This window comes from Carcharodon carcharias, chromosome 19 (assembly GCF_017639515.1).
Source record: "Carcharodon carcharias isolate sCarCar2 chromosome 19, sCarCar2.pri, whole genome shotgun sequence".
Lineage (NCBI taxonomy): Eukaryota > Metazoa > Chordata > Chondrichthyes > Lamniformes > Lamnidae > Carcharodon > Carcharodon carcharias.
The window spans coordinates 89437109-89725466 of NC_054485.1; the positions used below are offsets into that span (position 1 = coordinate 89437109).

Below are 288358 nucleotides of genomic sequence, written 5' to 3' on the forward strand. Positions count from 1 at the left end.
ATAGAGGGTTGTAAGTCTTTGGAACTCCCTTCCTCAAAAGGCAGAGGATACAGGGTCTTCGAATATTTTTAAGGCAGTCCTAGATAGATTCTTGATTAATAAGGGAGTGAAAGGTTATTGGGGGTAGGCAGGAGGTTACAATCGGATCAGCCATGATTTTATTGAATGGTGGAGCAGGCTTGAAGGGCCGAGTGGCCTACTCCTGCTCCTAGTTCGTATGCTTGTACGTATGTTCCTCACTTCCCGTGGTTTTTCAGCTTTAGCAGTATGGATACCAGCCCTGGAATCCAACTCGATTCAATGGAAACCATTGAACTTTCCCCGAAACCCCACGGGCAGATAATCAGAAGGTTCTGGCTGCATTGCAACATCCTTACATAGAAAGACAGGAGAAGGCCCTTCAGCCCCTCAAGCCTGTCCCAATATTCAATTTGATCATAGGCTGATCTGCATCTTAACTCTACCTATATGTCTTAATTCCATATCCTTTAATACCCTTAGCCAACAACAAGCTATCGATCTCAGTCATGGCATTTTTAAATTGACCCCCAACATAACTTCCATCCCTTTATATTCCAGCCCCCCTTGAGATAAAGTACAGCATTCCATTAGCCTTTTAAATTATTCTTCCATCAGCCAGGGGCCATGGAAGGAGAGCTGGGGCAGTGCATCCAGAAATTTCCCATAAGTTGTCCACTGACACAAAGGGTGGGATATGAGAATGGGGACGGAGGGCAGAGTTTTGGTTTATTCATTCATTGGATGTAGGCGCCGCTGGCTAGGCCAGCATTTATTGTCCAACCCTAATTACCCTTAAGAAGGTGGTGGTGAGCTGCCTTATTGAACCGCTGAAGTCCGTGTGGTGTAGGTACACCCACAGTGCTGTTAGGGAAGGATGTCCAAAATCTTGACCCAGCGGTGATGAAGGAACGGTGATATATTTCCAAGTCAGGATGGTACATGGCTCGGAGGGGAACTTGCAGGTGGTGCTGGTGCTCCGATGCATCTGGCTGTCCCTTGTCCTTCTAGGTGAGAGATCGCAGGCCTGGAAGATGAGGAATGTTGATGAGTTGCTAAGCCAGCAGATGTCATGGGAATTCTGGGAAATTCCAGCTCCCATTCCTGATTCCCACATTCGCTTTGCTTCTTCGCCTCCGACAACTCTCGGATGCATAGTACTTGGTAGGCCACGTTCCCACTCCAAGCACATCCAGCTGCTTTCCCTCGCTAAGCAACAGGTGAGATGTGCTCTCAGGTAGTGCGACAACTGTTTTCCAATGGTTCCTCGCTCATGGAAAAGGCTAATCCTTTCACGCTGCCTTAGCTTCTAGTTGAGCTGTTTCTGGCCATCACCTCAGCCCAACTGTGCACACACCCCACCCCCGCCAACCGACCCCCCACCACCTCCCAAACTCTGCTGCTTCCAGGAATGTCATGGCTCTGGTTGCACAAAAAATGCCCTCTGCTCTCTGACCCCTAGCCTTGCAGCTGCAGGCATGACCCCTGACACACCAGGGAGGGCCCAATCGCTGGTCATGCTCCACGCTGCCAAATTTGGAAGAAGATGAGAAATTTCATACATAACAGGCGCAGTCCATAATCTCTGGCTGTTCTGCTTAGAGCAGGTTAAGGGACCGGTGGGGGATGGTGGGGGTGGTGGTTTAATAGAGGTGTTCAAAATCATGACAGACTTTGAAAGAATAGATAAGGAGAGGTGGTTTCCAGTGGCAAGTGTGTTGTTAACCAGAGGGCATGAATCTAAACTAACTAGCAAAAGAACCAGGGGGAGATGAGGAGAATTATTTTTTAACGCAACAATTTATTGCTGTTACTCCCAGGGGGCAAAACCAGCAAAACTTGGGGCATGACTGGCACTAGTCCGAAATGGAGTTCCATTTTAAGGTATACAGGACCAGTTCAGACCAGCGCCAGTCCTTTCCCAAGTGTTACTGGTTTTTCCCGAAAGCACTGCCTAAAGGGTCGCTGGAAGCAGATTCAGCAACTTTCTAAATGGAACAGCACAAGAACCTGAATTGGGAACAGCTTACAGGGCTATGTTGGTGTGACTAATTGGATTGCTTGTTCACAGAGTCGGCACAAGCACAGTGGGCCGAATGGCCTCATTTTGAGATTTTACGATTTTATTCCATGTGCTAAGCCAGGGTGGCAATAAGGATGCTGTGGCTGGGCTCAACATGCTCAAACAAGGGAGAGTAATTTACCCACTGGTCCTGAGCATTATCCAAACACTTCTGCTGGACAGAGCGGGTATGAAATGGAGTCAGGATTGGACAGTCTCTGTGAACTCTCCTCAACAACAACTTGCTTTTATCTAGTGCCTTTGACAGAGTGAAATATCACCAGACACTTCACAGGAATGGTTATCAAGTACAATATGACACCGAGCCATATAAAGAGATATTAGGGCACATGATCAAAAGCAATTGGTCAAAGAGATAGGTCTTGGGGAGCCTCTTAAATGAGGAGAGAGACGTTAAGAAGGGAATTCTAGCTCTTTGTGCTACCAATGTGGAGCATTTATAATCGGGGGTGTACAAGAAACTGGGATTGGAAGAGCGCAGAGGTGGCAGAGCGTTGTAAAGCTGGAGGAGATCACAGAGTTCAGGAGGGGGAGAGGCCAGGGAAAGATCGAAAATAAGAATAAATATTAATGATCTGCCAGCAAGAGCAAGAGGAGGGCAAAAGTGTCAATAATATAGGGGGCACCATTATCTTCAGGGTCCCCTTGAAGTTACGCACCATTCAGAATTGGGTACGTTCCTTCATTGCTGTTGTGTTAAACTCCTGGATCTAACATCATAGGGACAATCCTATCAGTTCAAAGGCATCAGTAGCTGGGAATGAGCCACCAACTGTTCACTGCTACTGTAAACCTGCCACCTCCCAGTCAGTGTTGATGATTGTAAATTAATTGTTCCATGGAACCACCTCAGTTCGGAGCACATATTGGGATGGGGATCCGTATTTTCCTGAAATGAGCTCCCATTGGGCACAGTTTCCCAGCTGGAAATGGGAAAAGTCCTCCTTGGTGCATCTTTTGTCACAGTGTCAGTGGGTATAGCCTGCTCGCTCTTGAGTCCAAAGGCGGTGGGTTCACTCCCATTGCAGGACAAAATCCAGGCTGTTTCCTTTGCAGTATAATACTGAGAGAGTGCTGCACTGTTGGGGGTGTCGCCTTCTGGATGAGATGTTAAATCAAGGCCCCAACTGCTCTGTCATAAAAGATTCCCTGGCACTATCTCGAAGTAGAACAGGTGACTTACCCCTGGCGTCCTCACATAAAAAAAATTGATTATCTGGTCATTATCTCATTGCTGTCTGCAGGATCTTGCAGCGCGCAAATTGGCTGCTGCTTTTCCTGCATTACAACAGTAACTACACATCAAAATTCACTGGGTGTAAGGCACTTTGGAACATCCTGAGGCAGTGAAAGATGCTACATAAAAGCAACTTTTTTTCCCTTAATTGCGATCAGGGTGGGGCAATGATGGTTGGGGTGGGTTGCAGGGGTTTGGGTGGGGGGGCAGAGTTGGATAAATTATAGGTAGTCTTAGGCTCTGCAAGATTGAGAGGGGAAATATCGCCCAGAGTTCTTTGCCCACAGTGACATTTGCTGCAAGTTGACCGTGTGCAGACATAAGGGGAGAGCAGAGCTAAGCTTGCTCATGATTCCTCCCATGCCGCAATAGGCTGGAGGCAAATATCTGTGAATTTTTTTAATTCTTTCACGGGACATGGGTCTCGCTGGCTATGCTAACATTTTTATTGCCCATCCCTAATTGCCCCTGCTGAGAAGGCATCTTCTTGAACTGCTGCAGTCCATCTGGTGTAGGTCTCCTTTTCTGCATCAGAGCACTAGAACTTGATTAGGGCCTAAGCACTTGTTGCGCTTCTTGCGCACTTGGTCACTAACTGCACGCGGTTTTAATCTGGGAGGAGGCCTCTCCGGCCACCTACCTACTGCCTCAATTCCCCCAACTGGGATTAGAAAACCCAGCACTTGGTCAGTATCAAACCTGGAATCGGAGTTCTTGCCTATTACATTCCTTCACCGCAGTGAGAGGAAAGCCAAAAGCAATTAGCGCACCAACTCTACAATAATCTCTGAATGCTCCCCTCGCCCCCACCCTCCCTCGCACAAGCCCAACACCCGCCCCCACCCACCCCCCTGCACCTCTGTTGGCAACCCTGCCCCAGGAGTACGGCGGACTTCATAGAATTAGGGAATGATACAGCATAGAAGGAGGTCATTCAGCCCATCACACCTATACTGACTCTTTGGCAAAGCTACCCAATCAATCCCCTAGCCCCTGCTCTTTCACCAGAGCCCTGGCCTCCAAATTTAACCCAATAATCCCTGGCATTATTCCAGTCAACCTGTCCTGTCAAGGCCAATATATCCTGAGGGGCCGGACACAGGACTTAACAACATCCAATTAATCCGACTCTCTTGCTCTTCCCCCCTAGCCTTGCAATTATTTTTTTTTTTGCCTTCAAGCATTTATCCAATTCCCCTTTAGAATCGCACTTGCTTCCGCCGCCCTTTCAAGCAGCGCATTCCAGACCACAACTGGCCACCGAAAACGCATGTTTTCCTCATCTCACTTCTAACTCTTTTGTCTGCCACCTTAACTCTGTTCCCCTGGTTATTGACCCCCCCCACCCCCACCGCCACATCCACCGCCCCCCACCCCACCCCACCCCCCACCACTCGCCTTGTAGAAGGAAAATCCAACTCCGGTTGCCTGGAGACAGAGCACCCAGAGGACACTGAACGACGGGGAATTGTGCCTGACCTTTAGCCTTCAGCCGGGTAGCAGGAGTCAACAGAGAGAAAGAGGGGGACTAAAATGGTCACTCTTTCGTATGCAAAGGTGCAGAAAAGATTCACAAGGATGGTTCCAGGGATGAGGGACTTTAGTTGCGTGGATAGATTGGAGAAGCTGGGGCTGATCTCCTCAGAGGAGGGGAGGCTGCGAGAAAGATCTGACAGAGGGGTTCAAAATCATGAGGGGCCTGGACAGAGCAGACAGGGGGAAACATTTCCCAGTGGCGAACGGTCAAGAACCAGATGACATCGATTTGAGGTGATTAGCAAAATAACCAAAGGCGACGTGAGGAAAAACATTTCTTTTTATGTGCAATGAGTGGTTAGGATCTGGGGTGCACTGCGTGCGGGTGTGGTGAAGACAGGTTCAATCCTTGGGTGGGTGGGGGGGTGCCTTCAGAAAGGAATTGGATAAGAGTCTGAGAGAAGAAAAGGCAGGGGCTGGGGGAGGTGGGACTAGCTGAGTTGCTCTGGCATAGAGCTGGTGGCGTTGGGGGATGGGGAGGGAGGAGACAACAGGCCCAATGGCCCCCTCTGTGCTTGCAACCATCCCCTGACTTCCCCCGCCCGGCCGATATTCACCCCTCCGTTGTGACTTCATTATCGCAGTGCTGCTACTTGTGGGATCTTGCTGTGCACAACCCGACTGCTGCATTTCCTTTACCGCAAAGGTGACCGCGCTTCCAGGAGAGTACTTCATTGGCTGCGCTGTGCTTCGAGGTGTCCTCTCCCTCCACCTCTGCGCCCCCACTCCACCCCACCCCCACACCTAGCACCACCCCCCCATCCCCTTGGGGGGCTCTACTCAGAAATAGAGAGCTGGGAGCTGTTTTATTTTTATCTCCTTCGAAGCAGCGGCAGCTCTCCCCCTAACGAGGACAACTGTCGCCTGGTTAAAAGAAGCGTCGGTGTCTGGGCTGTCCGACAGGGGCGGATGAGATCAGTGCTTTCAATTCGTCCTGCTGCTCTCTGCTGATGTCACTGATTGATGGAGCCAAGAGGCATCTTAATGAGGGTGGGAGGAGAGAGAGGGAGAGAGAGAGAGAGAGAGAGAAGGCAGGGAGCGGGGGAGGGGGGGCAGGGGGCAGGGGGGTAGTAAATAGCACATTAATCCATTCCAACATATGCCCATGGGAGCACTCGGCTGGTAGGACTGCAGTTTGCAGGGTTACATTTGTTCAGTCTGTGAGAGAGAGAGAGAGAGAGAGAGGCACGCAGACAGACAAAGGACAAATACAAAGGAGGCACTGCAGCGATACTCTCTGTTGCTCTGGTTTAAACCACCTGAATGTAACATTGTGCTGGTTACCCTACATCAGCCAGACGAGAAGGGAGACAGACAAAGAGGAAAAGGAGGTCAGACGGTCAGTGGCAAGAGTACAGAGACTCAAACTCTTGCGATCAGCTGTGCATTCTCTCACTCATGGGCTTTGAGTAACTGTACCATTCATCGCCTTCCCGTCCTCCTCCTCCTCCTGCAAGGAAGAATTCAAGACTTGCATTGCAATCAGGACCAAACCCCCACACTGGGAGTGGAGGGTGGCGTTTATTTTATTTTGGGGTCTGTTTCGTCCGGTTTTTTTTGCATCCAATCTTCTGGGGGCCTCGCCGGTTGCCATGGAGGTGGGAAAGGGCGCCGGAGGTGGCAGCAGCTGTCGCTGAGTTGGGATAACCCTCGCGATTTTGGAGTTTGCTTTCCCTCCCGAAAGAAGGCAAGGAGAAGAGAGGCACGTGAGGGAGCCTGGAAACTGCGCCGGTGTCGGACCGCATCCATTCAGAGGTCAGTCTAGCTGAACTGTTGATTGTAACTCTGCTGGTGCGGGCAAGCTGTCGCAGAGGTGGCTCGATGGCTTCACTGAGACTCAGCGCATAGCCACCGAGCTCTGCTTCTCTATCGGACACAGCGACGGGCTGACGGGCTGACAGGCTGCCTTTTTTGCTTTATGTTTGCTCCATTTTTCTGCTTGGGAGGGTGAGGGGAGGGGTGCAGGGAGTGTTTGGGAACACTGCGCTGGGGGTGATGTGGGCACTTCAGACCAGCGCGAGGGGTGGCTAAGCTGCGGCAAAGAGAGTGAATCTCATAATTCAACAGTTAGCCCCCCCACCTCCCCCCCATTGTCATGATTGTTTCTTTTTAGATTGCCTTACCTGCTGATACAGCACAGAGGAAAGCCGTTCAGTCCATCATGCCTTTGATAGCTCTTTGAAAGAGCAATCGGATTAGTCCCGCTTCACCACCCCACCGCCGCCCCCCCCCCTCCCCCGAAAACCCCCACCCACTCGTTTAAAGAAGACATGCAGTTATGTAGCACCTTTCACGTCTGGACGTCTCGAAGCACTTAACAGGCAATGAAGGGCTTTTTTTTTTGACGTGCAGTCACCTTTGCAATACAGGTAGTGCCCAGCAAGATCCCACAAACAGCACTGTGATAATGAGGACCATGACGTTTTTACATAAAGTTTATACCATGTTGACGGAGGGATGCATATTGGCCCGGACGTCAGGCAGAATGCCCCTATTCTTCTTCAAAGTAACGGCCGTGGGATTTTTTTCTTAACGTCACCTGAGCGGGGGCCCCGGATTATAGTCTCATTTGAGAGGCAGCGCTTCCAACAGTGCAGCACTCTTCCAGTACCGCCTTGACTTTTGTGTTCAAGTGCTGGATTGGGACTTGAACCCACAACTTTCTGGTTTAGAGGCACAAGCACTACCAACTGAGCCACAGCTGACACAAACTGGTCCCCCCCCATTAGCTCTGCGAAACGTTCCTGTTCCGGATCCAATTCCCTTTTGAAAGCTACTATAGAAACTGCTTCCACTCTTCAGGCCATGCATTCCACAACTCGCTGAGTAACGTTCGCCTCTGATTATCTTCCGTCTGAGTCCTCTGGTTACCCACCCTCTTGCCAGCACAAACAGTTGCCCCTTATTTACTCTGCCAAAGCTCTTCATGATATTTGAACCTGTATTAAATCTCCCCATAACCTTCTCTGCTTTGCAGCTCTGCAACTTCTGGACCTACCCCAGTGAGGGGAGAGACAGCAATGATACCAGGGTGACCCTCCGTGGGTCAAAGAATGCCTGAATAGGAAGACCCTTTCCCTCCTTTATTTTAATTCTTGCATAGGATGTGGGCATCATTGGCAAGGCCAGCATTGGTTGCCCATCTCTCATGGCCCTTGAACTGAGTGGCTTGCTAGAGCCATTTCAGAGGGCCGTTAAGTATCAGCCACATTGCTGTGGGTCTGGAGTCACATGTGGGCCAGACCAGGTAAGGATGGGCAGATTTCCTTCCCTAAAGGACATTAGTGAACCACATGGGCTTTTACAGCAAACGATGATGACCCTGCCTGCAGGCCGCCAGGATTTACCGCCAGGTTGCCCCACACGGAAATGCCAGAGGAGGCAGGAAGAAACCATTAATTGGTCTCTGGGGGAAGTGGAGGGGGCAGTGCCATTGGCCAGCTTCCCCGCCACTGGAAATGTGGCTTTGAGACGGGAAGACAATGGGACCACCATCATCCTGCCTTTCTGGGCTATTTTAAACCCTACCCCACCTATGCCTCCCAGCCCATCCCGGTAGGGGGGTGGGCTGGTAAAATCTATTTTAGTTTTGTCATCTTTGTTCCATACTCCCAAGTAAGCCTCCTTATTGAACTGAGTTGGGAATCTGAGGTGTGCGTGGGTGGGCAGGGTTGACGCTGTCAGAGCCTTCAAATGGGTGGTGAGACTAACAAATTTGCCTGACTGGCAATGAAAATAACCATCAACCTGGATCACGTGAACTTTGAACAGGCGTTGATTCCCAGAGGGAGGACGCAGTGCAAAGGGGCAAGCTTTTGGGAATACCCTCCGGGAAGCTGTGATCCACAAGGGATTCCGATTCCAGTGGCCGGCATTGTTTCTGGATGGGAAAGGGATTAAGTGTCTCACTTTCTGTCACCATGATCCCAAAACACAGCACAGCATACAGCTTGTTCCCTCCCTTTTCTCAAAACAGATGGTAGCACAGCGTTCTTGTTAATGAGGCCCTAATCCACAGGCCGGACTAATGCTTTGAAGACACAGAAGTTGAGCCCCGGCACAGTAAGCTGGGAGGGGGCATTTAAATTTAATTAATAATGGAGTAAAATGAAATGACCAGACTGTCGTAAAAACCTACTCATATCCTTCAGGGGAGGTCCTTACCTGGTCTGGCCTAGACATGACTTCAGATCCACAGCAACGTGGTTGACTCTTAACAGTCCTCAAGCCACTCAGTTGTGTCAAACCGCTATGCTCTGGCCTCTTAACCGTCCCCTATTTTATTCGCCCTGCCATTTGTGTGGTCGTGCCTTCAGCCACCCAAACCCTATACTCTGGAATTCCCTCTCCAAACCTCTCCAGCCATCCCTCCTCTCCTTTAAGATGCCCCTTAAAACCCGCATCTTTGACCAAGGTTTTGGGTCACCTGTCCTAACATCTTCTTACATGTCTTTCGGTGTCAAATTTCTGCTTGATAGGGCTGCTGTGTAGCTCCTTGGGACCTTTTACCACGCTAAAGGCATCATATAAATGGAGGCTGGTCTTGCTGTTGCCGTGGGAGTGCCACTATGTCATGGACTGCTTGGTCAAGAAGAATGTCAGTCACCATCTCAGGTCAACTAATAAACACCAGACTTGCTGACAATGCCCGCATCACGAGTGCCTATAATGAATGGAAGCTCCGTCCCTTTGTTTCATGCCCAGGGTGGCTTTGCCCAGTTCTGCTTGCTCCGATACCAAACCCAATTGGCAACAATTCACAGGGGCAGTGCCGGCGGCTATTCGTCTTTGGGTGGCTCCATAGCCGTGCCAAATACTTCTCCCGTCCAAGGTCCAGGGACCCTGCGGCGGGTGAGGGAATTGAAGGGGAGGGGAGGGTGGAACCAGCCACGCCGGCAGCCCTTTCCCCCTCCGTAACCCATTGGAGTCGAATCTCAATGTAGCACCCTCCCAACTTCCATTCTATCCCCACCTACCCACACCAAACCATGAGTGGAGAAAGCACAGCCCAATATTAATCAGCTGAGGTAAGGAGAAAGGAAAGTAGCAGGAGAGAGAGAGAGAGAGGGAGAGAGAGGGAAAGAAAGAAAGAGTGGTCAACAAATCTTGGTCAGCCCACGCTTGCTAATTCTGCAATTTGCCATGCAATATTTTTGATTTTCCACCATCCTGCTGCATGGCTCCTCCAACTCGTGGGAACGTAAGGAGAGGAGAATTCCCTTCTTCCCCCCCTTCCCGCGCCCACATGCACCCACCCCACCCCCACCCCCCCCCTCCCCCTTCCAACCGCCCCACCGAGAATTTGCAGATGTTGGGATGCAGACTGAGAAAGGCCAATCGATTCCGCCACAGAAAAGCCCGAAGTGTTGTGGCGGGGACTGGTCTGCCAGTGAAAATGATGGTGGTTGAGCGGGCAGTGCACCGGTTGCACCATCCCTCGAAATCCATTCTTGGGACGGCCATAAAATCCGAAGCTAAAATCCCAGTCAATCTGTCACTCTGAACACGGTTGGTGCCGTTCGGCAGGTTCCCGCGCAGGCAGCTTTGGTGGGCTGGAGGGTTTTTGGATCAGGTCCACGGTCTAATTATTTTTCACTTTCAGCAGCCAAGCAGGCTGAGCTGTCGGAGCACAGGCCTGCATTTTCATTTTGCCACGGAGCTTGTGGAAAGAAATGATTAACTCCCAGCAATGCGAAGACCCATTCGGCTGTGGGAGGGAACGGTGTCCTCAGCACGGCTGTTGAGTGGCATCGTTCCTATTTTTAATTGGGTCACTAAAGTCTTATCGTCAACGAGAAAGGCACGAAGCTGTAAAAGAATAATAAAAATAGCCCAAAAGTAAATAGATATTTTTTCTTCCTTTCTTGGTTTCTCATGTACCTTGTGCCCTCTGAATGATTTTGGATGATTTTGCTTTTTGGTACCTGTGACTTGGGATGCCCAGTTCAGTTACACTTCCATTACAGCTAAGACTATGAGAGTTCGGTGATCAGACAGACAGGAACTATTAAATAGGTACAGTACAATGTTGCGCACTGTAAAATAGCTTGCTTTCTGATATAAAAATAAATGATTGCATTTAAATAGCACTTTTCACAACCTCAGGATATCTCAAAGTACTTTACAGCCAGTGAAGTACTTCTTTTTCCTGGAGTGTAGCCACTGTTGTAATATATGCAGCAGCCAATTTGCATACAGGCAGCTCCCACAAACAGCCATATGAAAATGACCAAATCATATGTTTTTAGCTATTTGTTGAGGGACATTGTCCAGGGCATCAGGTAGAACTCCCCTTGCAGCTCAATCAAAATTGCAGCCATCAGATCTTTTGCATCCAGCTTAGGTGACTCCATTCAACATCTCACCTAAAAGGCAGCACTTCAGGCAGTGCAGAGCTCCATCAGTACGGCACCGGAAACGTCAGTCTAGATATTGTGCACCAAGCCCTTGGAGTGGAGGTTGGGCCCCACAATAAACCAACTTAAGGGCAAGGCCTCTGGGCTCAATAAATACAGAAACATCTGATTGGGAAAGTATTCTAAAGAAGCCGGCCAGGTTATCAACAAGCACTAGACCCAGGCCATCCAAAAGCCCCAGGCACTAGGAAGAGAACACCCTGCATTCCTATTTAGGGGGACGAGAGAAGAGGGGTCAGGTTGTCGTGGGAGGACACTCTGACCTGCTGGCAAACAGCATGATGAATTGATGTTGGCCAGTGGGTAGTGCGATTTCTCACCAGGCCCCGAATTTGGGCCTATCTCCATCTTATCGATGTATCCTTGGTACTAGGGACATGGGAGCTTAGGAAGAAGCCATGCAGCCACTCCAGCTTGTTTCAATCATGGCTGATCTGTGTTTTAATTCCATCTAACCCCCATCTGCCCATGCCCCCCACCACTCCATCCTCTGCCGCACTTGGTTCCATAACCCCTATACTTCCGTCGAACAAAATAAATCTCTCAATGTCAGTCTTGGCATTTTCATTTGGGCCCTCAGCCTTTTTCTTGTGAGGGAGAAAGTTTCAGATTTCCACTACCTCTAATTTGAAGAAATGCTTCCTGTATCAGCCCTGTATGGCCTAGTTCTAATTTTAAGGTTATGACCCTCTTCTTCTGGACTCCACCCCCACCACCACCCCCCCACCCACCGACCCCCTCTCCCCCCCACCCCCCCCCCCCCCCCCACCCCACCCCTCGGCCCCCACGCCCTCCCCCCCTCAACACCAGAGGAAATAGTTTCTCTCTCTCTATCCACCCCATCGAATCCTTTTACACCTCATTAAGGTCACCCCCTACACTCAAGGGAACACGAGCTTAGCCTGTTCAAAACAGCCCTCTTTAGTCAATCCTTTTATCGTTCCGGCTCAAGTTTTATTTCCTTTGGTGTGACCTGTCAAGTCTTAAGTATCTCCTTCAACGACTGCGGAGATGAAGCAATGCAAGGTTAAAAATAACACTTGGTTGCAGCACACTGAATTCATCTCCCAGACTGCATCGCCAAGGAGTCTCTCTCACACTGATGGATTAATTTACTGTCGAGGACAGTGTTCAAGGAGGAATGTGTGGCTGACAGATCCTGCCCCAGTAAGACTAACCAGAGCAACTGGTGCGAAGAGAAAAAAGAAACAAGACCCTTCAACTCTCCTGGAGCTGCAATGTATCTCCCCGCCTCTGAGAAACATCTGTCTGAAGTAGTGAAGGTATGTTGAGATTTTATAGGACATTGGTCAAACCACTCTTGGAGCATTGTGAACAGTTCTAATCTCCAGGTTATAAAAAGGATGTAGAGGCACAAGAGAGGGTGCAGTAAAGATTCACCATGATGATACCAGAACTGAGAGATACTAACTAGCAGGAAAATAATTGAACAGGATGGGAATCTTTTCTCTAGAAAAGAGGACTGAGGGGTGAGCCCAATAAGTTTGAGTGCCAGCTGTGGCTCAGTTTCTAGCCTCTGCATCCTAAGGTTCTATCTGACTCAAGCCCCGCTCCAAGACTTGAAAACAAAAGTCTCAGGTTCATGTGCCCAGTGCAGCACCGAAGGAGTGCTACACTGTAAGAGGTGCTGCCTTTAGAATGAACTATTAAACTGAGGCCCTGTATGCTTGGCTTGGGTAGAGATAAAAGATCCAGTGGCCCATTTTTGAAGAAGAGCTGGGCGGTTATCCCTGGTGTCCTGGCCAATACTTAACCCTCACTCAAACCACAAAAATAAATTGTCTGGTCATTTAACACATTGCTGTTTGTGGGAGCTTGCTATGTGTAAAATAGCACTTCGCACGTACTTCATTGGCTGAAGAAACGTCTTGGGGCATCCGGAAGTCATGAAAAGTGCTGTCTAAGTTCAAGTCTTTCTTTGTTTGAAATTGTGAAGGGTTTTGATAGGGTAAATGTACTTTTCCACTTGTGGGTGAATCCAAAATGTCCTTGAGTTCTCTGCCCAAAGGCAGCTCTGAGCTACAGTGCCACGATCTCCATCACAGTTAAGGTAAGGATGTAAGTCCCAAATCCACCCCAGTCAGAATGGGGACCAAACTCCATGCTGTTGTGAAAGGGAAATCATGTTTAACTAATTTATTGGAGTTCTTTGAAGGAGTGACTTGTGCCATGGATAAAAGGAATCCAGTAGAGGTACTGTACTTGGATTTCCAAAAGGCATTCGATAAGGTGCCACAGCAAAAGTTTTTGCGGAAAATAAAAGCTCATGGTGTAGGGGGTAACACATTAGCATGGATAGAAGATTGGTTGGCTGGGAGAAAACAGAGTATGCATAAACGGTCATTTTCTGATTGCCAGGGTGTAACGAGCAGAGTCCGACCGGGGTCTGTGCTGGGGCCTCAACTTTTTACAATTTATATCAATGACTTAGATGAGGGGAGCGAAGTCATGGTAGCTAAGTTTGCAGATGACACAAAGATAGGTAGGAAAGTATGTTTGGAAGAGGAAATAGGCGGTTGCAGATGGATATAGATAGGTTGAGTAAGTGGGCAAAAATCTGGTAGATGGAGAACAATGTGGGCAAATATGCAGTTGTTCACTTTGACAGGAAGAATACAAACGCTGAGTATTACTTAAATGGAGAACGACTTCCGAATTCTGAGATTCAGAGGGATCAGGGTGTCCTGGTGCATGAGTCACAAAAAAGTTAGTATACGGGTACAACAAGTAATTAAGAAGGTTAATGGAATGCAATCTTTCATTATAAGAGGAATCGAACATAGAAGTAAGGGCATTATGCTCCAATAATGCAGGGCATTGATGCGATCACATCTCGAATACTGGGTGCAGTTTTGGTCTCCTTATTTAACAAAGGATGTTAATGCATTAGAGGTGGTTCAGAGGAGGTTTACGAGAATGATACATGGAATGAGTGGGTTGTCCTATGAGGAAAGGTTGGACAGACTGGGCTTGTTTCCGTTGCAGTTTGGAAGAGTGAGGGGTGACTTGACTGAAATATATAAGATCCTGAACAGTCTTGACAAGGTGGACACGGAAAGGATGTTTCCTCTTATTGGTGAATCCAGAACTAGGGGGCACTGTTTTATAATTAGAGAGCGCCCTCTTAAGGCATGAGGAGAATTTTTTTCTGAGGGTTGCGTGACTTTGGAACTCTCTGCCTCAGTAGGCAGTGGAGTTGGGGTCATTGAATATCTTTAAGACAGAGGTAGATAGATTCTTGTTAGGCAAGGGAATCAAAGGTTATCGGGGGTAGATGGGAATGAGTAATGCAAACAGATCAGCCATGATCTCATTGAATGGTGGAGCAGTCTCAACAGGCTGAATGGCTTACTTCTGCTCCATATGCTCGTAACCCCCCTCCCCCAAAGAGTCTGGGTCACTTTGGCAACACATTTTTACCTTGTGAAGTTGTAGTCTGGAGCTATGGATAGTGATGGTAGAGGCTCCAATTCCTACACATCACATGGCTGACCAGGAATCTCTCTTTCCCATACCACCCGCCATCAGAAGGATTTTCCAGTTGATACTTCACCCGTTTGGCCATGTTACGTGTGCACCTTCCTTGGCCATCAAGTCCTGGGGCGGGACTCAAACACGGAGCTTCTGGCTCAGAGGCAGGGACACGACCCACTGTGCCACAAGACCTCCTACAATCCAAAGCCAGGGATTATTAGTATAAGGTAGTCACTGAGAAATCCGATAGGGAATTCGGGAGAAACGTCTTCACCCAAAGAGTGGTGAGAATGTGGAATTCACTGCAGGAGTAGTTGAGGCAAATCGGAGTGATGCATTGAAGGGGAAGCTGGATAAGCATGCAATGCAGAAAGGAATTGAAGATTATGCTGATGGGGTGAGATAAAGCGGAGTCAGAGGAGGCTCATGTGTAGCATAAACACTAGCATGAACCAGTTGGACAAATGGCCTATAAACAAAAACAGGAAGTGCTAGAAATTCTGAGCAGTCTGGCAACATCTGTGGAGAGAGAAACACAGAAACGCAGTCAACATTTCATGTCATATATGACTCTTCTTCAGAACTGATGGAAGATAGAAATGTTCTGAAGAAGAGTCATACGGATTCGAAGCGTTAGCTCTTCTCTCCACAGATGCGATGCTGCCAGACCTGCTAGGGTTTTCCAGCATTTTCTGTTTTTATTTCAGGTTTCCAGCATCCGCAGTACTTTGCTTTTATAATATGAAGATAGAACGGTGATGGGTTTTTATGCCGTTGAAAACAGGGAGGTGGACGAAGAATAAAAGGGAGGTTTTAGTTAGGGTAGAGGGTGGGAAAGATTCAATGACGAAGATGGCATGGAACAAAAGGCAACGGGAGTGGTAATGGCTGTAGTAAAGAATCAAAACATTGGTCCAAAGTGAGTTGAATGGCAGGATAATTGACAGCACTGCCCGAAAGTAAAAAACATGAAAAACAAGATTCAGATCCAGCACATGGCAAAATAACAAATCAAAATGGGGAACAGAGTTCATGGGCTGAAGTTGTTGATCTCAATGTTGAGGCTGTAAAGTTCTTAATCGGAAGATGAGGTGCTGTTCCTCGAGCTTGCTTTGATCTTCATTGGAACAGGGCAGCAGTCCGAGGACAGAATCGTGAGCATTGGGCGAAGTGGTGAATTAAAGTGGCAAGAGTCACGCTTACGGGCTGAGAGGAGGTGTTCCACAAAACGGTCACCCAGTCTGCGTTTGGTCTCCCTGGTGTAGTGAATGGAGTATACTAAATTGAAAGAAGGGCATGCAAATTGCTGCTTCATCTGATGGGAGTGTATGGGGCCAAAGGGGAACTAAAAAGACCAGTGTTACACCTCCTGCATGGGAAGGTGCCATGGGAAAGCAGGGAGGTGAAGGGGGCAACTAGAGATTGGACCAGGGTGTCATGGAGGGAACAGTCTGTTTGGAATGTTGGCAGGGGAGAGGAAGATGTGTTTGTCGGTGGTGGTATCAGGCCAGAAATGAGGAGGATGATGGTTTGAATGTGGGTTGGAAAGTGAGACAAGGGAAATCCTGTGATGGTTCTGGGAGGAAAGGGAAGGGGTGAAAGCAGTAGTGCGGGAAATGGGATAGGCACAATTGAAGGCCCTGTCAACCACAGGTGAGGGGAAAGTAAAACATGTCAGAAGCGCTGTTGTGAAAGATTGAATCGTCAGAACAAATGCGATGGAGGCGGAGAAACTGGGAGAATGGAATGGAGTCCTTACAGGAAGCAAGGTGTGAGGAAATGCAGTCAAAGTAGCTGTGGGAGTCGGTGGGCTTATACGAATATTGGTAGACAGCTTATCCTTGTCCTCACTAGTTAGGCCCCAGCAGGAGTATTGTGGCCAATTCTGGGTACTGCACTTATGGAAGGATGTTAGGACGTTTGAAAGCTTGATTTACAAGAATAGTGCCAGGGATGACGGAATTGAGTTATGTGGAGAAACTGGGCTTCTTTTCCTTAGAGCAGAGAAGGTGAAGGGAAATTAGAGGTGCAATTCAGGGCCAGAATACTGCATGAGCAGTGAATGGGTTAATTCTGAGATGTGCATCAATCCCAGATTAGACCAGATCAGGCTCTTCCAGCATCACAAGGCCTCCCCTGAGCAATGAGGGGAATCAATGAGAAGCCCATCTGTGTGGCCGAGATTGCATTTGTAATGGCCGCTGATTCATCACTATTCACGGCCGAGCTGAAGCTGATTGGAATTGAATTGTTCGAATTGAGCCTTATGCTCATAAATCTGGGCTTCAACTCTCCTGGGGTTTGCAATAACACACTGCCTGATTATTCCCGGCACTGGCTGAATCCCATCAGTGTGTTACCCTCACTGTGTGAACAGCTTTGACTAGCCTCTACATTTCCGCCCGTTCACTAACTTATACCAACCCCATAACCCTCTGAGGTTTTCGTATTTCCTCTACTTCTGTCTTCTTGCAGACCCTCGATTTTCATGACTCCACCATCAGCAGCTGTCCCTTCATCTACCTGAGCCCTAAGCTCTGGAATTCCCTCCCTAAACCTTTCTGTCTCGCTGTACCTCTCTCTCTCTCTTTCTCTCTCTCCTTCTCTGTAAACCCTTTCTTAAAACCTACTTCTTTGACCAGGCTTTTGGTCACTTGTCCCAATATCTTGTGGCTCAGAGTCAAATTTTGTTCAATATGCTACTGTGAAGAGCCTTAGAGACATCCTAATATGTTAAATGTGCTATATATAAATGCACAATATTCTTGTTGTAAGCATTAGAATGAGGAACACAGGGACAGGAGAAGGCCGTTCAGGCCCTTGAGCCGGTTCTGCCATTCAGATAGATTGTGTCTGATCTGTATCTTAGTTCTAACTACTTGCCTTGGTTCTGTATCCCTTCATACCCTTGTCTAGCAAAAATATATCAATCATGGGTTTAACATTTTCAGTTGACCTCCCAGAGTCAGCAGCTTTTGGGCAATGGTGCTCCCAGCTTTCCTCTATCCTTTGCTTGAAGAAGTGCTTATCATCACCCCTGAGCGAACTAATTCTTAATTTTAAGCTTACGCCTCCTTGATCTGGACTCCCTCATCAGAGGAAATAGTCGTTTGGTAGTCCGAAAATTGTGTATTGCTGAAAAAAGACACACGCTGTTGAAGCTTTTCATCTTGCACTCAGCAGGACAATTTGCAAGAATACCAAATTATAAAGGGAGCAACAATTTATACCGCATGAGAAGAGAGTGCTGATTGGTTGACAAGTGGCTCTGATTGGTGGAGGTGTTGCTATGGTGAATGCAACAGATAACTGACAACTGACAGTCAACTGGTAAGCTTTGTTTAAATTCAAACCAGGCAAGTTGACTCCAATTGGTCAAGGCATTGCCCTGGGGAATGAACCAGGAAATGGCTGTAGCATATTTTGATAGATGGAGAAAGCTGCAATGTGCGGGCATGTTCTTTTTGTCTGCAAAGGACAAGGCCTTGTGTATTAATATATGTAGCTTCCAGCACACCTGAGTGAGCCACACTGCAGGCCCAACTGATAATCTTAAACTGGTTGTCAGTGTAATTCTTAGCACATTCAGGATTGTTTAGCAAAGGTTGTCCAATTGCGGAATCACATCTAATGTTGGACACTATGTTTTGAGTTTTGGAAGCACAGGCTGGTTGGGTATATTCAGTACTTTGCCTGTTGCAAACAACCGTTGTGCTGCCTTTCGAAAATGAGCAACCAATTGGCAGTGACTGCCTGGCTAGGCCCTTGAGGAATGGGGACTTCAGCTGATGGGGTTACTGCAAGGTGATTGTGCTCCACAGAACTGTCTGCACAGAGGATCCAGTTCGCACAAGGTGAGAATATTGAGGGCAAAATGCGTCAACCCTGGCCTGTGGGCCTCAGTCTCACCTCAGACAGTTCTCAAGGCCACTCCCGAGACCCAAACCCAGGCTGACACTCCCAGTGCTGCACTGAGGGAGTGCTGCATTCTCAGGGGTGCTATGTTCAGATAAGATATCGCACTGAGGCTCCGTCTGCCCTCTCAGGTGGACATAAATGTTTCCATGGCACTATTTCGAAGAAGACGAGGGGGAGTTCTCCCTGGCACCCTCGCCAATAACTATTTCTCAATTAACATTACAAGAAAAACAGATTATCTGGTCATCTTTGCTGTTGGTGGGAGTTTGCTATGGACAAATTGGCAGCCATTTTTCCTACAGTACAACACTGACTACACTTCAAGGAGTATTTCATTGGGTGCAAAGTCCTTTAGGGATGTCCCGAGGTTTTGAAACTTGCTATAGAAATATCTGCCAGTGTCCTTTTAGCGGAGGAGGTTGAAGGGAGCCTTGAGCGAGGTGTTCAAAATAACGAAGGGTTTTGATAGAGTAAATAAGGAGAAACTATTTCCAGTTACAGGAGGGCCGGTAACTGGGTGACACATGCTTAAGGTGATTGGTAAAAGAATCAGAGGTGATGTGAGGAAACATTTTTTTAACACAGAGCCTTGTTAGAATCAGGAAAGTTCTGCCTAAAAGGGAAGCAGATTCAATAACAACGTTTAAAAAGTGATTGGATAAATACTTTGCAAGGGGATCACTGGATGTATTTATGGAGAGAGAGCAGGGCGTATTGTGGGATGAATTGGACGTCCCTTCCAAAGAGCCAGCACAGGAACAATGGGCAGAAGGGCCTCTTCCTTTTGTGCTGCATCATTGTCTAATTCTACTAAGATAGATATTGGCCAGGGGTCCATCAGCATTAGGACCCCATTCCCATTTATTCACGTACATTGCTCCAAGGGAGAGTAAATCCACAGGCAGGATTGTGAAAACCAACTTTACCCCCGATTCCAATCCATCTCCGATCAGGCAGGTTAAGTTAAAGTTGGAACATCCTCCACGCCATCCACCCACCTCCCCCCTCCCATCCCCCCAAACCTTATATACTCGGGTCTTCCAGAGACAGGCGCATCCAGGTTCGTGCCAAGGATGCTGGCCGCAGAGTTTGCAACCTCAGGCAGTCTCAAAACTACTTGGTGGGCCAACAGAGTAATTTTTTACTTTAATGTGTTGCCAAACTCCATTCCCACGCCACCAACTCCATCCCTCTCCCTGTTAACAGTCTGAGATTAAGTCTCATCCTTGTTTTCCAATGCCTCCAGAGCCTCATTCCCATCCCTGTAAGAGGGGATAGTGGTGTGGTGGTAATGTCACCAGCCTGGTGATCCATGCTAATGTTCTGGGGCATGAGTTCAAATCGCACCATGGTGTCTCATATAAATTTTGTTCAGCTAATAGCAAGTCTGGAATTGAAAGCTGGTCTTATTAATGATGACCATGACAACTATCATCGATTGATGTAAAAACCCATCTGGTTCACTACTGCCCCCTAGAGGAGAAAATCTGCCCCCCCCCCCCTTGCCTGACCTGGCCTGACCGGCAGTTGTGTGGCTCACTCTTAACTGCCCTCTGCAATGGCCAAGCAAGCCACTCAGTTCAAGGGCAATTAGGGATGGGCAACAAAAGCTGGCCTTGCCAGCGACACGCACATCGTATGAAAGAATGAAAAATACCCCTGGTGTTGACTGCCTTATTTTAGGATGGAGAAAGCTAAAGATTTCCACTACCCTTTGTGTGAAGAAGTGCTCCCTGGCAGCACCCCTGAATGGCCTGGCTCTAGTTTTAAAGATTATGCCTTCTGGACTCCAAGGCAATGAGAAGGAAATGTAAACCACAGCCATCAAGTGAAATCTTCAGTATTGACTTTCTGCTACCATTTAATTTTCACTTTTAATAAAGCCTGATCCTATAAGCCCTGACAGAATTTTTAAAATTCCATTCATGGGATGTGGGCATCGCTGACAAAGCTTGCATCTGTTGCCCATCCCTAATTGTCCTTGAGAAGGTGGTGGTGAGCTGCCTTCTTGAACTGCTGCAGTCCATGTGGTGTAGGTACACAGACAGTGCTGTTAGGGAGGAAGTTCCAGGATTTTGACCCAGCGACAGTGAAGGAACGGCGATATATTTCCAAGTCAGGATGGTGTGTGGCTTAGAGGGGTGTTGCAGGTGGTGGTGTTCCCATATATCTGCTGTCCTTGTCCTTCTAGGTGGTAGAAGTTGTGGTTTTATTGTGGATTATGTGTCAGCTTTCAGAAGGGGAGGTAAATATAAAAGGGCCTCACACGCCAACTGGGCTGAGATAATCATAGTGACAAGTTTCTGTTCCTCACTGGGCAATGTTACGTTATCAGATATTATGTCTACAAAAGTCACTGTTTGGTTTGTGGGGCATTTGACACCATCTAGGACAAAGCAGCCCATTTGATTGGCACCTGTTCGACAGACATTTGCTCCTTCCATCACCGACACACAGTGGCAGCAGTGTGTATGATCGACAAGATGCACTGCAGGAACTCACCAAGTTTCCTTCGGCAGCACCTTCCTAACCCATGGCTTCTAACATCTGGAAGGACAAGGACAACAGATGCATGGGAACACCACTACCTGGAAGTTCCTCTCCAAGCCACTCACCATCCTGGCTTGGAACTATATCGCCTTTGCTTCACTGTCGCTGCGTCGAAATCCTGGAGCTCCCTATCTAACAGCACTGTGGGTGTACCTACACCACATGAACTGCAGTGGTTCAAGAAGGCAGTTCACCACGTGTTATGGCACAGCAGATAGCAAATGCTAAGCTGCTCAAATCCCAGAGGGAAACTTGAAACAACTGCCACAACTGTTTTGCAATTTGTATTTTTATTGCTAGATGCATGCCTTGAATTCAGTCGTCATAAATCAGCCAAGTCTTAGAGGCTTCTTTTACAAAACTAAATTACACATTTATTAAAAAAGAAATAATTTTAAGCACATACATAGGTCTAAAATTACTACAATGATAACTCCTAGCTCCCCTAATCAATCTAACTCCCAGTTACTCCTCCATTAAGGCAACAGCAAAAACAAAATAGATTTTAACAGACCCAGGCAAAGCACACAATATCCTGGACAGGGATATTCACAATTAATTTTCTTAGCTTTGGTTCCTATAGGCAGCAGCTTGGTACATAGAGGCTGGTGGCTTTTCACACTTGTTAGATCTTAGAATTCTTTCTCCTCACACATAAACTCACCTCCTTCATGAATGTTTCTCCATTTTTAATGTAAATCCCAATTGTTCCAATATGTCTTTGGGTTTAACTTTCTAATAATAAAAATCTTTCATCATACCAATTTTATCAGTAAGCTTTGAGAAAAATAAACACACGGTTTGGCTTCTTCTGGCTGAGTGTAACATTTCACCCTCTCTTTTGAAATTAGAACTACTCTGGTTTACCTAAAAATGCAAATTTTCCTTTACACTTCACATTCTAAAACTTCAGCTATGTTTATTTATTTAGCATTACAAATCTAGCTTCTCTTCTGATACATCAAAACCTTTAGACCAGCTGTCTTTAATTCAACTCCCACACACACATACGCACACACACACACACACACACACACAGGCTATCCAGACCCCACAGTTCCTGCTTTACAATATATCCCAATAACATGACGATATTTATTATATTTTCATGACACCACCACCTTCCCAGGGGCAATTTGGGGTGGGGAATAAATGCTGGCTTAGCCAGCAATGCCCATATCCCGCAAATGAATAAAAAAATGTCAATGCTTGGCCTCTCAGAGATGGCACACAGCTCTCCAGCTGATTATCCACGGAGTGCGTCACAGTCTGGTTTGGTTTTTGGGTTGACACATACACTTGGCAGCTATGGATTACTGGACAATACCAGGAGTAACAGTGGTTGATCTCTCCTCACTTATTCATAGGGATACAAAGGGCAGATGTGGTATTGTGGCTGCTACTTGAGCTGTGGTAATGTAATTCGGCAGACTCGATTTAAAGCTGGGGGCTTTCTTAGGCATTGCTGTTGCTGGAGTGCAGAACTGCAACAGCAGACAAGGAAAGGCAGAGAGAGAGGCCTGGGATTTTCCAGCCCCATCCGTGGCAGGTTCCCCTGCAGTGGATGCGGTGAGCCACTCAAATGTCTATTGACTTCAGCGGGACCAGAAGATCCCGCCAATAGGAGGGGGGGGCGGGAAAATTCCTGCCATAGAGAGAGAGAGAGAGGAGAGGAAGGGGAGGGAGAAGGAGAGGGGAGGAGTGGAGAGAGGGCAGAGAGGAGAAGGAGGGAGGGAAGAGAAAGAGAGGGAGAAAGGGAGGGCGGGGTGGAGGGAGAGATGGGGAAAATGAGGTGGAGAGAGGGAGGAGAAGAGAGGGAAAGAGTTGTGAGAGAGAGAAAGGGAGAGTAAATAGGGACAGGGGAGGCAAATAAGCAGCGGATTAAGGAGTGTGGAGGGGTAGGTGAGGGGACAGGGGAACAATGGGGTGCAGAGGGGGTGGAGGCAAAAGGGTAAGTGGGCGAGAATGGGAGCAGATGGATTGGATGGGAGGTGAGGAGGATGGAAGAGAGAATAGAGGAGTGGGGTGAGGAGTGCATTGGGGGGAGGGATGTGGGCAGTGGTGGTGGTGGGAGGGGCAGGTAAAGCTGTGAATTAGGGGCCAGAGGCACCTTTGTACAGAAATCAGGAGACCCTGGGCTGCGGCAGCACATTCAGAGAGAGAGAGAATGAGAGAAAGTGAGCAGGGAGGGAGTGTAAATTGCAGCAGTAATAAATTCCCTGCTGGAACTGAAGCTCACATGGGCATCAATCCCAATGCCATTGCCATATGTCGATTCAGAAACCCTTCAAACCTCAGGCTGAGAGTATCGCTTACCAAAGGCAGAGCTATAGCACAATTAGGGAACATCACCGTGACAACAAGCTCATTGATTTCTGAAGGCTTTTTTTGTGCTTCTTTGCTGGATTGACAACGATTGCCCGCTGCAGTGTTGAAATGGATCAAGTCCTTGGGGCTCCAATCAGCCGAATACTGACAATAAATGCGGCATTCTGTCAACAGCAGGGACCCAACCCACCTTCCCCCCTCCCCACTCCCCGCCACATATATCTCTGTGGCCCCAATCAATAGTCTGGCTCTGATAGAGAATTAAAGTTTAATGAAATGAAAAGATGAAGAAGCACTTGCTGACAATCCCCGTTAACCCTTTAACACAACACTTCCAGGTTAATACTGTGCTCCGTGTGACAAAGGCAGAAAAACCTGGGTCTGAACCCCACTCCCCATCAACCCTGAAACCTGAGCAGGCAACGACAAACGAATTGATGAAAGACAGAAAGGCTTGCATTTATAAAGCCTCACTTCAGACCTTCCCCAGCATTTTAGAGCCAATTATAATGTTCTTACTGAGCTGTAGTCTCAGTTTTAACATCAGAAAGTCTGCAGCCGATTTTCACTCATTTGACCACATTACCTGTTTCATTTAGAGGGTGGGGGGGGGAATCTCCACACCGCCCACTGCCCCCCGACGCCTTTCCTCCCCCACCCCACCAACCCCCACCCCGCTCGTCTTTGAAATAGTGGCCCTGGGATCTTTTACATCCACCTGAGAGGGCAGACAAGGCCTTGGTTTATTAAAGTCTCAGCACCTCCGTTAGCACTCCTGCACTGGAGTGGCAGCTGTGGGTATGTGCTAAAGTCGCTGGAGTGGAGGCTTGAACCTGCAGCCTTTTCCCCCCAAAAATATACTTTATTCATAATATGTGTAAAAGCACACAGCATTTCAAATTGAATATTACAGAAAGTGCAATAAAATTCAAGTTTTCTCCATACAGAATGTTCCACTCTGAGCTGCTTCAATACAATTTCAATACTCTTGATATTTACAGTATTCCTTGTCAGGCATGCAGCCCAACAGGTTCTACAAATTTTCAGTCCCTCGGTGCCCTGTGGCAGAAAGGTCTTAGACAGCAACCTTTCCCCATTGCGCCTTTGCGGCGGCTGCCCCAAGCTTTAGTGTGTCCCTCAGCACGTAGTCCTGGACCTTGGAATGTGCCAGTCTACAACACTCGGTCGGGGACAACTCTTTGCACGGAAAACCAACAAGTTTCGGGCAGACCAAAGAGCGTCTTTCACCGAGTTGATGATCCTCCAGCTGCAGTTGATGTTTGTCTCGGTGTGTGTCCCTGGGAACAGCCCGTAGAGCACAGAGTCCTGTGTCACAGAACTGCTCGGGATGAACCTCGACAGAAACCACTGCATCTCTCTCCAGACCTTCTTTGCAAAGGCACATTCCACAAGGAGATGGATGACGGCCTCTTCCCCATCACAGCCACCTCGAGGGCAACGTGAGGGAGTGGGGGGGCGAGACTCTGACGTGTAGGAAGGATCTGAGGAGGAGGGCTTTTGCAACCACCAGCCAAGCTACATCTTGGCTTGAACCCACAGCTTTCTGACTCCAAGGCAGCAACAGGACCGACTGAGCGACAGGGGACAAAGAAGAGTCACTATCATGTCAGGGGTGCCATGCATTAGGTAACATACTAAACCGGGGCCCATCTGACCGACCCAATAGTTCGGGTTCATGTTGAAGAACCCTTTGGCATGATTCAGAAACAAATACACGGGCAATTCAGTATAAACTCCGACCAGGCCATCCATCTCACTGCTATCTCCGGGATTATGATCATGTAAACTAGCCATTGTATTTGACTTGATCACAGTAATCGCTGCATTTCAGAGCAGTTTTAAATTGTGAAAGGCTTTTGAGATATAAAGGGCAGGGTTTTCTGGCCCCATCATGGGCTGGCATCTCCGTGGTGTAGGACAGGGAAAACTTAGAGAGCTGTAACATCTGCAACGATGCCCGCCAGTGTCGGGGCCGGAAAATCCAAGCCAAGCCGGAATTTTATGGCCCCTCTCGCGAGGGGAAGGGGCCAAAAAACGTGGCAAGCCATTCAAAACTTGAATTGACTTCGACAGGACTGGGAGATCCCACCAGCAGGAGGGGCCGTAAAATTCGGCCCATCTATTCATATAGCGCCTATCCCAACATCCCAAAGCACTATAGCCAGTGCTGTGGTTTCGTAGTGTGGTCACTTGTCAGGGTTCCCTCTTAACAACAAAAAAAACATATTTACTTATTGCCTTTGACACAATAACACACCCCAATGGGCTTTGCAGGATCACTATAAAACAAAATGACACCGAGCCATAAAAGGAGTTATGGGGTCAAATGAGCAGAAGTGTTGTCAAAGAGGTCGGTTTTGAGGAGCGTTTTAAAGGAGGAAAGTGAGGTGGAGAGGTGTAAGGAGGGATTTCCAGAGCTTGGGGCCTATAGGCAGCTGAAGGCCCAGCCACCAACCATAGAGAAATTATAATTGGGGATGCAGGAGAGGCCAGAATTAGAGGAGTACAGATATCTCGGAGGGCTGGAGGAGGTTACAGATAGGGAGGGATGAGGCCACGAAGGGATTGGGAAATAAGTGGTGAGAACTCTAAAATATAGATGTTGCTTTATCAGGAGCCAATGTAAGGGGTTGATGGGGAAACGGGAATTTTTTTTTGTGAGTTAAGACGTGGGCAGCAGAGTTTTGGATGAGCTCAAGTTTACAGAGGGCAGAATGTGGGAGGCCAGCCAGGAGTGTGTTGGAAGGGTCGAGCCTTAAGAGGTAACAAAGGCATGAGTGAAGGTTTCAGCAGCAGATGAGCTAAGGCAGGGGCAGAGTCAGGGAACATTTCGGAGGTGGGAATAGGTGGTCATCTCCATGGCACGAATTTTGTGGTCGGAAGCTCACCACGGAGTCAAATATGACACCAAGGTTACAGAGTTGTTTAGTCTCAGACCGTTGCCAAGGAGGAGAATGAAGTCGGTCGCTAGGGAAAGGAGATTGGAGTGGTGCTTTAAGCTGTGCATGATTGCATAGCAACCTGAAAGATCCCACACAGGCTGCACAAAATCCGATGACTTTAAGTGACTGCGCGTGTGTAGCTGCACAAAAATATTTAAAGGGCCTGTGCACATAAAGAAATCAGCTGCACATTATAAAAAATTTGGAGGGGATTTTGGCTCCTGTTGCCATGTAGGAAACACGACAGCCAATTTGTGCTCAGTAAACTGGCACAAACAGCAACATGATAACGACCAGGTCACCTCTTGATTAGTGATGTTGATTGAGAGATAAATATTGGCACAGGGGAGAACGAGCCAGTGTTGCATGTTGTGTGTCTGTTCACTAGGTCTCACAAAGAGCCTTGTGTGGTTGAATGTTAAGCGTTTATTGATTATACCTAAATATGTACATATATACAGGTTATAGCCCAAGATTTGAGCTAACTCCATGCTTGGCTTCCATGCAGATCTCAGTCCAGTCCACAACTGACCCCACCCCCCATCTCAGATCATGTGTCTCTTTACCGTGGGTGGTACTGTTTCCAAGTCCCACCTTAACCTTTGCTATGCTAGGTACCCTTATACTACAGCCTGCTCTTCTTCGAAATAGTGTTGTGGCAGAACAGACTGAGCTAACCTTTACAAAATAAGGACACAGAAACAGGCCATTCAGCCCCTCTGTGTCGTGCTGGTTTCTGTGCTTCACTCAGCCTCCTGCCACCCTATTTCATCTAGCCCTTTCAGCAAAGCCTTCCTCCCTCATGGACTTATCCAGCTTCTCATTAAATCCATCCAAGCTGTTCACCTCAATTAACCCCTTAGAGTAGCAAGTTCCACCACGCTCACCACTGGGTAAAGAAATTTCTCCTGAATTCCCTATTGGATTCAATAGTGACTATCTTATATTTCCAGCCCCTAGTTTTGAACTCCCCAACAAGTGGAAACATCTTCTCTGCATTGACTGTATCAAGCAGCTTCATCATTTTAAACACCTCTAGCATGTCACCTTGCAGCCTTTGCTTTTCTAAAAAGGAGAGTTCTGGCCTGTTCAATCTTTCCTGATGGGTATAACCTCTCAGTTCTGGTATCACTCCAGTAAAACGTTTTCTGCATCCCCTAAGACCTCTTCATAATACGCCAAAGCAGAAGGCTGGCGGGAGGCTAGAGAACGCATTGTGAGCTTCCCTCTCATTCGGCCAGACGGACGACACCACTCTGTCTGGCACGCAGAGAGGGATAGAGAAATGGGTCTTCTGAGTTCATTACTGTCTGGGGTCCTCTGGGGCTTCCAATTCATTTCACCGCACAAACACACACACACACACACACAGACACACACAGAGCTGGAGACATGAGTGCTGAAAAAGGCCCCTCATTACCAGGAACGGTAATCACCAGGCTGCGCTTTTTTTGCCTGCAGCTAATGAACCCAGTATTTAAGCATAATAGACTGACCCCACAGCCAGATGGTCAGCACACGTACTGGAGTGCACGAGTTGCCTGTTGCTAGGCAGCTCCGAGGGGAACTGGCTCAAACAACTGATTGCTTCTGATTAAGGAAAGAAGTGCAAGTCCACTCTCGCGTAAAATGTTTTTTCCACCTTAAATTCCTGTGTTTCCTTGACACCTACTTTCTCTTCTCCACCTGCATCTTATGCAGCCTATCATCAGAGACCCCTTTCACAAATCTGCCTGGGGTCTCGCCTTCATCCCTGCTGCCACCTCCCGCACTTAGCCCGCTCTGAGATAAACCCGCTCCTTCAATTCTGGCCTCTTGGGCAGCCCCTGTTTTAATCGCTCCACCATTTGTGGCCAGGCCTTGTTTAGCCGCACAGGCCTCAAATGGTGAAACTGCCTCCTAGCAACATTTCCATCTCCTTACCTCCCTCTCCCAGTTTTAAGATGCTCCTTAAAACCTGACCCTTTGACCAGGCTTTTGGTCGCCTGTCCTAATATCATTACCAGGCACAGTGCCAAATTTTATCTGATAACGATCCTGTTAAGTGACTTGGAATATATCATGTTGTAAATTTAAAGTGGTTGTTGTTGCTGCTGCTGCTGCCCTGAGCACCCTGACTCCTTTTACATAAACGTGTTGGCCCGTGAGGCTCATTCTTTCACAAGTATCTCACAGAAGGGGGTGTCCTTCATGTACCAGCTCAGGCTGAGCACATAGTCTAAGCTGACACTCCCAATGAAGTACTGAGGCATTACTGGACTGTCAGAGGCACAATAGTGAGAGAAGGCTAACCTTTCAAGGGTCAGTGCTGAGGGAGTGCTGCACTGTCAGATGGTCAGTACTGAGGGAGTGCTGCACTGTCAGCTGGACAGGAGTGAGGGAGTGCTGCACAGTCTGAGGGTCATTACTGAGGGAGTGGTGCACTATCGGAGGGACAGTATTGAGGAAGTGCCATACAATCAGAGGGACAGTACTGAGAGAGTGCTGTACTGTCAGGGGGACAGTATTCACTGAATGCTGCACTGTCAGGTGGACAGGGGTGAGAGAGTACTGCACTGTCAGAGAGTCAGCACTGAGGCAGTGCTGCACTATCAGAGGGTCAGTATGGAGGGAGTGCTGCATTATCAGAGTGTCAGTGCTGAGGGAGTACTGCACTTTCAGATTGACAGTACTGGGAGAGGGCTACCCTATCAGAGGGTCAGTACTGAGGGAGTGTTGCACTGTCAGAGGATCGGTACTGAGGCAGTACTGCACTGTCAGAGGGTCAGTACCAAGGGAGCAATGCGCTGTCAGAGGGACAGTACTGAGGAAGTTCTGCAGTATCGGAAGGTCAGCATTAAGGGAGTACTGCACTGTCAGAGGAACACTACTGAGGCAGTGCTGCACTGTCAAAGGGTCAGTACTGAGGGAGCATTGCAGTGTCAGAGGGTCAGAACTGAGGGAGAATTGCACTGTCAGAAGATCAGTACTGAGGTAGTGTTTTACAATCAGAGGATGAGTACTGAGGGAGTGCTGCACTGTTAGAGGTACAACACTGAGGGAGTGCTGCGCTCTTAGAGGGTCAGTACTGAGGGGGTCCTGCACTTTCAGAGGCTCAGTACTGAGGGATTGTGCAGTGTTAGAGGGTCAGTGTCGGCACTGTCGGAGATTCCATCGTTCAGATGAAGACATTGTTAACCAAGGCCCCATCAGCTGGAGGTGAAACATCCCATGCCACTGTTTTGAAGAAGAACAGGGCGGTCTACCCAAACTTTATCCCTCAACTAACACCGCCAAAAAATAACAAAATCATCTGGTCATCATCACGTTGTTGTTTATTGGATCTTGCTGTGCACAGATTGACTGCCACCTTTACTACATTACAATGGTGACTACTCATCAAAGAAGTTCTTCACTGATTGTGAAGTGTTTGAGACTTCTGAAAGGGGCAGGCAGGAAAGTAGAGTTAAGGTCACAATCAGATCAGCCAAGGTCTTATTGATTAGCGGAGCAGGCTTGATGGGCTGAATGGCCTACATCTGCTCCTATTTCTTATGATCTTATAAAAATTGTGAAAAACACTGTAGAAATGAGAGTCTTCCTTTCAGATCGACCAAATGCTTCGTCTTTGTTCACGTTTCCTGGGTCTCACAACTTTCCACAGCCTTCTCTTCACTTTCCACATGAAGAATTAATTTCATTTAAAAAATTATGGTTGGGTAGTGGGTTTTGGGGCTGGGGTCTGTTTTGTCTGGCAGAGGGATGGGGGTGAGACGTCGGGGTGCTGGGTGAGCCGGGGTGGGCTTAATTTTGTGTTGGCAGCGGGGGGGGGGTGTGGGGTGATGATTGAGGAGGAGGAGGGGGGGTGAGGTTGGTTGGCAAGCATTGAAAGGGTGGGTTTTGAGGGGCGGAGTGAGTGTGATGGGGTTAAGGTGGCGGGTGATGTGGTGGGTGAACCGTGGACACACCCGCATCCTCTGGCAGGTTGCACAACGGCTTCCTACCAACTTCATTTATTTTGAACCCAATGACCTAGTTGGTGGGGTGGGGACCATTTGGCATCACTCGCCAAGCCCCAGCCTCTGGTGCCACTGGTGCCAAGCTCCCTAAGTGTGATATGATCAGCACCTGCAGAAACTTCTGTGGGAATGAGCACTGGACAGGTCCACTGGGGTTCTTATATTTAAATTCAGTCATGGGATGTGGGTGTCACTGTCAAGGCCAACATTTGTTGCCCGTCCCTAATTGCCCTTGAGGAGGTGGTGGTCAGCCACCTTTTGAACCGCTGCAGTCCATGTGGTGTACATACACCTGCAGTGCTGTTAGTGAGGGAGTTCCAGGAGTTTGACCCAGCAACAGTGAAGGAATGGTGAGATAGTTCCAAGTCAGGATGGTGTGTGGCTTGGATTGAAACTCGCAGCAGGTGCAGTGTCCCCCTGCGTCTGCTGCCCTTGTCCTTTTAGGTGGTAGAGGTCGCGGGTTTGGAAGGTGCTGTCGAAGGAGGTTGGTGAGTTGCTGCAAATGGTGTACACTGTTGCCACTCTGCATCGGTGGTGAAGGGAGTGAATGTTGAAGGTGGGGTACCGATCACACAGGCTACATTGTCCAGGATGGTGTCGAACTTTGTGAGTATTGTTGAAGCGGAGCTCATCCAGGCAAGTGCAGAATATTCTGTCACACTCCTGACTTGTGCCTTGTAGAGGGCAGACGGTTTCTCTGTTTATCGTCTCATCCGAAAGACAGTACATCTGACAGTGCAGTGCTCTCTCAGTGCTACACTGGAGCGTTAGCCTTGAATTTTGCGCTCTGATCCTGGGCTTGGTTTATTAGCCACAGGGGGCTGGCTAGCAGACAGGCCCTGTTCTTATGGCAATATCCATAGCTTGTGTGCATAAATCAGGCAGAACTAATCACTGTTTAACAGGTTGGGGGGGATCTGGAGGCACCGTGGTTACAAGTTAGTAAATTGCTGCTTAAACACTTGAACTCCTTGGTTAGACTCCAATGAGTTCCACGTGTCTGATACTCCATGTAAAGAATTCAAACACCAGTCCTCACTTCAACGTCCCACAATTTAACAACACAGAAGCAGGCCACTCATCATGGAATGATTATAGCAGAGAAGGAGACCATTCTACCCATCATGTTTATGCCGCCTCTCTGCAAAAGCAACTCACTGTGTCCCACAGCCCCCACTTCTTTTTCCCATCGCCCTGTAATATATTTTCTTTTCAGATAACTATTCAGTTCTCTTTTGAAAGCATCGATCGATTCTGCCTCCACCATACTCTCAGGCAGTGAATTCTGGATCCTAACCACTCGCTGCGTAAAAATTATTTTCCCTTTGTCACCATTGCTTCTTTCTTTTTACCACCACCTCCTACAAGTTCCCCTCCAAGCCACTCATATATCATAAATATATCACCGTTCCTTCACTGTCGCTGGGTCAAAATCCTGGAACTCTGTCCCTAACAGCACTGTGGATGTATCTACACCACAGGGACTGCAACAGTTCAAGAAGGCATCTCACCACCACCTTCTCAAGGGCAATTAGGGATGGGCAATAAATGCTCGCCTAGTCAGCAATGCCCACATCCCATCAATGTATAAAAAAAATTACCTTAAATTTGTTCTCACTTGTCCTCTGCCCTTCCACCAATAGGAACAGTTTCTCTTTATCCACTCTGCCTAGACCCCTCATCATTCTGAACACCTCTATCAAACCTCCTCTTAATCTTTTCTCTAAGGAGAACAGCCCCAGCTTCCCCAACCTATCCAAGAAACTGAGCTTCCTCATTCCTGGAACCATGATTGTGAATCTATTCTGCACCCTCCCCAATGCCTTCACATCCTTCCCAAAATGTGGTGCCCAGAACTGGATGCAATGCTCCACTGTTTTATACAGGTTCATCATGACTTCCTTGCTTTCGTTCTCTATGCCCCTATTGATAAAGCCTAGATCCAGAATTGTATTATTAAGCACACTCTACTTCATCTCACCCTAGCTGCCTATCATTCTATCCCTTTCTCGCGCATTGCACTGTGTTTATACAGCAAAGGCTGGAGTGAACATATGGAATTGCCCAGGTCCCCCTGCCTTACCCCTCCCAACCCGTGAATGGTGCCACAGAGGTCTATTTGTTTTTTTTTATTTGCTGTTTGTGGGAGCTTGCTGTGCACAAATTGGCCATCGTGTTTCCTGCATTACAACAGTGGCTATACTTCCACACTTCATTGACTGTAAACAGTTTTTAGTTGCGAAAGCCATGATTTATGTGCAAGTCTTTCTCTGTTGATGCTCTCGGGATGTTTCAGAGGCGATACATTAATGCAGGTCACTGCTGCATCTGTCTCCGAAGAATTGGCAGCTTTGCAGCTCAGCCTACGATTCCAAAGGTGGCGACTTCACTCTAAACCACATACGGCAGCAATTAAAGCCCCCAGCTTCTTAAAGCTGTGTGTGGACCTGCCAACGAAACAGCTGAATACTCACAGTGAATGAAAATGTGGAATTGAAGGGAATTTGGGGAGGGAGGGGAGGATCCAGCAATTCCTGGTTAATGCTGGAGAGAGGAGCGTGGGGGAAGAGGTGGTTATAGTCTCGAGTCTGTCAGGCAGATTCCAGTCTCTGTGATAAAGCCTTACAAGGTGGCCGACTCAAAGCATTGCAGCTCCCACCCATTAACCCCTTGAGTGCCCCGGAGGAGTTTTTCTTTAAAAGTGTCTCTCCACAGAATGCAATGTGCCGACAAAAGCTGCTTTGTCATTCCAGGCCACTTTATAGCGCAGGGGCTCATGCGCTGTGTTACACTGAAATGTAGTACATAACAATAATGCGAATCGAGGCTGTGTGAGCTGATGTCTGTATGAGTGAAGGCATCTGGAGCACTGGCTTCTATCAATATGTCACAATTTCTTTGAGTGTCATGCAATGGTTTAATGCAAGGCATATTTGCTGCCATGTGTCATCCTAGACCTGCGTACTTCCACTGATAATCACTCAAAAAAAGCAGTTCTGTTGGACAGGATATGTTGCTGATAAGCCTGACACCAGACTCAACTGCTCTACTCGGAACTCAGCTGCAGTTGGAGACTCCCAGGAGGACAGCGGGAAAGGCTTTAGAGATGTCCTCATAGCATCCTCGATTTTACTGTCAGATTATATTGTTAAGGTTTGTCAATTACACTGTAAAGGTTAAGAGGAACAGGTGATGAGTGTTAATTGAGCACATATAAATAGGGGATAGCTGGGACACCAGGTAGTGTGAGAGGAGAGCTGTGAGACCGAATAAGACAATAAACTCTCTCATTAAAGAAAAGATTTGCATCTTGGTTTCTGCTTCACCAACTGAATTGGATTCTATTAACACCCAAAGAGGTTAAGCGTCCCTGTTGACTCATGGGAGTCCCTAGCTTGTGACAGACCAAATGGAGAAGGCTTATTTGGGAAGGCACCGTAGACTTTGTTGGGAAGGTGCGGAGGTGAAGCTGAGGCCCCGGAGGGAGAGCACAAACCTCCAAACAACCTGCCTAACCTGACCCTTCAAGCACCACCTTCCCTGCGTATGGCAAGTCTGCAGATCGCGCGTTGGATTTCATGCGCATCTCGGAACACATCGGACTGGAACAGAAGCAAGTCACCCTCAATCCCAAGGGACTGCCTAAGAAGGAGGAGAACTGATATAAAGACATTGCCTCCCAATTCTCTGAACTTATCCTCTTTTGCATTGGGTAAAGGAGAGATACGACGATAAACATGCTTTCATTTATGCAGCACGTCACGGCATCCCAAAGTACTTTACAGTCAATGAAGCACTTTCAAAGTGGAATCGCTGTTGCAATGCAGGAAACATGGCAGCTAATCTTCGCACAGCAGGATCCCACAAGCAGCAATGGGATGATAGAGAGATGAGCTGTTTTTTTAATGATGGTCTTTGAGGGATAAACATTGGCCAGGACACCAGGGAGAGCTCCCTGCCCCTGCTCTGCTTCCAAATGGCAGCCCTTGGATGGTCTTTCCCATCCACCCAAGAGGGCAGATGGGACCCCAGACCCAGCCTGCCCCCAAACCACTCCACCCAGTTTTACATCTTCTCCAAAAGAAAGAGACCTGCATCTTAGAAATTACAGCACACAAGGAGCATTCATCCCACCATTGGCTCTGCCCTTAATAACTCACACACTGGAGCTATATCGTCTACTCGCTTTGCCCTGCTCCTTGCTCTCTGAGGGGTATCTGCATGCTGGTTTCTATGTTGTGTGCTGCAAAGTTATACTTTTGGTTAGCTGCCCTGCCTAACCTTAGAGTCATTGTGTCATTGAAGCACAGGAGGCCATTCAGCCCATTAGGGTCCATGTCAGCCCTTTGTGGAGCAATCCAGCCAGTCCCATTCCCCTTCAAGAGGAGGAGCGGGGAGGCAGGTCCTTTGAGGTAGACAATGTCACAACTAGATTTCTGGTGCTGAAGTCAAGATTCAGAAAACAAAATGGAAGGGGTAACAATAATGCAAAGCCACCCTCCATGAGACTAATTTGATTGAGCTTACCATCTGTTTTGCACCTCACCCCATTTCCATTTCCATTGGAGCCTACCCTTCCTAGGCTGTGGCTACTGGAGACAATTGGAGCCTTCACAACTGCGACTGATAGATTGTTGTGAGGTAAGAGAGTCCAGGATTCTGAGGTGCATATCAGCTTGGATATCATAGAAATGTATAAAATTCTTAGAGGACTTGACAGAATAGATGCTAAGGGGCCATCTCCCCTTCCAAGAGAATCTAGAACACAAGAACAGACTTAGTAGCAGGAGCAGACCATTCAGCACCCCAAGCCTACCCCAGCACCTGACAAGATCATGGCTGATTTGATTGTGGTCTCAACTCTTCTCCCAAGACCCTGGACTCCTTGTCTATCAAAAGTCTATTCAATTCTGCCTTGAATAAATTCAATGACCCTGCCTCCACTGCTTCCTGGAAAAGAGAATAACAATCCTCTGAGAGAAAAAAATTCTCACCTCCATCTTAAATTAGAGACCTTTTATTTTTAAACTGTGTCCCCCTAGCTCTGGTGCCACCCCACCCACCTCACTCCCTCACCTCACAAGAGGAAACATCCTCCCAGTATCCACCCTCAAGATCTTATATGATTCAATTGGGGGAGAGGGTGTTGTAGTGGTAATTTCACTGGACTAATAATCCCGAGGCCTGTGCTTTGAGGATATAGGTTCAAATCCCACCACAGCAGCTGCTGGCAGTTAAATTCACTTAATAAAAATAAAATCTGGAATTGAACGCTAGTTTCCATAATGGTGACCATGAAACTATCATTGATTGAGGTTAGCCACAGAAAAACCATTACTGTTGGTTGATGGTGCAAGGACTAGGGGATGTGATTTTTGGGCCAGAGATACAGTGGGGGGCATGGAAAAACAGATCTGTTTCACTACACCCTTTAGGGAAGGAAATCCACCGTCCTTACCTGGTCTGGCCTACATGTGACTCCAGACCCACAGCAATGTGGTTGACTCTTAAATTGGTTAGCAAAGCCACTCAGTTGTATTCAAGGAGCATCTTAAGGGCAATTAAAAAGGACCATGAATTCCATGTATGAATAAAGGGGGAAAAAAGTTCTCCCGGGTTATGGAATATATAAATATGTGGCACACATTAGTGTAGTGGGTATGAAACTGCACTAGCAACCTAACAGTTATGAGTTTAATTCCCATCATGGTTGAAACCATTGCGACAGCTGCCAGATTGCTGTAACATCCTTCAGGGGAAGGAATTTGAATGTCTTCTAGGGAACACCTCCAGTGTCTGACACACATGTGACTCTTGACATCCTTTGAAATAAAGAAAAGCCTTGCCCACATCACATTGCTCTCTCCGAGAATCTTTAAGCAAGGCAAACACACCTTTGTTCAACTTTTGCACAGAAATCTAGGTTGACACTCCCAGTACAATTCTGAAGGAGTGCTGCACTATTGGAAGTGTAGTCTTTCAGTTGAATGTTAAACAAAACCCCTGTCCGCCCCCTCAGGTGGATGCAAAAGATCCCATAACAATTTCTTGTGTCCGTGGCCAATGATTATTCAAAACAGCCCACTTAATCAGCACACTATTGGTCATCTTAAACATTCACTCCCTCCACCAACCAATTCCCAGTTGCGTACCATCCACAAGGTGCACTGCAGAAACTCACCAAGGCTCCTTCAACCAACTGTAAATATCAGCCAGCCTGTCAAAGTAAGAACTCAGCTCCACCAACTTTAATTAACAAACACAGCATCCCCTCTCTAAGTAACTCTTGAGATCCAACCTACTTTAATTAATATCTCCAGCCTACCCTCCCCTATCAACTGAGCTTTTCTCTCAACAATTCCAGCAACATCAGAAATATATACAGTATATATTTAATCATAGAACCATATTGCCCAGAATGAGACCATTCAACCCATCACGCTGGGTCACTGAATTAGTCCAAATAACCAACCCTCCCCCTTAGCTATACAGAGTATATTACCTGATGCCTAGTGAGCTACATGATCTACATATCATTAACAATCTTGTATAAAAGGCAGACACTTCCAGTCCTTGACATTTTCTTCCCATTATCATAATAATGTGCATCACACATTTCCATTCCCATTCAATTTTGCTATGTAAACAGTCACAGGCTCCTAGCCACTAGATGGCATTGTCTTGGGAATCTTTCTCCCAGCTTTCTCACTGCTTGTATGCAATAGAGACTCATATTTAAACAGGGAATTGTAGCACTGTTTAACTGGACTAATAATCCAGAGGCCTATAGCATGGCAACTGTGGAATTTAAATTCAGTTAATTAAAAAGACCTGGAATAAAAAGCTAGCACTGGCAATGATAATCACAAAAACCCATCTAGTTCATTTTCCTCTAGGGAAGGAAATCTACTGCCTTTAGTCAGTCTGGCCTTTATGTGACTTCAGACCCACAGCACTTCCACACTCTTAACTCCCTTCTGAAATGACACAGTTATCAAGAACTTGGCTCAGCACTGCCTTCTCAGGAAGTAATTAGGGATGGGCAATAAATGCTGGCCTTGCCAGTGATGCCCGTGTCCCATGAATGAATTAAAAAATGCATTAACTAGTGAGCTGCACCATGAACAATTTAAGTATTCCCTTTTGTAAGGCACCCACCTACCCCTGATAATCAAAAGTCAATGTTTTCATAAAATCATAGTATCATATTGCACAGAAGGAGGCCAAGCATACCAGTCTGTCGGTGAGAAAGAACTATCTAATTTGTCCCACTGTTTGTCCATAACCCTGTAAGCTCCTCAGCCTCAAGTACCTGTCTGAATCCCTCTTAAAATTACTTTTGGAGCCAGCTTCAACTACCTTTTCAGGCAGAGTATTCCAGATCCTGACTACTCTCCGTGCAAAGAAAATTCTCCTCATCTCCCATCTCAATATCTTGCCAATGTTTCTAAATCTAGTACCCTTGGTTATTGGTCCACTCGCCCAAGGGACCAGCTTTTCCCTCTCCGCTCTATCAAAGCCTCTGATAAGCTTGGAAACCTTCATTAGGTCACCCCTTGACCTTCTCCGTCCCAAGGAGAGGGGACCTAACTTCCCCCACCTCTGAGTTTGTCCTAGCGATCTAATGATTCGGCCACACTAAATAAACAAGGAAGCAAAATTCGAGTAGGGTGCCAAAGAGAATTGAAATTGCTGGATAAATTGGGTCAGGAGAGGCAGAGATGTATCAGAGGCTGCACAGGAACGTATGTTATGATAATAACATGTACATGGTATGTTGTTTTGAAATATAAACATATGGGGCTGTCAGAATTGGAACAGAGGGTGGATTTTGAAAGGCAGCGCAGCGACCACTTCTGCAAGATTGTGCATGCTCCTGCTCAGAGAAATAAGTATTTCAGGCAAAAATCAGGAACAGGACACACCTAAGCCTGTTTAATTCACCCCAGCTCTGTGGAGATTAGGAATCGTTGCACAGGATAGGAGGAAATTGCCTGGAGCGGTTTGAATCCTTGGCACCCAGGGATGTCACCATACATCTACCTCGGCATGACCACTGAGGATTAGCCTATAAAACATCAGCTCTTCTGGGCAGGGGCTTTCATGTATTCAGCTGGCAAAGGTTTGTCACTGTCGGACCAGTCATTTCACTGGACTGGGAGAAAGAAAGAGCGTAAGAAAGAAGGATGGACTTGCATTTACACAGTGCCCGAACTGGCCTCAGGATGTTCCTAAGGGCTTCACAGCCAATGAAGTACTTTTGAGGTGTAGTCGCAGACGTAATGTAGGAAACACGGTGCCAAGCTTGCGCACAGCAAGATCCCACAAACTGCAAATCTGTGTCAAGGATGTTGCTGTTAAAACTCTAAACTTGGGATTTGAACGCATGACTTTTTGGCTCAGAGACATGAGCACTACCCATTGAGCCACAAGTGCAATGTAAAAGAAGCTGAAATGAAAGCTGTTACACTCCATCAGTGTCAATTGCTGATCAATGATAATTGCAAGTTCCAAACTCCCAAGGAGCTTGCATTCAGTAGCTCAGTGACCTCCCAAAGACATGATCTCCACCATCTAGAAGCACAAGGGCTGCAGGCACATGGGACACTGCCAGTTACAAGTTCTCCCCTCCAATTAATCGACACCACATCCTGACTTGCAACTATATTGCCATTCCTTCACCACTGCTGGGTCAAATCCTGGAACTCCATTCTTAACAGCAATTTGGGTGTACCTACACTAGATGGACTGCAGCAGCTCACCACCACCTTGCCAAGGGCAAATTTTTCTTTATGGGATGTGGACATCACTGGCTAGGCCAGTATTTATTGCCCATCCCCTAATTGCCCTTGTTCAGAGGGCATTTAAAAGTCAACCACATTGCCCTGGGTCTGGAGTTACGTGTAGGCCAGACCAGGTAAGGACGGCAGATTTCCTTCCCTAAAGGACATTTATTGAACCAAATGGGTTTTTACAATGATCAGGCAATGGTTTTATGGCCATCATCAGACATTTAATTGCAGATTTATTTTATTGAATTCAAATTTCACCACAGTGGAATTCAAATGCAGGTCCCCAGAGCATTACCCTGGATCTCTGGGCTACTAATCCAGTGACAAAGCCATTATGCCACCACCTCCCCCAGGGATGGGCGATAAATCCCAGCCTTGCCAGCGATGCCGGTATCCTGTGAAGTACAGCAAATGAAAGCAAAACGCCTTTCAGAGGAAGCGTAGATGGAACACCAGACTGTGAGCAAAGGGTCTGATGCTAGGTGTTCATCTGTAAAGAAAGGGGGAAGAGTACCCTATGCTCTTTTTTTTACCTTGGAAAGACATTCACCTGAGGCTTAAGCTAATAGAGCAGTGCTGGCAGATGAACAGTGGTTCATTAATAGTTAATAATAAGCTTAGTTCAGATCTGAATTGGGCCTTCTTCCACCTGCAGAGCAGGCCCAGACTTGAAGGCGATATTTATGTACTGCTTTGAGAAACTTGGAACAAGGTCAGCAGCACAGCGCAGCATTGTAATGTTTGCACCTTGATGTAAAGCAGTCCAATTCGGTGAGATGTCCCAACCCTTCAGCTTGACGGACATTCCCGTGACTATAAAAGGCCGAGCAATTAACGCATTCAAATCGACTAGCTGGCTGCACTGTCCAAAGTGTCTATGGACAGGGCCTCTCCCAGCTCCAGGCAAGGAATTCTCATGCTTGAATCTTGTCTGAGTTTGGGCATGATTGCCACCTAGTGGCTGGGTGCAGTTGGCATCTCACAGTTTGTTGCATTGACTCTCCCGTCAGGGGAGGATATTGGAGCATGGGTGGTGGGGGTGGGAGGGCGGGGATGATAAATCAAGTTACAAATTAAGTTTTGTAATGAATAAAAATAAAAACAAAATAATGTGGATGCTGAAAATCTGAAATAAAAACAGAAAGTGCTGGAAAACTTCAGCAGGACTGGCAGCACCTGTGGGGAGAGAAACAGAGTTAACGTTTCGAGTCCAGTGTGACTCTGACTCTTGGAGTCATATTGGCCTCTAAATGTTAACTCTGTGTCAACCTCCACTCCTGTGGCCTGACCTGCTGAGTTTTGCCAGCATTTTCTGTTTTTATTATTATTACTGAATTATGTAATGGGTTGGGTTTTGGCGAAAGCCAGGCAGGTGGTAGGATGATTTTCTGGTGCAGGGGACATGAATTACCAGACAACCTGTCATGGCGGAGGTTCGAACTTCACCGGTCTCGTTACCATAACACTACTGTGCTACTGCAACCCCACAGTACAAAAAGCAAGTCGCTCAGGTCAAAGCTGCTGATTGGTTTAACCAACAACTTGGAGTTCAATCAAAACTTGGCTTTGCAGGAACAATACTTTCTTGTCTGTAGCCAATGTCAACTCTCAAAGATCACAAACTGAAAGAACTGGTTTGGGCCTTGCCCGAGCAATTATGAACAATCGCTCTATAGAGAGAAGATTGAAGAGTGTAATTGGGGAAGGGATCCAGAATTAGCTCTCAGGGAAGTTTCATATCATCTTTCACCCTCTGTTATAATATTATCAAAATGTTATATTCCTGACTATTTACATTTCAAGCAAACTTCACTTAAAAACAGGTTATCTGGTCATTATAAAATTACACTTTGTGGGATCTCACTGTGCATAAGTTGGCTGCCACATTTCCCTATGTTAAAACAGCAGAGACCTGCACTTAGACAATGCCTATAACCCAGCAAAAAACAGCTCAAGGCACTTTACTGGAGAAGTTACCAGACAGAATTTGCTGCTAAGCCAAGTCAAGAGCTATCAGGACAGGTGCTGGCATGGTCAAGGAAGGCTGACTTAAAGGAGGAGAGAGAGGTTAGAGAGGTGCAGAGGCTTAGGGAGGGAATTCCAGAACTTAGGGCGCAGCTGAAGGCATGACCCCGGATAATAAAGGGTGGAGTGATTAAAATCGGGGGCAGGGGTGGGTGGGGTCTGAAGGTGGGGGAGGGAGAGGAAGGGGGGCCAAGAGGCCAGAATTGGAAGGCATAAGTGTTTGATTGGGTATTAGGCACTTTGTGCCTTCCTCAGGCCATGAAAGGTGCTTATTATGCAGCAAATTCAAGTCTTTTGTCGTGTCATTACAGCTCTGATTGGCAAAATTGTCTCTCCATCAGTGAGGTTGCTGCAGAGTCCTGCATGTCGTTGATATGATTCCAAAGCCTTGTGACGTGGTTTAAGAGCTGTATTTATGGAGCACTTGAACTTAATGCCCAGTGGATTGATAGAGTTCTAATTTGGGGATAGCAAACAAGCACATTAGCCACTCCTTCAGATAAGAAATTCCACTGAGCTCTGCTTAGGCTCCTCCCATGTTTATGCCTGCATGTTTTTTTTAACCTTTAAGGCATTGGGTCTGAAGCACTGACAACAGTTTGAAGAAAGAGAAAAACAAAAGTTTCTTCCCTTGCACGGACTCTTGTGTCCCATTGGATGGCAGGTGCAAGGCAAGGGAATTAATCCTCCCAATCAATTCCAGTCATTGTATTAGAAAGAAAAGATTCAGAGGCAGATGCAGCAAAGATGCAAATGAGATTTGTAAAGTTGATACCAGAAAGTGGAGGTACACCTACCAGGAGAGGAGGGGCCTCAATTTTTGCTCCCAGGTCAGGAGCGCAGAGTCAGGAGAATTCCAGGCTCCTCGAACCAGATTCCTGAAAAACAGCCCCGGAAGTTGCAATTTCCATTTCAGGAGGGCGGAGGTAGTGCACATGGGAAGTGTGTAATGGGAGTCGGGCCCAACAACCCCAGAAACAGTTCGGAGGTAGCATAAGGGCTGCTGGGTGCGAAGGCAGGCTAGGCAAAAGGCCGCATTGGTGATTCAGGACTTTGTAGCCAGCTGAAAGAAAAAACCCAATAAAACAAAAGAAAAGTACTAAAGCCCACACCCACACCATCCCCATGATCCATCCACACCACCCATACCACCTCATGCTCTCCGCCCACCTCCAAGTCAACCTATGTCCTTCCACCCTCCACCCACCCCCATGGGTTTTCCTACTCTCCATGCCAACCTATGCCCCTCCACCTACTCCCATGGCTCTTTGTAGCCCCTATGCCAACTTGGTACCAACACATGCCACCCATGCCCCACCCACCACCACACTTTGCCCTTACACCCTCCATGCCAACTCACCCAGTATCCACCACAGGCAGACCTTAGGACTCATTCCGAGAGGAAATAAAATAAAATTCTGAAGCATCTATTGATTAATTCACTAGTTTAAAAATGCACTTTCATTGATAAAAAAACCCATTCGCTGCATTTAAATTCTTTCAACCACTTAATCTCTTAAAACAAGAAGCATTTGTATTCACAGCCCCATTTCAAAGATCTTGTGAGCACTTGGAGCTATTCATCAAACTGTGAACTGATAGGCACCCCACTGTATATAATAATAGGTTGTGAAAACATTCATGCAGCACAAATCCTATAATGATAACCCTTATGTTTATGTCAACAGAGTGAAATAATAAGCGCTGATTTTTTAACTTGCGTACTATTTTTTGTTAAATTTAAAGACCAAGAGATTTAAATCCCTTGACAGCTTTATGTTTCCCTTGACAATTCCAATGAGCTTGACAGTTCCACTCAGTTTATCCACTTTTTACACATATTCATGTCTACCTTTAACAACTCCAAAGGTAACCTCATCCAAAGGGCAACTTACCTCTCCCAAAGGGCACATTACCTCTCCGGAAGGTGTCCCTCGACTTATCCAAAAGAGTACCCTGCCTCTCCAAAATGGCACACTACCTCTCCTAAAGGGTTTCCTACCTCTCCAAAGAACTCCGCTAACTTTAGAATTTCTCCTGAAAGGTCTAAAGTACAAAGGTCATGTTTTGGACATTCCACTAGCCAAAATTGGATCTGACTGAAGGCAGCTTCAGTTTAACATGTGCAGCTGCTTACAACCCACTCCCAATCCACCCATTCCCCCCACTCCTCCATTCTACACCCCCCCCCAAAAATGGTGGGGGCCAGGTTTAGGGGCAGGACTTTAAATTCTGGCCTCCGGCACCCTTCTTGTTTTGAAGGAGAGCCTCTCCATCTGCACAAAAATTCGGGCCTGGGTCTCTTTTTCCATTGAAAAATAAAGGCTGAGGGATGACCTAATAAAAGTCTTTAAAATTATGAAAGTTTTCAATAGAATGGATGCAGAGAGGATGTTTCCTCTTGCGGGGAAGAACATAACTGGAGGTCATCAATGTTAGTTGGCACCAAGAAATCCAAAGGGGAATTCAGAAGAAACTTCTTTACCCGGAGAGCGGTGAGAATGTGGAACTTGCTACACCAGGGAGTGGTTAAAGTGTGTAGCATGGATGCATTTAAGGGGAGGATAGATAAGCCTTTGAGGGAAAGGAGCATTGAGGATGCTAGAGTGGAAAATCAACAAGGATTGGTTAGATCGAATGATCTGTTTCTGTTTTGTATATTCTATGTAATCCTATGTAATGACCAATTGTAAGGCAGGTATCTCAAGAAGGTTATAAGCTGAATGCTATGAAACAGGAAAAGCAAGACTTTTAATTTATATAGCCTTTTTCACAACTGCAAGAATGTCCTGAAGTGAAGTACAGCTTTTACAAGCTAGAAGAGCTGAATAGCCTATTCCTCTTCTTATGACTCACACTTGAATTCCCTGTATTCCCCTTCTGCCAGAGCCTCCAGGAAACTCAACCCCATCATCTTCCTTTGCATTTTAAATTGTCCCTGAAACTGTTTACATTATTGATTATTCAAGAGGGAGCCTGCATTGCATAAGAAGTAGGAACAAAGTGTTTTACAGCCAATTCAAAGTGCCCGTCGTAATGTAGGAAAAGCGGCAGCCAATTGGTGCCCAGCAATACCCCACTAACAGCAATGTAGTAATGACCAGATAATATGTATGTTTTTAAATTGATGTTAGTTGAGGAATAAATATTGGCCCAGGACAGTGGTTTTCTTCAAAATAGTGTCACGGGACGTTGCAACCACCCGAGAGGGCAGACTTTGGAGGGTTGAGACTTCAGGCACTGCTTCCCATCCATACTGAGGTGAAGATAAGACTTCACCCACCTCTTTCCACCCACACTGAGGCACAAGAAGACATTGGAAGCTATTCACCACAATAAGCACACGCACAGCAGGGCAATGGAGGTGGCACAGCACAAGAAAACTCACCAGCCATTAGTTCAACTCCCACAGTGGACAGCTAATTAATGGCCAACACCAGGAACTTAACATGAGTGGATTGTTGTTTAAAGAAAAGCCCAAGTTGCTGAACTAAGACTGCTAGTTCCATGTCTGTAACAACGTCCAACTGCACCCTTGCCTCAGCTTGCTGTTGCTGTACCCCTCATCCATGCTTCTGACAACTCTTCCAATGCACTCCCAGCCAGCCTTTCACCTTCCACTCTCCATAAACTTGAGCACATCCAAATCTCTGCTGCCGGTGTCTTAACTCGCACCAAGTCCCATTCTCCTACCACCCCTCTGCTTACTGACCTACATTGGCAAGCAACGCTTTGATTTTAAAATTCTCATCCTCGCTTTCAAATCCCTCCATGGTCTGGCCCCTCCCCAACCCTTTAATCTCCCTCAGTCCCACAGATCTCTTAGGTATCTGTACTCCTCCAATCTGGGCCCATTGTGAATCCCCAGTTTTAACCATTTAACCATCAGCCATTGGTGATGGCACCTTCAGCTAGCTGGTCCCTAAGCTTTGGAATGCATTCCCGAAACCTCTGCTTCTCAACATCATTTTCCTCCGTTAACGTGCTCCTCAAAACCTACCTCCTTGGTCAAGCTTTGGATCGACTGTGTTTTTTCCCCTCACATGTTTCAATGTCAAATTTTTGTTCAATAGTCACTCGTGTTAAGCACTTTGAGAAATCTCACTGGAGGTGTGTGGGACTTGGTGCAAGTTAGGACTCGAGCAGCCGTGTTTTGGCTGAGTTTAAGAGGGTAATGGATTGGACGCTGGCCAGGGCAGCACTGGATTAATTAAGTCTAGAGGTAACAATGACATGAGGATAAATAATACTGGGGCGCGGAAGGCTCGCCAGTCCCCCCGCCCGACCCACTCCCTTCCCAGAAGCAAAGTTGGCATGGAGCTGACCCGCTGCAATCCAGCCCACCTCACAGCCATAAAACACTCCATCAGTCCCAGCAGCGCCAAGGACATCTTAGTGGCCGCTGCCAAGACTACAAGAGGAGGAGAAAGAAGGCCCATTAATGCTGATAAGTCTTGGGCAGGGAGGGTTTAGGCAGTTCAGGGAGGTGTAGTGGGGGGGGTGGGGGGTGGGGGGGGAGTTGAGGGGGTGGGTTTAAGGCTGCGGATGGGTAGGAAGAAAGGGGGAGGTTTCCATCTTGGTGGGGGGGTGGGGGGCTGCACCTCGATCTGCAAAGGGCAGCCCCCAGAGATAAATCCCACCACCCACCACCCTCCTCTTCCTTCTTTCCCTTTAAAGAAATTTTGCTAAAAACTGGGCTGCCCTCTCCCACCCGACTGGCCATGCTATTTATGGCATGAGCAGTGTATTACCAAGGTCAGTTGGCTTGGTGACAAGACTAATTGACCCTTGATTACCTATTTAAATATGGCAGGCTAGCAGCCAATTTCAGCACCCCCTCATATTATGGGGATGAGTTCAGGGGTGGGTGACAAGGTGATGGGGTGGGCACACACCCTATTTTATGTGCACCCCCCCCCCCACCCCTTACTGGAAATACATCCAGCAGGGGCACAAAAAATGGAGCCCATGGATGTGGGTTTCAGCAATAGATGTCTGAGACAGGGAAAGAGATGGATGTTGTTACTGCAGCAGAAACACTGTGCCAAGTTTTTTTTTAAAGTATGCTGTCACATCTTTTACAGAGTCAATTATTTATCTGTTACCTAAGTGGCAGTTTCAGGGTGGGACAGAGTGGGAGGAGTAGGAGTAGATGAGTTTCCAGTTACCAAATCTGTAGCCAGATGGATAACCTGAGGTAGGGGCACCAGTGGGATAAGGGAACTGAGAGGTCAGTCCTCAGTGACAGAAGAGGGATTGAGATGGATAGGGATAGAGACACAAGAGTAATTAGGAAAAAGCAAACCAAACACAGAGGTTCATTTCAAGCTGGGATAGAATTGAAAAGCAGAGGTTAAGTTCAACTTGGTTAGACCACACTTGGAGAGCCGTGAACAGTTCCGGCCTCCATATTATAGAAAGGATGCAGAGACATTGGAGAAGGCGGAAACAGGATTTGCAAGAATGATAAAAACAAAAAAACTGCGGATGCTGGAAATCCAAAACAAAAACAGAATTACCTGGAAAAACTCAGCAGGTCTGGCAGCATCGGCGGAGAAGAAAAGAGTTGACGTTTCGAGTCAAGAATGATACCAGAACTGTGAGGTTATAAGTATCAGGAAAGATTGAACAGGCCGGGGCCATTTTCTCTGGAAATGATGATACTGAGGGATGACCCAACAGAGGTTTTTAAGGTAATAAAATGATTTGATAGAGTGGACATAGAGAAATTGGGCAGGATTTTCAGATCCCTCCAGCTGACGGAATCTCCCGGTCGCATCGAAGTCACAGAATCACAGTATCACAGAGTTGTTACAGTGTAAAAGGAAGCCATTCAGCCCACCATGTCTACACCGGCTCTCTAAGCATTTTAATTTGGTGCCAATCTCCTGCCTTTTCTCTGTAACCCTGCACATTTTTTCTATTCAAATAATCATCCAATGCTCTCTTGAATGCCTCAACTGAACCTGCCTCCACCACACTTCCAGGCAGTGCATTCCAAACCCTAACCACTCGCTGTGTGAAAAAGTATTTTCTCACCTCGCATTTGCTTCTTTTGCAAAACACTTTAATACCGTGCCCTCTGGTTCTTGATCCGCTTACATGCGGGAATGTTTTCTTCCTATCTACTTGTCCAGAATCCTCATGATTTTGAAAACTTCTCTCTTTGTCTTCCCCTCGCCAAGGGAAACAGTCCCAACTTCTCCAATCTTTCCTCATAACTGAAGTGGCTCATCCCTGGGACCATTCTCATAAACCTCTTCTGCACTGTCTCCAACGCGTTCACATCCTTCCTATGGTGTGGCACCCAGATCTGTGCACAATACTCCAGCTGAGGTCTAACCAGTATCTCATATAATGATAGTCAACAGAGTTTCGAATGGCTCGCTGCATCCGCTGCCGGTAAACCCATTGCGTGGGGGCCATTAAATCACGGCCATTGTTTTCATTTGGGGGGAAGTCCAGACCTAGGGGCCTTAAATATAAGATAGTTGCTAATTCATCCAATAGGGAATTCAGGTGAAACTTCTTTACCCAGAAGGTGGTGAGAATGCGGAACTCATTATTGCCAGGAGCCGTTGCGGCAAATAGAGTAGATGCATTAAAGGGAAAGCCAAATGACGAGGAAAGGAATAGAATGATAGGCTGAGATGAAGTAGGGCGGGAGGAGTTTCGTGTGGAGCACAAACAATTACATGAACTTGTTGGGCAGAATGGCCTGTTACTGGCCCGTAAATGTTTTGTAATATGTTATATTAGAAAGGGCAGAGGGTAAAGGTTAGGAATCGACAAAGAAAAGGATCTTCTTTTGTTTAGCAATTCCAAGGGACTTAATTCTCTATGCAGAGCAGCACAAATGTGAAAGGAGCTATTAGACAATTGAAGTCCAGGGTGTGGAGGAACAACAAATATTGGGGCAGGAGAGGGAGAAAAAAAATCAAGACACGAACAGTGAGATATAAATAGTCCGGAGGCAGACAGCTAAAGACTGTAAAGAATGAAAACGCTGGATGGTTAACAGGGAATCACAAGATATTCATTCAGTCGAGGCTTTTGCATGACATCATGGACCACAAGAGTGAGATGAGAAAGTTTTATATTCATCTTGTGAACCCTGGCCCATCTGTAATGCACCAGAAGCTATGCGTGGCATGTATAGTACGCAGTTGGGAAGGATTCCAGTGTATCAGGTTAATAGTGGCAGATTCCACAATGGGCCTGACTAAACTCTCCATTCCACCTGGTATGCACTGATAGACTACAGAAGGGCTGTGTGCTGTCGGCTGAATAGCAGAGGGACAAGTCTACGGAAGGAAAGACTTTCATTTGTGTAGCACCTTCCACGACTACCAGCCACCCCAAAACGCTTTACAGATGGCTGGTCATCAGTTTAACATCAAAAAGCAGAACTTTCAACAGTGCATCACTTCCTCAGTGCTGCACCGGATTACCAGCCTAAACTTTGCATTTGAGTGTCTGGAGTGGGACTCAAACCAACAGATTTCTGAGCTAGAAACAGGAATGTTACCCACTGAGCCGTGTGCCACAGTAAGCTCCAAGCCAGACAAAAATGGCCATATGTGTGCAACAGCTGGCTAGGTGTGAAAGCAGCTCTTAAGTGGCTAGGGAAATAGCACTTTATTACCAGTGTTTAACTGCTTTAAGTAATAACAAAAACACAGGCAGCAATCCAGGTCCCCTCCCCCACCCCCCTGCACCACCCTCACCTCCTGGACATCTTAAATCATTGAGAAACAAACAGCAGCCCTGCCTGGGTCATGCTGAATCACAGGAGAGCTTCTCCATCAAGCTCAGTCATAGCGTGCGTCAACAGTGGAGACCTGGGGCAAATTCTCCAAACATTTGTTTTATGCGAACATCAGTCAGTCCCACCGTTCTGAAGAAGAAAGTAGCGTGGAAGCAAATTGTCCCCCTGCAGCAAGGGCGGGGCGCGCCCGCGAGGAGTTGGGGAGGAAGGGCTGGGGGGAGGGTCTCTCCCATCAGCTTGCCAAGGCTTCGGCAGAAGAGCCACAGGAATCAGGGGGAAACCCAGAGCGGGAGGTCAGGAGTCAGGGGTGTGAAATCCCGACTCAGTGACAAGCGATACCAACTCGTGTTTTGAAGGAGCTTTTAACATGGTAAAACACCCCAACGACTCCCACCTTACTCCCACTTCTAAATTGCCTCATTGGCTGCAAAGCGCTTTGATACATCCTGACGCTGTGAAAGGCGCTATGTAAATGCAAGCCTGTCATGAGGGTCTTAAGGAAATATGGCTGCCAAGCCAATGAAGCAGAGATAAGGGGGGGGGGGGGGCGGCGCCAGGTTGGGAGAAATGTTTGACCAAAGGATTGGTCAAAGAGATGGGGCCATGAGCTTTAAGAAGGGTCTTAAAGGAAGAGAGAGAGAGCTGGGTGGTTTAAGGGCGGTGGGGGGGTTGGTGTTGGATTTTGAAACATTGGAACCCGGCAGGTGAATTTCGTCTTGACAAGAATGTTTATTTCAGTTCCTACCTGCCAGGGCCCCATTGCTAATCGATGTTTGAATCATAGGTTGGAATCATAGAATAGTTACAATATCGAAGAAGGCCACTCAGCCTATTGTTTCTGTGCCACCTCCCTGCAAGAGCAACTCACCTAGTCCCATTGCCCCTGGCATTTCCCTGTAGCCCTCCAAAAAAAAATTCCTGATAATTATCCAATTTCCTTTTTAAGGCCAAGATTGAAACTGTCTCCACCACACTCTCAGGCAGTGCATTCCAGATCCTAAACACTTGTTGCGTAAAAAGCTTTTCCTCATGTCGCCATTGCTTCTCTTGCCAATCACCTTAAGTCGATGTCCTCTGGTTCTCAATTCTTGCACCAATGGGAACAGTTTCCTCTTATCTATGGCATCTAGAACCCTCATGATTATGAAAACCTCTCTCAAATCTCTTCTAAGTCTTCTCTTCTCTGAGGAAAACAACCCCAGCTTCTCCAATCTATCCACGTAACTGAAGTCCCTCATCCCTGGAACCATTTTCATGAATCTTTTCTGCACCCTCCCTAAGGCTTTCGCATCCTTCCTAAAGTGTGGTGCCAAAAACTGGACACAATACTCTAGTTGAGGCTGAACCAGTGCTTTATAAAGGTTCACCATAACATCCTTCCTTTTGTACTCTTTCCTGATTGTCACTGAAGATGACAACTTTGACAGCATTCTGACAGGGAAACTCAGCCTCAGTAGGCAAGAATATCGGATGAACGATATGAAAATTGTCAAATCTCTTTCTGTCTCTGGCCTCCGTGCACCCTTCCAATTTCAATCCTTTTGCTCCTAAATGCAAATGGATCTCACCACGTTCCACAAGCAATACATTTCCTGCAGTGTTGCCTTGCACTTGTGAATGTTGCATTCTATTGCATGTGGCAGTAAGGGAGGCACTAAAGTTCCCTTTACTGCACTTGGCAGCAGGTATGTAGATACACAGGAGCAGAGACCAAACCCCATCCCACCACCCACCCTCAGCCCCTGCAACCTTCAGCACCTCACGAGTGTGACCTAATGGCAGATTCATGTGATATGTGCTACTAAATCTTTCCACACTGTCTGCGGAGGAATCTAACACAAAATGGGTGACAAGATCAACAGAGATTGCTGAAGTCAGTGGGAGCCATTGGAATTCCTTACATTGGGAGTGTAAAGGAAGAGATTGAGTCCATTGGAATTCCTTACATTGGGAGTGTATGGGACAAGTGTGTTACAGTAGTGGATTTGGGGATGGTTGGTGAAAGGCCAGATGGATATTTTCCAGTTTGTTAGGGAAAAAAATATTTTACTGAATTGTCAGTGTGAACGCCGCATCCAGTTTCTTTACCTTTATACACAGGGCAGAAAATCACCCCCCCCCCACCCTCGTTCCCCTCTCTGCCCCCGTCCACTCCCCTCTCTTCCCCCTCCCCTCCCTCTCTTCCTCCCTCCCTCACTTCCCCCCTCCCTCTCTTAGCCCCACCTCTTCCTCTCTTTCCCCATCCCCCTCATTCCCCCTCCCTCCCCCTCATTCCCCCTCACCCCCACTCTTTCCCCCTCCACCTTCCCCCTCTCCCCCTTTTCCCTCACAATTTCCCCCTCCTCCTTCCCCTCTCTTTCACCTCCCCCTCCCCCTCCCGCCCTCTTTCCCCCTCCCCCTCGCTTTCCCCCCTACTCTTTCACCATCCCCCTCCCCCCTTTCCCCCCTACACGCCCTTTATCCCTACCCCTTCCGTTTCCCCTCCCCCTCCTCTTTCCCCCTCCCCCCTCTCTTTCCCCCTCTACATGCAATCCCCCTTACCCCCTTCCCTCCCTTTTTTCCCCTCCCCCTCTCTTCACCCCCTCCCTTTCCCTTCCTTCCCCCTCCCCCTCATTCCCCCTCCCCCCTCTTTCCCCCTCCCTCCCTCTATCCACTTCCCCCTCCCTCCCTCAATCACCTTCCCCCTCTTTCCCCCTCCCCCTTCCCTACCTGTATCCCCCTCCCACTTCCCTCCCTCCATCCCCCGCCCTATCCTCCCTCCTTCACTCTATCCCCCTCCCCTCTCTTTCCCCCTCCCCTTCCGTCCCTCTACACCCCTCCCCTCCCTTTTCCCTCCTCCCCTTCCCCTATCCTCCTCCTCCCCCTCCCTCTTTCCTCCTCCCCCTCCCTCTTTCCTCTTCCCCCTCCCTCTTTCCTCCACCACCCTCCCCCTCCCCACTCCCTCCCCTTCCCCCTACCCCTCACTCCTCTTCCCCACTCCCTCCTCTTCCCACTCCCCCCTCCTCTTCCCCACGCCCTCCTCTTCCCTCTCCCCCTCCCTCCTCTTCCCCACTCCCCATCCCTCCTCTTCCCCCTTCCCCCTCCCCCTCCCTCCTTCCCCTCCCCTCCTTCCTTCCCCATCCCCATTCCCTCTCCCCCTTCCCTCTCGCCCCTTCCTTCCTCTTTATCCCTCTCCTTTCCCCCTCCCTCTTTCCCCCACCCCCCTCTTCCCCCTCCACTCCCTCTATCCCCATCCCCCTTCCCTCCCTCTATCCCCCTCCCCCTCTCCCTCCCTCAATCCCCTTCCCCCCTCTTTCCCCCTCCCATCCCTCTAACCCCCTCCCTCCCTCCCTCCCTTTATCCCCTACCCCTCTTCCACAGTCCCCTCTCTTTCCCCCTCCCCTTTCCCTCCCTCTATCTCCCTCCCGTCTCTCTATCCACCTCCCCCCCTCTATTCCCCTCCCCCAATTCTCCCCTCCACTCCCTCTTCTCTCCTCCCCTTCCCCTTCCCTCCTCCTCCACCTCCCTCTTTCCTCCTCCCCCTCCCTCTTTCCTCCACCACCCTCCCCTTCCCTCCTCTTCCTCCCACCCTGTCCTTCCTCATTCCCCTTCCCTCCTTCTTCCTTCCCCTCCCTCCTTCCCCCTCCCCTTCTCCCTCTCCCCTCCACCATCCCTCTCCCCCCTCCCTCCCACTTTAGCCCTCCCTTTCCCCCTCACCCCTCCCTCTCTCCTTCCCCCTCCCTCCTTCCCCCTCCATCCCTCTTTCCCCCACCCCTCCCTCCATCTTTCCCCTTCCCCTCTTTCACCCACCCCCCTCTTTCCTACTCCCCCTCTCTTCTCCCCTCCCCTCCCTCTTTCCCCTTCCCTGTCTCTTCACCCCCTCCCTTTCCTTCTTCCCTCTCCCCTCTCCTCCTCATTCCCCCTCCCCTTCCCCTCCCTCTTTCCCCTTCCACTCCCTCTATTCTCCTCTCCTTTCCCTCACTCTATCCCCATCCCCCTCACCCCCTCCCTCCCACTATCCCCTTCCCCCTCCCTCCCTCTTTCCCCCTCCCCCTTCCTCCCTATTTCCCCCTCCCTCCCCCTCCATCCCCTTCCCCCATCTCCCTTCCCTCCCTCTATCTCCCTCCCCCTTCCCTCCCTCCCTCTATCCCCTTCCCCCCCCTTTCCCCCTCCCACTTCCCTCACTCTATCCTCCTCCCCTCCCTTTATCTCACTCCCCTCCCTCTATCCCCCCCCACTTCCCTCCTCCCTCTCTTCCCCCTCTCCCTCCCCTCCCTCTATCCTCCTCCCCTCCCCTTTCTCTTTCCTCATCCTCACCTCCCTCTTTTCCCCTTCCTCCCTCTTTCCCCCTCTCCCCCTCCCTCTGTCCCACACCCCCTCCCTCCTTTCCCTGCTTCCTCCTTCCCCCTCCCTCCTCCCTCCCTCTTTCCCCCTCACTCCCTCTTTCCCCCGACCCTCTCTCCCTCTTTCCCCTGCCCCTCCCTCCCTCCCTCTTTCCAACTCCCCCTACCCACCTCTTTCCCCCTCCCTCTCTCTTTACCCCCCTTTCCCCCTCCCTCCCTCTTTCTCCCTCTCCTCCCTCCCTCTTTCCCCCAACCCCCTCCCTCCCCATCTTTCTCCCTCACTCCCTCTTCCCCCTCCCTCTTTTCCCCTACCCCTCTGTCCCTCTCCCACTTTCTTTTCCCTTTCCCCCTCCCACCCTCTGTCCTGCTCCCTCTTTCCCACTCCCTCCTCCCTCCCTCTTTCCCCCATCCCTCCTTCCCCATCCCCTCCCCCTCCCCTCTTACCCCATTCCCTCCCTCCCTCTTTCCCCCTCCCCCATCCCCTCCTTCCCTCCCTCTTTCCCCCTCCCCCATCCCTCTTTCCCCCTCCCCCTCTCTTCACCCTTTCCCTTCCCCCTTCCCCCTCTTCCTCCCCCTCCTTCTTTCCCCCTCCCCCTCTCTTCACCCTTTCCCTTCCCCCTTCCCCCTCTTCCTCCCCCTCCTCCTTTCCCCCTCCACTCCCTCTATTCCCCTCCCCTCCCTCCCTCTTTACCCTCCCGTCCCTCCATTTTCTCCCTCCCCCTCCCTATTCCCCCCTCCCTCCCCTTTCCCCCTCCCTCTGTCCACTTCCCTCTCCCTCCCTCCCTCTATCCCCTTCCCCCCTCTTTACTCCTCCCCTTCCCTCCCTCTATCTCGCTCCCCTTCCCTCCCTCTATCTCCTTCCCCCCTCTTTCCCTCTCGCTCTTCCCTCCCTCTATCCTCCTCCCTCCCTCTATCCCACTCCCCTCTCTCTGCCCCCGCTTCCCTCTTCCCCCCAATTTACCCCTCCCCTTTCCTCCTCCTCCCCATCCCTCTGTCCTCAACCACCCTCCCCCTTCCCCCTCTGTCCTCTTCCCCCCATCCCCTCCCCTCCTCTTCCTCCCACCCTCACCCTCCTCTTCCCCCCATGCTCTCCCTCCTCTTTCCCACTCCCCATCTCTCCTCCCTTCCCCCTCCCCTTCCCTCCTTCCCCCTCCCTCTCTCTTTCCCACTCCCCATCTCTCCTCCCTTCCCCCTCCCCTTCCCTCCTTCCCCCTCCCTCTCTCTTTCCCCCTCCCCCTCCCTCTTTCCCCCCTCCCACTCCCTCTTTTTCCCTCCCCTCCCCCTCTCTCCCACATTCCCCCTCCCTCCCACATTCCCCCTCCCTCCCTCTTTCCCCCTCCCTCCCTCTTTCCCCCTCCCTCCCTCTTTCCCCCTCCCTCCCTCTTTCTCCATCCCCTTCCCCATCTCCCTTCCCCTCCCTCGCTCTTTCTCCATCCCCTTCCCCCATCTCCCTTCCCTCCCCTCCCTCTATCTCCCTCCCCCACCTCCCTTCCCTCCCCTCCCTCTATCTCCCTCCCACTTCCCTCCCTCCCTCTATGCCCTTCCCCCCTTTTCCCCTCCCACTTCCCTCCCTCTATCCTCCTCCCCTCCCTTTATCTCACTCACCTCCCTCGAACCCCCTCCTCCCTCTTCCCTCCTCCCCCTCTTTCCACCTTTCCCTCCATCTTCTTCCCCTCCCCTTTCTCTTTCTTCCTCCTCCTCCATCTTTCCCCCCAGCCCTCCCTCTTTCCCGCTACCCCTTATGCCCTCCTCTCTTTCCCCCTCCCCTCCTCTCTTTCCCCCTCCCCTCCTTCCCCCTCCCATTCCCTCTATCCGCCTCCCCTCCTCTCTCCTCTTTCCATCTCTCCTCCCCTCTTTCCCCCTCCCTTCCCCCTTCCCCCCTCCCCTTTCCATCTCTCCTCCCCTCTTTCCCCCTCCCTCCCCCATCCCCCTCCCCCCAATTCCCCCCTCTGCCTCTCTCCCCGTTCCTCCCCCCATTCCCCACTCCCTCCCTCTTCTCCCTCCCTTCCCCACTTTCCCCCTTCCCTCCCCGCCTCCCTCCCCCTCCCCCATCCTGCCTCCCTCCCCCGATCTCCCCCTCCCACCTCCCCCCCACCACCCCCGCCTCCCCTTCCCTCCCCATTCCCCCCTCCCCCTCCTCCCCCCCACGTCCCCCCTCCCCCTCCTTCTTCTCCCCCTCTTTCCCCCTCTCCCTCCCCCCTCCTCCTCCCTCTCTCCCCCTCCCCCCTCCCCCTCCCCCCTCTCTCCCCCTCCCCCTCCCCCTCCCCCCTCCTCCTCCCCCTCCCCCCTCTCTCCCCCTCCCCCTCCCCCTCCCCCCTCCTCCTCCCCCTCCCCCCTCCTCCTCCCTCTCTCCCCCCTCCCCCCTCCTCCCTCCTCCTCCCCCTCCCCCCTCCTCCTCCCTCTCTCCCCCTCCCCCCTCCTCCCTCCTCCTCCCTCTCTCCTTCCCCTCCCCCTCCTCCTCCCTCTCTCCCCCTCCCCCTCCCCCTCCTCCTCCCTCTCTCCTTCCCTTCCCCCTCCCTCTTCCCCCTCCTCCCCCTGCCTCTTTCCCCCTCCTCCCCCCTCTCCCCCTCTCCCTCTTCTCCCCCTCTTTCCCCTCTCCTCCCTAGCTCCCTCTTTCCCCCCCTCTCCTCCCTTCCCCCCTCCCCCCCTCCCCTCCTCCCCTTCCCCCCTGCCTCTTTCCCCTCCCTCTTCCCCCCCTCCTCCCCCTCCCTCTTCCCCCCTCCTTCCCCCCTCCCTCTTCCCCCCCTCCTCCCCCCTTCCTCCCCCTCCTCCCCCTTCCCCCCCTCCTCCCCTCCCTCTTCCCCCCCTCCTCCCCTCCCTCCTCCCCTCCCTCCTCCCCCTTCCCCCCTCCTCCCCTCCCTCTTCCCTCCTCCTCCCCCCCTCCCTCTTCCCCCTCCTCCTCCCCCCCTCCCTCTTCCCCCTCCTCCTCCCCCCCTCCCTCTTCCCCCTCCTCCCCCCTCTTTCCCCCTCCTCCTTCCCTCTCCATCTTCCCCCTCCCCATTTACCCCTCCCCCTCCTGGGCGGAGAGTATAACCCGGCGGGGGAGCACCTATGGGTCCGCTCGCTGCTGCTCTCCCCACCCTCCCCGAACCAAGCCAGCGTGTATTATGTTAATCAGCGAGCAGCTCAGAGCCGGGGGAGCAGGGGATCAGGGGATGGGAGAGTTCTCCTGACTCCCAGAGCAGGTCGCTCCTGGATCACATTCAAGTCCTTTGTCGTCCCCACACCATCTGCAGCGAAGTGTAACGGGGAGTCCGAAGGACAGGATTAGAACCGAAGCAGAGAGCGAACAGCAGCCCCCTTCTCACCCCTCAGCCCGAGCGATCTGGGATTAATCCGTACACAGGTTCTCAGGAGGGAGTTCCTGCTGCTCTTTGGATTCGCCGCCAGGTAACGAATTCGCTTAAAGTTTTATTATTTTTCTTTCTCTCTCTCTTTCTCTGCTTTCCTTCCCCGTGAGAAACTTTTCAAATCCACCCCCACCAACCCCGCCTCTGGGATTTAACAGAAACGGGAAAGCAAGATCCCAGACAGGGATTTCCACTGAAGCCGCCTGACTTCGCCTCAAGAACTCGCTGAAGGAGGGCGATTTAGCAGACGGTTGAACACCGTAGCTCCGAGGCTTTATCCGCCTGGCTGGGGCGATGAGAGAAGCTGCGCATTTATTCACTGGATGGACAGAAAAACCTCAAGCGTTCAACACGCTCCCTGGGGAGAAAAGTTGAATGTGACTGCACCTCCCTCCTCTTTTTAACTTCCAACTTGAAATGTGCTTTTAGATATTTTGTGAATAAAGTGTACTTTTGGCGAGGGGGGGAAGAAGGTGAAAAAAGAAACTGGACGGGCGAAAAGTGGGCTTTTTTTTTCTCTCCACCTGCTGAGCTTTTAAGGCAGTGAGTGTGTTTGCACAAGGCATGATTCTGTCAGAAGTCGGTGGGTTCAAGACCCACTCTAGTGGCTGCACTGTTGGGCAGGTGGTGGAGGAGGAGGGCACCTGTCTTTCAGATGAGACCCCCCCCCCCCCCCCCCAGCTGCCCTGGTGGGCGGGCGGGCATCAAAGATCCTTACGGTCGCTACTTCAAAGGAAAAGGAGGTGGGAGGGGTGAGGGAGACCGATTATTGTTAAAGCAGGCTCCCTACTACTACTTCGCTGTTTGTGGGAGCTTGCTATGCGTCAACCGGTTGCTCCTTTTCCCCGCATCACTTTTTTGCTTTAGCGGTGTAGGCATCGCAAACTTATATCTGTGTCCGCCAATGTTTATGTGGGCGGCGCTGGCTAAACTAGACATGATCCTGCTGAGATGGTAGTCCTGACAGTGAAAACTTTGAAATGGGAATAATCTGGATGTGGGTCTTGAAGGTTTCAAGCGATTACAACAGTTTCTGTACTTGCAAAATACTTCATTGGCTGTAAAAGCACTTTGCATGTTGCCCTGAGGGTCCCAAAAAGCACTAGAATGTAAAGGTCTGCAAACACCAATTATAAATTCAGCCTCTCCTTTCACTCATTGGATAAATATACAGTCTGGGTTTGCAGACTGATCCCCAATCCAAATTACTTGGTCTCTGCTGGGGGCAGATGGAGTTGGTGGGGGAGTTTGTGGTGGGGGGGAGGGCGGTGTGTGGGGTGTTGTAATATCCATCTTTGGTTGCTTTTGACAATGGCTGAAGTTAGTCAAACCTTACATTCCCTCAGCACCGCTTGTGTGAATATTATGAGGATTTAATAGACGCTGGTTTAGAAATTCACCTTAGGGTGATGGGGTAAAACAGGCCACTTCCTATTGCCTCCACCATTATCCACCTGACCTGATCTTCAGGCCGGTTGGCATCAGCAGCACTGAACGTTGGGCTGGGTCCAGTGCTGCCTGATGTGATACCTTCCATTTAACATCACCGCCAGAGATGGATTTCCATCCCGTTACACCGTAGAATGTTCTGGATGTCTCGCACGGGAGGAAAAACTGGACAGGTCGTCTCCTCTTTAACAAAATCAATTCTGCGTGTGGAAAATCGAGAGAACGCTGCAGAAAGTTGTGCGCCCCCAGGAAACTAGACCGAAGACAAAGCATTTGGCCGACCTGAAAGAGAGACTTTTGTTTCTGTGTTGCCCCTCACTACCTCGCGGCGCCCCAAAGCACTTCACAGCCAATCGAGTACCTTTTTTTGCAGTGTAGTCACTGCTGCAATGTGGAAACATGGCAGCCAATTTCTGCACAGCAAGATTCCACAAACTGCAATGTGATATTGACCAGATCATCAGTTTCTGTGATGTCGATTTGAGGGATAAATAATTGGCCCAGTGAGCAGAACTCACCTGCTCTTCTTTGAATCTTCATGGAATTCTCCCTGAGGGGGAAGATGGAGCCTCAGTTTATTGTCCCTTCTGTAGAAAGGCACCTCCTACGGTGTGGCGCTCCCCCAGCACTGAACCCCCCCTCGGACGTTGTGGCACTCCCCCAGCACCGAACCCCCCCTCGGACGGTGCGGCACTCCTCCAGCACTGAACCCCCCCTCGGACGTTGTGGCACTCCCCCAGCACCGAACCTCCCTCGGACGGTGCGGCACTCCCCCGGCACCGCACCTTGCCCCCCCCTCGGACGGTGCGGCACTCCTCCAGCACTGAACCCCCACCGCTCCCCCCCCACCCCCGCCTCCCGGACGGTGCGGCACTCCCCCAGCACCGCACCTTGCCCCCCCCTCGGACGGTGCGGCACTCCCCCAGCACCGCACCTTGCCCCCCCCTCGGACGGTGCGGCACTCCCCCAGCACCGCACCTTGCCCCCCCCTTGGACGGTGTGGCACTCCACCAGCACCGCGCCCTGCCCCCCCCCTCGGACAGTGCGGCACTCCCCTAGCACTGCACCGTGCCCCCTCGGACAGTGCGGCACTCCCCAGCGCCGTGACCCCTCTCGGATGGTGCGGCACTCCCCCAGTGCCACGTTCTCCCTCCCCTGACAGTGCGGCACTCCCCCAGCGCCGCCCCCCACCCTCTTTGGTGGGTATGGCACTCATTCAGTGGTCTTTTGTGCTCAAGTCTCTGGAGCAGGACTTGAACCCACAACTTTGACTTGGAGGCGAGGGTGACACTGCTGGTGGTAGCTAGCGAAGATCCAAAGCATATTCCATGAGGCTGCAGAGATGGCCGAGGAGGAGTGAGATTCATGAGAACACAGCGAGATTTAGCACCTCTGCAAGAACAAGGGATCAAAGGCACAACTTGGCAAGGCTGAGCACCCCTGGAGACTCAGCCTCGGAGCAAGAAAGCAAACAAACCTGTCCGCCTCAGGTTGAAATCATTTTGAGTGAAGTTTAAGAAGCCCACAGGAAACTTGCTGATGGGAGCAGAGCCTCTGCTCGTTGTCAATTTTGACAATGAACCTGCGGAGTGCCTTGCGGCGTTTTGCTCTATTACAGCTACTACTTTAGGATTTTCTCTCCCGCCGGCATTTGTTTGAGCATATCGGGCGTGTTGCCAGCAAATCACCGTCTGTTGGCGTCGGCAGCTGGAAGAACAGCAGTGAGGCCTAGGTTCGCAGGCTTCTCTCCCAGGCCACTGGGCCCCAGGAAATGTGGGCCCAACAACACCTGCGTTGTGGAAAATATTTGTGGGTCTCTCAGACCGGTGGAAATCAGAAGGACAGGTGCAGTTTCTACAAGCTAGGGCAATGGTGGGGGGTATGCTTGGAGCAAGCAAGGCATGGTGAAGGGAGGCCAACGGCAGTGGCACTCTAGTGTGGTACTGGGGGAGTGCTGCACTGTCCGAGGTATCATCTCTCGGAAGAGATGTTAGACCAATGGCTGCTCAGTTGCAATGAAAATCCAGCTGCCCTGCGGCTGCTGATTTGAAGAAGAGAAGGGGTGGAGTTCTTCCCTGTGCCCTGGCCAATGTTTGTCACTCTAAAAAGATAACTAAAAGCAAATTGACTGCCACAATACAACAATAGCTGCGTTTCAGAAGGTGCTGCATTGGCTGTAAAGTGCCTGGGGGTTATCCTCGGGTCATAAAAAACGCTATTAAAATGCAAGTCTTTCCTTCGTTCTCACCAGAAACACCATAGGGAAGTACCACGATTCTGCATGAATCAGCCTTTTTGATTTTGTCCGCTCGTTCTCCCAGAGTTTTCCAGGAGAATGAAGGACCTCAGTTCTCCAGTTCCCAGTGAAAAAGCTGGCACTGTGGACCTTTTTTGTATTTTTTTTTGGCTTCCTTTTCCCAAATCCTTGTTTTTCATAGATTTCTTAGTCGTGTCAGGACTGTTCTGAGCATGCCAGATCAGAAAACAAGCCCAATCAACTCAGCTGCTTAGCAACTCGATCCCCTTGACTGTGCCAATCAAGGCAACCTGGTTTAAGCTAGCTCCAAGTTTGACAACCTGCCCATAACCAGTCAGGGAATCAGCAGCTTCATTATGTTCTCCTTCAGTTCTTCCCACGCCGCTTCCCATTTACCGGGGAGCAGCCTGTTCCCATTGGGAGTGATTAACCCTCTCATCCACCTCTCCCCCATTCACAGTCAGACACTGGGCAGCCTGTTCCCATTGGGAGCGATTAACCCTCTCATCCACCTCTCCCCCATTCACAGTCAGACACTGGGCAGCCTGTTCCCAGTGAAGGGGATTAACCCTCTCACCCACTTCTCCCCCCATTCACAGTCAGACACTGGGCAGCCTGTTCCCAGTGAAGGGGATTAACACTGTCACCCACTTCTCCCCCCATTCACAGTCAGACACTGGGCAGCCTGTTCCCAGTGAAGGGGATTAACCCTCTCACCCACTTCTCCCCCCATTCACAGTCAGACACTGGGCAGCCTGTTCCCTGTGGAGTGGGAGGGGGATGTGAGGCGGAGGGGTGAATGTAACCTGCTCGCCCATATCTTTGCCTGCCAGGTTGAGACACTGCACCACTTGTTCAAGTGGAGAGGGATTATATACTCGGTGCCAGTTTGTTTTCACATGGCTCAGTCCATCTTAATGAGTTTGTTTGCATAAGTCTTGGCTTTTGTATTATTGCTTTTATCATGAACAGTTTTGGGCTCTTTCACCTTGCCATTATCAGAATGAAGTCATTTACGAAAGAGCCGGACTCGGCTTCAGGTTGAACAATAGCTCTTGCAGAATGATTTTGTCAGCGCAGGGAGGATGGAGTGGTACCTTTGTAGACCACACGGCCAGCCAAGGGCCAGTGGCTAGCCAGTTCCCTGCTGACTCAGCAGGTCATGGGTTCTTGTCCCAGCCTGAGAGTACAAAATTCAGCCTGGCACTTCCAGTGCCAGCATCGAAGGAGCGCTGCAGTGTCAGAGGTACCAGCCTTTTATCATCTGCCTTATTTTCACATGGCTGCTTGCGGGATCTTGCTGTGCACCAGTCAGCTGCTGCATTCCCTGCAGTGCAGCAGTGAAACAGCATCTTCAGAGTTCAGCTATTGATCCAGCAACGGGACTTTTGGTGGGGAAAAGGGAAAGATTTGTATTCACAGAGCAACTTCCACAGCCTCAGGGCATCCCAGCAACAACAACAACTTTTATCTTTACATGGCGCCTTTCATGCACTGAAACATCCCCAAGGCGCTTCACCGGAGCATTATAAGACAAGGAATGACACCGAGCAACACAAGAGAGACATTAGGCCAGATGACCAAAAGCTTGGTCAGTGAGGTAGGTTTATAAGGAGGAAAGGGAGATGGAGAGGCAGAGAGGTGTCAAGAGGGTATTCCAGGCCTTGGGGCCCAGGCAACTGAAGGCACGGCCACAAATGCTGGAGGCCAGAGTTAGAGGAGTGAGGATATCTCAGAGGGTTGTGGGGCTGTCGATTTACAGAGATGGGGAGGAGCGAGGCCACAGAGGGATTCGGTTAGAAAACCAGGGTGCAAATTTTAAAATCAAACCATTGGCTTGGCCAGGAGCCAATGTAAATCAGCGAACACGGGGGTGACAGGTCAGTGGGACTCGCTGTGAGTTAGGATATGGGCAGCAGAGTTTTGGAAGAGCGCTAGTTTACAGAGGGTCAAATTTGGGCCATCAGCTAGGGCGGGCATTGGAATAACTGAGTCTGAAAGTAACTAAGTCATGGACTGACAGATAAAGCTGATGGGACGAAGTGGAGTGATGGTACGGAGGTGGGAATGGGTGGTCTTCATGATGATGTGGGTATATCCCAAAGCGTCTTCCAGCCAATTAAGTACTTTTGAAGGGTCGTTGCATATTAAGGATGTGCAGCAGCCAATTCGCACACAGGAAGATCCCTCAAGCAGCGAAAATGAAATAATTATTTTTAATGATGTTGGTTGAGGGATAAGTAACGGCCCATGATGCCGGGCAGAACTCTGGTCTTCCTCTTTGATATAGCGGCCATGAGATCTTTCACTTCCATCTGACAAGGCAGACGGGGGCCTTAGTTTAACACCTCATCCAAAATACGGGCACCCGTGATACAGTGGCACTCCCTCGGTGGAACCCTCGGAATTACTCATGAAGTTTGCCCTGCTCCCCCAAACTTTACAATTCCCTCAATCTGAAGAAATGGAGGACAGTAACAGAATACCATGTGGGGTGGGGGTGCGGGGTGGGGTTGAGGACAGTAACAGAATACCATGTGGGGTGGGGGTGCGGGGTGGGATTGAGGACAGTAACAGAATACCATGTGGGGTGGGGGTGCGGGGTGGGATTGAGGACAGTAACAGAATACCATGTGGGGTGGGGGTGCGGGGTGGGTTTGAGGACAGTAACAGAATACCGTGTGGGGTGGGGTGGGGGTGCGGGGTGGGATTGAGGACAGTAACATAATACCGTGTGGGGTGGGGGGGATTGAGGTTGAGGTCGGAGGTTTGCTAACATCAATATTGACAGAGTAGATTAATAATTAATTCCTCAGCAACGCAAGGCACAAAAGTAGAGAAAAAGATGGGCTTCCCAAGGTGCCCAGGAATCTCTAACGTGTTACTTATATTTCCAACCAAAATGGAGCGGATAGCAACCTGACTAGAGCCACCTCAAAAGAGCTTAACTCTAAATTAGTTGCTGCATGTTTATGAATAGTTCACAATGTGAGTAAACAATCCTCAAGTGATAAAAGAATGCCTTATTTGCTCAACGTTGGTGAATGGCCTTGAATTGTCTCACTTTTTTAATGAATTTAACGTTTAATTTTTAAGTGGCAGCTGTGTTTCTCTCCCCCCACCCCGCCCCCCCGGCCGCCCAGCCCCCATTCAGTCGGTAATGAGGACCTTGTAAACCAAATTAATAGACAGGGCTTTGGAGCCTGGCTGTTGCCATAGCAACAGAAAGTTTGTCAGCCGCCTGTGTCCTTGTGCTCTCTGAGGTCACACTGGGCGGCAGCAGTAAAATAATGAACTTTTCCAAGATCAAATATTTCTGTTTCGATGGAGCTTTGCTGAGACGTTTCTACCGAGTGGAAAATAATTTAAGCTCCATCGGGCCTAACTCCCAGCCAGCTGACTGAGTATCACAGAGAGAGCAAATTTAGAAGTCTGAAGGAGCTCCCTCAGGTCTGCCCTGATGTGACCTGCTCCTCAGCTCCACTTTTCCACCTTTGCTCTATATCTCTTATCAGCCTCATTAAACAAAAATCTTTCGATCTCAATCTCGGAAGCTGCAATTGACCCAGCAACGCTGGACTTGACATATCCCTACAGTATTTACTTAAATGTTATAATGGAGTGACATATTAACCTCAATTGCCGCATGAGGTTTATTTTGGTCTCACCACCTGGTCCTTTTTAGAACCTGTCAAGCGTTTTCTGACGTTTCTATTACAATTATAGCAAATTCTGGTAGGTTCCCCCTCTGGGACTGGATGGGACAGCGGGTCAGACACAGTCCTTTCCCCCTCTGGGACTGGATGGGACAGTGGGTCAGACACAGTCCCTTCCCCCTCTGGGACTGGGCGGGTCAGTGAGCCAGACACAGTCCTTTCCCCCTCTCTGGGACAGGAGCTTCCTATCTAAATCCCTTTCACTCTCTATCGTTCATTCTCTGTGTCTTTTAATAAGACTGTCAAGCAGTGAAATCATCAGCCTGATGGGAAACAAAGAAATGTTTTTTAAGGGGCACTGTGTGCAAAAGGCACTGATTCACAGGTGCCAGTTACTGAAGTCACCCTCACGTGGTCCCGGCTTGATAATTTCTTACTGAATGGTGCTGAGAACAGGCTGGTGTGAGTCATGCAGTGATGTCAGCTCTCGTGAAGGGTCCTTTGTACTGTGAGCACCCTGAGCAACACAAACTGTGAATTAAACTGGAACTACCTGCACCTGTAACAATCCCAAATACACACGATGGCGTTACACGGGGTGGGGGGGTGCAGTCTTCAGCAAGTTTAAATGAAAGAAAGGAAGGAGACAGGAAGAAAGAGGAAAAATAGAAATGAAGAAAGAGGGTGTGTGTGAGAGGGAGAGAGAGAGAGAATGAAGAAAAAGAAAGAAAGAGCAGCAGCCTTTCACAACCTCAGGATGTCCTAAAGCACTTCGCAGCCAATGAGGTATTCCTGAATTGTAGCGTCCGTCGCCATGTTGGAAATGCGGGGGCTAATTTGTGCACAGCAAGATCCCATAAACAGCAATGTGATCGTGAGCAGGTCGCCTGTTTGAGGGATAAATATCAGCCAGGGCAAATGGAGCAAACTCCCCTCTTCCCTCCTTTGAAACAAAAAGCTTCAGGGGGTTTTGCGTTCACCCCAAGGGAGGCAGATGGTTCGCTGTCCCATCAGTGACGCCTTCGTGAATCTGTGCAACCACAGCTGCGGGTTCAAGCTATGATCCAGGTGACATATAGGGAGTTAATGAGACTCTGGTGAAACATTTTGGTAATAATGTACTTCAAAGGGACTTTGATAGCTGATGTGTGGAGAGGAGAAACTGCTGACAGATGTCTGCTCCATGATCCTCCTGTCCTGTTTGTTTCCGTGGTTTGGTGAAGTGCTCCTTGATGACACCAGGTGATGCTGCAGAAGATGCCCGACCGCTTTCGAGCTGGAATGGGAACAGGCTATGCAAATTGCTGTGGCAACTTAGAACCCCCCCCCCACCACCAACCCCCCCCCCCTCCAGCCTTTCAAAGACTTGTGAACAGGTCTGGTCTCCTTTTATTAATAAAAGGAATCTGCAGGCAGTGGAGAAGGATGCCTGAGGGAAAAAAAATTCACAAGGATGATACCAATCAGGAACGATTGAACAGGCTGTGGAGCTCTTGACTTCACTAAAGAGAAGACCGAGGGGTGACCTGATAAAATTACGAAGGGGTTCAATGTAGCAGATGTAGGGACGTTGTTTCCGCCCGTGGAGAAGAGCGAATTGGCCGGGGAGTGTGGCGGGAGTGAGGGTCCATGAAAATAAGATAGTCGCTGATAAATCCCATAGGAAATTCAGGAGAAACCTCTTTACCCAGAAACTGGTGAGAATGGAGAGCAGTTGAAGTGAGTAGCCTAGTTGCATTTAAAGGGAAGCTATATAAGTACATGAGGGAGGAAGACATATAAAGATTTGCTGATGGGCTGAGATGAAAGTAGGGATGGGGGAGGCTTATGTGGAGCAACAGGACTGGCACAGACATGTTGGGCTGAATGGCCCTTTCCTATGATGTAAATACTATTATTTTAAGTGGGCAGGAGGAGGGGGTGCATCAGGACGGCAGCCCCTGCACCCCTCCCGTTAACGTCTGCCCCGTTGTCCCCCTCAGGCCCTGAGGGAAATACTGAGCCGCAGCCCTCCCTAGATTGGGAGCAGAGGGAGGGATGTTGGTATGCGTTGGGGGGAGTGGCTGCATTGCCACGGTGATGAGCTGGAATCCTATCAATCCTTGGCTAACAAACCAACATGGCAAATGTCAGCGGTGCTGCCGGTGCTGAGGTTGTTCACCGAGGAATGTTGGTCAGCTGGCCGGAACTCGGAAAGGTGTCAGCTGTAGAGGTGCAGTTGGTAGCACTCTCACCTCCTCGAGTCTGAGAGTTGTGCTTTCAGGCTTTGCTCCTTGAGCACAAAAATCCAGGGTCACGCTCGGGTGCAGTTCTGAGGCAGTGCTGCACTGTTGGGGGCACCATCTTTAAAGGTGTTGACCTAAACTGAGGCCCTCAGGTGAGCACAAAAGATCCCTTAGCCACTGTTTTGAAGAAGAGCAGGGGAGTTCTTCCTGGTTGCTCGCTATTTCAATTCAGCCGCTTGCTCTTATTTCTGTCCTCAGTCAGCTGCAATGTTCCAGTGGAGCCCAACTCGAGTTGGAGGAACAGCACCTCACCTTCCGATTAGGCACTTCTCTGGACTCAATATGGAGCTCAATAATTTCGGGGCACAAATCCTGTCCGCCATTTTGATACCTTTTTTTTTTGCCGTGTGCTGGTTTGAATCTTGTTTTTCACGTTTTTGCTTTCGGACAGGGCTGTTCATTATTCTGCCATTCACACTCACTCTGGACCAATACTTTGTTTCTTTACTACAACCATTACCACTCCCTTCGCCTTTTCTTCTATGACAGTTTTGTCATTTAATCTCTCCTGCCCTCTACCCTATGCCAGACCTTCCCTTCTGTTCTTCCTCCCCTCCCCTTTTTCAATGACACGAAACCCTTCACACTTCTGCCTTCCTTCAGAGGAGTCATATTGGACTCGAAATGTTGGCTTTGCTTCTCTCGCCACGGATGCTGCCAGACCTGCTGACTTATTTCCAGCACTTTCTGTTTTCATTTCCGTCATCGGCTTCTAACTTTGCTTCTAATTTAGAGTCCTTGCTGGTGTTGTGGTCAAAATTACTTGTTAAAAAAAAAAAAAAATTTTGTCCTTCCTTTCAAATTTCTCTTTGTGGGAGCTTGCTGTGCCTCTGGGTGGGTTTTCCTATGTTACAACAGTGAGGACACTCTCCACCCCAACCACCCCAAAAGAAGCACTTCATTGGTTGTGAAATGCTTTGGGACGTCCAGTGGCTGTGAAAGGCTTACAGAAATGTAAGCCCGTTGGTCTGATCTCCGAATGAGCATCTAACCAGATATAACCGTGGGATATTGAAAGTGAGTGGGTGTCCCGCAGCGCAGAGGCTGGCGAAGGAGTGAATACCTCAGGTAGGTGGGTTTTGCTGCTTGGATCAGGTTGCCTCTGCCAGCACACCCACAGACCTGGCTGTGCAAGTACAATTAAGTCTCAGTTTGGCCCCTCCCCACTTTGCAAAGCTCCGCTGTGGTTATTTTTATCTTTTGTCCTCCCCCACACTTGTTCGGTTTGCACTGTTTGGGAAGATGATTCCCATCGCTGCGCTGATTCTGGACAATAACAAGGAACACCAGAGCTCATCCAGGAAGATAACAATAAGAGACTTCTGTTCCCAGAATAAACGAGAGCGAGCTCTCTCGGCTTAGAGGCAGCTGGTGCTGGAAGGCAAAAGCCAGCACAAAGCTCACTGTTCAATCCCGGCCAAACCTATTCATTTCCATTCAGCCTGCACCTGTCCAGAGCTTTGCTTTAACTCTTTCAGCGCTGAAATTATACACACACACACACACATGCACACCCACACACACTCCAGAGGCTCTTCTGTCTCATATGTTTTGCCTGATGGAGAAAGACGGGGCAAAGTGCCAGGGGTCGAATTTGCTTGGAGTCCATTGTTTTCTAAAAGGGCGCCCTTGTTGTTTATTCAAAAGGGGAAGAAGCCACTCACTGCTTCCAGGCAGTGTGAATGAGGCCACAGAGTTACTGTTGGTGCAGCCAGGGTAAGAAGTACTCCTTTAGGCTGTTCATTCACCAGGGCGACAGTTTTCCTCCCTCTGGGTAGCAGTACAAAGTAAATGGGTTTGTTCAGTGTGGTCAGAACCATCCAGTGCCTTAGCTGTACGGAGTGGACGCCTGTTCAGCAGGGTAAGGATTGCTCGCTCTGTAAATGTACACGCTAATGTGATCAGTGTGGTCAGGACTACCCGACATGTTGTGGTTATGGGTTTTTAAAAAAAAATTATTAATGCAATGTGGGCATCGCTGACCAGGCCAGCGTTTATTGCCCATCCCTAATTGCCCTTGAGAAGGTGGTGGTGAGCTGCCTCCTTGAACTGCTGCAGTCCACGCGGTACATTGAGTTCCGAGGGTAAGGATTCCTTTCTTTGTCCCTGTGCATCATTTCCATTTGTTGCTCAAAGTGGATTTGGATTGTTTGAGGCAGGCTTTCGATTGCCTTTAGCCCGTTGTGACTCAATGTCCAGGCCCAGACAGGATTGAATAGGGCAAGGTACTGAAAAGTTGCCACAATCCTTATTAACAGGAGGCAACGGGGGGGTGGGGGGTGGAGGGTGGTAGGTGAATGGTGCCTATGCAAATGGGCGGTCATGACTCAGCAACCCCAATTTAACAGCCCACTCCATGTTTTTCTCCATTGATTTGGTTCAAGAGTGTAAAATGGGTGATAGCAAATTGGCAGGCCCAGTTTACGTCCCACCCTCCCCCATCACAGGGACACAAAAGGCTGAATGGCCCCCTCCTGTGCTGTATCATCCCATGATTCAATCTAAATCAGGCTGCCGGTTCGATATTGGCCATTTGCACCATCTTTCTGCATTCGCTGTGCCCAGGCGATCTTACAAACAGGAGAAATCGCCTCCTTAATTTTCCCAGGGTGGGGGGGACAGGTGGCCCTGGAATGTGGCTGGGTCGCTCGCTATACTTTCAGTGGGAAATTGGCCGCAAAAGAAAGCGAGAGAGACTTGTTTTCATGTAACAGCTTTCGCTACCTCAACTTGTCTCATCGTGCTTTACAGCAAATAAAGTACAACATGGAATTAAATGGAATGTACAGCACATAAACAGGCCATTCAGCCCAACCAGTCCATGCTGGCATTTATATTCCACTTGAGCCTCCTCCCATACCTTCTCGTGTCTGCATAACTCTGGTATTCCCTTCTCCCCCTCGTGTTTATCCAACTTCCCCTTAAATTATTCGCCTCCACCACTCCCTGTGGTAGTGAGTTCCAAATTCTCACCACTCTGAGGACTTGAGTACAGGAGCAAAGATGTCTTACTGCAGCTGTACAGGGCCTTGGTGAGACCACCCCTGGAGTATTGTGTGCAGTTTTGGTCTCCTTACCTAAGAGAGGATAGACTTACCGTAGAGGGAGTGCAGCGAAGGTTCTCCAGACTGATTCCAGGGATGGCAAGATTATCGTATGAGGAGAGATTGGGCCAGCTAGCTCTGTATTCACTGGAGTTTAGAAGAATGAGAGGGGATCTCATTGAAATGTATAAAATTCTGACCGGGATGGACAGACTGGATGTAGGGATGATGTTTCCTCTGGCTGGGGGGGTCTGGAACAAGGGGTCACAGTCTCAGGATACGGGGTAGGCCATTTAGGACTGAGATGAGGAGAAACTTTTTCACTCAGAGGGTGGTGAACCTGTGGAATTCTCTACCACAGAAGGCTGTGGAGGCCAAGTCACCGAATATATTTAAGAAGGAAATAGATTTCTGGACTCTTAAGGTGTCGAGGGGTATGGGGAGAGCGTGGGAGTGCGGCATTGTGGTAGAGGATCAGCTATGATCATATTGAATGATGGAGCAGGCTTGAAGGGCCGAATAGCCTACTCCTCCTATTTCCTATTTTTCTACTCTCTGGGCAAAGCAGTTTAACCCATCTGGTTCACTAATGTCCTTTAGGAAAGGAAATCTGCTGTCCTTACCTGGTCTGGCCTCCGTGTGACCCCAGACCCACAGCAATGTGGTTGACTCTTAAATGCCCTCTAAGCATGGGCAATTAGGGATGGACAATAAACGCTGACCAAGCCTGTGACACCCACATCCCATGAACGAATAATAAAAAATAAGTTTCTCCTGAATTCCCTATTTGATTTCTTTGTGACTGACTTATAATGATAGCCCTTAGCTTCACTGCTCACCACGCTCTCTGTGTCTGCTCTATCGAAATATTTCACGATTTTAAAGAGCTTAATTGGGTCACTCGCAAGCCTCTTGTTTTCAAGAGTCCCAGCCTGTTCATCCTTCCCCCAAAGGTATAACCTCACAGTTCTGGTATCATCCTTGTCAAGCTTTTGCACCCTGTCCTGTGCTTCTAGTTTCTCCTTCAACGTGGCGACCAGCATTACATATCGTTCTCGCAAGGTTCATTGCGAGTTAAGCATATCTCGTTCTCTATTTTTCAATTCTATCCCTTCAGAAATAAACTCTAGTGCTTTTGAAGTGGAGCCATTGTTGTAATATAGGAAACGCAGCAACAAGCTCCCTCAAACAGCAGTGTGATGATGCCCACATCATCAGTTTTAGTGAAGTTGGAAACGAGGGATGAAATTAGGCCCGGACGCCAAGGAGAACGCCACTGCTCTTTTTTTTTCAAAGTAGTAGCAGTGGAATCTTTTCCATCTGAGAGATCAGATGGGACCTCGTTTTAATGTCTCACCTGGAAACCAGCACCTCTGACAGTGCAGCACTGGGAGTGTTAGCCTGAGCTTTGCGCTCAAGCCTCTGCAGTGGGACCTGAGCCCCCAATTTTCTGACCCCGAGGTGACAGCGCTTCCTTATCTAAGGGTGGATAGACTTGCCATAGTGGGAGTGCAATGGAAGTTCACCAGACTAATCCCTGGGATAGCTGGATTGACTAACAAGGAGGGATTGAGGAAACTGGGCCTGTATTCCCCAGAGTTTCAAAGAAAGAGAGGTGATCACGTTGAAACGTACACAATTCTTTCGGGGCGTGACAGGGTAGATGTAGATGGGATGCTCTCCCTGGCTGGGGAGTCAAGAACCAAGGGACATGGTCTAGAAATAAGAGGCAGGCAATTTAAGACTGAGGTGAGGGGGAACGTCCACACTCGGAGGGTGGTGAATCTTTGGAATTCTCTTGTCCCAGAGGGCTGTGGCAACTCAATCATTGAGTATGTTCTAGACAGAAATCGACAGTGACATCAAGGGATCTGGAGATAGCGTGGGAAAATGGTGTTGAGGTAGATGATCAGCCATGATTTAATTGAATGATACAGCAGGCTCGATGGGCTGAATGGCCTACTCCTGTTCCTATGATGCGTGGCTGGTATGAACAACCAGTTACGCTGATTCCTGTGTGGGCGAAGAGAAGGGAGGGGGTGCTGGGGCAGGGTTTTCACTGGTCTCCCGATGAAGACCTGGTAAAAACGTAAGCTGCTGTCACTCCAGGTGTCAGCATCCCAAAGTTAAACCCCAAGATCCTTGATGGCTGCTGGATTAATTCCATTAAAGCTCTGGCAATATTTTGTTTATTCTTTCATGGGATGTGAGCATCGCTGGCAAGGCCAGCATTTGTTGCCCACCCCTAATTGCCCTTGAACTGAGTGGCTTGCTTGGCCATTTCAGAGGCTATTTACGAGTCAACCATGTTGCTGTGGGCCTGGAGTCACAGGTAGGCCAGACCAGGCAAGGACGGCAGATTTCCTTCCCTAAAGGGCATGAGTGAACCAGATGGGTTTTTATGACAATCGATGATAGTTTCATGGATGCCATTACTGAGACTAGCTTTAAATTCCAGCTGCCATGGTGGGATTTGAACCCATGCACCCCAAACATTAGTTTGGGCTTCTGGATTACCAGTCCTATTACAATGCCACTATGTGATCATCTCCCCAAGCAGTCACAGGGTTAATTCCCAGGCCCTCTGGCAGCGACAGGGTTAGTCCTAGGGCAATAAAGCTCCAAATGCAGATATATTGATCACAAAACAAAAACAAAAATACCTGGAAAAACTCAGCAGGTCTGGCAGCATCTGCGGAGTGGAGCACAGTTAACGTTTCGAGTCCGAATGACCCTTCAACAGAACTGAGTAAAAATAGAAGAGAGGTGAAATATAAACTGGTTTCACGGGGGGTGGGACAGGTAGAGCTGGATAGAGGGCCAGTGATAGGTGGAGATAACCAAAAGATGTCACAGACAAAAGGACAAAGAGGTGTTGAAGGTGGTGATATTATCTAAGGAATGTGCTAATTAAGGGTAGAAAGCAGGACAAGCAAGGTACAGATAGCCCTAGTGGGGGTGGGGTGAAGGAATCAAAAAAGGCTAAAAGGTAGAGATAAAACAATGGATGGAAATATATTTAAAAATAATGGTAATAGGTAGGAAAAGAAAAATCTATAAATTTTTGGGAAAAAAGGGGCGATCAGAAAGGGGGTGGGGATGGAGGAGAGAGTTCATGATCTAAAATTGTTGAACTCAATATTCAGTCCGGAAGGCTGAAAAGTGCAAATATATTGATGATCTGCTCTAACAAAAATAATATGCATTTATATAGCGTTTCCAATGTGGTGAGACATCCCAGGCTGCTTCACAGGAGCAATTATCAAATGAAACTTGACACTGAGCCGCATCAGGAAGTATTAGTTCAGGAAGTCAAAGGTATAAGTTTTAGGGAATGACTTAAGGGGGAGAAGGGAGGCAGCAGAGAGGTTTAGGGAAGGAATTCCAGAGCTTGGGGCCCAGGCAGCTGAAGGCAGGGTCACCGATGGTGGAACAATCAAAATTGGGGACACCTGAGAGGCCACAATTGGACCATCGATGTCTCGGTGGGTTGTGGGGCTGAAGGAGATTACAGAGATGGGAGGGGTGAGGCCACGGAAGGATTTGAAAATGAGGATGAGAATTTTTAAATCGTGATGTTGCCCGACTGGGAACCAATGTGGGTCAGCGAACACGGCCGGGTTGGGGGGGGGGGTGGGGGGGGGATGTGGGGGGTTAGTAGGTGAACAGGACGCAGTGCAAGTTGGGAGACAGGTAGCAGGGTTTTGGGTCCTCAAGAACATGTATGTTAGAGGAGCGTGTTGGGGCATGGCTGCGAATCTCTCAGTCAGGCACACAGCTCGATCACTCCCACAGCGCTAAGAGAACTGCTTCAAACACCATCCTCAAAACTCATTTTAAAGGTTGACCTCTTGGGATGGAGAACAGAGAGAGGGAGAGAAGCAACCAGATAAACTTAACTGAAGCTTTGGTGCAAATGTCAGATCTGATCTCGTGTTGCTTTTCCCTTCCAGAGGCTCAAGGCTGATGCTCCCGCTGCAGTACTGAGGGAGGGCTGCACTGTCACAGATGACATTTTACAAATAAGATGTCAAACCCAAGCCCTATCTGCCCCCTAAGGTGGATGTGGAAGATTCCATAACCACTATTCCAAAGAAGGGCAGGGAAGAGTTCTCCCGAGTGTCCTGGACAATATTTATCCCTCAAGGAACATCACTTTTTTAAAAAAAAAGTCATCTGCTTATTATCTCACTGCTGTTGGTGGGACCTGGCTCTGTGCAAATTGACAATCGTGTTTTTTAACACCACAACAATGATTTCACTTCACAATGGCTTCAATCATTGGCTGTTGAGCACTTTGGAAGCCCTGAGGTTGTGAAAGTTGCTATATAAGTGCAAGTCTTTAGTCTTTTCCACTTGAGAGTTTATTTACAGAAAGGGCTCTTTTACCGCTGCCCACCCCCGCCACTCCCAGCTTGTAATCCTCACCAGCTGGACTCTCTCTTGTAACAACAGCTGGTTAGCAGCCAGGACCTGTAACTTTACAGCTGTCCGTTGTTGAGTCAAGGGAGTCTTCTGGTTGGCCTGCCCGCAACCCTGGGTTCAAGTTTCAATTAAATCAATTCCTGGGTGGGGCGAGAGGTGGGAAGTGAGGGGTTGGGGGCGTGGGGGGGGCAGTTGGTGGTGGGAGGTAGCTGGGGTGCTATGGGTGTCACTGGCAAAGCCCTGCATTTATTGCCTGCATACAACTTTTACATCTTGCCTGGTGCCACGACAGAGGGCTGTTAAGACTCAGCCACGCAAAGGCATGGACACCAGTTTTCCTTCCCTACATCGGCGACCCAGTTGGGTTTTTTTTCCATGACGATCCGACATCTTCACAGGAACCTTTGGTGCCAGCCAAGGCTGAGAGAGTGGTACCCTCACCTCTTGAGTCAGGGGGTTGCGAGTTCGAGTCCCACTCCAGAGATACTGGAGCACAAAAAGAGCCAGGCCTGACCCTCCAGGTGCAGTATTGAGGGAGTGCTGCACTGCAGAAGGTGCCGTCTTTCAACTGAGATATTAGAAGGGAGACTCTAACTGCCCCCTCAGGTGGCCCCATGGTACTATTTTAAGTAGAGCAGCGGGCATTAGCCCTGGTGACATTAGGAATATTAACCCCTGATCGAAGTCACTAAAAGCGGATTATGTGGTGTCAATCTCATTGCTGTCCATGGGACCTTGCTGTGCACAAATTGGTAAATGTTAGGGAATGGAAAGCATTTACACATTGGCATGGGCTTTCCTGATCTCTCTCTCAATGTAGGACACAAGATAGCTAATTTGCACACGGTAAGGTCCCATGTATGGTATTGTGACAATGACCAGATCATCTGTTTTAGTTTTAGTGATAAAATTTGAGGGAAAAACACATTGGCCAGGACACTGGGAGAACTGCCCCACTCTTAGGACCAACCTGAGAGGGCAGATGGGACGCTGGTATAATGTCTCATCCGTAAGAAGGTAACAGTGCAGCACTGCCTCAGCACTGCCCTGGTGTGTTAGCCAAGAGTTTGTGCTCAAGTGCTTGGAATCACTTCTTCTGGGGAGATGGTGGTGTAGTGGTAATGTCACTGGACTAGTAATCCAGAGGCCCAGGCCAGCATTCTGGCAAAACGGGTTCAAATCCCACCACGGCAGCTGGTGGAATTTAAATTCAATCAATAAATCTGGAATTGAAAGCTAGTCTCAGTAATGGTGATTGTGACAACTATCATCAATTGTTATAAAAACCTGTCAGATTCACTAATGTCCTTTCGGGAAGGAAGTCTGTCATCCTTTACCCGGTCTGACTCCAGACCCGTAGCAATGTGGTTGAATCCTAACTGCCCACTGAAATGGCGTAGCACCCAGTTCAAGGGCAAGTTAGGGATGGGCAACAAATGCTGGCCTTGCCAGCGATGCCCATATCCCGTGCAAGGAAAATGTAGGCAAATGCAGCAGCTAGTCTGTACCACCTACCACAATGGAACAAATGACCAGTTAACCAGGTTTTGCTCGGCTTCTATTCTTGTGGAACAGGACATTTTTCATTTATTGCACCAAATCAAGATTTAACACCCCTGTGTGAAGAATTTATTGATTTGTCCTACGTTCACGCTTTCTTAGCTTGAACCTGGCAGCTCCTTGTCCTGCTCTCTCATTTCAGTTTAGAGCAATTTTCTACATTTATCTCTTCCTTTCTTTCGACTGTCTTTTAAACCTAGAATTTGGTGTTTGGAGTAAAGAAACGGTTCAGGCCGACCAACCAACACCAGCATTTATGGTCCACACTAGCCTCCTCCTGTCTCCCTTCATATCATCTCCCCTGTGTCTAAAGCACCACTCGAACGTATTTTAAGGCAGCATTTTGTCCAAGGTACTCCTTGTCAGAGGGTTTAAAAACTACCACACATGGGAAAAGTACATCCAAAAGTTAAGAGTCGTCTTCAAGTCGTGCCGCTGTCTACTGACCAGGCTGCTGCTGCTACTGCCCTCCCACAGGGAGTTAATTGAAGAGAAAATGTAGCCAAGGAGAAATAGATTGAGGTTGTATTTTAGTGATAAGACCACTATTTGTCAGCCCATTCCTCACCGTCGGCTGCTGCATTTGCTGAGGTGAAGGGTGTGTGAAATTATGATTGGTGTGCAGAAGCCTAGAGACTTCAAGGCAATCCCACAGAAGAATTTGTCTATGCCTCCCAATAATCTCGGTTCGGTTCCTGCTAAATTCCCTGCAGCGTTCCAAGCCAAGGGCAGGTTTGACAGGAGGAGCCACGGATTGGGAGTGGAGCCTGGGAGTCTGTGCTCATCTCTGATCCTGAGCTTTCAGTGGAGCGCCGGGGTCGATGAAAGGCTCCGCAACTCATTTGATGCTTCATTGTTCCCAAACTCTTTAATTTCACAGCCGCTTAGTTAATTACCTCCGTGTGTGTCTGTTGCTCAGGTGTCTGAAGAGGGAAAGGTAGGCAGATTTGCATTCGTTCAACCCTTTCATGACCAGAGCACCTTGCAGCTGACAAAGCACGTTTAGAGTTTAGCCAATTGTTTGCAAGGTAGGAAACGTGGCAGCAATTTTTAACCCATGAGGCTCACTCATGACTGTTAGGGAAGGAAATCTGCTGTCCTTACCTGGCCTGGCTTCCATGTGACTGCCCTCTGAAATGGTCTAGCAAGTTACCCAGTTCAAGGGCAATTAGGGACGGGCAACATATGTTGGCCTTGCCAGCGATGCCCACATCCCATGAAAGAAGAAAAGATTTTATTTTTTTGCTGTCACACTTCCTGTGATGCACGCCCAACCCCGTGTCACACTTCTCAGTGTAGTATTTCTGGTCAGATTTATCCTGGGACAGTTTGCAAGTCTGATGTATCTTAGCAGGCATATCTGGCTCATCATGTAATGAGCACCCAGTCTGGTGCAGCCAAATTTTCAACTTCCACTTTCTCGGGAGCTGCAGCCAGCCAAGGGGAAGTGAAATGACTGAACCGCCCAAAGCTGAGCTTAATGAGTGAAGTTCAAACTTGTCCCTGAATGGTTCTTTATAATTAGGATACCTTACCCTGTCTGCCTGTTGCAGATCAGCTGGCTGTCAAAGAAACCACATTTTTTTTTAAACTTATGTTCAATGGGACAGTCTTTTTTAAAAAGTGCTTGATCCGTAATGTGGAAGTTGAGAGACAGATCTGGTGACCCACAGGATTGTACACAGTTACCTGTTTTAGTGTCATGCCCAATATAGCTTTGAGTTCATTTTCAACAGGGTATGAAGCCGGCATTGCATCAGGTTCAGAAAGGCAGGTTAGGTTAAAATTGCCATGCACCCCACCACCCCCCCCCCCCCCCCCCCACCCCGCAATCTACCAGAGTGACAGAATGGGCTTGGAGGTCAAATGGCCTACATTGTTAATAAGCAGACTGGGTGACCGCTTTGCAGAACACCTTTGGTCTGTCCGCAAGCATGACCCAGACCTCCCTGTCGCTTGCCATTTCAACACTCCACCCTGCTCTCATGCCCACATGTCCATCCTTGGCCTGCTGCAATGTTCCAGTGAAGCTCAACACAAACTGGAGGAACAGCACCTTATCTTCCGACTAGGCACTTTACAGCTTCCAGACTGAATATTGAGTTCAACAATTTTAGATCATGAACTCTCCCCTCCATCCCCACCCCCTTTCCAATCCCCCCCCCTTTTTTCCCCAATAATTTATATAGATTTTTCTTTTCCCACTTATTTCCATTATTTTAAATGTATTTCCATCCATTGTCTTATCTCTACCTTTTAGCCTATTTCGATCCCTTCCCTTCACCCCACCCCCACTAGGGCTATCTGTACCTTGCTTGTCCTGCTTTCTACCCTTAATTAGCACATTCCTTAGATAATATCACCACCTTCAACACCTCTTTGTCCTTTTGTCTATGCCATCTTTTGGCTATCTCCACCTATCACTGGCTCTCTATCCAGCTCTACCCCCCATTAAACCAGTTTATATTTCACCTCTCTTCTATTTCTACTTAGTTCTGTTGAAGAGTCCTACGGACTCAAAGTGTTAACTGTGTTCCTCTCCGCAGATGCTGTCAGAGCTGCTGAGTTTTTCCAGGTATTTTTATTTTTGTTTTGCTAATAAGAATGTTTCTTCTGCTTCCAGAAATGAGGAGCTCTTAACAAAATCCGCCCAGTCTGCACTGCATTGGAATCATGGGGCCCACAGTGCCTTTCCTCCTCCTGTTGCTGGGGATGAACGTCAGTCCATCGGGAGCACAGGTGAATCTTGGTAAGTATTAGTCGCCACTGGTGCCTCTTGTCACAAAAGGAGCAAGAAAGATTCCACGTCTATGTAACGGCATTTCCTTCACGCTATCAGTTTGCACAGGTCTCACAGCCAGTGAATGACCCTTCTCCTCCCAATGTTGTTCCATCGAGGTGCTGTTGATAGCTAGACTGCACAACAGCAAGTGGGATGTGACGGGTTTGGTGGTGTTACAGTTGGAGGGGCCACACCTTGGGGGTACTGTGCACGGTTTTGGTCTCCTTACTGAAGAAAGGATATAGTTTCCCCTGGAGGGAGCGCAACAAAGGTTTACTAGAGCAGAGATAAAAACAAAAAAACTGCGGATGCTGGAAATCCAAAACAAAAACAGAATTACCTGGAAAAACTCAGTAGCTCTGGCAGCATCGGCGGAGAAGAAAAGAGTTGACGTTTCGAGTCCTCATGACCCTTCGACAGAACTTGAGTTCGAGTCCAAGAAAGAGTTGAAATATAAGCTGGTTTAAGGTGTGTGTGGGGGGGGCGGAGAGATAGAGAGACAGAGAGGTGGGGGGGGGTGTGGTTGTAGGGACAAACAAGCAGTGATAGAAGCAGATCATCAAAAGATGTCAACGACAATAGTACAATAGAACACATAGGTGTTAAAGTTGGTGATATTATCTAAACGAATGTGCTAATTAAGAATGGATGGTAGGGCACTCAAGGTATAGCTCTAGTGGGTTTTTTTTTAATAATGGAAATAGGTGGGAAAAGGAAAATCTTTATAATTTATTGGAAAAAAAAGGGAAGGGGGAAACAGAAAGGGGGTGGGGATGGGAGAGGGAGCTCACGACCTAAAGTTGTTGAATTCAATATTCAGTCCGGAAGGCTGTAAAGTCCCTAGTCGGAACAACACCTCATCTTCCGACTAGGGACTTTACAGCCTTCCGGACTGAATATTGAATTCAACAACTTTAGGTCGTGAGCTCCCTCCCCCATCCCCACCCCCTTTCTGTTTCCCCCTTCCTTTTTTTTTCCAATAAATTATAAAGATTTTCCTTTTCCCACCTATTTCCATTATTAAAAAAAACCCCACTAGAGCTATACCTTGAGTGCCCTACCATCCATTCTTAATTAGCACATTCGTTTAGATAATATCACCAACTTTAACTTTAACACCTATGTGTTCTATTGTACTATTGTCGTTGACATCTTTTGATGATCTGCTTCTATCACTGCTTGTTTGTCCCTACAACCACACCCCCCCCTCCACCTCTCTGTCTCTCTATCTCTCCGCCCCCCACACACACACCTTAAACCAGCTTATATTTCAGCTCTTTCCGGGACTCGAACTCAATTTCTGTTGAAGGGTCATGAGGACTCGAAACGTCAACTCTTTTCTTCTCCGCCGATGCTGCCAGACCTACTGAGTTTTTCCAGGTAATTCTGTTTTTGTTTTACTAGAGCAGATCCTGGAATGAGGGGATTGTCCTGTGAGGAGAGACTGAGCAAACTAGGCCTGGAGTTTAGAAGAGTGAGAGGTGACCGATTTGAAACATAAAATTTTTAAGGGTCTTGTCAGAGTCGATGCTGAGAAAATGTTACCCCTGTCCCTGGAATCTGGAACGTCGGGTCTTGGCCTCAGGTTAAAGGGTGGGCCATTTCGGACTGAGCTGAGGAGAAATTTCTTTACTCAAAGGTTCGTGACTCTTTGGAATTCTCTGGGCTGTGGATTCTCAGTTGGTGAGTATGTTTAAGATAGAGCCCTAAACATTTTGAGGTACTAAGGGAGTAATTTATTCTGTTCATGTATGTTGGTTGAGGGGTGAAGGTTGGCCTAAGAGCTCTGCCATGATTTTATTTGGAAAGGCACCATGATGGTTCTCAATCCCGGTGACTCATTACATCATTGGCTTGTGATTCAGGGAAGTGAGTGGAAAGTGGTGATGGGGAAACCAGTGCCTTGTGCCGTGGTACGGTGAGGTTTCTGATGACCATGGTAGTAGGAGGAAGTAGCAGGCATTCATAGAATCATACAGTAGGAGGCTATTCGGCCCATCGTGCCTGTGATGGCTTATTTGAAAGAGCTACTCAATCAGTGCGCCACTCCTCTGTCCTCTCTCCCCCATACCCTACAACTGTTGCCCCCCCCCCACCCCTCGCACCCCTTTTTAAATTATTTATTCAATTATTTTTTTTTTTCAGAGTTATTGTTGAATCTGCCTGGACCACCCAAGCAGATGGTTGCATTTCAAGACAACTTATTGCCTTAAAACGTCTCCCTGCCTCCTTTTCTGGGTTTTTAATGTTTGGTCAGTTATTTTAAAATACATGCACAATGTTTCCTGACCCCCTTGCTAGTGGAAACAGCTTCTCCATAGTTAATACGTCAAAGCCCTTCATACTCTAACCACCTCGATCAAATTTTACCCCCATTCACCCCCCCCCCCCCCCCCCCCCCCCCCATGTTGAGACCCGCACAGATTTCAAATGAGCTGGGAGTTCAAAAGGGCTGGGGGGGGTGGGGGGGGGGAGAAGGGGGTAAGGGAGGGCGTGTTGGGAATTGGAGGCTAACATAGTGAAAGGCTTTTACCGCAAGGCTCCGCAGGTTGCTACTGCTGTCTTCACTTGACCATAATCTAATCCTTAGCTCCACATTCCACAAAAGCCCGTCACAGCATTCCACAGCCATGGGGAAAGGCAAAGTGGGGGGGGAGGGAGGGGGAGACATCAGCTGATCTTAAGAGGTCAGTGAGTGGAGGCCTCTCTCTTCACAAGCTGCTCACATGACAGAGAGATTTTGTGAAGCCAGCGGGAGTTAGTGCTAATCCACCGACCAAAGCCCCTAAGGGGGATATTTCATTAAACAACCCCCTTAATCCGCTTAAGTCAGGGAGGACAGCAGCAAGCTCCACTGTTGAGATTGAGGAGACTGGGCCTCTATTCCCTGGAGTTTAGGAAGAATAAGAAGTGGCCTCATTGAAAGGTATAAAATTCTTAACAAGTCTTGATACTCAGAGGTTTTTTTTTTCCCCCTGGCTGGAGAGTTTAGAATTTTAATTAAATGTATATTATCGAATCACAGAATGATCACAGTGCAAAAGGAGGCCATTCAGCCCATCATGTCTGTGCTGGCTCACTGCACGAGCAATTCAGTTAGCCCCACTGCTCTGCCCTGTCCCCATAGCCCTGCAAGTTTTCTCTCTTCCAATTTTCGTCCAATTCTCTTTTGAAAACCTTTTTTTTTTAAAAGCCTCCCTCCATCATACACTCAGTTATTGCGTTCCAGACCCTAACCACTCGCTGCACCAAAAAAAAAATTTCCTCATTTTGCTGTTTTTTTGCCTCTCACCTTCAATCAGTGTCCTTGGGTTCTAGAACCTTCCACCAATGGAAACATTTCTCCTGTTCTACTCCATCTAGACCCCTCGTGATTTTGAACACATTTAGCAAATTTCCTCCCCAATCTTCTCTCTCTAAGGGAAACCCCCCCAGCTTCTCCCAGCGATCCACGTCCTAGAAACATTCTCATGAATCTTTCCTGCATCCTCTCCTATTATCCTCACAACCTTCCAAAAGCATGGTGCCCCAGAATTGGACACAATTCTCCAGTTGAGGCCGAGCCAATGTTTTTATAAAGGTTCACAGTAACTTCCTCGTTTTCACACTCATGAAACTCAAAAACACGTCTGCCTTATGACCACTTTCCGTGCCACTTCTCCGTCCATTCCACCAATCTGTCCTTGTCCTTCTCGAAGTCCACAATGCTTCCAAGTTCTGTGGCCTCTGCAAATTTTGAAATTGTGCCCTTCGCACCCAAGTCTGAGTCATTAATATATATCAGGAAAAATATACATCAGGATTCTGGTACTAACCCCGGGGGAACCCCACAGTATATATCTCTCCAGTCTAAAAATCAACAAATAGCCACTTACTAACCATGAATTGGGTGTTTAATTGTATTCCGATTGTATTTTTTTTATGTGGGATGTGGACTTTGCTGGCTGGACCAGAATTTATTGCCCTTCCCTTGTTGACCTTGAGAAGGTGGTGGTGAGCTGCCATCTTAAACCGCTGCAGTCTATGTAGTGTAGGTAAACCCACGGTGCTGTTAGGGAGGGAGTTCCAGGATTTTGACCCAGCGATATATTTCCAAGTCAGGATGGTGAGTGACTGGAAGGGGAACTTCCAGGTGGTGGTGTTCCCATCTATCTACTGCCCTTGTCCTTCTAGATGGTAGTGGTCATGGGTTTGGAAGGTGCTCTCTAAGGAGTCTTGGTGAGTTCCTGCAGTGCATCTTGTAGGTGGTACACACTGCTGCTACTGTGCGTTGGTGGTGGAGGGAGTGAATGTTTATGGATGTGGTGCCAATCAAGCGGGCTGCTTTGTCCTGGATGGTGTCAAGCTTCTTGAGTGTTGTGGGAACTGCACTCACCCAGGCGAGTGGGGAGTATTACATCACACTCCTGACTTGTGCCTTGTAGATGGCGGACAGGCTTTGGGGAGTCAGGTGAGTTACCCGTCACAGGATTCCTAGCCTCCAACCTGCTCTTGTAGCCACAGTATTTATATATATCCTGTTTTTTTTATATAATAATAATATATTTGATCCCTCACTCCTTGGCTGCCTGAACTGTAACAAACTCGGGTAGTTCAGAGTTCAGGGTAAGGAGTGGACCATTTCAGACTCAGAATGAGGAGAAATTACTTCATTCAGTGGATTGTGAATCTTTGGAAATCTCTTCCCCAGAGAGCTCGGATCATTAAGGGAATCGAGGGATAGGATAGAAAAGTGGTGTTGAGGTAGCGGATCAGCCGTGACCATATTGAATGGCAGAGCAGGCTTGAGGGGCTGAGGGGCTCACTTCTATTCCTATTTCTTATGTTCTAAACTCTCCATTAAGTAAAGGTACCAGCTCAAACCAGCAGACAGAAAGCAGATTTGAAATTGGCTGCTGCATTACCTAACTGACTGCATTGTGCTATTTAGATGCTGGTTTTTTTCTTTTCTTCCTCCTCTCTTCTCTCCCCCTTTCTATCCAAACTCCCCGCCCTCCCCCACCGTACCCCCCCCCAAATCCCCCTCCCTAGGCCAGTCCTGTCAGCAGCCTCTACACAAATCTCACTTATTATTGGAAACTACCCTGGGTTAGAAAGGTTGGCACCATTGTGGCAGTTTTCACACTCTGCCCTCAGTCACTGTGACTGGAATTTCAAGCACTCTTTAAATGCATGTGTATGTGTAAGTCCAGACAGACGCACACAATTGCAGCTGTGTTTGGATGTCTTATTACTGCTTGGGAGAGAAAACAATCCCTGTGTGCACAATGAGAGGTGCAACAAAGGGTGGAGTTCCCATAGGCTTCACTGTTTTGCAGTATTAACTTGCTCATTGCTGAAGGGTGGGGGTGGGGGTGGGAGGGGATTGCTGCACCTATTAAAGTTGTGCAAATGGCAGGTTCACTGTGTGTCCCAACCCCCACCACTGTCCTGACCGACATTTAAACCTCAGTGAACATTGATATCTGTGGGAGCTTGCTGTGTATACATTGGTTACCTCATTTCTTACAGGGTATAATGTAAGGCACTACATAAATGCAAGTATTTTAACTCCTTTTCTCGTGCCACGACTGATCCAGAAATCTCCCCCTCACGTCCCTCTCCCTCCTTATCTCCAACCCTCTTTTGAAATCATCACGTGCCTCCCCACTGAAGCCTGAGGCTTTTATATCTGATCACTCCTTGGCTTGCCCTGAGATTGTTGTGAATTCAATGCAAACATTACAGGAATGTCTGCCCTGTTTCTCCGGCAAAAGTCTTATTTGCTCATCTGTTTCTCGGCTGCCTCTCGTTACGAGTTGGGGAGTTGGGCACGTCTCGCACCGAGCGGGTGCTGTTTGCACAGCCTCATTCAAACACAGTTCCCTCCTGGAACTCAGCTCATCAATCTCGCCGCAGCTAAAGAATGAAGAGAGTTTGCAGCAGCCCAAACAAGCTGGGGCATGTCAGCCATCTTTTAAAGGTACCTTGGCGCCTTAGAGTCCCTGCCTTGACTTTTACTTCATGCAAGGAATGACGAAACATGCGAGTAGTTACCTGACTAAAATGTATCCCCTTCACCAGCCGTTGAGCCAGCTGCTGTCGCTTGCCCATTTTCTTTTTCTTCTCGATGTTCAAGATTCACATTGGCATCGTGGCACACAGCAAAACCTTTGCCAGAAAACAGTGGCGATTTTAAACCTAACATGCCGGGTGCGAATCCCACGGCCGCAAGTAAAACACCAGTTCTTAGCAGATGGTGGCATGGTGGTAATATTAACAGACTAGAAATTCACAGAGGCCCAGACTAATTCTCTGGAGACATAAGTTCAAATCCCAACACAGCAGTTGGGGGGAATTCAAATTCATTTAGTTAATAAATCTGGAATTAAATGTTAGTAAGCTTAATAGGGGTCATGAAATGATCAGATTGTCGTCTTTATATATAAAAAAGAAACTCCCATCTGGTTCATTCATGTCCTTGAGGGAAGGAAATCTGTCATCCTTACCCCAGTCTAGCCTACATGTGACTCCAGACCCACAGCTCTTAACTGCCCTCTGAAATGGCCTGGCAAGCCACTCGGTTTCAAGGGTAATTAGGAATGGGCAATAAGTGGTGGCCTTGCCAGCAGTGCCCACATTTCAAGGGCAAAGGAAAAAAGTAACTCATTGACATTACTTGACTTTAATGGAGTGTAAAATCCAGATGGCATATAAAATCAGTGTGGCACCTGATCCCATCAGCTAAAACTCCCCCTCACGTTGAATTGGTAACCTCACTCAGAGAGTATAGGGTAAGAAATGGAATGTAGCCGAGATCGCTCTTTTGAGGTTGAGGAACAAGGGGCTTGTGGTGGGAGAGTGAGGTTGTAAATGTAGCGTGAGCAATCCCCTAACCACAGTTTCAAACAAAGCCACAGACCCAATCCTTACAAAAGCTTTGATGATTTAGTTGGCATTACAAGAAACCTCCCCCCATTATTGGGCAGAATAGACGGAGCTTTACTCTGTATCTAACCCGTGCTGTACCTGCCCTGGGAGTGTTTGGTGGGGACAGGGTAGAGGGAGCTTTACTCTGTATCTAACCCCATGCTGCCTCTGTCCTGGGAGTGTTTGATGGGGACATTGTAGAGGGAGGTTTACACTGTATCTAACCCCGTGCTGTACCTGTCCTGGGAGTGTTTGATGGGGACAGTGTAGAGGGAGCTTTACTTTGTATCTAACCCCATGCTGCCTCTGTCCTGGGAGTGTTTGATGGGGACAGTGTAGAGGGAGCTTTACTCTGTATCTAACCCTGTGCTGTACCTGCCCTAGTAGTGTTTGATGGGGCAGTGTAGAAGGAGCTTAGCTCTTTATCTAAAGCTTTGCTATACCTGCTGTGGGAGTATTTGATGGGCTGTTGTGGAGGGAGCTTTATTTCTGTCGGTCAGTCTTGGTGGTGATGTATAGGGCCAGATTTTTACCATGTTAACTTGCCAGCAAGTTGACTCTGTGCAAACACAACATTGGGCTTGATTTTCAAATCCAGGTTGGGAACCTGAGGCTCAGACAATTTCCAGGTTCTGAATCCACACCATGTTTAATGTCCTAATTTGGCGGGGCGGCAAGCTTGGTGCCTACTTAATGGTGCCGAGCCTTTCCGGGAGGCAGGAGCTGCCTGCAGAACGCAAGCGACAAAGGCAGACAGCAGCCATGATGGATCCTACCACTGCCTTGCTGAATAGATCAGGCAGCTCCCTGCAGGGCCGTAAGCCTAACAATGCACAACGGATGGTCAAGTGAGAAGTCACGCGCATGATCTGACGCGTGATTCCCCAAGTTCCAACATTTTCCAACTTATATTTAAAAAATGGCTTCCCTTCTCCCTGCACTGAATCCGACAGCTGTGCACCAGATATTTTTGGGTTTGATGCTTTCCAGATTGAAAGTTGCTCATCCACCCCACCTGTCCCACTAAGAAGCTCCTCAAGGAGCTTAATGGGCAATTATTTGGAAGTGAGCATGTTTTCCATTTATCCCCCTCTTCCACCCTTTGAAATTCAGTGCACGTCCCTGAGGCATTGGGATCTGGTGCAGCAATTTCTAAATCGTGCCTGCTCCCTCCCCTGACTCCACCAGCGACCCATAGTTCCTGCAAAGGATTACACGGACAGAGGCCCTGGGTGTGAGTTAGTGCCGGTGAAAGTGGGAGTGCCAGCAGCATGTTACGGTTCATACAGCCCCCCAACAGGCAGACCAGATCAAATGCATGGATAATGGAGTTGGGGGAGGAGAATAAGGCTGTCTTATTGGGTAGTTGGAGGTGGGATACCAGGAATGTATCCAACCAGTGCTGGGGCCCCAAGTCCAGCCAATCTTCCAACAACTTTCCAGCACGGGATTGGGAGAAACCTGTCCTCAGTCCCTATCTTGACAACTTCACCCTCCCCTCCCTCCATGTCCCAAACTCATCTCACCAGCACCCTCCACTTTGCAACCCGCCGTCTCACCTTCCCTCTGCTGCTCCCTGTCCCAAACCTCACTTCATTTTCCACTCTCCACTCCAAAACCCACCTAGCCACAGTTCCCACTGTCCCTTGCTCCCACTCTTCGTTTGTGCCCCCCCCAGCTCCCGACTCACCGCCCTACTGCTGCGCCTCCCATCTTCCCAAACCCATCTCGCCCACACTATGCACCCACTCCCCCTCCTGTCCACCCCCTGCCTACTCTGACCCTTCCCCCACCCCACCAATCTCTTCTCATTTCCTATACCCCAACTTCCTGTCCCATCCTCCCAATCTCCCCTCCTCCACCCCTCCCCACCCTCTGTCGATCCCTCTCCACCCTCTGTCGACCCCTCTCACTGCTTATCCCACCCTTCCCAACTCAGCCCCTTGTAGCGCTCTTTTTGCCGAACCCTCCCATTCCCACCCCCCACCTACCCCCACTGCTCTTCTCTTGTCTCCCCCATTTCCTTTATCCCCCACCCCCCTCCCTGCACCCTATGGAGATGTTGCTCCTGCTGGAAGGCATGCCGCCTCTTAAGGCGGGCAAAGCTGGGGCCAACTTTGACTGTGATGACCTCCCGGTACTGAACAGCCCACAGAACTTGCATTTATTTAGCACCTGTCGTGGCCTCCTTTATTTATATTCCTTCATGGGATATGAGCAATGCTGGCAAGGCCAGCATTTGTTGCCCATCCCTAATTGCCCTTGAACTGAGTGACTTGCTGGGCCACTTCAGAGGGCAGTTAAGAGTCAACCACATTGCTGTGGGTCTGAAGTCACGTGTAGGCCAGACCAGGTAAGAACGGCCGATTTACTTCCCTAAAGGGGGCATTAGTGAATCAGATGGGCTTTTACAACAATCGATGATGATTTCATAGCCACCATTATTGAGACTAGCTTTTAGTTCTGGATTTTATGAATTGAATTCAAATTCCACCAGCTGCCATGGTGGGATTTGAACCCCTGTCCCTACACCATTAGCCTGAATCTCTGGATTACTAGTCCAGTGACATTACCACCACGTCATTACCTCCCTCATTCTTAAGTGCTTCACAGCCAGCGTGTGTATCACTGTTGCCAGGTAGGAAAAATGTCAAAAAAAAAAACAGAATTACCTGGAAAAACTCAGCAGGTCTGGCAGCATCGGCGGAGAAGAAAAGAGTTGACGTTTCGAGTCCTCATGACCCTTCGACAGAACTTAAATGTCAATTTGTTGTGCACAGCAAGCTCCCATAAACAGCCACCTGAGGAAGACCTGATCATCTGGTTGGTTGAAGTATGAATGCCATTTGGGTGCTGGGCATGTGCTCAGGAAGTCTCACACTCACCCTGACACTAGAATGTCGAGGGCTCAAGCCCCACTCCAGAGTCTGCAATGTGAAAGCTGGGCTGACATGCCAGTGCAGAACTGAGGGAGTGCCGCACTGTTGGAGATACTGTCTTCCGGGTGGGATGTTGAACTGAGACCTGCCTTTCCCTGCCTTCTCAGCTTGACATAAAAGATCCCACGGCCACTATGTCAGAGCAGAGATGTCGAGCTTTCCACCGGTGTGCTGGCCAGTATTTATCCCTCAAAGCAGTGTCAAAACCGATCAACTGGTAATTATCATGTTGCTTTTTGTGGGAGTTCGCCCTGCGCAAATTGGCAGTTGCATTTTGTACATTACAGCATCAGTTGTACTTTAATTGGCAGTTAAGCACGTAGGGATGGCCTGAGGTGGTGGAAGACCCTGCAGATATGCAAGTCTTTCTCCTTAGTTTAACAGAACAGACCCTCACGCCTGCCCTGTACACTAAAAAAAAATAGAGGGATAAAATAAACTTTGAGGGTAAACTAGCAAGTAATATAAAAGCGAACAGTAAGAGCTTCTTTAAATATATAAAATGGAAGAGAATAATGTGAAATAATATTCAGCTCCTCTATCCTTGCTGCCAAAGTGCATAATTCACACTTTCCCACATTATATTCCATCTGCCACATTTTTGTCCACTCACTTAACCTGTCTACATCCCTCTGTAGACTCTTTGTGTCATCCTCACCACTTGCCTTCCCACCTACTTTTGTGTCATCTGCAAATTTGGGGATAGTACATTCACTTCCCTCATCCAAGTCATTAATATATATAGTAAATAATTGAGACTCCAGCACTGCTCTCTGTTACAGGTTGCCATCCTGCAAATGCCCCCCTGTATCCCAACTCTCCGTCTTCTATTAGTTAGCCAGTCCACTATCCATGCTAATATACAACCCCCAAACCATGGGTTCTTACCTTATTAAGTAGCCTTATGTGTGGTACCTTATCAAATGCCTTTTGGAAATCCAAATTTTTTTTTTTGAAAAATATACTTTATTCATAAAATATTTGGAAGAACATTCCAAAACATTTCAAAATCACCATCACAAAAGTACAATCAGATTCAACTTTTACACATGGATCACAAGGTGCATCAATACAATCAGTGAATATTACAACCATTTCAATATGGTCATTACAGACAATCAGACAATGGGATTCGAGTTATCAACATACATCATGTTGCAGTCTGAGGTGCTTCAATACACTTATAATACAATTAGTATTCCATACATACCTTCATTTTGAGCTGTACAGCCTGAGGGGCTCTCAACAGTTCCGAGCCCCTCGGTGCCCTGTGGCAGAAAGGTCTTAGACAGCAACCTTTCCCCATTGTGCCTTTGCGGCAGCTGCCCCAAGCTTTAGTGTGTCCCTCAGCACATAGTCCTGGACCTTGGAATGTGCAAGTCTGCAACACTCGGTTGGGGACAACTCTTTGCACTGGAAAACCAACAAGTTTCGGGCAAACCAAAGAGCGTCTTTCACCGAGTTGATGATCCTCCAGCTGCTGTTGATGTTTGTCTCGGTGTGTGTCCCTGGGAACAGCCCGTAGAGCACAGAGTCCTGTGTCACAGAACTGCTCAGGATGAACCTTGACAGAAACCACTGCATCTCTCTCCAGACCTTCTTTGCAAAGGCACAATCCACAAGGAGGTGAACAATGGTCTCGTCCCCACCACAGCCACCTCGAGGGCAACGTGCAGAGAGGGTGAGACTCCTGGCGTGTTGGAAGGATCTGTCGGGGAGGGCCTTTCTCACCACCAGCCAAGCTACATCTTGGTGCTTGTTGGAAAGTTCTGGCGATGAGGCATTCTGCCAAATGACTTTGACAATCTGCTCGGGGAACCATCCCACAGGATCCACCCTCTCCTTTTCCCACAGGGCCTCTAAGATGTTACGTGCCGACCACTGCCTGATGGACTTGTGGTCAAAGCTGTTTCTCTGCATAAATTTTTCCACCAGAGACAGGTGGTACGGCACGGTCCAACTACTTGGAGCGTTCCACGGCAGCGTGGCCAGACCCATCCTTCGCAACACCGGGGACAGGTAGAACCTCAGCACGTAGTGACATTTGGTGTTTGCATACTGAGGGTCTACGCACCACTTGATGCACCCACACACAAAGGTGGCCATCAGTATGAGGGCGATGTTGGGCACATTTTTCCCTCTTTATCTAGAGGCTTATACATCGTGTCCCTGCGGGCACGATCCATTTTCGACCTCCAGATAAAGTGGAAGATGGCTCGGGTGATCGCCATCACACAGGAGTCTGGAATGGGCCAGACCTGCGCCACGTACAGCAACAGCGAGAGTGCCTCACACCTGATGACCAAGTTCTTACCCACAATAGAGAGGGAGCGTCGCTCCCACATGCCCAGTTTTCTTTGCACCATAGACTCTCACTCCTTCCAGTTTCTAACACATGCCCCAGTCCCTCCGAACCATATCCCCAGCACCTTCAGGCCGTCAGCCCTGACAGTGAAGGGGACAAAGGATCAGTCAGCCCAGTTCCCAAAGAACATGGCCTCGCTCTTCCCACGATTTACCTTCGCTCCCAAGGCCAGTTCGAACTGGTCGCAGATGTGGATCAGTCTGCGCACCGACAGCGGATCCGAGCAGAAAACGGCGACATGGTCCATGTACAGGGAGGCTTTGACCTGAGTGCCTCCACTGCCTGGGATCGTCACTCCTCTTATGCCCGGATCCTTCCTGACGGACTCAGCAAAGGGTTCTATGCAACACACGAAAAGAACAGGCGAGAGAGGGCAGCCCTGCCTGACTCCAGATTTAATAGGAAAGCTATCTGATTCCCTCCCATTGATTGAGACTGTGCTACTGATGTTAGTGTAGAGCAGTTGGAACCAATTGCAAATTCCCTCCCCAAACCCCATTTTGGAGAGCACTTTATTACATCTACTGTTTCCCATTTATCTATCCTGCTTGTTATCTCCTCAAAGAATTCTAATAAATTTGTCAGGCATGACTTCCCCTTCATGAAGTCATGCAGACTCTGCTTGATTAGATTATGTATTTCTAAATGCTCTACTATTACATCCTTTATAATAGACTCCAAAATTTTCTCAATAACAGATGTTAAGCTAACTGGCCTATAGTTACCTTTTTTTTTTGTTTCCCTCCCTTTTTGAATAAGGGTGTATATTGGCAGTTTTCCAATCATCTGGGACTTTTCCAGAATCTAAGGACTCTTGGAAGATTACTACCAGTGCATCCACTATCTCCGCAGCTATTTCCTTTAATGTCCTAGGGTGCAACCCATCAGATCCAGGTGGCTTATCGGCCTTTAGCCATTTCCTGGTTCCCCATTATTATTTCCCCAGCCTTATTCTCTAAGGGGCCTATATTGACATTGGCCTTGCTCTTCCTTTTTATACATTTAAAGAAGCTCTTACTGTCCATTTTTATATTACTTGCTAGTTTACGCTCAAAGTTGATCTTCTCCCTCTTTATTTTTTTGGTCATCTTCTGTTGGTTTTTAAAACTTTCCCAATCCTCAGGCTTACCACTAATCTTTACCACATTGTATGTTTTTTCTTTCAATTTGCTACTATCCTTAACTTCCTTGGTTGACCATGGCTGGGTAATCCTCTCCGACAATCCTTCTTCCTCACTGGGATATATCTTCGTTGTGAGTCCTGAATTATTTTCTTAAAGGTCTGCCATTGTTCATCAACCTTCTTTTCTGCTAAACTCCTTTCCCAGTCCACTCCAGCCAATAAATGCTGGCGAAGCCCACATCCCGAGAATGAATAAAAAAAAACTGCCCTCATTCCTTTGTAATTCCTTATTTAAGTTTAGCACAGATGTTTCCGAACTAAGTTTCTTGCTCTTGTACTGAATGCTAAATTCCACCATGTTATGGCCACTGTTTCCTGGGGGATCTTTTACTCTGAGATCATTTATTAAACCTGCATCCTTACACATGACCAGATCTAAAATAGCCCGATCCCTGGTTGGATCCACAACATATTGTTCTAGGAAACTGTCCTGAATACACTCTATGAATTCTTGCTTGTGGCTACCTCTGCCGATTTGATTTTCCCAATCTACATGGAGATTAAAGTCACCCATGATTAATATACTTCCTTTTTTATGTGCCCTTGTTATCTCTTGATTTATTCTCTGTCCTATTGTATACCTACTGTTCAGGTGCCTATAGAATACTCCCACCAGTGTCTTCTTCCCCTTGTTATTTCTTACCTCCACCCATATTGATTCCATATCTTCTGACCCAAGGTCATTTCTTGCTATCATACTTATTCCATCTCGTACTAACAAAGCTACCCCACCACCCTTTCCTTTCTACCTGTCTTTTCGACAAGTCACATACCCCTGAATATTTAGTTCCCAGCTTTGATCTCCTTGTAACCATGTCTCTAACAGCTATAAAATCATAACCGTTAATCTTTATTTGTGCCGTTTATTCATTTATTTTGTTCCAAATACTACACGCATTTAAGTAAAGAGCCATTAATTTTGCCTTTTTACAATTTTTCCCCCTTTGACCCTATTTGCTGCTGTTTTTTAACGTTTGTACACTCTGTCCCTTTCTGTCACACTCTGGTATCATTACCTAAGTAGCTGCCCTGCAATGCCACCATATCCTTTTGCTTTGTAAGCCTACTTACCCCATCTCCAGAATCTTCCCCCCTCTATTTAGTTTAAAGCCCTCTCTACAGCCCTAGTTATTTGATTTGCCAGGACACTGGTCCCAGCACGGTTCAAATGAAGTCCATCCCACTGGAACTGCTCCCTTCTATCCCAGTACTGTTGCCAGTGCCCCATAAACTGAAACCCATTCCTCCCACACCAATCTTTGAGCCACTCTTTTACTTTATGTGCCCAATGCCAGTTTGCTTGTGGTTCAGGTAGTGATCCTGAGATTATTACCTTGGAAATTATGCTTTTTAGCTCCTAACTGTTCAAATTCTTTCAGCAGAACCTCCTTTCTAGTCCTATCAATGTCTTTGGTACCAACGTGGATGATGACAACTGGATCTCTCTCCTCCCACTCCAAGTTCCTCTCCAGCCCTGAGGAGATATACTTAACCCTGGCACCGGGCAGACAACACAGCTTTCGGGACTCATGCTGCTGCAGAGAACAGCATCTATCCCCCTAATTATACCGTCCCCCACCACCACTACATTCCTATTTCCTCCTCCCACTTTAATGGCTCCCTGTGCCATGGTCACTTTGTTCATTCACCCTCCAGTCCTGCTCCCTTCCACACAGCTTGCAAGAACCTCATAACTGTTGGACAATTTCAAGGGCTGAGGCTCCTTGAACGCTACATCCTGGGTCCCCACACCTGCCTCACCTGCAGTCACACCCTCCTGTCCCTGATCACTGACCACATTCAAATTATCTAACCTGTGGGGTGTGACCGTCTCCTGAAGCAAAGTGCCCAGGTTACTTTCCCCCTCCCTAATGTGGCGCAATATCTGCAGCTCACACTCCAGCTCCATAACTCGGATCTGAAGTTCCTCGAGCTGCAAACACTTTCTATAGATGTGTTTGCTCTGGATTACCTTGGTGTCCAGCAGCTCTCACATGCCGCAGCAGCAACACATCACCTGTCCTGCCTTTGCTACCTTATTTTATTTAATTGATTAATTATTTACTGTAGTATCCCTGCCCTTTATACTTTATCGAATTTAATTATTTACACCGGTATCGATCTTAGGCTATTTTTAACAAAGAGAAAATAAAAACTAGATATCTAAACACTAACTATAGACCTTAATTTTAATCTAAAGACTAGAAATACACACCAATCCAACTCACCAATCAGCTGCTCCCCGCGCTTTTTTTAAGTGAAGTCTCCCCGCTCTGTTTTATATGAAGTCCACATGCTCACCCACTCCCTGTTTTAAATGAAGGCCGTGAGTGCTCTCATTGTAAATGACCGCACTGCTTTTCTATTTGCCCGTATCTATACGGAAAGATATACTGGTGTTGGAGGTAGTCCCAAGATTCACTAGTTTGATCCCGGGTATGGAGGGATTTTCTTATGAGGAGAGGTTGAGCAGGTTGGGCCTGTACTCATTGGAGTTTAGAAGAATGAGAGGTGACCTTATTTAAACATATCAGATTCTTAGGGTTTTTGACAGGGTAGATGGTGAGAGGTTGTTTCCCTTCGTGGGAGAGTCTAGGACCAGAGGGCATAATCTCAGAGTAAGGTGGCACCCATTTAAAACACAGATGAGGAGGAATTTCTTCTCTCAGAGGGTAGTGAATCTGTGGAATTCTTTACCGCAGAGGGCTGTAGAGGCTGGGTTGTTAAGTATATTCATGGCTGAGATAGACAGATTTTTAATCAATAAGGGAATCAAGGGGAAAAGGCAGGAAAGTGGAGTTGAGGATTATCAGATCAGCCATGATCTCATTGAATGGCAGAGCAGACTCGATGGGCTGAATGGCCTACTTCTGCTCCTACGTCTTATGGTTTTATACTAAGTAGTTCACCTCAGGAGAATCAGTACGTTGGGCCCCTCCTACTCTCCACAGAGAGCTCAGTAATGTATCCTTGAACCCTAGCCACCAAGCACTCAAGTTACATATTAACTCTTGCAGCCATAAAACAGTGAGAGGATTAAGCAGCTGTCAAGGAGGAGATTCCAGTAAATGTTTTTTTGAATACCGATTGCAGCATTAATCATTTACTGGAGGGGGGTTATGAACAATACTCAGCCACACACATACATTCTGTCCAAAACATTCTTCCTCCATTGCAAACAAAAGCGCTTTTATTCATAAAAGATCAGACTTTCCTGGAATAGCCAGCGACTATGCCGGGAACAAGCTGCCTTCGTCAACTAACGCACCGTGAATGGGAAGTGATTTGAGGGGTGGGGGGGGTGGGAATGGTTAACTTGGTCCGTTTGACTGTGAATGGGGGCGAGATGGATGAGAGGGTTAATACTCTCCGCTGGGAACAGGCTTACTAGAGGCTGACTGAATGAGGGAGAGGTGGGTGAAAGGGTTAATCCCTTCCACTGGAAACATGCTTTCCAGTGTCTGGCTGTGACTGGGGGAGAAGTGAGTGAGAGGGCTAATCCCCTCCATTAGGAATAGGCTGCCCAGTATCTGACTGTGTAAATGGGGGAGAGGCGGGTGTGAGGCTACAGCCCCTTCATTGGGAACAGGCTGCCTGGTGTCTGACTGTGAATGGGGGGGGAGGTGGGTGAGAGGGTTATTGTTCTCCACTGGGAATAGGCTGCCCGGTGTCTGACTGTGAATGGGGGGGAGGTGGGTGAGAGGGTTATTGTTCTCCACTGGGAACAGGCTGCCCGGTGTCTGACTGTGAATGGGGGGGAGGTGGGTGAGAGGGTTATTGTTCTCCACTGGGAACAGGCTGCCCGGTGTCTGACTGTGAATGGGGGAGAGGTGGGTGAGAGGGTTATTGTTCTCCACTGGGAATAGGCTGCTCAGTGTCTGACTGTGTAAATGGGGGAGAGGCGGGTGTGAGGCTACTGCCCGTTCATTGGGAACAGGCTGCCTAGAGTACAAAGCAGCAGGTAAAGTGTTAAACATCTGTCCCTGCATTTGATGTAAAAGTTGCAACTCTGCAGAAACCAGCCCCTCCCCCTCCTTCTACCCTTCCCCCAACTTCTCCCATCCTTCACCCAGCACTTAAAACCTCCACATACCAGGTAACAATCGCAGAGTTAACCTTTAACCCAATGAACTGCAAGAAAAGAATTGGCATTCACAGAGGAGACTGCTGTGTAGGGCAACTCAGCCACCATTGTGCACAGCACAAATCTCCTCACAGAGCATAGGAAAGCGTTGGCCACTTAATCCGTTTGCAGATTTACAATTTAACAGCGAAATGTTTGCTGCTTCTTTAAAAACAAAAATGCACGTGCTGTTTAGATATTTAACATGCACCAGTTGGTGACCTCAGACAATAAAACACTTCCATTCCTTTAGCGCCTTTCATGACCTGGGGACACTCCGGAGCACTTCGCAACCAATGAAGTCCTTTTGAATTGCAGCCGCCGTTGTGATGTAGGAAACACTGCAGCTAGTGTGTGCACAGCAAGATCCCACAAGCAGCAATGCGACCACGAGCAGACAATCTGTTTTTGTGATGTTGGGTTGAGGGATAAACATCAGCCATGACACCCGGTTAGTTCCCCTCGCTCCTCTTCGAAATAGCTCCACGAGGTCTTTTACGCCCGACTAAGAGGACAGACCGAGCCCCCGTCTTGTGTCTCGGCCAAAAGACTTGCACTTCCGAGGACGCATCGCTCCCCTCAGTACCGCATTTGCAGTGTCAGCCTGGAGTATTGCGCTCAAGTCCTGGGGCAGGACATAAACCCGTAACCTTCTGGCTCCAACAGAATCACATCCGACGCTAGGATAAACTCGCATTGACGTCCCATCGGTAACCCCCTCAGAGCTGTACTGAGAGAAAAAAAAAATCAGCCCAGGTTGCAGTCAAGGCCTGGAACATGGTGGGGAAGGGATGAGGAGGGGTTGCGGGCTGAACTGAACCCACAACTTGCCTGACTGAAAGACCAGTATTCTTCCAGCTGACCCAAACCGGCACTTTGCTAAGAGATTTGTTTCGTCCCTTTGGCGTTCAGCCTTCAATTGGTTTAATTACCTCCCCCACTAAATAAACCTTTCAAATGCAAGTTATTTGATGACCTTTATTTGTTTGGATAGAGGATGTGAAGGCCTTGGAGATGGTGCAGAGGGGATTCGCTGGAATGGATGAGGCACTGGAGCGCTGTAAAGAGACTGGAGAAGTTGGGGTTGCTCACTTCAGAGCAAAGAAGGTCGAGGGAGAGGTTTGATGAGGGTGTTCAAGAATTTGAGGGATTTTGATAGAGTGAATAGGGAGAAACTTGTTTTGCAGTGACGGGGGGGGGGGGGGGGGGGGGGGGGGGGGGGGGGGGGGGGGGGAGTCAGTATCTTGACACGGGTTGAAGGTGCTTGACTAACGAACCAGAGGCGTAAAGGAGGAGAATTTCGTTTTTTTAAAAATGCTCTGAGTTGTTATGATCGGGAATGCGTTATCTGACAGGGTGGTGGAAGCAGAGTCAACAGTGACTTTTAAAAGGGACCTAGATAATTACTTGAAGGGGAAATAATTGCAGGAGTAGGGGGGGAAAGTACAAGGGAATGGGGTTAATTGGAGAGCTCTTTCAAAGAGCTGGCATAGACACGATCTATGCTCGTTCTACGATCCTATGAAGAGCTCGGAAGCATTGTTATAAGCTGTTTGTGTACCAGCAAAGTCTGACCTTTGAATTTTAGATCCTAGTTCATCCCACTTGATTGAGAGGGCAAAGATCACATGACAAAGAATGTTGGCAGCAAGGCAGACAATTTCATGGTATTAATGTAAATTGAGTTACTAAAAAATAATCTCAGCAACCATAGCTGGGTAAAGCATTAGCGAGTGGAGAATGGTACCATGTTCAGCGTGCACTGGGGTGTGGAAGTGTCACTAAATTGTTTTGGCACCCGCTCATGACCATTGGGCACCAGGCACCGGGTTCCCAATCTCACCCATAGGGCAAGTACTGGACAGAGAGAGAGAGAGATGGGGGTTGGGGGGAGGAACTGAGGGAGATTTTTTACATTCTTTCATGGAATGTGGGTGTCACTGGTGAGGCCAGCATTTATTGGCCATTCCTAATGCCCTTGAGATGGTGGTGGTGAGCTGCCTTCTCGAACCACTGAAGCCCATATGGTGTGGTTACACCCACAGTGCTGTTAGGGAGGGAGTTCCAGCATTTTGACCCAGTGACAGTGATACATTTCTAAGTCAGGATGGTGAGTGACTTTGAGGGGAACCTGAAGGTGGTGCTTCCACGTATCTGCTGCCCGTGTCCTTTTAGGTGTTAGAGCTTGAGGGTTGAAAGGAGATGAAGAAGGAGGGAGAGAGACAGTGCGAAAGGAGGAGATTGAGGCAGGCGGAGGAAGAGAGGCAGTGGGAGAGAGCGACCAGACAGAAGGAGACAGATGGAGAGAGAGACTGACTAGAAAGAGAGAGAAAGTGAATGAATTCCCGCCCCACCCTTCAGACCCCCCCCCCCCCCCCCCCCCCCCACTCCTCAATCTCTCTACATTTCTGAGAGGACGCTTCTCCATCACTGTGGTTGGTTTCTGACTTTGTGCAATGGTCTAAAGCTGGTGTTAGCAAGTAAGGAGCACGATGTACACCTCCCCAGTGACTTCAACATAAATAAAGCTGGGGAGAGACGTAAAACAGGCTGGCAGCTTACAAACACCCGCTTGTCACAGTGGCACAGAGCCTCCAGATCCCACCACACTGCCACCAAAGGGCACAGGTAACAAGGGAAAGGAAATAGAAATCAATGGGGGAATTGAGAGGGTTAGTAGCTATATTGTGCCTTGAGATATCGCTTCTGTTAGTAAACCTCCTCTCCCAGTATAAACCATTGGTGCCCAGAATTGAATGGAAACTTTTGATAGCGTCTGAATTCTGGATCCCGCTGAAGTCAATGAATCTGATTATCTGGGTGGTGGGGGTGGGGGGGTGCGCAACAGCTGAGATTCCAGCCCCCTTCTCTGGTCTTCTCTTGCGCCATCTCCCCCTCTGTACAAAATTCTTCTGTCTGTCTCTCTCCACTCCCCTAATCTTTCAGACGGAGTCTTGCAGTCTGTCGAGCAGCTGATAATGGGATGGCCCACTCACTTTTTCTATTATCACACTCTCTCTTGATATATTTACTGACCTCTTAGCTCCGAGTCTCTGTGACTGTGGCAGGCCTGCCTGCCTTGTCTGTGGTCCTTGACCTTCCTGTAACCCACCAGCATTCTGAAATTCTCGGTAAAGGAAACGTATATATTGATTAGGTCACATTTGGAGAAGCAAAAGTGCACAGTTCTGGCCGTTCTTATGAAAAAGTGTATGGAAAAACTATTGAAAGGGCAAAAAAAAAAGGTTTACAAGCATCATGCCAGAACTGAGAGGTTATAACCACCACAAAAAGCTGAGCAGGTTGGGGTTCTTTTCTGTAGAATATAGAAGGCTGGTGATCAACCTGACAGAAGCCTTTAAAATTAGGAAAGGATATAAACTTAGAGATGATGTGCGGGAGACTAAAACCAGTGACCATAAAGATAAGATAGTCACTAGTAAATCTGGTACAGAATTCGGGCAAAGCTCTTTACCCAGAGAGTGCTGAGAAAGGGGGGGGTTTTACCACAAGGAGCGAATGCCATAGACTGATTTAAGGGGAGGTTTGTGGGATAAAGGAATAAAAGGTTGTAAGAACATAAGAAAGAGGAGCAAGATCAGACGTTTAGCCCCTCAGGCCTGGTCGACCGCTCCATAAGTTCATGGCCGATCTGTTTTTGGCCTTGAATCCACTTTCTTGCCGGTCTCCGTCAGCTCCCTTGTAGATCAGAAATACAAACATAAGCAACAGGACTTAGATGAAGGTGGTTCAGGGGCGCCTCACATGGAGCATAAACGCCAACTTAAAATAAATTGGGCTGGAGGTGCTGTCTTTCGGATGAGGTACTAAACTGAAGGCCCCCCATCTGCCCCCCCGGCAGGGACGTAAAAGATCCCCACGACACTATTTCGAAGAAGAGCGAGGAGTTATCCCCGATGCCCTGGGCCCAATGTTTAACCCCCGGCAAACATCACCAAAAGAAAAGAGATGATCGAATGGTTATCACGTTGCTGTCTGTGGGAGCTTGCAGTGTGCAAGTTGGGTGCCACATTTCTTTTTCAAGCGCTTGCTTTTTCAAATCAGTCCGTCTGATCTTAAGCTCCAGTGCATTCAATGGGTTTCCACTCTACTGCATTATAATTTTAGAAATAGGACACACAGAGAGAAAAAGAACTTGCATTCTTATAGCACCATTATAACTTTAGAACATCCCAAAGTGCTTTACAGCCAACAGAGTCCTTTTTGAAGTGTAGTCACTGTTGTGATGTTTAACCACCCAAGCCTAATTTGTGCCCCAGGAATTGGAAAAGAGATGAGCTGCCAAGTGCAGGGACTGGGAGACCAGTGCAGGGTCGGAGGGAGTTAGGGACCCACCCATCCACTCCTCCCCAGCAACACTTTCACAGGCCACACTTCTCTGTCATCGAGGAGGGGGCTGGGGGGTTGGAAGATGAGACACTGTGCTTGGACATGCTGATTCCAGTCTCCTCCCAAAACTCTTCAGCCCGTATCCTAACTCGCACTACGTCTCCCGTTCACCTGCAACCCACGTGCTCGGTGACCTGCTTTGGCTTCCGGGTCCATCAACGCTTTGATTTTAAAATTCAAATCCCTGTTTCCAAATCCCTCCATGGCTTCACCTTCCCCACCGCCCCCCCCCCCCCCCCCCCCCCCCCCCCCCCCCCCCCCCCCACCCCACCCCCACCACCCCCTTCCTCATACCTCCAACCTCCTTCCCTCCCCATTTCTCCAACTTCCTGCAGCCCCAGCAGACGGTGAAGTAGAGATAATGCCGCTGGCCCCAGGCTAATGGTCTGAGGGGGGTCACGGGTTTTATTCCCACCACAGCAGCTGGTAAAATTTAAGTTCAATTAATAAATCTGGAATGTAAAGCTAGTCTCAGTAATGGTGACCATGAGAACCGTTGTCGATTGTTGTAAAAACCCATCTGGTTCACTAATCCCGTTTAGGAAAGGAAATCTTACCCGGCCTGGCCTACGAGTGACTCCAGACCCCGCAGCAATGCGGTTGACTCTTAACTGCCCTCTGAAATGGTCTAGCTCCACTCAGCTCAAGAGCAATTAGGGATGGGCAACAAATGCTGGCCCTGCCAGCGACATCCTACATCCCGTGAAAAAAATAAAGAAAGATTCGCCAAGATATCTACTGTTCTCCAATTCTGGCCATCTTCATCCATTCTGGCGATCTCCATCGCTCAGCCATGCTCTTGGCTTTTTGGGGGCCGAAGCTCTAGAATTCCTCTCTCCTCCTTTTAAGATGTCCCTTAAAACATGGCCTCCTTGAAGCAAGCTTCTGTCCTAATATCTCTGATCTGACTTGGTGTCACACTCTGATAACGTCCCTGTGAACAGTCTTGGGATGTTTTACTGCATTAAAGGCGCTGCATAAATGCAAGTCGTTGTTGGTGGCTTCAAGCATCAGATCTACAAAACTGCCGCAGATAAGCAGCACAGGGTAAAGAAAACCCACACCTGTTGTCCAATGTCCTCCCATATACACACTATCCACCCAACCCCATGTACCTTTAAGTCTTTTAACACCCCCATTCATAAATATACACACACCTTTCATTTACAATCTATGCTGTTAGAAATGAAACATTAAGATACCAATCAAATCTATTGATGAGTTGTTCCCTGCAAATCAGAAATTGCTGACTTGAATATGTTACATGCTATCTCACTGAACTCCAGCCCTTTAAATCAAATTTAAAGTATTCCTGACAAAAGAGACATACTATCAAAGCTTTTCATCTTGCATGCATCAGGATAGCTGGCAAAATATTACCAACAGTAAAAGGGAAGCAACAATTTATACTGCATGAGAGGAGAGCGCTGATTGGTTGGCAAGCGGACTCCGATTGGCTGATTGGTGGAGGCGTTGCCATGGAGAATGAAGCATAGAACACATAACTGCCCATCTGTGTTCAAATTCAAACCGGGCAGGCCAACTCTGATTGGTCAAGGCATTGCCCTGGGGATTGAACCAGGGAGTGACTGTTCCCCAAGCTTTGCTTAGTTGAAAAAGGTGCAAGGTGTGGACATGTTCTTTCTGTCTACAAAGGATAGGGCCTGCATGTGAATATATGTGGCTTCTAGCATGTGTAAGTGAGGCACACTGTGAGCCAGACTGACACTCTTAAATCAGTTTTCAGTGAATTTCTTAGCACAGTCAGGATTGTTTAGCAGGTGCTGTCCAATCGTGGAATTGCATCTAATGTTGCACACTATGTTTTGAGCTTGCAATCATAGGCTGCAATTTTACAGCAATACTCAAGTTCTGAACTGAACAACAAATTTGAAGTATTTGGAAACGGGAAGGCCATGCAACCTCTTGATTTGTGAGTGCGTGATAAGGTGCAGAAAAAAAAAATGACTAAAGCAGGTGTTTTACCACTGACACACCACTGAAATGACAGATCAACCTGTTTGGCCAGTGGATGTGCTTGCACATTTGTTAACTGCTAAACATGATTTACCTGTTTCTCTCTGAGAGCATCCTGAGTTATGGGGGGATTCTCTACTGATTCCCTATCATTATCTGTGGTTCTGAGTATCACCAGTTTGGAAGCCATGTTGCTATTATATCGAACACCAGTAGAATTCCCAGGACGTTCCTTTCCTGGTGGACAGTCACCTCATTGTTCTGGGAGCACCCTTTGGAGGTTTTTGCAGTTTTGTGGTTTATCATTGCATTTGCGAGTTTGGATGTGTCAAAGCGTGATGCATCCAGTCACCCATAAGAGTGATTTAACCCTTACAGGGACTGACTCTGTTAAGGTCCAATAGCTGTTTGGCAACAAAGACTGTGACCAAGAGTGGCTTCTTCAAAGTTTTACTTTTAGTGCATAAAACTCTACTAACCAACTTGTCTCACTTGTTGTCCCTTTGATACAACCAAATGGGTACTTAGATTGTTAACTAATAATTAGCAATTGAACTCCTTTAACTGTTTCCTTCCCCAACAGGCTATACTACATGTTGAGTTACATGGGAATCTCTCATACCCTAATTTTGCGGTATGTTACAATGAGGGGTGTGTTGGATCAATGTGTTACATCAGGCAACGTGCTTTATACCAGCGTGGTAGAGTGAATGTACTGTATCAGTGAGTGTTATGATGTGGAGTGTGTGTTATATCAGCATGCGTTATAACATAAAATTTGTGTTGGATCAGTGAGTGGTGCAGTATGGAGTGGGCGTTGGATCGGTGAGTGTTGCATATGGTGCCAAGGGTTGGATCGGTCAGGGTTGTGGTATGGTGCGTGTGTTGGATCAGTGAGTGTTGCGGTGCTGAGCGGGTGTCAGGTCAGTGAGTGTTACCAGTGTCTCTGATTGCCCACAACATTTTTGGCATGTGAGGAGTCTCATTGTGCAGTTGGGGACCCTCATTTAACCGTCTATTTGAAAAGGTCATCTCAAATATTGAAAGCCTGCCTGCCCGGTACAACCAAATACCTGGGAATCTCATGCTCCAGCAGGTTTAGCCACCTTGGCCTTTACGCACGACTTCGCAGGCTGACTGCGCTTTCCTCCTGTGAATGCTGATGAGCTGGATTCTCCAAGCAGGTACATTCATCCCCACCTGGCTCAACTAACCCTGCCTCAACAGCAGGGGCTGCTTCAAGTCATCTGGCCTCTGTGCCCTACAGCTAATCTTGACTCCCAGCATGGAAAGGGCTCCAAAGGGGTCTTTGGCACAGCGAGATAATGAAAAAAAAGCTGTCTTGCATCTCTGTAACACCTTTCAGAACTTCAGAACATCTCAAAATGCTTTGAAAACTAATGAAGCACTTTTGACATGGTAATGTAATTACAGTAGTAATATAGGTAATGTGGCAGCCAATTTGCCCACAGCAAGCTCCCCAAAGCAGCAATAAAACAATTAAAAGAGCCACGTGCATTTATATAGCACCATTCACGACCGCAGGATTCCCCCTAACCACTTTACAGCTGATGAAGTCATTTTGAAGTGCAGTCCCTGTTGCAAATAGGAATTGCAGCAGCTTATTTGCATACAACAAGCTCCCACGATCAGCATTGTAATAATGACCAAACAATCTGTGTTTGAGGGCCAGGAGAATGGGGGGAAGTCTCCCTTCTCCTCTTCAAAGGCCTCGGTTTAATACCTCAGCTGAAAGACAGCACCTCTGACAGTGCAGCACTCCCTCACTACTGCACTGGGGGTATCAGCCTGGATACTCAAAAGTCCTGGAGCGGGACTTAAACGCACAACCTTCTGACTCAGAGGCAAGAGAGCTTCCAACTGAGCCATGGCTGGCACACATTAACCAGCTGATTAGATTTTAGTTGAGGGATATATTTTGCCAATTATCTTATTTAATCCAACTCTGTTGCCAAATGGTTTGCCTCCAATTTCCCCACCATCTGACCTCTTGTACTACCATGCTATCGATGGCCAAAAGGACACCAGTCAACAAATGAGATGCATCAACTCGCCATGAGGACAAAATGGCGTTCTCCCACCCTGACATCTGTGCCCACCAACCACCCTCCCCCCAGCCCCAACCAACCCTGTGATGAATCTTGGGCTTCAGTTTCCCATCCTCCTTTTGTGGGTCAAATCATGGTTCATTAGCTGGATTAAAAGGGTAGTGCCACAAGGAACAAGTGCTTGACAGGCCTATTGTGTTTCCTTTGTAAAGCAAGAGGAGCCAGGCGTCAGCTGGTCAAGGTTGCCTTAGCGACGAAGTGCTGCATTTTCAAGGGATTAGCAGTAGAGGTTCTGAGTTTGTGAATCTTTTCTAAAAGGGAAATTTATTACAAAGACTTATTGACTGAGACAATGCCCTTTAAAACTTCCAGTCAACTAGAGATACTGAACTCGGTTGACTTCAAATGACTTGGGTCAATGAATCTCTTGCATCCCAGAACAATACTTTGGCACATGTATTCAGCATCCTTCTTCTTAGACATCCCCTCAGGGCCGAGGCTGACTCGCTCCTGCTCCGACTCGATGGGTCCTGAGACAGCTGATAAGTCCAATGCGTGACCTGCAGACTCTGTCACATGCGGGGGCAGGTGGTGCGTGAAGGGTCGGGAAGACTAGTTGTTTGGAGGTTTGTTTGCTCCCTCCGACTCCTCCGCTTCACTTCTGCACGTTCCTGGTGGCGTCTCTCGATGTGTTCGGTGCCTTCCCGAATGAACCTTCCCCATTTGGGTTGGTCAGAAGCCAGGGACTCCCGAGAGTCAACGGGGATGTTTGGCCTCTTCAGGGATGCTTCGAGGGCGTCCCACAAGACAGATCGCAACACTAATCGCAGAAGTTATACAGGACAGAAGGAGGCCATTCGCCCCATCATGTCTGTACCGAGAATGTGTTTTGTGGGGGAAGAGAGTAGGACTAATTGGATAACTCTTCCAAAGAGCCAGCAGAGACATGATGGGCCAAATGGCCTTCTCCTGGGCTGAGGGATTTGATAATTTTTTTAAATATTTTTTCATGGGATGTGGGTGTCACTGGCTGGGACAGTATTTATTGATCATCCCTAATTGCCCTTGAGAAGGTGGTGGTGAGCTGCCTTCCTGAACAGCTGCAGTCCATGAGGTGTGGGTACACCCACAGTGCTGTTGGGGAGGGAGTTCCAAGATCTTGACCAGCAACAGTGAAGGAACGGCGATATATTTCCAAGTCAGGATGGTGAGTGGCTTGGAGGGGAACTTCCAGGTGGTGATGTTCCCATGTATCTGCTGCCCTTGTCCTTCTAGATGGTAGAGGTTGCGGGTTTGAAAGGTGCTATCGATGGAGCCTTAGCGAGTTCCTGCAGTGCATCCTGTAGATGGTACACACTGCTGTCACTGTGTGTCGGTAGCAGAGGGAGTCGGTGGTGGACGGGGTGCCGCTCAATTGGGCGGATTTGTCCTGGATGTTGTTGAGCTTCTTGAGTGTTGTTGGGGTGGGCCTTCTACTGTGATACGCCCTCCGAGTCACATTGACATTCGCTGACCAAGGCTGGAGTTCATTTTCCTCTTGGTTGTAAATGCCAGAGGGCGACTAAAGGAGCAGGATTAGATGGGATGCATTACTGCTGGGGCGATTCCTGCCCCACCCCCAACCCCCTCCTTCCCCCGGGTCAAGTTGAGGTGCTCATTTATATGCAAAAGAAAATGAAAGTCTTTGCATTTCTGTGGCGCCTTTCACGGCCTCGGGTCATTCCCGAGGGAGGGTGTACTTGCCATAGAGGGAGCGTAACTGTGGTTCACCAGACTAGTCCCTAGAACTGCAGGATTGTCTTAAGAGGAGAGATTTAAGGAAACTGGGCCTGTATTCTCTAGAGTTTCAAAGCATGAGAGGTAATCTCATTGAATTTACATAATTCTTAACAGGGCATGACAGGGTGGATGTGGATAGGATGATTTCCCTAGCTGGTGAAACTAGAACCAGAGGACACAGTCTCAGGACGAGGAGTAGGCCATTTAAGACTGAGACGAGGAGGAATTTCTTCACTCAAGAGGGTGGTGAATCTTTGGAATCCTCCACCCCAGGGGGCTGGGGGAGCTTGATCATTGAGCATGTTCAAGATCGAAATCGATGGATTTCCGGATACCAATGACACCATGGGATATGGAGATAGCACCGGAAAGTGGCCACGGTCTGTTTGAATGGTGGAGCAGGCTCGATGGGCTGAATGGCCTACCCTTGCTCCTATTTCCTGTGGTCCTATCTTCCTGTCCCAAAGTGTTTGATGGCCAGCGAAGCTCTTTTTTTACGGTGTGGCCGTGTGCCGTAACTTAGAGAAAGAAGTTGCGCACAGCAAGCTCCCAGCCGCGCTGCGCCAAGGTAATGACCAGGCCATCCTGTGGCTTTTTCAGCCAAGTTGGCTGAGGGATGAAAATGAAGGGGTCGATCACCAGACCGAGAGCAGCGGATTGAAATGTGGCTGGCAAAGGAACCAGAGGCCACGTGAGGAAAGATTTCCTTAGGCACGGGCTGGGTCCGGCTTTGGAATGCACTGCCTGCCAGGGTGGTGGATACGGATTCAGAAGGGCCAGCACGGACTCAGTTGGGCTGAATGACCGCCCCCACCTGCTGTACTACTCGTTTGTTAGTCTGATGGTCCAGGACACGGGGGAAGTATTCACCCGCGCTTCTCTGAAATAATGCCACAGGACCTTTTGCTCCCACCCGAGGAGGGCAGCTGGCTTAATAGCCCACCTGAGAGACAGCACGAGCACTCCCTCAGACAGCTACAGTTCAGTAGGCAGCTCCCCTGCCTCTGAGCCTCAAACTCCTGGGTTCGAGTCCCGCTCCGGGACTTGAGCACAAAAATCCAGGTGGGAGCGCTGCACTGTCAGGGGCAGCCTTCCGGGTGTGACGTTAAACCGAGACCCCATCTGCCTACTTGGGGTGTGAGAGATCCCAGGGCACCATTTTGAAGAAGAGCAGAGGAGTTATCTCCGGTGTCCTGGGCCAATATTTATCCCTCGGATCAGCATTGCGAGAAAACAGATTATCTGGTCTTTATCGCATTGATTTTTGAGGGAATTTGCTGAGCACAAGTGTGTTTCCTACAGTATAAGAGTGGCTACACTTAAAAGTATTTCACCGGCTGTGAAGCATTTTGAGACATCCAGTGAACATGAATGGCAACATATAGATGCAAGTCTCGTGTGTCAGTACTGTATTGGTGCCATCCACCTTTTAGATTATGTGCTCAAATTACCTGGAGTGCGGCTTGAACCCACAACCTCCTGACACAGTGACACGTGCGCTACCCAGTTAGCCACAGCCCCCAAAAAGAAAAGGCAGTAAATCTTGGGAAATGACTGATACTGGTCTGAACTGGAGCTCCGTTTTAAGGTATACAAGGCCAGCTTTTCCCAAGTTTTTACTGGCTCTTCTTGCCAAATTGGAGGCAAATTTGATCCAATGTGTTTTGGTTTACCTCACCCCCTTGAGTTGGTGGTGGAGGAAGGGTGGGCCTTTGCAGTGAAGGGAAATCTGCTCGTGCGGGACTATCGCTGGCTGGAGGTCTCACATCAAAAGATGCTCCTGAAAAGACCGAGGTGGGGGGGGGGGGTCGTCGCAGTTCTTTATCCTTCGAGTACAGAGGTTGATGGTTAACCTGACCTTTAAAACGTGAAGGGCTTTGATCAGTTCAGCATTGGGAAGGTATTTCCATTTGGGGGGGGGAGTTCAAAATTAAGGGGCCACAAATATAAACTGGCCACTAATACATTCCAATCGGGGGAAACTTCTTTACCCAAGGAGTGTTGAGAACGTGGGACTTGTTACCACCAGGAGTGGTTGAGGCAAATAGTGCTGATGCATCGAAGGGGAAGCTGGATAAGTACATGAGGGAGAAAGGGATAGAAGGATTTGCTGGTGGGGGATTCAGTGCTGGTAATGCTGCTGCATGACAAGTAAGGTAGTTAGACTTTCTCTTATTGGAGATGATCCCAGCCTGACACTTGTGTGACACAAAGTTTACTTGCCACATCAGCCTGAGCTTGAACGTTGTCCAGGTCTTGCTGCATTTGGGTGTGGGACTGCTTCATTGGGTGAGATGAAGAGGGGTGGGAGGAGGCTCATGTGGAGCTTAGACATGAGCATTGATTAGTTGGGCTGAATAGCCAGTTTCTGTGCTGCAGGCTTCATGTACTACTTCATAAAGCAAAAAAGACCATCCTGAAGTAAAACTGCTGTCCACCACACGTTTACATCTCCTATCCAGGGTGAAAGAGAGTGTGAAGAAATCTCAGCACTTTCTGTAATATGATGCCTGCTGTATAATGGGGAGTAGCTAGAGGATCCACATGACTGAGCATAGATCGTTCTCGCAAAGACCTGTTTTGCCCGGGTGGATATTGTGTAAATATGCAAAGCATACCTGTGGAGCATTCGCCTGGCTTTAAAGACACAGCGAGGCACAGGGGGAGACAGAGATAGAAAAAGAAAAATAGATTCAGAGACAGACAGAGACACACACACAAACCTCAAACACCACCGCCCCCCCCCCCCCCCCCACCCCCGAAAGGAAAGGGAGGGAAAGTGAGACTCTGAGAGACATACGAGAGAGAGAGAGAGAGAGAGACATGGAGAGGCTGAGCAAGACTTAGAGAGAAAGAGACACGCACACTCGCTCTTTCTCTCATTCTCTCATTCTCTCTCACACTCTCTCTCACTCTATTCTCACTTGCTCTCGCTCTCTCTCGCTCTCACACCCTCTATTTCTTTCTCACACAGTCTCTCACTTTCTCTCTCACACACAACCACAAAGGCAGACTTCCACAAGTTGCGACACAAGTGGAGCGGGAAAACATTAAGCTTGTTAAGGGTTGTCCATTTTGGGATTGGAATTTTGGATGGCTTTTCAGGCAGGCCCAAACAGCTTGGTGAACATTAATGCGCAGTTGTCAGATTCACCACGTGGCCAAAGAAAGTTTCCTTTTTATTTGCTTTAAACTGAAATTTGATGGGCCAACTAGGTCGAGCACTGCCTCTCAACTTGGCAAGCATGGCCACTTCCTGCCATCCTTCACCCCCAGGCTTTCTAAGGAGTTGCCTGCTCTATCCAGCAAGGCAGCTTCCAACATGGCCACCGCCTGCCTTTATGGCTGGCGCCAGGCAGGCAGCTCGCATTTGGCAGCTAGGCTTTCTGCACTCGGATATCATGGCTTGGGAGCGATGCAGCTGGGGCATGGGGTTGGGACTTGGAATTCATCCCAATGTTGGGGTACCAACCCCGCATTGAAAATCCATCCCAGAGACTCAGAGAGAGAGAGAGCAGGAGAGAATCTCACAAAGGCACACAGAGGGTAATTCTAACCTAATGCACTAGGCAGGAGTTCCATTTGATAAAAGCAAAAAACTGCAGATGCTGGAAGTCCAAAACAAAAACAAAAATACCTGGAAAAACTCAGCAGGTCTGACAGCATCTGCAGAGAGGAACACAGTTAACGTTTTGAGTCCATATGACTCTTCAACAGAACTAAGGAAAAATAGAAAAGAGGTGAAATATAAGCTGGTTTAAGGGGGGGTGTGGGACAGGTAGAGCTGGATAGAGGGTCAGTGATAGGTGGAGATAACCAAAAGATGTCACAGACAAAAGGACAAAGGGGTGTTAACGGTGGTGATATTATCTAAGGAGCATTAAGGGTAGAAAGCAAGACGAGCAAGGTACAGATAGCCCCAGTGGGAGTGGGGTGGGGTGAAGGGATCAAAATAGGCTAAAAGGTAGAGATAAAACAATAGATGGAAATGCATTTAAAAATAATGGAAATAGGTGGGAAAAGAAAGATCTATATAAATTATTGGAAAAAAGGGGATCGGAAAGGGGATGGAGATGGAGGAGAGAGTTCATGATCTAAAATTGTTGAACTCAATATTCAGTCCGGAAGGCTGTAAAGTGCCTAGTCGGAAGGTGAGGTGCTGTTCCTCCAGTTTGCGTTGAGCTTCACTGGAACAATGCAGCAAGCCAAGGACAGACATGTGGGCATGACCCAGACCTCCCTGTCACTTGCCATTTCAACACACCACCCTGCTCTCATGCCCACATGTCCGTCCTTGGCCTGCTGCATTGTTCCAGTGAAGCTCAACGCAAACTGGAGGAACAGCACCTCAACTTCCGACTGGGCACTTTACAGCCTTCCGGACTGAATATTGAATTCAACAACTTCAGACTGTGAACTCTCTCCTCCATCCCCACCCCCTTTCCAATCCCCCCTTTTCCAATTTATATAGATTTTTCTTTTCTCACTTATTTCCATTATTTTTAAATGAATTTTCATCGATTGTTTTATTTAGCCTATTTCGATCCCTTCACCCCACCCCACCTCCAGTAGGACTATCTGTACCTTGCTCGTCCTGCTTTCTACCCTTAATGTCACCTATTAGCACATTCCTTAGATAATATCACCACCATCAACACCCCTTTGTCCTTTTGTCTGTGAAATCTTTTGGTTGTCTCCACCTATCACTGACCCTCTATCCAGCTCTACCTGCCCACCTGCCCCCCCCTTTAAACCAGTTTATATTTCATCTCTTTTCTATTTTTCCTTTGTTCTGTTAAAGAGTCATACAGACTCGAAACGTTAACTGTGTTCCTCTCCGCAGATGCTGTCAGACCTGCTGAGTTTTTCCAGGTATTTTTGTTTTTGTTTAGGAGTTCCATTTGATTGGGAATATCAGTTTTACAGTCCACCCAATATTAATCTCCATGGACTTCAAGAGTGGGTAAAATCAGATGAGTGTAAAACTTGTATTGGACCCAATCCCACCAGTTTCCCAGCAGGCAAGTTAGGTGATGCAGAACGACTAAAAAAAATCAAGATGTAGTTGAGATAACCACAGCTTATAGTGCTCAGTGTTAACAAGAGTGTGCTGTATGCAGTGTATAATTACAGATCTGTAGTAGAATGGCACAGTATAGCAGACGCAATGAGTCAGTGTACTTGTATAATATATTACATAGAACTAAACTGTACATCCCACAATCATCTCCTGCAATAACACTGTCCAGTAGAGTCGGGTTCATGTCCACTGCTCATTTCCATGTTACAGTCCCAAGGGTCACTGACAACCTTGCACTAATGGACCAAACAGTGCAAGGCCGTCTTTCAGCTGTTAGCTGTAAAGCTGCATTAAAGCAATGGGGACATGCTTCACTCAATTTGACAAGGACACATCGCATTGGTTTCACAGCATAGTAACAGGCCACTCTGCCCATCAGGTCCGTGCTCATGTTCATGCTCCACACAAACTTCCTGTCGACCTACATCATATTGCTCTATTGTCATGCCCTATTCCTTTCCCCCTCCTGTGCTTATCCAGCTTTGCTTCACACTGGACCCTTAATCGTGCCAACCATTTTTGCAAATCGACCAATCTGTTCTTTACACACACACACACAGCTGATGGTTTCCTGGCAGGGCTGTGGTTAAAGGTGAGAGATTCCCAACGCGCTCTGGATTTGCCATTCTTAAAGGGGCAGGAGCTGCAGCACGTGAGAAGAGACCTGTAGCTGGTATGGGAGGAAGCTCATCTTATTCGCGACCGGCCCATCGCTTGCGCATGACACCGTGTAAACCAAGGTCTCCGATTGGTTATCGGCCAGTAACAAAATTAGAGCGGAATGTCAGATGAGCGCTCCGATTGGTTAGCAGCCAGTGACGGAAATCGAGCAGCGTGTAAAGTTTGGCAAAACAAAAACAGAATTACCTGGAAAAACTCAGCAGGTCTGGCAGCATCGGCGGAGAAGAAAAGAGTTGACGTTTCGAGTCCTCATGACCCTTCGATAGAACTTGAGTTCGAGTCCAAGAAAGAGTTGAAATATAAGCTGGTTTAAGGTGTGTGTGTGGGGGGCAGAGAGATAGAGAGAGAGAGAAAGGTGGAGGGGGGGGGGTGGTGTGGTTGTAGGGACAAACAAGCAGTGAAAGAAGCAGATCATCAAAAGATGTCAACGACAATAGTACAATAGAACACATAGGTGTTAAAGTTAAAGTTGGTGATATTATCTAAACGAATGTGCTAATTAAGAATGGATGGTAGGGCACTCAAGGTATAGCTCTAGTGGGGGGTTATTTTATATAATGGAAATAGGTGGGAAAAGGAAAATCTTTATAATTTATTGGAAAAAAAAGGGAAGGGGGAAAACAGAAAGGAGGTGGGGATGGGGGAGGGAGCTCACGACCTAAAGTTGTTGAATTCAATATTCAGTCCGGAAGGCTGTAAAGTCCCTAGTCGGAAGATGAGGTGTTGTTCCTCCAGTTTACGTTGGGCTTCACTGGAACAATGCAGCAAGCCAAGGACAGACATGTGGGCAAGAGAGCAGGGTGGAGTGTTAAAATGGCAAGCGACAGGGAGGTTTGGGTCATTCTTGCGGACAGACCGCAGGTGTTCTGCAAAGCAGTCGCCCAGTTTACGTTTGGTCTCTCCAATGTAGAGGAGACCACATTGGGAGCAACGAATGCAGTAGACTAAGTTGGGGGAAATGCAAGTGAAATGCTGCTTCACTTGAAAGGAGTGTTTGGGCCCTTGGACGGTGAGGAGAGAGGAAGTGAAGGGGCAGGTGTTGCATCTTTTGCGTGGGCATGGGGTGGTGCCATAGGAGGGGGTTGAGGAGTAGGGGGTGATGGAGGAGTGGACCAGGGTGTCCCGGAGGGAGCGATCCCTACGGAATGCCGATAAGGGGGGTGAAGGGAAGATGTGTTTGGTGGTGGCATCGTGCTGGAGTTGGCGGAAATGGCGGAGGATGATCCTTTGAATGCGGAGGCTGGTGGGGTGATAAGTGAGGACAAGGGGGACCCTATCATGTTTCTGGGAGGGAGGAGAAGGCGTGAGGGCGGATGCGCGGGAGATGGGCCGGACACGGTTGAGGGCCCTGTCAACGACCGTGGGTGGAAAACCTCGGTTAAGGAAGAAGGAGGACATGTCAGAGGAACTGTTTTTGAATGTAGCATCATCGGAACAGATGCGACGGAGGCGAAGGAACTGAGAGAATGGGATGGAGTCCTTACAGGAAGCGGGGTGTGAGGAGCTGTAGTCGAGATAGCTGTGGGAGTTGGTGGGTTTGTAATGGATATTGGTGGACAGTCTATCACCAGAGATTGAGACAGAGAGGTCAAGGAAGTGAAGGGAAGTGTCAGAGATGGACCACGTGAAAATGATGGAGGGGTGGAGATTGGAAGCAAAATTAATAAATTTTTCCAAGTCCCGACGAGAGCATGAAGCAGCGCCGAAGTAATCATCGATGTACCGGAGAAAGAGTTGTGGAAGGGGGCCGGAGTAGGACTGCAACAAGGAATGTTCCACATACCCCATAAAGAGACAGGCATAGCTGGGGCCCATGCGGGTACCCATAGCCACACCTTTTATTTGGAGGAAGTGAGAGGAGTTGAAGGATTTCCTCCAAATAAAAGGTGTGGCTATGGGTACCCGCATGGGCCCCAGCTATGCGTGTCTCCTTATGGGGTATGTGGAACATTCCTTGTTGCAGTCCTACTCCGGCCCCCTTCCACAACTCTTTCTCCGGTACATCAATGATTACTTCGGTGCCGCTTCATGCTCTCGTCGGGACTTGGAAAAATTTATTAATTTTGCTTCCAATCTCCACCCCTCCATCATTTTCACGTGGTCCATCTCTGACACTTCCCTTCACTTCCTTGACCTCTCTGTCTCAATCTCTGGTGACAGACTGTCCACCAATATCCATTACAAACCCACCGACTCCCACAGCTACCTCGACTACAGCTCCTCACACCCCGCTTCCTGTAAGGACTCCATCCCATTCTCTTAGTTCCTTCGCCTCCGTCGCATCTGTTCCGATGATGCTACATTCAAAAACAGTTCCTCTGACATGTCCTCCTTCTTCCTTAACCGAGGTTTTCCACCCACGGTCGTTGACAGGGTCCTCAACCGTGTCCGGCCCATCTCCCGCGCATCCGCCCTCATGCCTTCTCCTCCCTCCCAGAAACATGATAGGGTCCCCCTTGTCCTCACTTATCACCCCACCAGCCTCCGCATTCAAAGGATCATCTTCCACCATTTCCGCAAACTGCAGCATGATGCCACCACCAAACACATCTTCCCTTCACCCCCCTTATCGGCATTCCGTAGGGATCGCTCCCTCCGGGACACCCTGGTCCACTCCTCCATCACCCCCTACTCCTCAACCCCCTCCTATGGCACCACCCCATGCCCACGCAAAAGATGCAACACCTGCTCCTTCACTTCCTCTCTCCTCACCGTCCAAGGGCCCAAACACTCCTTTCAAGTGAAGCAGCATTTCACTTGCATTTCCCCCAACTTAGTCTACTGCATTCGTTGCTCCCAATGTGGTCTCCTCTACATTGGAGAGACCAAACGTAAACTGGGCGACCGCTTTGCAGAACACCTGCGGTCTGTCCGCAAGAATGACCCAAACCTCCCTGTCGCTTGCCATTTTAACACTCCACCCTGCTCTCTTGCCCACGTCTGTCCTTGGCTTGCTGCATTGTTCCTGTGAAGCCCAACGTAAACTGGAGGAACAACACCTCATCTTCCGACTAGGGACTTTACAGCCTTCCGGACTGAATATTGAATTCAACAACTTTAGGTCGTGAGCTCCCTCCCCCATCCCCACCCCCTTTCTGTTTTCCCCCTTCCCTTTTTTTTTCCCAATAAATTATAAAGATTTTCCTTTTCCCACCTATTTCCATTACATAAAAAAAACCCCACTAGAGCTATACCTTGAGTGCCCTACCATCCATTCTTAATTAGCACATTCGTTTAGATAATATCACCAACTTTAACTTTAACACCTATGTGTTCTATTGTACTATTGTCGTTGACATCTTTTGATGATCTGCTTCTATCACTGCTTGTTTGTCCCTACAACCACACCAACCCCCTCCACCTCTCTGTCTCTCTATCTCTCCGCCCCCCACACACACACCTTAAACCAGCTTATATTTCAACTCTTTCTTGGACTCGAACTCAAGTTCTGTCGAAGGGTCATGAGGACTCGAAACGTCAACTCTTTTCTTCTCCGCCGATGCTGCCAGACCTGCTGAGTTTTTCCAGGTAATTCTGTTTTTGTTTTGGATTTCCAGCATCCGCAGTTTTTTTTTTTGTTTTTATCTCTGTGTAAAGTTTGGCCATCGGCCTGTTCTTTTTTTTTGCACAACCCCCCACACCCGCCAAGACGAACTTCAACCCCTGTTACTCTTGTCTTTAAACGAGAACAAGTTTGATATTTTTCACCATGAGAGGATTGTTTTAAGTTGTGGCCAGCATGTTCCTGCGCTGCCCTCTGGTGGCCCGCTCTCGCCTGCTGAAATCTTCCTTCCTTCAATCTCTCTGGAGCAAAGTCGAGCAAAATTTTCAGCGCTGGCGTCTAGCGCCTGAGCGCAGGGGTGGTTTTCCTGGTTATTGCTTATCATGACTGAAGAATCTAGGACTTGGGGATATAGTCAAGAGATTTGGGGCCGGACCTTTCGGGAGTGAAGTTAGGAAACGCTTCTACGCACGCAAAAGTGAGGTAGACGTTTGGAATGCTCTTCTGAAAACGGCAGCCGATGCCAGATCAATTGCTAAGGTTAAACCTGAGATTGAATGGTTTCCTGTTAGTCCAAGGAATTAAGGATCTAGGGCAAAGACAGGGCTGTGAAGTTGAGATGACAGATCAGCCACGATCTCATTGAATGGCCATACTAGGGGCCCAAGGGGGACTAAATGGCCTCCTAAGATCATAAGAATTAGGAGCTGGAGTAGGCCATTCAGCCCTTCGAGCCTGGTCCACCATTCAGTAAGATTGTGGCTGATCCGATCGTGCCTTTAAATCTACTTTCCTGCCTGTAGATTGAAGTCAGCCTTTAATATATTCAATGACCCAACCTCCACTGCTCTCTTTGGAGAGGAATTGGAAAGAACCTCTTGAGAGAAAAAAGCCCCATCTCATCTCTGTCTTAAATGGGACCCCTTATTTTGAAACTGTACCCCCTAGTTCTAACTTCCCTCGTGAAGGGAAACATCCTCTCTGTGTCCACCCTGACCAGCCCCCTCAGAATCTTAGATATTTCCTTAAGATAATCTCTCATTCTTCTAAACTCCAATGAGTATAGGCTGAACCTTTCCTCACAAGACAACCCCTTCATCTTCACCATCTCCTACTTCTATGATCCTAAGACCTGTGCACTGGGCAACACGAAGCTGTTATCACAATTTATGTCACAGTCTGGGGGCCAGACAAACAGCCATGAGGAAGCCTCAGCTCACAAACTTATATTTATTCTTTTGACCGTGGCGTTTATTTTAAGAATCTGCACTTGATGCTGAGGCGCTGCCTATATCCTTAATGGCAGCAAGGCTTGTTCACTCATCAGCCCCCTGTCCTCGTTATATCCCTGTGAGATGCCAAAGCTGTAACGCACAGATGGATTTGAATGAAGAAATTATGGAGCATCCTTCACGACCACAGGGCATCCCCTTTGTGCTTTATAACAAATGAAAAGCTTTTGAGGTGTCATGCTGGCATTGCCAATGTCTGCAAACACCAAAATGATAGTAACTAGATACTCTGTTTTAGTGAGGTGGACTGAAGGATAATTGTTGACCAGGGCAGCAGGGATAACTCCCCTACTCTTCTTTGAAATACAGCCATAGGATCTTTGACATCCGCCCACGAAGGCAGTGGGGCCCTCAGCTTAACACTTCACCTGAAGATCAGCACCTTTGGGAGCATTGGACTAGGAAGATAGGGAAGTTAAGGATGGTATCAAACTGAAAGAAAAGGTGTACACTGCTGTGAAGATTAATGGTAGGTTGGAAGATTGGGAACATTTTAGAAACCAGCAAAGGATGATTTTTTTTAAAAAAGAGGAAGAGACTAAAACATGAGAGTAAACCAGCAAAAAAATGAAAGAGCTCTTACAAGTATATGAAAAGGAAGAGAGCAGCAAGTTTTGTGGAGGATGCAAGGAGCTGCAAAGGGGTATAGATTGATTAAGTGACTGGGCAAAACTTGGCAGATGGAGTATAACGTGGGAAACTATAAGGTTGTCACTTTGGCAGGAAGAACAGAAAAGCAGATTACAATATAAATGGAGAGAGACTGCAGAATGCTGTGATACAGAAAGATCTGTGCGTCCTCATACATAAATCACCAAAGGATACAGGTACATGTACCTTTATTGCAGATACGGCAAGTAATTAGGAAGGCAAGTGGAACGTTGGCTTTTATTACAAGGGGAATGGAGTATAAAAGAAGGAAAGTTTTGCTAAAACTGTACAGGGGGTTGGTGAGATCACACCTCGAGGACTGTGTACAGTTTTGGTCTCATTATTTAAGGAGAGATATACTTGCATTGGAGGCAGTTCAGAGAAGGTTCTCTACATTGATTCCTGAGACAAAGTGGGTTGCCTTATGTGGAAAGATTGAGCCTATACACAATGGAGATCAGAGAAATGAGAGGCGATCTTATTGAAACATTCTGTGGATGTTGAACAGATTCCGAGAGGATATTTCCCCTCGTGGGAATTTAGAACTGCAGTGCGGGAACAGTTTCAAAATTAAGTGGTGTCCCATTTAAGGCGGAAATGAGGAGGAATGTTTTCTCTCAGAGCCTCACTTAACTTTGGAATTCTCTTCCCCAGAGAACAGTGGAGTCTGGGTCACTGAATATATTCAAGGCTGAGTTAGATTTTTGATCTACAAGGAAGGGGAGGATTATCGGGAGCGAGGAGGGTGGGTGGTAGGCAGGAAAGTGGAGTTAAGGCCACAATCAGATCACCCATGATCTTATTGAATGGTGGAGCAAGCTTGAGGGGCCAAATGGCCTGCTCATGCTCCCATTTTTGCTCTTGTTTTGATATTAGCTTGTTAAAGGGCTTCATATTTCTCTGCCATTTGTTTGTCCATTCCACCAGCCTGTCCATATCCTCTTGAGGTTTGTCACTATCCTCCTCACAGTTCACAATACTATGAATTTGTAAATTTTGAAATGTACCCTTTCCTAAGTCATTAATATAGATGAAGAAAAGGAGTGGTCCTTATACCAACCACTGACAAACCCAACATTCCTCAGGTTCGAAAAACAACCGTTCACCCATACTCTCTCTTTCCTGTCACTCAGCCAACTTCGTACCCATGTTGTGGACTAAACAATAACAATTGATTGACTTGATCCATTGCTGTTGTGAGTGCTCTTACATTGAATTTCCAGCACAGGAACAGGCCATTCAACCCAAATGATCCCCGTTGCCTCTTCAACAGGCTATTTAGAGTTTGGCTTTTTCAATGGGGACTGTTTGGATAAACTGGCTTGGGTCACTGGACTGGAATTTCACTGGAGCCTAGATTTACTATCCAACTTTATTCAACTTTATTCACTGTTCTGAGGGCTGGTCATTCAGCCAGAACCCCATTCACTTAATCTTATTGTTTAAGTCTTGTTTTGTTGCTCTGGCATCAATACATCTAATCATATTGCCTTGCATTGAATGTACATTTAAATATTGTGTTGATAAGAGCACATCAGAGGCTGGGAATTCTGCAGGAAGTAACTCACTACCTGACCCACCAAAGCTTATCCAACATCTACGAGGCACAATTCAGGAGTGTGATGGAATACTCCCCACTTGCTTGAATAAGTGCAGTTCCAACAACACTCAAGAGGCTCGACACCATCCAAGACAAAGTAGCCCACTTGATTGGTACCCCACCCACAAACATTCACTCCCTCCACCACCAACGTACAGTGGCAGCAGCGTGTACCATCTACAAGATGCACTGTGGCAACTCACAAGGCTCCTTCAACAGCACCCTCCAAACCCACAATTTCTATCACCTAGAAGGACAAGGGCAGCAGATGCATGGGAACACCACCCTCCAAGTCTCTCACACCACCCTGACTTGGAAATACATCGCCGTTCCTTCAGTGTCACTGGGTCAAAATCCTGGAACTCCATCCCTAGCAGCACTGGGGTGTACCTACACCACATGGGCTGCAGTGGTTCATGAAAAGTTCAGGGTGAGATGGTGGCGTAGTAATCCAAAGGCCCAGGTGAATTCTCAGGGGACATGGGTTGGAATCCCACCATAGCAGCTGGTGGAATTTAAATTCAATTAATAAACCTGGAATTGAATGCTAGTCTCAGTAATGGTGAAACCATCATCATCAAAGTTGTGAAAACCCATCTGGTTCACTAATGTCCTTTAGGGAAGGAAATCTGACCTAGCCTGGCCTACATGTGACTCCAGACCCACAGTAACATGGTTGACTCTTAACTGCAAGCCACTCAGTTCAAGGGAAATTGGGGATGGGCATCCCTTTGGAAATTAGGGATGGGCACATTTGCTAGCAAAGCCCACATCCCATGAAAGAAAATTATATGAAGGCAGCTCAGCACCACCTTCTCAAGGGCAGTTAGGGATGGGTGCTAAAATGCTGGGCTAGCCCTCCACACTTTCGTCCCAAGCAGGAATTTAAGAAAAACACAAACAGGCCATTTCAATTGGTCTAAGCTGGTGGTTAAGCTCCACATCAGCCTTCTCCCCCACCATCCTACATCTCATTCAGCTGGGCTGGATGATGGGCTGAATGGCCTCTTCCTGTGCTGTAGCAATTCTGTGATTCATCATATCAGCATATTCTCATGCTCCCCTCTCTCTCTCTCATGTGCTTATCTAGCTTCCCCTAAAAGGCAGGATGGTAGAAGATGGGATGGCAATTGGAATCATTTGCATTTATTGCAAGGGGAATGGAATATAAAAGTAGGGTCGTTTTACTGCAGCTGTACAGGGCCTTGGTGAGACCATGTATGGGGTACTGTGTACAGTTTTGGTCCCCTTATTTGAAAAAAAGATATAATTGCTTTACAGGCAGTTCAGAGAAGGTTCATTCGACTCATTCCTGGGATGAAGGGCTAATCCTATGAAGAAAGGTTGGGACTATACCCATTGGAGTTTAGGACAATGAGAGATGGTCTTATTGAAACTTATAAGATCCTGAGGGGGCTTGATAGGGTGGATACCGGGAGGATATTTCCTCTTGTGGGGGAGACTAGAACCAGGGGGCACAATTTAAGAACGAAAGGTCTCCGTTTTTAAGATGGAGATGAAGAGAAACTTTTTTCTCTGAAAAGGTCATTAGTCTGTGGAATTATCTTCCCAAGAAAGCGGTGGAAGCTCAGTCACTGAATTTATGATAGGCAAGGGGGGTCAAGGGTTATAGGGAAGACAGACTGCAAAGTGGAGTTGACACCGCAACCAGATCGGCCATGATCTCATTGAATGGAGGAGCAGGCTCGAAGGGCTGAATATCCTACTCCTGCTCCTAAATCCAATGTTCCTATAACTTGAGCCAGATATGCATTGGTCTTTTTTTGTATCCGGTGATCTCTCTGTGGAATCTATGAATTGACAATCAAGTAATCGACAGTGCAGCAATGAGACTATCTAACTGAGCCACCTCTCTCTCTGTGTCTCTCCTCAGAGCGCTGCCGGTTTGCACTGGGCATGCAGGACTCCGTCATCCCCGATGAAGACATCGTTGCTTCCAGCATGTGGTCCGACTCGACAGCAGCAAAGCATGGCAGGTAACGCCCCAGTCCCCCTAACTCCTAACCCACGCCCCCCCCCTTCCATCCCCACCCACTCCGAGGGCCCTAACTGCCACTCTGGTCCTCAACTCCTTCCCCCACAAACGCCCCTCCCCCCCGAAAGTCCCATCTGCCTCCCTCATCCTGGGGCCACGTCATGTCCAGTCATCCACAGAATCGACGGTGGTTTGCCCAGGGCTAGCCTGCTTTTAACCCCACGTGGCCCAGTGACAGCCCTGAGTGAATTTGCCCACTCCTGATTCCAGTTGCCAGTGTTGCCCAGAAGGATTTTGACGCTCACGAAACTCATGGCGATCAGCACATTGGCCACAATACAAAATATATGCAAAGGCTGGGGGTGAATCTGGTGAACATCTCGAAGAGATGAACTGGGATTGAGGGGCAGGACAAACAGGGGTAGGAGCAATAACGCTCTGCATGGTGACAGCAGCTCCGCCAAAGGATATTTTTAGTCAGAGCAATTACCGCACAGCATCCAGTTGTACCGTATCAACTAAAATTTTCAACATGCTTTCACTCCCTTCAATGGGGTCACTTTACCGTGTATCTTAATGGAACCAGGCCACAGTGTTTTTAATGTTGAGGACTGTTTCTTCTGCAGGATTTTCCACTTTTTACACGGACATGGGTTGTGGCAGACTGAGTTTGAAGGATGCAGCGGCAGCCCATAATGTCCATCAGATTAAACCCCTCGCCTGGCCAGAGCATCAATTTGTCACATGTCTGTGGCCGATTCAGCACATGGCGGGGTGGGTGGGCATATTGGTGCTGGGTGGGGGTGGTGGACATATTGGACAACACCAGGTCGAGGCTTCGTTGTGATTGGGTGGGACGGGCTGGCTTAGCGTCTCTCCGTTCAGTTGGATTGGGCGTAATCCATCTTTCGATTTCTTTATTCTTTTGTGGGATGTGGGCGCCGCTGGCAAGGCCAGCAGTTGTTGCCCAGCCCTAATTGTTGCCCTTGAACTGAGTGGCTTGCCAGGCTGTTTAACAGGGCAGTTAAGAGTCAACCACGTTGCTGTGGAGCCTGGAGTCACATGTAGGCCAGACCGGGTAAGGATGGCAGATTTCCTCCCCTAAAGGGGCATTAGTGAACCCGATGGGATTTCAAGACAACCGGTGATAGTTGTCATGGTCACCGTTACTGAGACCAGCTTTCACTTCCAGATTTTATTAATTGGTTTCAAATCCCACCAGCTGCCGTGACCCCAGAGCATTAGCGCGGGCCTCGGCATTATTAGTCCAGTGAAATTACCACTACACCATCATCCCCCTAACTGCCCTCTTCGCCTTCCTAATGAGCTATGAGGAGTGATTTTTTAACTCTTCAACCAGGAAATTCCTAATCTGCTGCCCATTAAACTCCCACCCTGGCTTCCCATTCCAACAAATGACGTGAAATTTCACAGCACAGAAACAGGTCAGTCGTCCGAAGTCTTCCACATGAGTTTTCTCCCAACCCTGCTTAATCTCAGCCTATCGAAATATTATATTGAAGCTGGGGGGCAGGGGAGGGGGTTCAGTAGCATAATGGTAATGTTACAGGGTTAGTAATCCGGAGGCCAGGCCTGATGCCTTGGCGACATGAGTTCAGATCCTGCCATGGTAGTCGGGAAATGTTAATGTACTAATATAAACATAAATATAAATTATTGTCATAAAAATCCACCTGGTTCACTCAGGTCCTTCAGCGAAGGGAATCAGCCCTCAGAGACGGGGGCATAGTGATCATGCCACTGGACTAGCGACCCAGAGGCCCGGGTTGGGGGTACACAGCTTCAAATCCCACCATGGCAGTTGGTGGAATTTAAACTCAACTCATAACCAAAGAAATCTTGAATTGAAAAGCTAGCTTCGGTAACGGTGACCATGAAGCTTTTACCGATTGTCGTAAAATCCCAGCTGGTTCACTATTGCCCCTTTAGGGAAGGAAATCTGCCATCCTTACCCGGTCTGACCTACATGCGACTCCAGGCTCTATGGAAAATGCAGTCGACTCTTAATTGCCCTCTGAAATGGCCGAGCGAGACATTCTCTGGTCAGGGGACATGGGCTCACATCCCACCATGGCAGCTGATGGAATTTAAATCCAATTAATAAATCTAGAATATAAAGCTAGTCACAGTCCATAACGACTATCATAAATTGTTGCAAAAACCCTTCTGGTTCACTGATGGAAGGAGATCGGCCATCCTTACCCAGTCTGGCCTACATGTGACTCCAGATCTATGGCAATGTGGTTGACTCTTCACTGCCCTCTGAAATGTCCTGGCAAGCCACTCCGTTCAAGGGCAATTAGGGATGGGCATCAAGCACCAGACAATGCCCACATCCCATAAAAGAACCAAAAAATTTTTGATTCTTCTTTTATAGAGGCACGATGGGCTGAGTGGCCTCCTCCTGTGCTGTACAGCGCCACGGAAGAAAAATTGAGAAAGGTATATAACAGGAGGCCGATCCGACATTCCCTCCCCCCCCCACCCAACCCCTTGCCCCACCTCCCGATTTGCACCATTGGTGGAAGTTAAAACAAATCCCATCGAACAAATTGGCTTTAGTGGAAGAGATTAATCCTGTCAGTCCTCTAACAATTTAGCTGGCAGCTTAACTAGTTGAAGGGAGGTATACTGACCACCACCACTCAGCCTTCCCTCTGTCTGTCACTAAATGTTGCTGAATTGAAATCCGCAGGTTGGGCACAGAGCACGGCGATGGGGCCTGGTGCCCGGCCAAGTCCGTGTTTCGCCAGAGTACTGAGTTCCTGCAGATTGACCTCCGCAAGCTCTACTTCATCACCCTGGTGGGCACGCAGGGCCGCCATTCCAACGGGCATGGCAATGAGTATGCTCGATTCTATGGGCTGCAGTACAGCCGGCACGGCAAGAGGTGGATGACCTGGAAGGATCGGAGGGGAGTAGAGGTAAAGAGGTGTGCGTACCTGGGGAATTGCTGTGTGTGTATGTGTGTGTGTGTGTGTGTGTGTGTGTGTGTGTGTAGGTGGTGTTTGCTTAACCTTTGACCGATTAACCTTTGACCTTTTGAATCTACGTACACATGAGTGCAAGTACCCACCTGAGGTATCAGCCCTGGCCCCACTGGGTAGCTCTCTCGCCTCTGACTCAGCAGATTTTGGATTCGATTCCCACTCCAGAGATTTGAGCATAAAAATCAAAGATAACACTCCAGTGCAGTACTGAATGAGTGCTGCACTGTCAGGTATCATTTTTTTTCCCCTAGTGAGCTGTTAAACTGAGGTCCTTTCTACCCCCTCAGTTGGGTGTGGTGCACCCCATGGTACTATTTTGAAGAAGAGCAGGATGGATATCCTCAGTATCCTGGCTGATATTTATCTCACAATCCATACCACAAAAGACAGATTATCTGCCTATTGTCACATTGCTGTTTATGGGAGCTTGCTGTGTGCAAATTGACTGCCATCTTTCCTACATGACACGAGTGACTATGCTACAAATGTACTTCATTGTCTGTGAAGCACTTTGGGATATGGTGGTTGTGAAAGGTGCTACATAAATGCAAGTCTTTCTTTTAGTGTGAGGGGTAGGGCCTTAAAGGTGAGCTGTCACTCTACTCACCTTGGTTCCAGGCAGAGGTAGCACGTTGATAGACAAGATGGAGGAGCATTGTTGTCTTAGCCATCCCATGCCTGTTACTAATGGTCCTTGGACTTGGGGAGATTGGCAATCCAGAGACCAGGTTAATGCTCTGGGGACATGGTTTCACATCCAACCACGGCAGCTGGCAGAATTTAAATTCGATTAATAAATAAAACAAATCTGGACTATAGAGCTAGTCTCCATATTGGCACCCATGAAACTATCATTGATTGTCGTAAAAACCCCATCTGGTTCACTAATGTCCTGCAGAGAAGGAAATCTGCCATCCTTACCTGGTCTGGCCTACGTGTCTCCAGATCCACAGCATCGTGGTTGACTCTTAACAACCCTCTGAAATGGCCTAGCAAGCCATTCAGTTTAAGGGAAATTAGGGATGGGCAACAAATGCTGGTCTTGGCAGAGACGCCCACAACCCATGAAAGATCCATGCAGCCACTGCACTGACTGAAATCTGCTGCAAGTGAGTTAATCTTCATTGGGCTGGGTGGCAATCTGTTCAATCAGCCCATATTCACTTTATCGGTTGAAGGTCTAGGTAACCCGTCCATAGTCATTGCACTGGTTGACAATCCACTCAACCCAAAGCCCGAAACGATGCAGTGGTTGACCTGCCTATTCGATGAGTCCCCTGCACTATGGGCAGTCCTTTAAACTATATTTCCCATTTATCAGGCGGAATTATGGTTTATGCAACCAACGCCTGAATCACCAGTTGAGGGGCAGTTTGTTCAACTGATCCCCATACTCTCTTCTAGGGGCTGTTTATTCAACCAAGCCCCCATTCGCTGTGCTGTGCAGCAAGTTATTGACTAAGTCTTGTCGCAGTTTTACATAGAATTAGATAGAACGTATGGCACAGAAACAGGCCAAGCTCATCAGGCCCGTGCTTATGTTTAAGCTTCTCACAAGCCACCTCTCTTCATCTCAGCCAATTAACAAAACCTTCTAATCCTTTCTCCCTCATGTACATATCTAGCTTCCCCTTAAATGCTATTCATCTCAACTTCTTCCTGTGGTAGTAAGTTCCATATTCTCACCACTCTTTGGGTAAGGAAGTTTATTCATCTGATTGGATGAATGTGTGACTGTCTTAAATTTATGGGCCTTGGTTCTGGGCTCCACCCACAAGTGGAAGCATCTTGTCTGCGTTTATCCTATTGAATCCTGTCGCCATTTTAAATACCTCCACCGGGTCACCCCTCAGCCTTCTCTTTTCCAGAACAAAAAGTCCCCAGCCAGTTCAATCTTCCCTGATAGTTATATAGGGGGACATAGTGGTGTAGTGGTAACGTCACTGGACTAGTAACCTAGAGGCCCTGGCCAATGCTCTAGGGACACAGGTTCAAATCCCATCACGGCAGATGTTGGAATTTAAATTCAATCAACAGTGATTATAAAGCTTAGTAATGGTGATCATGACAGCTAGGATCGATTGTTGTAAAAATCCATCTGGTTCTCTAATCCCCTTTAGGGAAGGAAATCTGCCATTCTTACCCAGTCTGGCCTACATGTGACTCCTGATCCACAGCAGTGCGGTTGGCTCTTAATTGCCCTCTGAAATGGCCAAGAAGCCACTCAGTTCAAGGGCAGTTAGGCATGGGCACCAAACTCTGGCCTTGCTAGCGATGCCCACACCCCCATGAAAGAATTTTTATAGAACCCTCAGCTCTGGCTTTTCCCGATGGGTGACAGCATTTTCAAGCAGCTTGATTGAGTTTTGTGCGTGCTTCCACACTAACTTCCTGTTTCTCCCCCCTGCAGATTATCAAAGGAAATGTAAATCCCTATGATATTGTGCTGAAGGACCTGGGCCCCCCGATCATTGCCCGCTACGTGCGGTTTTACCCAATGGCGGACCGTATAATGAGTGTGTGCATGAGGGTGGAGCTGTACGGCTGCCCCTGGCTGGGTGAGTGGAGATCTAATTCTTTCCCAAGTCACCAGATTGTTGGCTCAGCTGTAGCAGGGAAAGATGGTGGCATAGTGGTAATGTCAGTGAACTAGGAATCCAGAGGCCCAGGCCAGTGCTCTGGGTACGTGGGTTCAAATCCCACCATGCAGCTGGTAGAATTTAAATTCAATTAATAAATCTAGGATATTAAAAAGCCAGTCTCAGTAATGGTGACTATGAGAACCACCATCGATTGTTGTAAAAACCCACCTGGTTCACTAATGTCCTTCAGGGAAGGAAATCCACCGTCCTTACCTGGTCTGGCCTACATGTGACTCCAGACCCACAGCAATGTGGTTGACTCTTGACGGTCCTCTGAAATGTTCAGTAGAGCAGTGGTCACGACCAGTACTGCACTTGGGGCTTGAGGAGGCCAGCCGTGCTGGGTTGCGACTTTGTGTTTGGGTGGTGTGGAGGGGTGGTGATGGGATGTTGCTGGACCCCGGTGAGGGGGAGGGGGTTGAGAGTCCATGGATGGGTGGGGAGGCTGGCGGGGAGGGGGTGGGTAACACCTCCATGGCAGGATGGTTGAAAACCATGAACGAGGGACTGCCCCTTGCCTGCACCAGCCTGCACAGGGACTCTTGCTGGACTGGCTGCTTGGCATTGGGCCGACTGAGGCCCCGAAGTGGGCATCATGGGCCTTTCCTGCCGATGGTTAAATTCCAGTGGTGGCGGAATGGGGCCCATAATGGCCACTTAAGGGCCTCAGTTGGTCCAGTGGCCCAGGGCAGAGCTCCTGACTCCACCCCTGCCACTGGTAAAATTGTGGTAGGGGCAGAGGTGGGCAGGTAGGTGGCAATCAGGCCACCCGCTGAATTGTATGTGACCTCCCCCCGCCCACCAAAGCACCCCCTTCAAACCGCTGACAGGTGATAAAATAATCCCCTGAATCCATTGAAATTGTTCAGCAAAGGCCCTGCACAGTCATTCCTGGCCCTAATTACCAGAGTTACGCAAATCCCTTCCACGATTGCGGTCTGGAGACACTCGAGACCAGATGCTAACCACTAGCTTCACTGTTGCTGGGTCTAAATCCTGGAACTCCCTCCCTAACAGCGCTGTGGGTGCACCTACACCACAGGGACTGCTGCAGTTCAAGAAGGCGGCTCACCACCACCTTCTCCAGAGGCAATTAGGGATGGGCAATAAATGCTGGCCTAGCCAGCGACTCCCACATCTCGTGAACGAATGGAAAAAAAAAACCCTGCTGTTCTTCCGCAAGATTGTTGGTGCTGTCCAAAGTTCACTACTTGTTCCCTGCAGACAGATCTCACAGCAGCTACCAGCTACGGAACTCAAAACCACCCATTGAATTAAGATGTAAAACAACAAGATTGAAGAATGGTCCAACTCCACACCTCACCCGCACAATGAACAAACTCTGATGACAAATAAACATTGAACCCTGATAAGTAAAGGCCCTAATTTGATGGCCAATACGTTACTTTACTCTTCTTTCTACCAGTCTTTATATTTTATTGGCATTGATTGATTGCAAAACTTAACTCAGTTTGGCCCTTAGCCATGGCGAAAATTGATTTTTTAATTAAATAAACCTTTGGATGAATGAATGGAAAAGAACCTGATGATTTTGAACACCTCTTTTCAATCTCCCTGTGACCTTCTCTGCTCCAAGGAGAACCATTGCAGTTTCTTTAATCTCTCTGAATAATAGACATAACAATCCAAACACTCGCTCGCCCAACATGTAATGAGATAGCAGTGCACTCACAGACGCAGACTGACCAGCACACTCACTATTGCAAGTGCACGCTTATTACCTGCTCAGCCTTGCCACACCTGGCTTAACCCAAGTCTCTCCTTGTCTCCCTGGCAGATGGTTTGAAGTCGTACAGAATTCCTATGGGCCAGACAATGAATGTATCAGGCCTGCCCTTGGTGTACCTTAATGACTCCACTTACGACGGACACCGAATTTCAAGGTATACTCTGCTGTGTCAGGCAGCCATAGTAAACGGGATTAAGAACTGCAGCCCACATTGCCTGTAGCCCAAGTCCAGCCTACAGCCAGTGCCTCGATCCCACAAAATCCAACTGAAGTAGCTCAGTAATGGTGAATTCTACAAAACACACGCAGCAAAACAGGATATGATACACAAACAGATGAATGCAAACACGCACACACAAACACAGGTGTAGGCACGCAAGTGCACACTCGTTCATGTGTTCACACCAGCAGGCATACACACAAACACGTGTGTGTGTGTGTGTGTGCTTGTGTATAGATAAGCATGTGCACCCATAAGCACCCACAAATGTTTATGAAAACACACAAGCATATGCACAAAGACACATATATACAAGCACACAAAACATACAAATAAAACACGTTTGCATACAAATATGTGTACACATACAAGCCATGACGTATATACAAACATGGGTGTGCACACATATACTTATATTTGTAAGTATATAAGTATATAAGTATATCCATAAGCACACACAGACACATGAATATATATACACAAGCAACAGAAAAAATGTGTGTCAACATAAACGCTTATGCAAACACACAATCATATGCAAACACACAAAAATACATGTATACAAAAGCACATAAACGAGTGTACACACAAACGTGCAAACGAGTGTACGCTCACAAACACACAAAATTGCACACACAAGTACACACGTTTGCACGCGTACAAAAACACATACACACAAATATATGCAATCACATTTATGTACCAACATGTTTTTACACACACGTGCGCACGCTATAGCTGGGAGCTCTTACATGCTGTTTAGGAAACTTGCACAAGTCATAAGAACAGGAGAAGGTCATTCAGCCCCTCAAGCCATTTAATCACAGGATGCCTAATCTGCACTCCATGTGCCTGGCTCATATCTCTTGAAATGCTTACCCAACATCGGTCCTATCACTCTCAGTCTTGAACATTTCAATTGACCCTCAGCATCCACACCAGCCCTTTTGAGGAGGGAGGTGGGATGGGGCAGGGTGGGTGGGGGGGGGTTGTTGGCTTGGGTGGGTGGGTCGATGCGCACGGTGGAGAGTCCAGATTGCCACACCCCGTCATGCACGCAAAAATAAAACAAGAATCCTCTCTCGTCTCTCTTTGGAGCGGCCGAACTCTAACTGCAGGCTTGTCCCCTCCCTTCCTTAGCATACAATACGGGGGACTGGGCCAGCTTACAGACGGGGTCCTGGGCGTGGACGACTTCACCAAGAGCCACGAGCTGTGGGTCCATCCTGGCTATGACTACGTGGGCTGGCACAACAGCACCATGAGCAGCGGATTCGTGGAGATCGAGTTCGAGTTCGAGCAGGTCTTCGTGTTCAGCTCCATGAAGGTATGATGGTGGCTGCTCTAGGACCAGTAGCCTGAGTGTCGAGCATAAAAAAGGAAGCACATAGGAAAAAGGAGCAGGAGTAGGCTATTCGGCCCCTTGAGCCTGCTCCACCGTTCAATAAGATAATGGCTGATCTTGATTGTGGCTTTAACTCCACTTTCCTTCCTGCCATCCCCCCTTAATTCCCTTGACTCCCTTGTAGATCAAAAATCTAATTCAGCCTGGAATATATTCAACGACCCAGGCTTCACTGCTCTCTTGGGTAGAGAATTCCAAACACTAATGACCTGCTGAGAGGAGAAATTTCTCCTCATCCAGGACTTAAATGGGTGTCCCCTTATTCTGAACCTATTTCTCTCGTTCTAGATTCCCCACTGGGGGAAACATCCTCTCAGCATCTCTCCTGTCGAGCGTCCTCAGGATCTTAGATGCTTCAGTAAGATCTCCTTCTAAACTCCAATGAGTATAGGCCCAATCTGCTCAACCTTTCTTCATAAGACAGCCCCTTCATCCCAGGAATCAAAGCCATGAACCTTCTCAGAACTGTCTCCAATGCAAGAATATCCCCGTAAATAAGGAGACCAAAGCTGCAAGTAATACTCTAGATGTGGACTTGCCAATGCTCTGTGCGGTTGGAACAAGACTTACCTACTTTTATACTCTATTCCCCAGCAATAAAGTCCAAATATCCATTTGCTTCCCTTGCTGTACCTGCATGCTAACTGAAGGGGCTTGACACAGTAGATGCTGAGAGGATGTTTCCCCTTGACTCGATGGGCCAAATGACCTAACTTCTGCTCCTACGTCTTATGGTCTTGTTGGGGGAACCTAGAACGAGGGGGCACAGTTTCAGAATAAGGGGGGACACATTTATAACTAAGAAATTTCTTCTCACAAGAGAGTCTTTGGAATCTTCTACCCCAGAGCGAGCAGTGGGGACTAGGGGTAGAATTTGTCGTGGTGGGGGCGGGGCCATAAAATGGAGCAAGCTGTTCAAAGGCCCATTGGCTTCGGCAGGACCATAAAATTACGCCTTGGGTCATTGAATATATACAGGGCAGAGTCAGACAGGCTTTTGAACTATAAAATCCAGAGTTATGGTAGGGTGGGGTTGTTGGGGTGGGGTTGGGGGTGGGGTTGTTGGGGTGGGGTTGGGGGTGGGGTTGTTGGGGTGGGGTTGTTGGGGTGGGGTTGGGGGTGGGGTTGTTGGGGTGGGGTTGGGGGGGTGGCGTTGTTGGGGTGGGGTTGGGGGGTGGGGTTGTTGGGGTGGGGTTGGGGGTGTGGGGTTGTTGGGCTGGGGTTGGGGGGTGGGGTTGTTGGGGTGGGGTTGTTGGGGTGGGGTTGTTGGGGTGGGGTTGGGGGGTGGGGTTGTTAGGGTGGGGTTGGGGAGGTGGGGTTGGGGGGTGGGGTTGTTGGGGTGGGCTTGTTGGGGTGGGGTTGGGGGGTGGGGTTGTTGGGGTGGGGTTGGGGGGGGTGCGGTGGTGCAGGGAAGGAGGGGCAGGCAGGAAAGTAGAGTTGAGGCCAAGATCAGATCAGCCATGATCTTATTGAGTGGTGGAGCAGGCTTGAGGGGCTGAATGGCCTACCCGTTCCCCGCACCCCCAGTTCTTTAGTTTTTGGGGTCTTGTGGAAGGTGGCTGTGGAGAAGATGTTTCCTCTCGTAGGAGAATCTAAAACCAGGGGCCACGGTTTAAAAATAAGGGACTACCCGTTTAAAACGGAGATGAGGTGAAATTTCCTCTCTGAGGGTCATGAGTCTTTGGAACTCTCTTCCTGAAAAGGTGGTGGAAGCAGGGCCTTTAAATATTTTTAAGGCAGAGTTGGATAGATTCTTGGTAAACGAGGGCGGGGTACAGGTGAGGGGGGTGAAAGGTTATCGGGGGGAAGGAGGGATGCAGATTTGAGGTCGCTATCAGATCAGCCATAATCTTATTAAATGGTGGAACAGAGTCGAGGGGCCGAATGGCCTACTCCCACTCCTGCTCCTTGTTCCAATGACTAATCTCTTTGCCTAAATCTTTACCCCCCCCACCCCCCACCCCACCCCCCAGGTCCATTGCAATAACATGTTCTCCAGGCAGGTGAAGATTTTTAAATCGGTGGATTGCTACTTCAAAACGAGCTCCTCTGTTCCCTGGGAGCCCGAGCACGTCAGCACCACGATGGTCCTGGACAATAAAAACCCCAGCGCCCGTTACGTCACGGTGCCACTGAATCACCGGGCCGCTCAGACCATACGCTGCCACTTTCACTTTGCTGACTCGTGGATGATGTTCAGCGAGATTACCTTCCAATCAGGTAGGGCGGGGTGGGGGTGGGGGTGGGGTGCCGGGGATATCTCGCCAGGACTTTGGTGCAGGGTAGTAGCCAAGGCCCTATCATGTGGCTGCCCGAACTGTACGTGGTAGAATTCCTATCAATGGAGGAGACGACACTTAAGTCCCCATTCGCCTATCACTTGCCGACCTAACCTGGCTCCCAGGTTTATACAGCAACCCTTACAAAACTCTCAACCCTGTTTGCAAATCCCCTAGAGCCTCACCACCGCCACCCTTTATCTCTGTAATCTTCTATTAATTGGAAACCCCTCCAAGATCCCTGCCCTCCAGCAAATTCTGGCCTCGTGCGTCCCTGATTTTCTCGTTTCCCCATCGGCACCGCTCTCTGCCTGTCTCAAACTGACCCAATGAGAGTCGACTGTCTCTTTGCAGACCATTTAAGCTCCACTCGGTTTGAGGACAGCAGGAGATGTTTTCTTGAGACGCACAGGCCCAGGGTGGAGAGAGTAGCGATAGTCGGCCTGATCAATTGGTCGATAACTGAAGGATTACTGGATGCTGAGGAAGCCAGTTCCACTGCCCTTTCCTCAGCTAGGAACCCAGAGAAAATGGCAATAGGGCGGTCGTGATTTCCAGTGATGGATATTCCTCAGCTGCTAACCAGAAGCTAGAGCAGTTTTTGCAGTTAGAAGTTTTTGCAGTTTTTGCAGTTTTTGCAGTTAGAAGTTGCCTAGAAGTGAAAATAATGCCAAGCAAATGTAAGTCGGCTCACTACAGGGGCAGAGTTTATTAATTGATCCCATTTTACGAGGCAGGTTGCCAACTGTGGTTCAACGCAATTCATGGAGGTCTGATCACATGACCACTTGCGTCCAACCACCCTGCTCCCACACTCCCACGCCATTGGTCAACCAATATGTCCATCCTTATGGTGTATCACCTTCCCAGCCAATTGGGAAGCAAGTAGACCATTCGTTCCCTGGTTGGATGATTCTAGACCAGCAGCCAAGCAGGTTTTTTTCCTACCCCCCACCGCCCCCCCCCCCCCCCCCACCTATTTTAAATATATTTCAACATATGAACAAATGCATTCAAAGAAAACGTGTTTTTTTTAACCGTTTAGTTTGGATTTTGCTCCCAGCGGTGTCCTGGAGGCTAGACTTTCCTTCCAGGAGATGCCAGGACTGATGCTGGAGGGGATTGGCAACCTTGAGGGAGGTCAAGTGACGCAAGTGGAATTCTTTTCAACTGTTATTCTGTGCACTCGTTCACATTCACCTAAATGTTTCTGTTTTTCTTAGGTGTCAGTCCCACCACCCCCCTCGTCCCCGGCCTACAGCCTCGAGCTCCCGCCCCACGGCAAAGAGAGACCCTCGTTCCTCCAGCAGGAACGGCAACTGCCGGTTATCAGCTCACGGAGGCCATAACGCCAACCATCAGTAACCTAGGTAATGTTATTGCTACAACTGTGCTGGTGAGATTGCACTTGGAATACTGTGTACAGCTTTGGTCTCCTTATGTAAAGGGGAGGTACGCTTGCATTGGAGGCAGTTCAGATAAGGTTGCTTCCTGGGATGAAGGGGTTGTCTTATGAGGAAGGGTTGAGCAGTTTGGGCCTAAACTCATTGGAGTTTATAATACTGAGAGGATATTTCCCCTTGTGAGAGAACCTACTACTGGGGGCACAATTTCAGAATAAGGGGTTTCCCATTCGAGACAGAGATGAGGAGGAATTTCTTCTCTGAGAGTCAGTAATCTTTGAAATTTTCTATCTCAATGAGCCATGGAGGCTGGGCCATTGAATATATTAAAGAATGAATTAGACAGATTTTGATCTACAAGGCAGTCAAGGCAAATGGGAGGAAATTGAAAGCTCCTTTGCAGAGTTTATTGTAGGCCCCTATCCCCATGGATACATCAAGTATGGTTGTTCTGATTGCTAGGAAACGCCACCAGCTTGAACAGCATCGGTCGTATCGCCGTTAATATAAAGTCAGTGGAAATATTCCTAGATTTGTAGAAAAAAGTAAAAGATTTCAAATTAAAAAGTTGTTTTTTTTTTGCTGTGCATTTTGAGGGCAGCAATGAGAGAGTTCCTACACCATACAGTCCAATCATAGAGCTGCAGAGGTAGTGATGGCCCAGGGTAGGTTTTCAACAGGCCCATATTGAGAGATTGAGTACAAAAGCTAGGCGAGTACTTCAGTGCCTGCCATGACCTCAGGACATCCCAAAGTGCTTTATTGTCAAGCAAGTACTTTTTGAAGTATCGTCGCTGTTATAGTTACAGCCAATCTGCGTGCAGCAAACTCCCACAAACAACAAGGTAATAATCATCAGAGAACCTGTTTTTGTGATGTTGGTTGAGGGACAAATATTGGTCAGGACACTTTCAAAAGCTGGGATCTTTTCCATCCAGCTGACAGGGCATCAGGATAATGTTTCACCCAAACGACAGCACCTCTGACAGTGCAGCACTCCTTCCATAATGAACTTGAAGTGTCAGACTAGATTTTTATGCTCAGGTTTCCAGAGTGGGACTCGAACCCACAATGTTTGGATTTAGACCCGAGAGCTCTATCGACCAGGATAAAGCTGACACTGTGGATACCCTCCCTGCTCTTCTTTAAAATGGTGCCGTGGGCTCTTTTAAGTCCATCTGAGAGGGCAGACGGGGCCACTCTGTTTATCGTCTCATCTGAAAGACAACATTGCCAAGAATGCAGTGTTAAACTGGGGGTTCTAGTCTCTGGAGTGGGTTTTTTTTTTATTCTTTTCTTGGGAGGTGGTCATCATTGGCAAAGCCAGCATTAGTTTCCCACCCCTAATTGTCCTTGAACTGAGTGGCTCGCTAGGGCCATTTCAAAGGGCAGTTAAGAATCAGCCACATTGCTGTGGGCTTGGAGTCACATGTAGGCCAGACCAGGAAAGGGTGACAGGACATCAGTGAACCAGATGGGTTTTACCAACAATCCATGATAGTTGTAATGGTCACCATTACTGGGACTAGCTTTCAATTCCAGATTTTATTTATTGAATTTAAATCCCACCAGCTGCCGTGGTAGGATTTGAACCCCAGAAAATTAGCTTGGGTCTCTGGGTTACTAGTCCAGTAACATTACCACTATGCCACCATCTTCTCCACCCTCCTTCACTGAGATTTCAACCCACAACCTTCTGAGTCAGAGGCAAGAGTTGCTACCCACTGAGCCATGGGTCAAGCTGCACGGTAATGCTGCTTAAATCTTTCTTCTTCTTGTACCAACGCATACATTGTCTTGTCTTTGTGCCCAGATCTTGAGTCGTCTGTCTACCTCTCCCCAAACGCTGGCCGGCCTGTCCCCAAGGCCGACAGCAGCAATACCGCCATCCTGATTGGCTGCCTCGTGGCCATCATCCTCCTCCTGCTGATTGTCATCTTCATCATCCTCTGGAGGCAATACTGGAAGAAGATCCTTGGCAAGGTACGTCTCGGGGCCCAGTGTGGGCTGGGAATTCCCTAAACCTTGTAAGCCACAACCTGGCATACTGTAAACAGTTCGGACCCCCTCAAGGCACTGGAAAAGGTGCAAAAACCAGCTTTATGAGAGTGATATCAAAACTGAGAGGTTATAGCTACCAGGAAAGGTTAAGCTGGCTGAGGGCTCATTCATATAGAAAAGGGAAGGCTGAGGTAGAAGCCTTTAGCATTATTCAGCAGTTCAATTGGTTAGACATAGAGAAGCTGCTTCTCCTTGTGTGTGTGTGGTTGGGGGTTGGGGGGGGGGGGGTGGGGCAGCACAAAAGTAGGGGCCTTAATTCCGGAGGATAAATCTAGAGGAATAGAAAATGAGGCAGTAGAAATCATGCTTCAATTATACAAAGCCCTGTTTCTGCTGCGCGCTGGAGCACTGTGAGCAGTCCGGGGCACCACTCATTAGGAAAGATATATTGGCCAGAATGATGCCTGCAATGCAAGGGGAAAATCTTAAGGAAAGACTCCACAAATTTAAATTCTGTTCCCAGTAATTTCAAAGATTATGGAGTGACTTGATTGGAATTTCCGAGATACTAAGGGGAACAGGGTAGATAGCGAGAAACTATTTCCACTGGTTGGGGAGTTTAGGACTAAAGGGGGAAAGTCTAAACATTAGAGCCGGAGTGATATTAGGAAAGACTTTCACACACGCAAATTTGGAACTTCCTTCAGGAAATGGCAGATGGTGCTAGATCAGTTGTTAATTTTAATTCTGAGATTGATAGATTTCTGCTCACCAAAGGTATTGAGGGATATGGGGCACAGATCAGCCACAGATTTGTTGAATGATGGAACAGGCTTGAGGGGCTGAATAGCCACTTCATGTTCCTATGTCTCTAAGTCCCTATATCGTTTATGTAAATGGGTGAATGGTATGGTCCTTGTGAAGTACCACTTTCCACCTTTAGCAAGTTGAGTTTCCTGTTTCGGCCACGGTTCACCATCCATTCTGCTACTTACGCCCTCACACCACATGTTCTGACTTCATGACCTTATCAAAGGCCTTTTGAAAATGTTGCATTTTAATTAAATTTCTCCTGTTCTTCAGTTTATTCCTGAGCTGTTCGGGCGGAAGGTGTGGTCCCGGTCCCATTAACCCACTTGTATCCACTGGTGCTGGGTTTATTACTCTGCATTCAGTTGCCAGGGAAGATTTGATCCAGCCTGCTCCAGGGAAGATTTGATCCAGCCTGCTCCAGGGAAGATTTGATCCAGCCTGCTCCAGGGAAGATTTGATCCAGCCTGCTCCAGGGAAGATTTGATCCAGCCTGCTCCAGGGAAGATTTGATCCAGCCTGCTCCAGGGAAGATTTGATCCAGCCTGCTCCAGGGAAGATTTGATCCAGCCTGCTCCAGGGAAGATTTGATCCAGCCTGCTCCAGGGCATCAGGCATTGTGCGGACTATGACTCGGAGTTGTCTCTCGACTCCTCCAAGTTGACCCTGGAGACTCCAGGAATGGAAGATTAATCTTGTGGGTACAGCTGCAGGCATCACCGGCAAGAACAGGCCATAGGGGCAATATTGAAAATTAAAGACCAAATCTTTCACACTCCTCATGTACCCTCCATGCTCCCTCAGGTCACCCATGTCAACAGGTGGCGCTTCTATGCCCCCCTCCCCCCCCCCACCCCCCCCCCTCAATATATCCTCCATGCTTTCTACGATCACCCATGTCACCCAGTGACACCTCATGTTGTCCCCTCTGCCCAATGTAGCCCCATAGTCACTCACCCAGTGTGCACTACATACATTCTTCTAGAGCCACGAGAATGCTCCTTCAACAGCACCTTCCAAACCCGCAACCTCTACAACTGAGTGGGACATGGACAGCAAGTGCATGGGAGCACCACAGCCTGCAAGTTCTTCTCTAAGCCACACACCATCCTGACTTGGAAATATATCGCTGTCCCTTCAGTGCAGCTGGGTCAAAATCCTGGAACACCCTCCCGAACAGCACTGTGGGTGCACCTATACCACATGGACTGCAGTGGTTCAATAAGGCGGCTCACCACTACCTTCTCGAAGGCAATTAGGGATGGACAATAAATGTCGGCCTGGCCGACGACACCCACATCATATGAATGAATAAAAAAAAAAATTATTTTAAGATCTTTGGAAAAACATTTAATCTCAACAGCAACAACACAATGCTGGTCAACGTAAGGGTCAGTGTAACCTTTAAAGGACAGATCCCAATGATTATTCACTGCTTTTAATACACATCTAATCGCAATACCATGTCTCAGCATGACATTTGAAGGTGTGAAAACATTGTACACTTACCTTTCAGAACGTTCCTGACTCCTCAGCAGGCTTTTTTTTTCGCAAACTCTCAAACCTGGCGTGTTTCCAGAACCCCAGACGAAAATGGCGTGTGGGCGGAGCTGTGGGTGGTGGGAGGGGTGGCGGTTGTGATGGGTGCATTTTGCACACTAGACATTCCCAACCCACAGAAAAGGTCAGAGGAAAATGGTAGGGAATGCAGAGAAAAAAATCTGATTTGCTCCAATAAAAAAACTTAAGTGAGGCCATTCACGCATGAAACCCTCCTCCGCACCCAGACGAAAATTCGGCCCTTATGCGTGTGCTCTTTTTGTCATTTTCATTAGTTAAAAAACTTATTGGAGCTGTTGAGGAAGGGAGGAATGTGGGGAGGCTGTTTCCTTTATTCTGTGATTGCATGTGAGCATTGCTCGCAAGGCCAGCGTTTATTGCCCATCCCTAACTGCCCTTGAGAAGGTGGTGGTGAGCCTCCACCTTGAACTGCTGCAGTCCATGTGGTGTAGGTGCATGGGAGGGTGTTCCAGGATTTTGACCCAGCGGCAGTGAAGGAACAGCCGATATATTTCCAAGTCAGGATGGTGTGTGGCTTGGAGCGGAACTTGCAGGTGATGGTGTTCCCATGCATCTGCTGCCTTTGCCCTTCTAGGTGGTAGAGTTTGCAGGTGTTATGAGTTGCTGCAGTGCTTCTTGTAGATGGTACACACTTCTGCCATTATGCGTCAGTGGTGGAGGGAGTGAGTGTTTAAAGAGCTGATCAAGCAGGATGCTTTGGCTTGGATGGTGTCAAGCTTCTTGAGTGTTGTGGGAGCTGCACTCATCCAGGCAAGTGGAACGTATTCCATTACACTCCTGACTTGTTACTTGTAGATGGTGGAAAGACTTTAGGGAGTCAGGAGGTCAGCTACTTGTCACAAAATTCCCAGCCTCTGACCTGCTCTTATAGCCACAGTATTAATATGGCTGGTCCAGTTCAGTTTCTGGTTAATGGTAACTCCCAGGATGTTCATGGTGGGGTCTTCAGTGGTGCTAATGCTATTGAACGTGAAGAGAAAATGGTTGGAGATAGTCATTATCTGGCAGTTGTGCGACATGACTGTTTGACCAGGCGTGAAGCTCTGAGGTGAGAAACCTCCCGGAAACGCCCCAATCAGAGTTGGTAACCTTATCCTGCTCCCCAAACCCCACCCTCTCCCATTCGTTAATGTGCTCCTCTCCTCCTCCTCAGGCACAACGCAGGATCTTGGACGATGACCTCACCGTCCGGCTCTCCGTGCCCGGTGACACAATCGTCATCAACAACACGCAGCCCAGCGCCTCTGCAAACCACCATTCCAACCTGTACGAGCGCATCAGCTCGAGTGACCTTGAGTACCAGGAGCCCAACCGACTTCGTATGAAGCTTCCTGACCTGCCGCAAGGGGCTGAGAACTCAGGTAAGGCGTGAAGAGGGCTTGTCAGGCCAGTCATGGAAAGGAATGGCCCTTTAAGGTGTATGTTGTTAGGAAGAAAAGGAGGAGATCAGCGACCATTCAGTCAATCTGTTCGGATGGCGTTGGTCGAGCGACAAAGGCTGGGCCAGGACTCTGGCAGAGCTGCCCTACTCTTCTTCCAATAATGCCAAGGGATCTTTTATATCCACCTGAACAAGACAACAGGGTCTTTCATATACAGGAGATGATTAAGATGCTTCGAAGGTTTGACAGGGTAGCTAGGGAAAAACTGTTTCCTCTGGTGGGGGACATCTAGAAGAAAGGTCAAATAATCTTTAAATTTGAACTAGGCCATTGAGGGGTGACATCAGGAAGCACCTCTTCACATACAGGGTAGTGGAAATCTGGAACTCTCTCCCTCAAGAGCTGTCAAGGCTGGAGGTCAAACTGGACTACGATTGATAAGTTCTTGTTAGACTAGGGGCTGAAGGTTTGCAGATCCCAGGCAGATAGATGGAGTTACGACAGACATCAGCCATGATCTAATTGAATGGTGGAACTGGGTCGAGGGGTTGAATGGCTTTCTCCTGTACCTAGGCTCTTATGTTCTGGTATTATTTCAGAGTTACCGTAATTGCAGTTTCCATTTCAGAAGTTCTTCAGAACTTCCTTTTGTTCTCTGTTTTTGAAACCTAGCAGCCTTCCACCAAAGTTTCCGGAAAGCTTCCTGGAAACTTCTGAATCTGGGAATGGCGAAGTCATGGACTCCATAACATCTTAGCTTTTACTCGGTAAATCCTTCACCCCGTCTCAGCTATCTGCTGCTGAAACCCTCATCCATGTCTTCATTATCTCTAGACTAGCCTATTCCAACACACTCATAGTCAGTCTCCCACATTCTACCACCACAACCCCCACCCCCACCAAAAGTTGAGGTCATCAAAACTCAGCTGCCTGTGTCTTAACCCACACCACGTCCGATCCCCCTATCATTTTGTGTGCGTTCTCAGCCTACGTTGGCTCTTGGTTTAAAATTCTCATCTTTGTTTTCAAATCCCTCTATGGCCTCTTCCCTCCATTTTCCCTGTAATTTCCTCCAACCCTCCGAGGTATCTTCACTCATTTAATCTTGGCCTCCTGAGCATCCCTGATTTTAGTCACTCCACGTTTAGTGGTCGTGCCTTCAGTTGCCTAGGCCCTAAGATGTGGAATATCCTTTCTGCACCTCTCCGCCTCTCTACCTCGCTTTTCTCCTTTAAAACATTCATTTGAACCTACCTTTTTGCCCAAGCTTTTGGTCATCTGGTTAAATATCTCCTTATGTGACCTTGGTATTATATTTTGTTTTATAATGCTCCTGTGAAGCGCCTTGGAACGTTTTATTACGTTAAAGGTGCTATATGAATTTAAGTTGTTGTTGTATACAAATCTAATTCATGGGACAGGATGATTGGTCATCAGTCAAAAAGGATTCATTTGTCATGCGTGCTTTCTGAGACATGATTCAACTTATGCATTTCAAAGTGCAGCCATTAGGTATAGAGTACAAAAGCAAGGTTACCCTAATCCTTTACTAAACCCAGCAGGCAAATTGTGGCTCATTCTGGATACGATACTTGATTAAGTGTGTCAAGGTTTTGAGAGGAAGCAAAGGAGATTTACTAGAGTGGCGTTATGGATGAAAGATTCCAGTTTGTACCAAGGCATAGAGGAACACCACCAACTCCTTTGATTGCACCTTCCAAACTCGCAACCTTTACCACCTAGAAGGACAAGGGCATGGGAACATCACCACCTGCAAGTTCCCCTCTCTCCAAGCCGCACGCAACCCTGACTAGGGACCATATCGTTGTTTCTTTCGCCTCCCCGGGTCAAAATCCTGGAACTCGCTCCCTACAGCACCGTGGGTGTACCTGCACCGCATGGACTGCAGTGATCCAAGGAGGCAGCTCACCACCACCTTCTCGATGGGGATGGACAGCAAATACTGACCTTGCCAGTGTTACTCACGTCCTGTGAATGAGTGAAAAGAAGACTGATGATGTTTTCCTTGGAGCAGAGAAGGGTCAGGGGACATTTGTTGGAGCTGTTCAAGCTCCTTCAATGAGCTGGCAAAGACAAGACAATAAATGGGTTTATTTGTTGCTGTATGATACTATGGTTCTATTATTGTTTTGTGACAAAGGTCTGAATTCCAGTTGGGGTGATACACTTCTTCAATGATTAGGCCATGGGCAGAATACTGGTGTCTGCAACCATGATGTCTCTCAAGGCTTCTATTGCTCACAAAATCACCTTTGTTTTTGTAAGACCCAGAACAAAAATTACTCAGTTCTTTGCTCCTTGGTTTTGTGATCTAGACAAGCAAGCAGCAGTCTCCACTGAAGGCAGTTTGGTAACCCCAGAATGAATGGATTACTAAGTTTCAGTCCTGACTTAGTCTGGGTCAGATGTAGCTCACTGGGCAGAAGGTTGTGGATTCAAATCCCACTCCAGAAGCTTGAGTATAGAATCCAAGCTGACATTCCCAATGCAGTACAAAAACAGAATTACCTGGAAAAACTCAGCAGGTCTGGCAGCATCGGCGGAGAAGAAAAGAGTTGACGTTTCGAGTCCTCATGACCCTTCGACAGAACTCGAAGGGTCATGAGGACTCGAAACGTCAACTCTTTTCTTCTCCGCCGATGCTGCCAGACCTGCTGAGTTTTTCCAGGTAATTCTGTTTTTGTTTTGGATTTCCAGCATCCGCAGTTTTTTTGTTTTTTTCCCAATGCAGTTCTGAGGGAGTGCTGTACTGCTGCGGGTGTCGTCTTTCGATTGAGAAGTGAAAACCAGGTCCTACCTGCCCTCATAGGTGAATGGAAAAGAGCCCAAGCTATTGTTTCAAAGAAGAGCCGGGGTTTCCCTCTGGTCTCCAGGCCAATATCACTGAAGTAGATAATATGGGCATTATCTGATTCTGGGACATTGCTGTGTGCAAATTGGTGCTGAGTTTCCTACGATACAACAGTGAAGCTTTGGGACATGAGAAGGGTTATATAAATTAAAGTCTTTCCTTTTTTCAGTCTCGCACAATTCAGTGACCTTTTTATTGTGGAAAATTTGGGGTGTTGTTTACAATGGCAAGGTTAAGGAGCAAACTGATCAGCATGTTTGATTAAAAAGTTCATTGTTGCATTCAAAGAACATGTGTCCTGTGGTATTGGATACAGGAACCATGAGCTCTAGGCTATTGGTTCTCTAGGCTATTGGTTACAGGAACCACGTGTTGTGGCTATTGGAGAAAGAAGTGAGAAAGGAAGACTCTAAGAGTAGGACACACCATCCTAACTAAGGAAGTTAAGGATAGTATCAAATTTAAGGAAAAAGCATACAATTCCATGAAGGTTAGTGGGAGTCAGAAGATTGGACAGAATATAAAAAAGCAGCAAAGAATGACTATAAGATTAATAAGGAGGAACAAATTAGAGTACGAGAGAAAGCTAGCTAGAAATAGAAACAGTAAGAGTTTCCACAGGTATTTAAAGAGGAAAAAAAGTAAGTAAAGTGACCATTGGTCCTATAGAGAGTGAATCTGGGAAATTAATAATGAAAATAAGAAAATGGCAGATGAATTGAACAGATATTTTGCCTCAGCCTTCATTGTAGAGGATACAAATAACACCCCAGAAATAAATGTGAATGAAGAGGTGAAAGGGAGAGAGGAACTTAAAACCAGGGAAAGGGCACTGAGAAAATCATCAGAACTAAGAGGGTGACAAGTCCCCAGTCCCTGATGAACTTCATCCTAGGATCTTAAAAGCAGTGGCTGCTGAGATAGTGGATGCATTGGTTGTAATTTTCCTAAATTTCCTAGATTCTGGAAAGTTCCCATCAGATTGGCAAATAGCAAATGTAACTCCTCTATTGAAAAAAGGAGGGAGCAGAAAGTAGGAAACTACAGGCCAGTTAGCTCAACATCTGTCACTGGGAAAATGCTGGAATCTATTCTTAAGGAGGTTATAGCGGGGTACTTAGAAAACCTTAATGCAGTCAGGCAGAGTCAACATGGTTTTGTGAAAGGGAAATCATGTTTGACTAATTTGTTAGAGTTCTTTGAGGAAGTAACAAGCAACATGAATAACAGGAAACTTGTGGATGTGGTGTACTTAGATATCTAGGAGGCATTTTATAAGGTGCCATATCAAAGGTTACTACACAAAATAAGACCACAATGATCAGTGCTGGGACCTCAACTATTTACAATGTGTGTCAATGAATTGGATGACAGAACTGAATGTATGGTTGCTAAATTTGCTGATGACACAAAGATAGATAGGAAATTAACTGTCAAGGGGACATAAAGGGTCTGCAAAGGGATATACATAGGCTAAGTGAGTGGGCAAAAATTTGGCAGATGGAGTATAATGTGGGAAAATGTGAACTTGTCCACTTTGGCAGGAAGAATAGAAAAGCAGCATATTATTTAAATGGAGAGAGATTGCAGAACTGAGGTACAGAGGGATATGGGTATCCTTATACATGAAGCTCACAAAGTTGGTATGTTGGTCCAACAAGTGCTTAGGAGGGCAAATGGAATGTCATCATTTATTGCAAGGGGAATGACATATTAAAGTACAGATGTTTTGCTGCAATTGTATAAGGCATTGGTGAGACCACATGTAGAGTATTGTGTACAGATTTGGTCTCCTTATTTAAGAAAGGACATAATTGCATTAGAAGCAGTGCAGAGATTCCATCTGGCTGATTCCTGGGATGGGAGGTGGTGGTTATCTTATAAGGAAACGTTAGATAGGTTAGGCCTGGACCCACTAGAATTTAGAAGAATGAGAGGTGATCTTATTGTAACATATAAGATCCTGAGGGGACTTGACAAGGAGGATGCTGAAAGGATGTTTCCCTTGTGGGAGAGACTAGAACTATGGGAACACAGTTTAAAAATAAGGCATCTGCCATTTAAGTCTTAGATGAGGAGGAATTTTTTCTCTGAGGGTCATATGCCTGTGGAACTCTCTTCCCCAAAGAGCAGTGGAGGCAGAGTCATTGAATATTTTTAAGGCAGAGGTAGATTCTTGATACCCTTTGACTCCCTTGTTAGTCAAGGGTAGACAGGAAAATAGAGTTGAGGCCACAGCCAGATCAGCCATGAACATTTTGAATGGCGGAGCAAGTCTGAGGAGCCAAATGGCCGCCTCCTCCTAATTTTCATGCTTGTAAGAGAAAATTTTCTCTCAGAGGGTCGTTAGTCTATAGAAATTGCTTCCTCGGAGAGCAGTAGAACCTGGGTCATTGAATATTTTCAAAGCTGAGTTAAATAGATTCTTGATAGGTAAGGGAGCCGAGGGTTATGGAGGACAGACAGAAAAGTGGAGTTGAGGCCACAATCTAATCAGCCATGATACAGGAACCAAGTGTTCTAGGCTATTGGATGATGGAACCATGTGTTTACGCTATTAGATACAGGAGCTATGTGTCCTAGGCCATTAGATACAGGAGCCATGTGTTCCAGGCTATTAGATACAGGAGCCATGTGTTCCAGGCTATTAGATACAGGAGCCATGTGTGTCAGGCTATTGGACACAGGAAGCACGTGTTCTAGGCTACTGGGCACAGGAGCTGTGTGTTCTACGCTATTGGATGCTTGAAACAATTGTTCAGTGCCTTTGAATACATGAAGCATGTTTTGTAGGTCATTGAATACAGGAACCATGTGTGTTCTAGGCCATTTGATGCAGTGTGAATGTAGTTCATTGGATACATGAAGTGTGTTTCCTGCTCTATTGCCAAGTTAATGCATGTCATGGCCCACTGACTGCACAGAGGTTTTACCCTGGTGGGCACCTTTATGGGATTGAAAACCCCAGCTGACCGAACAAGTAATGAAGTGACAAATAAGCTCTGATCAGCCTCTCAAATATAGGAGTTCCCTGATTTCTAGTGAATTTTCCACCAGACATTTTTGTGTGTTCACAACATTGCATGGAAGAGATATGAAGGAAATCTTCTACATATACTCCCAACAAAACTTTGTTATATATTGACAGCTTATCGTAACCCTTCTTCATCTAACTCAACAACATCTCTTTCTGTTCCTTTCTCCTTCTTGTGTTTATCTAGCTTTCCGTTAAATGCATCAGGAAGTTACCATTATCCAGAAAGTGAATTGGACCAACCATGTAAATACTGTGGCTATGAGAGCAGGTCAGAGGCTGGGAATTCTGTGGAGAGTAAGTCACCTCCTGAATCCCCAAAACCTGTCCACCATCCACAAGGCACAAGTCAGGGGTGTGATGGAAAATTCTCCACTTGCCTACATGAGTGCAAGTCCAGTAATACTCCAGAAGCTCGACACCACCCAGGACAAAGCAGCCCGCTTGATTGGCACCCCATCCACCACAATAAACATTCACTCCCTCCACCACCGACGCATAGTGACAGCAGTGTGTACCATCTACAAGATGCACTGCAGCCACTCAGCAAGGCTCCTTCAACAGCACTTTTGAAGCTCTCAACCTTTACCACCTAGAAGGACAAGGGCAGCAGATGCATGGGAACATCACTACCTGCAAGCTCCCCTACAAACCACACACCATCCTGACTTGGAGCTGTACCACCTACACTACACAGCCTGCAGCAGTTTAAGAAGTTGGCTCACCACCACCTTCTCGAGGTCAATTAGGGATGGGCAATATATGCAACGACACCCACATCGCGTGGAAGAATACATTTTTAAAAATGCATCTAAGCCATTCACCTCAATTAGTGCTTGTGATAGTGAGTTCTACAATATCACCACTCTCTGGGTAATGAGGTTTTTCCTGAATTTCTGATTGGATTTATTAGTGACCATCTTACTTATGGCCCCTACCACAATCAGGTCACCCTTTAGTCCTCTCTTTTCCAGCGAAAAGAGCCCCAGCCTGTCCAATCAATCCTGATAAGTAGAAGTTCTCAGTTCTGGTATTTTTTTTTTTTGCACCCTCTCCCACGGCCCTGCATCCTTATTATATGGAGACCAGAACTGAGCAATCTAACCAAGTTAATCCTACTCCTTCCCTTGATCACCAAGTTAACATAACTCCTGTGCTTTTCAATTCCATCCCTCTAGAAATGAACCCCCTTGGGCTGTTTTTGTTATGGCCATATTAACATTTTTTTTGTAAGTGCTTAATTCTTTATTCTTTCATGGCATGTGGGCGTCACTGGTTAGGCCAGCATTTGTTGCTCAAACCTAATGGTCCTTGAACTGAGCAGCTTGCCAGGCCATTTCAGAGGGCAGTTAAGAGTCAACCACATTGCTGTGGATCTAGAGTCACATGTAGGCCAGATTGAGTAAGGGTGGCAGATTTCCTTCCCTCATGGGCACTGGTGAACCTGATTGGTTTTTATGGACAATCAAAGATAGTTTTCATGGCCATCATTACTGAGAATAGCTTTATATTCCAGATTTATGAATTGAATTTAAACTCCACCTGTTGCCATGAGGGGGGGATTTGAACCTGTGTGGCCAGAGTATTAGCCTGCCCCTCTGGATTACGAGTCCAGTGACATTACCACTATGCCACCGACTCTTCTGTGCCGCTGCCTTTAGTGATTTGTATATCTATAATCCCCAGATCCCCTGTTTCTGTACCACGTTTAGACACGGTTGCAATTTTAGGTCCCGTAGCACCGGAAGCCCCAAAGCCATAAAATGGAGGTGGGAGTGGGGGGAGCGGAGGGCCCCCCAAGTAAGCACAAGAGCAAGTGTCCAAGTTTGTGAAGGTCTGCTGAATGCCCCGTAATATCGTCGTCATGAGGGCATAGCCATTGCCGCCAGGAATCCGGAGGCCACGTTGGAAGGAGTGGGAAGCAGGGAAGATGCCTCCTGGACCCTTTCGTTCCGAACTGGCTGTCCGAGATCGCCTGCTTACTGTCTGGTTCCTGTGCGACACTTCACTTTATCACCGTAGATCCGCCATTCCCCACTGTTACGTAAATCTGAAGGGGCTTGACAAGGTAGACACTGAGAGATTGTTCCTGCTGGCTAGAGAATGGACAATGCGGCGTGGTCTCGGGATAAGAGGTCAGTCATTTAGGAATGAGATGACAAGTTTCTTCACTCAAAGGGTTGTGAAGCTTTGGAATTCTCTAGCCCAGAGGGTTGCTCTGTACTGGGTACTCTGTACATCAATTTCCTTCCACTTTTTCCAAGTGGAAAGGCATTCGACGTTCCTGTTGCACGTCCAACGTTGGGTATGTGTAAGGCTGGTGGGATAGACAGATTCTTGATGTCTGAGAATCAAGAGATATGGGGAGCAGTTGGGAAAGCGGAGTTGAAATCGATGATCAGCCATGATCATATTGAATGGCAGGACAGGCTTAAAGGTTCTTATGATCTACTCCTGCTATTTCTTGCGTTCTTGCATTATTATCTGAGACGCCTCATAACAGCATCCCCTTGCTCACCATTCTACAATAAAATCTTTATCCAGCAACACATCCAGCTATCCAACCAAAGCTGATCTAATCACCCTTGACCATTCTCTTAGTGCCTGTCTTGCAGGTGCCTTTGTCTGTCCAGGTGCTCCTATGCAGTGCTACCCCCAGTGCCTGCAGCATGGACTGGTGGAAGACTGCTGACTGCAGCTTCAGACTCCCCCATCTCGGTATGGGTGGCAGTGCCTGAGCTGGTTGTCTAATAGGCTACCACTTCCCCGCTGGAAAGGATGAGCTCCAAGCTCTTCACGAAGCCCTGTGTCACATTGGAACAACACGCTGTCAGACCTCCGCGCGGAGATACGTTAGCATTCTGCCAGCTTATTAATGCCTCCCTGTATTTTGTCCTTGGTAATAACTATATCCCGCAATTTGATGATGTCTGGAGACCTTGAAATTGTACTTCGATTCCCAAGGGTCCAAATCATTTCTATAAACGGTGAACAACAGTGCTTCCAGCATTGATCCTGTGGAACACCACTTCCCACTTTTTACCAGTCTGAGTAACTACCTTTTACCCCTACTCTCTGTTTCCTGTTCTGTAGCGATGTCAGATCCTACCAATTCTTATGGAGGGGGTGGGGGCGAGTGATTCGCTTTGTTCAGCTCCAATGCTTATCTTGGTCATTTACATTGGCCAATCATCAATTAACTCTCTTATTTAAAATTTACAAATCAAATAAGAGTTAAGCTTCCTGACGTGATGGGGGCACAATATTTAATGGCACAAACCTATTAGTACATAGGAACGTAGCAACAGGAGAATGCCATTTGGTCCTTGAGCATGTTTTGCCATTTGGTTACTTCCCGGCTGCTCTATCCCTCCACTCCACATTCTCGCCCTTGCTCCATTCCCCTTGATACCCTAATGCAACAGAAGTCTATCAACCTCATTCTCAGAAGGTCCATTTGGCCCCTAGCTTCCACAGCTTCTTCCACAGGGAAGAGAATTACAGATTGCTACTATCTTTTGTATGGGAAAAATAGAGTTCACTGACAGTGTTCCCTCTGAACGCTGGCACATGTGCAGACATGCAAAATAACTTAATGGGCCTATGCGCTTAAATCAAAAATATCGGCATGTACATTGCTCCCTGATTTCGACATGAATTCTTATCAGAAGCAGGTTTTGTATAAGCAATTTTTTTTGCTTGTCTGTTCTCCCTTTGTGCAATGGAAGAACTTTGATGCCAATCCATGCTAGCCCATCCACCTTTTACACCCTTGCCAAGCTCATACCAGCCAACCCATCCGCCACCTTTTTCCTAGGTTGATCCCAGGTATGGAGGGATTTTCTTACGAGGAGAGGTTGAGTAGGTTGGGCCTGTACTCATTGGAGTTTAGAAGAGTGAAAGGCAACCTTATTGAAACATATAAGATTCTTAGGGAACTTGACAGGATAGATTCTGAGAGGTTGTTTCCCCTTGTGGGAGATCCTAGGACCAGAGGGCATAATCTCAGAGTAAGGGGTCACCCATTTAAAACAGAGTTGAGAAGGGATTTCTTTTCTGAGGATAGTTAATCTGTGAAATTCTTTACCACAGAGGGCTGTAGAAGCTGGGTTGTTAAGTATATTCGAGGCTGAGACAGACAGATTTTTAATCAATAAGGGAATCAAGGGTTATGGGGAAAAGGCAGGAAAGTGGAGTTGAGAATTATCAGATCAGCCATGATCTCATTGAATGATGGAGAAGACTCGATGGGCCGAATGGCCTACTTCTGCTCCTATGTCTTATGGCCTGTCAGTCAAACTGCCCTGCACACTACTGAGGCTAATCACTTATCTGATGACCATCTTCCATACGAAACTGCGCCTGGATCTATAAATAACCCAGATCGATTACATTCAGGTGAGGTGGCGTAATGCAGAAATGTTTCTTTTGACAAAGTACTAATACAAGCTGAGGAACTTTTTTTTAATTCAGTTCATCAGGGTAGAAATTTGTCTTGGACGTAAAATGAGTGGCATCACATTGGCTGCTTTGCTGATGCTGATTGAAGTCAATGCACCTGGATATCGGCCAGGGTATAAATGGGCAGACGACGTGATACCCACAATGAATTTCCAACCAGAGAGAGCTGTAGCGGCTATAAAGTGATAGGCAACTTGTGCTTTTCAACTGGGCTAAGGAAGGTTTGGGTGGGTGGTGAGAGGAAAATAGGCATGGGTGCAAAACAGGCTTAACTGCCGATTATTGAGTGCCATTGAAGTCAATGGGTCTGCACACAGGATTGCACGATCAACAGGCAGTTGACTGGACCATTTTACATCCTCTCATATGACCCCCATGTCTTTGCAATTGGTACTTGTTACTTTGTGACTTGGCTCAATGTTATCAAATCAATAATTGAAGGATATGCTGATAGTGGGAGGTGGAGGCGGGGTGGGGGGTGGGGTGGTGGGAGGAGGCTCATATAAAGTATTAACACCAGCATGGACCATTAGGGCCACACAGCCTATTTGTGTGCTGTCTGCTCTATGTCATTCAATGCAATAATATGCGAATGATATAGATCTTGTCTGAATGTTTTATTGCCTGTGACATTAATGCTTTGGATACGTAATAGTCAGTTTCTTTCCCCAGAATCATAGGAGTCCTTTTGATCTTGGTAGCTGTGCCATGGCTGATAGGAGGAATGGAAGTAGTAGCTTCCTGAGAAAGGGTCACAGAGGGGAGATTTGAGACTTACTGGGGTGGGCACTGCAGAGGACACAGCTCCATGTGACTTCCGTATCATTGTGTTGTTCTCCCAATGTCCCTCTCTCCACCCCCTCTGACCTCCCTTGCCCACCCTGCGTTTGTGCTGTTCCATCCTGTTGTTTGTGCTCATCCATCCTGTTGTTCATCCACCCTGTTGTGTTCCCTCCTCTCCGACAGCTCTTCTGTTAAACAACCCAGCCTATCACCTTATACTCTCTGCAAACCGTCACCTGGTTGGAGGCCCTGGCTGCACTTTGGACCAGGTTAAGCCAATCAACACTGATGGTAAGGACCTCACCAACTTGGGATGGCAGTTGGGTGGGGGTGGGTGGGGGAGGATGGTGGTGGATTGGGGGTGGTGGTAAGGGGGAGAAGTTGCGAATACCCAGTCCATGAAGGAATGTTCCCTTGACTTACAAATTGTTGTCCCTAACATGTTGGCAGATCGTGGAATCACTTGGAACCTAACCCCCACCCTTGTCAGGAAACTGATAGGATCGGAGGCAACACAGTTTTTATACCCCAACCCAATTTTATTCTATATTGAAGACAACAGAGAATGATATTGGACAGGAGTGAGTGGGGGATGGGGGTGATGTGGTGTAAAACTGAAGTTCCATCTCATCCCATAGGAGACCCACCCATTGAGTTAGGTTATAATGAGCAGCCAGAAGTCTGTGTTACCTCTACAAAGAGTGATGACCCTATTACACTGAAACCTGCATCTGTTTAGAGCAGCACAAAGCCAAAAGGGCCAAGTTATATTTTTCATCTTAACCAAGAGCTGATCCTAACTGGCCCTTCGCTACCATTAGAGAACGATGCCAGCAGTGAGACAGTCGCAAATAATTGTTCGCAATTTACATTAACGATTTGAACTTTGGAAAGAAAAATGCAATTTCTAAATTTACAGACGACTCCTAATTCATATGTTCATATATAAGCTGTATGGAACCTTGGTTAGACTACACAGCAACAACAACTTATATTTTTATAGCTCCTTTAACATTATGAAGCATCCAAAGGCACTTCAGAGGAGCATTATAAAACAAGGTATCACACCGAGCCATACAGGGAGATATCAGGTCAGATGACCAAAAGCTTGGTCAAAGAGGTAGGTTTTAAGAAGTGTCTTGAAGGAGGAAAGTGAGGTAGAGGGACGGAGAGGCATGGGGAAAGAATTCCAGAGCTTGGGACCCAGGGAACTGAAGGCATGACCATTAATGGCGGACAATAATGATTGGGAATACACAAGAGACCAGAATTAGAGGAGCACAGATATCACGGAGGGTTGGGGGTACAGGAGGACATTACATAGCTATGGAGGGGTGAGGCCTTGGAGGGATTTGAAAACAAGGATGAGAATTTTGAAATCAAGTTGTTGCTTGACCCGGTTCAGTCAATGATTGCAAGAGAGATATGGGAACGGGACTTGCTGCGAGCTAAGATGTGGGCAGCAGAGTTTTGGAAGACCTCAATTTTATGGTGGGTAAAACATGGGAGGCCAGCCAGGAATGCATTGGAATAGGCTAGTCTTGGGGTAACAAAGGCTTGACTGGGGGTTTCAGCAGCTGATGAGCTGAGACAGGAGAAGTTGAGCGATGTTGCAAAGGTGGAAATAGGCAGTCTTTGTAATATTGCAAACGTGAGGTCGGTAGCTCACCTAGGGGTCAAATGTGGCACCAAGGTTTAATCTCAGTCTGTAACCAAGGAGAGGAATGGAGACAGTAGCTAGGACGGCGTTTGGAGTGAGAACCAAAACGATGGCTTCAGGCCTTCCCGATAACTAATATTTAATTTTTTGGAAGGCTGTAAAAAGAAAGTAAACCAAGCACTAGATCTTATTTCTAGGGGATTGGAATTTAGAAGTAGGGAAGTTAGGTTAAATCTTTATAGAATCTTGGTTCGATCACAAAATCTTGACAGTGCAGAAGGAAGCCATTCGGCCCATCGAGTCTGCACTGGCTCTCTGAAACAGCATTCTGCCTAGTCTCACTCCTCTGCCTTATCCCCGTGCAAATTCTTTCTTTCCAGGTAGCAATCCAATTCCCTTTTTAATACCTCAATTGAACCTGCCTCCACCACCCTCTCAGGAAATTCATTCCAGACTCCAATCGCCCTTTGGGTGAAAAATTTTTTCCTCACATCACTTTTACACCTTTGGACAATTATTTCCAATCTATGCCCTCTATGTTCCCTTGAGTGGGAACAGTTTCTCACTACTTACCTTGCCCATACCCCTCAGGATCTTGAATACCTCTATCAAGTCTCCTCTCAACCTTCTTTTCTCCCAACCTCTCCAATCTATCTTCGTAGCTACAGTTCTTCATCCCAGGAATCATCCTTGTGAATCTCCTCTATACTCTCTCCAGTGCCATCATATCCTTCCTCAAGTATGGACACAGTACTGGGGTGCAGTTCTGGCTACAATATTATTGGAAGGATATGGAGGCACTGGAGAGGGTGAAAAGAAGATTTACAAAGATGATACCAGAAATGTGTGGGTAACCATTATCTGGAAAGGATTGACAGGCTGGTCTCTTCTCTGTTGAAGAACAAAGGCTGAGGCATGACCTAATAAAGTTATTTAAAATTATGAAAGGTTTTGATAGAGAGAATGAAGAAACAATGTTTCCTCTTGTGGGGAAGAGCATGACTAGAGGCCCTCAACATAAACATAGCAAGAATCCAATGAGGAATTGAGAAGAAACTTCTTTACCCAGAGAGTGGTGAGAATTTGAAACTCACCACCGCAGATAGTGGTTGACGCATCTAGTATGGATGCATTTAAGAGGAAGCCAGACAAGCATATGAGGGAGAAGGGAATAGATGGTGTTAACTTTAGATGAGGAAAGATGGGAGGAGGCTCAAGTGGAGCATAAATGCCAATATGGACTGATTGGGTCAAATGGCCTGTAACTGTGCCTTAAAACCTATGTAATCCCACAGAGCTGAGGTGGCATCTGACCACGTCCCCACTTCAGATCTGACCTCGCAGCATTCAGCGCTCTGTCAAGCTAGTGGTCTCACACCTTACTCATAGCTAGTTTTGGCAACGCTGGAGGGGTTGAATTTGTACAAGAAAAAGAATGGGACCATTAGACAGTGGCAATACTTTATGAGGGTTCACAGGAGTGGAAGAATGGCTTGTGTTGTTTATAGAGGCACTATGGTAGAAATTGGTCTCAGGTGGTCGTGTGAAACAAGTGGTAGTATGTTGGACACCAGTTATAGGCCTGGTCTGATATTCAGTTCAACTGGCATCAAAGATGACCAAATATTGAGCTGGGCTTGTATGGGGCGGGCAATGGAATGCTACCCATTTGGCATGATCGGACAAGGCCGGTTTCTACACCACTGGATTTGCATTAGGCTATTTCACTATCACCTACCCATCGCCAAATTGATGGGATGGCAGAAGTGAAGGGGAATGGGGGGGTGGGGGCAATGCTGGTTTCCCCACAGCCTGATTTCACCCTCGTTTGAAGTAAGGAGAGTAGTACTGGGCAGATGGGCAAATGTGTAAAGCCAATAATCCACCGGATCCCAAGAGAACCCATCAGAATGTGGCCATAATCTACTTTCCTGCCCAAATGAGCATTTGTAAAATAAAAAATGTAGTTTATTTCATAAATAGTTGCTTGGTAATGCAGGTCTTGAGCATTGCTGTAAGAAGAAACATGTTGTCGATACTTTTTGACTTTCACTAATCAGGACAGATGCTAGAATGCCAAAATTCAAAGAGAACAACAATTTATACCACATGAGAAAAGGGTGCTAATAGGAATTACCTTGGAAGGGTAAGGTATCTCAAAATTTGAATACATTTAACACCAAATACCACCCACTCCCGCCCGATTTCTATCTCAGTACCTAGGGCCAAGAATGTCAGGCCCACATGTGTATTTATTCATTCACGGGATATAGGCGTCCCTGATTAGAGCAGCATTTTTTGCCCATCTCTAACTGCCAGTGAGAAGTTGGTGGATAAGCCGCCACCTTGAATCGCTGCAGTCCATATGTTGCAGGTACACCCACAGTGCTGTTAGGAAGGGAGCTCCGGGATTTTGACTCGGTGACAGTGAAGGAACGGCGATATAGTTCCAGGTCACGATTGTATGTGGCTTGGAGAGGAGCTTGCAGATTGTGGTATTCCCATGCATCTGCTGCCATTGCCCTTCTAGCTGGAAGGTGCTGTCGAAAGAGCCTTGGTGAGTTGCTGCAGTGCATACTGTAGATGTACACTGCTGTCACTGTGCGTCAGTGGTTGAGGGAGTGGATGTTGAATGTGGTGGATGGAGTGCCAATCAATTGGGCTATTTTGTCCTGGATGGTGGCTAGCTTCTTGAGTGTTGTTGGAGCTGCACTCATCCAGGCGAGTGGAGAGTATTCCATCACACTCCTAACTTGTTCCTTGTAGATGATGGACAGGCTTTGGGGAGTTGGGAGGTGAGTTACTTGCCACAGAATTCCCAGCCTCTGGCCTGCTCTTTTAACCACAGTATTTATATGGCTAGTCCAGTTCAGTTTTTGGTCAATGGTAAACCCCCAGGATATTGATGGTGGGGGATTCAATGATGGTAATGCCATTGAATGTCAAGGGGCGATGGCTAGATTGTCTCTTGTTGGAGATGGTCATTGGCTGGCACTTGTGTGGCATGAATGTTACTTGCCACTTATCAGCCCAAGCCTACATGTTATCCAGGTCGTACTACATAGGGGCATGGACTGCTTCAGTATCTGAGGAGTCATGAATGGGACCGAACATTGTGCAATCATCACAGTGCGGACACCCCCACTTCTAACTTTATGATGGAAAGGAAATTGATGAACCAACTGAAGATGGTTGGGTCGAGGGCACTACGCTACAGTGATGTCCTGGAACTGGGATGATTGACCTCCAACACCACAACCATCTTTCTTTGTGCTAGGTAGGACTCCAACCAGTGGAGAGTTTTCCCCCTGATTCCCATTGACTTGAATTTTACTAGGGCTCCTTGATGCCATACTCAGTCAAATGTGGCCTTGATATCAAGGGCAGTCACTCGTACCTCACCTTGGGAGTTCAGTTCTTTTGTCCATGTTTGGACCAAGGCTGTAATGAGGCCAGCAGCTGAGTGGCCCTCACGGAATCCAAACTGAGCATCAAGGAGCCAAATAAGTGCCGCTTCATATCATGGTTGATGGCACCTTCCATCACTTTGCCGATGATCATGAGTAGGCTAATAGGGCAGCAATTGCCCGGGTTCGATATTCCCTGAGCAGGGACATACCTGGGCAATTTTCCACATTGCTGGATAGATGCCAGTGTTGTAGCTGTACTGGAACAGCTTGGCTAGGGGTGCAGCTAGTTCTGGAGCACAGGTCTTCAGTACTATCCCCGGAATGTTGTCAGGGCCCAAAGCCTTTGCAGTATCCAGTGCCTTCAGCTGTTTCTTGATGATATATGGAGTAAATCAAATTGATTGAAAACTGGCATTTGTAATGCTGGGCACCTCAGGAAGAGACCGAGATGGATTGTCCATTTAGCACTACTGGCTGAAGATTGTAGCAAATGTTTCAGCCTTGTCTTTTGCACTGATGTGCTGGGCTCCCCCAGCATTGAGGATGGGAACATTTGTGGAGCCTCTTCGTCCAGTTAGTTGTTTAATTGTCCACCACCGTTCATGACTGGACATGCCCAGTACTACAGAGCTTAGATCTGATCTGTTGGTTGTGGAATCATTTGGCTCTGTCTACTGTCTGTTGCTTCTGCTGTTTGGCATGCCTGTAGTCCTGTGTTGTAGCTTCACCAGGTTGACACCTCATTTTTAGGTATGCCTGGTGCTGCTCCTGGAATGCCCTCCTTGCACTCTTCATTGAACCAGGGTTGATCCCCTGGCTTGGTGGTAATGGTAGAGTGGGGGATATGCCGGGCCATGAGGTTACAGATTGCAGTTGAATACAATTCTGCTGCTGATGGTCCACAGCGTCTCATGAATGCCCAGTTTTGATTGCTAGACCTGATTGAAATCTATCCCATTTAGCACAGTGGTAGTGCCACACAACATGATGGGAGGGTATACTCAATGTGAAGGTGGGACTTCATCTCCACAAGGACTGTGTCATGGTCATTCCTACCAATACCGTCTTGCATAGATGGATCTGCGACAGCTGGATTGGTGAGAACGAGGTCAAATATGTTTTCCCCCTTGTTGGTTCCATCATTATCTGCTGCAGACCCAGTCTAGCAGCTATATCCTTTAGGACTCAGTCAGCTCGGTCAGTAGTGGTGCTACCAATCTACTCTTGGTGATAGGCATTGAAGTCCCCCACCCAGAGTGCATTCTGTGCGTTTGCCACCCTCATTGTTTCTTCCAGTTGGTGTTCAACATGAAGGAGTACTGATTTATCAGCTGAATCACGTTTTGGCGAGGGGGGGGGAGCAGTGGGAGGAGGGGGGTGGTGTAGGTGTGTGTGTGTGTGTCTGGAGGTGGTGCATGGCATCAGGGTGATAGGTGCCCTGCCAGTGGGAGTGTCTGGGACATTGCCTGTAAGGTATGATTCAGTGAGTACGACTATGACTGGGGGACAGCTTTTGACACAAGCCCTCAGATGTTTGTAAGGAGGACTTTGCAGGGTTAGGCTGGGTTGCTGTTTTTGTTTCTGGTCTCTAGGTTGATGCCAGTCAGTTTCATTCCTTTTTTTAGACTTTGCAGTGGTTTGATACAACTGGAGTGCCTTGCTAGGCCATTTCAGAGGTCTGTTAAGAGTCAACCGCATTGCTGTGAGTTTGGAGTCACATATAGGTCAGACCAGGAAAGGATGGCAGATTCCCTTCCCCAAAGGCCATTAGTGAACCAGATGGGTTTTTACAGTTGTTTCATGGTCACCATTACTGAGACTAGTTTTATAATTCCAGATTTACTTATTGAGTTTAAATTCCACCTGCGTTCCCAGAGCATTTGACTGTGCCTTCAGATGGCTAGCCCAGTGACATGACCACCATACCACCATCTCCTTGTCCGAAGTAGCTTGATTTGAGTTTTTGCTTTAAGCACCTGTTTTGTTGTGTGGGAAGATTGGTCCTCGACTCCACTCCTGAGCGACCAAGCACTTATTTTATGATCCCGTTCCCTCATTCTTCTCCAATTGATACGTTTAAGGGGAAGTTAGAGAAGTACATGAAAGAGAAATAAACATCAAGCATTTTTTTTAAATTATTCATTCATAGGCTGTGAGCATTTCTGGCAAGGCCAGCATTTATTTCCCATCCCTAATTGCCTTTGAGAAGGTAACAGTAAATACTACTGAGAGGCTTCCTGCACCATTGCAGAGGCAGTTTAAGAGTCAACCACATAACTGCAGGTCTGGAGTCACATCTGGACCAGATAGGGTAAGGCCAGCAGATTTTCTTCACTGGATGGGTTTTTAATGACAGCCAGTGGTTTCATGGTCACCATTACTGAAATTAGCTTTTTAAGTTCCAGATTTAGTTATTTCGTTAATGGAATTTAAATTACCCAGTTGCTGTGGTGGGATTTGAACTCCCGACTCTGGTTCTTTAGCCCAGATGCACGATGCTACCCCAGTGCAGAAAAGGCAGAGGTAAGAGGGGTGGGACGAGGCTCATGTGGAGCATAAAATGCTAGCACGGTGCCACTGGAATGAGTGGCCTATTACTGCGCTGTAAATACTGCGTCATTCCATTAAGATCCATCTCTGAAAAGCCTTCCAAGACCTCCTGCCCGCTGTAGTAGCATAAGCTTTGACTCGTTGCCATGGGAAACAGTCTGAACTCTCAGAAAGCCTACATCTATCCACTGACCGTAAGCCCTCTCTTGACAGGGAGGAACAGAAGTATGAGAGAGGTTACGAAGAGGGGAGGGAGGAGGCTCGTGTTGACCAGAAACACCAGCATATACCAGTTGGGCCGAATGATGTTTCTGTGCTGCAAAATTCCACATAAAATCCTACATAATTCTGGGTTCCTCCACAGGAGAAAATAGTGTCTCCGTGTGCCAGCCCAGAAAACCCAGATACAGATACAAGCATTTTTTTTTGTCAACATTGACAACAGCTTGCGTTTACATAGCACCTTTAAAACATCCCAAAGTGCTTCACAGGAGAGTTACCAAACAAAATTTGACATGATCCACATAAGGAGATATTAAGGCAGGTGCACGAAAACTTGCTCCAAGTGGTAGGTTTTGACGAGTACCTTAAAAGGAGGAAAGCGAGGTAGAGAGGCCAAGAGGTGGAGGGAGGTCGTGGCAGAGCCTGGGGCCCAGGCAACTGAAGGCACGGCCACTAGTTAAATTTCAGGATGCTCAAGAGGCCAGAATTAGAAAAACCCCGATATCTCGCAGAATTGTGGGGCTGGAAGAGATCAAAGAGATAAGGAGGGGCAAGGCCACGCAAGGATTTGAAAATAAGGATGAGAATTTGAAAATCAAGTGTTGCTTAACCGGAGCCAACGTGGGTCAGCCGAGCACCGGGGTGATGGGTGAATGGGGCTTGGTGCGAGTTAAGATGCGGGGCGACAGAGTTTTGGATGGACGCAAGTTTACGGAGGGTAGAACGTAGGCGACCAGCTCGGAGTGCGCTGGAATAGTCGAGCCTGGAGTTGATGAAAACACAAATGAGGGTTTCAGAAGCTGACGAGCTGAGGCAGAGGTGGGTGATGTTGCAGAGGGGGAGGGGGTGGCATAGTGGTATTGTCACTGGACTGGTAATCCAGGGACCCAGGTTTGAATCCCACCAAGGCAGATGGTGAAATTTGAATTCAATGAAAATCTGGAATTAAAAGTCTGATGGTGACCATAAAACCATTGGCCATTGTGGTACAAACCCATCTGTTTCACTAATGCCCTTTAGGGAAGGAAATCCGCCATTCTTCCCTGGTCCGGCCTACATGTGACTCCACAGCAATGTGGTTGACTCTTAAATGCCCTCTGAACAAGGTCAATTAGGGATAAACAATAAATGCTGGCCTAGCCAGCGATACCCACATCCCACGAACAAATTTAAAAAAACCCCATCTCCATAACATCACCCACCCCTGCCTCATTCTATCCTTTTACTTTCAGCATGCAATGGAGAGTACGCGGAGCCTGATCTCACCAAGGTGGCCTTCCAAACGGGATTCCAGAACAGCGTGCCACACTATGCCGAGGCAGACATCATCAACCTCCAGGGAGTAACAGGGAATAACACCTACGCTGTACCCGCCATCACCATCGACGCGCTGGCCGGGAAGGATATCGCCGTCGGCGAGTTTCCACGGCAACGACTCATTTTCCGAGAGAAACTGGGGGAGGGGCAGTTTGGAGAGGTAAGCCGCAGGGGTGGTGGCAGGGAGACTTTTAATCAAATTTGAAGCCTCTACGAAAGGATTTGTGAATAAACTATTCCCTGTTGATCACTTTGAATAATCCCAAACACGAGTGCCAGCTGTAAAACAACGTACAGTAACTTGGATGTAGTTCGGTGAAACTAGGCAGAGGGACTCCAGTGTGTCAATAATGAGCTGGTCACTCCTGCACAAAATGATAAAATGACCATGACGGTGGTTTCGCTGAATCCTAAAGCACAAAAGGAGGCCATTCTGCACATCGTTCCTGTGTTGGCTCTTTGAAAGAGCAGTCCAATTGGTCTCATTCTCTTACCCTTTCCCCCTTGCTCCAAAAATGTTCACCCTTCACCCTGTTCCCTCTTGACGGTTACTATTGAATCTGCTTCCTCCACCTTTGTAGGCTGTGCATTCTCACTGCGTCAAAAAATGTTTCTCACCTCCCTTCCGAGTCTTTTGCCAATCGCCATAACTCTTGTGTCCTCTGGTTACCAGCACCTCCTGCCACTGGCAACAGTTTCTCCTTAGTTACTCTGTCAAAATTCTTTATGATTTTTGAACACTCTATTCCATCTCCCCTTAACCTGTTCTGCTCTGAGGAGAACAACCCCAACTTCTCCAGACTCTCTCTCTGCATAGCTGCAGTTACTCATCCCGATATCAGTTCAGTAAATCTCTTCTGCACATGCCCTCCAAGGCCTTGCCATCTTTGCAAAAGTCTGGTGCCCAGAGGGGGAAGACGGTGGCATAATGGTAATGTCAGTGGACTAGTAATTCAGATGCTAATGCTTTGGGGACACAGGTTCAATTTGGAATTTAAATTCAATTTAAAAAATCTGGAATTGAGATACAGCCTCAGTAATGGCGACCATGACATTGATGGTCATAAAAAAAAAACCCATCTGGTTCACTAATGTCCTTGAGGGAGGGAAATCTGCCACCCTTACCTGGTCCGGCCTACACATGACCCCAGATCCACAGCGATGCGATTGACTCTTAAAATGCCTCCTGAAATGGCCTAGCAAGCCACTCAGTTCAAGGAAACTTAGGGATGGGCAACAAATGCTGGTCTTGGCAGTGACGCCCGCATCCCATGAAAGAATAAATGAAAAGAAAGCTGAGGCTAACTATTGCTTTAGGTTTAGCCTAATTTCCTAGCTTTTCCACTCTGAGAGGGACAACATATGTTTTATCAACAGCCTTTATCAATTCGTGCTGCCACCATCAAAGATTTGTGCATGTACACCCACAGGTCTCCCTGTTCCTACAACCCCTTTAAAAATTGTACGATTAAGTTTGCATTGTGTCTCTTCATTCTTCCTACACTTCTCTGCATTAAATGTCACCTGCCATAGGTTTCAGTGTTTACCCCTAGGGCAGGTCACACCCAGAAACATGGTGGGTGACAGTGCCATGCCATTAATCGAAGCTGCCCGATATCCCTCCATTTAAATTAAAACAAAGGATACAGGGCAGGCTCTGAATGCAGGAGCGCAACCTTTGCCGCCCAATTTTGCAGTAAGTGGAGGGTCCTGAACCAGAGGCTACAGATTAAAGATAATTGGCAAAAGAGCCGGCGGAGGAAATGAGGAGTGTTATAATATGGGTTCTTTAGATGTCTGAATGAGGAGATCTTGAGAAATGAACCCTTTATTGGTAGTCTTTAACTATTTACAGATCCCAGATTACTGTTTTGGGTCGGTTAGCTCATTTGGCTTGACGGCTGGTTGTGATGTAGAGTGATGCCAAGAGTACGGGTTCAATTCCAATACCAGCTGAGGTCATCCATGATGGCCCCGCCTTCTCAACCTCACCCCTCGCCTCAGGGGTGATAACCTTCAGGGTATACGCACCACCAGTCGTCTCTCTCTAATGAGACAGCAGCCTCTGGTCCTCTGGGACTACGGTGACTTTCACTAGCACTATCTTGCATGGCACATGGCATGCAGGCTTGCTGCTTCTAGAGTGTTCTCTCTAGGCTGTTCTCTCTAGGCTATTACCATGTGACTCTATACATCATACCGTGGGCAGTGCTATTCTCCAGTCCCATGTTAGCCCTTGCTCTGCTGAGCACCTTTACATTACAATGGCATGCAGGCAAAAAGGGAATTGGATATATATTTAAAGAGGAAAAATAAGCAGAGCTATGGGGAAAGGACAGCAGCGGGAAAGGGACTTCCATGAACACAATGAGCCGAATGGCCTCCTTTTGCATTGTAAAAACCCACGGCTTCTCAACAGAGAGTTGTGGCTGATATCAAGAGGTTATAGAGGGCTTGGACTTTGCTGCCTGAACAGAACTGGCCGGATTCTTTTGAGAAGTCAGTAGTGGAGGAACACACTAAAGCCAATATGTTCTCTCTCCTATCTTCCTCCAGGTTCACCTGTGTGAAGTGGATAGTCCTCAGGATTTGGAGAGCCTGGGATTCCCCCTCAACATCCGCAAAGGGCGCCCCCTGATGGTGGCAGTGAAAATGCTGCGCTCGGATGCCACTAAGAATGCCAGGTGGGGCAGTCGGCCACTGCAAGCGCTCTTTGTTTTCTTCCCTTCGCCCACAACTCGGAGCGATCGGTTCAACCCTCTTTAGCTCTGCAAGCCCTTTGTGTGTGTGTATGTGTGTGTCTGTGTGATGCATTTTGAAGCAGTCTCTCTGCCAGGAAATGGAGCAGTAGCAATACCGTGTGGTGATCTCCTTGCCTGAACTTAAATACGAAAGTTGTCTTCGGAACAGCTGGAGTTCTTTTAGCACTCAAGCCTGTTTTGCCATTCCATGAGATCGTGGCTGATCTGAGACCTAACTCCAAAAACCCATTTTTGCCCAGTATCCCTTAATACTATTGGATAACAGGAATCTATCAATCTTAGCATCAATTTCCATTCGTGGCAGAGAGTTCCAAACTTCGACCACCCTTTGTGTGTGCAAGTGTTTCCTAGTTTCACTCTCGAAATGTCTTGCCCTAATTTTAAGTGATTTGTCTTACCCTTGACTCTCCAACCAGCTGCACGCATTTCTCAACCTTCATTGCAGCATCTTCAACCCTAACTGCATTTGGCATGTTCACCTTGAAGAGTTGACCCTTACTAAACTTCCAACCCCATATTCTCTCAATCACCAAGACTGCCAATGTCCCACCTTCTAACCTCTGTAAATCTGAGCTCATCTAAAACTCTGCCACCCAGACAAACCATAGAAAACATATGGCACAAAAGGAGGCCATTCAACCCATCATGTCTGTGCCAGCTGAAATAAGACTAGCCGCCCATTCTAATCCCACCTTCCAGCACCCGGTCTGTGGCCTTGCAGGTTACAGCAATTCAGGTGCAGATTTAGGTACCTTTTACCACCAATCTGGGCAGTGAATTCCAGGCATCTACCACCCTCTGGGTGAAAAAAGGTTTTTCCTAATATCCCCTCTAATCCTTCTACCAATCACCTTAAATCTGTGCCCCCTGGTTATTGACCTCTCTGCTAGGAGAAGCAAGACTTTCCTGTCTACTCTATCTAGGCCCCTCATAATTTTGTACACTTCAATTAAGTCACCCCTCAGCCTCCTCTGTTCTAAGAAAAATAATCCTAGTTTGCCTAATCTTGCCTCGTAGCTGCAATTTTCAAGCTCTGACAGCCTTCTTGTAAATCTGATGCTGTTAGACCTGCTGCATTTTTCCAGCATTTCTGGTTTTTGTTTCAGATTTCCAGCATTCGCAGTATTTTGCTTATATTCTTGTAAATCTCCTCTGTACTCCAGTGCATTTATGTCCTTCCTGTAATGTGGTGGCCAGAACTGTACACAAAACTTCAGCTGTGGCCTAACCAGCGTTTTATACAGTTCCAACATTAAATTCCTGCTTATGTATTCTATATCTCGTCCGAATAAAGGAAAGCATTCCATATGCTTTCTTTACCACCTTATCCACTTGTCCTGCCACCTTCAGGGATTCGTCGACATGTACTCCAAGGTCTCTCACTTCCTCGACCCCTCTCAATATCCTCCCGCTTATTGCCCTCCCAAAATATACCTGTGTCCTAACTCACATCAAGCCCCATTCACCCATCATCCTCTGTGCTCACTGACCTGCATTGGCTCCCAATCCATATAAAATTCTTAGCCTGGTTTTGCAAAGCCCCACCAAATATCTGTAATCCGCTCCAGCCCCAAAATGCTCCGAGATATCTGCGCCCCTCTAACTTCGGCCTCTTCGGACATGCTTTTAGCTGCCTAGGCCCAAACTCTGGAATTACCTCCCTCCCTCTCTCCTATTAAGGTCCTCCTTAAACTCCACCTCTTCAACCAAACTGGTCACCAGTGCAAACATCTCCTGCTGTGGCTCGGTGTCAAATTGTTGTTTGTTTGTCTCCTCTGTGAAGTGCCTTGAGATGTTTTGCGATGCTAAAGGTGTTACATAAATGCCAGTTGTTGTTTTTGTTGTTGCCATGTACAGAGCCACTAAGATGGAGTCTGGGTTACGAGCGATTGCTCCGTGTTTGACCTTTACCCCTCTGCCTACAGGAACGACTTCCTAAAGGAGGTGAAGATCATGTCGCGGCTCAAGGATCCCAACATTATTCGCTTGCTGGGTGTGTGCGTACGTGATGATCCGCTCTGCATGATTACAGAGTATATGGAGAATGGAGACCTCAACCAGTTCCTAGCCAGTCATGAGCTGGAGGAAAAGATTGCTGGTGCAAGTGACGTGCCGAACATCAGGTTAGAACCAATAGCAGCAAAGGAGAAACGAGCACTGCTGTCACTCAAAAGCGGCATTGTAACCCTTTATCTTGTTGAGCAGCCTTGCTTTTTGTGCAGTTATTTATCTGAGTCATTATGACACAAAAGAACGCCATTCGGCTCATCGTCTCCAGGCCAGCTGTCTTGTAAAACAATCCAGTCAGTACTCCGACCCCCTGTACCCCTGCAAGTTTATTTCCCGCAAAATCCCATCCAATTTCCTTTCCGCAATGGTTCATCGTCCCTGCTTCCACCATCCTTGTAGACAGAATTCCAAGTCATTACCACCTGCTGCCTAACAAAGTTCTTCCTCACATACCTCCCCGATCCAAAACTCAAAGCCTGTGCCCCTTAATCCTTGTACCGTCAACTAATGGGAACAGCTTTTCCTTGCCTACCATATCCAAACCTATCGTAATCTTGTACTCCTCAATCAAGTCTCCTCTGAACCTCCTTTTGCTCCAAGGAGAACACCCCAGGATGTAGAGCGGCTTTTCATGAGCGCCCATGGCTCAGTGGGTAGCGCGCTTGCCTCCAAGTCAAGAGGTGGTGGGTTCAATTCCCGTGCCAGAGGTGTGAGCCCGAATCGAGGCTGATACTCCAGATACTCTGATGCTCATGTCTTGAATTTCCAGAGGGAGCCCTGGCACTCTCAGAAGATGATGCCTTTCACATGTGACGTTAAACCGGGGCCCTTGTCTGCTGCCCCGAGTGGATGTAAAAAATCGCAAAGGCCACGATTTCAGAGAAGCACATGAGAAAGCTCTTCCCCGGCATCCTTCACAAGATTGATCACTCAACCTACATCACTGAAACAGATAACCCCTGGTCGATTAACACCTTGCTGGTTGTGGGATCTTGCTGTGCAGAAATTGGCTGCCACTTTTCTTATATTGCGACTGCACTTTAGGAAAGTACTTTATTGACGGCAAAGCACTTTGGGACCACCTGAGATCACAGAAGATGTCATATAAGTGCAAGCTCTCCCCTTTCTTCCCTCATTCTTTCTTCCTACAAACATACAAATTAGGAACAGGAGTAGGCCATTCAGCCCCTCGAGCCAGCTTCACCATTCAATAAGATCATGGCTGATCTGACTGTGGCCCCATTTCCACTTTTCCACCTACCCCTCCAATAACCTTTGCCTTAGAAATATTCAATGGCCCTGCCCTCCGCCACTCCCTGGGGAAGAGAGTTCCAAAGGTTCATGTTGAGAGAAAAAAAAAATTCTTCTGCCCAATAGTTATGACTTCGCAGCCTGGCATCAGGTGAGCAAATTTTTTTGTGTGCCTTCTCCACTGCCTCAATATCCTTTTATATAATATGGAGACCAGAACTGTTCGCTGTACTCCAAGCGCGGTCAAACCAAGGCCCCTACAAGTCTACCATAACATCTCTGGTTTTCAGTTCTATAGTTTCCCAAATCAAGAATGTGGTTCACCATCTTTGTACCTCTCTCTCTCTCTCTCTCTCTCTCTCTCTCTCAGTTACCCCAGTCTGGTGTACCTGGCCAGTCAGATAGCCTCGGGCATGAAGTACCTTGCCTCGATGAACTTTGTGCACCGTGACCTTGCAACCCGCAACTGCCTGGTCGGTGAGAACTACACCATCAAGATCGCCGACTTCGGGATGAGCCGGAACCTGTACGCGGGAGATTACTACCGGATCCAGGGGAGGGCCGTGCTCCCCATTCGCTGGATGGCTTGGGAAAGCATCCTGCTGGTAAGCAGTGACGGTGCTGACATTGACTGTTGCCCCCTGCCTGGCCTTTACTCTCCAGGTGCCCCGTCTTTCAGATGAGATGTAGAGTTTGGGGGTTGGGGTTGGGGAAGCAACCCTGGCGCGTCCATCGGGGAACTGGCAGGATCGAGCGTGCCGCTGGTGAAACACACCTGTCTCCATCTTATCAGAGGGTGTTTCTTTCTTTTGGAATGTGGGCACCACTGCTAAACCATCATTTTTATTGCCCATTCCTAATTGCCCTTGAGAAGGTGGTAGAGAGCTACCTTCTTGAACCGCTGCAGTCCAGGTGTTGTAGGAACACCCACAGTGCTGTTAGAGAGTTCCAGGATTTTGACCTGGCGATGGCAAAGGAAAGATGATGTAGTTTCAAGTCAGGAGGCACGTGGCTTGGAGTGAAACTTGCAGGTTTTGGTGTCCCCATGTATTAGGGTGTGTATTCAAGTCAAATCAGGCACAAAGAGAAATGGAAAGAGGGAGAAAGAAGATTGGATTGAGAGAGGGGGAGAAAAGAGAATAAAAGGAAAAGTAGGAAAATAGATTAAAATTTTAAAAATTGAAACTCTTTACATCTCTAACAACAGGAATGAGATTGAATAATTTAATTTGTTCCTTTCTGGGCCAGAGATATTGTTTGGCATTGCATTAACAATGGTCACATAGCTACTAAAAACAAAGGTATTTACGCTCTTAATTTTTAAAAATTCGTTCAGGGGATGTGGGCTTCGCTGGCTGGGCCAGCATTTATTGTCCATCCCTATTTGCCCTTGATAGGTGGTGGTGAGCCGCCGCCTTGAACCGCTGCAGTCCATATGGTGTAGGTACACCCGCAGTGCTGTTAGGGAGGGAGTTCCAGGATTTTGACCCAGCAACAGTGAAGGAACGGCGATATATTTCCAAGTCAGGATGGTGAGTGACTTGGAGGGGAACTTCTAGGTGGTGGTGTTCCCATCTATCTGCTGCCCTTGTCCTTCTAAATGGTAGTGGTTGAGGGTTTGGAAGGTGATGTCTAAGGAGATTTTGTGAATTCCTGCAGTGCATCTTTTAGGTGGTACATAACTTTCTAGGATGAATTTGATGGGCAATTCATGTGCAAATGCAGAATATTAGCAAAACGAATTGGCAGGTTGAGGGCGAGGTACCATTTGTGTAAAGCAATGCGTGAAACAACATAAAATCAGCCAGCAAGTTTTGAAGATTTATAACTCGTATCTTATCCCACTGTCCTCCGAACGCGTTGGTTAATGTGTGAACTGGGCCATTAATTTCTTCCAGCAGAATTTGACCCGATCAGATTTATTGCTTTGAATTGCGCATGTTGTGGGTCACGCCCAGCAGAGCCCGAATGAACATCTTGAGTTGCTGTCGTTTGTACACGCGGCGCCATGCTGTCGATGGGAGGGAGATGCTCATTTTCCACTTGTGATTCCCTTCACCTTGCAGGGAAAATTCACCACTGGCAGCGACGTCTGGGCATTTGGCGTCACCTTGTGGGAGATCCTAATGCTGTGTAAGGAACAGCCCTACTACCACCTAACAGACGAACTGGTCATTGAGAACGCTGGCGAGTTCTTCAGGGAGCAGGGCAAACAGGTAACACTAAGGAAAGGGGTTTTGGAGGGGAGAATAGAAAGGAGAGTAGACAATTCATCCCCTCAAAACCATTGTATAAGACGCTTACAGCATGGAAACCGCTCTTTTTTTATTTGGCCCAGCTGACCCATGCCGGGGTTTGTGTTGCACACGCGCCTCCTCCCAGCTTACGTCATCCCACCCTATTAGAAATCCTGGGCACCACACTTTAGGAAGGTTATGGAGACTTTAGAGAGTGTGAAGGAAAGATGTACGAGAATGGTTTCAGGAATGAGGATCTTTGGCTTCAGCAATGGATTGGAGAAGCTGGGGTTGTTCTCCTCCCAGAAGACAAGGCGGGATATTTGATAGAACTGTTGAAAACCATGAGGGGCCCAGACCGAGTAGATGAGGAGAAACTGTTCCTATCAGCGTAAGGGTGGAGAACCAGAGGGTGCAGATTTAAGATGAATAACAAAAGCGCCAGAAGGGACACAAAGAAAAACTTTCCTAAACGCAGGGAAGTGGTTAGGATCTGGAAGGAACTGCCTGAGCGTCTGGTGGAGGCAGATTCAATTGTGGCTTTTTTAAAATTCGGTCATGGGATGTGGGTATCGCTGGCTAGGCCAGCATTTATTCCCCATCCCTAATCGCCCTTGTTAAGAGGGCTTTTTAAAAATTGAACCACATTTCTCTGGGTCTGGAGTCACATGTAGGGCAGTCCAGGTAAGGACAGCAAATTTCCTTCTCTAAAGGACATGAGTGAACCAGATGGGTTTTTATGACAATCAGCAATGGTTTTGTGGTCACCATCAGACTTTTAATGCCAGATTTTTATTGAATTCAAATGTCACCATCTGCCGTAGTGGGATTCGAGCCTGGGTCCCCAGAGCATTACGCTGGGTCTCTGACTTTCAAAAGGGAATTGGATAAGGACCTGAAGAGAGAAAATAGGCTCCAAGGAAGGGCAGGGCTGGGACTAACTAAATTATTCCTCCAGAAAGTCAGCAGGGGCTCAACAGGCTGAATGGCCTCCTCCTGTACAGTAACAGATGTATGATTCCATAATCCTATATCTCTTCTCCCTCATGTGCTTCTCTAAATTCCCCTTAAATGTGCATCTGTGCTGCTCACTCAACTACCCCTTGTGGTATTCTCATCACTGCCTGGGTAAAGAAGTTCCTCCTGAATTCCTAATTGAAATTATTCTTGACAACCTTATATCTTACAACCTCCAGTCTGGACTCCGCCCCACCACATAGCGCACCACGCCCACCCAAACCGCCCTGACAAGCGGGAACATTTTCCCTGTGTTGAACTTATCAAACCCCTTCATAATTTTAGATCTCTGTAAGGTCATCCCTTCCCTTTTCTAGAGCAGTTGGATTTTGACCGATCTATAGTTTAACTCCATTCATCCACAAAAAGATCCAAATTTCAGTTTATTGGGGGGTGGGGGTTGATTGAAATCATTGGGCAGGATTTTTCGGAAAAGTTGATGGGGAACACATCCCCGCCAACATCGGCTGTCCCATATCCGAAAGACTAGAAACGGGTCTTCTGCCCCTCACTCAGGAGGAGGTCCTGCAGTCTGATTGGCCAGCAACTCTGTAGTCCCAGCAGCGCCACTGGGAGGGGTGGACACTGCTGGGACTACAGGCAGCCCCCAGATTCTAGGAACCGGGATCCGAGGGCAAAGGTAATTCTGGAGGTGGGGGGGGGTTCTTGTGTCAGGGACAGGAGGGGAGGGGGCGGGGAGGGGTTGCAGGGTCATGTTCAAAAGGCCCAATCAGGAAAGGGAGCCCATGAAAGAGGTACCCCCTCTTTATCTGCCCAAGGCCCAAGCAGAATAACTTGCTGCACCTACCCCACCCACTCCTTGGCCTCCTGCCAGCCTCAAAATCGCAGCCGATTAAGGACGTCAGTTGGGCAAGGGCAGGCCGCACCCGCACTCCTGTAAAATTTGTGACGGGTCAGGGACTGGCACGTAGACAGCGGGAACCCCACCCACCATCTGGCCACCCCAGCCACCTTCTGCAGACCTGTGGACAGTAGCCTGTAACATTATGCCCGTTAATACAGGAACTTACAAAAAAAAAAGCAATATACATCCTGAAATATTCTCCTGCCTGCTTAGCTAGTTAGGCCCAAGATCCAGTGGTCAGCTCCGGGGCCTCAAAAATCTGATCGTTTAGTGGGATCCAGGAGTGGGGGAAGGGTTGCTGACAGGGCAGGGCTGCGTGAGGCTTCTTACACTGCACATGTTTCTCCAACATCAAGCAAAAATATGTTTAAGAATAATTTTTATGCTGTCAAGGCTAGTTTGCTCGAGGCCCCAACCATCCCCCACTCCACCGCCCCCCCCCCCCCCCCCCCCCCCCCCGCTCCCCCCCCCCCCACCCCACCCCCATTCAAGCCTCTGCCTCCCAAGTCCACAGTCCACAAGGGCTGTTGAAAAACCAACTCTGGGCTGGATAGTCAAAGTGGGAGAGGGGAAGGGAGGCATTCAGTGGTGGAGGCAAAATCCTGCCCCATTAGAAGCGCCCGTGTCGCTCGGAAACTGTCAGTCAATTTAGCTTGGGATCTTTCACTTCCTCTTACAGAAGAAGTGTTGACCATTCAGGTACCCTAAGAACTTAAGAAGTAGATGCAGGAGTAGGCTATTCGGCCCTTCGAGCCTGCTGCACCATTCGTTAAGATAGTGGCTGAACTTTTACGTCGACTCCGCTTTTCCACGCCCTACCACCCACCAACTCTGCCCCCCACCCACCCATGTCCCTCAATTCCCTGTTTTGAGAATTGGGTCAACACTTACATCCTCTGCCTTGTTTTCCTGCAGGTCTACCTCCCCTGCCCGCCGATTTGCCCTCAAGCTCTCTACAACGTTATGGTCCGTTGCTGGTGCCGGGATTCGAAAGATCGACCGATGTTTCAGCAGATCCACCAATTCCTAACGGAGGACGCAACGAATATGGTGTAGGGGGACTTCTGATGGGTGCCGAGAGAGACAATCCCTGAGACGACCAAGTTGAAAAGACGATCATGGAGAAAGAGGGTCTTTCGGTTGGGGGGTGGGGGCCAGCAATGCTTCTAGAATTTTCTTCTGGGGGCTGGGGGAGGAGAAAGCCTCTGGCGTTTGCAGGTCACTTTTCTTTAGTTCTGACATAGCCATCCGAACGGAACTTGAGCGAAACTCAATCCTATGCACTTAGCCTCATCACAATTCATGTTGCTTCCCAGAGTCGACTTATAGATTCCAGGACTGCTGATACATCTGCCAGGATCTGCTGTTTTAACCCCTCTCCCTACTCCCGCTGACCTAGCGATAATCTGCTAAATTAAGCTCGGGAGACAGTTTTCTCCAGCTATAGCCTGGGGAAGGCAGGGTAAATGCCTGCTGAGGAATTATCGCAACTGGCGATCCCGCCTTCTTGGGGAAACACTGGAATTTGAAACTTTAGGACGGGCGAGAATGTTCCACGACATCTCTCTCCTTGCAGCTCGTCATGCTTTTCATCTCGACTTCACACCGGTTTAAGGCGTGGTCCTTGGTGGAACGATTTTTTTTGCACCGCCATCTTGCCTTTCTCGAGCCTTGAACACGTTGTATTACTGTGACTCCGAATTTTTTTTTTTGACTACTACAGTACAAGTGACCGTTAGAGAAAATACGGATACATGGCATAGAGAGAAAATGTGTGCCAGCAGCACGTGTTGTGTGTGTGTGTGCGTGTGTGTGTATGTTAACGGGCAGAGAAAACAAGGCAGAATGGGACACATTGTCCAAACATTCAAACTCAATGCATAGGAGATCAAGAGTATGTGCGCCCGTGTATCAGAATGAGAGAGAAAATTACTGTTATATGTTTACTACGATCACAAGCGGAAAAATAATTGGATTGTAGGTGCAGCTCTGTCAAGCATTATCTGCTTTGCGAGCCCAGTTTAACTAGAAATGTAACTACTGAAGTACAGATTTCCCCCACCCAGCCCCCATGGAGACCACCAGGATGGGTTTCTGTTGGGTTACGGAATACATGCAACATTGGTTTCCCTATCTGGGCCAATGCTGGACTACTGTAAAATGACTTGACCGCCACCCCATAATGAGGACAGGTTCAAGACCCTGGAGTTTGCTGTTAAAAAGATGGGCAATTCTCTAATCAGTGACTCTTCAATCATCAGATTACGATGGGGCTCACTATTAAGCATTGAAAGGCAGTAGTACAAATTGGTGGAGGAACTTTTCGAATGGCTGTTGTATAATAGTCGAAGCTCCAGCCACTGCTTTGGGCACAGTTTCATTTGTTGTACACAAAATGAACCGGCTGGTGATTTATTTTCTTAGCATTTATGTAGTTACTGCTCTTGGTGCGGAAGACACAGGCATGAATTTGGGCAAGTAACCTTGTGGTAAAGTGCCAAACTCAAATAGCCAGTAGACTGCGTGATAATTGATTCGGGAGCTGGAAAAACTGGTAGACTGTTATAGGCCTGGCCCATTAATTCGAGGTTGCCTTCAACAGGAGGAGCCCTGACAATATCAATGAGAGCTACCAAACTACTGAGAGGGCTGGCTCCAATGTTGAAAGCATCCAACCAGTTACTAGATGTAGACTAACTACTGATCAAACATCTGACTACTAAATATAAAGATGACCGCAGAGTTTAAATTGCAAATTGTACGTAGCATTGTTTCCATTATTCCAGTGCTTCATTGTCAAGCTATCCCAATCCCTTTAGCCTTTTCTTGCTGTTAAGCCAGGCCTGAAAACATGATTGGCAGTCTGAAGTAAAACAAAACACTGGCTGCCGTCTCCAATCTCATGGGCCGTTTCTTGAAGTGGGCAGCTGGTTTAACTGGAGTGGGGAGGGATTTAGGAATCCACAGGATCGGGTGCCCCCCTGGTTTTATGATCCACTCAATTTTAGTCCCCACTGAAGGTGACAGAGATTCGTGGGTTTCCCCTGTGGCAACTCAGGTTAAAATTATCATTCATCACATTAGGTTGAAGGTTACACTGAAATGCAATTTTCCGACTTGCAGTTTGAATTGCTGGCTGCGGCTCTGTTTCTTTTCTCCTAAGTGATAAGAGCACTTCACTGTTCCTTCTGCTTTCTCACGCTGTTTACCATTCAGAGTTGTATAGACTTACTTCGAGTCGCACAGAAACAGGCCATTCAGTCCAATTGGTCCATGCTCCCCCGATAGTCCACACGAAACTCCTCCAACCATTCTTCATCTCACCCTATTGGCATAACATTCAATTCCTTTCTGCTTCCTGTGCTTGTCTAGCTTTGCCTTATTCCCATTAATTACAACCTATGGGCTAGGAACAACATTAGGGTATATGCTCGTGTTGGGATTCCTCCTCTCCCCACTATTTCAATGGTGACGTGAGCTCATTTATTTCAGTGTGGCCAGCAATATTTTGCAGTCTTCCCTCTGCTTCGCTGTGGGCTAGACCAACCATTGATCTCATTGGTATCATTGAGTTGAAGACTTAAATACCTCCACATGCATATGTATACATAATTGGATAAGATGTCTCCTGTTGTTCTTTTTGTCACAAAAAGTGATGCTACCTGAGGAGAATAACTTTCAAAATGGACACCAGGCAAAAGGGGAAAACTAAAGACTAATTAAAAATCTGTTCATTGTATCCGACACATTGCAAGAGGCAGATATTACTCGTGCCTTCTTGCAAGATGGGGGAGCCTATCAAATAAGTACACACACTATAAGACACACAGACGCCTGCAGCACAGTTTTAGTGTGCAATAATGTAGTAGTTATGTTACTGGATTAGTAGTCCAGAGACTGACTGGATTAATAATTCAGAGACGGGAGTTCAGATCACGCTGTGGCAGTTTGTGATTTTGAATTCAGTTAATTAAATATATCTGGAGTAAAACGTTAGGATCAGCAATGGTGGCCATGAAATTATCGGATTGTCGTAAAATCCCGTCCGGTTGACTCGTGCCCTTTGGGGAAGGGAATCTGCCGTCCATATCTGGCCTGGCCTCCATGTGACTCCAGACCCACAGCAATGTGGTTGACTTTTAACTGCCCCCTGTAATGGGCTAGCAAGTCACTCATTCATCAACTTTTCAAGGGCAAATAGGGATAAGCAATAAAAGGGTTGCATCGCCAGTGCTCTCCACATCCCTTGAATGAATAAATAAAAAGCGACCATTCTGCCCATCATGTTTTTGCTGGCTCGTGGAGCAATTTAAAACCTCTCTGTCATGCCTGCCTGCCAATGGTCTTGTATCTTTGTCTGCTGCAGGACTTTCTGCATTGGTGCGGATAAGCAACCAGCCAATGTCAATGTGGGGAATTGAAGATGATGCACAATTACTTTTGAGAGTTTCCCTCATCCTAAGCCCTTAGTTCAGATAATATTTTACAAAAGCGACTATTTACCTTAAGGCAACTCCAGGTATCTGACAGGAAGCAATCTTAACCAAATGGGAAACCGAGGGAATTAGGTCAACAACACCCCCATCCCACTTGAAGATCCATAAACTAGGCTTTTATGCTGGGATATAGCAGGTAAAGGGGAAATTTGAGTAAGGATTTTAGAATTTTGAAAAGAATAGACAGGGTAGATTGAGAGAGTTTTTTCAGTGGTGGGGGAGTCCAGGACAAGGCGACATAGCCTTAAAGTCAGAGCTAGACCATTCAGGAGAGAAGGCAGGAAACACTTCTCAGTTAATTATTTAACATCTGCAGTCACTAGATTTTTGCTAGCCAAGGTGAATGGAGCCAAGGAAGGTAGATAGAGTCAAGACGCATGTCAGTTATGATCTCACTGAATGGCAGAACAGGCTCGGGAGGGAAGGTGCTAAATGGCCTCCTCCTGTTCCTACATTCCCCTGTGCTTTTTTTTTAATTTTCCTTTACATTTGCCTCAGTGGAAAATAAAATGGGGCGGATTAGAGAAAGGGAGGCTGACGCTTGCTTAAAATTGTCCTTATGGAAACCACTGGTACAAGGTATTGGTTGGGAGATACTTAAAACCCTGTTCTTGGGCAGGACTTCTGCTGCTTTGTGAATACTGATTCCTTCACCACCTTTCATGAGTAAATGCAGTGCTTTAAATACTTTGCCCTGTTTGTGTAACAGTTATCGTTTCTAAAGTTTTAGACCTTCAATACTGCCAGGTTGTATTGAACTATCTATGAACTCAACTACTGATCAAATTAAACCTTAGATATTTGACCTTAGACATTTGACCTGGAAGATAGGAACTTGGTGGAAGTGTTCTTAAATCATGTAAAGAGTAGCTGGTAATCCGGATGTTAAAAGTTATTGACGGTGAGTAAATATTTGTGTAGCGTAGATGTTTAACAGATGTTGGTTATTGTGAGATGTTGATGGAGAATTTTTTTCCCCTTAATCCTTTTGTCTTACGCTGGATTCAAACTGTTTTGTTGAGGATGTGTACATATTTTACAAAGAGATTTTTATGGTAATATATATGAAATCACTTTGGAGCTTCTCTGTAGGTCCTACTCATGCTTGCATTTTTTTTAGACGTTTGTAATAAAGTCTCCTTTGACTATTGAAAATAAAAGATGCTTGGAGATTGTGTTATTAACTGTTCCTTTCTTGGTGTCCGTTGTGGCTCAGTGTGTAGAACTTTTGTTTTTAAGCTAGATGGTTGTTGGATCAAATCCCATTCCGGAGACTTGGGCACAAACGCAAAAACATCTCAAGCTGACAATCCCAGTGCAGCACTGAGTGAGTGCTGCATTGTTGGACTTGCCATCTTTTGGATGAGATGTCAAAGTGAGACCACCCCCCTGCCCCACTCCCCCCAACGTACCCACCGTCTGCCATTTCAGGCGGACAGAAGAGGTCCCAAAGCATGAAGAATAGGAGAGTTTGGCCAATATTTATCCCTCAACCAACATCGCTAAAAGAACAGATTATTAGCTCACTATCGCATTGCTGTCTGTGGGAACATGCTTTGTGCAAATTGGCTCCTGTGTTCCCTATATTACAGCAGTGACTACATTTCAAAAGTTTTTTGTTTAAAAACCAACAAAAGTCGACTAAAAAGAAATAAAGAGGGAGAAAATAAGCTTTGAGGGTAAACTAGCAAGTAATATAAAAATGGACAGTAAGAGCTTCGTTAAAAAATAAAAAGGAAGAGCGAGGCCAAAGTGAACATAGGCCCCTTAGAGAATGAGGCTGGGGAAATAATAATGGGGAACCAGGAAATGGAAGAAGAGTTGAATAAATACTTTGCATCAGTCTTCATGGCAGTAGACACTAATAACATTCCAAAAATAATAATCAAGGGGAAAAGGCAGGGAGGAAATAAGTACAATAACTACCACTGGAGAAAAAGTACTGGGGAAACTAATGGGGCTAAAAGCCAATAAATCCCCTGGACCCGATGGGTTGCATCCTAGGATATTAAAGGAAGTACTACAAAGATAGTAGATGCACTGGTAATAATCTTCCAAGAATCCTTAGATTCTGGAAAAGTCCCAGATGATTGGAAAACTACCAATGTAACACCGTTATTCAAAAAGGGAGGGAGACAAAAAACAGGTAACTATAGGCCAGTTAGCTTAACATCCATCATTGGGAAAATGTTAGAGTCTATTATAAAGGACATAATAGCAGAGCATTTAGAAATGCATAATATAATCAAGCAGAGTCAACATGGCTTCATGAAGGGGAAATCATGCCTGACATTCATTAGAACTCTTTGAGGTGGTAACAAGCAGGGTAGATAAAGGGGAACCAGTAGATGTAATATATTTGGATTTCTAAAAGGTGTTTCATAAGGTACCTCACATAAGGCTACTTAATAAGATAAGAGCCCATGGTGTTGGGCGTAGGATATGAGCATGGATAGAGGATTGGCTATTAGGAAACAGAGAGTTGGGATAACTGGGGCATTTTCAGGATGACAACCTATAACTAGTGGAGTGCCCAGGGATCAGTGCTGGGGCCTCAATTATTTACAATGCATATTAATGACTTAGATGAGGAAAGTGAATGTACTATCGCCAAGTTTGCGGATGACCCAAAAATAGGTGGGAGGGGATGTGGTAAGAATGACACAAAGAATCTACAGAGGGTTATAGACAGGTTAAGTGAGTGGGCAAAAACTTGGCAGATGGAATATAATGGGGGAAAATGTGAGGTTATGCACCTTGGCAGGAAGTATAGAGCAGCTGAATATTATTTAAATGAAGAAAGACTGAAGAAAGCTGCAGTGCAGAGGGATTTAGGGTCCTTGTGCATGAATCACAAAAAGCTAGCAAACACGTTCAGCTGGTATAGGGAAGGTAAATGGAATGTTGGCCTTTATTTAAAAGGAAATAAAGTATAAAGTAAAGCTTAGAGGGCCAGTGATAGTTAGAGATAACCAAAAGATGTCATTAGACAAAAGATCCTCACTGGCCCTCTATCCAGCTCTACTTGTCCCAACCCCCCTTAAACCAGCTTATATTTCACCTCTCTTCTATTTTTACTTAGTTCTGCGGAACAGTCATATGGACTCGAAACGTTAAATGTGTTCCTCTCCGCAGATGCTGCCAGACCTGCTGAGTTTTTCCAAGTATTTTTATTTCTATTTTTGTTTTGGATTTCCAGCATCCGCAGTTTTATGCTTTTATCTTACTGTACTCATTGGAGTTTGGAAGAATGAGAGGCGACCTTATTGAAACATATAAGATTCTTAGGGGGCTTGACAGGATAGATGCTGAGAGGTTGTTTCCCTCTTGTGTGAGAGTCTAGGACCAGAGGGCATAGTCTCAGAGCAAGAGGTTGTCCATTTAAGACAGAGATGAGGAGGAATTTCTCCTCTCAGAGCGTATGAATCTGTGGAATTCTCTACCGCAGAGAACTGTAGAGGCTGGGTCATTAAATATATTCATGGCTGATATGGACAGATTTTTAATCAGTAAGGGAATCCAGGGTTAAGAGGAAAAGGCAGGAAAGTGGAGTTGAGGATTATCAGATCAGCCATGATCTCATTGAATGGCAGAGCAGATTCGATGGGCTGAATGGCCTACCTCTTCTCCTATGTCTTATTGTCTTATAGTAATTCATTGACTGTAAAGCACTTTGGGATGTCCTGAAGTCTTGAAAGGTGCTACATAAATGTAAATCTTTTTGTGCCCGTAAAGTATCACAATCAATTCTCAGCTGAAATGAGTCTTCAATCTCCTTGGACCTTCTTATAACTAACCAATCAGAAAGCTATCTGTGAAGGCACGAGACTCTTGAGAACCATGATGTTAGGTAGAATCCCATATGAGGTACAGAACAGAGATTGACCATCAGGTCCATGCCAGTGTCTGGGCTTCACACAAGGTGCCTCCCATCCTTTTTCATCTAATGCCATCCTTCTGTTTCTTTCTCCTCATGTACTTATCTAGCTTCCCCTAAAAACTATCTACACTATTTGCCTCAAACAAACTCTGTGGTGGCAAGATCCACATTCTAACCACCTCCCTGGGTAATAAAGATGGATACTTAGCTGGGGGTGAAGCACTTTGAGATGTCTTGAGGTCGTGAAAGGCGCTATGTAAATGCACGCACTTTCTTTGCATTAGTATGCACCTTTTGAATGTTTTAGAAATAGCGAGTATAATTAGGAAAACGTGAGGTCTATTTTAGTGGAAAGAATAGAAAAGCAGAATATTATTTAAATGGCGAGAGACTATGGAATGCTGCAGTACAGAGAGACTGGGGGCTCTCATTCATGAAACACAAAGTTAGCATGCATGTAAAGCAAGTCATTAGGGAGGCAAATGGAATGATTGCTTTTATTGCAAGGGGGATGAAATGTTAAAAGGGAATTCTTGTACAGGCTTTGGTGAGACCATGCCTAGAGCACTGCGTACAGTTTCAGTTTCCTTACTGAAGAAGGGATATATTTGGATTGGAGACAGTTCAGAGAAGATTCACTAGGTTCATTCCTGGGATGAAGGAGTTGTCTCTTGAGGATTTGTGGGGGGATCTAGAACTGGGGGTGCAGTTTCAAAATAAGGGGGTCCCCCATTTAATATTGAAATGAGGAATTTCTCCTTTCAGAGGGTCTTGAATCTTTGGAATTCTCTTCCCCAGAGAGCAGTGGAGGCTGGGTCATTGGGTATATTCAAGGCTGAGTTAGATTTTTCACCTACAAGGGAGTCAAACGTTATAGGAGTGGGGGGGGGGGGGTGGGTGGGTGGGGGGGGGTGAGCGTCGGAGGCAGGAAAGTGGAGTTAGTGATCTTATTGAATGGCAGAGAAGGCTTGAGGGGCCAAATGGCCTACTCCTGCTATACTTTATTTCTACCTTGCGTTCTTGACTGAATGTGAAATCCCTGCTCAGTCGTAATACAGCAACAGATGACTGGCCCCAATCTTTGTATGTGGCAGAGCAGTAAACTTTTGAGGGATGAAGTCTTATACAAGTCTGTTTTGTTTATGGATGTTCTTCATTATTTTGCATATTTACATTTTACTTTGAATATTTTGTCCCACATGCAATTCAAAATTCAAATCTGATGACGATTTATGCACATAATATGAATAGAGCTGCACATTTTAGTCATGCAGTGCCAGGGCAATGTTGATAGACAAAGGTTCAAAACACCATCTACAACTATTACATTACTCAGAAAAAAAATCTGTACTCATTAATGAAAAATATACAAAATGTGCTCCTGAGTGTATACGATTTATTTCAATGGAAAACACAGCAAGTCACTAAGCAAAACACAGCAAGTCACTAAGCAGGGGTGAAATGATTTGGAACAATTAGTTCGATGAGAGTGGACCTATATTCTCTGGGACTTAGAAGAATGAGAGGTGATTTTGTTGAAGTGTATACATTTCCTAAAGGGCTGGCAGGGTAGACACTGAAAGGCTATTTCCCCTAGCTGGCTGGACAGTCCAGAACTAAGGGCTGTAGACTCAGGATAAGGGGTTGGCCATTTAGGAATGAGAAAGGATTAAAGGTATTTATGGCACGGAAGGCCATTCAGCCCCTTGTGTCCATGCCAGCTAAAAAAGAGCTAATCCGTCTAATCTCACTTTCCAGGCCTTGTTCTGTAGCCCTGTAAATTAGCTAACTTCAAGTGCATATCCAAAGCGTTCTCAACAACAGCAACTGAAATTTATATGAACTGTCCCAAAGCAGTTCACAGGAGCATTAGAAAACAATGTACGTCACCAAGTCACATAAGGGAATATTAGTCAGACAGTTAAAAGTTTGGTTAAAGAAGTAGATTTTAAGGAGTGTCTTAAAGAAGGAAAGTGGGGTAGTGAGGCAGGGAGATGTAGGGAGGGTCTTCCAGAGCTTGGAGCTCAGGCAACTAAAGGCCTGGCCATCAATGGTGGAGCAATTAAATTTAGGAATGCCCAAGAGGCCAGAATTAGAGGAATGCAGATATCTCGGAGGTTTGTAAGAAATTACAGAGGAAGGGAGGGGCAAGGCCATGGAGGGATTTGGAAACAAGATGGGAATTTTAAATTCGAGATGTTGCTTGACCGGGAGCACTGGGATGATAGGGCGATGTGATGAGAGTTTCTGTCTCTATCACCCTTTCAGGCAGTGAATTCCACAAACCAACCTCCATTTGGGTGCAAAGATTTTTCCTCAACTCGCCCCAATCCTTCAACAGTCTACTTCAAACCAATGAGATGAGAGGAAACTTCTTCACTCGATTGAGATTGTGATTCATTAGAACTCTCTGCCCCAAAGGGCATTGAATGCTGAGGCAAATATATTCAAGGCAGAGATTGATAGATTTTGGAACACTAAGGGAATTAAGGGGTTTGACAATAGAGTGATGGAAGGCTTGTGGCACAGTGGGTAGCTGAACCAGAAGCTCTGAATTCAAGTACCACTTAAACACTTGAAATTTCCAATATCTGCAGTTTTTGGGGGATGTCTTTCATGGAAAATGAGTTTATATCTTATTCCTTTCCAATCAGCTTGATATTGAGAAGGGAATGTAGAAAACCAGATTTGGCAGTGAGAAAAGTGGACATTGTCCGGGCATCCCCACATCACATCGAAATTCAGGACCTCAGCCTGATCAATTGAAAGAGAATGGTAAGTCAGAAACTGGAGCATACCAACATACGAAATAGGAGCAGAAGTAGGCCATTCGACCCCTCAAGCCTGCTCCTCCATTCAATAAGATCATGGCTGATCTGCTTATTTTTTGAATTCCACATTCCCATCTACATCTGATAACCTTTGATTCCCTTGCCTAACAAGAATCTAACTACCTCTGCCTTAAAAATATTCAATGGCCCCACCTCCACCGCCTTCAGAGGCAAAGTCGCTCAACCCTCTGAAAGAAAAGAATTCTCTTCTGTCCTAAAAAGGTGACCCTTAATTTTAAAACAGTGCCCCCTAGTTCTGTACCCAGCCACAAAAGGAAATATCCTTTCCCTCCACCTTGTCAAGACCATTCAGGGTCTTATATGCTTCAATCAAGTCACCCCTCACTCTTCTAAGGTCCAGGCACAAAAAGAAAGATTTACATTTATGTAGCACCTTTCAAGCCTAGTCTGTCTAACCTCCTGTTGTCACAGAGTGCCCTTCAGCCCAATAAATGCACAAATGCATACTGGATGCTGTGGACCATCCAGGAGAGCGTCTTCCCCTCTTTTGTTAATGTGTGGTTAGGATTTCATAGGATTGTTTACTTGCCTATCTTAAAATACTTACGGAATAATGAATTTCAAACAAGTTCAATTGCTCTCTCAACACTATTTGGTTTAAGTCCTGCCGTTCTCAATGCACCTTATGGAATATCTTACTGGGCAGTTCCCTCAACTTTACCAGATTAGATAAATGCTACCTTGACTGGGCTGTACTGCATTCAGGGCAATGAGGTGATCAGATCTTTTTTCCAGGAAGAGTTCTTCTCCAGTCTATCACCTTGGACACAAAGTTTTAAAGAAAATACAATCCTGGCTTTTTTTAATCCGTCCTCAGAGGCATAGGCAGTTCATGATTGTTGTCTTCAGCCAATCTCTCTTCCTTGTTTGAAGATGGCCCATCTCCTGAAAAGTTACATTCAATGTGCACCAAGCAAGACTCTTCCCAATGATTCCAGGCTATTCTGTGACGAGTAACGCGCCTCCTTACTCCCAAAGACTGTCCGCCATCTACAAGGCATAAATCAGGAGTGTGATGAAATACTCCCCACTTGCCTGGATGAGTTCAGCTCCGACAACATTCCACAAACTCGACACCATGTAGGACAAAGCAGCCCACTCAATAGGCATCCCATCCACAATCGTCAACATTCACTCCCTCCATCATCTACACACAGTGACAGCAGCATGTACCATCTACAAGATGCACTGCAGCAACCTACCAAAGCTCCTTCACAGCATCTTCCAAACCCATGAACTCTACTGCCTAGAAGTCACGGGTAGCAGATGAATTGGAACACCACCATCTGCAAATTGCCCTCCAAGCCTCACACCATCCCAACTTGGAGCTGTATCATCTTTTTTCACTGTCGCTGGGTCAAAATCCTGGAATTACCTTCCTCACAGCACCTCAACCACATGGGCTGCAGCAGTTCAAGAAGACAACTCACCACCACCTTCTCAAAGGTAATAAATACCAGCCTGACCAGTGATGCCCACATCCCCTGAATGAATATAAAAATAAGTATTGTTATCCAGGTTTTCTCTCGAAATGACAGTTCCGTTTCTCCTTGAAGGGTCACATTCACCCTGCTCATCCCAGTTTCAGATACAAAGCTGTGGTTAGCATCAGTTATCAGAAAGTTTAAAAAAAATGCATGGCAGGATTCAGCCTTTTCAGCGTATGTCAAGTTAACTCTTCAGGTTAAAGAAGGAAAGATGCATTCGAAGCCGCACTTGCTCAGCAGTGGCTCTAGCGTGTTTTGAAACGCTCAAAGAGTTAAATGTTTTCATTGGAGAGGTGTGGTGCAAAACCACATCTGATTGCAGCAAAATATTCCCTGTCACACAACCAGCCAACAGAGCAGAGATTAGGAGAGCCACATTGCAGCTCTAGTACTTGTAGATGTGCCATCGTTTGATATTGCTGAATGCCTTAAGGATTGAGGTGAGTTGTGTGCATTTTTTTGATTCTTTCATTGGATGCGAGTGTCACTGCCAAAGCCAGCATTTCTTGTCCACTCCAATTAGTGATAGTGAGCCACCTTCTTGAACTGCCACAGTCCATCTGGTACTCCTTTGTGACTTTTCTGTAGCAGTTGGGTCAACTGAGTGAGTCACTCAGACTTGCTAGGCCATTTCAAAGAACAGTTAAGAGTCACATGCAGACCAGACCAGGTTAGGACGGCAAACTTCTGGCCCTAAAGGGGCATTAGTGAACCAAAAAAATAAACATGCATCATGTTTGCCATTACTAAAACTAGCTTTATATTCCAGATTTATTGATTGAATTTAGATTCCACCAGCTGGCATTTGAACCCATGTCCCCAGCACATTAGCCAGGGTTTACAAGTGTTACTACTTCAGTGACATTACTACCACATCACCATCTGGTGGGTGGCTGAGTGAGTGGCTTTTATAAAGTAAGGAGAAAGTAGAATACTTGCATTTCTATAGCACCTTTCATGATTTGAGCCCTTCGTGTTTTTAGAATCACAGTTGTAATCATAGCATCAAAAAATGATTGAAGCCTAGGAAAAGGAAGAGACAATTCAGCCCTTGAACCTGTTCCACCTTCTGATTTAATGATGGCAAATCTGTGACCTAACTCCATATACCTGCCTTTACTCCATAATTGCTTAATACCTTTGGCTAATAAAAATCTGTCAGTCTCAGATTTAAAATCAACAATTGATCCAGCATCAAGGTCTCTATGACTCTATCAGTTGCCATTTGTGGAATACAGTCCCAAACATCTACTGCCTGTTGCGTGAAAAAGTGTTTCTTAATTTCACTCCTGAAAGACCAGGCTCCAATTTTTAGCCCTTTGTCATAGATACCCCTCTAGTTTCTCTCTATCTACTCCCCTTAATGCTGTTATGATGTGGCAAATGATGTATGCCTGGCAGACCAAATCCACAAGGAAACTTGGTCTCGCTATCACAATGGTTTTGCAGTTTGTATTTATTATGAGAAGACGGTGCACTAAATTCAGAAGTAATGAGTCCACCAAGACTTTTAGAGAGTTTTAAAAATTAAATCAAAGTATTTATTAACAAAATAAACGATTTAAAGTGCGTACATAAGACTACAATTACTTACTACAATACAAATCCTAAAATTCCTAATTGGCCTGACTCCCAGTTACACACCCCCTTTAAGGCAATAGTCCAAAATAGATTTTATATTTAAAACAGAACCAGAAAGTTAACACAATATCCACTTGACAGTGGATTTCCAAATGGGTTTCCCAAACTTCAGTTACTTTACATAGCTGACTTTGGTACAAATGACTGGGGGCTTCTTGAAGACTGTTTTACACACTCCTGTTAGATCTTACATGGACTTCTCCACATAGCCTTTCATTCTTCTTTAAATATGATTCTCTCTTTTTAACATGTAAAATCTAATATTCCATATGTCTTTGAAACTGTACCTCCCTCTTAAAATAAAAATTTTCATGTTGCCAGTCTTGTCAGTAACCTTTGGCAAAAATAAGCACACTCCTTATCCTTGATTATCTGGCTAGTTGTAAACAGACTAAGATTCCTTTGAAATCCAACAATCCCTTCATTTATCTAAAAATGCAAATTCACTTCAAACCTTACCTGCTAAGCCAGCATCCATGTTTACACATTAGCATGGCAAGCACATTTCTATATGTAGCTTCTTTTGATGATTTCAAGCTTGCAGTCTACTTGACTCCAAATGTAATTAAATCACAGAGGCCGACCCAACCATAATCACACCATAAACCTACTTCACAATAAACCAGAAAAATATTATGAAAATTATTATATTATATTTTCATCACAATGCCTTGAAAACTTCGATCACGTTACTCCTTGATCTTATAACTTCCAGGAAAGGCAAGCCTAACCTTTGTCATCTCTCCTTGTATATCTCAGAAAGAGGCCATTATCCCCATCATGCCTGTGCTGGCACTTCAAAAGGGCTATCCAGTTAGTCCCACTCCCCTGCCTTTTCCCATGGTCCTCTGATTTTCTTTCCTCCCTTCAAGTATTCATCCAATGCTATCTTGAATGTTTTTTTTAAATCTATTTTTTCATGGGATGTGGGCATCACTGGCAGTGCCAGCATTTGTTGCAGTTGCAGATGACCACATGTGGAGGAAGTGTCACCAGCTGCAGAACCTTGAGCTCAGGGTTTCAGAGCTCGAGCAGTGGCTGGAGTCACAGTGGCACATCTGTGAGGCTGAGAGCTACATGGATAGCATATTCAGAGAGGTGGTCACACAGGAGCCTGGAGGCAAAAAGGGAATAGGTGACCACCAGGCAGTTCAAGAAAATTAAGCAGGCAGTGCAGGAGTCCCCTGGGGTCCCACTCAAGGAAGTAACAAGGAAGATTGGTGAGGGTAGTATAGTAGATATCTACATAGATTTAAGTAAGGCATTTGACAAGGTCCCACAAAGCAGACCAGTCAGGAAAGTGTTATGACACAACAATTGGTAAAGGCTGAGTTATTTAAAATCCCAGGGGGAAACATTTAACAATTGTCATAACCTATATTTTTAATTGGTATGTTTAAGATGCAGCTCTGAATTCAGGAATAAAAACCAACAAACCTCCAGAGGTTTTATATAAATTAAATTAAACATTTATTAACTTAACAAGGAATTAAACACATACACATCTATAAATTGCTGCCATATTAACTTTTAAACAAATCCCCAAATTAATAATTTCTAGGTAAACCTTCACCAAGGCAGCAATAACCCATAGACATAAACAGACACCAGGCAAAGCACATTTCATCTTACGAATTCAAAATGAGGTTCCTTTCAATTAGTTTCCTTCACTCAGTTGTAGGCTCACAGGCAGCTGAGATCTCACATGCCTCTGACTTCCACACACAAAACTCTTTTCTATATATACCTAGCCTTCCCTTTGAATGCAAATTCTCATTGTATCACCAGGCCCTTTGAACTCCACCTCTTCTAACAATAAAACCCCTTTCATAGTACTAGTTTTATTAGCAATATAAACATATTGCTTGGTATCACCTAGCTAGGTGCAAGAATTCACCCCAATCTTTGAATGGTTTATTCAATAAAATGCAAGTGTACACTTTACCTTAACTTCCTTACTGTTTAACATCTCAAAACTACTATACATCAAAGCACCCAAACTAGCTGGCTTTAATCCAATTATGACACACCCACTCACAGACACAGACCCTAATACAAGTCCAATTTAAAATAATTTCCAATAACATATACATTAATATCTTCATGACAAAAATGAAATCTCATGGGAAGGTGCCAGACTGGATCCAAAGTTGATTTAGTCATAGGAAACAAAGGGTAATGGTCGATGGATGTGTTTTTGCGAATGGAAAACAGTTTCCAGTGGCGTTCCACAGGGCTCAATGTTGGGACCATTGCTGTTTGCTGTATATATTAATGACTTAGATTTAAATGTGGGAGGCATGATTGGAAAATTTGAGACAAAAATTGTAGTTGATAGTGAAGAGGATAGATGTCGACTCCAGAATGATATCAATGAGTTGGGTGGTGGAGAAATGGCAAATGGAATTCAATCTGGAAAAGTGCGAGGTAATGCATTTGGGGAGGGCAGACAAAGCAAGAGATTATTCAATAAATGGGAAGTTATTGAGAGGGGTTGAGGAAGTGAGGGACCTTGGAGTGCATGCCAAAGGTCCTTGAAGGTGGCAGAACAGGTGGACAAGGCGGTCAAGAAAGCCTATGGAATGCCTTCCTTATTGGGCGACGTATTGAAGGCGCAGAATGTACTCTGGGTGGGGACTTCAACGTCCATCACCAAGAGTGGCTCGGTAGCACCACCACTAACTGAGCTGGCCGAGCCCTAAATGACATAGCTGCTAGACTGGGTCTGCAGCAGGTGGTGAGGGAACCAACAAGAGGGAAAAACATACTTGACCTCATCCTCACCAACCTGCCTGTCGCAGATGCAGCTGTCCATGACCATGTCGGTAGGAGTGACCACCACACAGTCATTGTGGAGGTGAAGTCTTGTGTTCACATTGAGGATACCCTCCATTGTGTTGTGTGGCACTATCACCGTGCTAAATGGGATAGATTTCAAACAGATCTAGCAACTCAAGACTGGGTATCCATGAGGCACTGTGGGCCATCAGCAGCAGCAGAATTGTACTTGAACACAATCTGTAACCTCATAGCCCAGCATATCCCCCACTCTACCATTACCATCAAGCCAGGGGCTCAACCCTGGTTCAATGAAGAGGAGGAGGGCATGCCAGAAGCAGCACCAGGCATACCTAAAAATGAGGTGTCAACCTGGTGAAGCTATAACAAAGGACCACTTGCATGCCAAACAGCATAAGCAGCAAGTGATAGACAGAGTTAAGCAATCCCACAATGAACAGATCAGATCTAAGCTCTGCAGTCCTGCCACATCCAATCGTGAATGGTGGTGGACAACTAAACACCTCACTGGAGGAGGAGGCTCCACAAATATCCCTACCCTCAATGATGGAGGAGCCCAGTACATCAGTGCAAAAGAAAAGGCTGAAGCATTTGCTACAATCTTCAGCCAGAAGTGCTGAGTGGATGATCCATCTTGGCCTCTTCCGGAAGTCACCAGCATTACAGATGCCAGTCTTCAGCCAAGTCGATTCACTCCACGTGATATCAAGAAATGGCTGAAGGCACTAGATACTGCAAAGGCTATGGGACCTGACAATATTCTGGCAATAGTACTGAAGACTTGTGCTCCAGAACTTGCTGCGCCCCTAGCCAAGCTGTTCCAGTACAGTTACAACATTGGCATCTACCCGGCTATGTGGAATATCGTCCAGGTATGTCCTGTACACAAAAAGCAGGGCAAATCCAACCCAGCCAATTACCGCCGCATCAGTTACTCTCGGTCATCAACAGTGCTATCAAGCGGCACTTGCTTAGCAATAACCTGCTCACTGATGCTCAGTTTGGGTTCCGCCAGGGCCACTCAGCTCCTGACCTCATTACAGCCTTGGTTCAAACATGGACAAAAGAGCTGGGACTTTCAAGGTGAGGTAAGAATGACTGCCCTTGACATCAAAGCCATATTTGACAGAGTGTGGCATCAAGGAGCACTAGCAAAACTGGAGTCAATGGGAATCAGGGGGAAAACTCTCCACTGGTTGGAGTCATAGCTAGTACAAAGGAAGATGGTTGTGGTTGTTGGAGATCGGTCATCTCAGCTCCAGGACATCACTGCAGGAGTTCCTCAGGGTAGTGTCCTCGGCCCAACTATCTTCAGTTGCTGACCTTCCTTCCATCATAAGGTCAGAAATGGGGATGTTCGCTGGTGATTGTACAATGTTCAGCACCATTTGCGCCCCCTCAGATACTAAAGCAGTCCATGTCTAAATGCAGCAAGACCTGGACAATATCCAGGGTTGGGCTAACAAGTGGCAAGTAACACTCATGCCACACAAGTGTCAGGCAATGACCATGTCCAACAAAAGAGAATTGAACCATTGCCCCTTGATGTTCAATGGCATGACCATCACTGAGTCTTCCACTATCAACATCCTGGGGATTACCATTGACCAGAAACTGAACGACTAGCCAAAGAAATACTATGGCTACAAGAGCAGGTCATAGACCAGGAATCCTGTGACAAGTAACCACCTCCTGACTCTCTAAAGCCTGTCCACCATCTACAAGGCACAAGTCAGGAGTGTAATGGAATACTCCCCACTTGCCTGGGTGAGTGCAGCTCCCACAACACTCAAAAAACTTGACACCGTCCAAGACAAAGCAGCCCACTTAATTGGCACCACATCCACAAACATTCACTCCCTCCACCATCGACGCACAGTAGCAGCAGTGTGTACCATCTACAAGATGCACTGCAGGAATTCACCAAGGCTCCTTGGATGGCACCTTCCAAACCCATGGCCACTACCATCTAGAAGGACAAGGGCAGCAGATAGATGGGAACACCACCACCTAGAAGTTCCCCTCCAAGCCACTCACCATCCTGACTTGGAAATGTATCTCCGTTCCTTCACAGTCACTGGGTCAAAATCCTGGAACTCTATTTATAACAGCACTGTGGGTATACATACACTACATGGACTGCAGCAGTTCAAGAAGGCAGCTCACCATCACCTTCTCAAGGGCAATTAGAGATAGGCAATAAATGCTGGCCCTGCCAGCGAAGCCCAAATCCCATGAATGTTTTTTTTAAAAAGTGAATACAGAAGTAGGGATGTAATGGTGGAGCTGTATAAAACGCTGGTTAGGCCACAGCTGGGGCTACAGTTCTCATTGCCACATTAAAGGAAGGAAATAATTACTCTGGAGAGGACATTTACAAGAATGTTGCCAGGGCTTGAAAATTGCAGCTATGAGGAGAGATTGGATAGGCTAGGATTGCTTTTCTTAGAACAGAGGAGGCTAGGGTTTGACATAATTGCGGTGTTCAAAATTATGAGGGGCCCAGATAGAGTAGACAGGAAAGATTTGTTTCCCTAGCTATGGGATCAATTACCAGGGGGCATAGATTTAAGGTGATTGGTAGAAGGATTGGAGGGGACATGAGGGTAGTGCGCATCTGGAATTCACTGCCTAAGTTGAGGCTGAAATGCTCAACTCATTTAAAAGGTACCTGGATCTGCACCTGAAATGGTGTAAGGGAAAGGCTATGGTGCAAGTGCTGGAAAGTGGGATTAAAATGAGTGGCTAGTTTCTTTTTTCTCTTTTTTGGCCAGCACAGAAAGATGGGCTCAATGGCCTCTTTCTGCACCATAACTTTTCTATGGTTCTCTCACCTCTTAGTCATGTGCTCTGACAGTATTGTTACTTCAGCATCATCTGTGCTTCTGATGTTAGCCCATTACTCTACAAAGAGCGGTAGAAATGTAATGGGCTTTATGCTGGTGAAAGGGAGGAGGTGGAGTAAGAACGAAAGGGAAGGTCTGGGATAGGTTCAAGGGCATAGGGATTAAATAACAAAGATGCCATGGAAGAAAAGGCAAAAGAGCGGTAATGATTATAGTAAAGAAACGAAGCATTGGTCTGGAGCAGATGTTAATGGCAGGCTAATGGACAGCTCTGTCTGAAAGCAAAAGCAAGAACAAGATATAGAACCACAAAGCGCTATTGTAATATATAGTAGCATTTGGTTGAGGGAGTCAGCTGATAGAGGTTCTGAAGGAAGACCATCAAACTGAAACGTTAATTCTGTTTCCCTTTCCACAGATGCTGCCTGGTCTGCTGAGTATTTCCAGCATCTTGCACTTTAGTAAAGGTTTCAATTGATCATTGAATGGTCTTATTGATCTCAGTAAAGGAAGCATGTGTGTTGAGCAGCCATTTGCAATCTATTAACACTTTACCCATTAACATTCACATGTGGGAATGCATTAACCACACCTTGCTCAGGAATGAGGATTTGGGAACCGTGGGGTCGAGCCAGGCCCAGCTCTGAGGCTTGCCAGAGGAAGTGGAAAGAAACAACCAAGAATAGCAGCAACCAAGGAGGGGAAGGGTTAGGTGCATGGATTAGTTCTGGGGCTGTTTGTTGAGGGCACCTGAAAATGAGAAACAGAGAGAGAAGCAATGTAAGACCTTAAGAAATAGGAGCAGGAGTAGGCTATATGGCCCCTCAAGCCTGCTCGGCCATTCAATAGTTCATCACTGGTCATCAGCCCCAACTCCATTTTGCAGTCCGCTTCTCAAATCACTTGATCCCCTCAGTGTTTAAAAATCTAACGATCTCAGTCTTGAATATACTCAACGAGTGAGCATCCCCAGATCTCTGAGGTAAAGAATTTCAGAGATTCAGAACACCCTGAGTGAAGAAATTTCTCCTCACCTCAGTTCCAAATGGCCAACCCCATATCCTGAGATTGGAAACTCTAGCTCTAGGTGATAAAGGTCGCAGGTTTGGAAAGTGCTGTCGAAGGAGGCTAAGTGAGTTGCTGTAGTGCACCTTGTCGATGGCACACGCTGCTGCAGATTCAATAATGTTCAAAAGGAAATTGGATAAATGCTTAAAGGGGAAAATATTGCAGGGCTATCATGAAAGAACAAGGGAAGTGGGGCTATTTGGAGAGATCCTTCAAAGAGCTGGCAAAGGAACAATGGGCCGAATGGTCTGTTTCTGTACAGTAAGATTCTATTACTGTTTTACAGGTTAAACAATGACAGAAACTTCACTACCAACCTTCACGCAAGCACTGACAAACTCAACGCACAATGACACTTCCAAGCCAGGTTAGTGTTAGAAGGTGTGGTTACCACCTCATGTGAGTGTTTCAGTTGTCAATTGTGATCTAGTCAGGATAGAACTGAAAATAAATTCATCCCGAAAGTGATGCCGAATGAAAGGTAGAGCAGAATTGATGTGACATTGTATCTTCAACACCATGAACATTTTCTGCTTTTTTAAATTCATTCATGGGATGTGAGCGCCACTGACAAGGCCAGTCTTTATTGTCCATCTCTAATTTCTCATGGGAAGGTGATGGTGAGCCACCTACCTGAATCGCTGCTGTCCATGTGATGTAGGTGCACCCACAGTGCTGTTAGGGAGGAATTTCCAGGATTTAGACCCACTGGCGATACAGGAACAATGATGTCGTTCCAATAAGTCAGGGTGGTGCATGTCTTCTAGGAGCTACACTCAACCTGGAGAGTATTCCGTTACACTCCTGATTTGTGCCCTGTTGATGGTAGACAGGCTTTGGGGAGTCAGGAAAGGAGTTACTCACCACAGAATACCCAGCCTCTGACCTGCCTGTAGCAACAGTATTTATATGGCGGCTTCAGTAAAATTTCTTATCAATGATGACTGCACCTACCTAGGATGTTGATGGTGGGGGATTCAGTGATGATAATGCCATTGAATGTCAAGGGGAGATGGCTAGATTCTCTTTTGTAGGAGATGGTCATCACCTGGTACTTGTGTGACACAAATGTTTCTTGCCACTTATCAGTTCAAGCGTGAATGTTGTCCGGGTCTTGCTGCATGCGAGCATGGACTGCTTCAGTATCTGAGGAAATAAATGGTACTGAACAATGTGCAATCATCAGTGAACATACACACTACTAACGTTAAACCTTTTCATCTTAATACAGTGAATAGGTCTTCTATGAGGTTCATTCATTTCTGATTCACCCATCCCATGAGGTTGTATAAATTATTATTGAGATTAATCCTAATGAAATGCAAGGTCCCAAGGTTCGGAGGCTCATGTTTCTGTTCCTGTTGCCCTTCATAGACATATCAGGCTTCAAGCTGAAGTTGTTAAATGTGGGAGAGCAGGGTTAGGCAGATGGTAACTCTGGGATGATGGTGAATAAATGTGAATAGGAGTGAGGATAAAATTGGATTTAGGTCTGGCGGGGTGGGGTGGGGTGGGTAGTTCGTGAAGTCTGCAAAACAGGTTGAATCACGGTTGCCCCCCGTTATACCACAGGCTTGATATTCAGCCCTCCTGAAGAAATGGAACTGAATATTGGGAGAGGCCCATTTTGCATTCCCATGCTGCAAATTGCCTTCAACAAGTCAGTCTCCTGTGGCATTGTGCACAGTGTGGTCTCTGTTGGTGCGTACACTGTGTGAACACAAGAACAAAAGAATTAGGAGCAGGAGTACATCATTCAGCTCCTCAAGCCTGCTCTGCCATTTGATAAGATCATGATTGATCTGACTGTGGTCACAACTCTACTTTCATGGCTGCTCTGACCACCCCCCCACCCCCACCATAACCCTTGAATCCCTTGTCAATTAAGAATCTTTCAAACCCATTCTTGAATATATTCAATGACCTAACCTCTACTGCTCTCTAGGGGTAGAGAATTCCAAAAGCTGACGACCCAATGAGAGAAAAACATTTCCCCTTAGTTCGGTCTTAAATGGAAGTCCCCTCATTTTTAAACTGTTTCCCCTTTTCTAGATTCCCCCACAAGGGGAAACATCCTCTCAGCATCTACCCTGTCAAGTCCCCTCAGGATCTTATATATTTCAATAGGACCACCTCTCATTCTTCTAAACTCCAATGGGCATAGGCCCAACCTGCTCAATCGTTCCTCATAAGATACCCCCACAAATCAGTCGAGTGAACCTGCTCCGAACTGCTGCTAATGCAATTATATTCTTTCTTAACTAAGGAATTATATCCTTTTTGATAAGGAATCATATCCTTTCGTAAGTAAGGAATTATATCCTTAGGCCATGTAGCGTTCAATCTGGAACGTCAGAAGGTGGTGACCTTTTATTGTCCTGACCGCTTACTCCCTCTCACCCCTCCGCCAACTCCGCTCCACACCCTCCACCCAATCTCAACCCACTCGGTGGCACAGCAGATGTAAATTTACATGCTGGTCTCTGATGTGAAGACTGGATGAGGGGGAGGAGCAGAACCTCCCTTGAATGGAACCGTATCAGGAGCCAGCAATGGGCGAAGAGAAAATAATTGGCAATTGCGTCTGCAGAGCTCTCCTGTCCTTCAATTCTAAATTCTATGACATGACGAATGGATTCCTCATGCACCTCTTCAATGGTGAGGAGGAAAACCTTAAATCATTCACCATCCCACCCTGATACAGCACAATTTTGAAATCAGTTTTAAAACCTTGGATGTTTTCTGATTTGTAGGCGGACTTCAAATTGGCATGGATATCGCTGGTCTTATCATCATGCTGACTGTGATGCTAATGGCAGTGGCAATTTTCGCTGGAATTTTAGCTTTTAGAAGAAGTAGAGGTATTTGAAGATACATTTTTCATTTCCTAACGGGCCTACATTTATCACTGAGAATTACATTGAATTACATCATACTGACAGCACAGAAACAGGCCTTTCAGCCCTATGAGTTTATACATCACAAGAGCCTCTTCCCTCTTCATCTCACCCTATCAACATATTCTCCTATTCCTTTCTCCCCACATATATTCATCCAGCTTCCCCGTAAAGCATCGACGTTCTTCACCTCGACTGCTCCCTGTGGTAGCGAGTTCCACGTTCTCACCACCCACTGGGTAAAGAAGCTTCTCCTGAGTTCCTTATTGGGTTTATTAGTGACTATCCTATACTTACAATCGCTAGTTTTGAAATCCCAGAGGCAGAAACGTCTTCTCTGCCACTGCCCTTCATAATTTTAAAGGCCTCCATCAGGTCACCATTCAGCCTCTTCAGTCTTTCCTGGGGGCTATAATCCCTTATCCTAGATATTTAATGACAACCAACATGAATATTTACAAGAGGTTTCACAAACTGCATAACTGTCTCATAAACTGGTGTTAACATTGCTTTGTTTTGCAGTTCTGCAACGAGGAGGAAACACAGAGGTGAGTTCAGCCCATAATCATCTTTTATTTAAAAGATATGTGGGAGTCTAACAGAAAGCACATTGCGGCCATGGTGGACTCCAGTGAATGAGTAAAGTAACGACATCAGTGTCTTCGGCAGTGTCTGCGGAGAGAGACATTAGTTAACGGTTCAGGTCTGTGACGTTCAATCAGAACTGACCTGATGAAAGGTCACGGATGTGAAAGGTTAACTCCATTTTTCTCCCCCTATAGAAGCTGCCTGGCGTGCTGAATATTTCCAGTCTTTTCTGTGTTTTTCTCAGATTTCCAGCATCCATGGTATTTTGTTTTTGTGCTGTGTCTGTGTGCTTTTCTTTCCCCCTTTTTCTTTTCTATTTCCCTCTCTGTCTCAGCCCCTTTGTTTCTTTCTCACTCTCCCTGACTCCCTGAATCTTCCTGCCTCTCTGTCCCTCTGTCCCTTTCAGGCTCACTTTTTTCTCACTCAGTTTTTATGATCTCTTTCCCCCCCTCTCTCTTTTTCTCACTCACTGTCGCACTGTCCCTCTCTCTCCTTTTCTCCCTCTCTGCCTCATGTCTTTCTCCCTCCTTAAATTTGATTTTTTTTTTAATGAATCAATGCTATAATGAACAGAAAGGAAGATTATTGTGGTTGTTGGAGGCCCATCATCTCAGTCTCAGTCTCAGGACATTGTTGGAGGGGTTCCTCAGGGCAGTGTCCTAGGCCCAACCATCTTCAGCTGCTTCATCAAAGACTTCCCACCATCAAAATGTCAGAAGTGGGGATGTTCGCTCAAGATTGCACAATGTTCAGCAACATTCCTGAATCCACAGATATTGAAGTAGTCCATGTTCATATGCAGCAAGACTTGGACAACATAAAGGCTTGAGATGATAAGTGACAAGTAACATTCACATCGGACTAAGTGGCAGGCAATGACCATCTGCAACAAGAAAGAGTCTAACTGCTACCACCTCCTCCCCCCACCCACCCCCCACTCCACAACCCTCACACCCTTGACATTCAATGGCATTACCATCATGAAATCCCTTAACATCAACATCCTGGGGTTTACCATTGACCAGAAACTGAACTGGACTAGCCAAAGAAATATTGTGGCTATGGAACAGGTGAGAGGCTAGGAATCCTGTGGTGAGTAACTCACTTCCTGACTCCCCAAAGCCTGTCCACCATCTAGCAGGCACAAGTCAGGAGTGTGATGGAATATTCTCTGCTTGCCTGGATGAGTGCAGCTCCCACACCACTCAAGAAGCTCAACACCATCCAGGACAAAGCAGCCTGCTTGATCGGCACCCCATCCACCACCTTCAACATTCACTTCCTCCACCACCGACACACAGTGGCTGCAGTTGCACTGCCTACAAGATGCACTGCAACAACTCACCAAGGTTCCTTCCACAGAACCTTCCAAACCTGTGACCTCTACCACCTAGAAAGACAAAGGCAGCAGATGCATGGGAACACCACCACCTGTGAAGTTCCCCTCACACACAATTCTGACTTGGAACTATATCACCATTCCTTCACTGTAACTGGATCAAAATCCTGGAAATCCCTCCCTAACAGCACTGCAGGTGTACCTACTGCAGCACCTTCTCAAGGGCAAATACGGTTTGGCAATAAATGTTGACCTTGCCAACAATGCCCATGAATGAATGTAAAAAAGTGCTGAAACCTGAAATTAAACAGAAATGTTACGGACAATATAACAGTGAGTGAAAAGTAAAAGACAAATTTCCCCAGGACAAAACCCCTAACGTGTAAGATAATAACTTGCCGGGGGGGTGGGGGATGGGAGGGATGGGAGCAGAGCATAGTATTAGACTAGAGAAAGGCAGAGACATATTGCACTAGAATAACAAATGCTAAAGTTTGGGGGTCAGAGTCAGTGGGAATGCAACATACAGCCCAGGTCATTGAGTGTATTTAGGACCGAGATAGATAGGCTTTTGATTGGTAAGAGGATCAAAGTTTATGGGGAGAAGGTGGAAGAATGGGGTTGAGAAACTTATCAGCCTTGATTGAATGGCGGAGCAGACTCGATGGACCGAGTGGCCTAATTTCTGCTCCTATGTCTTATGGTCTTATGGTCCATATTAAGTTTACTGTGCATGTGTATGAACACACAAAGCTTGGTGAACAATGTTGGTGAATTGCAGGCACAGACAGCCACGTGGGAATATGATGTTGTGGCAATAAGGGAGACATGGCTCAAAAGAGGGTAGGGCTGGATACTGAATATTCCTGTATACAAGGAGTTCAGGTAAGATAGGGAAGGAAAGAGAGCTGGAGGGACAAGGTTATTAATTGAAGAGAATATTTACCATGCTGGAGAGAGGGGGGATATCCTAGATGGGTCAATAACAGAATCTGTTTGGTTGGAGTTAAGAAACAATAAAGGCACTTTCAATAACGATGTACCTTCGGTAGTGAGGTACCTTCAATAGTTGTGTATCATCATAGTGGTGTTATTTTTATTATTTCCCGGGATATTGGCTAGGCCAGCATTTATCATCAATCCCTCATTGCCCTTAAGAAGCTGGTGGTGAGCCACCTTCCTGAACTGCTGCAGTCCATCTGGTGTGTCCACAATGCTATTAGGGATGGAGTTCCAGCATTTTGATCGAGCAACAGTAAAAAAATGGCAATATAGTTCCAAGTCAGGATGGTGAGTGAGTTGGAGAAGAACTTGCAGCTGGTGGTGTACCCATGCATCTGCTCCCTTGCCCTTCTAGGCGGTAGAGGTCACAGGTTTGGAAGGTGCTGCAGAAGGAGGCGTGGTGAGTTGCTGTAGTGCATCTTGCATATGGTACACACTGCTGCCACTATCCGTCGATGGAGGGACTGAATGTTTAAGGTGGTGGATGGGGTGTCAATCAAGCGGGTTGCATTGCCCATGGATGGTGTTGAGCTTCTTGATTGTTGTTGGAGCTACACCCATCCAGTCCAGGGGAGAGTATTCTGTTACACTCCTGACTTGTACCTTGTAGAATGTGGACAGGCTTCGGGGAGGCAGGGGATCTAATCCTCCATCCTTTGAGGAACATAGCGATGGAGTTCAAGAGGATACGTGGCAGATGAAATTTAATGCAGAGATGTGTGAAGTGATTCATTTTGTTAGGAAGAACGAGGAGAGACAATATAAAATACAGGATGCAATTCAAAAGAGAATGTAGGAACAGTGGGACTTGAGGGTGTATGTGTACGAAATGTTGAAGGTGGCAGGGCAGTTTGAGAAAGTGGCGTATAGGATCCTGGACTTTACAGATAGATGTATAGAGTACAAAAGCAAAGATGCTATGGTGAGCCTTTAGAAACAGTCGTTCAACCTCAGCTGGAATAGCCACCCAGAACTTCCATTCCCTGGGGAGGTGGTACTTTGGGGGTACCCCAAAAGTGGGCTGGGGGACTCCTCGGAAGTCCCCAATGCTAGGACTGCACAGGAATTGCCTGGGAAGTTTAAATATCTCATGGGCATTTGCCTTGCACCTGGAAGCATTAATACTGCGATTCAAATCGTAAACTTCAGTCGGTTCCAACTCTCTTAGCAGAATAGTTACCCAAGAAACATTAGAAAGATTAAAACCACTTCTAACTCTTGGGTAACTATAGTACTGGTCTCCACACCCCCCCCCCCACCCCCAAACACCCCCCACCCCTGACACCCCCCACTGAACCACCAAATACCACTCGCAGCCCCGACCAATCCCCAACCACCCGACACCCCCATCTCCCAACTCGCTCTCCCCAACTACCCTTCCAAACCCTCGACTATACTCCCACCACCCCCCCACTGCACTTCCACACCCCGACTATTCTCCAAACTCCCTAACTACCCTCCCGGCCCCCGACGTCCTGCCCCCAAATAACCTCCTGTGATGAAACAAAAGAAAAAGCTTACCTTGAGTTTAAATCGGACTCATGGTTTGGGAACTCCAGTTCCCCGTGGGCCTCAGGCTTCCTGCACATGCACCGCTTGGGTGGGCCGCACATGCGCAGCTTGTCGATTTCACCATCTCCAGGCCGGGAACCGGCCCTGCGCACATGTGCAGAAGAGAAAGAAGAAGAAAAGTGAAACAGCGTGAAATGGGTGACCTGAAGAAGGAGCGCCATCGCAGAGAATGTATCCCAGGGAGAAGGTGACACCCGGTGAGTTGGTGGGGACAGCGAGAAGGTTCCAAACAAAAAGGAAGATGGTCCCACGCCAGGGAGTGGGGCAGGAACAGGTCCCAGATAAAAGTCCCAGGTAAGGGACACGGGCAGAGATCAGAAACAGATCCTGTTAAACAAAGTTGAGAGAAAGGAGCGGAGTGGTAGGTTCTGCATTAAAGAGAGGGAGCTGCGGGGAGCAGACTTAGAGCAAAGTGGGCTCGAGAGAAGGCGGAAGGTCCAACAGGGCAGCTGAAGATTGGTGACTCCGCACTGCAAAAGTAAGGGCAAAGGTAACCCCCCTTTGGGGCAGTGACGTTCTGTTTGGCATGGCCGAAGATGTGGAAGTGGGGCTTGGAAAGGGGAAGCGTGAGTGTCCTCGGAGATCCAGGAGGAAAGAATCTCAGAAGGTGAGATCGAAACACTGGGGGGGGGTTGAATCCTGGTTGAAGCTGTCTGAGTGAGACCGATGTGTGGGAGAGAATTCCCAGGTGAATTTTTCAAACATGGAGATGGGAAACCCTCATGAGAAAAATGGAGTCTCAGTGAGACCAGTAGGCTCACGGTGTGACAAGCGTCTGGGTGGGTTGTTGAGAAATCATTGAATCGGCTTTGGTCGCATTTGCCATTTATTTGGGAGCGTGTTGCATCTGTCCACAGTTCACCAGTTGGTTCACACGTACCACATACTTACCCTGAATATTAGAGTATGGATAGAGATGGTAAATTGTTTTATCTTTCTGAATTTGTATGTGTCTGTAAGGAGATCGATTGGGTATAGGAATTGCGAATATTTGAATCATTTTCTTGTGTCTGCGTTGAGATCTTTCCAATCTTTTTATCTGGTGTAATATAGTTCAGTTTTCTTGTTTAATAAATGTTTCATTCTTTTTTTGTTAAAAGTTCATGAGCAGACGCCTGTAAATTTGTTCAGTAATTTACCTCCTCAGTTTCGAAAAAAACAAAAAGTTAGGATCTATCGATATAATAAAAGCAAAATACTGCAGATGCTGGAAATCTGAAATAAAAACAGAAATTGCTGGAAAAGCTCAGCAGGTCTGACAGCATCTGTGGAGAGAGAAACAGAGTTAACGTTTCGAGTCTGTATGACCCTTCTTCAGAGCTAAAGAGAAGTAGAAATGTGGTGAAATTTATACTGTTTAAGGGGGTTGGAGCAGGTGAAGCTGGATAGAAGGCCAGCAATAGGTGGGGGCTAAGGAGAGATTGACAAAGATGTCGTGGACAAAAAGACAAAGGGAGTGTTAATGGTAGTGATAAGGGCTAAAGAAGGTGCTGATAGTGGCATAAAGGCAAGAAAGCAGAATGTGTTAATAGCAGAACAAGGGTCAGCACTCTGTGAAAGAACAACATGGAACAAGTAACAGATGGCCCTCTTGGGGGTGGGGTGGGGGGGAGGGGCGGTTGGGGAAAAAGGATAGAAAAAGGGATTAAAAAGGGGATAAAACAATGAGTAAATGAATAAACATTAAAATAAGTGGATGAAAAATAAAAATAAATGTTAAAAAGGGCATTAAAAAAGGGATGAAGATAGAGGAGAGAATTCATTATGAATTCACCTGAAAGGAGTGTTTGGGCCCTTGAATGGTGAGGAGGGAGGATTTAAAGGGGTAGGTGTTGCACCTTCTATAATTGTATGGGAAGGTGCTGTGGGAAGGGGATGAGGTGTTGGGAATGATGGAGGAGTAGACCAGGGTGTCCCAGGGGTAATGGTCCCTACAGAATGCTGACAGGGGCGGGGGCTCTGGGGAGGGGTGAGGGAAAGATGTGTTTGATGATGGCAATCATGCTGGAGTTGGCGGAAATGGCGGAGGATGATTCTTTGAATGCAGAGGCTGGTGGGGTGAAAAGTGAGGACAAGCGGGATCCTATCATGGTTCTGGGAGGTAGGGGAAGGTGTGAGGGCATAGGCACGGGAAATGGTCAGATACAGTTGAGGGCCCTGTCAACCAACTCGGTTAAGGAAGAAGGAAGACATGTCAAAAGCATTGTTTTGAAAAGTGGCATCGTCAGAACAGATGCAACAGAGGCAAAGGAACTGAGCGAATGGGATGGAGTCCTTACCAGAAACAGGATGTGAGGAGCTGTAGTCGAGGAAGCTGTGGGAGTCAGTGGGCTTGTAATGGATATTGGTGGACATTCAATCACCAGAAATGGAGACAGAGGAGCCAAGGAATGGAAAGGAAGTGTCAGAGATGGACCATGTGAAGATGACAGGGGGGGGGGGGGTTGGAAATTAGGAACAAAATTGATAAATTTTTCCAGGTCCAGACAAGAACATGAAGTGGCACCGAAACAGTCATCAATGTACCAAAGGAAGAGTTATGGGGAGGGGGGGTTGCTGAGTAGGACTGGAACAAGGAATGTTCCACATAACCCATAAAGAGACATACATAATTGGGACCCATGTGGGTACCCATAGCCACACCTTTTATTTCTTGTTACTTGTTCCATGCTATTCTTTCACAGAGTTGTTACCCTTGTTCTGCTATTAACACATTCTGCTTTCTTATTTTTATGACACTATCAGCACCTTCTTTAGCCCTTACCACTACCATTAACACGCCCTTTGTCTTTTTTGTCCACATCTTTGTCAATCTCTCCTTAGCCTCCACCTATTGCTGGCCTTCTATCCAGCTCCACCTGCTCCATCCCCCTTAAACAGTATAAATTTCATCACATTTCTACTTCTCTTTAGCTCTGAGAAAGGATCATACAGACTCAAAACGTTAACTCTGTTTTTCTCTCCACAGATGCTGTCAGGCCTGCTGAGCTTTTCCAGCATTTTATGTTAAGATCAATCAAGCTAGGTTCACTCTGGAAACTGACTTATCCAATAATAACATTAGCTGGGATCATAATACTTCTGACACCCCAAATAACGCCCCACCTCCCCTCACAACACTCTCAACCACCCCTCCCCCCCCCCCCACAACTACCCATCCCCCGACCACCCGATCCATCCCCTCCCCCGCCGACTACCTTTACCCCTCATCCACTTACCTTACACATTTGCCTTTTGCCTGGCTTCACAAAGTGCCTGGGGCCTTTAAACTTACACACCTTAAGGCAGCTAGTGCTGTTAAAGAAAAGGTGTGTGGCTTCACTTCCCCCCGACACTGCAGCCCTGCACTGGGAGGAGGCCAGAGCTGCTGCGCTGCACATTTCTCACCAAGCCCAGGATGGAAGATCAGTCGAGAGATGTGCAGCGCCCTTCCTGGGGTAAGTAAAAAAGGAGCAGAGTGGCAATCCGACGGTGATTGCCACCCCACACAAGTTCTGGGCTATGATGTTCACTCCTGGGCACCACACTTTAGGAAGGATGCAAAGGCTTCAAAGAGGGTTCAGGTAAGATTTAAGAGAATGGTTCTGGGGATCAGGGACTTCAGTTACATGGATCTTGGAGAAGCCGATACTGTTCTCCTTCAAAGAGAGAAAGTCAAGAGGAGATTCAATAGAGGTGGTGTTCAAAACCTTGAGCAGATAGAGAGGATCTGTTCCCATAGGCAGAAGGGTCGAGAACCAGAAGACAACAATTTAAGAAGTTTAGAAAAAGAGCCGATGGTGACATAAAGAAAAACTTTTTTTTTTTACACGTCGAGTGGTTGGGATGTGGAATCTTGAGAGTGTGGCGGAGGCAGATTCAATCCTTCTAAAAGGGAATTGGATAATTATCTGGAGATAAAACATTTGCAGGGATAGAGGAAAAGAAGGGGGAATGGGACTAGCTGAGCAGCTCTTGTACAGAGCCAGCATGGAGATGACAGACTGAATGGCCTCCTTCTGTGCAATAACCATTCTATGAATCAATGATTCTCTAAAAGAGAGAGAGAGAGGGCACAGAGTCAATGGGCAAACACCTTTGCAGGACTGACCAGCAGCAAAAAACAGGAAAAAGGAGGCAAACGTAGAAAGAAGTATTGGTCAGAAATGTTTTAGAAATGCCCGATATCCTGCTTGGTTGAGATGGGCTTCTGGACATAAGTACAAATAATCTGTCCATATGCAGAATTAATTCTACTCTGAGCCAGTAATAAATTCACATTAAATATAATTCCTGATAAAAATGGGAGGAATTTAGGTTATAATGCTGCGGTTGCACATTAAATTATGAACCTTTGTGCTACCTGTTGTGTTTCAATGCGATTAATTATCCTTTAGCTGATCTTTTCTCTGATTTATTACAGGTTACAAGGACGACTCAGATAGACTGACATTGATTAGGAGCTAAGAGTCATTTATACTGTACCATATAATTATTATGAGACCTGAATGTAAGCGGTTGTTTTAATCCAACCTTGTGTATAATCACATGCTCAACATCACAGCGTAATGTATCTTGTACTGGATGAACAATCGAGACAGAATGAGTGGGTAATTAGATTTTGGTCTCTAGTGAAAATGGAATAAATCAGATTAGATCACAGTTATCTTTCCCAATTTTAATTTTCATTGACTTCAATATAAATGTGTAGCAAGCAGCTGATCCAATATCATCCACTTTATATAATGAACAGAAGCCAAAATTAGCCCCATCAATTCAGACACCACCATGGCAAGTGGTAAAATGCGTGGTCTGACACAGGAAAGCAGTGAAAAACACCACTATTTTACGAATAGCAACTTGCTATCCCAACCTGTTGTCATCTTTGTTAATGTCTTGTTAATAACATTGTTATGGTTTGTTAATGTCAATTACATTGTTAAGGTTAAGAGAAGCAGGTGATGGGTATTAATTTACTGTAAGCACATATAAATAGGGGACAGCTGGGACACAGGGTGTGTGGGAGAAGAGCTGAGAGACTGAAAAAGTCAATAACCTTTCTTGATAAAGAAAATGTCCATGCCTTAGTTTCTGCCATGCCAATTGGCTTGGATCCTATTAACAATCCTAATAGTGGACTCCTGGTGCCCTCTGCACTGGCCTAGTCAGTGTTTAAAAAACACAATTTAGAGTTAGACAAGAAATGCACATTGCTCACATCCCAAGAACAAATTAGAAGTTGACCATAAGCACTATACATATGCTTGATAGGCTCAATTACACATTTGATATAGGACAACAATTCGCAAGAGGCTGGATACAGAATGTACCGATGAAAAGGTACTGTGAGACATTTGAAAACTACCAATCAAGATGCAGCATCTAGAAACATGAGTGCTGAAATCAATCAAATATTTTGGTCCTGCATATAAACTGAGAGATGAACACTGGGGTTAAGTGCAGGATTTTAATTTTGGTTACAATGGTAGTGCATCATCAAAAACGGTGTGCCATCAGTGCCGATGTACCTTCAATAGTAAAGTACTTTCAATAATGATGTACCATCAGTGTTGGTGTACTTTCAATACTAATGTACCTTCAGTAGTGTGGTAATGTCAGTTGGAGGATGTACCATGAATGGTGTTGGGATTGCTGTTTGCCCTACAATAAACTGAATACTCCCTTCCAAATCCAATGATAAACAGCATGCGTTCGACTCAATGGTACATAACAAAGTGTTTTGCACGATCGACAAGATAAGTGGCTTTACAGATAACAGCTAAGACTTGTGGTTTCTATATACTGCCGAGTCTCTGTGCTGAAGAATGCTTTAAAGGCAGAAAGCCTTTCTATGGACAGCAGAAGCACATGTGAACTTTTGAAAAACTTCAGGTCAAATTAAAACATGCACTTCTGAACTTAATCTGATGCTGTATTGACAGGAAATAGACTAATGAGGCAGGGTTCATGTGTGTTAACTGAAAAATGCAAAAAGAAATCCTACCTCTATGTATAACCCTTCGTTCATGTCTGTGCTTCCCTTGCGCACACAAAAAAGAACTATATTGCCTCCTGAAAAAATGTTATCAATGTCAAAAGACACTTGCTTTGCTGTCTCTGAAGATATCGCACATAGAGTTCCTCCCATCTGCAGCCTCTCCAACAATGAATCCTTTCAAAACCCATGCACCCATCATCACTCTGGGAACTCCCACCCTCACAGCTGTACACTTTCAACTTGCCCAATGCAACACCGCCCACATCCGTCACCACAGAGTAACTCACCGCCTGACTCCCCAAAATCCGTCCATCATCTACAAGGCACAAGTCAGGAGTGTGATGGTATACTCTCCACATGCCTGGATGAGTGCAGCTCCAAAAATACTCAAGAAATTCAACACCATCCAGGACAAAGCAGCCCACTTGATTGGCACCCTATCCGCCACCTTCAACATCCACTTTCTCCACCACTGATGCACAGTGGCAGCAGTGTGCACCTACTACGAGATGTACTGCAGCAACTTACTAAGGCTCCTTCAACAGCATCTTCCAAACCCTCAACCTCTACCATCTAGAAGGACAGGGGCAGCAGATGCATGAGAACACAATCACCTGCAAGTTTACCTCCAAACCATGCACCATCCTGACTTGGAACTTTAACCACCCTTCACTGCCGTTGGGTCAAAATCCTGGAACTCCCTTTGTAACAGCACTGTGTACCTACACCACATGGACTGGAGCAGTTCAAGAAGGCTGCTCACCACCACTTTGTCAAGGGCAAATAGGAATGGCAATGAAAATGCTGGCCTAGCCAGCGACACCCACATCCTGTGAATGAATGAAAAGAAAACATCCATTAGCCTGACATAACCACTATTATTGATTTTAAGGGATGTATTATAACTGCTAAGTGTATCAGGATGTCTCTGCAGTGATTGTAATTGTTCAATTATCATTTCATTGTGACACATTTTCCCTTGTTTTAAGCAGATGAAAGATTTCCACAGCAAACTCAAATAACAGCAGGAATAGCTGTAAAACATTCGCAATAAATAATGTAAAGATGTTTTATCACAATGTCAATTGAATAGAGTTCGATAAAATTATTAACCTGTTCATAATTATTTTTAAATAGTATTGTTACCCCATGACTATTAATTGTACCCATGTTGCTTTGTGCTCTTGAGCATGTATTTTGAGGTATGTACCCAGAAAGGTTGTAATTTCTTTTAGAATTCTGATTATTAAACTACCGAAGTGACAGTCAGAGCACTTGGTCTCTTACTGATTATTTGGACCTAGTTTTTTTTTAACCAGCTTTAAGTGACTGCACCTTTTAAAAAGCTGCTGGTTCAAACTAGGATGTTCGTGTGCTGGGCAACTTTCAAGAGGCTTGCTTGGTGATGTTGGCCACAGTTCTTGGCTGAGCTACCAGAACCTGAATCCATCTCAGATGCGTTCGGTATTCTTGCGAAACCAATCTGATCTTGCTACTCGCAGGCTTTTGGGCTGTGGAGACTAAAGGGGCCAGTCTAACCATTTCATCATTTTATAAACCACTATCATGTCACCCATCAGCCTTCTCTTTTCTAGAGAAAAATAAAATAAGGACTTGCATTTCTAAGGCATTTTTCACGACCACTGAACGTCTCAAAGTGCTTTACAGTCAATGAAGAACTTCCTCTTGAAGTGCAGTCGCTGTTGTAATCTCAGAAACATGTCAGCCAATTTGCGTTTAGCAAACTCTTACAAACAGCAGTGAGTTTTTTTTTATGTTGAGGGATAAATATTGGCCAGGACACCAGGGAGAACTCCCCTGCTCTTAGCCTTTACTGCAAGGGGATTGAAGTACAAGATTAAGGAAGACTTGCTAGAGTTCTGCACTGTTTTGGTGAGACCGTATCTGAAATACCATGTGCAGTTTTAGTCCCCACATTTAAGAACAGGTAAACTTGCATTGAAGTCTCTGGGATGAGGGGGTTGTCCAATGATGACAAGCTGAGTAAATTGGCCCTGAATTCTCTGGAGCTTAGAAGAATGAGAGGCAATCTCATTGAAACCTACAAAATTCTGAGGGGGGTTGATAAGGTAGATGCAAAAAGATTGTTTCCGTCTGTTGGGGAGTCTAAAACACAGAGGCACAGTCTCAGGGAAAGGGACCAATCATTTGGGACTGAGATGAGGAGAAACTACTTCACTCAAAGGATTGTGAATCTTTGGAATTCTCTACCTCAGAGGGTGTGGATGCTCCATCATTGAATACATATAAGGCTGGGATAGATATATTTTTGGGGTGGAATCTTATGGCCCTTAGCAGCAGGCACAGGGCTGTAAAATGCGGCAAGACATTCAAAATTCCATTGACTTCGGCGGGACCATAAGTTCCCACCAGCATAAAATTCCGTCCTTGTCTTCTCAGGGAATTAAGGGAAAAGGAGAGCAGGTGGGAAAATGGAGTTGAAGCCCAGAATCAGCCATGATCATAATGAATGGCGGAGAAAGCTCGACAGGCCATATGATCTGCTCCTCCTCCTGTTTCTTATCTTTTTTTGTTCACAACAGCGCCATGGGATCTTTCACGCCCACCCAGAAAGGCAAATGGGGCCTTGTTTTAACGCCTCATCGGAAAGACAGCCCCTCTAAATGTGCAGCACTCCCTCAGTACTGCATTGACCTGTCAGCACTAACTCTTTTTCTGCTCAATCCCTGGAACAGGACTTAAGCATCATGGAACCTTGCGACCAAGAGGTGAGAGTGCTACCAACTGAGCCACAGCCTGTACAGTCCTTCTTCATCGTTACCACCTCCCAATTCCGTTACCGTCCAGTCAATTTTTCTTCTTGCACTTTCTCCAGTTGCTCTCAAAAACGAAAAGCCTGGGTCACAGAGAAGTTGTGTGTGCTGTGAACTTCTCTGCGTCACAAGTTTCACCTGTTCAGAGAATGAACTTACTGAACCCCTTACTGGTGATCTTATCACAGGAGTTCAGTTAAAACCCATGTCACATCCTTTTCCTCCTAGTATTTCAATCATCAGAATCAGTCAACCGCACGCAATCGTTTTACACGTGTTCCTGTTGTTGTACTGGGAGGAAAAGTGGTTCTACAAACATACGAGTTGGAAGCAGGAGTAGGCCACTCGGCCCTTCAAGCCTGCTCCGCCATTGAATAAGATCATGGCTGATCTGGCTGTAACCTCCCGCCTACCCCCAAGAACCCCCCACCCCCTTGTTACCAAGAATCTATCTACCACTGCCTTGAAAACATTCAAGGACTCTGCTTTCACCACCTTTTGAGAAAGGGAATTCTAAAGACTCACTACCCCGAGAGAAAAAATTTCTTCTCATCTCTGTCATAAATGGACATTCGCTCATTTTTAAACAGTGGCCCCTAGTTCTAGACTCTCCCACAAGAGGAAACATCCTTTTCACATCCATCCTGTCAAGACCCCTCAGGATATTTCAATCAAGTTGCCTCTTACTGTTCTAAACTCCAGCGGATACAAGTCTAGCCTGTCCTATCTTTCCTCATAAGATGACCCGCCATTCCTGGTGCTAGTTTAGCAAATCTTCTCTGAACTGCTTAAAAAGATGAATACTGTACCCAGCTCTCACCAGTGTGCTGTATTGTCCTGAATGAACTCCATCAATGCACAATTGCATTCGGAAGAACTCCTTAGTTTCGAAAACAAAACAGAATTACCTGGAAAAACTCAGCAGGTCTGGCAGCATCGTTGGAGAAGAAAAGAGTTGACGTTTCGAGTCCTCATGACCCTTCGACAGAACAAGCCTGGCTTTCTTCGACAGCCAAGTCTATACATCACGGGGGGGGAGGGAGGGGGCTTATTTTTCAATGCCAAACGTAAGTAGATTTCACTAATTGAAACCCATGCCACAATAACAGCTCAAGGTGTTAGACATTGGCACCATAATATTCATTGTAAGCATTTCAATAGCTCCCCATTGTAACGTCCGCAGTGCCTCTTTCCAATCAACTCACCAGAAAGAAAGACACACAGCTCTCGAGGTGGCTGCGGTTGGGAATAGACTGTTGTCCACCTCCTTCTAGAATTTACTTTGCAAAACTGGTCTGGATGTAGATGCAGTCGTAGTTTCTGTCGAGGTTCATCCCGAGCAGTTCCGTGGCACAGGACTCTGTTCTCCATGAGCTGTTCCCAGGGACATACACCAAGACAAACAGCAACTGCGGCTGGAGGATCTTGAACTCGGCGAAAGACGCTACTGGTCTGGGATGAATGCCATTACTACACAGCACCAGAAGCATCCTTTATTACCCCAAAAATACATTTCATTCATAACATTTGTAAAAGTACATTCCAAATTTAATATTACAGAAAGTGCCATAAAATTCAACTTTTCTCCACTCGGCATGTTCCACAATACCTTTGATATTCACAATGTACATTTCACGTCAGGCATACAGCTCAAGCAGAGGGATTCTACACAGAGATTAGTGGCATTCTACACAGTTTTGGAATAGAGGAGCAGGAGTAGGCCCTTTGCACCCTGCACCCACCCCACCCCACCCCTCCCCTAGCCTGCCACCACCATTCAATTAGATCATAAGACCATAAGACATAGGAGCAGAAATTAGGCCAATCGGCCCATCGAGTCTGCTCCGCCATTCAATCATGGCTGATAAGTTTCTAACCCCATTCATCCGCCTTCTCCCCGTAACCTTTGATCCCCTTACCAATCAAGAACCTATCTATCTCGGTCTTAAATACACTCAATGACATGGCCTCCACAGCCTTCTGTGGCAATGAATTCCATAGATTCACCACTCTCTGGCTAAAGAAGTTTCTCCTCATCTCTGTTCTAAAAGGTCTTCCCTTTACTCTGAGGCTGTGCCCTCGGGTCATTGTCTCTCCTACTAATGCAACACTTCCCCATGTCCATTCTATCCAGGCCTCTCAGTATTCTGTAAGTTTCAATCAGATCTCCCCTCATCCTTCTAAACTCCATTGAGTATAGAGCCAGAGTCCTCAAATGTTCCTCATATGTTAAGCCTTTCATTCCTGGGATCATTCTCGTGAACCTCCTCTGGAACCTCTCCAGGGCCAGCACATCCTTCCTGAGATACGGGGCCCAAAATTGCTCACAATATTCTAAATGTGGTCTGACCAGAGCCTTATAAAGCCTCAGCAGCACATCCCTGTTTTTATATTCTAGTCCTCTCGAAATAAATGCCAACATTGCATTTGCCTTCCTAACTACCAACTCAACCTGCAAGTTAACCTTAAGAGAATCCTGGACTAGGATTCCCAAGTCCCTTTGCACTCCAGACTTCTGAATTCTCTCCCCATTTAGAAAATAGTCTATGCCTCTATTCTTCCTACCAAAGTGCATGACCTCACACTTCCCCACGTTGTATTCCATCTGCCACTTCTTTGCCCATTCTCTTAACCTGTCCAAATCCTTTTGCAGCCTCCCTGCCTCCTCAATACTACCTGTCCCTCCACCTATCTTTGTATCATCTGCAAACTTAGCCAGGATGCCCTTAGTTCCTTCACCTAGATCATTAATGTATAAAGTGAAAAGTTGTGATCCCAACACTGACCCCTGCGGAACTCCACTAGTCACCGGCCGCCACCCTGAGAAGGACCCCCTTATTCCCACTCTCTGCCTCCTGCCAGACAGCCAATCTTGTATCGATGCTAGTACCTTGCCTCTGACACCATGGGCTCTTATCTTACTGAGCAGCCTCCTGTGCGGCACCTTGTCAAAGGCCTTCTGGAAGTCCAAGTAGATAACATCCATTGGCATTCCTTTGTCTAACCTACTCGTTACCTCCTCAAAGAATTCTAACATATTTGTCAGGCATGACCTCCCCTTGATGAAACCATGCTGACTTTGCCCGATTTTACCATGCACTTCCAAGTATTCTGAAATCTCATCCTTAATAATGGACTCTAACATCTTACCAACGACCAAGGTCAGGCTAATCGGCCTGTAATTTCCCGTCTTTTGCCTCACTCCCTTCTTAAACAGGAGGGTTACATTAGCGATTTTCCAGTCCTCTGGGACCCTCCCTGACTCCAGTGATTCCTGAAAGTTCACCACTAACGCCTCTACCAACTCTTCAGCTATCTCCTTCAGAACTCTGGGGTGTAATCCATCTGGCCCATGTGATTTATCCACCTTCAGACCTTCCAGTTTTCCTAGCACCTTCTCCTTGGTAATGGCCACCATACTCACCTCTGCCCCCCCCCCCCCCCCCCCCCACCCCACCCCCCCCCACCCCCAACTCTCTTGAACTTTAATGCCAGTTTCTGTGTACTTTGGCTGAAAGATTCTCTCAGTTACAGGTGGTACCAGAGACAGATACACAAAAAAACCCAATCCACATATTGTGTTAGATTTAGAACTAATCCCACATTTACAGGATCAGAGAACAAAGAGAGACAGAATAAATCTATCACACACACACACACACACGAGACCAGAGACTGACAGATCCAGAATAAAGCCTGCACTCATGCAGCATCAGGAACTGTCAGATACAGAGTGCATCCCACCCCAAACAAAGTGCAAGACAAATACACAATTCCCACACTCACAACCTGCAGTGCCAATAAAGACTTACAGATCCAGAATTAACCCCACACTGATAAACTGTACCAGAGATTGACATCCAGAAGTCATCCCATACAAACACACTGTACTGCATTGGACGGGGTAAGACAGAGGGGGCTAGTCACCCAATACAGAACTGATTGCACACTTTTTTTTCCAATAAATTATAAAGATTTTCCTTTTCCCACCTATTTCCATTATATAAAAAAAAACCCCACTAGAGCTATACCTTGAGTGCCCTACCATCCATTCTTAATTAGCACATTCGTTTAGATAATATCACCAACTTTAATTTTAACACCTATGTGTTCTATTGTACTATTGTCATTGACATCTTTTGATGATCTGCTTCTATCACTGCTTGTTTGTCCCTACAACCACACCCCCCCCCCCCTCCACCTCTTTGTCTCTCTATCTCTCCGCCCCCCACACACACACCTTAAACCAGCTTATATTTCAACTCTTTCTTGGACTCGAACGCAAGTTCTGTCGAAGGGTCATGAGGACTCGAAACGTCAACTCTTTTCTTCTCCGCCGATGCTGCCAGACCTGCTGAGTTTTTCCAGGTAATTCTGTTTTTGTTTTACAGTACTGTATATGTATATAGACAGAGGATATATCACAGACTCTTCTATAGGATGTGATACTAAACTGATACTTACACCCACACCCACTCATGCCCACACCCCCCCACACACACACACCCACCCCACACACATGCACTCACTCACGCCCATTTATACACATACACACACTCATACCCACATTCCCACACCCAAACACACACACACCCATTTACCCCACCCACACACACACTCACCGTCACACACAGACCCATACTCACACTCCCACACACTCTCATTCACACACGCACCCATACTCACACTCTCACCCGCACACAATCACAGCACCCACCCACACTCACACCCACATACACACACAAACACACCCGCATCCACATCCACTCACACACCGCCAGAGAGGGAGCGGCACGGAACGAACCCCACGCTCACACAGCGTGGGAGAGGGACAATACAGAACGAATCCCGTACAGCACTGGCGAATTGCTGCATCGTGAATTGTAACTCCGGTTCACCAAAATAAGGAGTTGATCCATCAGTTTGGACCGGGCGAACAGAACGCTGCCTGTGTGATGATGTCCTGCAAAATGTTCAAAGACGGGAATTGAACATTTCACTCAGAGCTGCGGGAGGGGGAGTTGTGTGTGTGTGTGTGTGTTTGGGGGGGGGGGGGGGGATGTTTCCGCATTTTCAAACTAGTGCTGGCCGCCTGGCTGCGGAACTCCAACCGCAAAAGCAAGGCTTTCCCCACCGCCAGCCAGAGGGAGCATTTTCACTGCGGGCGGATATCGGGCGGGAGCGTCGGAAGCGCCTGCCCATTGGCAGGGATCAGATTGAGTGGCGGCCGGTCTGGGGGTCGGATTGGGCGGGCGGGGCGCCGGCGGGCCGCTCGCCCGGCTCTGCAAGGCTGGGAATTTCCGGCGGCTGGGATTTCCGGCGGCCAGCTCGCTCTTTAAACCTCTCTATCGCTCCTTTCAATAGGAGGCAATTGTTTTTTGATTCCGTTCCCTCCCAGCCTTCCCCCCCCCCCCCCCCAATTTCCTCTGTCTGCATCCGTCCTTGGAAGACAATGTCCGAGGCTAAAGCTCCGAGATTCAGCGACGAGGCGGTGGAGATCCTGGTGCAGCAGGTGAGGTCCCGCCAGGAAGTCTTCTACCCCTCGGACGGGAGGAGGATGCCCCGGCAGACCCTCCGCCAGGCCTGGGACGAGGTGGCGCTCAACGTGAACGCCAGGACTGAGATCGTCAGGACGGGGCTGCAGTGCCGCAAGAAGTTCAACGACCTCACCAGGACAGCAAGGGTAAGTGGGACTCGGCTGTGGTGGCCCCCTGTATCCGCTGTTAGGAGCCGTCACTTCGCTGTGGCTGGGGTCAAAATCCTGGAACTCCCTCCTTAACAGCACTGGGGGTGTACCTACACCACATGGGCTGCAGCAGCTCAAGTAGGCAGCTCACCCACCACCCTCTGGAGGGCAATTGGGGGTGGCCTCGTAACTGCTGACCTAGCCCACATGCCCCGAACGAATACGTTTTTTAAAAACTCTCCGAGACCACCCCACCCCGCTGAGGGAGTGCAACACAGTCTGAAGTGCGTCTTCCTCATGATCCATTAAAGCAAGTCACCTGGCTATGGAAAAACACCCCCTACCAGTTTTGAAGGGGAGCGGGAAAAATATTTTCTCCTGACTCGCTTGCACAAGAACCTGCCTAATTTTGAACGCCTCTGTTCGATCTCCCCTCACCCTTCTCTGCTCCACAGAAGAAAACCCGCAGCCTCTGCGCAAAGCTGAATGATCCCAGCCCTTGCTCCGTTCTGCTCAATCTCCTCCCTGAACCTTCTCCTGCAACGATCCCAGCTTCTCCAGTCTCTACTGGAGAAGTTCCTCTTCCCTGGTATCATTACGGTGCATGGCGTCAGTTGGCAGCACTCTGGACTAGATGAGAAGGAATTTCTTCACCCGGAGTGCGGTGAATCTTTGGAATTCTCTACCCCAGAGGGCTGTGGAGGTAGTCATTGAGTACATTTGTGACAGGGATTTATAGATTTCTAGATAGTTAAAGATATCAAGGGGGCTGGTGCGGGAAAATGATGTTGAGGTAGGAGATAAGCCATGATTTAGTTAAAAGGCAGAGCTGGCTGGAGGGGCTGAATGGCCAACACCTGCTCCTATGTTCCTAAGGCCTCTGAATCAGGAGGCTGAAGATTCAAATTCCACTGCCTTGAGAACAATAAACTGGTTTTACACTCCGGTGCAGTGCCGAGGGATCTAGAGTAGACCATTCGGCCCCTCGAGCCTGCCCCGCCATTCAGTATGATCATTCAGACTGACCTCCCTGCCTCAGCTCCACTTTCCCACCCACACCCGTATCCCTCAATCTGCTGTGAGCTCAAAAGTGATCCACTGTGCGTCTATTCAACATACTCAATGACCGGGCACCCACAGCCCTGTGGGGGGAAAGAATTCCTTCAATTCAGACCTTTGAGTGAAAATTCTTCATCTCATCTCCATACTAAGTAATCGGCCCCTTATCCTGAGACTCCACCCCCCCCCCCCCCCCCCCCCCCCCCGCTCCCCAACAACCAACAATGTTCTATGTTCTTCAGTCAGGGGGAACCCCCTCAGCGTCTACCCTGTCAAGCCCCTTCAGCGTTTTGAATGCTTCAAGTACTCATTCCACTATAGTCGAACTTAGCCCAATTTACTTGGCCTCTCAACATAGGGCAACACAGGAACCAATCTAGCACCGCTGCCTCTGATGCAAGTATATCCTTCCTCCAATACAGAGAGGCAGTACTCCAGGTGTGGTCTCACCATAGCCCTGCACGGTTATTGCACGACTGGAGGTGCCATCTTTCAGGTCAGATATCCAACCAAGGTCCTGGCAGGAGAATGGAAAAGATCCCTTGGGACTATCTGAAAGGTTGGAGAAGGGGCGGGTAGTTCTCCCAGTTGCCTTGGGGCCGATACCTATTCCTCAAATCGACATCACAGAAACAGATCGCCTGGTCAATGTCACATTGCTGTTTGTTTGAGCTTGCCGTGTGTAAACTGGCCCCATTTCCTACGTTACGACTGTGGTCGCCCTTCAAAAAAGCGCTTTGCTGGCTGTAACGGGCACTCTGGGAGGTCCGGTGGCCGTGAAAGACGCTATCTAAATGCGCACCTTTCTTCTCATTTACAATAGTCGTGGATCAGCAGGTCAGCTTGGGGGTCAGAAATTTGTCGATTGGAGTCCCCCTCCAGAGACTTGAGGCCACAATCGAGGTGAATGCTGTGACCGCTTTTGGGATGAGGTGTTTCGCCAGGGCCCTGCCCTTTAAATTGGTGTAAAAGATCCTATTGCACTTTGGATCCCATTGGAAATCCTTGACGCCTTGGACCATTGCTTTCTCCAGAACAAACATCACTCGACACACATTACCCAGTCACCGATCTCAAAGCGGGACCTTTGCTGTCACAGACATGGCCGCCATGTTTCCTACATTGTGACAGTAAACAGACGTCCAAAGTATGTCTTAGGCTGGAGAGTGCTTTGGGGCGTCCTGGTGGCGCTATAGAAATGCAGGTTTCTCTTCCTTTATGTGGGCCAGGATTTTTTTTTGAAGGGCAGGGTTTCCTGCCCCGCAACCCAAAGAGTCAAGTGGGCAGGCATCTCCGCCGATAGCGGCTGCCTCGCAGCCGTTTAACACTCCGAGGTGGGAGGCAGGATTTCGGCCCCTCACTCGGGAGGAAGTCCCGCCTCAGAGAGCTGATTGGCCGGCAGCCCTGTAGTCCCGGCAGTGCCAGAGGCAGTAGTGGCCACTGCTGAGACTGCGAGGAGTCCCCACGGTCCAAGTCCCCAGGCCGGGTAAGCGCGAGGGGTCTCGGGTCAGGCAGGGGTCGGGAGGTCCCGGGGGGGGGGTGGGTGGTTTGTGAGGGGAGGTGAAGTGGTGTTATTGATGGGGAGAGGCTGGGGGGTGGGGGGGGCAGTGTTGGAGGGTTGGTGTGGGTCAGGACACCGGTGGGGGCAAACCTTGAGGGTGCAGGTGCCCAATGTTTGATGGAAGCGCATCCTCCCCTCCCCTTTCCTGACCGAAGCCTGAGGCTGGGTGATTTTCTAGGTTCCTCCCACCCTCATGAACGGTGCTTAAGTGGTCATGAATTGTCCCCTTAAGGGTCTCAATTGGGGCAAGGTCTAGGCCTTGGATGTGCCACTGTAAAATTGTGGACAGCTCAGAGAGAGCAGTGGGAAGGCCATCTGAGGAATTTTAGGGCCCCACCCACCTATCCGCACACCCCACCCTACCACCCCCTCCAACGCCACCCCCACCCTGCCAGCAAACCCGCCGGCGGGGAACCATAATACCCTGCCCGCACAGTTCAATTGCGCCTCTGGTATTTTTGCCGCCTCCTTAAACCAGGCTCTTAACTGCTTCCCTGCTTCTTCCCACAGGACAAGCTGGCCCACAAACCAAGGAAGAAGAGCTGCATTCAAGACCTCACCCAGATGGAGCAGGAGGCACTGGAGATCATGTGGACAGGCAGCAGGCGACGAATGCAGAGTGACGTCGCTGGAGGACAGTTGGCACAGGGTGCAGATCCATTTCTCTCTCTCTCTCCTCCTCCCTTTCCTTAACCAATCAGATGGGCACCCTGCAGTCACCTTGGTGCTGCCCACTCGTTCTCACCACTGCCTAACCTTCCCATTACGCACTGACGCTTTCCCCCTCTACCCCCTCTCTCTGTTCCAGGTCTGTACCATTACTTGGGCTCCGGCATGCAAGAGATGGATGGGGAACACCTGATGGGAAACGCGTTGTCACCGCCCGCTGCAGCCTTCCAATTCGCCAGTGGGGGACTCGGCGATGGACGGGATGGGCATTCGACGGGGTACACCCAGGCCGATTCATTCGGGGACGGTGCCCAGAAGCCGGACACGGCAGGGAGGACGGTGCCGGGCGCCTGTGACCGGAGGGGCAGCTCCGACTCGAGCAGTGCTGACGGGGGCGAGGACGTGGAGTTCAGTGGGCCAGCCTTCAAGAGGAAGATCTTCCACGTGCATCACCAGCTGCTCGAGGCCTTGGACAGCGTGTCCAGAAGCTGCCTCACTCTGTCCGAGAGGATGGAGGAGTCCGTCGCAGCCCTGGGTGGCCTCCTGCCGCAAGGCCTTGGCACCCTGCAGACCACCGTGGAGCGCGTGGTCAGCTCAGCCAATGCTGCCGCCACAACCCCCGAGCGCCAGGCAGCAGCACCGGCGTTGGCATCGTTGATCGAAGCTCAAACCGGTGCCATTCAGGCCCTGGCCTGCACCGTCTCCTCCGGTTTGGAAAGGCTGGGGGTGCACGTCGACAGGGGCTTTGGTCGTGTCGCCCATCTCCTGCAGTCTGCGGTCCCGCAGGCTGGCGCCGCGTCCCGGCCGCCCTGTGGGGGCAGCACTGCGAGGGTGGCAGATCCTGCCTTCTCGCGGGAAGGCAGCGCACCCATCCCCTCGGCCGTCCCTCAACCAACAAGTGGCCCGCAGCCAGGGAGAGGACGAGATCGGCCTGCGGTGACCACAGCGATGATAGTGCAGCCCGCAGCCAAGTCCCTTCAAACACGACCTCTGAGAGATCGCAGGCCATGAGCATCTCTTCAAACCTGAGTGATGACTATGGACTCCACACTCCTCCCGTTGAAACCACAGGAGCACCTTGCAGAAACACGAGAGTAGCAAAGAGCATTGACATCTTGTTCGTAATGCTGGCTTCTAGCATTTGTATAAGCTGTTCATATATTAACCTTTGACATTCACACTTTGTAACACTGGGTTGATGTATTGTAAGAATTGAGGAAAGACTTGCATTTCTATAGCGCCCTTCCTGACCTTAGGATGTCCCCGAACCCTTAACAGCCAATGAATCACTTTCTGAAGTGTAGTCACTGTCATGATGGAGGAGAGACAGCAGCCAATTTGTGCTCGGCAAGCTCCTACAGACAACCATGTGCAAATGACAAGATGATCGGTTTTAGTGATGTTGGTTGAGGGATAAATTTTGGAAAGGACACTAGGGGAACTTCCCCCTCCCTCCGACCCCGAAGATGAGGCTGTGTATGAGTGTGAGATTATAATTATGACAGTACCCAACAGAGAGAGATTGCTGAAAGTGAGGGTGTGTGTGTATCTGTGTGAGTGAGACAATTCTCCATCCTCCACTTTGAATGGGAAAACTGTCAAGTCATCGCTTGTTTGTCCAGCAAGGTGGATAAAGGGGAACCTGTAGATGTGCTCATGGATTTCCAAAAGGCATTTGATAAAGTGCCATGTCAAAGGTTACTACACAGGGTAAGAGAACATGGTATAGGGGTGACATATTAGCATGGATAAAGGATTGGATAGCTAACAGGAAGCAGAGAGTAGGGCTAAATGGGTCTTTTTTGGGTTGGCAAGCTGTAACAAGTAGAGTACCATGGGCCTCAACTATTATCTACATCAGTGACTTGGATGAAGGGCCTGAATGTGTGGTAGCTAAGTTAGCTGATAACACCAAGGTAGGTAGGGAGGTAAGTTGACAAGAGGAGGTAGAGAGTCTACAAAGAGATAGACACAGGTCAAATGAGTGGGCAAAAATTTGGAAATAGAGTTGTAAAATGTGAACTTGGCCACTTTGGCAGGAGGAATAAGAAAGTAGTATACTACTTAAATGGAGAGAGATTGCAGAACTCGGTGGTACAGAGGGATCTGGGCATCCTGGTACATGAATCACAACATGTTACTATGCAGGTACAGCAAGTGATTAGGAACACAAGTGGAATGTTGGTCTTTATTGCAAGTGGAATGGAATATAAAAGTAGGGAACTTTTGCTGCAGCTGTACAGGGCCTTGGCAAGACCACATCTGGAGCACTGTGTACAGTTTTGGTCTCTTTATTTGAAAAAAGATTTAATTGCATTAGAAGCAGTTCACAGAAGGTTCACTCGATCAATCCAGGGATGGAGGGCTTATCTTAGGTCAACGTTATCAAAGGTTGAACAGGTTAGGCCTACACCCATTGGAGTTTAGAAGAATGAGAGGTGATCTAATTGAAACATGGAAGATCCTAGGGGACTTGAAAGGGTGGATACCGGGAGGATGTTTTCACTTTTGGGGAGACTGGAACTAAGGGACACAGTTTGAGAATAAGAGGTCTACCTGTTAGGAGTGAGATGAGAATTTTTTTCTCTCAAAGCATCATTAGTCTGTGGAATTCTCTTCCCAGAAAGCAGTGGAGGCTGGCCTACTGAATTTATTCAAAGCAAAGTTAGGCACATTTTTGATGAACAAGGGAGTCAAGGGTTATGAGGGGCAGACAGGACAGTGGAGTTGAGACTAAAACCAGATCAGTCATGATCTTATTGAATGGTGGAGCAGACTCAAAGGGCTGAATGGCCTACTCCTGCTCCTAAGCCCTATGTCCCTGTGAAGCCAGCTCCACAAGCATTCGGGCAAAACTTCTGCAAAATCAACTTTGATGGGCTGAAGACCATGTCGAGTTAGTCAAAGAAACGCCAGGTCCTGTTGTCTTAACTCTCAAATGGCCAGTATTCCAGGGGTGGACAAAGAAAACACCACAGCTTCAGCCTTAACGACGGGGAGGAGCTTGCGACCCCATCATTCAAAATGGCGGCAACTTGTTCATCAAGTTGCAACGCACTTTGAGCCCCAATGTCTTAATGTGGAGGCAGAGAGAGAAAGAAAAGTAAGCCGATCCTGCACTCCGGATCCCACGGGAGCTCTGGGGCCTAGAATCGGCCTGTTCAGTCACGTGGCAGAACCGCGCAACCCTGAATACACGTCATCTTCAGATCGAGGGACAGCAGACGATGGGATGATAATGTTATTGAGATTGCTCAAGGTGAGGTTTTGTGCGTGTGTGTGAGATAATGACAGTATTCCACTTTGCAAAGCATTTTATTGTTAAGATGGTTCTCGTTCATGAAATTGTTTTGAATGATCACAGGCGAATGCATCGAAACAAGAACAGAAAGTTTACTTTGCTGTGCATTGTTGCTGTGAGAGGCGCGTCAGATGGTTTTGGAGAATGGGTACCATTCAATAGAAGTAATCTCACACCTCGGACCCGACGGCATAACGATCATTATAGACTGTTAGGCCCGTAACCAGTGCCAGTTGCATTTAAATTACCACTTTGGACGTATTTGGCCCTGAAATCCTCCCCCCACCAAGCCACGAAGCAAGCTCTTCACCACTCATTCCATCAGGAACATTTCAAGAACCCCTAAGTTCAAAATGTTCAAAGATCTATACACAGCCCCAAACAGATTGTGTCAAATCATTGAATTCCTGTTGACAACTCACCTGCGCTCGGCAGCACGGCAATGTTAGCACTCACGGTCTGTGTTACCTCCTCCCACACTGACTGCTCACAATGTTGCAAGCACCATGTTGATGTTAATCTGCAGACATTTCACCTCTGCCTCATTGAAGAGCCACTTGAGGCCTTCATCCATAAAGTTATAACCATCTCCTCCTCTGGTTTATCCCCTGCACTGCCAACTTCTCTATTATAAGAGCACAGCCCTCTTTAAAAACTCTTCATTTTACTTTCTTCAGCTTTTTACAGACTGACCAATGCAATCTGCCATACAAAGTTTTTCGGAGTTTTATCAAAATGTTTACAAATTTTTTTTTCCAAAGAGTTCCGTTAAAACACTCTAAGATAAAGGCAAAACACTGCGGATGCTGGAAATCTGAAACAAAAACAAAAAAGATGCTGGAAAAGCTCAGCAGGTCTGACAGCATCTGTGGAGAGAAAGACAGTTAACGTTTCGAGTCCGTATGACTCTTCTTCAGAGCTAAAGGGAAGTAGAAATGTGAAATCCTGTTTAAGGGGGGGTGAGGCAGGTGAAGCTGGATAGAAGGCCCGCGATAGGTGGAGGCAAAGGAGAGATTGTGAAAGATGTCATAAACAAAAGGTCAAAGGGCTGTTAATAGTGGTGGTGCTGACTAAAGGAGGTGCTGATGGTGACATTGAGTGGAAAGCAGATTGTGATAATGGCCGGACCAGGGTAAGTGCTCTGGAGAGTGACAGGTGGTCCAAGTGGGGCTGGGGTGGGGGGAGGGGACGGTGCTAGGAAAAAAGATCAAAAAGGCTAAAAGCTGGGGATAAAACAATAAATAAAAATGGATATGAATTTTAAAAATAAGTGGGAAAAAAATAAAAATGAATAAAAAAAGGGGGGATCAAAAAGGGGTGGGAATGGAGGAGAGAGTTCATTGTCTGAAGTTGGTGAACTCAATATTAAGTCCAGAAGGCTGTAAAGTGCCTAGTCGGAAGATGAGGTGCTGTTCCTCCAGTTTGAGTTGGGCTTCACTGGAACAATGCAGCAAGCCAAGGACAGACATGTGGGCATGAGAGCAGGGTGGAGTGTTGAAATGGCAAGCGACAGGGAGGTCTGGGTCATGCTTGAAGACAGACCGAAGGTGTTCTGCAAAGTGGTCACCCAGTCTGCGTTTGGTCTCTCCAACACCTTCGATCTGTCCGCAAGCATGACCCAGACCTCCCTGTCGCTTGCCATTTCAACACACCACCCTGCTCTCATACCCACATGTCTGTCCTTGGCCTGCTGCATTGTTCCAGTGAAGCTCAACGCAAACTGGAGGAACAGCACCTCATCTTCTGACTAGGCACTTTACAGCCTTCCGGACTTAATATAGAGTTCAACAACTTCAGGCCATGAACTCTCTCCTCCATCCCCCCTTTTCTCTTATTCATTTTTAATTTTTTATTTATATACTCCCGCTTATTTTCATAATTATTTTTAAAATTTTTATTCATCGTTTTATCCCCAGCTTTTAGCCTTTTTGATCTTTTTTCCCAGCACCGTCCTCTCCCCCCACCCCACCCACCCCCACCAGGGCCACCTGTCACTCTCCAGAGCGTTTACCCTGGCCCTGCCATTATCACATCCTGCTTTCCACTCTTAATATCACCGTTAGCACCTCCTTTAGTCAGCACCACCACTATTAACAACCCACCGACCTTTTGTTTCCGACACCCTTCACAATCTCTCCTTTGCCTCCACCTATCGCTGGCCTTCTATCCAGCTTCACCTGTCCCACCCCCCCCTTAAACAGGATTTATTTCACCACATTTCTACTTCCCTTTTGCTCTAAAGAAGAGTCATACCAACTCGAAACGTTAACTCTGACTTTCTCTCCACAAATGCTGTCAGACCTGCTGAGTTTTTCCAGCATTTTTTTTGCTTCTTTTAAAACACTGTTCACCTCTACCTCGACACTGAACTTGTGGCTGTGTTGATGTTCCTGTCAGTTTTGCTCACTGCTCCATGTCCTCCTATTGAATCCCTGATTGATTTCCCCTGCATGCGTGTAGTAGCATACATCCTCCAACAGAGGGTGGCGTTGCACCACTTTAATCACAAGATAGAGAAACCGGCGTGAGGGAGAGATGATCTAACCCTTTCTTAATTCATTCACCCAGAGACGAAAGATGTGCATTTGAAACAAGTGACATTTTGTCTCAGCGGAAACCCCTTTCTGCCAGAATTCTGAAGCAGTCATTGCTGAACTTCAAGTAAACCTGAGGCGCTTAGTGACAGACTTTTAACGCATTCTGTGTTGATTATCTATTCCCCTACTTTGCAAAGCACTGCAGTGTACATTGGTCCAAGTTGATAAAATTATTAAGAGATGGTGGCATAGTGGTGATGTCACTGGACTGGCAATCTAGGGGCCCAGGTTAATGCTCTGAGATTCAATTAATAAATCTGGAATATAAAGCTAGTCTCAGTAACCATGAAACTATCACGATTGTCACAAAATCCCATCTGGTTCACTAATGTCCTATTAGGGAAGGAAACCTGCCACCCTTTCCCAGTCTGGCCTACAGGTGACTCCAGACTCTCAGCAATGTGGTTTGACTCTTAGCTGCCCTCAGAAATGGCCCAGCAATCCACTCAGTTCAAGGGCAATTAGAGATGGACAACAGATGCTGGTCTTGCCAGTGATGCCCACATCCCATATAAAAAAATATTTTTTTTATTACAGCTAAAGCAGGTCTTCCCGCGCCGTGGGTCGCAACCAGTGCAATTTTGGGGTCACGTGCTCCAAGGCAGCGATGGTGGCCGTGAAGGATTGGACTGCTTTCCGGCAGATGTGAGGCCCCTTTAAACCCTTGGGTTGTTTTTTTGTTGTTGGTGGTCACGGCTTTAATGGACTGCTCTCTGAGCCGGATTGCTATGGCCACAAACACAAAAAAAACTGAAAATGGGCAGGTGTTTGTTTTATTTTGGACAAACCTTGACACAACAGCTTCCTGCGCAAAGGAGATGGTGGGGAGCGGGCGCAGTGAAGGAGAGAGGGAGATGGGGGGGATGAAGGAGAGAAAGCTGGGGGGCTTTGAAGGAGAGAAAGAGATGGAGGGGGTTTGAAGGAGAGAAAGAGATGGGGGGTAAAATAGAAAGATGTGGGCTAAAGGAGAGCAGGAGATAAGGTTGAAGGAGTGGGAAGATAGAGCTATATGAGGGCACAATGGGGCTGAATGATGGGAAATTGGAGGGGTGAAGAAGGGGGGAGATGGAGGAGTGAAGGAGGGGGGAGATGGGAGTGAAGTATGGGGAGGTGTAGGACATGACAATGGGACATGCTGAACAACTGAAGCGCTGCACCCCCCTCCCAACAATCTCCTACCCCCAAATTTTCATCCCAAGGTCTCAAAGTCTGAGGCATTAAAATGGGAGGATCACAGTGGGAAGAATTTTGGGAAGCACTGGACTAATGCATCGAAACAACAAGCTATTTTAAGGGAACACACCCAACCACTTAGACAAGCATCCTCCTTGTAGGCACAATGATTGGGACATGGGTTAGAATTGTCACTGGCGTGGCATCAGTCAGGTTTTTATTAGAAGGACACAGAGTTAGTCCGCTCTTTGATGGACAAAGATTAGTCTTGTGAATATTAACTGTAAATGTAGTGAGTAACACACAGTATTGGAGGAAACTGATCTGGTTTTTAACTTTGAACAGTCATGTCGACTTTGAACAGTCATGTAATGTACCTCGATGAATTTTTATGAATAAAGTATATTTTGGGAGAAAAAAGGAGACTTGTCTTCAACTGTCTCACCATCTGACCACGCGTCCCCGAATCCCATCTGATCAAGCTCAGAGAGTCAAGCTGCCTGTTATATTGAGCTACCAGTATGTTCCTCAGCTCTGGAACAAACACTTCATTTAAATGTTTGTAAAATAGTAATTCAGCAGCACAGAAATTTGGGTATTGCTGATAAAAGAAACGTTGTCAAAGATTTTTGTCTTGCACTTATCAAGACATTTCACAAGAATATCAATTGTCAAGGGAACAACAATTTATACTGCATGAGAAGAGAATGCTGCTTTGTAGCAGCATTGCCATGGAGAATGCACCAGGGGATAGTTAACTTCCAAGCTTTTGTTCAAATTCAAACCAGGCAGGTTGACTCTGATTGGTCACGACATTGCCATTAGGAATGATCCAGAGAATGGGTGTCCCCCAAGGTTTTGTTTAGTTGAAAAAGGCATAGTGCGTGGACATGCTACTTCTTTCTGCAAAGGAAAGGGCCCTGTGTACAAACATGTGTGATGCCTAGCATGCGTAAATGCCACACTGCAAGCAGACAGCACTTGCCAAACAATCCTGATTGTGCAAAGAATTACACTGCAAGCCAGTTTAAGATTATCAGTCAGGATCTGCTTTATTTAGTCCAGCTGTGAAATTAATAACCCTGATGAAAATCCAGCTGTCCCCAGGGGTTGAAGCTAACTAGCTGCTGAAGCTTTGAAATTGCAGCTTTTCTATATTCCATTGGCAATGAGGTCTGGGATGTGGGCGAGAGAGAGAGATAGCCCTATGTTAAGCTGTTCTGGGACATGACAGGAGATTTCTCTCCCAATTACACAAAGATTAATCTTAGTGTGTCCCATACCTGCAGAAGGTGGATTCCAAGAGGAGGTAGCTGAGGGCTGGTTGAATGAGCTATAATTTGCGAGGAGTGGGGTGTTTCATTAACAGACCGGGGGTATACCAAAGTTGGATGAGTCACCATTAATTCACTGCCATGTGGCCTCTGGTGAGTATATCTGTCTGTGTGTAAAGTTTGTAAAGCAACATCCGTGCCACTCAAGTGCCATGCAATGACCATCTCCAAGAAGAGAGAAGCCAACCATCTCCCATTGATTTTCAACAGCATTACCATATAAATACTGTGGCTACAGGAGCAGGTCAGAGGCTGGAAATCCTGCAGAGAGTAACTCTCCTCATGACTTCCCAAAGCCTGTCCACCATCTACAAGGCACAAGTCAGGGGTGTGATGGAACACTCCCCACTTGCCTGGATGAGTGCAGCTCCCACAACGTTCAAGAAGGTTGATACCATCCAGGTAATTGAGGTCTCTCAGACAAGCATAAAAATAAATCCCACAGCACTATTTCAAAGGAGAGTAGGGGATTAACCAACATCACTAAAATCCAACAACATGATCATTATCACATTGCTGTTTCTGTGACCTTGCTGTGTGCAGGTCGGCTGCCACTTTTCCTAACGTGATGACAGTGTCGATGCTGCAAAGGTACTTCATTAGCTGGGAAGTGCTTTGTGACATCCTGAGGGCATTAAAGGCATTGGAAAACCTGCCCTGAGCTTCATCACATCATTGAATTCCGTCATTCCTGGTACCGTTCCAGTAAGTCGCTAATGCATCCTCTCTGACACCTTAAGTGCAGAGATCCAAACTGAGCACAATACTCTACAAACAGTGGCCGAACCGGTGATTTGAAGGTGTGCCACAACTTTCTTGGATTTTCACTCTGGGCTTCTACTTATAAAAGTGAGGACAGAGCTTCATCAAGCTGTCTTACCACCTTCAAAGGCCTGCGGGCGACAATCATTTCACTCCCACTTGCTCCTCTGGCACCAGGCAGCTGAAGGCAGGTCTGCCAGTGATGGAGCGTGGAAAATCAGTGATACAAGAGACCAGAATTGGAGGAGCACCGTAATCTTGGTGGGAGGAGGGGGTTGAAGGAGGTTACAGAGGTTGAGAGGAGTGACGCCATGGAGGAATTCGAAAATAAGAATGAGCAGGTTAAAATCATGGTGCTGCTGGACTGGGAGACAAGGTAGGTCAGCGAGCGCAGGGGTGATGGGTGAACTGGACTTGGTGTGTGTTGGATCCCGTACCCTGTTTTGTTAGGAATTAAGGATCCGGGTTGCATGCTTGTTTCGAGCTGACCGAGTTGGTACCATAATCAGAGAAGATCAGTAGATCATTCTTAGAAGAAACACATTCTGTTTATTTACAAAAGGAACTCAGCAGCTACACTTGTGTGTAGTCAAAACTCTGTCTCTACATTTCAGACTCTAACTTAAGACTGCTGACTACAGAGGTAGCCTGTGCTACTCTGCTATTGGATACCAAGATCATGTGATCTTCCATTACAACATTCATCTCAAAGGTGTATTACACATCAGGTTACCACATTCCTCCCCCTTCTACTCTGGAATACATTTTGCAATTTTTCACACAGCTAAGTAATTTACAAAGTCATTCTTTCTGGGGGTTTCCTTATGTCTCAGCTCTACAGGTTCTGGTGTTTAAATTGGAATCTCCTTCACTGGAGTCGCCTGAGCATCAGGCTCTTGGGTAGGTACTTGCAAATTTGTTTCTTTGACTCTTTCAGGTACTGTCGGCTCTTCAGACGCTTCTATACTTAGCTGAGTTCTTTCAACAGGAGACGTTGACTCAAACAAATGCTGGTGGAATCATTTCTGGGTATTTTGTTTCTCCTCCTTATATGATCCACATGTCTCTGTATGACTCGATCTTCCACTTTCACATGGTAGGAAAGAGGTCCAGTTACTGCACTTATTTCACATATACCTTGTCTCCTACATTAAACGTCCTGTCGTGACTGTGTCAGTCAGGTCCAGTTTCTGACTTCCCTGACTTCTTTCCGCTTTCTCCCCCCGCTCCCCACACCCCCCCCCGCCCCCACCCGGTTTGGCATAATTAGGCTCAATCTTGATCAGAGATCGACAATTCCGCAAGTGTGACACCTTTTGTTGTAAGAAGGATGGTCCAACAATGGAAAAGTAAAATGTGCTAGTTTAGTCACTTTAGAATGTCCAGACAATTCCTTCATACCAGACTTGAACGTCTGAACTGCTCTCTCAGCCAGTCCATTTGGAGAAGAGTGGCACGGTGACGTTTTTACATGAGTAATATCGTTGCGGCTGATAAATCGGTGAAACTCAGCACTCGTAAATACTGTTCCATTGTCTGATACAGCCACTTCTAACAGTCCATTAACTGCAAAACTTTGACGTAGCTTATCAGTTGTGGCAGAAGATGTCGGTGACTTCACTTCATATATGTCCATCCATTTTGAGTGAGCATCGACGATAAATAGAAACATTGTTCCCATTAAAGGTCCCACATAGCTGACGTGTAATCGCACCCATGACCTCCCTGGCCACTCCCAAGGGTGTTGAAGGGAACTTTTGCACTTGCTGACACTGCACATAACTTCTCACTAAGTTCTCAATTTCTCCATCCATCCCAGGCCACCATAGCTAGCTGCGTGCTATGGCCTTCATTCGGGAATTTCCTGGATGTGCACTGTGATGTCCAGACAACAATGGCTTTCGTCCTTTTGAAGGAACAATCACTGTGCTCCCCTCAATAAGATACCATCCTGGCTGGTTATTTCATATCGCCTCTGAAAATACGGTTTCATTTCGTCAGAATCCTGTTCTTGTGACCAACCATGAAGAACTTTTTCTTGTACTTTGGAAATGACTGGGTCCCAACTTGCTGAGCTTCTAATCTGTCTAGCACATATTGATGATGAATCCAGGAAGTTCAGTAATAAAACTAATTATTGAGGAATTGGAACATTCTCATCGTTTACTTGCAAGGGCAAACGACTAAGTGCATCAGCGTTTGCAATTTGACTTCTGGACCTATGAATGAAAGTATACTCATACGCTGCCAAGATCAGTGCCCATCTTTGTATTCTTGCTGAGGCCTTGTCTTTGCTGAACATTCTCAGCAATGACTTGTGGTCCGAAACGATAGTAAAACGACAACCGTATACGTACTGGTGAAATTTCTTAACACCAAAGATGATTGACAGGCCTTTTTCTATTTGTGTGTACCCTTTTCCACTGTACTGACTGTTCTCGATACATTTCCTATAGGCCGCTCTGATCCATCATCCCTTCGATGAGAGAGCACTGCTCCCACTCCATAGGGAGATGCATCACATGTCAACACCATATCTTTCTTTGGGTCAAAATGTACTAGTAGGGTAGATGATTGCAACAACTGTTTCACTTTTGTGAAAGCTTATTCCTGTGGTGTTTACCAAGACCATCATTGGCTTTTCTTGAGTAAGTAATACAAGGTGCCAGTTCAGTCAACAAATTAGGCAAGAAGCATCCATAGCAATTGATCATCCCCAAGAATGATTTGAGTTCTGTTGTATTCTTAGACGCTGGTACCTCTCTAATGGCTTTCACTTTTTCCTCAACTGGTTGCAGTCCTTTTGACCTATGTGGGTTACCTCTTTTGCTTGGAATGTGCACTTTCCTTTTTTCAAACTCACTCCCACCTGCGAAAAACATCTTAAAACTTCTTCCAAACTTACCAAATGTTCCTTTTCAGTGAGTCCTGTCAACAGAATGTCCTCTAAATAAACTACGACATGGGGCAGTCCCTGCAGTAAAATCTCCATTGTTCTTTGGAATATGGTTCAAACCAAAAGGTAGTGTGCTTGCACACGAACAGAAGAGAGAGCACATCCAGAGTGGGGCACAGCCAGAGCGGGTATTCAGAATTTGGTGCAAAGCAGGAATTCAGTGCATAGGGGACGAGATGCTCTTTGCATTTTTTCCTTGCTATCCAACTTCTTAAATCTTCAGAGCGTGCTGCAGCAGTAGAGGCTACAAGGGAAAGGAATCACTGGTAAGTAGTGGATAAGGTATTTACTACTTTAATAGCTTATAGTTTAAGGTCTTTTTGTGGTTTACAGTTTGTATATTCTATAGTAATGAGGATCAGGAAAGAAGGGCCCTAGAGTAATTGATTTAAAAGGTTTAATTTAAAGGGGTAAGTCATGGCAGGAGAGCTCAAAGCCATAGTGTGCTCCTCGTGCTCCATGTGGGAAGCCGGGGACATTTCCAGTGCCCAGGACCAGCATGTGTGCAGGAAGTGTGTCCAGCTACAGCTCCTGGAAGCTCAGGTTTCAGAGCTGGAACGGAGGCTGGGAACATTGTGGAGCATCTGTAAGTCTGAGAGCATCGTGGATCGCACGTTTAATGGAGAGTTGGTCACCGCAGATGAAGGGACTTGAGGAAGGAAGGGAATGGGTGACCATCAGGCAGTCCAAGAGAAACAGGCAGGTAGTTCAGGAGTCCCCTGGGGTCCCGCTCGGAAATCGGTATTCCATTTGGGAGGCTGATGAGGGGGCTGGTTCCCCCAGAGTGTCCGGACAGAGCCAAGCTTCTGGCACCACAAGCAGCCTGTCTGTACAGGAGGGGAGGAAGGGAGGAAAAGCAACAGTAATAGGGGATTCTATAGTCAGGTGAACAGATAGGCACTATTGTGGCCATCAATGTGACTCCAGGATAGTATGTTCCCTCCCTGGTGCCAGGGTCTGGGATATCACTGGATGGCTGCAGGACATCCTGAAGGGGGAGGGTGATAAGGCAGAGGTCATGGTACATGTTGGTACCAATATCATAGGTAGAAAGAGGGATGAGGTCTTGCATCAAGATTTCAGGGAGTTAGGCAGTACACTAAAAAGTAAGACCTCTCGGGTTGTAATCTCTGGATTACTCCCAGTGCCACGTGCTAGCAAGCTCAGAAATAGGGGAATAGCACAGATGAATACGTGGCTTAAGAGTTGGTGCAGGAGGGAGGGTTTTAGATTCCTGGATCACTGGGACCGTTTCTGGGGAAGGTGGGACCTGTGCAAGCGGAACAGTCTACATCTGAACCAGAGTGGGACTAACATCCTTGCGGGCGAGTTTGCTAGTGCTGTTGGGAGGAGTTTAAACTAATTTGGCAGGGGGAGGGGACACAGAATATTAGCAGAATAGGGACACGTCATAATTCAGTAAAACTATCAAGTCAGAGGGAGTACAGCTGCAATAAGCTTCAAGGGAGTAAGGCAAGGCTGGATGGCTTCTACTTTAATGCCAGGAGTATTACAGGTAAAACGGATGAGTTAAGGGTGAGGATTGACAAGTGGAATTGTGATATAGTAGCCATCACTAAGATGTGGTTGAGGGAAGGGCAGGATTGGCAACTCAACATTCCGGGATATAGAATCTTCAGGTGAGACAGGGGATGGGGTAAAAGAGGAGGAGGCTTTGCATTATTAGTTAAGGAGTCAGTTACTGCGGTAACAAGAGATGATATCTTGGAGGGGGCATCAAATGAAGCTTTGTGGGTAGAGCTTAGGAATAAAAAAATGTTAGGTGTTTATTATAGACCCCCAGATAGTCAGCGGGAAAATGAGGAGCAAATGTGTGCACAATTTGTGGAGGTGTGTAAAAACAATAACAATAGGGTAATTATATTAGGTGATTTCACTTTCCCAACAGTAATTGGGATAGACATAGCATTAAGGGCTTGGATGGAGTGGATTTCTTGAAATGTGTACAGGAGAACATTTTAGGTCAATATGTAGAGGGTCCAACAAGGGATGGTGCATTGCTGGACCTAATTCTGGGGAATGAAGCTGGACAGATGGCTGAGGTGGTGGTGGGGGAGCATTTTAGTGATAGCGACCACAACATGGCACAGTTTAAGTTTGTTATGGACAAAGAGATCGACAAGTTGCAAAAAAATGTTTTGGATTGGGGGAGAGCGGATTTTAGTAAAATAAGGCAGGATCTGGCCAAGGTAGACTGGGAACAATTACTTGTGGGGAAATCTACAGAGGAACTGTGGGGGTTGTTCAAAAAGGAAATGGGGAGGGTACAGGCTCAACATGTTCCCTCTAGGGTGATAGGAAGGAGTAACGAGCCCAGAGAGCCATGGATGACCAGAGATATTCAGGTTATGATGAGAAGGAAAAGAGAGGCTTTTAGAAGGTACAAGGGAAGCAAATCAGCAGAGGCATTAGTGGAGAACAGACAGTGCAGGGTGAAGCTTAAGAAAGCAATTAGGAGAGCAAAGAGGGGATATGAGAAAGCTCTGGCTGGTAAAAGTAGGGAAAATCCCAAGATATTCTTTAGGTATATCAATGGGAAGAGGATAACCAGGGAAAGAGTTGGGCCCATAAGGGACCAAGGTGGCAATCTATGGGTAGAGTCAGAGGACATCGCTAGAGTGTTGAATGAATACTTCACATCCGTCTGCATGGAATGAGGATGAAGGTATCAACCTTGGGGAGAGAGACTGCGAGGTTCTTAAGCAAATTGATATAGGGAGTGATAAGATATTGGAAGTGTTGGCAGGCTTAAAAGTGGACAAATCCCAGGTCCCGAGGATTTGTGTCCCAGACTGTTGAGGGAGGCAAGGGAAGAGATCACAGGGGCTCTGACCCAATTTTTAATTCCGCTCTGGCCATGGGGGAGGTGCCAGAGGACTGGAGAACAGCTAATGTGGTTCCGCTATTTAAGAAGGGTTGTAGAGATAAGCCAGGGAACTACAGGCCAGTGAGTCTTGGAGAAAGTTCTGAAGAAGAGCATTTATCTCCACTTGGAGAAGCAAGGTTTGATCAGGAATAGTCAGCATTGCTTTGTCAGAGGGAGGTCATGCCTAACAAATTTAATTGAATTTTTTGAGGAGGTGACCAGGTGTGTTGATGAGGGTAGTGCAGTTGATGTAGGTTATATGGATTTCAGCAAAGCCTTTGACAAGGTCCCACATGGGAGACTTATAAAGAAGGCAAATGCACATGGGATACAGGGTAATTTCATAAGGTGGATTCAAAATTGGCTTAGTTGTAGGAGGCAGAGGGTGATGACAGAAGGATGCTTTTGTGACTGGAAGTCAGTGTCCAGTGGCGAACCACAGGGATATGTGCTCGGTCCCCTATTATTTGTCATTTAAATAAATGACATAGATGACTATGTGGGGGGTAGGATTAGTAAATTTGCAGATGACACAAAGATTGGCTGGGTTGTTAACAGTGAGGTTGAGTGTCTTGGGCTACAGGAATATATAGATGGAATGGTGAAATGGGCAGATAAGTGGCAGATTGAATTTAACCCTGAAAAGTGTGAGGTGATACACTTTGGAAGGAATAATTTGACAAGGAAGTGTTCAGTGAACGGCATGGCGCTAAGAAGTTCTGAGGAACAAAGGGACCTTGGCGTGTGTCTCCATAGATCTCTGAAGGCAGAGAGGCATGTTAGTGGGGTGGTGAAAAAGGCATATGGGACACTTGCCTTCATCAATCGAGGCATAGATTACAAAAGTAGGGAGGTCATGTTGGAGTTGTATAGAACCTTGGTGAGGCCACAGCTGGAGTACTGTGTGCAATTCTAGTCGCCACATTATAGGAAGGATGTGATTGCACTGGAGGGGGTGCAGAGGAGATTCACCAGGATGTTGCCTGGGATGAAACATTTAACTTATGAAGAGAGGTTGGATAGACTTGGGTTGTTTTCGTTGGAGCAGAGAAGACTGAGGGGCGACCTGATCGAGATGTACAAGATTATGAGGGGCAAGGACAGGGTGGATAGGGAGCAGCTGTTCCCCTTATTTAAAGGGTCAGTCGCAAGGGGGCATAAATTCAAGGTGAGGGGCAGGAGGTTTAGGGGGGATGTGAGGAAAAACTTTTCTACCCAGGGGGTGGTGACAGTCTGGAATGCACTGCCTGGGAGGGTGGTGGAGGCGGGTTGCCTCACATCCTTTAAAAAGTACCTGGATGAGTACTTGGCATGTCATAACATTCAAGGCTATGGGCCGAGTGCTGGTAAATGGGATTAGGTAGGTAGGTCAGGTGTTTCTCACATGTCGGTGCAGACCCGATGGACCGAAGGGCCTCCTCTGCACTATGTTTCTGTGATTCTGTAAACAGGTATATTGGTACAACCCTTTGTGTGTATTAATTGTGACAAACTTCTGGGAGGCCTTCTTTAATTCCAATTGTTGATAAGCATGACTCATATCAAACCTCGTGTTGGCAGTTCCGCCTGCTAGTTTAGTGCACAAGTCTTCAATTTTTAGTATGGGGTGTCTGTCCAACTTAGCCACTTTATTGACTGTTGATTTGTAGCCTCCACAAATTCGAACGCTTTGGTCAGGTTTGAGAAAAGGTACAATTGATGCTGCCCACTCTGAAAACTGCACCGATTGTATCACTCCCATTTTTTTCTAATCTGTCCAGTTCGGCATCTACCTTTTCCCGCATTGCATAAGGTACTCGTCTTGCCTTTATGAATCTGGGTGTTACCTATGGATCCACTTGAATTTTTGCTTTTAGCCCCTCAACCTTTCCAAGTTCGTCCTCGAAGACTGAGGCATATTTTTGTAGTAGCTCTGATAGCCCGTTAGTTCTCAGTTGGAAGATTTCAGCCCATTCCAATTTAATTTCTTTCAGCCAGTTTCATCCAAGGGGCTCAGTCCCACACCTGCTACCACCATCAAGGGTAATTTCACTGTTTGACCTCTAGAGTACTGTAACTTTACTTATGCTCTTGACTTGTATGTCTTCTCCCCTGGAAGTTTCCAATTTGGCATCAGTTTATTCCAAATTTAGTTTCAGGTATTTAAATGTATGCTCACCTATCACCATTGTGGAAGCTCCAGTATCCACCTCCATTCTGATAGGCCTCTCATTCACCTCTATTCTTCCTACCTTTAAACTATACAATGAATAAAGATCTGAATCTATTTCTTCAGGCTTTTCAATGCTGTAGATCGCATTGGGTTTTTGCTTTTGTTTGAAAGTCTGCCAGATTCTAACTTTACAATGTCTCATGAGGTGTCCGTTCCGATGACAGAACAGAAATTTGATTTTTTTTAAACTGTGGTTCATTATAAGGTTGTCTGCTTCCACCTCTGTTACCATGATGCCGTGCTTTCGCTGCTAAGTTCTCTTTTTATTTGTCTGCTAGCGGTGGCTGCTCCCCGCTTCTGGGCAAAGCCCTGCAATTTCAAGCTCTTTTCGGCTTAGGCTCCCTGCCTAACATGGAGGACGGTGCCATTTTGTGCTCCCGCACTGCATTTTCCGTTGCCAGAACAATTTCCGATGCCTCCTGAAAATCCAAATTTGTTTCAGTTTTTAATCTCTTCTTGATCGCACCTTCATTTATACCGCACACCAAACGATCTCTAAGCATGTCATTGATAGATGTACCAAACATGCAATATTCTGTTAATTGTTTCAGACCTGCCATATAACAAGCAGCTGTTGCCCCTGTGGCTCTATTCCTTGAGTTAAGTTTGAACCATTGCATCATCATTGAGGGCTTTAGCTGGTAATGGTTCTTTACAAGGTTCACTGAGTCCATCAAAACTTTCTGAATCCAGGGCACTGGGTGCCAACAAATTTCAAATTAATCCATATGTCTTACTCCCGCACTTCTTCTTCTCTTCCCCTGCAATTTTGTTTGCCTGGAAGAGGAACGCGAGGCATTCGGCATAATGAGACCAATCGTCCGAGGCTGGATCGAAAGTTTTAACTCTTCTGAACTGCGGTATGATCTGACGGGATTGTCTTGATGATCAGGACGGAAATTCTTCTTTAGTTAGAATTACCATGCGGGGTACAGCACAACTTCAGTTCTCTTGATTTCCTCATTCTTTCTAGCTTTTTCCCATCCTTTCATATCTTTTATTGCGTTTTACTCTTGTCGCCAGTTTGTTGGATCCTGTAGCCTGGTTTGTTGGAACTTAGGGATCAACCAAAGCTCTTAGTCACAATGCAGAGGTCCAGGTTTTAATTCATGAAATAGAGCCTCGGGTGAGACAATTGCCTGCCATGTGGCAAATGTGAAGTGGCTAACGGAACAGTGTGAGTTTGGTACGACTCTGAATGACAGGCTCAGAGATCATTTATTGTGTGATGTGAAAGAGGACTCTATACAGAAAAGATTATTGTCCAGAGTGATTCTGGATTTCAAGAAGGCGCTAGAGGTAGCGCTGGGCATGGAAAGCACAGTAAGAGATTCAAAAGCAAAACAGGGTGCGCAAAATGATGCCGTCCTCCACATCAGGCAGGAAACCTCAACCGAAAGAGGTGCAAAAAAGTGAGACCTGCCGAGAAGCGGGAAACAGCCCCCACTAGCCGAAGGATAAAGAAAAATAAATTAGCTGCGAAATCAAAGAATAATTTTAATAGAGGTAGAAACAATCAGTCTTTTAGCGATTGGCAGTTTAAAATATTCGAATGCTATATTATCATAGAAATGGACATATGATGAGGCAGTGCAAGGAAAGACTCAAACAAGCTTGTAAACAAAAGAAGAAACCCAATGAAATCTACAACGCAGGAGAGCCTGAAACAATAAATTCTGATATTTACTCATTGTTCAACCTGGAAGTTGAAAAAACAAAACCAAGATTTGTCACAGTGAAAGTAAATGGCAAAGCCATTAGAAAGGAAGTGGACACGGGAGCTTCCACCGCAGTAATTGGGCAACATACCTTAGGATATTTGAATATTGGTGAACATCAATTACATTTAGAAGAAACAGCTGCCAAGTTAAAAACATATATGGGTGAAGGCATTCAAGTAAAAGGCATTAGCAGAGTGTCCATTATGGAAGCGAATCAGTAAAGCTCCCAGTGTTAGTATTGAGAGGCAGAGGAGCAAGCAGTCTGGGGTGAAATTGACAAAGAGAAATCAACCTTGGTTAGCTCCTGAGATTCCAACAGGAAGCTGGAAGCGTTCCTGTTTTGAAAAAGGAGTGTGTAAGGACTTGACAACCTGAAGAAATGCAGGCTGTCTTAAACCAAAACCTGGAAGAACAGCAGAAGGAATTCAAAGAGACCTTACTTGATGACAGTTTGAGACGAGGTGAGCAACCTTCGCAGGGAAAAAGAAAACCTTCACATACTGCAAAATCCTCTCAGGTCAAAGTTTGTACCTCTGGAAAAGTATGAAGAGAAACAGAAAGAATTCAGCATCTCTCTGAACAAACTGAAGAATGAGTTGGCAGAGAAGACTCAACAATGCTCAATTTTCCAGGAGGCAGCAAACAAATACAAAATAGTGATGGAAGAGCTGAAGAATCAGCTACATGAAGCCAAAGAGGCTTCGGAAGCAAAAGTCGCAGAATTTTCCAAGAAGCAGACAGATGATAACATTTTGGGAGACTCAACCACTGAGCTCAGACAATTGAGCTTGCATCTGAGAGAAGTCTGGCCAGAAGTAAAGTCAAAAAGAAGGCTGAGATTAAAGTCTGCGCAATAAAGAAGAAGGCATGAGAAAGAAGATACAGAAATACTAATAGGGCTTTAATCCTGGCAGCATACAGATACACTTTCTTACATAGGCCTGGCAACCAAATCGCAAACGCCGATGCCCTTAGTCGTTTGCCTTTACAAGAAAATGATGAGCATGTCCCAGTTCCACAGAAACTTGTTTTAATATTACCTTTCTCAGATTCCTCAAAAGATGAGAGACTGGACAAGTTGGGACCCAGTCCTATCTCAGGTGTGAGAACAAGTGCCACATGGTTGGTCACAGGAGCCCATATCTGATGAATTGAAACAGTACTTCAACAGAAGACATGAAATAACCAGCCAGGCTGGCATCTTATTGTGGAGAGCACGAGTGATTGTTCCTCCAAAGGGAAGGGACCCACATTTAATTGAACTAAACAGTGCCATACAGGAATTTCCCGAATGAAGACCATAGCACGCAGCTATCTATGGTGGCCTGGGATGGATGGCGAAATAGAGAGTTTAGTAAAGCACTGTGTGCAGTGTCAGCAACTGCAAAAGTTGCCAGTGACAGCTCCATTACACCCATGGAAATGGCCGGATAGACCCTGGGTGCAGTTGCACACTGATTATGTTCGGCCTTTCCTGGGAATAATGTTTCTGCTCATTGTTGATGCCCATTCAAAATGTTTGGACATTTATGAGGTGAAGTCCCCAACATCAGCAACTACAGTTGAGAAACTACCTCAGAATTTTGCCATTCATGGACTACCAGAAGTAGTTGTTTCCAACAATGGCACAGCATTTGCAAGTGCTGAGTTTCAACGGTTTATCAGCCTCAACAGTGTCACTCATGTGAAAACTGCACCATACCACCCTTCCTCAAATGGATTGCCAAAAGGGTGGCTCAAACATTCAAGGCAAGCATGAGAAAGCTAACTGGTGATTCCTTGGCAACCAAACTAGCACACATTACTTTTTCATGACAGGACTACCCCTCACACAACAACAGGTGTCACGCCTGGAGAGTTATTGTTGAAACGCCATCTCAGGATGAGATTGAGCTTAATAATGCTGAATGTAGAGGGGGAGGTGGAAAGGAGCCAGGGAAGCCAGAAAACTAAACATGAGTGGCGTAGTCACGAGAGGAAATTTACCATAGGAGAGCTGGCATATGTGAAAAATTTCGGGGAAGGACCGTAGTGGTTACTGGGTGAAATAAGTGCGGTGATTGGACCTCTGTCTTACCAAGTGGAGGTGGAAGACCGGATCATCTGTAAACATTTGGACCATTTAAGGAAGAAAGAGAGACAAATCACCAAGATTTGGTTCCATCAGTGATCTTGACTGGGTCTGAGTTTCCTGTGGAGAATATGATCTGATAGAAATTACAGAGATGTGGCTGCAGGATGACAAAGTCTGGGTCCCTAATATTGAAGGGTACATGACATTCGGGAAGAATAGGAAGCTTGGTAAAGGTGGAGGGGTAGCACTGTTAATCAGAGAGGGCATTGGTGCAATAGTTAGAGATGACCTTGATTCAGGAGATCAGGATGTAGAATCAGTTTGGTTGGAGATGAGGAATAGTAGGGGAAATAAGTCATTAGTGGGAGTGGTCTGCAGGCTCCCTAACACTAGCCACAGTGTAGGACAAAATGTTCAAGAGAAAATATTGTGTGCTTGTGATTAAGGGATGGCAATAATCATGGGTGATTTTAATCTACACGCAAACTGGAAAAATCAGATTGGCAGTTGTAGCCTGGATGAGGAGTCCTTAGAATGCTTTCGACATAGTTTCTCAGAGCAGCATGTTCTGGAACCAACCAGAGAGCTGGTTATATTAGACTTGGCATTTTGTAATGTGACAGGATTAATTAATGACCTCAGAGGAAAGGCGCCCCTAAGTAGCAGTGACCACAATATGATTGAATTTTACATCCAGTTTGAAAGGGAGAAGAGTGGGTCTAAGATAGTCTCTTAAACTTAAATAAGGGCAACTATGTGGGGATAAAAACTGAGCTAGCAAAAGTGAACTGCGAAATTAGACTAGAGGATAGATCAGTAGAAAGCAGTGGCAGATATTTAATGGATATTTCAGGGTATTCAGAATAAATACATTCCTATTATAAAGAAAAATTCTAAGGAGAGGACCCACCATCCATGGTTAACGAAAGATGTTAAGGAAAGCATCAAACTTAAGGAAAAAGCATACAACTCCGCAAAGATGAGTGGCAAGAAAGATGATTGGTCAGAATATAGAAAATGGCAGAGATTGACTAAAAGGTTCACCAGGTGAAAGAAACTAGAGTATCAGAGGAAGCTAGCTAGAAATGTAAAAATGGATAGCAAGAGTTTCTACAGGTATTTAAAAGGAAAAGAGTCCCCATACAATGGGGTACCTAACACCTTCCGGGTCATGGTGAAGGACAGCGAAGGAGGAGCACCCATGGATCAGGCCTTCTTCAACAAGCGGATCCTGTTGAAGGCGTGTGGATTTGAAGTGGAGGAGATCTACTCCTTGCAAGACTTCCCCAGTGCTGGATGTTTTGACGTGACTTTCAAGCGAGTGGCAGCTTGTGTCAAGTTCCTGAAGGTGTTCGAGGAGAAGAGAGACCAGCCGGAGATGAAGATCCTGACGGTGGAGCCGCTCTTTGCTCTGCTGTTGCAAAGGGACCGTGTGGTGATGGTGCATCTGTCCAACCACTACGTCCCTGTCGCCGACGTGCTCACCTTCCTCACCAGGTACTTCGACAAGGTTGAGAACTGCACCAAAGTTAAAGATGCCTTTGGGATTTGGACATGCAAACGCCAGGTTAAGATCACACTCTAGACCGATGGTAAGGGAGCCATCTTCTACCCTCTTTCCAGATTCGCTATCGGGGGGAAGCCGTGCTACCTTGTCTACACTGGGCAGCCCAAACTTTATCACTCATGCGGCAAGACTGGTCATGTGGCAGCCAACTACAGCGCCATCCTCTGCAAGAACTGCAAACAGGAAGGGCACCAGACAAAGGACTGCAAACAGACTAATTGCTCCAACCTGTGTGGCGAGGCAGGTCACCTCTACAGGAGCTGCCCCAAACGCTGCCTCACTTATGCACAGGCAGAGAAAGCCACCGAGGGGGAAACAGAAGAAATGCTTTGTATCACTACTACCAAGGACACTTGCAACACTCCAACCACCAAGACCCCCACTGAGAGCAATGGGACAACAGAGGACAGGGAGAGAGACAAGGTGGAGGAAAAGATTGAGGCAGCAGACAGCCAATCATCAGCACTGCCCCCTGAACCTCCCACTCCTCAGGAGAGCGAATCAATTGAGGAGGAGAAAGCAGCGGAAAATCAACAGGGGGAGTGGCAGCTGGTGAAGAGAGCCAAAAGGAAGAAGGGGCTAAGAAGGGACCAAGCCACTTCCCAGACAAGTGGCAAGAGGCGTCTCCCATCCGACACGGATGACAAGGGCAGCTGCTCTTCGGACGAAGAAGCGCCAGGGCGGCACCTACAGAAGAAGCGGCAAAGCTCTAGGGAGTTGGAGGACGAGACACCCAAGCTCCAGAACATTGGAGACAATGAGGAGACCAGCGCACCCCTACTTGGCCCACAACCTGAAGAGGTCAGCACACCCTAGCCCCAGGAATCTGGGAGCAGTGAGGCACTCAGCGCACCCCAGCTCCGGGAAGCTGGGAGCAGCAATGCCCCAGAGGGGGAGAGGATTGGAGACGCTTCTCCAACAGAGGACATTTCAAATCCCATTCTCTACACGAACCCCCAGATGCCACCCGAGCAGAACATCTGCAATGGGGAGGTTCAGGACGCTTTCCTCAGCCCATCCCAAGTGAAGCAATTTGTGAACGCTATGGGTATGAAGGAGCAGACCAAAGGTCTGGGACTCTCAGAGACAACAGGTTTGGTAAGAGATTAAATGCTTTAAAATGGATGTAAAGATTGTATCCATAAATGTGCGTAGCATTAAATCTACTACGCGATGTGTTGTGACCTTGGATTACCTTGCCAAGGTCAAAGCTGACCTGTTGTTTCTGCAGGAGTGTGCGATACCGCACCTCAGCTCCTACAGGCAATGGTCACGATGGTGGTCCCATGGGCCATCGATCTGGTAGGGAGGAAACGACTCTCGTTCCTCCGGCCTGGGGATTCTGCTGCGGGGAGGCAGCTTCACCATCTCCCAGGTTAAGGAGGTGGTGGGCGGGCGCCTCCTTGTAGCAGACGTAATGTATAAGAATGCTCCACTCCGGTTAATTAACGTGTTCACCCCGGCACAAGGGGCTGAGCGGCTGGAGGTTTTTCAGCAGCTCCCACTGCTGCTGGCGACCTCCAGGCTGGTCATTCTGCGCCGTGACTTCAACTGCATCATCGATGCAGCTGGACGATCCAGCAGGGCTGACAGCAGATTGGACACTACGTCCAGATCCCTGATGGAAACAGTAGAGGATGCCAAGCTGCACATCTTCAGCAACCCTGCAGTTGGAGCGCAGCATAGATACACCTGGTCGCGGCCAGACAGGTCTGTCTGTTCCAGGATAGACTTCCTGTCTGCGTCCCGTGCGTTCGCAGTCAGATCCAACGACGTCAAGCCGGTGTTCTTCTCTGACCACTGCATCCTACTGGCTGACTGCCGCTTAGAGAAGGACCAGAGGGTGGGCAGAGTGACATGGAAGCTAAACGTGCAACTACTGACCCCAGAGAACATTGAGGAGCTCAAGAGGGATTACAAAGGTTGGAGAACCGTGAAACCCCTCTTTGAGTCCCTGACACACTGGTGGGAAGCGATCAAGGAAAACATCAAGAGGTTTTTCAACCTCAAAGGCACCCAGAAAGCTAGAAAGGAACAGAGGGAAATGTCCCGACTCCAGAAAAACATGCAGAACCTGCTCTGGCTGCGGTCGATGGGGATCGATGTCAAGGAGGAACTCCAAGAGATGAAGAGCCAGCAAGCCTCGCTCTTTGCCTCAGAGGCCTCCAAGATCATCTTCCGTTCCAGAGTCCGGTCCGTGGAGCAGGATGAGACGTGCTCATGTTTCTTCTTCCAAAAGGTACACAGAGAGAGCTCTGTGATCAGCAGCCTGAAGGAAGAAGACGGCTCAGTAAAGTCATTGCAATCTGACATTTTGAGGTTCAGCAAATCCTTTTATGCTGGATTATATAATGTGAAGCCCACAGACAGCACGGCCTCCCAGTCCTTCCTGTCCTCTATCATGGAGGTCTTAGATGACAGTATACGGGAGAGCCTGGACAAACCACTAACTCCTGACGAACTGACTAAGGCCCTTGAGTCCTTCGAAAAACCTCTTGATGTGTCCCTTGAGGAGCTGAATTAGTTATAACACTGTGCAGACCATAACACTGATTTTGGTGACTGCATCAGCCCTCGTGAACATGTCCTGCACATTGCACTTTATGAACATGGTGACAGTAAATTCATATTTAGGGGAAAGATTCAATACCTAGTGGAATGATTGAACAACTTGCTTCTGCACTGTCATTGAGGGAGCCCTCCAGTGTCAACTTCTAAGAGCCCAGAAGCCACAAGCTGATTGTTTCACAATTGTATCTGTATTTTCTTGATGAGCAAGTCCGAAGGCTCTGCTGATTGCTGCTCCTCACTACAATATATTTTCAAAATCCATGCAGCACAACTTTATCACGGTATTTCAATACCATAAAAACAACTCATAAAAGCACCAAGGTAGGGCCGAACAATACACTCTGAAAATGGGAGTGAAATGCATAAGTGCCAGCACATTATTGGATGCGATGACATCAGGTGGCGTTCCCGGTGTTTAAACGCCAGCCTGGGATTAAATATTTAGCAGGTGGGTCTGGAAGTCGGGAGCTAGCCCACGCTATGCTAAGTGGCTAGTTGTGCTGATTAAAGAGCAATAGGCCGGCATAATGCAGAATGGAATTAAACACTTTCAGAGTGGGAATTATGCCAGCTGTTTCCTGTTTCTTTTTATCAGGCAGGCTGTAATGGTGGTCGTTCTGAGGGCAGACTTAAATCTTGGCTCTTTGATGTACTTTGGCTGCTGGGAGTGATCCACAGAGGAAGTAGATGTATACCGACTTAAATTTATGATTTAAGAACCTGAGACCTCATGCAGAGAGGTCTACTTCTGCATGACCATGACCTAGCATTCCTAAAGAGGCCAGAGATATGGATAAGACCATAAGACATAGGAACAGAAGTAGGCCATTCGGCCCATCGAGTCTGCTCTGCCATTCAATGAGATCATGGCTGATCTGATAATCCTCAACTCCACTTTCCTGCCTTTCCCCCATAACTTTTGATTCCTTTACTGATTAAAAAGCTGCCTATCTCAGCCTTGAATATACTTAACCACCCAGCCTCTACAGCCCTCTGCGGTAAAGAATTCTACAGATTAACCACCCTCTGAGAGAAGAAACTCCTCTTCGTCTCTGTTTTAAATGGGCAATCCCTCACTCTGAGATTATGCCCTCTGGTCCTAGAAACTACCACTAGGGGAAACAACCTCTCAGCATCTACCCTCTCAAGCCCCCTAAGAACCTTATATGTTTCAATAAGGTCGCTACTCATTCTTCTAAACTCCAATGAGCACAGGCCCAACCTACTCAACCTCTCCTCACTAGAAAATCTCTCCATACCCGGAATCAACCTAGTGAACCTTCTCTGGACTGCCTCCAAAGCCAGTATATCTTTCCTTAGATAAGGTGATGAAAAGTGTTCACAGTTTTCTAGGTGTGGTTTAACTAGTGCCTTGTTTAGTTTTAGCAAGACTTCCCTATTTTTCTACTCCATTCCCTTTGAAATAAAGGCCAACATTCCATTTGCCTCCCCTATTATCTGTTGAAATTGTATTTGAGATTCATTTGCAAGTGCTCCCAAATCCCTCTATGCGGCAGCCTTCTGTAGTCTTTCTCCATTTAAATAATAGTCAGCTCCTCTGTTCTCCCTGCCAACGTGCATAACCTCACATTTTCCCCCACTATATTCCATCTGCCACTTTTTTTGCCCACTCACCTAACCTCTCTGTATCCCTCTGTAGACCCTTTGTGTCATCCTTACTGGTTGCCTTCCCACCTATTTTTGTATCATTGCAAATTTGACGATAGTACATTCACTTCCCTCATCCAAGTCATTAATATAGTAAATAATTATGGTCCGAGCACTGATCCCTGTGGCACTCTACTAGTTACAAGTTGCCATCCTGAAAGTGCCCCCCTATCCCAACTTTCTGTCTTCTATTAGTTAGCCAATCCTCTATCCATGCTAATATACTACCCCCAACATCATGGGCTCTTGTCTTATTAAGTAGCCTAATGTGAAATACCTTATCGTACGCCTATATTACATCTATTGGTTCCCCTTACCTCTTCAAAGAATTCTAATAAATTTGCCAGGTATGATTTCCCCTTCATCAATCCATGCTGACTCTGCTTGATTAGGTTATGTAGTTCTAAATGTTCTGCTATTACAATCTTTATAATAGGCTCTAACATTTTCCCAATGACAGATGTTAAACTAACTGGCCTATAGTTACTTGTTTTTTCTTTCCCTTTTTTTTAAATAAGGGTGCTACATTGGCAGTTTTCCAACCCTCTGGGATTTTTCCAGAATCTGAGAACTCTTGGTATATTACTACCAGTGCATCCACTATTTGTGTAGCTACTTCCCTTAATATCCGAGGATACAACCCATCAGGTCCAGGTGACTTATTGACCTTTAGCCCCATTAGTTTCCCTAGTACTTTTTCTTTGGTGATAGTTATTGTATTTATTTCCTCCCCGCCTTTTGCCCCTTGATTATTTAGTATTGGAATGCTATTAGTGTCTTCTACCGTTAAGACTGAAGCAAAGTATTTATTCAACTCCTCTGCCATTTTCTGGTTCCCCATTATTATTCCCCCAGCCTCATTCTGTAAGGGGCCTATGTTCACTTTGTTTCTCTATTCCTTTTTATATATTTAAGGAAGCTCTTACTGTCTGCTTTTATATCACTTGCTAGTTTACCCTCAAAGTTTATTTTCTCCCTCATGTTCTTTTGGTCATCTCTCATTATTTTTTTTATACTTTCCCAGTCCCCTGCATTACCACTAATCTTTGCCACATTGTATGTCTTTTCTTTTAATTTGATACTATCCTTAACTTCCTTGGTTAACTATGGTTGGTTTATCCCCTTCCTTGAATCCTTCTTCCTCGTGGGATATATCTTTGTTGTGAGTCATGAACTATTTTCTTAAATGTCTGACATTGTTCGTATTCCACTTTTCCTGCTAAACTCCTATCCCAGTCCACTGCAGCCAACTCTGCCCTCATTCCTTCGTAATTACTCTTATTTAAGTTCAGCACAGTTACTTCCAACCCAAGTTTCTCACTCTCAAACTGAACGCTAAATTCCATCATATTATGGTCACTGTTTCCTAGGGTATCTTTTACTCTGAGATCATTTATTAGACCTGCCTCATTACACATGACCAGATCCAAAATAGCCTGATCCCTGGTTAGATCCACAACATATTGTTCTAGGAAACTGTCCTGAATACATTCTATGAATTCTTGCTTGTGGCTACCTCTGCAAATTTGGTTTTCCCAATCTACATGGAGATTAAAGTCACACAAGATTACCATACTGCCTTTTTTACGTGCCGTCATTATCTCCTGATTTATTCTCTGACCTACAGTATAGCTATTGTTCAGGTGCCTATAGACTACTCCCACCGGTGTCTTCTTCCCCTTGAAGAGAGGCGCCTGATCTGATACACTCCTTGCCTTGGATGACCGTGGCAGTTGTCCTCTGTGCGGCTGAGGCCTTGAGGGCTCTGCCATATTGGAAGACTCCTGCTGAGTGACCAGGGCAATGGATGAGGGACCTGTGTCCTTGATGAATGGATGGAAGAGATGATTCTCCCATCAGAAATGCCTTGAGAAGTGCCCCCACATATGGGCCACTGCAGCTCAACCTCCACCATTAGGCTTGCTTGGGCCTCCCCGCCTTCCAGCAAAGTAGATGGAGCAGGCGCAGCGTCCACGCTCCCAGTTCCCCTGTCACTTTGGCTATGATACACTGAGCTAAGAGGGGCAGTGGTGTGCAGATTGGGGCAGGACGGAGTTTAATTTAAACAACCCTGATTTCTCCTCTCACCACCTGCCTGTAAACAGAAAGGTGTTTTTGATTTTTGATTTCCCCCTTTATATGTGGTGGCATATTTTCCTAACCCCTCAGTTTTGGTATTTTCCAATTCTCAATTAATTACCCCGCAGCAATCTTGAGGTTGAACTAAAAGGGTTCACTTATTTTTACACACACTCAAAATACTGGAGGGGGTGGGGAGGTGTGGTGTTGCTACTTAGCCCCCGGTATATTCATACAATAAGAGAGGGTTAAGGGAAAGATAAAAGTACGGGGCAATGATCACAGATAAAATAAGAATTACTGTTTCATGTGAGTCCAGAGTCCAAAATCAAAAATCCAATGGTAAATTCCTTCACAGAGGTTAGCAGGCTGAAGATGATGCTGGAGATTCCACTTTTCCAGTACCGATGACCTCCACATAGAGATGATTTAGTATTGTAGGCGCTGGTACAGAAGTTCGGTAGTTCCAGTAGAAAACAGTGTAGGTGGGGAGGCAGGTATTCAAAAACCTAGCTCAAAGGAAGATGGTTGTGGTTGTTGGAGGTCAGTCATCTCAGATCCAGGACATCACTGCAGGAGTTCCTCAGGGTAGTGTCCTCACCCCAACCATCTTCAGCTGCTTCATCAAGACCTCCCTTCCGTCATAAGGTTAGAAGTGGGGATGTTCACTGATGATTGCGCATGTTCAGCACCATTCATGACTCCTCACATACTGAAGCAGTCCATGTCCAAATGCAGCAAGGCCTGGACAATGTCCAGGCTTGGGCTGGCAAGTAGCAAGTAACATTCGCACCACACAATTGTGAGGCAATGACCATCTCTACCAAGAGAGAATCCAACCATTGCCCCCTTGATGTTCAATGGCATTAACATCACTGAATCCCCCAGTTTCAACATCCTGGGGTTACCATTGACCAGAAACTGAACTGGACTAGCCATATAAATACTGTGGCTACAAGAGCAGGTCAGGGGCTGGGAATCCTGCGACAAGTAACTCACTTCTTGACTCCCTAAAGCCTGTTCACCATCTACAAGGCACAAGTCAGGAGTGTGGTGGAATACTCCCCACTTCTCTGGGTGAGTGCAGCTCCCACAACACTCAAGAAACTTGACACAGCCCAGGACAAAGCAGCCCCCTTTATTGGCACCACATCCACGTACATTCACTCCCTCGACAACCAATGCACAGTGGCAGTAGTGTGTACCATCTACATGATGCACTGCAGCAACTCACCAAGGCTCCTCAGACTGCACCTTCCAAGGCCACGATACTACCATCTAGAAGGACAAGGGCAGCAGATACATGGGAACACCACCACCTGGAAGTTCCCCTCCAAATCACTCACCATCCTGACTTGGAAATATATCTCTGCTCCTTCACTGATGCTGGGTCAAAATCCTGGAACTTCCTTCCTAACAGCACTGTGGGTGTGCCTACACTACATGGAGTGCTGCGGTTCAAGAAGGCAGCTCATTACCACTTCTCAAGGGCAATTAAGGATGGGCAATAAATGCTGGCCCAGCCAGTGAAGCCCACATCCCATGGATGAATTTTAAAAAAAACTTGGACAGAGCCCTTTTCTGCTGCTGCCTGCTAGATGGGAAATGGCAGCTTTTGTTTCTTCTGCCCCACAAGGCAATATTACACGTTGTAGCTGCTTGTGGGGTGGGGTGGGGGCGGTGTTATGTGACATGACTCCCACTTCTCCTCCTTGGTTTGGACAAAGGACGTATATTCCTTGCCTGGATCCTTGAGAGGATTAATGTTTCAACCATTAATAATTTCAAAAGGAGGTTTCTGGGTCATTTTGTGCTTGCAGACGGATCGTCTCCGTTGGCCAGAGCCTGGTCTTTGTACAACTCCTTGGGATTTGATCTCTGTACCAACTCTTTAGTGATAACGAGGTTGCTGCTGTTCTGAAGGCCACAAATTCCTTTTGTGTGAATCCTAGCCCATCGTGGCTTAATTCAGTTTCAAGCCTTTGTCCAGCTTTAAAATTTTTTTAAATAGATCAGCCAGGATCATATATAAATATATATATAGTCAGGGGAAAAAATGAATTCTATTTCATTTTTTTGTTATTATTATTATATATATATATATATATATATAAGAAGGAAAAATAGGAAGTGAGAAAGTGTACATGCATTCTCTCATTCACACTGGCACATCGGACACACAGCTAGCAGGGTCAATGATAGTTCCCTGCTGCATTTTCGGTTTTTGAGGACAATGCTTCATCAAGAACATTGTCCAGTCTTGGGATTTGGAAGGTTTATGTGTCCTGGGAGGATTTGAAGTTCATCTGCATGGGGGTGTTTGTTCAGGGCTAGAGTTCTGACTGCCATCTGTTTGGGGATCAGGCATTCCAGTCTCCTGATTAAATATCCTCAGAAGGGCCTGGGGTTTTACAGGGTCGTTAGCACTCAGTGATGGTCAAACTACTATGGGCGATCCACAGGGGAATGCTGGCCATCTCACTCTGTGGGTGTCAGGCCCTGGGATCATATGGTTGAGGTGCTCCTCTCCAGCTTAGCTCCTATACACTTTGGTAACCTGACCATTCAGCTGTTCAGACCCAGGGTCTGTGGTTAGGCTGAGGGTCAGGAGATTGGGGTGTTTTAAAGGGACGTTGGCCTCTTCCGTGGATTCCAGTTCAGGGTCTGGCTTGGGTGCTAGCGCATCTGGAGAGTTTCAGCTTCTGTTGCTGGGTGCTTTGGGTTGGCATGGCAACAGATGGGCAGCTGGCTCCTGTACTTGGGCCAGCCTTTCTGGGTTTGGATGATAGGAGGATGGCCTCCTGGCAGGGACCTCACCCTCATCCATACTGGAGAGGACTACAGTGCAGTAGCCTGGTTGGGGGGAGCGGGGTGGGGGGGGGGGTGGTAGTGTGGTTGGCTATGGATCATTTTAAATAGGATGGTTAACTCTTCCTGGTCAACTTGTGATTATGTATGATGGTGCGAGAGCCTGCGGTCCAACCTGGTTGAGGACCCTCTGCTGGTCAGTTGCGTGATCTGTTCTGTGTCTTTTGTGACACCACTGCCTTCTGGTGGATGGTCAGCTCTTGCTGTACCACCAGGTGGCTTTTCAACTAAGTGAGGCAAAACCCTCCCTCTTTCTGGGCCAATTTGAAACTTTTCTGGTCCATATTCAAAGGTGGCAGCCAGGCCAATCAATGGCTTCCTAGTTGGGGCCTTTGGCTTGGAAGTGGGCACTCTCCCAACTTATTTTATATCCCCAGAACACCTCCACTGGAGGTGCAGTTCCAGCTACACATCCTTGTGGCTTTTCAACAGGGGCAGGCATCTCACTCCCTATCAGCTCAATGGTTTGGGAATTCCCTATATCCCTATTTAATATTGGAAAGAAGGTTCATGCTAGCCATACTTCAGGCAAGTCCTTAAACTTTTCCTTTCTGAGCTTAATAACCTGCTTTCCTTCAGGCTCTTCAATTACAAAGGGCATCTCCCTCACTATTTCTTTCCCTGCTCAAGGACGTCTGTGGTCCCTATTTAATTCTGGGATATGTAGGGAACCTATGTAAGAATCTAGGGACCTTTCTGGGCCTCTTTTCATTCTACTGGCCTGGATTAGGCCTTGCTACCTTTGAGCAGCTCTCACCCGAGGCCTATGGAAGCTATTCCACCCTTTTGTGTCTCGGGACCTTCCCCAGCTTTCTGCAGACTTCTGCTGGTTGACTTTGGCCTCTTTTCTTTCGCTGACTAACGCCTTGCTGCCAACCAAATCATTCCCAAGGTGGAAATCGATTCCTGCCACTGAGAGTTTAGGGACAGTTCCTACTGTACCGGGGCCTGTAACAAGGTCACACCCTAGGTGAACCTCATGGAGGGGTCCAAGCACAAATCCTCCTCCCACTCCACTGATCAGTGCTTTGACCATCAGGGAGGACATGAGGTGGTTCATTTATGTTTCCCTCTAACACCAAGGGCTGAGTGGCACCTGTGTCCCACAGCTGTACCATGGGCTTGCTCACATTTTGGGAAGGGTAGGGGAGGTCACTGTTTCTAACAGGACGAAACTCCAGAAGCTCGCTGGGAGCTTGTCCGCCTCAGACACACACACACACACACACACACACACACACACACACACACAAACACACAGTGCCCTGCCCTCCAAAGGGTAAGTTTCGGTAGCGAGAGTCTCTGCCTGCTCGGCTGCACTAACCACCTCACCCATAGATCTGGAAACTCAGGCAAACCCTTTCCAATACATTCCCACGAGTATTGGAAAGATAAGCAAGGCAACTTACATAGGAAAGTTCCCCAGCCTGGGAGTGAAGCCAACCTGCAGCCCAGAAGTGCTCTCATTGCAACAGACTAACTGAACGCTGGAGATTGTGAGACAAGCCCTTCGGGGGACTTCTCATGTGAAGCCCTACATGGCCGAATGGCTTGTCGCGCAATCTCCAGCGTTCAGTTAGTCTGTTGCAATGAGAGCACTTCTGGGCTGCTGGTTGGCTTCACTCCCAGGCTGGGAAACTTTCCTATGTAAGTTGCCTTGCTTATCTTTCCAATACTCATGGGAATGTATTGGAAAGGGTTTGCCTGAGTTTCCAGATCTATGGGTGAGGTCATAGCTGTCCCTGCTGTGATGGCTGCATCCCTGGGTGTGAGGATTCTCTGCTCCTCTAAGTGTATCTGCAGGTTGGAGGGTAGGCAATTTTTGAATTCCTCCAACAATACCAACTCACGCAGCCCCTCATGGGTGTTTGGGATTCTTAGGGATCTTATCCATCGGTCAAATGCGATTTACTTCAGCTGTTTGAACACGATTTAAGTTGGTGTGGGCTTCTTACGAGCGCTCCAGAATTGCTGGCAATATGCCTCTGGGACTAACTGGCAGGCACTTAGGATGGCAGTCCTGGTCTGCTCATAATTCAGTACACATCAGGAGGCAGCATGGAGTAGGCCTTTTGGGTTCTCCCTGACAGCTGCCCTTGAATTAAGAATGTCCAGGTATCTGAGGGCCAGTTTAGCTGCCCTGCCATTTTCTCAAAAGTGGCAAAATAATTGACTCCATATCACAGTCTTCAAATTTGGGGATGAATCTCGCATACTTGAGGGCCTCAGAGAGTGGTTCTGGGTCAGGAAGATAGGGGGTGCTATTGGGTAGGGAGAGGTTTTCCTGTGTGGCTTCCAATTGTCTGGTTTCTCTCTCTTTGAGCTGTTAGTTCCATTTCCAGTTTTCGGAGCTGGATTCCTCTTTCCTTTTCTTGTTCCTTTGCTCAATCTATCTCTCTTTCCCTCTCGCTCTCTCTCCCTCTCTTTCCTGAGCTTCCCTTTCTCGTTCCTGAGCTTCCCCTTCTCTTTCTTGAGATTCCTTTTCTCTTTCTCTCCCCCCACCTCCTGAAACTCTAGCTGCAACCTGAGCTTTCCCAGCTGGAAGCTGGCTAGGGGAGGGGATTCGGAGTCATGATTGAGCTCTACACCTATCTCCTGTACTGGTAACGTGAGATCCAAATGTTCTACCAACGACTGGATCAGTTCCCTTCTTTTGATTTTGCTGGCCAATTTTAATTGTATCTCCATAGCTACAGCTTCCAATTGGTCTGTGCTAAGGGCCGTCAAAGTTTCCCTGTTTAAATTCCCTTGCTGAACAAACACCTGGGCATCAAAAGTTGCCATTTTCTTAGTGTTAGGGAAAAGGAATTTGCTGTGCTAAGTGACTTATGTTCCAGCCATTTAGCTTCCAATTGGCTCTTTTATCTCAGGTTTGTTTCGAATCTTAATTCGGACTCTGGTCAAATTCAAATTGGGTTTTCCTGGGCTTGAGCTCCCAAGTTCTGTTAAGGGCAGGAGGTTGATTTTTTTTTGATTTTGTTTGAAAAATATACCTTATTCATAAAATATCTGGAAGAACATTCCAAAACATTTCAAAATCACCATCACAAAAGTACAATCAGATTCAACTTTTACACATGTATCTCAAGGTGTATCAATACAATCAATGAATATTACAATCATTTCAATATGGTCATTACAGACAATCAGACAATGATATTGGAGTTATCAACATACATCATGTTGCACTCTGAGGTGCTTCAATACACTTATAATACAATTAGTATTCACTACATACAGTTCCCAGTCCCTCTGTGCCCTATGGCAGAAAGGTCTTAGACAGCGACCCTTCCCCATTGCGTCTTTGTGGCGGCTGCCCCAAGATTTAGTGCGTCCCTCAGCACGTAGTCCTGGACTTTGGAATGTGCCAGTCTGCAACACTCGGTCGGGGACAACTCTTTGAGCTGGAAGAACAACAAGTTTCGGGCAGACCAAAGAGCATCTTTCACCGAGTTGGTGATCCTCCAGCTGCAGTTGATGTTTGACTCGGTGTGTGTCCCTGGGAACAGCCCGTAGAGCACAGAGCCCTGTGTCACAGAACTGCTCGGGATGAACCTCGACAGAATCCACTGCATCTCTCTCCAGATCTTCTTTCCAAAGGCACAATCTACAAGGAGGTGAACAACAGTCTCGCCCCCTCCACAGCCACCTCAAGGGCAACGTGCAGAGGGGGTGAGACTCCTGGCATGTTGGAAGGATCTGATGGGGAGGGCCTTTCTCACCCCCAGCCAAGCTACATCTTGGTGCTTGTTGGAAAGTTCTGGCGATGAGGCATTCTGCCAAATGACTTTGACAGTCTGCTCAGGGAACCATCCCACAGGATCCACCCTCTCCTTTTCCCTCAGGGCCTCTAAGACATTACGTGCTGACCACTGCCTAATGGACTTGTGGTCAAAGCTGTTTCTCTGCATGAATTTTTCCACGAGGGACAGGTGGTACCGCACGGTCCAACTACTTCGAGTATTCCGCGGCAGCGTGGCCAGACCCATCCTTCGCAACACCGGGGACAGGTAGAACCTCAGCACGTAGTTACACTTGGTGTTTGCGTACTGAGGGTCTACGCACAGCTTGATGCAGCCACACACAAAGGTGGCCATCAGTATGAGGGCGATGTTAGGCACGTTTTCTCCCCCTTTATCTAGAGGCTTGTACATTGCGTCCCTACGGACACGATCCATTTTCGACCTCCAGATAAAGCGAAAGATAGCTCGGGTGATTGCCATCGCGCAGGAGTCTGGAATGGGCCAGACCTGCGCCACGTACAGCAACAGCGAGATTGCCTCACACCTGATGACCAGGTTCTTACCCGCAATAGAGAGGGAGTGTTGCTCCCACATGCATGCCCCAGTCCCTCCGAACCATATCCCCAGCACATTCAGGCTGTCAGCCCTGACAGTGAAGGGGCAAATGATCAGTCAGCCCAGTTCCCAAAGAACATGGCCTCGCTCTTCCCACGATTTACCTTGGCTCCCGAGGCCAGTTTGAACTGGTCGCAGATGTGGATCAATCTGTGCACCGACAGCGGATCCGAGCAGAAGACGGCGATGTCGTCCATGTACAGGGAGGCTTTGACCTAAGTGCCTCCACTGCCTGGGATCGTCAGTCTTCTTATGCTTGGATCCTTCCTGATGGACTCAGCAAAGGGTTCTATGCAACACACAAACAGGACAGGGGAGAGAGGACAGCCCTGCCTGACTCCAGATTTAATAGGAAAGCTTTCTGATTCCCGCCCATTGGTTGAGACTGTGCTACTGATGTTAGTGTAGAGCAGTTGGATCCAATTGTGAATTCCGTCCCCAAACCCCATTTTGGAGAGCACATCCACAATGTAGGTGTGTGATATTCTGTCAAAGGCCTTCTCCTGATCCAGGCTGATGAGGCAGGTATCCACACCCCTGTCCTGTACATAGGCAATCGTATCCCTGAGCAGCGCGAGGCTGTCAGAGATCTTCCTGCCCGTCACAGTGCAGGTCTGGTCAGGGTGGATCACCAATTCCAGAGCGGACTTGACCCGATTGGCAATAACCTTGGACAGAATCTTATAGTCCATTTTCAACAGTGAAATGGGTCGCCAATTTCTAATTTCCTCCCTTTCCCTCTTGTGCTTGTAGATGAGGGTGATGATGCCTTTCCTCGTGGATTCTGACATGCTGCCGGCCAGGCGCATACTCTAGTACACTTCTAGCAGGTCTGGGCCCATCCAGTCCCACAGAGCCGAATACAACTCCACCGGCAAGCCGTCGCTTCCAGGAGTTTTAGTCTTCTCGAAGGACACAAGGGCCTTAGTCAGTTCGTCAGGAGTTAGCAGTTTGTCCAGGCTTTCCCGTGTACTGTCATCTAAGACCTCCGTGATAGAGGACAGGAAGGACTGGGAGGCCGTGCTGTCTGTGGGCTTCACGTCATATAATCCGGCATAGAAGGATTTGCTGATCCTCAAAATGTCAGATTGCAATGACTTTACTGAACCGTCTTCTTCCTTCAGGCTGCTGATCACAGAGCTCTCTCTGTGTACCTTTTGGAAGAAGAAACGTGAGCACGTCTCATCCTGCTCCATGGAGCGGACTCTGGACCGGAAGATGATCTTGGAGGCCTCCGAGGCAAAGAGCGAGGCTTGCTGGCTCTTCACCTCTTGGAGTTCCTCCTTGACATTGACCCCCATCGACCGCAGCCTGAGCAGATTCTGCATGTTTTTCTGGAGTCGGGACATTTCCCTCTGTTCCTTTCTAGCTTTCTGGGTGCCTTTGAGGTTGAAAAACCTCTTGATGTTTCCCTTGATCACTTCCCACCAGTGTGTCAGGGACTCAAAGTGGGGTTTCACAGTTCTCCAACCTTTGTAATCCCTCTTGAGCTCCTCAATGTTCTCTGGGGTCAGTAGTTGCACGTTTAGCTTCCATGCTCCCCTGCCCACCCTCTGGTCCTTCTCTAAGTGACAGTCAGCCAGTAGGAGGCGGTGGTCAGAGAAGAACACCTGCTTGACGTCGATGGATCTGACTGCGAACGCATGGGACATAAACAGGAAGTCTATCCTGGAACAGATGGACCCGTCAGGCCGCGACCAGATGTATCTACACTGCGCTCCGTCTGCAGGGTTGCTGAAGACGCCGTGCAGCTTGGCATCCTTAACTTTTCCATCAGGGATCTGGACGTAGCGTCCAATCTGCTGTCGGCCCTGCCGGATCGTCCAGCCACATCGATGATGCAGTTGAAGTCACCGCCCAGAATGACCGGCCTGGAGGTCACCAGCAGCAGTGGGAGCTGCTGAAAAACCTCCAGCCGCTCAGCCCCTTGTGCCGGGGCGTAGACGTTAATTAACCGGAGTGGAGCATTCTTGTACATTACGTCTGCTATGAGGAGACGCCCGCCCACCACCTCCTTAACCTGGGAGACGGTGAAGCTGCCTCCCCGCAGCAGAATCCCCAGGCCGGAGGAACGAGAGTCGTTTCCTCCCGACCAGATCGATGGCCCATGGGACCACCATCGTGACCATTGCCTGTAGGAGCTGAGGTGCGGTATCGCACACTCCTGCAGAAACAACAGGTCAGCTTTGACCTTGGCAAGGTAGTCCAAGGTCACAACACATCACGTAGTAGATTTAGTGCTATGCACATTTATGGATACAATCTTTACGCCCATTTTAAAGCATTTAATCTCTTACCAAACCTGTTGTCTCTGAGAGTCATCTGGGGGTTCGTGTAGAGAACGGGATTTGAAATGTCCTCTGTTGGAGAAGCTTCTCCAATCCTCTCCCCCTCTCGGGCGTTGCTGCTCCCGGCTTCCCGGAGCTGGGGTGCGCTGAGCGCCTCACTGTTCCCAGATTCCTGGGGCTGTGGTGCATGGCCTCTTCAGGTTGTGGGCAAAGTTGGGGTGCCCTGGTCTCCTCATTGTCTCCAATGTTCTGGAGCTTGGGTGTCTCGTCCTCCAACTCCCTAGAGCTTTGCCACTTCTTCTGTAGGAGCCGCCCTTTCCCTTCTTCGTCCGAAGAGCAGCTGCCCTTGTCATCCGTGTCGGATGGGAGACGCCTCTTGCCACTTGTCTGGGAAGTGGCTTGGTCCCTTCTTAGTCCCTTCTTCCTTTTGGCTCTCTTCACCAGCTGCCACTCCCCCTGCTGATTTTCCACTGCTTCCTCCTCCATTGATTCGCTCTCCTGAGGAGTGGGAGGTTCAGGGGGCAGTGCTGTTGAGTGGCTGCCTGCTGCCTCAATCTTTTCCTCCACCTTGTCTCTCTCTGTGTCCTCCTTTGTCCCGTTGTTCTCCCTGGGGGCCTTTGTGGTTGGAGTGTTGCAAGTGTCCTTGGTAGTAGTGACATGAAGCATTTCTTCTGTTTCCCCCTCGTTGGCTTTGTCTGCCTGTGCATAAGTGAGGCAGCGTTTGGGGCAGGTCCTGTAGAGCTGGCCTGCCTCGCCACACAGGTTGCAGCACTTAGTCTGTTTGCAGTCCTTTGTCTGGTGCCCTTCCTGTTTGCAGTTCTTGCAGAGGACAGCGCTGCAGTTGGCTGCCACATGACCAGACTTGCCGCATGAGCAACAAAGTTTAGGTTGCCCAGTGTAGACAAGGTAGCACGGTTTCCCCCGATAGCGAATCTGGAAGGAGGGTGAAAGCTGGCTCCCTTACCATCAGTCTTGAGCGTGACCTTGACCTGGCGTTTGCATGTCCCAATCCCGAGGTAGTCTCTAACCTCGGTGCAGCTCCCAACCTTGTCGAAGTACCTGGTGAGGAAGGTGAGCACGTCGGCGACAGGGACGTAGGTGTTGTAGAGATGCACCGTCACCACACGGTCCCATTGCAACAGCAGAGCAAAGAGCGGCTCCACCGTCAGGATCTTCATCTCCGGCTGGTCTCTCTTCTCCTCGAACACCTTCAGAAACTTGACGCAAGCTGCCACTTGCTTGAAAGTCACGTCGAAACATCCAGCGCTGGGGAAGTCTTGCAGGGAGTAGATCTCCTCCGCTTCAAATCCACACGCCTTCAACAGGATCCGCTTGATGAAGAAGGCCTGATCCATGGGTGCTCCTCCTTCACTGTCCTTCACCATGACCCGGACGGTGTTAGGTACCCCATGGTATGGGGCTCGACTGATTATAACTATCGCTTCACGACTACACTTGATCTTAGCCAAAAGGCCGAGAAGCGATCAGAAGGCTGATTAATTTAAACAGGCCTGATTCCTCCTCTCACCACCTGTCCATAAACAGAAAGTTGTTCTTTGATTTTTTTTGATTTCCCCCTTTATGTGTGGTGGCGTATTTTCCCAACCCCTCAATTCTGATGTGATCTAATTCTCTGTTATTAACCCCACAGCAAACTCGAACTAGGGTGGGCTAAAAGGGTTAGTTTATTTTTACACCCGCTCAAAATGCGGGAGGTGGGTGGAGTTACATAGTCTAGGCCAAAAACAGAACTTTGAGAGAGATGGAGATCAAAGGCAGGCTGCTAGCCTAGCGTTCCAGTTTAACGAAAACCCCTATTTTGCCTACAGAGTGAACTAATTCTTAGAATACACAAATACTTTGCTGTATCTTCAACTGCCTCAGCTGAGTTCCTTGGACAAAGACCAGGGATTCTGCCAGACAAAGCCACCTGAAACAGCCTCCACTGACTTACTGGACTCTATTCACGTGAATTAATGCCAATACCTTTTTGTTTCTTTTTCAGTAACTTGCAGTTTGTAACTTCTTTCTCTTTCATTCTCTGCCTTTCTACCTTGCATGCTTATGAGTGTGAATGTGTGTCGGGATCCATCCCTCTGGTTTTGAATGTGTCAATAAATCCTGGTTTTGTTTCACCTGAAAGAATTTGCTGTGAGGTTATTTTCAACATTGGACCTCATCAACCGGGGTTTGGGAAACACACCACGGCCCATTCCAACAAGGGAAAGGACACTAAGGGAAACAAATTAAATTAGAAATTAAAACTATTGCTGTCACGACCAAAAGAAGGGAACAGTAATAATAAAAAACAAAAACAGAATTACCTGGAAAAACTCAGCAGGTCTGGCAGCATCAGCGGAGAAGAAAAGAGTTGACGTTTTGAGTCCTCATGAGCCTTCAACAGAACTGTGGAAGGGTCATGAGGACTCAAAACGTCAACTCTTTTCTTCTCCGCCGATGCTGCCAGACCTACTGAGTTTTTCCAGGTAATTCTGTTTTTGTTTTGGATTTCCAGCATCCGCAGTTTTTTTGTTTTTAGAACAGTAATAATACTTCAATTTACCCTGTCCTTGAGCTTGTAACACAATGATCGCATCAACAACAAGGTTGGCATGCTCCTCCATCAGTTCCATCATAAGCTTCTGACTACGAGCACCTCCAGGATTTCCACATTGGACAGATTCCCGTCGCCCTCACTATAGCTTGACACACATCAATCCACCTTCCACGCCCCCTTTCCCCCTTTATTCACATGTCTGACAAGCCAAAGGCCTTCCTCCAAACTCGCCTCTGCCAATGGACTTGTGGACTCCGAAGGGCAGAGCAGGAGAACCTCCTTCTTGAAGGGCGTTAGTATCATCAACTCCAGCTCTAGTGCAGCCACTCTCCCTGGCATTATGGGCACGCTTCTCCTGATAATTGAAGAAACACTGCTGTCACTATAGCTGTTAGGCTTCTGGATGTCATACTGCCCAAGCATTATCAGCACAATGTTTAGTTGACAATATGCTGTCAAGTATCCTCGTCTCCACTGGCTCATGATGCCCACCCCCCGCCTTCATCTGCACCAAAATCAGGGGTACACACAGACATCGGCACAAAGACTTTGCCGCCTCCTGCTGCCTTGGACCTCCAGTTAACTTCACATGCCTCCAGCATTCGAGGCAATACCCTGCAGCTTCCCAGCACAGTAGCACACATACTGAGGAGGTGCTCATTCTGGCTGACCTCAGGAGGTCATTGAACCACTTCAGGCATTGAGTTACCGTGTGCGACACCAGCGCAACGCTGCTGACCTCAGCTGCTACCTATTGCCAGGCTACACATCTCTCCGAGGCAGGTCTCCCCTTTCCATTGGCTGTCATGCCATCACCTCGACACAGCCCGGAGGAGCACACTCAGTGAGTCATCGTCAAAGTGGGGAGATGCTTTCCCCCTTCCCCCCGGTCTGTCCCCTTGCTCAGTGACCTCAGACGTCTATGGAGGGGGATGGGCAACAATTTGAAAACTCCTCTATGTTGAGATCTGGGGAAGTTTCTAAGGTTTAAAAAGAATGCCAACTCTGAACAGTAACAAGCTATAGGCAAATTTTGCAGCAAGCTTGAAAAAGTGTACAATTACCTTAAAGGCCTGCAGATATCTTGACTTCCAAAATGCAGCCGATCAGCAAGCAGTTGCCACATTTGCTGGGTCATCTGACACTGCCCCATGCCAGAGCAGCCATTTAAATGTATGAAACCTGACCTCAATAACGGTCATGGCCAATGAGCTCCAATGTCGGACATCGTGCTGCACTGCTCTGATTGGATGGGATACTCTCAGTCTGCAGCCCAGAATTCGCCCAGCACTCTTGATGCTTTATCTGACATCTTTGGGTGACAGCCCCAGAACTCTGAATGCCAGCCATGCTGGCGCGTTTTATTCAGCCCACAGAGTGGGGTAATAGGTAAATAGACAAAAGGTCAAGATTGAAGTCAATGAAAAAGACTCTTGAGAGTCATGTGCAGTAAAACAGGTTTCTGATTCACTCTGAGCCCATTACACACTCCTGTCCTGGTAATTTCATCCCACAAAGTCTGCTCACAGTAAACTTTCATTAACAACAAAATAAACTGGACTCCAGCCATGATTCCACCTCTGTTCACAAGCTAATTATGGATGATAAAGGCCAACTAGCCCAGCTCATGTCATCCAATCAGAATGACATACGAACATACGTATTAGGAGCAGGAGTAGGCTCCACTATTTGATAACATTGCCTACATTATACCAGTGACTATAACTCAAAAGTACTTAATTGGTTATAAAGCAATTTGGGACATCATAGCAAAATGCCGGATAAATGTAGGTTTTCTCTTTCTTTCATTGCACCTGCATGCAGTAGACAGAATGACTGTAGCGATGGTGAAATTGGAGGCCCAATGCTGATTCCTTAAGGATAATTAATCATAGGCGAATCAACTGTTAGGTATGTGGCTACAGAGAACTTACTACATTTACAAAACAGTTCAACTCTGTAGCTAATACAACCTTACCATTCTGACTTCTCTGGCACAAACCCACTATCATACAATTGCGTTGTACACAGTGAGTTCACAGCCAATCCATAAGTTCCATGTGATGTTGCATTATATTTGTGCTAAATAAATGTGCAAATAGTATGTTTAAAAAATTCTAATTGCTGTTTGAGGAGTGAGAGTAAACAAGGAAAATTAAGTGGAAAAATGTAATTAATAATCAAGAAACTCCAACAGCAGAAAAAAGTGTCACAGCAAAGTTCAGAGAGAAATCACTTCTCAAAGAGCTTAAGTCATAGGATTGGGTTTCTATAAAGATCCTTTATGGTAAAAGCCCTTTATGCTGTTCCTCTGGGATCCAATGGATTTTTTTTGCCAGAATTACAATGGATGCTAGGGAATCCTCAAACCCGGAGAAATTTTAGTCCCGCAGTGTGACCACCAATGGCTAGATTTTAAACAATGGGTGTGGTGAACCAAGGATGGAATAGATATTTATAAAATCTTCCTTTAAGCAATCTCCTAGTGATAAATAAAGATTTAATTCTCCGACTTTGCAAAAATACTAAAATGGGCGATAACGAGTCAACACCCTGTTTTACATCAATCCTCGTTTTTATTTCTTACATTTATTTTGATGAGGCTCAAGATTCTGAAGCCTCAGTGCATCAACACAGCATGTCATCAGAATTGCGTTTAATTTAGGGATAATGAAAACTTAGGCTGCTATTTAAATGCTGCTTTAAATTCAAAACAGAATTTTGAGAAGTATACAGTATTTAATTTTGTGGTACTAAACATTGAAATTGACCCCTTCCCCATCCAACCTTCCCCACACCCCCGCAACCTCTGCTACAACCTCCCTCCCCAACCCCCACAATCAACTTCATCCCCACCCCCTCCAACCTCCCCGCAGCCCCCCTCAAAACTCCCCCAAAACCCCCTCCAAAGTCCATCCATGCTACCCCAACAACCCCACCAAACCCCCTCCTCCAACCCCTCTTAAAACCCCAATGCCCCCTCCAGCACCCCCCAAACCCCCCCTTCAAATTCTACCTCGAAACTCCCAGAACCCTCCCTCCAAAACCACTCCAAACCCCTGCACCAAACTCCCTAACCACCCTCCAAACTCCCACACAACTTCTCCTGACTCCCCTTCCAAACCTCTCCTCCAAACCTCCCCAACCAGCCCTTCAAACTCCCCCTCCAAACACCCCCTCCGATTCCCCCAGCCCCCTTCCAATGCCCCTTCCAGCCCCTCCAAACTCCCCATTCCAAAATCCCCACTCCAAACTCCCCTCCCACTCCCCAAATCCCTCCTTACAAGGATTTCACTTCCCATTTTTCAACTGAGAGCACTCTCATAACAGTTGCTGTGCTACTGCTTCTGACCTTCAGGCAGTTTTGTGGTTTTCTGGCAGGCTTTTAAAAAAAAAACAAATGGAATCACGAATCTGCCTGAAGTTGAGAAGCAGCAGCTCAGCAACTCTGTGAAATTGACCTGGCAAACTGACTTTAATAAAATCGGAACTCCCAGGCTGATGGCTCCAATTTTTTTAAGCCTGCCTTTCAGGTCTGCAGCTTCAGTTGCGAAGTGTGGACAACTTGAGACCTCTGTTGAAAACACTGAGTCCATGCCCCCCAAGCCCAGGCTTTTGGCACCATCTGCACCCCCCTTCTTCCGGGCCCCGGGTGAGAGTTCACTAATGCTACCCCGGATGTGTGTTTTTTTTTTAAATTGTCCTTGGGAGGTGAATGTCTCGTGCAAGGCTAACATTTATTGCCCATCCCTAATTGGCCTTGAGAAGGTGTTGGTGAGTGCCTTCCTGAACCACTGCAGTCCATTTGGTGTAGGTAACAATGGTGTCATTGGGGGACTTCCAGGATTTTGACCCAGTGACAATGAAGGAATGACGATATAGCTCCAACTCAGGATGATGTGTGACTTGGAGGGGAACTTGCAAGCGGTGGTGTTAATACATCTGCTGCCCTTGTTCATCTGTATAGTAGAGGTTCTGGGTTTGGAAGATGCTGTTGAAGGAGACTTGATGAGTTGCTGCAGTGCATCTTGTAGATGGTACACACTACTGCCACTGGTGGTGAAGCGATTGAATGTTTTAAGATGGTTATTGGAGTGCTGATCAAACAGCCTGCTTTGTTTTGGATGGTGTTGAGCTTCTTCAGTGTTGTTGGAGCTGCACTCATCCAGGCAAGTGGGGATTATTCCATCACACTCCTGACTTGTGCCTTGTAGATGGTGAACAGGCTTTGGGAAGTCAGGAGATGAGTTATTCACTGGGAATTTCCAGCCCCTAACCTGCTGTTGTAGCCACAGTACTTATATGGCTGGTCCAGTTCAGTTTCTGGTCACTGGTAACTTCTAGAGAGTTGAGCGATGGTAATGCCATTGAATGTCAAGAGAAATGGTTAGATGCACTCTTGCTGGGGATGGTCATTGCCTACTCTTGTGGTGCAAATGTTGCTTGCCCCTTAGCAGCCTAAATGTTGTCCACACCTTGCTGCAGATAGACAAGGACTGCTTCAGTATCTGAGGAGTTGCCAGTGGTAACAATGCGCAAGAATCAGGAAACATCCCCACTTCTGACCTGGTTCTGCTGGATGCTGGAAGAACAAAGAGGGTGATGCTTTCCCCCCACCTCCACCAAAAAAATGAGAAAACCTTCTGTCACTACAAAGAAGACCTGAGTGAACTTGGTAGAAGTAGATGTGAGCAGCAGGTGTGTGGCCATGAGGCCCTGGATTTAGTGCTGCAAAAGCTCAATAACCTGACTAGATCAAGAACTAGATCAAGAAACATTAGCATACATCTGTATTCATCCAAATCCTCCTGTGCGCCATCTCTCACTGTGTCTTGTCAGCCTTAGCCCAATCACATCGCTCTCATCAGGATCATCATCTCATCCTCACCCAGGTATTCAAATAACAAGAGGGAAACAACAGCTTTTGCAAACAATTATCTCTGTAGGGGTCCATCATGTTCATTAACTTTGAAGAAGTTATTCAATTAGTCCCCCATCACCCACCACCCTGCCTCCCCTCATAGCATTGCAAGTTTGTTTTTCCTTTTCAAGTGCTTATTCATTGTTGTTTTGATATTTATTATTGAATCTGTTCCCAACCTTTCAGGCAATGCATTCTACATCATTGCAGGCCACTGTTTATTTGCAGAATGACATTTTAAATGTTTACATAGGTAGTTTCAGTGTTAAATGCAATGAAACATTTCTAGTTGGGCTACAAAGGCTTTATTAATGTAAAGATAGAAATAGGGGTAAGTATTTATAGAGTTACACATGACAACATTTACCTCCTAACCCAACAAGGCTATGGGCCAAGTGCTGGTAAATGGGATTAGGTAGGTAGGTCAGGTGTTTCTCACGTGTCAGTGCAGACTCGATGGGCTGAAGGGCCTCTTCTGCACTGTGAGGTTCTGTGATTCTGTGAACAAGCACAGTTTCAGCCTGTGCCTCTTTATAGGGCACAAATGAATCCCCAGTTAATGGCCACTACCTGCATAGAGTTGAACACAATTAATTTACTGTTAACAAAGACAACTGTCTCTGCTTGGTACAGTTGATGGCAAAACTTGTAAGTCACAGGAAAGTGCTTTTTAGTGCCATTTACCACATTGTGCAGTCAGACATGTAAAATGTTTTTTCCAATTATTGCTGTATCCTCTTGAACAATTGAGATCAGTATTTAATTACAAATGTCATCTTTCAGGGGGAGCTATTTACTGTGACTGTCAGATGTGGATCATCCAGTCGCTTTTTCTTTATAGGACCTGTGCTGGTTTTATTTATGTTTGTGTATCTAGGACTAGAAAGGATGCCCGATTGTAGGAGCTTTCTCCCATTCTTAGTTAATGTCAGCAATATGTGAATCATTTTATCACTATCACTTTTGGGTGAAACATTGTTTTTCAGGCACATCAAAAGTGCGAGAGGTGCACAAAAGACACCCCATTCAACATCACCTGTTTTCCAAAACTGCTCAAAATAAATTTATACCCACTAGGTGTTGTCCAGAATAATTGACTCTTACCTTCTGTATGCAGCTTTTGCTATGCTCTCCAAAAATCCGCCTTGACATATTGATCTAGTTTTGAACTTTATTTAAGATTTAGGGGAGATGGTGGTAACACCACTGGACTAGTAATCCAGAGAACCAGGCTAATGATCTGGGGACATGAGTTCAAATCCCACTGTGGCCGCTCGTGGAATTTAAATTCAATTTAATCAATAAGTCTGGAATTGAAAGCTGGTCTCAGTAATGGTGGCCTGAAGCTTTCAGTGATTGTTGTAAAAACCCACCTGGTTCACCAATGCCCTTCAGGGAAGGAAATCTGCCACCCTTGCCTAGTCTGGCCTCCATGTGACTCCAGATCCACAGTGAAGTGGTTGATTCCTAATTGCCCTCTGAAATGGTCTAGTGAGCCACTCAGTTCAAGGGCAATTAGGGAAGGGCAGCAAATGCTGGCCTTGTCAGAAACACCCACATCCCATGAAAAAGTAACCATAAAAATGGATACAGACTTGAGTACAATGATTAATTTACTGATACACTGTTGGCCATTTGGAGAAATACATGAACCATTTATAAACGATAAGCTATATAGGTGTAAAACAAGCTATCTGAAAGGACAGTCGCTCATTTGTCTGTATTCTTATTTTATATAAAATGAAGTGAAATGTGAACACCATTGCTGACCAATTAAGCATCCAAAACATTGCAGTAAGATATTCCAGAAATAAGATCACAGGGCACATTGCCTATCTTACAAATCAGTGCCTTCAAATATCATGAGGCTATGATATCACCAGCCACAACCTCAGTGGGAAATAGGTTAAAATCCCAGAAAGACTAAGTTTTAAAAAAATTCTTTCACGAGATGTAACATTGTTACTATTTGTTACCCATCCCGAATTGCCATTGAGAAAGTGGTGGAAAGCCTCTTTCTTGAACCGCTGCAGTCCATCTTATGTAGGTACATTACAGTGCTTTTTGGGTTCCAGGTTTTTGACCCAGTGACAGTGAAGGAACAGCGATATGGTTCCAGGTCAGGATGGTGTGTGCAGCTTAGAGGGGAACTTGCCTGTTGTGCGGCTCCCATCCATCTGTTGCCCTTGTCCTTCTAGGTGGAGGTTGCAGATTTGGAAGGTGCTGTGAAAGGAAGCTTGGCAACTTGCATCTCATATATGGTATACACTGCTGCCACAGTGTGCCACTGGTGGAGGGAGTGAATGTTTAAGGTGGTGGATAGAGTGCTAATCAAGCGGGCTGCTTTGTCCTGGATGGTGTTGAGCATCTTCAGTGTTGTTGGAGCTGCACTCATCCATGCAAGTGGTGAGTATTCCATCACGCTTCTGACTTGTGCCTTGTGGATGGTGGACAGGCTTTGGGGAGTCAGGAGATGAGTTACTGACAGAATTTGCAGCCTCTGACCTGTTCTTGTAGCCATAGTATTTATAGGGCTGGTCCAGTTCAGTTTCTGATCATTGGAACAGGAAGTTAATAATGGGGGATGCAGCAATGGTAATGCCATTGAATGTCAAGGGGCAATGGTTAGATTCTCTCTTGTTGGAGATGGTCATTGTCTGGCATTTATGTGGTGTGCATGTTACTTGGCACTTATCAGGCCATACCATATTGTTCAGGTCTTGCTGCATTTGGGCCCGGACTGCTCCAGCACCTGACGCTGAACCCTGCGCAATCATCCGTGAACAACCTCCACTCCTGACCTTATGACGGCTGAAAGGTAAATGATGAAGCAGCTGAAGATGGTTGGGCCTTGGACACTACCCTGAAGAGGTCATGCAGTGATGTCTATCTGTACTGTTTTCCCTTGGATTCCATCAAACTTAGGAGGGTGGGGAGATTAGGAGAACCCTAAGGAACTTTGGGGCCCTGGTCCACACAGGACCAGGTCTTCCAGTTCACTTAACATCGATAGTATCATTTGCAATCTCCTGTTGCACTAATTCTACTAAATATCTGCAAATAGCAAAATATATGGACATATGAATGCAGCATTAGATTACTATAAATTTAACTAATTTAATGATAGTGCTATGTATTGTCATTAGGATCCAAAACATTTATTAGATTTTGAAGTTAACAAGTGGTCAACTCTTCATTCCAAGTATATGCAAAATGCTACAATGTAGCCTTTTCTAGCTTTAGATAGAACAGAACTAAAGGCAGGAATGTTGACAATTATAAGGGTAGAATGGTAGGCGGCCCAGTCTTGGGCCCATTCTGCCTTTATGCCTTTTCTGTTAGGACTCGGACTTCTGTTGTCATATTACAGAGTGATATGAGAGAATGGTGCTAAAGGATGAAAGATTGAATGGGGTAGATAGAACCAGGGGCTCTTTCCAGAGTTTGAGGGGTCATGATGAGGAGCCATAGATACAAGGTTAATTGTAAGAGGTTTGGAACAGTGATTATGGATTAATTATGTATTCATAGCCACAGAATACTGTGGTATTGTGAATTCAGGAATATCCTGCTACTGCCACATTTCAACAGATAAAAAGAATCAGGTTTGCATTTATTCACTATGTTTGTGTGCCTAATTTGAGAAAATGGTCTTTCCGAGCTGGTGTTGTTTAAACTATTCATCACATTGAAAATTCAACATAGCTGGTAGAACGGGCAGTGTCAGGTCTGGTGCCTATTACATTCTCCACCTGGTATTCAGTTCCACTGACTTTATTAGAACTGAATATCAAGCTGAGTCTGTAACTGGCAGCTGATGCAATCCGCACCCCCCCACCCCCCCCCCCCCCCATTTAGCACAACACGTCAAGGCAAATTTCAATCACATATAGTTCAGCTGACCTGGCGTTACCAGGCTAATCAAATTCATTGACCTTGATGTTGTATATATCTTCAATGTCTTCTTTAATCTTATCCCAGGATAAATTCCAGCTAGTGATAGGAGTTGCTGGGATCACGCCGTATTTCTGAGCAAACTGTTCATTGTATTTGTAAAAGACCCACTTCCAAAAGGCGGACGTCTCGATGCTCGTATCGGCAGTGATGTTCCAACAGCTGTACCTCCCGCCAAGATTTCTGTAGTTCTTGTAGTGCCAATATTCTTCTTTTGTGTCTTCATTTCGGAACTTGGTATCACTTGCAACAAGTGTGGTACAATTCTCGGTTACTAGTTTCCTACTCATTTCGACATGGTTCCCAATGAGGCCCTGAGGGCGATGATACTCAGCACTATGCTCTGAATGTGTTGGGTTTGTACAGTCACACAGAACACCACAGAAGGGGCAGCTTACCCCACAACCAGATAAAATTGTGTACAGCTCACTGGATGGGTCTATGGGCAATGTTTTAATCTTTGCGTCAATATCACTTCTCCAACCATTAATATGTTGCACAAGGCGATCTTCTACTTCGTCGACAAAACTGGCGATTTCTTGGGTGAAATGCTCATGGTTAATACTTGCAGCTCCCAAGGTCATTGTTGCCAGTTGGCCTCCTGGTATCTGAATGTCTGATCCAAGTTTTTCTTTAAACACCTGAATAACACCGGGCACTGTAGCCTCTTTAGCCTGTAATGTTACGTGCGCGATAGCTTCCTTGACCAGACTGATAACTCCTTTCAGAATGTCCAGTGCAAGAGAGCACAACAGGAGCTGCTCCCCATCTACAGAAGCACAATACCGTGTGACTTGCTTTCTCAGCCACTTCTGCTCAAACGGTACTGCCCGTTGAACGTACTGGTAATAATTCTCAAAATTGTCCACTTCTTTCAAGTGCAACATAAGAACTACTTGCAAGTTCTTTCGAAATTTGAATTTCCCACCTTTGCCGTGGTACCTCATGTACTCCACAATCGCTGGGCCCAGCTTCTTGTTAACTGCGTTCAGCAAAGCAGGTTCCAAACTAGATGTACAGAATAATTCCGCTCTTTGTTTGGTTTGGTCCTTTTCTTGGTAGATAGCCTTAAAGCTTTTGTAGTAGTTTTCGTTCTCATTTTTCAGTCGCTCCAGAGCATCATTATTCTTCCTGAACCTGTCCTGCATCTCCTCAAATCTCTTTGCAGCCGAGGAGCAAATGTGGAGGCTGTACTCGACTTTGAAGTGTTCATTGAATGTGAATTCTAAATCGACGTGCTCTTGAATTTCCCCATCCACTTTTCTCAAAAGTTCTGTGAAGTAGGTGGAATCATAGTCCTGCGTTCTCTGCACAATCCGTTCCACAAGCTCCTCACATCCTTGCAAACACCACTCTGTCCACGTATTTGCTCGATCCAAGTCGTTGGACTTTCGTTGGCGGAAATAGTGGAAAAATGTTTGGAAACCGGATACCTGTTTTGCATCATTACCTGGCTTTCTGTCAATGTGATTTGTACTAACTTGGAACATCGTCATTTCCACTTGGAAAGAAGTATTTTGAACAAATTTCTCATTGAGTAAATGATTGTGCGCCGGCATGTTCTGCATCAGGCTGTTTTCCATGTCACGCACAATGTTACTTCTTTTAGCTGGTCCATGTGATAATGTTGAAAGTGTCGCTTCCCAATAACCTCAAATTCTTTCCAAAGTTCGGTGTTGTCCATGCCCCTTTTCTCCTGTCTGCACTTTTTCAGAAGTTCATTAACTTGCTCTTCAATCCGACTCTGATAAGTGGCCTTAATGGCATCCAACTTTTGCTTGCATCTCCACCTCCGGACTGCTTCGTCACTTTTCACGTCTGTGTACATTTCACGCTCTCTGACCACTGAGTCAATGTTGGAAAAAAAATCAGACCTGTAATTTTCGATAAGGCTTGCGTTACTGCTGGTGGAAAAATACTCTTCCAGCTCTTGGCGAGCTTTTTGTTTCATTTTTTCCAAGAATGAGATCCGTTCTCTTTTCAAAAGTTGAGCTACATCTTCTGGGTCATCTTTGGCATTATTAATTTTGTTCTCTGCTTTTTCCACAAGGGAGTGTATGTCTTTCCGAAGCTCCCACTCCAAGTCAGTGTACTTGATGGTAATAAAAACAAAAAAACTGCGGATGCTGGAAATCCAAAACAAAAACAGAATTACCTGGAAAAACTCAGCAGGTCTGGCAGCATCGGCGGAGAAGAAAAGAGTTTCGAGTCCTCATGACCCTTCGACAGAACTTGAGTTCGAGTCCAGGAAAGATGGTAAGATGGTAACTTGATGGTAAGTTCTTTGTAAGCTTCAGCTACCAGGCTGTTTCGGAAACTGAAAATGAAATTTTCATATTTCACTGCTTTCCACAGCGACTCAGTCCATTCAATAAATTCAGAGACGGTTGAGAATTTGCGTTTGTTTTGGCGGCTTGTGAAACATTTGAAAAGCTTTTTTTTCAGCTCAAACACCTTTTGACTGTAGCCGGTATTGACTGCGGCCATGGGCGGGTTCCCGTGCCACAGGCCCGGGAGGTTCCAGTTGTTTTCCTTTGCATCGTAGTCTAGCGCGTCAGAGAACTTGTTCTCGTTTCTCGTTTCTCCATTTTAGCGGCTGCTCGCGTCATCCTATCCAGATGTTCCAGCAGATGTTTGCGACCCCTCATATTCTGGTCATGTGCAGACGCATCGCTCACATTCTGGTGGACAAAGTAGCCAACCGGCCTTTTGCCCGCTTCTTTCATTCGTATAAAGGCGTGGACCGCTATCTGCAGCACGTCCTTCATCTCGGTCGAGTTCTCCATGGCCATGTTAACCAAGGTCACATCGCTTAGTCCGATCACAAGGGTGGCGAGCTCGTTGTCATGTTCATAGCTGTCGTCGATAGTCGAAAGCTCCGGTGCTTTCAGCCCCTCGGTGTCGATTACCGTGATGTACCCGCAGCCCAACTCCCTCCGCAGGTCTCCTGTGATCTGAATGAGCTGCATGAAAGCCCCACGGGTGCACCGGCCGCTGCTCACAGCGAATTGAAAACCGAACATGGTGTTCAGAAGTGTGGATTTGCCCGTACTCTGCACGCCCAGCACCGTCAGTACAAATACACGGGTCTTTCTGCTAATCTTGCCCTCAACTTCCTTCAGTACAGCAGTGAACCACTGTAAGGGTATGTTGGAAACATCTCCATCAATAAGCTCCAGAGGGAACCCGTCCAACATCAGCTCAGCAGCGGTGCGAGGCAACTGCTGCACGATGCATTCTTCTTCCTCGTTCAAATTTTTCTGACCCGTCAGTGTTTCATAGATCAGCCCAATTTCTCGCATGAAATGCTCCAGTCCAAGGGAGCTGGCGCTTATTTGTCTGTCCAGTCGTTGCAGCTGCTCCCTAGCTGTTTCACTCTGGTCTGCAGACACTTCCTGAGATTTCTCATACAGGTCTTTGTATTCTTCTCGTAAAACAGAGAGCCTTTCTCTGGAACCGGAATCCAATCCGAATTTCATCCACTGCAGGAAATGTTTCTTCTCGTTCCCTGGCTGGACTGCCAGGGCTGAGACGAATGCTTTCATTTCCGCCGTTATTCCTGTCCTGCGTTGTTCATTGCGAAGCTCACTCTGGTCCTTCCCCAGCTGGTTGAGATACTCGTTTACAGACATTTGTTCAAGTTTCTTCAGACGGCAGCTCTCCTTTTCTAGTTTGGAAAGTTTTTGCTAGGTATCGCCTTGAAAAGTCATCTTCCTCTTCTTGAACTTCTCAATTCCCTCGGTTTGAATAGATTTAAGGATCTCTTCTGATTTTCTTCGACTTTCTGAACTCTGCTGATCATCCTCGTCCACTTGAACCCCAATGTCCCTTGCAATTGCTGCCATTCCCTCTAGTGACTTTGCGGTGGTTTGGGATTCAACAGTTGAGAGTCCCTCAACCTGCGGACTGCCTATTTCTTTCAATGTGGACCGAAGCAACTGTGCAAACTCTGCATCGTTCTTCCTACCTATTGCTAAAATTTGATTCCTCTTCACAACTGACGAAGAAATTAATGTCCTCACGTGGCCTTTCATTTCTTCAGTCATGTCCTTAGCAGATAAAATTATGAATAGGCTTGCTACAGTCTCTGCAAAGGAATTAAGGATGCCACTGATCTCTCTGTCTATGTTATCCACAAGAACAAAAAGAGCTGAAGAAGCCTTTTCCAGAAATTGAACCTGCCTGTGGAACTCTTTACCATCACCTCGAAGGTTGAAGATAGCCATTGGCTCCGGAAAGCGATCCAAATCCTCACTCCCACTGGGCAGGTACCAGCACAGCTCAACAAGGCCATTGGAAATCTTCCGAGGTAAATTGCCACTCTCCATATTGGAATGGACGAAGAAATTGTGCTGCTGCTGGGAATTGCTGAAGATGTCATTTAGAGTCTTAGATTTGGAGACGGAACAGGGACCAAGTCGAAGGAAGGAAAACGTTGGCATGCGCTCGGCCACCATGTTGGTTTCTTTGAACTCCGCACTTGCTTGGAGTGAAAGTGGGCGCCACTTTTTCACGATGGAGCGCATAGCCCACAGTAGAAAGTACAGCCCCTGTTACCATCAGGCAGTAAAAGTGGCAAAGCAAACTGACACATGGACATCTTCAGCATCAGCTCCTGCTGTAGAAAGGCATTAGCATTCAGGAAAATAGCTGTGATAATATCCAAGGGATGGTACAAATCAACAGGTTGCACATCCAGCCCAAAAAAGTCCAAGTCTTCTGTTTCTTGTTTCCCAGATTGATCTTTTTTCTGAGTTAATGAGTATTTGACATCTCTTGATTTTGAATTGGACATCATCAAGTTCTGGTGAAAATAGGCTGGAATTTCTCGAGGTGAACTTAGCACCTTATTTTGAAGGGCCTCTGCACTTATGTTGAGCACATCGCTCAGGGACAGCTTCTCACTCTCTAATGTTTTCAACCCCAACTCCATTAGAAAGTCTTGAACACAAACTGGCTCACTGCACCTTGTGCCAGAAACACTACTTAGAGGGGGTGAAGGAGCATCTGTTTGCGCTGGAGTTTCCGCTTCCGCAGCTGTTGTTTCGCCCCCGGATTCATGTTGGGGATAATTATCTTTCAGGGGATTATGTGAACATTCCTTGGGCTCTGAGTCTCTGAGAAGAGGGTCTGATTTGTCGTGTTTTTGGGACTCAGACAGGCATTCCCCCACTTTATCGCTGATGACATCTGGCTCCAGAACAGTCGACTCCTTCGAAAATGCATCTGCAGGAAGTGTTAAAACTGATGTGAGTTCTGCTCTGTGTTAGAGAGACATTAGAACTATGAGTTACATTTTTATAACAGTGCTGTGGATAGAGGCAAAGGCATAGTGGTATTTTCATTGGACTAGTATCCTCGAGACCCAGAGTAATGCTCTGGGGACCTGGGTTTGAATCCTGCCACAACAGATGATGAAATTTGAATTCAATATAAGACCATGAAGCCATGGTTGATTTTCGTAAAAACCCATCTGGTTCACTAAAGCCCTTTAGGGAAGGGATTTGCCCTCCTTACCTGGTCTGGCTTACATGTGACTTCAAACGCACAGCAATATGATTAACTCTGAAATGTCCCCTAAACAAAGGCAAATGTTGGCTTAGCCAGAAATGCCCACATCCCATAAACGAATGAAAAAAATATTGATGCTGATTGTTTTGTTGCCTCTTCCTCTCCCTTCTACAATAGAAAGGGGCAGAAAACACTTAGGGGCAAATTTCCTTGTTGCCATAACCAAGTAAGTTTTAGTTTGGGCAATGGTATAAAGTGGGCAACATTACATCAGTCATCCATTATACATCACATCTGATTTTCTTTTCACTGGAAGTAAAAGCCGAACATAAAGGGCATAAAATTAATTTGATATTGCCCTTTTACACTATCATCCAAAGTTAAAATAACATCACAGGTCAGCAAAGCGAATACAGGAAATTCAGGCAAATTGCATTAGTTGGGTTCACTCCACTATAAAGGACTTGCAAGTTTTTGCTGCACTTAGTAGTTCCAGCAATTTCAGACACTTTCTTAACAAGAAAATCAGGATCACTGTTACTGTTTCACTCAATACGTTTCTCCCTATACACTGGCACTGATAATGTAACTGATGATGCAAGTACAGATTCCGTTTCAAGCAGAAATTGCCAGAAGCTACGAGAAGCTACACTTTTTGAGATGGTGGAGTTTAAACTTACAAAGATTACACTGCGTGCTACCACGCAGAATGTCATTAAGGGAATCTACAGACTACCGAGCTTAACATTGAGGTCGACAATTTCCGATCATAGACGTTTATTTTTTCGGAAGTAAGCTGTTGGTGATGATTCTGCTATCTCCATTTACACCTCCTCTTGATCCATCTTTCTTACATGTTTATCTCTTTACCATCTCCTTCTGCCTTGAACCATCACTCTGTTGTCATTTAATTCCTCCTGCCTTCCACCCCATCATGTGTTTTTTTTTGTTTGTTTACCCTGTCCCTTTCCCTTCCTTTGTATGTGCTTAGAATTTGTTGTATCTCTAACTTTTTCCAGTTCTGATAGAGGGTTATCACCTGAAACACTGGCCCAAATTTTGCGGCCTTGGGATTGTTGGAGAAGGGGTATACGTTGGGAGATGCACACCAGGTCCCTGCAGATTTGTTGACACAAGGACATACGCGGAAATTGCCTGGGAAATTTAAACTGATTCCCTGCTGCCTAGGGCCCCTCCACGAACGTCTCTAACCCTGAGTTTAAGGCAGAGAGACAAGCCAGATACGCGGGACTCAACTGCATTACCCGGAAATGTTAGACTGTTTAATACCTGGTCTAACTCAGTGGTTAGTCAGAGTAACTCAACTGAGCGTCACAACTGACCACCCCTCCCACACCCACCCACACCACCCCCCCCACCCCCCCACCACCTCCACCCCGCCCCACCACATATGCCCCCGGCCACCTGATTACCCCCTGACCACACCCCGCAGACCTGACCTGACTACACCCTGGTCACCTGACTACTCCCCTGGCCACATGACTAACCCCCAACCGCCCAACCACCCATCTTGACCACCCAACTACCCCCCCCCACCCAATCAGATCCAACTAACCCCCCACCCCCCCCCCCCCCCCCCCCCCCACCCCCGAAGCCAACAATCTGCAGACAACCCGACTAACCCCACCCCTCCCACTGACCAGGCACGACTAGCCTCCCTAACCAGACCTGACAACCCCCTCCCCACCTGACTACCTGGCCCAACCTCCCGGATATCCCCCAAACACCCTACTACCCTCCCCTGACTAACCCCTTGACCACCCAAATAACCCCCTTGACCACCGTCCCCCTCCCCTGCTGCATACGCTGGCCAACCACCTACCCCAACTCACCCATCTACCTGTTCACTCTCACCCACACTCAGTGAATACAGCAGCTCCTGTCGTAACAAAGGGGGCCACGTCCTCTCCTTCCCCCCCAGCTCTCCTACGCCCACTAGACTTACACTGAATTGCCTGTGCTGCCAAAATCTTCTTCAGCCTGGATCAGAAGTTATGGCTGAAAATGGATAGTAACGTCAAGTTGGAGAAAACTTGGCAGGCAGTGGCAATGTGCCCAGCATTGCTGCTGAATGGAAGATCTAGGCCAGTGAACCCGTCTCTTCACAGATGCGGCAAGACCTGCTGAGTATTTCGAGCACATTCTGGGAAGAATTTTGAGCTCCTGGTGCGGGTTGGCAGGCGGGCAGGCAGGAGGGCATAAAATTGGGCAGGATGCCACGTGCGCCTTGCCTGGCACCTACCCGCCTGCTTCTCTGCAATTTTACAGAGGCTGGGGAGGAGTTGGGCATCCCACCTGCCCTTGGGCCAATTGAGACCCCGAAGCTGCAAATTAGTGACCATGTAAGGGCCTCTTCACGTCCCACCACAAGTTTTCTCATGGGGAGTGGAGACCAGAGCCAGATTTGAAGCCTGCAAGGTCTCACTTATCGGGCTATTTGTGGGAAATGGGGGAGTGGGGGTTTCCTCCATCATGGGGGTTTCCTGCATCATGGGGGTTTCCTCCATCATGGGCCCCCCTCGGCCCATCGGAGGTTCCCCCCATCACCAATGTCTGGCCCCCCTCCCGGGCTTCCACTTTCACCCTGGCCTGTGCACCCCATCCCCCAAACCAACACCCTCCACCCCCATTCCCCACCCACAACCCCCCCCAACCCCGGCCGCCCCCAAAACCACCTCAGGAGGGCCTCCTAGCTTGGCTCTCTCCCAACTTACCTCCCCATCCGGCTTCAGTCCAGAAGCGCTGCTGGGACCGGAGAGCTGTCGGCCACATTTTATTGGCTGGCAGCTCTTGGAAATGGGACTTCCTCCCCTGATGGGGCCTGGACTTTATGTTTTTCTGTGGAGTGAGGGAGGCGGAATGGAAAGTGAGTAGTGCACTGACTCCCACTGTCAAATCAGGTGTTGAATAGCCAATTAGCAGCTGTCCAGTGGGATGGCGGCCAATTAGCAGTGTGAAGGGGGCTTCTGCACCCAATCAGGAGTCTAGGCCAGGATGTCATGTGGCAGAGGGGTTAAGCCACGAATGGGAGGTAGGATCCGGTTGCAAATTTACAGGCCTCATGCTCTCTGAATCTGGAAGGCTCAAACAAGTCAATAAATGAACTCCAAAATCATACTTTCACCAGTAGAATCTGCTGCTACATGTGATCATGGTCCCAGTGGCAGATTTTTTCCCCCGCTCTTGTGCAGTCTCGTCAGGCCTGCCATAAAGCGCTCCCAAATTTTTCCACATCTGAAGCCTGAAAAATGCCACGGGCAATGAAAAATTGCGTACAAGTGGCTCTTTAACAAGCTCAGTAGCTTATTAACCAGTCATTTCAAAATGGCGAGTGGGCTTCTAATGTCGGCACAAGCTTGAGACTGGCACGATGACATCATATTGCTGACTCAACGCCATCGTACTGTATTTTATAGTCACACAGAGGCGGGTGGGGGGGTGGGGGTGGGGCAGACCATTCAGTGGTAAAATCCTGCCTAGGGACAGGAGTCTCGCCCTGAGCCTATTGACCCCCTTGCGTGCGTTAAACGGCTGAGGTGCAGCCCACCAACATTAAACCTTGCCCTCTGCTTTTAGTTCAGATTTCCAGAATCTGCAGTGCTTTGCTTTTGTATGGAAGATTAATTTGCTGGTTGAGTTCATAAGCATCAGCCAGAGAGACGATATGAAGCCCATTGGAAACAGTCTCTTTTTTTTAAACACCAGGAATAGTTTTGTCTGCACAGTTACTTGTCTCAACTTTAAAAACAAAATGGTGCAACCTTTAGTAAGCTCGTTCTTTTTGCTTAAACTCTACAGCGTGAGAGGTTGAGCAAGTTTTCATGGCCGGCCCTAACTAAACCCGTAGATTATATTCATGAAACTTCTGTTTATTCTCACCCTCTTGGGCATTTTCACTCCTATTTCTGTTGTCCATGTTCCTTGTTCCTGATTGCTTGACCTCGTCTTCAGAATCTTCCTCAGTTTCATTGCTACTGACAGTCTCAGCTTGTGCTGTATCAGAATCTTTGCCTAAGGGAATTTATAAAATTACAGTTGGTGAATGGTGGTATGGTCATTAGTACAGCAGTTTTGGAAGAAATGCACATCTGTGCTTATTGTCACCTGCTGAAACTGAGAAAATTACCACATGTATTTACTGCTACTATTTCAACCGAGCTTATCAGGGTTGGTAAATTTAAAACGTTGACACTAACCAGTCAATTGCAATTAAAATCTTTGTCCCAGTGTGTGCAAAGTATCAATTTACAAAAGTTATGCTTTGAACAGTCCTGTGTTTGGCATTCACAGGAATCCATCTGGCATTTTAAACTAAAGTTAATGGGAAGTTTGCACATTTAAGGTATGTGCTTGTCTCATTTGGAGTATACATGCTCTGTAGGCAGACATCCTACTTATCTAAGTGTACAAAGCTTAATTGAAAGTGAAGAGAATCTGAGGAAAGTGAGTGACAATCTGAGGAAACCTCGAGTGTGCTCAGGGAATGACTGGAGTTCAACTATCTCAAACCGTGCAGTTTACCATTCAGTTTTCCTCGCCTGTCCAACCAGAAACACCTGCCTGTTAAGGCACTAGATTCCAAGCGTCATCTTGTGGCAGATCGACAGGTTGCTGGCTAGTAGGTGAATTACCAGCAGTACAGTCAAGTACTGGGGCACAACTGGCTCAGGTATTAGACCACCATGTCTGCCACACAGAGCTGACTAGGCACCAATCTTCTATCACTAAGTGTGTCGCTCTCGGGCCACTTTGAATTCAAAGAAATCCAGCTAACTCTCTCAGGGAAAATGGTCATCAACTAGCTATTAGACAAATGAGCCTTAGCAGCAGTTTCTTGTCTCGTTGGAACCCTAAATATATCAGTATGTGTTCTCACATACAGGGAACAGATAATGCTTTCTAACAGCTGCCATTTCCAGTCTGAGATTAATCCCCAGCTATACAATGGATGTCGATCTTCACTGTGCTGGAAGGAGTATGCATGACAGTTTGCAAAATGTCAACCACTTTGACGAACTAGGTATACATTGCAGACCCATGCACCGGAATTACTCATCACCAATTGTTTCACACAAGTTTTCTTGTGAGGGGCTTGGCAAAGAGATGTGCCTGCAACAAGGCCCACTACACCTCAAGGGTCCATGCAGCCTAGCGTGGGAGGGGAGACCTCTTTCCAGGCAACCATTTTCTCTTTTGTGTTTGCCACAAATCCTCTTTGCAGTGGGTCTTACATATGCACTGAAGGAAATTCTCTGATTCACACAAAGGAGTCCTGAACATGAAGGCGACTGTTTGAACACATATCATATATGTCACAAACTTAACCTGGTGCTCAGAGCTTGTTGTCAGAGAGAGATGGCACGTAATATTCAAGGACGCTTTGCTATTTCTGGGCAGTGAAATTCAGGCTAAAACTGGCCATAGAATCCACCAGTATCATTATGAATCAACGAATCAACGTCCTTGATTCTTCCCATCAACATCCCTTATTGTACAGTCCAAATCCATAATCCTGCACTGAATAGCACACAGAGCAAAAGCTCATTATTAGCCCATTCTTCAAAACCTTCCTGATTTTCTGCAGCATTATTGGAGCCTGCTGACAACATACCAAATGAATGACATTCCTAGCTCCTAATTTTCCCTCGGTTCATTTTCATGGTAGAAATTCATGGCCTGGGTGTGTGCAATGTGCCAATATGCATGCCCCGAGACATGAGACATGAGTGCGGAAGTAAAAACCACATCCAGTCCATCAGGCAGCCAAAAAAAAAAGCAGGCAAATAATAATCTTGGTCCTTCACAAAGAATTTAAACAGATTGTGGTCTGTTATTTCAGCCTCATTGAGCTTTCTGCAACTTTGTCTGAGAGAAGCAAAGCCGAGTGCTTAACTCTGGGAAATTGATATGTGAGGGAATTTTGAGGGTCAATTTCTTTCTAAAATCTAGTAAGTTTGCACTTAACTTTGAACTTAATTATGACAGTAAACTGTAGTTACTTTCAGTCTTAGTCAGTGATAAACAAGGTTCTTGCTGAGAGGCAGCTACAGGGTCAGTTAATTTGAAACTAGTTAAAACTGGTTCCCTGACAAGAAGTAGGTAACTCGGGTCACTGAAATCTCAGCTAGTATAAATACAGGATGTTAGCAAATGCACAAAGTAAGTAGCTTGGAGATGCAGCTTTGTCTGAGTACAGTGAGGCCGAGTGCTTAACTTTGGGAATTTGGTAAGGCAAGGCAATACTGCAGTATAGCGATACAGATAATAATAACCAGAGTGTGATAGGAAGGGACAGAGTGTGCAAACATAAAAGTGCACCAGCAAAAAGGGCCAGAGTGAGGGAAATTGGTAAAAAGACAGAATTGAAATCTCCTTTTCTGAATGCACACAACATTTGTAATAAGATGGATGAGTTCTTGGCATAAATAGAAATAAATGAGTATTGTTTAAATTTGTTTACGGAAGATGGGCGTCGCTGGCTAGGCCAGCATTTATTGCCCATCCCTAATTGCCCTTGAGAAGGTGGTGTGAGCTGCTTCCTTGAACCGTTGCAGTCCATGTGGTGTAGGTAAACCCAGAGTGCTGTTAGGAAGGGAGTTCCAGGATTTTGACCCAGTTTTAGTAAAAGAACAGCAATATGTTTCCAAGTCAGGATGGTAAGTGGTTTGGAGGAGAACTTCCAGCTGGTGGTGTTCCCATGCATCTGCTGCCCTTGTTGTTCTAGATGGTAGCGGTCATGGGTTTGGAAGATGCTGTCTAAGGAGTCTTGGTGAGTTCCTGCCATGCATTTTGTAGATGGTATACACTGCTGCCACTGTGCTCCAGCAGTGGAGGGAGTGAATGTTTGTGGATGGGGTGCCAATCAAGTGGGCTACTTTGTCCTGGATGGTGTTGAGCTTCTTGAGTGTAGTTGGACTGCACTCATCCAGGCAATTGTAGAGTATTCCATCACACTCCTGACTTGAGCCTTGTAGATGGTGGACAGGCTTTGAGGAGCCAGGAGGGGAGTTACCGCAGGATTCCTAGCCTCTGACCTGCTCTTGTAGCCAAAGTATTTATATGGCTAGTTTAGTTCAGCTTCTGGTTAATGGTAACCTCAGGATGTTGATAGTGGTGAATTCAGAGATGGTAATGCCATTGAATGTCAAGGTGCAATGGTTAGATTCCCTCTTGTGGAGATGGTCATTGCCTGGCACTTGTGTGGCGTGAAAGTTACTTGCCACTTGTCAGCCCAAGCCTGGATATTGTCCAGTTCTTGCTGCATTTGGACATGGACTACTTCAGAATCTGAGGAGTCCCAAATGGTGCAGAACATTTTGTAATCATCAGTGAACATCTCCACTTCTGACCTCATGAATGATAGATGGTCATTGATGAAGCAGCTGAAGGTGGATGGGCTGAGGACACTACTCTGAGGAACTCCTACTGTGATGTCCTGAAGCTGAGGTGATTGACCTCCAACAACCACAAACATCTTCCTTTGTGCTTGGTATGACTCCAACTTTTGGAGAGTTTTCCCCCTGATTCCTGTTGACTCCAGTTTTGCTTGGGCTCCTTGATGCCACACTCGGTCAAATGCTGTCTTGATGTCAAAGGTAATCACCCCCACCTCACCTATTGAGTTCATCTCTTTTGTCCATGTTTGATCCAGGGCTGTAATGAGGCCAGGAGCTGAGTGATCTTGGCGGAACCCAAACTGAGAGTCAGTAAGCAGGTTATTGCTGAGCAAGTGCTGCTTGATAGCATTTTTAAAATTCATTTGTGGGATGTGGGCTTCGCTGGCTAGCCTGGTATTTATTGTCCTTCCCTAATTGCCCTTTCCTCACTTTACTGATGATTGAGAGTAAATTGATGGGGCGGTAATTGGCCGGGTTGGATTTGTCCTGTTTTTTGTGCACAGGACATACCTGGGCAATTTTCCACATTACTGTGTAGATGCCAGTGTTGTAGCTGTACTGGAACAGCTTGGCTAAGGGCACGGCAAGTTCTGGAGCACAAGTCTTCAGTACTATTGCTGGAATATTGTCAGGGCACATAACCTTTGCAGTAACTAGTGTCGTTAGCCGTTTCTTGATATCACGTGGTGTGAATCGAATTGGCTGAAGACTGGCATTGGCATCTGTGATGCTGGGGACCTCCGGAGGAGGCTGAGATGGATCATCCACTCAGCACTTCTGCTTAAGATGGTTGCAAATGTTTCAGCATTAGCTTTTGCACTGATGTGCTGGGCTGCCCCATCACTGAGGATGGGGTATTTGAGGAGCCTCTCCTAGAGTGAGTTGTTTAATTGTCCACCACCATTCATGGTGGATGTGGCAGGACTGCAGAGCTTGAATCTGATCCATTGGTTGTGGGATTCTTTAGCTTTGTCTATCACATGTTGCTTATGCTGTTTGGCATGCAAGTAGTTCTGTTTTAAAGCTTCACCAGGTTGACACGTCAATTTTAGTTATGCCTGGTGCTGCTCCTGGCATGCCCTCCTGCACTCTTCATTGAACCAGGGTTGAACCCCTGGCTTGGTGATAATGGTAGAGTGGGGGATAGCTGTGCCTTGAGGTTACGGATTGTGTTCGAGTACAATTCTGCTGCTACTGATGGCCCATGGATGCCCTGTCTTGAGTTGCTAGATCTGTTTGAAATCTATCCCATTTAGCATAGTGGTAGTGCCACACAACACGATGGAGGGTATCCTCAATGTGAATACGGAACTTCATCTCCACAAGGACTGTGTGGTGGTCTCTCTTACCACTACTGTCATGGATAGATGCATCTGCACCAGGCAGATTGGTGAGGGTGAGGTCAAGCATGTTTTTCCCTCTTGTTGGTTCCCTCACCACCTGCTGCAGACCCAGCCTAGCAGCTTTGTCCTTTAGCTCAGTCTGAAGTGGTATTACCAAGCCAATCTTGGTGATGGACATTGAAGTACCCCACCCAGGGTACACTCTGCACCCTTTCCACCCTCAGTGCTTCCTCCAAGTGGTGTTCAACATGGAGGAACACTGATTCATCAGCTGAGAGAGGGTGGTACGTGGTAATCAGCAGGAGGTTTCCTTGCCCATGTTAGACCTGATGCCATGAGACTTCATGGTGTCCAGAATTGCTGCTGAGGACTCCTGGGGCAACTCCTTCCCGACTGTATACCACTGTGCACTACCTCTGCTGAATCTGTCCTGTCAGTGGGACAGGACATACCCAGGGATGGTGATGGTGGTGTCTGGGACATTAAGGTATGATTCTGTGAGTATGACCATATCAGGATCTCCTTTGACTAATCTATGGAACAGCTCTCCCAATTTTTGGCACAAGTCCCTGGATGTTAGTAAGGAGGGCTTTCCAGTCTCAACAGGGCTGAGTTTGCCATTGTCATTTCTGGTGCCTTTGCCGATGACAATTTAGAAATAGCTGAAATGTTCCTTTGATTTTAATGAAGCGCCTCAGGGTGCAACATGAAAAATGTGAAAAACTTGAATATGATTGCACTTTTTGTGATGGCCATTTAGAAATGTTTTGTAATGTTCTTTCAGATATTTGATGAATAAAGTATATTTTTGCAAAAAAAAACTTGGTGGTACAGGGCATCTAGGTGTCCTGGTACATGAATCATAAAAAGTTAGTATGTAGGCACAGTAAGTGATTAGGAAGGTAAATAGAATGTTGGTGTGTATTGCAAGGAGAATGGAATATAAAAGTAGGGAAGCTTTACTGCAGCTGTACATGGCCTAGGTAAGAGCATGTCTGGAGTACTGTGTACAGTTTTGGTCTCCTTATTTGAAAAAAGAAATAATTGCATTAGAAGCAGTTCAGGAAGGTTCACTCGGCTCATTCCTGGGATGAAGGGCTTATCATATGAAGAAAGGTTAAACAGGTTAGGCCTATACCCATTGGAGTTTAGAAGAATGAGAGGTGATCTTATTAAAACATATAAGATCCTAAGGGGGCTTGATAGGGTGGATACCAGGAGGATGTTTCCACTTGTGGGGGATACTGGAGCTAGGGACACAGTTTAAGAATAAAAGGTCTCTCTTTTAAGATGGAGATGAGGAGAAATTATTTCTCCCAGAGGGTCATTAGTCTGTGGAATTCTCTTCCCCAGAAAGCAGTGGAGGCTGGGTCTTTGAATTTATTCAAGGCTGAGTTAGGCAGGCTTTTGATAGACAAGGGAGTCAAGGATTATGGGGGGCAGACAGCAAAGTAGAGTTGAGACCACAACCAGTACAGCCACAATCTTATCGAATTGTGAAGCAGGCTCAAAGGCCTGTTCCTGCTCCTAAGTCCTATGTTGCCAAGTTCTATGTAAGAGGCAAAAAAGGAAGGAGAAACAGTCACGATCAGTAGGGAAAAATACAAGAAAGTTACTGGGACTATAAGTTGGCAAGTCCCCTGGACCCAGTGGTCTGCATCCTAGGCTCTTTAAAGAAGTGACTGTGCAGATAGTGGATGTGTTGGTTACAATCTTCCAATATTCCCTAGATTAATGAAAGGTCCAAGCGAATTGGAAAACCGTACATGTAACCCCTGTAATCAAGAAAAGAGGGAGGCAAAAAGCTGGAAAATATAGGCCAGTAGGTCAAACATCTGTCATTGGGAAGATACTAGAATCAATTAGTAAGGAGGTAGTAGCAGGACATTTAGAAAATCATAATATAAGGAGGTAGAGTTAATATGGTTTTGTGAAAGGGAAATTGTGTTTGACAAATTCCTTTGAAGATGTAATGAATAGAGCAGATAAAGATGTAGGGGTGAATTTTACAGCTCCCGTTGGCATATTTGAAGACAGCGGGGCACGTAAAATAAAACAGGTGGTCAGTACCACACCTTCTCACCCACCCCTGACCTGTCCCCCATATTACGTGGGTTGCTGGGTAAGGCATCAGGCAGCCCACCCACCCCGTAGGTGTATTGAGGCACTCAAATGGCCTATTAATGACCATTTAAGCCACCAAGGGAGTAAAGGGTTATGGGGGACAGGCAGGAAAATGGAGTTAAGGCTACAACATCAGCCATGATCTTATTGAATAGCAGAGCAAGTTTGATCGGCCGAATGGCCTCCTCCAGCTCCTGTTTCTTATGATCTTATTTCTACCTTCCATTTCTGGCTGATCGTCTCCTCGTCCCCCAAAGTTTTCTTTGTTTCCGTCTATCCCTTTGTTGTCAGTGTTCACTGAGGCTCTGGTTTCGTGAGATGATTTGCCTGCAGAAAATTTATGGCAATTTCACAGTGATTAGCCTTTTAATAAAAGGAATTTAGGAACAATGCGTAATCTCAAATCCTAAAATCAAAAGCAAAAGAAAGAAGTTAATATCTGGGCACTATTCAGCAACAATATCTGCAAATTGCTTTTTCAGAGTTACTTTACAATGGTGACTACAAATTCAAGAGTAATTAATTTGGCTGTGAACCACTTTCTTTGCTTGGTAAATACTGAATGAAACTTTCTTAAAAGTAACCAAAGTTTTGTGCTGATATTGGTCTCCATGGTACTGTAAAGACGGCATTGGTAGTTTGACAGCCTATTTTACTTCCTGGGTAATTTTCCTTTCCAACCAATTTCTGTGACTTTGCAGAAACCAGTGGATCCAGCAGCCTCAGACACATTAACTGTCATCCTGATTTTTCCTGTTAATGTTTTGCTTCTATACGATGGGACTGATGATGTAATTAAGGACGAAATTACAAATTCCGCTTCAACTGAAACTTGCACAAATTGCAAGGTGCTACACTTTGCAATATGGATGGAGTTCAAACTTAGCAAAATTACACTGGGTTCTAATGTACAGAATGTCCAGAGTAAAGCAGCATTGGATATTTTGGAGCAGATCCAATGACCCAGGCTCAACAAGATGAGATTCTGCCACTCCTTGTTCTAATAGATGCAAGCAAAGGACATTCAATACATCGACAGATTTGAAAGAAAGCCACGTTCAGTTTTTTCAGAATATTCTTATGCTGTTGCAGCTCATTGAATATGATATTATTGCTGTATTTGAAACAGTGTAATTCACATTGTAATGTCCAGCATTAATGGGAAGACCAAAGCCATTGTGTTTAGCCCCTGCTATAAACTCAATTACTTAGTGACCCACTCTACCCCTCTCTCTGGCAACTGTTGAGGCTGAAGCTGATTTCGCAACCTTAGTGTCATTTTAGACTACATGAGGAGCTTCTGACCACTTATCCCACACACTAGAAATAATCTTGTTTGCATAGTTTCAACTTTTGAAAACACGAGACATAGCCTACAGTAAATTTGGTAGTTTGTTGGAAGTCCGTAGTGTGAAACGTTATCCACAAGTTTGCAACAAGCACCACTTGCACAGTGGATTATATTTTTAAATGCTCACTTCTTTTAGTTCTCACCTTCTTTGAAATTCTCTTGCTCATTTCCGTTATCCATGTTCTTCTTTTCCAATTGTTTTTCCTTGTCTCCAACATCTTCCCTGGTTTCATTGCCACCAGTTGTCTCAGCTTGTGCTGCGTCAGAATCTTTGTCTAAAGGAAAATCATAACATTTCAGCTGGAGGAAATTCCAGTCATTGGTGCAGCAGTTTTGGGGAAAATGCAGATTTGGGCTGATTGTTAACTGGCAAGTCTTAGAAAGATGCCACGTAGATTTGCTATTACTTTTTCAACTGAAGTTGTCAGGGAGCTGCTGATGTTTAACCACCTCAAATGATACACCTTACCAGCTTAGACCACTGTTCAGCTTTCGCCCTCTGACCAACAGAGTCTCCCTATCTGGGGGCTGGTTTACCAGTATTATCTGGGACTGAATGCATCGGAAAATAAGAATCTAAATTGAGTAGAGGCGCAAAGGGATCTAGGGGTACCAATTCATAAACTGTAAAAGTAAGCAACGCAGGTTTCAAGTCCATTAAAAATGCAAACAAAGCTTGGGGTTCATCTCTGGAGGAATAGAATTGAAAAGCAAAAAGGCTATTTCATACTTAATTAGAATGTTCGTTCGACCAGACTTCAAAATATTACGCACAGTTCTGGTCTCCGTGCTATGTAAAAAATTGAGAGGCACTGGAGAAGATAAAAGAAAGATACCAGAACTGAGAGGATATAACTATCAGGAAAGGCTGGGGCTCTTTTCCAAAAAAGGAAAAGGCAAAGGGGTGACTTAATAGAGCCCCTTAGCTCTCTATGATCTACACGTTTGATAGGAGAGACCTAGAGAAGATTTTTCAACATGTAGAGGAGCCCAAAACTAGGGTCAATCAATATAAGATAGTGATGAATAAATTGAATAAGGAATTCTGGAGATACTGCTTTACCTAGAGAGTGGTAAGAATGTGGAATTGCTACAGTAAGGAGTATTTGAAGCAGATAGCATAGACACATTTAAGGGTAAGTAAAGGAGAAGAAAGAAATAGAAGATTATACTTCTGGGGGTTAGGTGGTGTTTGGCAGGAGGCTTGTATGGAGTTGGGTCGAATTACCTATTGTTGTGCTGTATATTCAATGTAATTCTGTGCCCCGTTACTTTGTTCTTATCATCCTCTGTATTTTCATTGCAGGCGATATCTCTCATTGTCACACAGCTTTTATCCGATTCCCCTTCACTGTTTTTATCCATTGTTGGTTTTACTTTACCTGGATTTCTGTATCTACACTAAAAATAATCAAAAATTTAATTATTTTATTTGACTTGTTATTAGACAATTGTAAGTAAGGATCAATTTTCAAAATCAATTTTCAGGGTTTTTTTAAAAGGGCTATAGGGAAAGAGCAGAGGAGTGGGACTAATTGAGTACCTCTACCAGAGAGCTGGCACATGCATGAAGGGCCAAAAAACCACCTTCTGTGCTGAAACATAAACAAAAAATGCTGGAAAAACTCAGCAGATCTGACAGCATCTGGGGAGAAGAAGAGTCATATGGACTCAAAACGTTAATTATGTCTTTCTCTCCACAGATGCTGCCAGACCTACTGAGTTTTTCCAGCATTTTTTGTTTATCTTTTAGAGTTCCAGCACCTGCAGTATTTTATCTTTCTGTGCTGTATCATTCTATGACCAGCTTATGTGCTCCCTAAGATCGATAAAGGGGGAAGTTAATTAGAGCTGAGCAATTAGTTGTGATCAAACAGGCGTTACACCTTCCCATCACATGCTTTGGTCCTCAATTTTAATGGAAGATTATACTTGTGATGTTAGCATACGAATGTGCTAAGCCACATCGAGATATTGAAAGATTTTTTGAAAAATTTATACAAGGTAATGAATTGTATATTGATCTCCACCAATCAACTCCTTACAATATGTCCTTGGAGCCATATCAAAACACTGTGTTTGGTAGGTCATTCACAAGTGCAGATGACAGCATTTCGCAGATACCCCATGAAAGCAATGGTGCGTCAGCAGTTTTTTGAGTGAATGGTGGGAGAATGGAAATGTCCCATGGTAATTCACTGGTAGAATTGGGTGCTTAAGTTCTGGAGACAGAATCATGTTTAACTGGTCTTGGCTCACTGTGAAAAGAGGGGCAAGAGTGAGAAGAATTACTTTAAACACTGGATGGCCCCATCAGCCTACTATGCCTGGTAGGGCATTCATAAGTGTAGCTGACAGCATTTCACAGTCACACCATGAAAATCAATGTTTCAGGAACATTTTGAATGAAGGAAGAAAACGTATTATAAGCCAAACATCACATCTTTTTACTTGTTCATAGGATTTGTGCATTGCTGGCAAGGCCAATATTTATTGCTCACCTCTAATTGCCCTTGTTAAGTGACAGTGAGCTGCCTTCTTGAACTGCTGCAATCCATGTGGTATAGGTTAATCCACAGTATCGTTAGGAAGGGAGTTCCAGGATTTTGACCAGTGACAGTGAAGGAATGGCAATATAGTTCCAATCAGGATAGTAAGTGACTTGGAAGGGCACTTGTAGATGGCAGTGTTCCCAAGTGTCTGCTGCCCCTGTTCTTCTGGGTGGTAGAGGTCATGGGTTTGGAAGATGCTGTTGAAGGAGTTGCTACAGTGCGTCTTGTAGATTGAACACACTGCTGCCACTGTGCACCAGTGGTGAAGGGAGTGAATGTCTAATATGGTGGATGAGGTGCCAGTTGGGTGCTATGTTCTTGATGGCGTCAAGCTTCTTGATTGTTTTGGGCTTGCACGCACCTAACAAATGGAGAGTATTCCATCACATTCCTGTTTTAGGCCTTGAAGCTGGTGGATAGGCTTTGGGGAATCAGAAGGTGACGTACTTGTTGCAGTATTCCCAGCCTCTGATTTGCACATTATTTTTGCCGGTCCAGTTTAGTTTCTGGTCATGGTAACCCCTAGGATGTTGATGATGGGAGATTCAGCGATGGAAATATCACTAAATGTCAAGGGGAGATGGGTAGGTTCTCTGTTTTTGGAGATGGTCATTAACTGGCACTTGTGTGGCACAAACGTTATCAGTCCAAGCCTGAATAGTGTCCAAATCTTATTGCTGGCGGGCACAGACTGTTTCAATATCTGAGGGGTTGCAAATGATAATGAAAATTGTGAAATTATCAGCAAACATCTCTACTTCTAATCTTATGTTGGAGGGAAGGTCACTGATGTAGCAAGTGAAGATGATTGGGCCTAAGACACTACCCTGAGGAACTCCTGCAGTGATGTCCTGGAGCTGAGATGATTGACCTCCAACATTCACAACTGTTTTCCTTTGTGTTAGGTATGACTCCAACCAGTGAAGAGTTGTCCACATGATTTCCATTGAGCTCCATTTTGCTAGGGCTCTATAATGCCACACTCTGTCAAATGCTGCCTTGATGTCAAAGGTAATCACTCTCACTTCACCTGGTGAATTCAGCTCTTTCGTCCATGTTTGGACCAAGTCTATAATGAAGCGTGGAGCTGAGCGACTCTGGCAGAACCCAAACAGAGTATCAGTTAGGAGGTTATGCTGAGTAACTTCCTCTTCATGGCACGGTTAATGACACCTTTCATCACTTTGTTGATGATTGAGAGTAGACGGATGAGGGAGATAATTGCCTGGATTGGATTTGGCCTGCTTTTTTTTTGGACAGGGCATAGGTGGCCAATTTTCCACATTGTTTGGTAGAAGCCAGTGTTGTAGCTGTACTGGAACAGCTTGGTTGGAGACCTGGCTAGGTCTTGAGCACGGTCTTCAGTAATATTGCCAGAATATTGTCAAGGCCCATAGCCTTTTATGTATCCAGTACTTTCAGCTGCTTTTCGATATCATGTGGAGGGAATCAAATTGGCTGAAGACTGACATCTCTGTTGCTAGGGACCTGAGGAGGAGACTGAGGTGGATCAATCATTTGACACTTTTGGCTGGCTTCAAATGGTTGCGAATGCTTCAAGCTTGTATTTTTGTACTGACACACTGGGCTTCCCTATCAATTGAGGATGGGAATGTTTGCGGAGCCTTGTTCTCCAGTTAGTTATTTAATTGTCCACCACTCTTTATGGCTGGATGTGGCAGGACTGCAGATCTTTGATCTGATCCATTAGTAGTACAATCGCTTAGCTCTATCTCTGTGTTGTAGGTTCAACAGCTTGGTATCTCACTTTTAGAGATGCCTGGTACTGCCTCTGGCATGACCTCCTGCACTCTTCATTGAACAAAGCTTGCTTCCCTGGCTTAATGGTAACAATAGAATGAGGGATATTGTTATGACCACGTGAGGATGGGTAAAAATTGGTTCCCCCAATTTACTGCTCCAGGTCTGGCTGTAATAAGGTTTTGTTGTGAATTTAGTGAGGATGTGCTTTGCCAAAACTGCAGGAGTCCTACTATGTATGCTTTCAGATTATGAAGAATTAATCAGGCAGGGTTTCTGAGTTTAAATCAGAGAACAAGATATGTTTGTTGAAGCTACTTCCCAAAGTTAAAAAACACGAAGTAAATCGCAACCACCATTCACACATACACACGTTCCCTGGGCACACACACTATTACAGATGGTAGAATAAAAGGATAGGCTTAAAGAAATTTTACAGCTTGTGAAGAAAAATAATCAAAAGAATCTAATGTTATGTATTCTTTGGC

General features: G+C 46.9%; 2 protein-coding genes across 6 annotated transcripts; both read left to right on the plus strand.

Annotated features, from left to right (window-relative positions):
* Positions 1-6396: 6396 nt before the first annotated feature.
* Positions 6397-175419, plus strand: LOC121291477 (discoidin domain-containing receptor 2-like). 5 transcript variants are annotated; one of them, XM_041212709.1, is made up of 18 exons: positions 6397-6629; positions 78099-78224; positions 120712-120814; positions 123530-123758; positions 126235-126382; positions 128265-128370; positions 129577-129763; positions 131815-132061; positions 133344-133490; positions 135337-135506; positions 139069-139276; positions 150631-150738; positions 159522-159766; positions 162163-162290; positions 164294-164491; positions 166000-166234; positions 167696-167845; positions 170664-175419. In XM_041212709.1, exons 2-18 carry the CDS (start codon positions 78149-78151, stop codon positions 170802-170804), a joined length of 2826 nt encoding a protein of 941 aa, XP_041068643.1. In that variant the 5' UTR covers positions 6397-6629; positions 78099-78148; the 3' UTR covers positions 170805-175419. The 5 variants fall into 5 exon arrangements, with proteins under 5 accessions (XP_041068643.1, XP_041068642.1, XP_041068647.1 ...); XM_041212708.1 differs by lacking the exon at positions 6397-6629 and adding an exon at positions 56542-56839; XM_041212710.1 differs by lacking the exon at positions 6397-6629 and adding an exon at positions 76275-76412.
* A 37020-nt stretch (positions 175420-212439) lies between these two features.
* On the plus strand, positions 212440-218068 carry LOC121291277. Its single transcript, XM_041212347.1, has 3 exons — positions 212440-212670; positions 215804-215942; positions 216102-218068. The coding sequence occupies exons 1-3, from the start codon at positions 212440-212442 to the stop codon at positions 216971-216973; spliced, it is 1242 nt and encodes a 413-aa protein (XP_041068281.1). The 3' UTR covers positions 216974-218068.
* Positions 218069-288358: the final 70290 nt, after the last annotated feature.

Bases quoted from the DNA above. Each gene is read 5' to 3' on its own strand.
- LOC121291477 (XM_041212709.1), top strand. From the start codon at position 78,149: ATGGGGCCCACAGTGCCTTTCCTCCTCCTGTTGCTGGGGATGAACGTC. The intron at 139,277-150,630 runs GTAAGGCGTGAA...CCTCTCCGACAG, and splicing joins GCAAGGGGCTGAGAACTCAG to CTCTTCTGTTAAACAACCCA. The intron at 164,492-165,999 runs GTTAGAACCAAT...TCTCTCTCTCAG, and splicing joins AGTGACGTGCCGAACATCAG to TTACCCCAGTCTGGTGTACC.
- LOC121291277 (XM_041212347.1), top strand. From the start codon at position 212,440: ATGTCCGAGGCTAAAGCTCCGAGATTCAGCGACGAGGCGGTGGAGATC. The intron at 212,671-215,803 runs GTAAGTGGGACT...TTCTTCCCACAG, and splicing joins ACCTCACCAGGACAGCAAGG to GACAAGCTGGCCCACAAACC. The intron at 215,943-216,101 runs GTGCAGATCCAT...TCTCTGTTCCAG, and splicing joins TGGAGGACAGTTGGCACAGG to GTCTGTACCATTACTTGGGC.